The sequence below is a fragment of the Equus caballus genome, chromosome 4, assembly GCF_041296265.1.
Source record: "Equus caballus isolate H_3958 breed thoroughbred chromosome 4, TB-T2T, whole genome shotgun sequence".
Lineage (NCBI taxonomy): Eukaryota > Metazoa > Chordata > Mammalia > Perissodactyla > Equidae > Equus > Equus caballus.
This window is the reverse complement of record NC_091687.1, coordinates 111,142,630-111,430,987: the sequence shown is the minus strand read 5'-3', so window position 1 is coordinate 111,430,987 and position 288,358 is coordinate 111,142,630. Positions and strand designations below refer to the sequence as shown.

The following is a 288,358-nucleotide window of genomic DNA, read 5'->3' as shown; positions in this document are numbered from 1 at the left end:
TCTTTACCTGGATTGATGAAAGTAATTTATTGTTTGCTGGGTCAAACACAGCATGCTATTTGTCACACTGTGGTTTGTGTATCTTTCTATAAGCTTTCAACTTTGATCTGAGTCAAAGTACACTCAGTAGCACAGATGACAGAGTTAAAAAAAACCCAGCGATGTGCATTGTCACTCACAGAAACTCTAAATCAACAAGTACGGAGACGCAGAGAGAAAAACCCTATTCCTTTAACGAGGCGTGTCCGTTCTTGTGAGTGCACAGACCTCTGCCTTTCTTGGGGGACACAAAGGTGTGGGGCGATTTATTAGTAGAGATTGAGTTCACTGTGTACAATCAAAGGCGCCTCTTCAAGGCCAGATCCTGGCCTTGCCTGTATTTTTAGGTAAACACTCGCATTTAAAAGGCCTTGCAGAGCGGGGCTCCGCACACATAAAAGCGGCTTTCTTAAACTGTCATCAGAGTGGATTTTAGAACGTGCTTTTAATACTTACGAGGTTGATGTTTGCCTTTTAAAAAATGCTGTTTGAGATAGCTTTTTATTTAACTTTCCCGTCGGCATGGCTTTTACCCAATTCTCGGCTGCATGAAGGAAACCCACCTTGTGGGGAGGCCAGACAGAGATTTAGGGACATGCTGCACAGGTGACCTTTTGAAAGTCAAGGCTTTAAAAAAAATCCTTGTTTAAACACTATAAAAACTGGATGGAAAACAAAGGCATATAATCTGCATCTGAACATTTGGTTTCAGATTCTTTTTATTGAACTTGGGTTGATTATACTGTGAGATAAATTAATTGCTTTCCAGGATAGCTCTGTACTTCCATTTCCTCTCTGGTTCTGACAAACAACGACTCAGATCAATAAAAAGGTAGCAGAGAGAGGTTTGGGATGTAGGACATCTGTACATACTGAGCTCTTACTCTTCTAGATTATGATTCCCTCAAAGGAACATGGCTGTGCTGTTCAATCTGTGTTTGTAGAGTTAATTATTGGGAGGAACTTCAAGCTTGTGTGTTAAAAATATTATTAACAGCTGCAAAGTAATACATGGTGGTATGGATGTCACATAATTTATCCAGGCATGCCTTTATTTATTGGCATTCCCTGTTTCCTGTTTTGAAGCAATAACTTTCCTATACATTTATATTTCTATACCTAGTGTATTTTTAAAATCAAGTATACTGAGGTGAAAAATGCAAACACCTTTTTGATTGTAGAGTTCCATGCATTTTGACAAATGCAAAGTCATGTGAGCCCCTTCGCAGTTAAGACTTACAACATATCCGTATCATCAGGCTGTTTCCTTCCCTCCATTTGTAATCAGCCCCTTCCGTTCCCTCCCAGCCTCCGGCAACCCCTCACCTGTTTTCTGTCGCTATAGTTGCCTGTTCCAGAATGCCATATACACGAAGTCACACCATTTGTGACCCTTGGAATCCGGCTTCCCCCCTGAGCATAATGCCTTTGAGATTCACTCCTGTGTGACGTGTATCCATCGCTCCTTTTCATGGCTGAGATGTATTCCATTAGGTGAGTGAACCTCACTTTGTTTATCCATTCACAGGTTGATGGACATTTGGGTTGTTTCCAGTTTTTGGCAACTATGAATAAAGCTGCTACAAACATTCACGGCTGGTTTTCGTGTGAACCTATGTTTTCATTTTTCTTGGATAAATATTCAGAGTGGGATTGTTGGATCATCTGGCAGGTGTGTTTAACTTTATAAGGTGCTGTCCGAATATGTTCCAGAGCGCATTGTGGGGAGTTCCAGTTGCTTCGCATCCTCCCCAGCACGTGGTATTGTTGGGTTTTTCCCTCCTCCTTCTCCTCCACTCCCCGCTCTGCCTGGTCGCCATCCTAATGATGCACATGGTGCATCTCATTGTGCTTTAAATTTCCCCCAGTGGAGAATGATGTGGAGAATCTTTTCAGGTGCTTATTTTTTTTTCCATATATTATCTTTGGTGAAGTGTTTTTTCAAATCTTTTGCCCATTTTTTAAAAAAAATTGGGTTGTTTGAATTCATTGTATTTTTATTTCATCGTGTTCAATGCATAATGAACAGCACAGCTAAATTTCTTTTAAGAGAATCATAATCTAGGCCAGTAAGAGTTCAGGATACACGTCCTTTGTTGGATAAATGGTTTGCAAACATTTCCCCTTGGTCTATGGCACGTCTTTTTGTTCTATTAACAGTGCCTTTGCAGAGCAAACATTTCTAATTTTGATGAAGTCCAATTTACCAATTTTTATTTTCCTGGATTGTGCTTTTGGTGTCATATCTGAGAAATCTCTACCTAACTCCAGGTAACAAAGATTTCTGCCATCATTTCTTCTAAAATTTTTACAGATTCACATGTTAGCTTTGGAACTATGATTCATTTTGAGTTAATTTTTATGTAAGATGTGAGGTTTAGATAGCAGTTAATCTTTTTGCATATGGATGTCCAATTATTCCAGCAGCATTTGTTGAAAACGCTATCCTTTCCCCTCTAATTGTCTTTGCACCCTTGTCAAAGATCAAATGGCCATATATGTGTGGGTCTGTTTCCGAACTCTCTCCTCTGTTTCGCTGGTATATATTTCTTCTATTCCTTTGCCAATACACACTGTCTTGATTGCTGTTGCTTTATAATAATTCTTAAAATTGGTTGGCGGGAGTCCTCCGACTTTGCTCTTCTTTTTCACAGTTTTTTGGCTATTTTAGATCCTTCGCCTTTCCATGTCAATTTTGGAATCAGCTTGAATGTTTACACAAAAGTCCTGCTAGGCTTTTGATTGGAACTGCATTAAATCTGTAGAATGGTTGGGGAGAATCTTCCAATCCATGAACTTTGTATATCTCTCTATCTAATTAATTCTTCCTTTCTTTCATCAGTTTTATAGTTTTCACAATATGTTTTGTATTTATACCTAAATGTGTCATTTTTGGAGCTATTGTGAATGGTATCATTTTAAATTTTTTTCTAGTTATTCATTGCTTGTATACAGAAATGCAATTTTAGTGGGTTGACGTTGTATCCTGCAAACTTGCTAAACTCATTTACTAGTTTTAGAAGCTCGTTTTGTAGATTCTTTGGGAATTTCTGCAACCTCAATATCTGAGAATTGGACCAATCTTCTGTATGACTTTTATTTTTCTTTTTTGCCGTATTGAACTGGCGAGGACCTCCAGTGTGATGTTGAATAGGAGTGGTGGGTGGTTCCCTTGTTTTAAGCAGAAAGCATTCAGTCTTTCACTAGTAAGTATATTGTTAGCTCTAGGTTTTTTTTTTTTTTTTGGTAGATACTCCTTATCGGATTAAGGGATTTCCCTTTTATTCCCGGTTTGCTGAGTATTTATTGTGAGTTGATATTGAATTTTGTTAAGTGCTTTTCTGCCCCAATGCATCTGATCATGTGGTTTTTCTCTTTTGTCTGTTTGTATGATGGATTACATTGATTTTTTGAAAGTTGAACCAGCCTTGCATTCCTGGGATAAGCCCCACCTGATAATGGAGTATTGTTCTTTTTTATATATTGCTAGATTCAATCTGCTAGTGTTTTTTTGAGAATTTTTGCTTCTCTGTTCATGAGGGATGTTAGTGTGTGGTTTTCTTTATTTGTGCTGGGTTCGCCTGGTTTTGGTGTCAGGGGAGGTAGAGTAGGGTTCTGTCCTCTTATATTTTATGTATAAATATATATATGAAAGTTTAATAAAATCATGTTTGAACCCATCACCCCACTATCTGGACTAGAAGATTACCACTGCCTTGCCTCTGTTCCTTTCTTATTCCATCCCAGGATTTTCCAGCAGAGGTAACCACTGTCCTGAATTTGGTGTCTATCATTTCCTTGCTTTTGTTTATATAGTTATATTCTATATGTTTCTAATCTTCAACAATATATTTACAGTTTTCCACTTTTCAGCTTTATACAAATGGTATCATACTGAATATCATCTTCTAGGACTTTTTTCATTTAATGTTATGTTTTTAAGATTCATCCATGCTGTTGCCTATAGTTGCACGTCATTTATTTTTTACTGCTACATAATTTTTGAATGCACGGTGACTATATCTTGATTTGTTTGTCCATTCTCCAGTCAATGGACATTCAAGGTTTTCCTAGTTTATTTTTTCATTAGACTGAGGGAGTCTGTGAATATTCTTACATGTGTTTCCTGGTAAAGAGATGCAAGAATTTTTCTAGGGTATAAACCTAATAATAAAATTGCTAGGTAAGGTATGCAAATGTCCAACTTTAGAAAACAATGTTAAGATGCCTTTTGTAGTGGTTGTGACAGTGTATATTCCTGAGTGGTGTGTAAAGCTTTCACTCATCCACAGTTCTCTCCAACATTTGGCATTGTTAGGCTTCTTAAATCTAGTCAGTGTAACATGTAATCTCATTGTAGTCTTATTTTGAATTTTCCTGATTACTAAGTTAGGACAACTTTTCGTATGATAATTCTATGTTCACATTTCCTCTTCTGTGAAATCCCTGTTCATATCTCTTTTTCTATTTATCTAGTGTCATTTACCTTTTCCTAGTATATTCGTGTGTAGTACTTTATGTATTCTGAATATAGGTCCTTTCTCAGTTAGATGTGTTGCTGATATCCCAGTTTGTGGCTTATTTTTTGTTTTCTTTGTATTATCTTTTTTTTTTTTAAGATTTTATTTTTTCCTTTTTCTCCCCAAAGCCCCCGGTACATAGTTGTATATTCTTAGTTGTGGGTCCTTCTAGTTGCGGCATATGGGACGCCGCCTCAGCGTGGTTTGATGAGCAGTGCCATGTCCACGCCCAGGATTCGAACCAGCGAAACACTGGGCCGCCTGCAGCGGAGCGCACGAACTTAACCACTCGGCCAAGGGACCAGCCCCCTCTTTGTATTATCTTTTGATGAAGAGAAGTTCTTAGTTTTAATGTAGTCCAATTTATTGAACTCTTTAAGGTTATTGCTTTTTGTGTTCTGTTTGAGAGATATTTCTCTACTCTGAGATCTTGAAAATATTCACCTAAAGTGTACTTGATTTACCTGGAGTATAGTTTTGTTTATGATGTACTGTAAGGCTGCAGTCAGATTTGTTTTCGGTATTGAGACTTAACTTTCCCAGGACCATTGAATAAATAACTATCCTTTCCTCAATGGTATACAAAATTGTCTCTGTTTTATATCAACTTTCCATACATGTTTGGGTCTAATTGTAGGATTTCTGTTCTTTCCCACCGGTTGATTGTCTATTACGGTGTCGCCATCTTACATTCTCTAGATTTGTGTTTCTTGCTATCTGGTGGGAGTACATCTCCCTCCTGTCACCTCCCTTAAGAGTCTCTTGGCGATTCTTGGCCTCTACTGCCTCATATAAATTTTAAAATCAGTGTGTCACTTTCCATAAGAAGCCTCCTTGGAACTGAGATTGTGACTCCACTGCATCTACGGCAGCTGCGGGGGAGCTCATCGCAGTGCTCAGTCTTTCTGTGCATAAACCCAGGGTTTCTCTCTGCTAGTTTTGTGGTTCTTCTTTAGTGCCCTTCAATAAAACTCGATAAAACGTCTCTGTGCAGAGTTTGCCCATCTTATGTCAGGCTCATACCTCATTATCCATAAAGGTATTTTTCCTATTCAAGTGGTATTAAAGTTTTTTTTTTCTTTTCTGTCACTGGTCAAGAAATGATATTGATAGTTGTATGTGGATTGTATGGTAAGCTATTTTGATAAACTCTGATTATTTCTAATGAGTTGTCTGAATATTCATTTGTGTTTTCTGGACACTTATATCATCTATAAATAATGAAATTCCTTCTTTTCCAATTCTCATGCCTTTAATTTCTAAAAAGAAATTAAAACTTTTCTTCCTGTGCAAGCTACATCTCCTGTCCAATGTGGACTGGAAGAGATAGTGGCCATCACTGTTTAGTTTTTAATAGTAAAAGGAATGCTTCTAATATTTCACCACTAAAGTGACTTCAGATGCAGCTTTTGGTAGTTATTCCTTATCTGGCAAAAGATTTCCCTTCTATTCCTACTTTGTTGAGGGCTGGTGATCTGTTCCTTGAAAGTTTAATGAAAGTCACTTCTAAAACCATCTCAGTATGATATTTTCTTAGTGGGAAAAACTAGCGATTCAATTTCATTAATTGTTATAGGGCCACTTAGACTTTTCTTTATTTCTTGAGTCAGTTTGATTAGTTATAGTTTTTCCAGAAGTTTTTCAGTTTGTTCTAAATGTTCAAATTTGTAGGTATAAAGTTTTGTTAGCTATAAAGAAAGGTTTGTATAATATTTTCTTTCTAATTCCTGACGTGTCTGTAGTGATGTCCCTCTTTTCATTCCTGATTTATTGGTGGTTTGTTCCTTTTCTTTAAATTCTTGCTCAGTGTCAGAAACTTGTCACCTTCACTAGTCACTTCAGGGAGCAAACTTTGGGCCTTTGGTCTTCTTTGTTGAATGTTTTTATTTCATTCACTTCAGCTCTTTATTATTTCTTTTTATTTTCTTTGGTTTATTTTACATTCTTTTCTTCTATTTTGAGATGGATGCTTAGCTCATTTATTTTTGGCTTTCTTCTTTTCTAACATATGCATTTAAGGCTACAGATTTTCCATTACATTATGTGTTTAGCGGAAGTCTACATAATTTGATAATTTGATAATAATTACATAATTTGATATGTAATATTTTCTTTATGGTTTCTTTACTAATACTGTCACTTCTAATTGACCGAAAGCTCTGTAAATGAACGTTTTCTGTCTTGCATATCATCAGCGTGGGCTACAGGAGAACAGAGGTAGACCTGTAGTTTGTCCACTAGCTCTTCGATGATGGCCTGATGCAGAGAAATTTGGTGGTCAGGAGGAAAGTGGTTAACCATCTGATCTTGGTTGAAGGAGTAGCAAGGCGAGGTATTGAACCCAGTGTATCTGCTCAGTGTTTATAATCTTTCTGTGACTGCTACGGAATTGCCTATAAGGCAGGCTGTTAAAGCATAAACATTACAAAGCTAGATACGATCAATTTAACAAATATTTATCAAGTGTTGTATATGTGACAGGCACCATGCTAACTTCTTGGAATACAGGCATGAATAAGACATGTTTTCTGACCTTGAGCATTTTAAGTTTTAGGGCAGAGGGAGAAAAATATGTAGGCGGATGATTTTGGTGAAGTGTAGTAATGATTATGACAAAGGGATATAGTGTGATGTGGGAGGACCCAGCTGAGCCTGAGTGTGTGGACCTTTGAGGAGGTCTGACTCAGGAAGATTTCCTGGGTAGGTGCCTGAGCTGAGCTTTGAACCTCATATGGGTCACGGATTCAGAGCATATTCCCCATCCTGGAGGTCGTTACCCCAGCCCTGCAGGTGTTCCCACAGACCTGCTGCCGTAACTGAGTAATGAGAAGGCATTTCTACCATTCTTCTGGGCCAGCTGCCTCAGGGTGATGCAGAACGTGGTGAGACCAGAGAATTTCACAGACAGAAGCCGATTGCCATGTGTTATTTGCTGTAAGATGAGTTCCCTGGTCAGAAGCCATGTTATGTGAAATATCTGATGCTGAAAAAGGTATTTCATAATTTCATGGATGGTGATTTTGGTAAAAGCATTGTGGGCAGGAAAAGCAAACCTCTAGCCAGAGTACTTGTTACCCAGAGAGAAGACAGTTCTGCTTCTCCTGTGATAGAAATGCCATCAGCCTGCCTTCATGAGGCAACTCGTCTCCCTGGGTCCTGGTACCATGTTGAGGACTCAGTGTTGGCGTCCGCTGTTGGCAGTCTGGGCTCTCGGCGGTGGCCGTAGCCACATCAGCCTGAGTGAGTGGAAGTCCATATTGCTCAGTCCATATGTAACCTCGTTTCCTGTTGCCGTAGACACTCTGTTCAACAGTCCGTTCGACAAGGCCGTGGGTGGCTGGGGAAGAGGCTGTGTGATGTTCACAAAGCTGGTCTTCCAGTCCTTCTCTGATGAAGTGGCCCTTTGGGAAGCGTTCCCATGTAACACAAATATGTTCATGCTCTGTCCGTTGGAGAGATCTAGCCACGTGTCTCCTCCCAAGACCTCCTTGTTATCAATTTTCTGATTTATTCCTTCTAGATCTTTGCCCATCCAGCTGCACTGATAGCCACTGCTCACGATACTCTGGCCACATTTCCTTCTGGGCAGAATGAGCTTCTTGGTTGAAGTTCTGCCTACTGGGAGGATCTCTCTTAACCACCGTCCTTCAGAGCCATTCTGTATGGGGCTGTAGTGCTCCAGCTGCCCATGTTTTGGTGGTGCCAGCATATTGTGCACAGCCATCTGTACACCAGGCCTGAACTTCTCCCTCCTAAGTCAACTCCTAAGTAGCACAGCATACGCTTCCTGAGGCCGTGCGTGTGGGTTGAGAGGATGCAGACAGCAGAGCAGGAGCTGTGCGAGTCTGAGCCGCTGGCTCATGCAACTTGCTGGTGCTTTCAGAATCTCTTGGGTCTGCTCTAATAGTTGTCACTTCACCTTGACGGTGGAGAGCTGCTGTGCAGGCCCAGTTTTATGATTCTGGAGGTCAGACAATATCCACTTTGTAAGGAAGAAAAGGAAAGACAAGAAATGGGGAAAAGTAGAATTGAGAATTCTGGAGTTTTTCTTAATCAGATATTTGAGGATTCTGTTGATAAATTAGAACCAACAGATGCTCTCTAAAGTAAGTAATGGACCACGTTTCTTGTCATTGAATCCTATAGATTTTACCTCAAAAATTTTTAAACCTTATCTATTCCTTGCATTTCAATTCTCTTTGCCTTTACTGGGACTACTGCAGTACAACAAAAGGTCTCTCCTTTTCCACCCCTAAATCCTATATGTGAAGTTGAGTCAGGCGATCTCCCTAAAATGAAGATTTGGCCAGGACACCCCTTGAGATGGAAGACGTCAATGACTCCCAGTGTATTCATTCAGCAAACGTCCACCCAGAGTGCCTGCTACATGGCAGGTGCTGTGATGAACAAGATGAACAAGACTGCTCTCGTGAGGCTTATAATTTAGTGTAAGGTGAGGTGCCCCCCCAAGAGATGAGTGAACAGATAGCAGTGCCCAGGGCCCACGCCAGACCTGTGAAGTAGCTCCTGAAAACTGGGAGGAGAATCTTTCTAGACTTGTGCTTCCTGACTCCACCTTATTCAAGGTCTCATCAACGGCCTTGGTGGAGAGTCAAGGAATACCCGCGCATCGTGAGCAATGCCGAGCTGAGAGAGAAAGCGCAGGCCCTGATCTGGGGTACCCCTGTTTAACCTTGGTTGCATGTGGGGAGCTTGAAAGGCCCCCTGCCCAAGCACGTCAAAGTCTTGGGGGAGAGGGCCCCTGACACCTGCACCCCAACACTCCCTTTACTAAGGATTGTCACCTGAGCTAGCATCTGTTGCCAATCTTTTCTTTGTTTTCTTTTCTTCTTTTTCTCCCCAAATCCCCAAGTACATAGTTGTATATTCTAGTTGTGGGTCCTTCTAGTTGTGTGTGGGACGCTGACTCAGCATGGCCTCATGAGCGGCGCCATGTCTGGGCCCAGGATCCGAACCGGCGAAACCCTGAGCTGCCGAAGCGGAGCGCGGGTACTTAACCACTCGGCCATGGGGCCGGCCCCTGCAACAATCCCTCTATATTCTGTATGCTCTCAGCCTCGGCTCGGGCCATCCTTTCTCCATCGTAGTTCTTGGGTTTGGACCCCGGACCAGCAGCATCAGCATCAAGTGGGAACTCATTAGGAATGCAGATTCTTGGGCCCCACCCCAGACCCACTGAATCGGTGACTCTGGAATTGGGATCCAGACAGCTGTCCTGTTAACTAGCTCTCCAGTGAGTCTGATGAAGCTGAAGTTCCAGAACCGCTGCCCCAGGATGCTCTTCTCCCCTGATGAGGCCTCATCTTTGAGCCTGAGCTCAAGTGCCGCCTCCTCTGACAAGACCGTGCGCATCCTAACTCCATGTCCAACGTCTGTCCTGGCACTTCAGTACTCAGTCGTCATGGTGATTTTAGGTGTCTGTGTGTCTGCTAGACTCTGGGTTCCCCGGGGGACGGATTTTCTCCTATTCGGCTTTATGCTCAGGGGCCTAAAATAGCACGGAAGCACGGTGGGTGCTTCCTTAAATGTGGCCGAATGGAATTCTGCTATCTTCGTCTTCTCGGCCAGAGGCAGAGGCAGCTCTGGATGCAGGCCCTGCTTGTGGTGTTCGAAGATGCTCTGACTGGCAGCCAGCTCTGGCTCTGGGGCTCACCGCCTCTGGTCCCACTTGCTGCTGGCCCCTCAGTCCTTACTTTGCAGCGTCCTGAATCTCAAAACAGAAGCAGGCTGTGTAGCCTTTGGACGAGAGCACACGCTGGTGCCCTGGAGGCTCAGCTACAGTTCAGGACGTGCTCAGGAGCAGCGCCTGACAGCAGCTTCTAATCCAGCAAAGAGGGAAGGGGGCGTCTCCAGACAGCTGTGGATTTTTAGGACATGGAACTCAATAAAATATCTGTCTGGTTTTCTTTAATTTGTCTTCTGTAGATCACGTGCCTCAAATGGGCATTAAGTCATAATTTGGTTCTTTGTGCTCTAAGCATGAGAATACTGAAAGTCAAACCTGGTTTAGTTTTTTCCTCTTAAACACTGCTGGCTGCTGGACGTTGTCTTGCTGTGCGCCGTGGCTCACCCTTCAGAGTTTACCTGTGTTAGTTAGCCCTGTGCTTCACTGAAACGGATGGCGGTGTCGCAGTGTGAATCTGCTCGGTGTTGGAAAGGAGGCTGGACGGGAACGTGTTTACTGAGCACTCACTGCTCTCAGGTGCTGTTTTAGGTAATTTTGAGTAACTGTGTTATTTGGTCCTCATTCTACCGTTGTCTAAGATAGGCGACATGTTTGCTCTATGCTGAAAAAACTCAGAGTTGGAGGGTCTCAGACACTTGTTCAGGCCAGAGAGGTCCTCCCTGGTAGTTGTGGAGTCAGTGACTGTCTGTCTGGAGTTCGGATCTTCCTCTTCTGCGTTCAGGGCTTTTCCCGTACACTGAGCTTGTCGGAGGTACGTGCAATAAAAATTACCTTAAATTTTCAATTCTGGTTTATTATCACTGGTAAGTCTTTCTGAAAAAAATTTAATAAATTGTTTTCAATAATCTTTAGGATAATAATTATGTGACATGTCCAGATTCAAGTTCAGCTTTGTTTTATATCTATTGGGAAGAAATCCTTGAATTCTGAACACAATGTTTATGCCAAGAAAAATTACTTCTTCATGTTCTGTTTATTTAGGACTTAACTAAGAGCAGAATTTGCCAGATACACCCTATTTGTTTTCTTTAACTAGCAGGGAAAAAATCTCTAACCGAAACCACGTTGTCAGGGTCTGGCCACGATAAAGCAGGGTCGTAAATGCTGCGCCTGACCCTCGGCACCTGGGTCCAGCGCTGGGTCTCAGATGATGGCAGGACCCGCCTGGGCCTTGGAAGCACCTGACATTTCTGCTGTTTGCCTGCTCACGGGGGTGGCTCGAGGTTGGGTGAGGGGCCTCTTACCTGTGTGTAGATAATATTTGGTGGTCCTTGTGTGAACCAGCATTTTTCCTACCCTCCAACTTGCCTTAAATATAAGCTATTAAATAGGAAAAACCCTCAATAAACAAATATTTGTTGAGTGCCTACTCGCTGTCTTGTGAAATTCATTGATATGAGGACTACAATGGAATAAAATGTGCTCCCTGGGACTGTAGCTGACAGCTGAGGCAGAGCGAAGAGATTATTTGGCCCGTTACCCTTATTTTATAGAAGAGTAAATTGAGAAGGAATTAACTAAATTATACAAGGTTATAAAATTATTCATTGTCCAAAGTAAGTAGATTCATCTTCTGGTCTAATATAATTCCACAACACCTTCAAGGGGCTTAAGAGTCCAAACTAAGAAGACTCAATTAAACAAAACAATTAGATAAACAAAACAATTATAAATAATTAAGTGTCTATAAAATGAGCAGGACGTCAGGGGGAAGAATGCACGTAGCCGGATGGGTCTCAGTGAGAGACTCACCCAGCAGGGCCAGGTCGAGTTGGGAGTGGCTAGCAAGGCAGGGACGAGGGCCAGGAGCGTCACGACCGCAGAGCTGGAGGGAGAGCACGTGTGCTCAGAGGAGGGGGAAGACAGCCGTCTGACCACACGGCCCAGAGCAGAGAGCAGCGGACTATATGGTGGGGGTCACAGTGCGGCCGCGTTTCAAAGAGCCCACGAGTCTGGCAGAGGGCTTGGCCTTGATGTCCTCATTTCCTATGCAAAGATGACGTGGAAATTTATTATTTATGAAGTCTTTGATTTTTCCCAAGTTTGTCTCTGTATTTCTATAACAATTTGCATATACTTCTTATGTGATACATCAGATTTCCCAATTAGTTGTTTGTTTTAAAATATGCCTGTCTTTCCCATAACTTTGGGGCTTCTTGAGAACAGAGATTGTGTCTGTCCTGTCTCTGCATGTCCAGTGCCTGGCACAGACTGAGTGCTCAGAGGTCTTCAATGAATGAGGAGGGCAGCTGTGGGAGTCCGAGTGGAGGGTGGCGCGGTAGATAGATGCGCAGCTCAGTCAGCTGGGTGTCTGTGGGATGGGTTGGGTGCGTGGGTGGAGGATCAGGGCACGTAAAAGGAGCAGCCAGCAGACCAGACGAGAGGAGACGCAGTACCCCAGGCGTGTGGTGCTGAGCGCCTGGACTGGAGGGAAAGGAGGCAGTGCCTTTGAGGGGCGCTAAGAAGGAAGCATCTGCAGAACATGGTGAATGGTAGTTTGATGCAATGAGGGAGGCTGTGGTTGTTATCATTGCAGTTATTATTCCAGTGTGTTATTGTTCCATCGCATCTACTCTTCCTCGAGAGAAGAAAGCTGCTGTCAGTCTCATGGTCGTTCCTTGTAGATTATTTGTCTTTTCTCTGTGGTTGCTTTGAAAATCTTAACTTTCTCTTTGGTGTTTTGCAGATCCGCTACAGTATGTCCAGGTATGGGTTAATTTTTATCTACTCGGGACTCAGTATGTGTCTTGAAGTGAGAAGCTGTGCTTTTGAGGAATTCTTCGAAATTCTATGCTATTATCTTTTGAAGTGTTACCTTTCCCTCTTTCTCTCTAGTCACTCCTTTGGAGCTCTTCTGTTGGACATATGTGACATCTTATCACTCTTCTAACCTCTCCTCCTGCTTCCCATCTTTTTATGCTGTGTTATAGGTAATCTCCATAGCCCTATATTCGAGGGCAATAATTTCTTTTTTTGCTGAGGAAGATTTGGCCTGAGCTAATGTCTGTTGCCAATCCTCCTCTTTTTGTTTGGGGAAGATTCACCCTGAGCTAATATCTCTACCAATCTTCCTGTGTTTTGTGTGTGGGTAGCTGCCACAGCATGGCCACCAATGAGTGGTGTAGGTCTGCACCAAGGAACTGGACCTGGGCTGCTGGAGTGGAGCATGCCGAACTTAACCACTTGGCCACTGGGCCGGCCCCTAAATTCCTTTTTGTAACTCATTGGATTTTTAATTTTAATGATTATATTTTTCAGTTTTAGAATTTTCATTTTGTTCTTGATTAAATGTATTCTTTTTTTCCAATTATTTTATTGGTATCATAATGGTTTATAATATTGTGTAATTTCGGGTATATTATTTATCAATTACTGTATAGACTTCATTGTGCTTACCACCAGTAGTCTAATTTTTGTCCGTCACCACACATATGTGGCCCTTTACCACTTTCACCCACTCGCAGCCCCCCTTCCCCTCTGGTAACCGCTAATCTGCTCTCTTCGTCCATGTATTTGTTTATCTTCCACATATGAGTGAAATTGTGCAGTATTTGTCTTTCTCTGGCTTATTTCACTTAATATCATACTCTCAAGGACCATCCATGTTGTTACAAATGGGAAATTTTGTCTTTTTTATGGCTGAGTAGTATTCCATTGTATATGTGTACCACATCTTCTTTATCCATTCATCAGTTGATGGGCACTTGGGTTGCTTCCATGTCTTGGTTATTGTGAATAGTGCTGCAGTGAACATAGGGGTGCATAAATCTCTTTGTATTGTTGATTTCAAGTTCTTTGGATAAATACCCAGTGGTGGGATAGCTGGGTCATAGGGTATTTCTATTTTTAATATTTTGAGAAATCTCCGTACTGTTTTCCATAGTGGCTGCACCAGTTTGCATTCCCACCAGCAGTGCATGAGGGTTCCCTTTTCTCCACATCCTCTCCAACATTTGTTACTTTTTGTCTTGGTAATTACAGCCATTCTGGCAGAGGATCTGAATAGCTAAAGAAAACATGCAAATGGCCAATAGGTACATGAAAAGGTGCTCAACATCACTTATAATCAGGGAAATGCAAATCAAAATCAAAAGGAGTTATCACCTCACACCTATCAGGATGGCTATTATTAAAAAAATAAAAGATGTGTGGTTAGGATGTGGAGGAAAGGGAACCCTTGTGCACCGTGGTGGGAATGTAAACTGGTGCAGCCATTATGGAAAACAGTATGGAGGCTCCTCAAAAAACTAAACATAGGGCTACCATGTGATCCCGCAGTCCCACTTCTGGGTATTTATCCAAAGAAATAGAAATAAAGTTCTCAAAGAAATACCTGAACTCTCCTGTTCATTGCAGCTTTATTCACAATAGCCCAGATATAGAAACAACTTAAATGTCCATCTTTGAATTGACAGTGGATAAAGATGAATGGATAAAGAAAATGTGGTATATACATACAATGAAATATCATTTAACCTTAAAAAGAAGGATGCCCTGCCATTTTCAACAACATGGCTGGACCCAGAGGGCAGGCAGAAAGACAAATCCTCTGTGATTTCACTTATATGTGGAATCTAAAACAGTCAAACTCATAGAAACAGTAGAATGGTGGTTGTCAGGGGCTGGGGGGAGGGGTAGAGGGGAGGTGGTAGTCAGAGGTATGAAGTTTCCCTTATGCAAGATGAATAAGTTTTAGAGCTCTGCGGTGCTGCACGGTGCCTGTAACTAACAAAACTGTGTTGTTCACGTCGAATTTGCTGAGAAGGTAGATCTTAGGTTAAGTGTTCTTATCACACACACACACACACAATAATAATAAAGGTTGGGAGGACACTTTGGGAGGAGATGGATATGTCTGTGGCCCTGGCGGTGGGGATGGTTTCACAGGTGTGTAGTTATCTCCAAACTCATCGACATGTATATATTAAATACGTACAGCTTTTTACATGTCAATCATTCCTCAATAAAGTGGTTTTAAAAAAAGAATATTAGAACCCGAAAAGAAGGCCTCGTGCAAAGAGAATATGCTTTACTGGCAGCATTATGAGGGCCTCACCAAATATAGGAGGACCCTCCCCGTTCCTCCATCTAGGGTTCTCTCCCTGTTGTTCAGCTCTTATTGGTAGTCTTCAATTATCCCACTTATTTCAAATTTATAAATTTGTTTCAGATTTTACGTATAAAGCATGATTTTTTAGTTAGGCAAGTCAGCTAAAAAGAACCATCAGTGAATTTCCTGATAATCTCTGAGCATTTCACATCTATTGGAATTACATGTGAAACCCTTATGAAAACTGGCTTTTTTTTTAGCCAGAAGGACAATAGGATCTGACTACTATGAGTAGGCATGTCAGCCCAAGAAAAACCTCCCCGAAACTCTGCAGTTTTACCAATGTGGGCCAAATTGTGTGGAAGAAATTCTCATGACAATGAATTCATCGTCAATTCAGTACTTATTCCTATAACCCCTAAGTCCTATTCTGTTCATTTGACATTTCGCATTTCAGTTCAGGGTACTGATAAATGTGTGTGTGTGTGTGTGTGAGAGAGAGACAGAGAGAGAGAGGGGGTGATAGGTGAGTGGGTTTGTGAAAGAGAAGTAAACCTCGTTCATTGGTGTAGACAGATGCAAATGGTTTCTCTTCTTTAGTTGGCGCCTCCAGTTAATGCCGGATGAAAGCAATGACAGTTACGTTGTATGTTGTTTGGATGTTGGCTACTCATTAAGTTTAAGTTCAGTATAAAAGTGCACACACACGTTAGCATTTGAACACATTTCATCGAGCACACACTTTAAAAGCGCCGGCCGTGGGCAAGTACTTGAAAGGCGGTTGTTAGGTCCTTTTGCACCTTCCTGCTGTTTCAAAGGCACGATTGGCCGAATAGAGCACAGAGATCATCAATCTTATGAAACCGCCGTGGAGGTGCTGGGAACTGTTTTATGGGAACTATCTTTATGCTGAGATCTAGCTATGGGTGCTTTCTGTGAGAGGGCCCAGCTTTGCCTTAAATATGACTTGGCTGCATTCACTCTGTGAAGTCTCTATGCTTTCATGGACATCTTTCCTAGAACTCCTTTTAAGTCTGGTTTTGGTTTTTTTTGGGAACTTGTAACGCGAAACTATAAGCTATACTTGGATTCTAAGGTTAGTTAAGAAAGCTCATTTAACTAATATTGCAGCAAAAATACTGAACCTTTGCAATAAACAGGATAAGATACTATGACTGCGCCAGTGATAACACCGCTGAATGAGCGACATGTTCTTTTCTGTGAACCCGAATCCTGTGCAGGCTCCCTGACTGCCAGCAGCCTTGGACATGGTGGGCTCCCCGCCCCAGGGCCTCGTCTCTGGGACCCGCCTCCCCCACTGCTCCTTGGCAGCACTCCTGTGAACTTGTTCTCTCTACCCACCTTGTGAATGCTGGCGCTGCTCAGAGCTGGCCCCGTCGGCTGCCTCCGCTCTCTCACCTCCTCCTGAGTAATCCCGTCGACCCCCATGCCGCCACTGCCATCCACCGGATTGGTCTCTCCAGGTCCACCTCCCTGCTGGTCTCCACACCCACCCACTGTCTGCACAGCATCTCCCTTGCATGTCTCACAGTCTCCTAAAGCTGAACTCACGGCCCTCTCTCCTCAACGGGGTTCTTCTAGGGTCCCCAGCTCTGGTATCAGCAGCCCATCCACTCAGTTGCTCACGCCCGACCCCTGGGCATCCTTGACCCCTCTGCCTGTGTGCAGCAGAGGCAGTGACTCAGAGGACCCTGCAGTCTCTGTCTCCCGCATGCGCCTGGCTCCACCCCCGTTCCCTCCACTGCCAGCATCCTGGGTCAGACTCCACGGCGTCTCAGGGGGGCCTCTGCACCTCCCTTCTGATGTGCTTCTGCTTACTTAATTCCAGCCCAAGGAGAAGAAAACTGATTCCTCTGGCGACAGCAAGGCATCAGTAAGAAACAGTGACTCAGCGTTATTGTGCATTTTCCAAGAACAGCCCTCCAGGGAGGGCCGCTGCAGGTGGGAGAGGAGCTCTCCTTAGGAAGTCCCGTCCCCGCCCCACCCCCACCCCCACCCAAGGGCGGATTTGGTCCCAGTCTGTGTCTCCACCCTTGGAGGTGGCAGCGTCGGGTGGGGCGGAGGGCACTCCTGGGACTGTATTTCACTGCAGATAGTGGAGGAGGACTGCAGGAATTTACGCACGCGAGAAGTCTGGCAAACTGAGGCTCGCAGGGCAGCTCCACAGGATAATCTGACCCTCAGGATCCTTCTGTCTTTCTGTTTTGCTGGACGGATGTCCATTCTCACGACTGCTTCGTTGTCTAAAATAGCTTCTGATGCTCCAGCCGTCCTGACAAAACCGGCAGGGAAGGAAAGGAAGAAAGAAACAGGAGGCCCCTTTCCAGCTGAGTTAGGCATCTCAGAGCCCTTCCTCTCGCACCCCCTCGGCCAGAGCAGCGCCCTGCAAACGTCAGGCTCTGTCACCAAAGCCCAGGGAGATGATGGGCAGCAACCAGCCATCCTGGCCACAGTGGGCGTGACTGTGCGGCCTTTTCTGTGTCACATTGATTGGACCAGGCTGTGGGCCCACAGCTGAGGTGGGGGTGCGGAGGGCGGAGACGGAGACTGGAGAGGCAGCCATGCATTCTGCTGGTTCGAAGTCACTTAGTCCAAAGCAGCTTAGGGGAAAAGGCCCCTATGTGTCCAGCCCCATTTACTGGATTGTACACTGGGGCTGGGGGCTGACGGCCAAGGACACAGTGAAGTGCCCCTCGGCCTGATGGCTGTTTGGCTCCTGTGTCTCCCTCAGGGACTCACGGGGGCTGAGCGTGGTGGCGAGGGGCAAGACCCAGGATGCCCGGGTCCCCTCCCCAAAAGTCAGCACATAGGTCCCTGTTGTCCCTTTATTTCCAACAACTAAGATAAACATGTTCTTGCTGTGTGGACCGAGGTAGTTCAGAGCCCACCGTCTGCTATTCATTTAAATCAGCATCACTAGTCCGTCCTGCTTTTGTAAGTAATTTGCTCAAGAATTGGGAACCTTGGCAGGGGAATCAACTTTTTTACGGACAATTTACGCCTCATGTGCTTATTGGTCGTTTGTGTGCCTTCTTTGGAGAAGCGTCTGTTCAAGCCCTTTGCCCATTTTTGAATTGGGTTTGTTGTTGTTGTTGGGTTGTAGGAGTTCCTTGTATATTCTGGATATCAGCCCCTCTGAGAGACGTGATTTGCAAACATCCCCGCTGTTCCGCGGGTTGCCTTTGAACTCTGCTGACGGTCTCCTTTGATACACAAAAGTACCGCTCGTTACCTTGCGGATTTAAACGAATAGGAGGCTTTCTTAGAAACAAGTGCTTTTGTAAAGCAGAATTCCTCACTGGCTTGCTTCGTGATGCTTTAAAAAATAGATATACTTAAAAATCTCCTAATCCACAAATTAGCAATAATGGTGTATAATACTGGGAAAATACCATTCCTGGTGCGCCATGAAAACACACACAAAACATCACTTCCATCTCTAGATGAGGATGTACAATGTTGCACAGATTTTTTTTTTACGTTTCCTGGCTTAATGTGGCCATTTCCTCTGGCGTCCAGTTAAATGCGTAACCCCTTCTGAGACCCAGGGACGCGTCTGGGCTCCCTGCTGTCCCTCTCGCCGCCCACTGAGGAGCTGGTGGGGCTCCACTCGATACAGGAGTTCTGCCAAGTCAGGGCACAGCTTGAGGCCCCATCGGAACTTCATCTTTTAATTACAGAAATGTTAAAGAAATAGTCACGCGGGTAGCAAAGATTGGCTTTTCAGCTGCTATTTTATGGCGCTATTAACTCAGAAACACCATTACTAAAATGTAATTTTTATTATTACAATTAAAGACTGATTTGACTTTATGAGATCATGCATTTTTATTTTATGAAAGTTTTATAGTTAAATTCAATTTAAAAGGTTACTCTGTATTGGAAGTAAAAGATAAGCAAGTACAGTATTAGAATTCTACTGTACTTCTCTCGCGAGTCCGAAGTTAGACATTTCATGCAGCCAATTACTTGGTAGAAACAAACGTTTCCTGATAAAACCACATAATAGCTGAAGAAAAACAAACTTGGCTTGTTCTGTTTGTGAAATAAAATAAACGTGGCTTATTTCTGTGAGATCACAAGCAGCTGTGTGCTTGTTAGATATATTAACTTAAGCTGACTGTCAATTTTCTGCGGAGCATAAAAGTTGCTTTCCTTTCAGCTGAATCTCGGAGGGAGGTGTTTCTTTGGATCAAAGTGAGCGTTCGTTGCTGTTTTATTGTTTGCGCGGTGAGAAGTTGTGCAAATGGACGCCAGCCACTCAGAGCACCAGCTTCTTGTCCTAACGTTTCACAGAGGGAGGAAGTCTGGGGCGCTGACCAGGGTATGTTTGTGTCCCGAAGATGTGCACAGCCATCCCGTGGCTCTGACGGCCGGCTCAGGACTTAGGAGGTTCCCATGCCAGTTTTGAAGGCTTTTATGTTGTTTTGATGGAGGAAAGGAATGTAAAAGAGTATTTGCACCAAATAGATTAAGCTGTTAGTAAACATGTCCCCTTGAAGTTAACTGATGTGGGGACAAAGGAAGTGCTTTGTCGTTGTCAGCTGGGTTTGTCTTAAGTCACAGGGACAAACAAGTGGAGCAGGGGCCCTCTTTAGACCCTCGAATTGGAGAGGCTCCGTGAAATGAGGGAGGATGGAATTGTATTCTTCCCTCATTTACTTCGCTAAAAGCTCGCTCTTCTATCTCTCACTGGTTTTTCCAAGATCAAATTAGCATAGGGACAAATATTACTCAGGAATGTGAGTTCTTTAAGGTCTCAGCACTTGTGATAAATAAGTCTTGCTTGTAAGTGGCTGATGGCAAATCCCTGTGGCCGCCCCAGAGCCACTGGCGATAATTAATCTCACCATCAGCCGTGAAAGAGAGGGAGCTTGCTGGCCGTTCTGGGCTGGGTTGCTGGGCAGGCCAGGCCCTGAGAGAGGCTGTCCTGGAGTTGGCACTCACTTCCTGCCAGCACTAGTCACTGGGCCCTCACCCATTAAAAAAAAAAAAGGAAAGAGAAAGAAAGGACTCTAGGTTCTGGGGGCCTTGGCTGGTGGTCTTTTGGTCCTGGAGGGGCATATAAAGCCCAAAGGAATTCTGAAGGAGGAGAAAGGGCATGAGACCCACGGGAAGTGGGGTGCCCTCCCGGCAGACTTTGGTGAAGCCAACTTTTCAGTTGTTTCAGTTTCAAAAGATGAGTGTTTGGGTTTAAACTGGCCTGTGTCAGAGAGATGCCGGAGAGCCAGGATGGAAATGTAAGATGTGGACGCTGAGTTTCTTCTCCTTGCAATAGTTTTTTTTTTTGTAAGGAATAGTTACTTCCAGTAACTCATGAAGTTAGGGTTATTAGCTGACCAAAACTGGGAGCTCACCAAGAAAAGTTCACAGTAATGACAAGGAGGTGTCCTGGGGCCCAGTTGTCAATCTTGGTGCTAACATTTCTTGTAGGAATTCTCAAAGAAGATGCCTCTATAGGCAATCGTGAACTGAAAAATTCCAGTTGGAGAATCACATGGGTCTTTTAAGTATAAAGGATTGACCAAATAAGAGGATGTCCTCCCCTTTAAAGCTGCCAGGGTCCTGCAGGGGTGTCTGTGGGGAGCGTGTCCCCAGGGAAAGGCATGGATGTGGAGGCCTTGGCACGCTGGAACATGACTTCTGTGCTCATTCCACACGCGTCAGCTGGAGTCCCTAACAGAGTGTCAGGTCCCAGGAACCAGGGACTGTGTCTTCTCCTGCTTCTGTGGGATCCCAGGAACTTCTCTCCTCACAGCCTCAGTCCTAAAATGGATGTACCAGTCCTGAATTCACAGGGCGGTGTGAGTCATAAACCGGATAACAACATGTCACACACACAGCAGATAGCCTAGTGTGTTCCAGGGCTTGGTGAAAACTAGCCCTCCCTTGTCTCGTAATCAGAGCTGGTTCAGAGACTTTTCCGTGGGCTGTGCCCATTCACCCTTGTTCTCGCCTAACCGCCAGGTTTATGGTGGCCAGCCGTGTTTGTCTGATTAGGAGTTTGCAGTGTCCTTACTACTTAACCCTGTGACCCAGACTGACAACGTCAGACTGGTCACCTCTGGAATGACTTTGTGATGCCATCACAGTGACATATGGTTACTAGGTACCGCTCAGAGGAGGGTCTTGTTAGATGCTTCCCCGCAGTCAGAGGGGGTACCTCTTCTGTGTGAGGCTGTGACGGTCATTAAGGAGTGACTAGGGATGAGGGGTGGAACGGCCTAGCGGCCGTGCTGGATTCGTTGCGTCTTTGTCCTGTACACGCAGAAAGCTCCATGTCCTGGCTTCCCTTTCAGTTGGGTGTGGCCGCGTGACTGAGTGTTAACCGATGGAATTTAAGCAGAAGTCGTGTGTCCTACTTGTGGTCTGGCCGTGGAGAGTTCTCACAGGCAAGGCTTTGAACTCTCCCTGTCCGCCACTAATGTTGACACCCCGAGAGACCTCAGCAGCCGTGAACGAAAGATGGGAGAGCCTTCACTAGACTGGTGTTTCGAGGAGAAATACAATTTTATTCTGTTAGGCCGTGGAAATTTGGGGGGTTGTTTGTTACAGATGCCGATGTTCTCTTTGTTAATAACTCTGGGAGCACCATCCCTCAATTCCTGAACTGGAAAACAGGCAACAGCTGTAACGCTTTCTTCGCTCTCATTTCCAGGCCAACTCCAAAGCCTGTGTTTTTGTTTTTCTTAACTGTTTTTGAGATGATTTTAGACTCAAGAAGAGTTGCAAATTATTACAGAGTTGCCATATATCTCTCACCTGGCTTCCTCTAAGCTTAACATATAACTGTCATATAATCAAAACTAACAAAACACCGCAGAAACGAACACTGGCCCAATAGTTACTGGATTTCACTAGTTCAGGGACCTGTGAAGTGTGGCAGGAGCGAAATGTGAGGCTCTTGCATAGTTTCCATTCTGGGAGCAAAGTGTGTCTGCACACAGATGGAAGACAACCAGCTCCCCTCACGTTCCCACCACAGACAGATGCCACGGGCAGCACAGAACCAGACGCGTTCTCATGTTGGATTGATGTGATAATAGAAGTAACTAGAAATGGGAGCCTCACTTGATCCCAGGGATGGGGCACCACCTGACTGTCCTGGAGGAGGTAGTAGGTGGGAACCTTGGTGAAGGCAAGAGAAGAAGGCAAGGAATGAGAACTTGGATATGAAGTTAAGTATTCTTAAACATTTAGGGCTTTGCATAGATGTACAAATACAGGCACGGTGTCCGCAGACTTGTTGGGCCCAGTGGGCCTGTTGCTCCCGCACAGACTGATGAAGGAAAGCACTGGCCGTGAGTCTTGCCGTTGCATATCCGTTTTGCTTGCTTATTCTATTGTGATCGCTGCGCTGGATAAACCATGAACTGGGAAATGGCATGAGTTGGCCTGGCATCAGAACAAGCTGGAATCCATTGCTTGGATGTTGCCCTGTCCTCTTACCATTGCCCAGAAGCGTTAGGTGCCCCAGACTGGGGGTGTGCAGGGGTCATTGATGGAGCTAGCTGCACTCCTGTGTGTGGTGTGTCCTGCTTATAGTGTCCCATTGGATCTTCATGGTGGCAATACTCGTCTTTGTCCCCTCTCCTTTGGCTCCCCATATATCCGCATGGAAGGATGTACACACGGGATAGCTACGTTTTGGGATTGAGGGTGGGGTCCAGCGTAGGGTTCTGCTGGAGAGGACAAGTGTGAGTGGGAAGCGCTGTCCTTCAGAGGTGAGGGGAGAGAGCACATGATGGGCACGGGGAGAGGAAGCAAGGGAGATGCAAGCACATAGGAGATGATTTCGTCTGATAGCTCTGCTTAGGGCCCATGTGTTAGTCCGCTCAGGCTGCATAACGAAATGCCTCAGACTGGGCAGCTGAAACAGCAGAAATTTATTCTTTCATGGTTCTGGAGGCTGGAAGTCTGGGATCAAGGTGTCGGCAGGGGGCGTTTCTCCTGAGGCCTCTCCTTGGCTACGGGCGGTCACCTTCTCTGTGTGTCCTTCCTGGTGTCCCCCCCTTCTCGTGAGGACAGCAGTCATGTTGGATCAGGGCCCTGCCCTTATGGCCACATTTAGCCTCATTGCTTCCTTAAAGGCCCATCTCCAAATACAGTCGGAGTTGGGGTCAGGGCTTTAGCATAGGAATTTTAGGAGGACCGTGGATAACAGCCTCCTGTGACTATCTGATCTGTAGATTGGGGCCCTGTTGCCTAGTTACCATCAGTTTTAAAATAAGAGCAGGAGACTCTCTTGCCAGCCACAATGATCCTTTCCTTCCTGAAGACGTGGATGCTGGGGACAGACACGTAAGTCAATAATGACCTCAGCCCTAGCATGTTCTGTTGTGTGCACACCACACGGTGTCTGACCTGAGTGTCCCCCCAGCTTTTACACCGAAAGAGCAAGTGCGTGAGTTCCTGGCCCGGGATATGCTCCAGGTTTATAACCATGGACGATTCCTACTTAATTGCTATTTTGACCCATAGTTTCCTATAACCTGGTTATTAATTATATCTGCTCTTCCTGCCTCATAGGTTTTCATGAAGATTGAATAAGATCACATAAGATCATGGAGTGAAACCCTTGGTCCTTATTGGACTCAATCATTTGGCTCTTTAGTTCCATAGATATTTATGGAGAGCTTGTTATCTTCTAGCAGGTGTTAGGGATGGAAAACTGAAGAAGACTGACATTGTTCTGAAGACAAAGGAAAGACGAGGAAGGAGAAAATGATCTCACAGACAGATCATTTCAGAAAGATGCATGTGGGCGCGACATGCTGTCCACGCACGCGGGAAGGGCATTTAGCTCAGCCTGGGCTCAAGGGTGGGGCTGTCAGAGAAGAGTTCTAGTTTTTCTAATGTACTGCAATCAAACTGAAGTAAACTGGAACATAATGCCTGAATATTCCTTTAAAAAATAGAGTCCCCAGTGCTCCTGAGAAAATCACTCAGCAAGTAGAAAATAATTCAGCTACTGGATTCAATGTGTTCAGATACTGCATTAAATAGTGTACATAGAAAATCCAAAAGAATCCACAGGTGAACTGTTGGAATTAATAGGTAAAGTTTTCAAGGCCGCAGGATATAAGGTTAATAATAATTGCATTTCTATATGTTGTCACTAGATAATTAGAAATAAAATTTTAATAAATTACCTGTAGCATCACAGACATGAAATATCTAACAGAAAACCTAGTGAAAGATGTGCAAGATGTCTATACTGAAAATTATAAAACATCGCTGAAATAAAGAAGATTCTCATACGTAGAGAGACTTGCCACATCCATAGATTGAGAGACACACTTCTATAAAAATGTCATTATTTTCAAGTACGTCTGTAGATTCAGTGCAATTCCAATAAAAGTCATGCAAATATTTTATGGAAATTGGTAGGCTCTTTTTAAAATTTACATGAAAATAAAGGGCCGAGAATAGCAAAGGGAATTTTGAAGAGGAAAAATGTTGGAGAATGACCTATGTTCTAAACATCCAAAGACACCATAGATGAGAATGGCCGAGAGGTTTGTGAGGCCCCGTGTTGTAAGACGTGTCTAATCTCATTATTCTCCATACCCCTTTTCTGCTCTCACTTATTTCCTTCTGTCTTTGTCAGCTCAGGCTGCCATCACAAAATGCCATCATTGGGTGGGCTTAAACAGACTTTATCTTCTCAGAGTTCTGGAGGCGGCAGGCCCAAGATCAGGGAGCCAGCAGGGTCAGGTTCTGGGAGGACCCTCTCCCATGGGTTGCAGGCGGCTGCCTTCTCCTATGACCTCCCATGGCCTGTCCTTGGTGGGCTCTCTGGTGTCTCTCTCATAAGGACACTAATCCTATTGGATCAGAGTCCCAGCCTTATGACCTCATTTAACCTTCATTACTTCCCCAGAGAGCCCATCTCGGCAGCCACACTGAGGGTCAGGGCCTCGACACATGAACTTGGGGAGGACACAGGCACTCAGTCCATATCACCTTCCCTCTCCTTTTTAAGGATTTACCAGCTTAAGTTGGACTCTTAGCTCATTAATTTTTAATTTTTTTCTCACATGCACATAAGGCGAAGTATTTCTCTTCAGGTACCGTGTCAGCTGTTTCCCCAAATTTTATTTATTTATTTTGCTGAGGAATATTGGCCCTGAGCTAACATCTGTGCCAACCTTCCTCTATTTTGTACGTGGGATGCCTCCACAACATGGCTGATGAGCAGTGTGTAGGTCTGTGCCCAGGATCCGAACCTGTGAATCCTGGGCTGCCGAAATGGGACGCACAAATTAACCACTATGTCACCTGTCCGGCCCATTTCCTCAAATTTTAGATGCATATTACATCGCTTTTCATTTGATTCTAAGTTTGTAATTTCCCTTTAAAATGACATTTGTTGGCCCAGCCATGTATTTTCCTCCTGTCTCATTCAGCTGTGTGAGTGCAACAGTGCAGAGATTAAATGTTGGATTTAAATATTGTTTTTAAAACTGAGTTTTTAAAATTTAAAAAGTGAGCATGTATTGTGAGAGTATGTGTGTGTGAGTGTGGTGTGTATGAGTGTGTGATGTGCATGAGTGTGTGGTGTATGGTGTGTATGATGTGTGTGGTATGTGGGTGTATGCAGCGTGTGTGAGTGTGGAGAGTGTGTGTGTGTTGTGCGTGTGTGAGTGATGTGCGTGCAGAGTGCGCGCGTGTGCGGGTGTGGCGTGTGTGTGAGTGTTGCGCGTGTGCGGGTGTGCAGCGCGCGTCCCCCTCCGCGCTGGCGCAGGGCTCCCCTGGGGCGGGTCCGTCCGCGCTCCATCCCGAGGCCGCGTCCCCGTGGGTGTGAGCGGCGCGCGGGGCCCGCAGGCGGCTGCACAGGGCGCCCCCCGCGCTGCGGCCTCACCTCGCGGCCTCGGAGGGGGGCGCGTCCCCGCCCGCCGGGCCCGGCGCCCCAGAGCTCCCGCTGCAGCCCGGGCTCAGCCCCGCCCCCCTTCGGAACCGGCCGCGGGGTCGGAAGCTGGCGGCCCCGGCGGCCCGGGTGCCGGCCCTGGGCCCCCCGGTCACCCAAGTCTGGGCTGGCTCACTGCCTCCCCCGGCTTCCCTTTTCACTCTCGGCCCCTGGGGCTTTCTGCTCTTTCTCTTGAGCTCAGCTATGGGTTTTTAACTGCTCCTCCCTGACCTCGTTCTCCCTGTGGAGTGCTGGGAGACGCCCTGTTTGCATCAGTCCCGGCCCCCAATTCCTGGAAGCAGGCCACGATATTGTTTCATCAGGGTATGTTCAAGCACAAGCTTTGTTTTATTAAGTGAATGACACCCCCTCACCTGGCCTGGGGTGAGTGAGTCTGGATTAAAAATAATAGTTCATAGCATTCATTTGATCTGTACTTCCCCCCAAATCGTTGGCATTAGCATCTTCCCTCTTCCTTCGTGCCGATGTGCCGCTGATGTGTCGTGTCCACGCAGCAGCTGGTCTTACTTCAGGAGGAGGACGCTGGAAGCCGGCTGTGGAGTGTCCCCCTCAGGGGGCAGGTCTGGCGTCTCATGGCTTGTCCATCGTGACTTTTCACACGTATCGTTTGTCTGATATGCTAACAATTCCACCACCCACGTCTGGGGGCCCATTTCCTTCCGGTGACATTTCGCAATCCCTCTGCTTTTTCCCATCTGTTGATTAGACTGAAAATCCATCAAGGACCAACTCTTTTTGCAGCGTGACTAAATTCTGAAGACATCTAGGGGTTCTTTGGGAGGAAATGGGTGACTAGATAAAAAGATATCTCTAAGTATATTGAGCAATCCTGAGAAGAGTGTTATTGGAGCACCTAAAATTATTTAATTCCCTTCCTTTTCTGCTTTGTTGAATTTCATAAGAAGCTTAAGTTATGAAAACGAAGCAACTATCTTGCACTTTGGCCGGCTGCCTGAAATGGTTTTAAATTGGATCTTATAAATATTCCATAAAGTTCTACGTTAAGGGGACCGCTTTTTCCTGGCAGTTAGCCTGTTGGATGGCATCTTAAACATTTATGCCATTTTTGCAAAACTTGACAAAAACATTTCAGATATTAATAGTTTTGTTAATAAATTACTCAGCACAAAAACTATATATTATTTAAGAAAATCCTTGGAACGAGTCACTCTGCTGTTTTACTTTTGACACTTGGCAAGACGTCACTAGTCTACAAAATATCCGTTTAGCGCTGTACCTCAAAGGGAGCATTTAAAAGATTCCCAGTGCAATGTCACCGTGCTGTCTTCTCGGTCAGGAGAGGCAGCCAACAGACCAAGGTCTCTGGCTGCATGTGAAGAACTCATCACTTCTTCTCAGTTCTGTCGGGCGTTTGGTGTCCCAATCAGGACTGACCCCAGTGATACCAAGGTGGTGTGCATCAGTACAGTGTATATGAATACACATCTTCATATAGAATTGAAACTATTTTTTTAGATAGTGGTAAAAGTGACATCCTCAAATTGCAGTGTATTCCATATTTTAACACACCAAACCATTAAGACATTAATTTATGCTACCAGATTAATTTATTTGGGGAAGACTTTAAAATTAAGAATGTCCTGCCATTTGGGGGGCACTTCTTATAACTCTATCCTTAATTTTAAAAGTTTTAGCTCTTAAATGATTTTTTTTTTTTTTTTTTGGTGAGGAAGATTTTTCCCTGAGCTAACATCTGTTGCCGATCTTCCGTTTTTATTGCCTGAGGAAGATTAGCTCTGAGCTAACATCTGTGCCAATCTTCCTCTATTTCGTATGTGGGATGCTGCCACAGTGTGGCTGGTGAGTGGAGCAGGTCCACGCCCAGGATCCCAACCTGTGAACCCAGGCCGCCAAAGTAGAGTGCATGGAACTTTAACTACTCAGCCACTGGGCCGGCCCGATCTTTTAGTTTTGAATTTGGGTTTGTGATTCCTATTCGCATCAAATTCTATGAAAGATTATGCTTCCCAAGTGTGTGCATATGTTTGTACTGGCTGCTGGCTCAGTGAGGCGTGAGGCAAGCTCGGGAGTGTTTATTTGGGTCTGATCTGGTGATGAGCTGCCTGTCAGGTGTGTAATGACAGGTGGACGTGCATCTCGGCGTTGTGCTCTTGTGTCTCAGGTGAGCGTGGTGTATGTTGTGAGTCTGGCGCTCCGTTTCTTGCTTTTAGAGTTTCCTACTCATCTTCTTTCAGACTTCTGGTGCGGGCTGAGCAGAGAGTGGCCTGAGACCCCAAGGGACAATGTTAAACCCTCGGCTGTTTTCAGCTTTGTAGGGCGCTGTGCAACTGGAACAAAATGCAAGAGTAGGTTGGACACAGAGCTGAAAAAATGGCTCTGTAACCAGCAACTCCTGATTTCGGATGCTCATCAGAACTCATCATTATTTTCATTGGTTTGCTTTATAATAGGATATTAATATATTTATTAATTATTATACACATTATATACGTCCAATATACTATCACAAGTGTCTGTTTTGTATATTGAGGTTCCATGTACATTTTCTTTTTCAGAAAAGGGTTCTGCTACTAAAGATATTTGAAAACTCTGCCAGGCTGGTGAGAGCACGGATGTGAACTCAGGCAGAGCTGAGTCTGAATTTTGGCTCTGAAACTACTAGACTTACCACTCGGGCCCAGTTACCTAAGCTCTGAGGTTCAGTCTCTTTACGGGTTGAGCATGGATTACACCTCCTCCGGGGGTCTGACATGAGGGTTGGGTGAGTGGTGTGTGCACCATCAAGTGTGGTGTGCAGCATGCTGACATAGATGGTGTTTATTCATGTTGGTGTTATTGTGATGGGATAGGCTTCTTCACTTTAAAACAGTACAATCAAGAGTCAGGAATTCACGGGCTGGCCTGGTGGTGTAGTGGTTAAGTTCACGTGCTCTGCCTTGGGGCCCAGGATTCATGGATTTGGATCCCAGGCGCAGACCTAGCACTGCTTGTCGGGCCATGCTGTGGCAGCCTCCCACATGAAACACAGGCAGTTTGGCACAGAGGTTAACTCAGCAACAATCTTCCTCAAGCAAAAAGAGGAAGATTGGCAGCAGATATTAGCTCAAGGCCAATCTTCCTCAAAAAAAAGAAAAAGAAACATGGTGTTAATCAAAATGTAAGTTTAGGAGTGAAGAAAGGTAACAAATGTGTGGAATAGGGCTATTTTTATGTATGTTGTGTTTACATTTGATAAAAAATAATTACCATTTGGCCTTCAAATTATAAAACAACATTAATGAACGCAACAGAACTTATCTTACTGTATTTTGTAGTGTCTCTGTGTGCAGACTCACAGGTAGTTGAGAATTGCACAGTACAGTTGTGTACATTTAATAATTGTTGTATTATTTTCATCAATTTAGAATGATAGAATTGTGAATTTGAAAGGAATACCAGAGATTATCTAGAGGATGTCTCTTCGCTTTACAGATGATGAAACTGAGGCCAGAGAAGTGAGGAAACTTGCATAGACTAGTTGCTAGTTAATTAGCAAGAGATCAGAGCAGGAATCTGGATTTCTTGATGCTCCGGCGGATGCCCATGCCTCCATCTTTGCTTGGTGACCATTTGTTGCTGGGCTTCCAGGATGCTCTGGTTCCAAACATTCAGTCTCGTCCTGAGATGGGGTGTCAGATAAATGCCAGCCTGTGCGTGTCATGACTTTTGGAAGGGATGATAGGATCTCTGTCGATAGGGTAACTTTGAAGACTTATTCCAAGGGCGTATAGTTCTCTGTTAGACAGTGACAACCCACTGTGGAAGCCATGGGGCTGTGTCCTTTATTCATTTCCTATTCTCCATCTGAAAACTGCATAAGCCAGAAGAAGCAGGAGCCCTGTCCTCAGCAGTGTTAGTGAGCGGTGAGCAGTGAAAGATGAAAAGTCCACTGACTGAACTGAGATAATTTCTTCATGGGGAACTTATATTAGGTTAAAGTCTATGCTCTTCCCCTTCCATTTGCAGCTTATATACCCCAGATCTGAAAAGATCTCATGAAAAGTAAGCTGGGCATGGATATCGATGAAGAGAGAATTCAGCATGCTGGAGCTTTCATTGAGTAACTGGTTTATTAACTTATCTGTCCATTCACCAAATTGTCATTAAGGGCTTCCTACATCCTGAGGTCACAATCCTTAACACATGGTAGATGCTTACTCAATGATAGATGTTATTATTATTATTTGTTAGTATCTATCCTTTTGCTGAGATGTGCTGAAACATGTTAGGTTCCACCCTTGCAGAGCTCCAAGCTGAGGCACAGGGCTGTGGGGGGTCAGGGGGTCAGAAAGCACGATGGGTATTTGGAGACCACGTTTAGTGGGTCTTAGTTTTTTTATCTACTCTGACAAGACAGTCTCTGTCTTTTAATTGGTGTATTTAGACCATTCATGTTTAAAATGATTATTGATGTAGTTTGATTGCTATCATGTTCATAATTGTTTCTATCTGTTGCTTGTTCTTTATTTTTTCCCCTCTCTTTTTCTGCCTTCTCTGGTTTTTATGTTACATGGTTAAAATGTTCCATAATCCCATTTCCTCTCCTCTCTTCGCACATCAATTATACTTATTTCTAAAATTGTTTTTAGTGGGTACCCTACAGTTTGCAATATACATTTACAGCTAGTCTGAGTTCATTTTCAAATCACACTACACTGCTTCATGAGGAGGGCAGGGACCTCATAACAAGGTGTTCGCAATCCATCCTGCCATTGCTGGTAACACTGCTGTCCTTCATTGCCCTTATCCATGTGCTATAATCACCCAGGACATTGTTAGATGATTACTTTGAACAGTTATCGATGAGATCAATTAAGAAGAAAAAAATATTTTATTTTCCTTCCTTTATTCCTTCTGTAAGTTGACCTGAGCTCCTGACCTCTGTCATCTTCCCTAGGAGAGGAAGGAAGGCTGGAGGGGGCTGGAGTGGGTAGTGGTCTTCCCCGAGGTGGGATAAAAGTCTTTTCCCTGTAGAGTAAGCTTTGTAGGGGTGAGGGCTCCAGGTGTCTTTCACACTGGCTACTTTCCCCCTCTCCCTGCCAGAAACAGAGGGGGATTTTTCTTGGCTCTTCACCTGAGAATCTGGTGGGGTTCCTGGAGGTACAACTCATGAAAGTGTGGGGTGACCCCCAAGACTATGGCCCTCAGGAATTTCTCACTCTCAAGCCAGTCCACATGCAGCCCCCAGCAATTCCTCAAAATCACTGTTTAAGTGTTCCCACCAGTAACGGCTGCACCCTTCTTTTCCAGTAAGTTGATCTAGCTGACATTCTCTGTATTCTTCTGTGTCTGCAGTTTTTGGGCCATGGTTTGCCCGTGACCACAATTCTGGGATGGCCCTAAGAAAGGTTGTTGATTTTCAGTTTGTTCAGGTTTTTCTTGTTGCGAGGGCAGGAGAGACAGCTTCTAAGCTCTTTGTACATTGAAGCAATTACTGAGTGGCAAGGAATTGTTCCTTATTTTTGTGTATTTTTTCATACGTTTTAATAATTTTTCCATTGAAGTATCTTATAGACACTTAAACCAGGAAGTTTGCTTAGGATATCCCTAATGTTACCATTTTTAAATTAATTTTTTTTACAAAAAACGGCGTTAATGTTATTTTTCTCTAGAATGCTACCAAATCATTCCAATTCTGGGAGGATTGGTTAAGAATGTAATTCTACATAATACGGGCTTGTGCACAGAGATGCACGTTGTAGCAACATTTGTGGAAGGTCTTTGAAAATTATCTAAATCATTTGTCATTTGCCTTACACTGAATCTATTCTGTAAATTATCCTTTGCCTTATCTTTCATGTCTTCTCTACCCAGCTAGGTCTGTAAGCTCCTTGAGGACAGCGAGGCTGTGTTATATTTCTTTAAATGCCACTCATCACGCCCACTGCCATGAACCTTGGCACATTTGTGTTTTTCAGTCACATTCATTAGGGCAATGAAATGATGAACAAGAAAGACATGGTCCCTACCCCAGGGGATTTAGATTACTGTCTAGAAAACAGTTTAGATTGCTTAAAACTGTACTGATTGTTTTTAATTAGGTTGAGATAAGCACTGTGAAGGAAAACGCTATGTGCAAGAACATACAGTACAGAGTGACTTGCACGTTGTAGATCCAGACTCTCTTGGCTTGTCCTGAATAAATGACGTCTGAGGATGCATTTGCTTGTGGAGGAGGTGTGATTTTCAAGTTCGTCCAACCTGACTCGCCTTGTCATCACACGATGCAGGTGACATTTTTCAGAAACAGAGCTGCTGTCTCCTCACCAGTGATGTTTCAGTCAAGGTGCCAGACCTGGGTGTCACTGATGTGTCATGACAGAACTTGATTTTTGCTTTCTAGATTCTATTAGAACTATGCATTGGAGCCCTTGGGTTTTATTAGTGTTATGAGGGGTTGTGAAGCTGCGTTCCATTTCACCTTTCCAAAAAGATGTCCTCCTGGTAAGTCATTCCCACAAGCAGAACCCCGGGCACGTGGCCTTGGTGCTGTCAAGTGTGGTCATGACTTTGTAGTTTGTTACTGTTACTGTTTTCATTTGTGTTACTGTAAATACTCTAGATTGAAGTAGTATGCGTCTGGAAGTTTTGAAAAATCAAAGGAAAAACTGTGACATTTTGCTTGGTTGTACTTCTGATTTCCAAAATTGTGCATAAACTCCTGTAACCACTGCATATTTGGCGATTAACCTTTGAATTTTCTTACACCAATGACAAGCTTTGCTAATAAGAGAAGTTTCAAATGGAACTTCTAATTTTTCCTCTTTCGTATGTGTGTTCTGATCTGTCCTACAGGTATAAGTGGGAGATTTGCTTTTCATATATTATCTATGTGTCCATGATTCCAAAATTGTTATTTCCAGGCACATCTCCTTCCAGGGTTCCGGGGGGGGGGGGTGTATCTGGCTGCTGCTTGTCACTTAGACTCAGTTGTCTCAAGAGCACGTCAAATTTAACATCTCAAACCTAATTATTGATTTTTCTCCGTTTTAACCTGTAATTATATCAGTCTTTCCTCCCTCAGAAAATATGATCACTATCCACTCTATTGTCAAAAGCAGAAACTGAGATGACAGGGTTACAATAAATAGGCAGGAATACTGTCATCCCTCCTTATCCATGGTTTTGCTTTCTGAGGTTTCAGTTACCCACAGTGAACTGCAGTCCAAAAATATAAATGGAAAATTCCAGAAATAAACAATTTATAAGTTTTAAATTATGGCCCGTTCTGAGTAGCATGATGCAATCTTGTGTTGTGCCGCCCAGGACGTGACCCATCCCTCTGTCCAGTGGATCCGTGCTGTATACACTGCCTCCCTGTTAGTCACTCGGTAGCTGTCACGGTGATCAGATCGACCGTCGTGGTATCCCAGTGCTCATGTTCAAGTCACCCTTACTTTACTAAATAATGGCCCCAAAGTGCAAGAGTAGTGATGCTGGCAACTTGGATATGCCAAAGAAGCCATAAAGAGCTTCCTTTAAGTGCAAAGTTGGAAGTTCTTGACTTAATAAGGAAAGAAAAAAACTGCATACTGAGGTTGCTAAGATCTACAGTAACTTGTGTTATAGTATATTGTTATCATTGTTTTATTTTATTATTAGTTATTGTTGTTAATCTCTTACTGTGCCTAGTTTATAAATTAAACTTATCATAGGTCTGTATGGGGAAAAACAGTGTATGTAGGGTTCGGTACTGCCTGTGGTTCCAGGCATTCCCTGGGGATCTTGGAATGTGTCCCCGTGGATAAGTGGGGACTAGTGTGTACCCAACAGGAACAGAGGATGGAGTGTAGAAGGAAAGGGTCTGTGTTATTTTAGGTGTTATCTATGGATCTTCTAGAACATTCCAAGAAAAGAACATAGAGGAAGTTATTATGTCATTGAAAGCTAAAATGTGTATGCTATTGACATTGTTTTCCTTGGATTATTTAGGGGATTGTTATTATGGGAGCGTACAAGGAAAGAGAGAAAATAGTGAAGACTCACCAGAAAGAGGACCAGAGCATGTGGAGACAAAGATGTTACACCGAGAGGTATAAAATGAAACGAAGCTAAAGGAATGGCTCACAGTGACTGAATTTTGTAGATGATTGATGATCGGAAGTTTAAGCCAGCCCCTTGCAGAGGTAAACAGTATGTACTGACAGTTATGTTTAGGGGAAAAAAGGTACATGGGAAGAAGGATTTGCTGGTTCATAGAGGACAAGGCCATAAAGAAGGAAGAACATGGATGAATTAGGATTAAAGGAGGGAGGGTGGGTTTGAGTGAGGGAGGCAGATCGCTTATTGATCCAGAGACAGTGATAGGATCATTTAGCCTGTAGGATTATTTAATATGTTGACGTTGCATGGTCTCCCCAAGTCCAAGGTTTTCCTCCTCTGGGCTCTGATGGCACGTGGACTTCCCTCTCACAGCATTTACCAGGAGGTATTTCCTGTGATCAATTACTTTTTTTCTTTTTTTTTGAGGAAAACTGGCCCTGAGCTAACATCTATTGCCAATCTTCCTCTGTTTTGTATGTGGGACTCTGCCACAACATGGCTTCATGAGTGGTGTGTAGGTTCATGCCCAGGATCCAAATCTGCAAACCCTGGGCCACCAAAGTGGAGCACACAAACTTAACCACTACACCACCAGGCTGTCCCCAATCACTTACTTTTTGACCTACTCATTGCATGGGAACCTCTGAATGGCGGGCATCATGTCTTTCTCACACGTCGTTGTATTTCAGCGCTAAGCCCATTACCAGTGACTTTGTAGGTCTCTGGAAATATTTTGTTGAATGAATAAAGTGGTGTTTAATAGCTATTCATTATCTACTATATGTTTAGCAATATGAATAATAAAAAATAAACTTTAGGCTAACCATTTCATTGGTAGAGACAAAAAAACCCAAAAAAAAATAAAATAGTTACATAACAATACAGGTCTATAGCTAATTAAATACCAAATATAGGAAGGTGACAATAAGTGCAACAAGATTTCAGAGAAGAAGGTGTTTCATGTACATCATCATGGTCAAAGAAAGTTTATTGAAAAGGTGATAACTGGTGAGGAACTTGGAGACTCGGTCGATCGTGAATAGATGAAACAAAGTCCAATAAACGGTGGATAGCCGCGGTGTTGCAACTTCAAACTACATAAAGGGGGCTTTTGGGGGTGTGTATTTACTGGTGGAGTTACATAATCAATGTATTATCTTTAGGAAGGTAAGTCGATTGTGTGCATATATGTGAACAGACTTTTCAGGAACCCCAGCTGGTGAAGCGTTGCAGAGGTGTGAGTGTGAGGGCGTGGGGTAAATGAAATAGAGGGAGGAAGGATGGAGCAGCCTTTTCAAGAACAAAGCAGGAGTCTCAACCAGATTTCACGTGGGCAAAGAGACAATGGAAGGTGCTGAAGATGCTGCTGAGGGTGTGAGCAGGCCACCGAGGGCCCTGTGGACGGGGAGCTGGGACTGAGTGCTGGCGGGAGGTGTGATGGTCGTGGTTTAACATGTCGACTTGGACTGAGGGAGGTGCAAGACAGAAAGATTCAGCGTTGAGTAAATGAAGAGGGGAAGATTTTGGAAGGGGAAATAGGATGTCAGTCAGGTTAAATGCTGCAGAGAGCTCAAGAAGAAGAAAGGCTAAGAAGTGGTGATGGAATTTGACAAGAAGAAGGTATTGACCACTATAAAGAGAGGAGAGTGACAAAAAGTGCAACAAGGAATAAGGTAATGATGCCCTTCATTGCCACATTAACAAGAGATACCTGGTAACAAAACAGATCTTGAATTTAGGGAAATATACACCAAAAAGGAAAAAATCCCATAAGGTGAGTAGGCATAATCAGTGTCTACACAGCTCCTCAATGTTACTAACTTCATGGGGCATCCCTGGTTGTGGGGGCAGCCCGGGTCTCTCCCTCCAGTCGTGCTTTGCTGAATTTCAGAGCCCGCTCTCTTCTGGTAGAGAGTGGGAGGAAGGAAGTCAGAAGCATACAGGGCTGGAGGAAGACGGACTTCGCTGACTGCATCCATCTGACTGGGAGGAGGTCCAGAGGCCCTGCTGGAGGAGCGCCCTGGCCCAGCCGCCCTCAGAGGGAGGTGGGCGTGGCTTCTGCTCCTTGGTCCTTCCATCACCCTGCTGCATCCTAGGAGTTTGCCATCCTGGAGTCTCATTCCCTCTGCCCCACCTCTCCCCTCCCCTCCTTATTTTCAACAGACTCCAGTTAACTCCAGACTCTGTTTTCTCAGTGTTGGTTGACTTTTGAAATTTGAATCTAATTTTTCTGTGACAACAATGCCTTTAGAGTAACAGACGGTAAACAAAGGCTTTCAAGTGGATGGCAAATACACAAAACTTTTGGAATTCAAAGTTGATGAAAACTAGAATAGATGATATCTGCGGGGTTAGGAAAATGAGAATGGAAAGTAATCGGGGAAAAGTGATGAAGAATAGAGAGAAAAGAATTACAACAAAATGGGGTGCACAGAGGCAATCAGTCTGAGCAAATTCATAGATTTTAATTTTTTACTCATCCATTTGGGCATGAATACCAGCAATTGGTCGTAGGTTAGATTTTTGTGAAACTGGTTTGCTCCTGCTTTATGGAAGGATGGAGCCAGGATGAAAAGGACGTGTGATGGGCCCTTATGAAAGACACGCCTATTGAGCCCTGAGCTTCCCTTTGTAAATCATTTAATGAAGAGAGGCTTGTGATAATCCGGTTACCATTGTCCCTAGAGAGGGGAACTGGAAAGTCTTGTCTGCATCCTGAAATTCTGAAAATATTGATGACAATTCTTTCCTAGCAGCCCTCACCTCTTCAGTCGTGTGCTATGCTGCCTTCTCAATTTCAGACTTTTTTAAAATCTGAGATTTTGTTTGTATTTGTTTTTCTTCATGTTCATTTAGTTGTTTTTTTCTGCATTGTGGCCTTTTTTTTCTTTTGGTCTTCTAAATCACCATGAATCGAACCCTAATGAAAAGACTTGTGACCCTATTTGGTGAAAAACCAAACCAAACCAAAACAAAAACACTAAACCTAAAAAACAAAAAACAAATAAAAAACTCTTTATCTTGTTTTTTTTTTTTTTGGTGAGGAAGATTGACCCTGAGCTAACATCTGTTGCCAATCCTCCTCGTTTTACTGAAGAAGATTGGCCCTGAACTAACATCTGTGCCCATCTCCCTCTATCTTGCATGTAGGATGCCTCCACAGCATGGCTTGATGAGCAGTGTGTAGGTCCACGCCCAGGATCTGAACCAGTGAACCCCAGGCCACTGAGGTGGACGGCACGAACTGAACCGCTATGCCGCTGGGCCAGTCCCTCTTCTGTTTTTAATACTCCGTGCTATTGTAGAATCATTTCCTTTTATAAGACATAAGTAGCCATGTGAAATTTTTGGCAATGACAAGGCTGATCATTATAACCACATCCAGTGGTGATTTTATGTTCTGATAGATTACTTAATAATAATTACATCAAACTTGCCATGTAATTAGATGTTTATTTGCCGTGTAACCTTTATATTTCATCAAAATGATGTGATTTACACAGCAAAGATAATTATCCGATAATTATGAGGCTGTGACCTTGAACTGTACCTTAAAATTATAGTTTCTGATGTAATTAAATCGTTGAGCCGGATCTTGCGGGGTGAGTGGGCAAACTGCATGCACATCAGGCTCACTTCCACGGGAGCTGAGGTAAAAGTCCTGCGCACCTCTCTAACGGAGCAGCTGTGAGCGGGGCTGGTTCCTGAGACCCTCTCTCCTGAAGCTACCCAGCCTTGACTGGTGACTGCACTCTTGTGTGCTTCGAGTTCATTTGTATCAGCCCTCATTTGTGCTGTTCCTCAAGGATGTTGCCCGTGGAGTATCCGGGCCACGTTTCAGGAATGGACCTTAGGTGGGGCCCTGACCGAGCCAGGCTTAATTCCATGAGCATCTCCACTGGTTTGGGAATGGGGATGTGGCCCAATTTTGGCCAGTGGGACTTAGGAGAAGTTAGCTGGGGGCTGTCGGGAAAGCTCTCCCTCACTTTTAAGAGGGCGTCCTGGACAATCTCTCCTCCTTTCATGGTGTGCTTACAAAGAGGGAAGCATGGAGCCAAGATCACTGCCCGGATCCATCCTAAAATCACGGAAAACCAACCTGAAGTGAAAACCATGGGTGGCAGCCTGCGGGAGGGAAGGCATACGGGTTTGTGATGTTGTCATTGGACCGTTGGGTTAACCTTCGAAGCCCAGATGACTCTGGACATTGTCCTATTGCAGGTTGAGTTTGTCCGTTATTTGAAGCCAAAGGCATGCTAACTATAAGAATGGCTTTCACCCTGCGCTCAGCCTTGTCCTCCGGCAACTTTTGACGGGTAGAGACACACCCTTTGTTCTTCAGCCTATGATTTCCTCCACCTCCTGCATTAAACTGAACTGTGAATGGAGAGAGATTCCACGCTGTTGAAACTATCAAGTCAAATGACCTTCTGAAGGACGCTTTAAAAGGGGCATTTCAAATAAATTTCAACAGGTGGCCCAAGGTAAAGCAAGTGTGTAGGTGTGTGTGTTGGTGCTTACGTGGGATTATTCATGGTAGCAGCCATTGTTAAATGAAACTTTTATCTCATTAGTCACCAGAATTTTCTGATTTGAAAAAAAAATTCGTGATGCAATCGGTCCAGAAAGCATTGTAAATATCAGAATTTTCCCCAGGAAATTCCTTACTTATCTGCAAGGACCTATCACATTACCTATTTAAAAAGTATTATCTACTAGTTTGGTGTGATGGCTAAGTTTATTTTTTATTAAAAAAATTTGGCTTTTTTTCCGCATTTTTCATATACATTTAAACCTTGATTCAACTAGTGATTTCCCATTTATCTTACGTCTATTTTCTGGTCTTTCTAATTGTTGACCCTGAAAAAACTTGACCCTCCTCTCCCGAATCTGCTTGTTTATAATTACTTAGCTTAAGTTTCCACGTTTGTGAAAACACTTATTGTGGTCCATCTATTTGATTAGGTATATTCTTTTGATTATAATGTTGCTTCAAGTATTAATTTACAAAACATTCCATTTGATGCTTTTGATTAATAACCTGCCGTAGCGGGAAGTTCAGCGATGTCACCTGATGGTCAAGACCTGCAATTTATGAACTATTAGTTACCCATTAACTCATCCACTCGCTTGACCTGTTGCTCCATCAGCTTGATGGAGAGTAGAGACCTAAATGATCCTAAAAGATATTTTACATAACTTTCAAAAAATTTCCAGGAAAAGTTGATCTTTGGGTGAAAAAGAGAGTAGAAAAAAAGTTCATTAATTTCCAAGGCATTTTACTGTCTTCCCCTGCAAAACAGGCAGATGGTCATTTGAACAGCATTACACTTTTCTTAATTATCCCCCTAACAACATCGGTGAAGTGGCGTGACTCACTCTTCTTTTTAATTCTTACAAAAAGGAAGGGGGGGGATCAAAAATGATTTTTGCAGATGCTTGCGATGCATGATATCGAGCATGAATTTTAGCTGGGCTTCATTTACTAAGTGCTGCATGACCTCATCCTTCAGTTTTAGCTATGGATTTCCTATAAATCTTCATCTGGCTAAACATGATAAACTGCTCGACAGATCACAGAACAAGCCAGTGCTTATTAGCACTTGAGAAGTTATTGATTGCTTGTCTTGATTAATCTTTTATGGGTCTCTGTAGGATTAATTCCAGAGCAAAGACCGTGGGCCCTACTGCAGCCGAGCCCATTCACAGTTTCTACTTCACTTACACGAGTTTTGGTGCCTACAGCTATGAGTCTAATTATGACTTTTCTAGCACAGGTTTTTTTTGTCTCTATTTATCAACAATGAGCATTTAAAAATTAAATTTATTTTCAAGACATGCCAGTAAGATGAACAGTGTGGCCAAAAAGTGTGTTTTCTACTTAAGAGTAAAAAGGAATTTTTATTTTATGTTTTAACATAAAGTTTGCTTTTCTTGATTATGAAAAATTTAAAATACATATACGTATGTTTTTTTTTTGTTTTTGGTGAGTGGGTTGTTTTTAACCTGAGAAATCAGGGGTTTCTTAAATGAGCAATTTGCAGTCCTCGGGCGCTGACTTTCACTACGGGTTGTGCTTGAGTGCCTTCTAAACCAGAAGCGTATTCTGTTGTGGGATGATATTATGGGTCAGGAAATTTTAATGGCTTTACAAGTGGCTTCAATGGAGCGGTGGAGGTTGCAGAGGTCCTAGTCCAGAAGGGGTGTGGGGTGTGGGGTGCGGGAGGTGGCCCCCTGCTTTGGGGGGACATGGTCTTGAAGCTACATCTGAAACATACTGAAGACTGGGGGAGGGTGGCGGGGCAGCTGGTGCCCCCCATGTCTGTGTCACCACTGCCTCAGGAGCCGACCGTTGACCTCACAGGAGGTGTGCAGGGTTCTGGCCTGAGACATTAACCATTCAGCCTGGGTCCAGAGTTTCATTCCTCAGAGCAAAGTGTTCTTCACGTTTCCTGGTGCAGCACAAACCTCCTCTGGGTGGGGCTGCGCTTTCAGCTCCTGTCAATTGACTAACACTGAGTCTGCACGTCCCAGCACTTAATACATGTTTATTTAATCCAGCTGAACCAACACCAGCGCCAGGTAGTTAATTAGTTAACACCTTTGGCAGGGACACCTTCGGGTGGAGGTTAACACAGAGTAGAAGGGACCCGAGGAACACTTAATGGGAAGGAAGTGTCCCCCGGCACCACTGACAGAACTTGAAAATGTGCCAGATGGCCCTGGGGGGGCTCTAATGACAGTCTTGCATTTAAGATGTAAAAAGGGATAAGATTTAATATCAATAAACTCATGGGTGGTAGATACTCAGTGTGAGGGTCACAATTCTGTTTGTGACTCCTGCTTCCAAGTTCACTTTTGAAGGGTCGTTTTTAAGGAAACTTTTAAGTAATCATGTTTGCCAATCAATGTGTAGCGTCACGGGTCTGGAACACCTCTGTCTCCATGTTGTCATTTTCTCCATCAGGGAAAGATGAACACTCTGTGCTGCCTTCTCCTGAGGAGCAAGCCAGGAGGTTGAACATATTGATCTCAGATCAGAAAGGCAAGTCATTGCGTATACTCACACTGCGGTTTTAAAGATGTGTGCGTGCATTTTCAGCTAAGTTTTGTTGATCTACTTGAGGTTACATGTTTGGGGACTGGGGTGTCGTGTTTAAATGAATGTTCTGATTAATTGAGAGTTGACCAGTAAAGATCATTTGTTTTTAACTTTCATCTGAAATCAGAAAGATCTGGATTTGAAAACCAGTTCCATCATTTACCAGCTTTTTGAACTCGGGCAAATTTGTCTCTTTTATTTATCCTTCTAATCTGAGCCTCAAGGGTTCTTGCAAGGATTAAATTAGGTAAAATGTGTCCTGACACACAGGAGATGCTCAAAAAATGGTAGCTATTATTTAATCACCTGAAGTTTTAGTGGAAGCTTTGGTATGATGCAATAAAAATAATTAAATCCTTCAATAGTGACTGATGTTGAATTAGCTAATATCTATGTGCCAGGAATTGGGACAATGAAGATGGAAAGTCCCCAGACTCTGGGTGCCCACGATCTACAGGTAAATCTTCTCTTGAGTGGTGATTTCTAGACTAAGTCTGTTTGTTTGGGATGAAAAGTGTAGAATGTACAGCTGAGGGCAGACTCCAGGATGGCCAAGGAGAAGATTATGAGTTTGCTATTTCCATTCTCAGTGAAATGTCATGTCTCTTTCTGACAAAGGTGATGCAGGTGATAAAGGTGAAGACTGGGGAGTTTGCTGAGGTTTAACACATGTGGTGCTGAGAGGCAGGAAAATAGGGTGGAAGGCACTCCAGACAGAGGAAGCCGCGACAGAAAAAGCACAGCGGTATGAAATTTTAGGATGTGTTTCCGGGGACTATGAGGAGGTTTGACAATTAAGAAGTAAATTCAAGTCAGTGAGGTATTGGCTTAGATGATTAACAGGGAAAATAAGCTAAAAGAGAAGAGTGTCACTGTCTTGAGCTGTATCAACAGTGTGCTAAGATGCCGCTCAAAAGCCATCGAGCGATATTGCCAGAACCACGTGCAACGTGGCCAACGATCTGCAGTCCGTGCTGGGAGGTCCCTTTGGTTGGTCTGGAGGATTCAGCTGAAAGAGACTCCCTCCCTCCTCCTCTTCCCCATGCCCCTCCGTCCCTCCTTCCTTTCCCTGGGGGAGTAAAACTTTTTTCCTCAACCTTCTTGTGGTCCCTGGCCGAGTTTGAAAGTTAAACTGATGAAGACAGATTACCAGGGGAAAAGCACACAGATTTATTTAACGTAAGTTTTATGTGACACAGGAGCCTTTGTAAGACCCGAAGAAATGGTTAACCTGTGTGTTTCTGTGTTGGATTTGACGAAGGGCGGGCAGTGGTGGAGTAAGACAGGACGGAGTGTGAGGTGAGCGCGGTAAACGGGGGGCGACTGAGCAAGGCCCCTCTCCAGGGCTTCTCCTCGGGTCCCTCTGTTTAGGAAATGAGGATGCCTCTTTCCTCCGGGTTTAGTGAGGGCATCTCTCGCATGAGGGGCTTACCTGTTTCAGGGGAGAAGGGGGAGGTCAGAAAGACCTCCTAGGTTCTGGCTTTTTCTCTAACTCCTTCAGCTTGAAATATTCAATGTGCCAAGGCGCCATATTTTGGGGTAGCGTGTCCTGAACCCCATCACTTCCTTCCTTCCATGAGCACAGACTGAGTACCTACTGTGGACCAGATGACGCTATTCAATTTCTCATATAGCTCACACTCTAGTGGAAGACAGAGAAATACGTATTTACATGTATCTGTGGTAATAAGTGCAGGGATGAAAACCTGTAATAGAGAGTGACCAGGGCCTACTTACAGTGGCCACTCAGGGGAGATATTTCTGAAGAGGTGACTTTTAAGCTGACATCTAAAGGACAGGAACATTAGCCATGAGGGAAATTGTTCTCTCTTCCATATAACAGATTATTTCCTGCCCCTGAGCGCAGAATCTCATTCTTGTCTCCACAATTTCATTCCTGCTGTTTTTGCTGTCTGAAGAGTCTTCTTTGTTTCTGTGTACTTACTAATTAAATTCTGCCTATAGGAACATGGGTTGTAGGGTTCACCCCAAATCAGCATCTTTAAAGGTTAAATATATCCCAGCTTCTCTTAGTAGCCATTTGTGGTTCGGATATTATCATTTTATCCCAACCATTCTTAAATTCACTTACATTTCGTGTTTCCATTACCCTCTGAGTTTAATCAGTGGGTTGCCTGTTAAGCTTATAGAACTCATTGAAAGGAGGTGGCGCATGCAGTGGGCTGTGGGATTAAGATGAGGGAGAAGGGAGAGCCAGGTAGAAAGAATGCAGCATCGTTTGGGGGCATGTACATCTCCATCCTCCATAGCCCTGAAGAATGTGTGGAATACAATTTTCTAGGACAAACAAGTATGTTTTGATCAACTCGTCAATTCCTTCTTCCCATTTCTGATCAATCGTCTTGCAAACTTCCTGGAATTACTATACTCATGAGGAATCTCCCATGATTATTACAAACGTGATCGTTGCTTTTTAATTATTCACTCCCATTGAACACGAGGGATGATAAGGGCACTGCGGAAGACAGAGCCAGGTGGAGTCCTTGCGCGTGATCCTCGCTGTGTGGAAAGGATGGTTCAGATACACACAAGCTCATCATCACAGTGAAATAGCAAAAATAAATCTCTCCATCTTGTAATAGATGTCAGCGTCAACCATTGGTTCAAAGGTATTTTTTCCTGAATACTTTAGGGGAAATTTGGGGAAAACTACTGAAATAGAGACATTTTGGGGGTATTTACTTGACCCTTGAGGCAGCCTCCTTTCTCTGAGACCCTGACTCGTCACAGTGCTTTGGATACAAGATATGTTTGTTTGATGTGGCCTGATCACCCATGGCCCCCGTGGAGGGGCCCCGGGAGGACACTGACCTGGGCTCAGCCAATCAGAGTCTCTAAGAGATGCGAAATTGGAGCCCCTCACCCCTCAAAAAGTGAGTTGTCTGCTCTGTCTGGAAGTGTAGGAAGACCTCATGAGCTGTAGAATAGCCAAGAACAGGAGACCAAAGAAAGAAAGGAGAGGGAACAAGAGTGAGGAAGGACACGGAGTCGGAAAGCTGTGTGACTCCTGTTGGCCTTCCTTTCCGCCATGGAGCCTGACTTTGGGTTGGGCGGAGTAGAAGACCCCGTGCACAAACACTGCAGAGAAACATGTCGTTTGAATGGAAAGCGCTCTTTTCATAAGAAAGAACTTGTGCTGGGGTACAGTGGTCTTACCTGTGGGTGCATTACATTAATTTTCACCTGAAAGGGCAACTCATAATTCCCACATGCTTTGGTGGGGTTTAATGTTTTCCTGTCTTCTAATGGACAGTAATTGAAATGGATTTATTGTCTGAATTATTCCTTCGTTCAGGATATCATTTAGAAAAATGGGACCATAAAATGAGATATTCATGGTCAGAAAGCAATCTGTGGGAGCATGTGAGCGTTAAGGCAAGACCCTCCAGGCTGGATCTCCCCTGTAGAATGTAAAGTAGTTTTTCAAATTTGGAAAATTTATGACATTATAAATTGGATTTAATATCTTTCTTTACCCCATTTAGAAAAATTGTCAGAAGAAAATATGTCTGATTTTACAGGCAATTTCAGACTTACCTACTTTTACAAATGAACAGACCCCAGGAGCACTCGGCCTGGAGGACCAGCCCTGGAATTTTCTTTCCTTTCCAGGGGTCACACTTGAAGTCTCTCTTCCTTCTCTTGCCCTCGTCGCTGCAGATCCTCTGGGGCCTGGAGTTAGTCTCTTCCCACATCTCCCCTCACACGCCTGCTTGGTCAGCGGATCTGGGGGACTCGGGGCGGCTCTGCCCCTTCCCCCCGCCCGCAGCTCCAGCTTCGGTCCTGCAGGAAGCTCCTTCCATCCTATCCCACCTTCCCCACACTTCATCCTAGTACCGTGAGGAATCCCCAGGAGACCGCTGCGTTGAGATTTCCTCTGAAACGAGGCAAACCTTATTCTAGTTGTTCACTCAGTATTTGATAAACGCCGACAGTGTGTATGCTTAGAAGGCCATAAATCCCAGTGATCTAGAAGTTAAATTATGGATCTCTCATTTCTAGGAGCTTACTTACCATCAAGGAGGAGACAGACAAACCAAATGTTGTAAGAAAATAATTGATGTAGAGGGGACAGGCACCAAGCACAGCGGAGACGCTGAAGAGGGGCTCCCAGTTGGCCGGGGGTGGGCAGCGTTGGCTACAACAAAGAGGAAGTGATGTCACCAAAACCTGAAAGCTGTGTGAACTCATGAGGTGGAGATGGGGGGCTCTCAGGAAGCCAAAGGCACAGAGACACGCTTGTGAATAAGGCTGCGTGTGTGCCCCCAGACACGTGCACGTGCACATGCATACACAGGGTAGGGGTACAAGTAGTTGAGAATTGCTGAAAAGTACAGCGTAAGAAAGATGGGACCTGAAGCTGGGGAGCTGGGCTGGACTAGATGACAAAGACCTTTCATGCCCCATAAAGGAGTATAGATTTTATCCTGGAGAGCTGTGGAAATTCAAAGTGCTCTCAGCCACGTGGCAGTGTTAAGGGGATTGCCAAGGGAGGTCCCATTGGCTGTGTCCCAAGAAGTCGTGCAAGATGGATCGTGACTTCCTGGGGTTCAGGATCTAACTGTAGAGTTTTGGAAATCTCAGGGACAAATTTACCCTAAATAAATTCATGAGACACATGCATAAAACCAGAATGCCCCTTTATTAATTTGTGATGCAAACAACAGCTGGAGGTCTAGGGATACTAGAAATGTCTCTGTGGAGAGCACACTTTCTCCTGCAGGTAGACCCACTGAGTCGTGCTCAGAGAGGCGGTGAGCACAGATCGCAGGGGAGGTCGGTGAGTCCTGTCTTCAGGGGATTCACACGCATCCAACAGAGACGATCGTGTCACTTGGAGGAAGACAGTGGAAGTCCATCTTGTACAACCCCCGTGCCCCACTCACCTTCGGGGGACCTTTACCGACAGGTCTGGATTTCTCAAAGCTTCCTCTGCCCTGGACAGTGCTGGGTCGGGCTGAGCTGAAATGTAGGTGTCACCTTTTACCTGGATTTCACGGCCAACCAAGCTTGCAGATTCCCAAGCTTTTCCTCTGGACACGTCAGTAGGTTCTATGAAGTTATAGAACTGCTTGGAGGCGTTCTCTCTCCTTTAGGTGATGTCCGTCACTTACGAAGGCTGTCATCTGGGTACTGTGGACCGAATATGGCCTAAAGGACAACGTTCCTAGGGCATGCAGATGAGAGATTGACGCAGCTGCCGCTGTTGCTGGGTCTTCATTTTCAGTTGGTCGTAATTCCTGATGGGGAATCAAGTTCGGCCCAAAGAAAGTCATTCGTGATCAAGTGGTGCCAGGCCCTGCCCGGGTCCCCATCTTCTTGCGGGGTGCCCTCCCCTCCCCGCAAGGCCCGCCCTCCAGCTGTTAGCCGCCGCCTGCTCTTGACCCATCCATCTGCCTGGGGCCTGTGACACCCCAAGTGGGGCTTAGCTTTCCCTGCCTCTTTGCCCCAAGATCCAGTCAGAGACATGAGAATCGAATTATTTGACAGCTACTTTATCTCGTGCAACGACCCAAGTTTGAAAATTATACAGATGGTGAAATTCAACACACTTTCTGACTGAGTCATGCTGACTGTACAGTTACCTGTTTGTATTTTAACCCAAACCTTCCTGAATGGACCTGAAACATCAGCGGTATCCCCTTTGGGTCTCTTTTTCAAGGAGGAAAAATCACATTTTATAGGAAACATCCTAATATCCTGGCTGGCACCTGCTTAACTTTATTCCTAAGTTTAGACGATCATAAACAGAACTTTAATGACCCTCGAAACAGTTGCTATAACATGCACTGAAGAATTCTGGAATGCTTTTATGAAAATATCATTGGGGGGGCCCACCACGTGGCATAGTGGTTAAATTTGCGCATTGCACTTCAGCAGCTCAGGGTTCGTGGGTTCAGATCCCAGGTGCAGATCTACACACTGCTCATCAAACCAGGCTTGTGGCAGAGTCCCACATGCAAACTAGAGGAAGATTGGCACAGATGTTAAGCTCGGTGACAATCTTCCTCACCTAAAAAAAAAAAATCATTACTCTTAAATGTTTTTTCCTTCTTCTGTGCTCTTTGTCATTTCTTTCTTTCACTGACTAACGTTGCCTGGTGCCTTCTGCCTGCTTAAGTATGCATCCTCACCAACCATGATGTCACAACTTATTAGTCAGCCAACAGGCCAGCCAGAATGAGATCAGAACGGGGGGAATGCCAGAGTTCCCTGCGTCAGTGTGGTCACAAAAGAATAACCAGGAACAGTCTGTGGTACTTCTGCTAAATTTAACGCCTCTCACAGCACTAATTTTTATAAGCAGTTGATGTTGGAAGAGGTCAGGACTCAAACATAGTCATGCATATCTTTAAATCTATAGCAAAACTGTGGATTAAAAATTAATGTATGATCATTATAAAAAAGTTCAGATAGCAGAGATAGCTTTAAAGAAAAAAGGAAAAATCACTCAGGTCTTACTGTTCATTAATAATCATTATTAGCATTTTAGTAAAAATCCTTTCAGAAAAATTTTTATTTGCCATGGAAACATACAAAGGCACTCACAAAGAAAATGAAACCTGTTTATACCAAATGTACTTTTTTTTTTATAACCTGACCTTTTGATTTGTTATATTTTGAACATAATTTCCAGTTCAATAAACAGAGATCTGTATCATCATTATTGATGACCACCAGTCATTCCATTGTGTGAATGTAATGGATGTATTCTAATTTATTGACTATATTGTTTCAATAGTATTTAATTGTACTGTTTGTCATTCAGTTTACTTCCAGTTTTTGTTTTTGCAAATATGAACAACTTTGTGATGGACGTTCTTGAACGCTCCTACTGTCTAGTTCTGGGGTTGGGGGTATAGACATCGTGCAGAGCACCCAGCCTGTGATGCTGGTGAGAAGTGTGGTCGCTGTCAGAGGTTATGCAAATTAAAAAATGGACGTAAATTGTTAAATTTCCCTCCAGCAAGCTTGTATCCATTGGCACATCTCCCAACAATATAGAGGAATGCCCATTTCTTCAAATTCTTTCCCACATTATGCATTATTACTTAGATCTTTGCCAATCTGGTATACCAAAAAAATTACACTTTGTTGTTGTGATTTGTATCCTTCATGTGTTAATAATGCTGGATGTTGTTTCACATGTGTAGGAATTCTTTGTATCTCTTCTCTTATAAACCACTTATTCATGGATTCGGAACAATTTTTGTCTGTTGATATATTTGCCTTTTCTTTCTTTCTTTTATGTGATCTTTCTTTTTTTTTAAAGATTTTATTTTTTCCTTTTTCTCCCCAAAGCCCCCCATAGTTGTATATTCTTCGTTGTGAGTCCTTCTAGTTGTGGCATGCTGCCTCAGCGTGGTCTGATGAGCAGTGCCATGTCCGCGCCCAGGATTCGAACCAACGAAACACTGGGCCGCCTGCAGCGGAGCGCGCGAACTTAACCACTCGGCCACGGGGCCAGCCCCGTGATCTTTCTTTTTTAAACTTGAAAAAGTAAAGTATTATATCCACTTAGTTAAAATCAAAGCAGATGTAAGGGCTTATGATGGAAGCAGCATGTTTCTGCTCTCATCTCCCCAACTCAAGCTCCACTCCTCAGGGCAACCATTCTCAACTCCTCCAGCTTTGGATCCTGGTAGATGCCTCCCAGTGATGTTATAATTTGCATTTCCCTAAGGGCTAAGGATGTTTATTGAGCAGGGACTGAGCAAAGCAAATCTTTGACATGTGCTGTTAAGGGCCTTCTTTTTCAGATCAGGAAACTGAGGCCCAGAGAGGTTGAAAATCTTTTCCAAAGGCACATAGTTAACAAGCGGAGAGCTGGGGTTCTAACCCAGGGATCTGATCCCAGGGCTGTGCTCTATAGTGGGCTCCTGAACGCTAAATAGTGTGTTTATCCTGCCACTGCCTTCATTTTATAATTATATTGATCAGTTCTACCATTCTGTGAGTAATACGTGTCAAGTACTTGCTTTTTTTTTTTTTTTTAAAACAACGCTGTGTTGAGGTGTAACTTATGTACAGCAAACGCATTCATTTTAAGTGTGCCAATAGTTACCCCTGTGTAACTCCATCATAATTAGAGTGTAGAATATGCTCATCACCCCAAAAGATATCCTTGTGCCTCTTCCCTTTCATCCGCTCCCCGGCCCACTTGGCTCTAGGCAACCACTGATCCTGCTTTCACTATGAATTAGGTTTGTCTTCTCTAGAGTTTCCTAACGATCTGATCATGTAGTGTGTAATCTTTTGTGTCTGGCTTCTTTAGCTCAGCATAATGTTTTCAAAATTCCTCTATGTTGGTGCATGTCTCAATGGCGTGTTGCTTTTTACTGCTGAACACTGTGGATGTACTACAATTTGTTCACCCATCATCTGTTGATGGGCATTTCAGTTGTTTCCGGGTTGGGGCTGTTATGAATGAAACTGCTATGAGCATTCGGGTAGAAGTATTTGTGTAGATATTTTTTTTCTTGTTAGATAAATCTCAAAGAGTAGAATTGCTGGGTCATACAGTAAGAGCATGTTAAAATTTTAAAAAACCCGCAAAACTGCCAAACTGTTTTCCAAAGTGGTTTTACCATTGCACATTCCCACTGGTACGTACGAGAGTTCCATTTGCCCTTGATCCTGACTCACATCTGGTACTGCAAGTCTTTCTCATTTTAGCCATGAAAATGCCCGTGCAATTGTATCTCATTGTAGTTTTAATTTGCATTTCCCTAAGGGCTGAGGATGTTGACCATGTTGTCGTGTGCTCATTGGCCATTCGTATATGATATCTTCTTTGGTAAAATATCTGTTCACATCTTTTTCCCTTTGTTTTTTAGGGTTATTTGTTTCCTTATTATTGAATTGTGTGTGTGTTCTGGATATCAGGTCTTGTCAGATACATGTATTGTGAACAATTTCACCCAATCTGTGGTTTTCTTAACATTGTTTTTTGATAAGCCAAAGTTTTTTGATGAAGTCCAGTTTATCAATTTTTTTTCTTTTAGGATTTAAGCTTTTTATGTCTATTAAGAAATCTTTGCCTAACCTAAGATCCCAATGATTTTCTCCTATGTTTCCTTCTAGAAGAGTTATGGTTTCAGCCATAAGTTTAGGTCCACGATTCATTTTGAATTAATCTTTATGGGGTGAGGTAATTTCAGGTATCCAGTTATTCCAGCACCATTTCTTGAAAAGATTTTTCTTCTCTACTGAATTGGCTTGGCATCTTGGTTGAAAATCCATGACCATAGAAGTGTGGTCTATTTCCAGACTCTAGTGTTTCACTGATTTATATTTCTGTCCCTTTGTTGTATCCATACTGCCCTGATCATTGTAGCTTTATAGTAAGTCTCGAAATCAGGTAGTATAAGTTCTTCTTTTGTAAAATAGGTCCTTTGCATTTCCTTGTAAATTTTGGAGTCAACGTTGCAATTTTGAACAAAAGGTTGTTGGGATTTTGATTGGGGTTGCATTGAATCTGTTCATCAGTTTGGGCAGAATTGCCATCCTAATCCTGAGCCTTCCCATCCATGGGCATGCTATAGCTTCTCACTTATTTTTCTTTTCTCTAATTTTGCTCAGTGGTATCTCTCTGTGGCATAGGAATAGATAGAAAGATAGGTAGATATAGCTATACACATGCATTTTTCTATATATTGCTAGATTTATTTTAAAAAAGTTTGTAACAACTCATATTTCTACCTGCAGTGAATGAGAGCATCTCTTTTCCTCGGATCTCTGATGGGGCTCTCCCTTCCCCAAACCCTTGCGATTACAGTTTACCGCAATTCCTTGACTTAGCAATGTCAACATTGTCTTTTTTGATTTCCTGCTGTGAATGACGAAGATTTCGTTACTTTATAACACCCATACCTTCCCTTTCAATATAGTTATATTACTATTTTCATTTTAATCAATAAATAGTATTTTTATGGGGGATGCAGACATTTTACATTTTTGTGTCTACCAGTATTTGTGATTTCTGCTTTGACGTCGGTCTTGAAAGCCTTTCTCCACTGATAGATTATAGAAATGGTCATATAACTATGCCTATGATCTCTCCAGTCTTGTTTCCCCCCTTTCATCTTGAGTCTTCCTGTAATTAACTTTAACGTAAAATGTGAGATGTGGATCAGACATTTTTCTTCCAAGTAGCAGTGTAGTTGTTCTCAGAACCACCAGTACAATGAGTCCAATGCGCCTTTGTTGTAAGTCTAGTTCCCATACGTACTAGGGTCTACTTTCAGTCTCTATTTGTTCCATTGATGCATTTAACCATTTCTTCCACCTGTTCTGGACTGTCATGATTGCTGTTCATATGTTTTCTTGTCTGGTAGTACAAGTTTCCCTAATTCTTCTTCTTTTGTATAAATAAGGTTCCTTGTGGATTGTAAGATCCAATTTTCAAATTCCTAAAATAATCTCATTAAAAATCAGATGGAAATTATGTTATTAATTTAGAAGAAATGGCATTTTACAATGCCGAATTTTTCCATTCAGGAACAAAACACATGTATTCTCTTATTTAAATCTTCTTTTAAGTTCTCGAGTGACACTTATTATTTATTGTATAATGGAATGCATCAATTGCGGGGTGATGGTGTCATCAGAGCTTAAGTGTGTGTGTGTGTGTGTGGTGCATATATGTGTGTGTGTATATGTATGGTGCATCTGTGTGGTGCATTTATGTATGTGTGCATGTGTGTATGGTGCATGTGTGTGTGTGGTGTATATGTATGTATGTATGTATGTATGGTGCATGTGTGTGTGTGGTGTATATGTGTATATATATGTATGTGTGTGTGGTGCATTTGTGTGTGTCTGTGGTGCGCTTGTGTATGTGTAGAGAAGAAATATTGCTGGTCGCTTCTCTTGATGGGCAGATACAGGAAATAGTTTCCTCTATTACCTTAGAGGAAATCTTTTTTGTTCTACAGGTTGATAGCTCTTAGTCATACCCACGCCTTGGCAGAACTGGCTATCAGGACCTAAGCTTGGCATGTTAATTCAGCTTCTTCCCTTGAAATGCAGAGTTTGGGGAGAGGGTGTACTATTTGCAGAAGGAGTCCAGGGTCTTCTGGGAGGGAAGAAACACCTTGACCTTTTCTTCCCTGGATTTGAAGCTAGAGAGACCTGTCAGGGCTTAACAAGCTGGCACAGAAGTAGATTAAGGGCCAGAAAAGTTAAGTCCTTGGAATCCATTTATCCTGGTGGTGGAAAGAGGTGAGGAGAGTAGCCAGCCTGGCAGCGGGCTGGGAGGAAGATAGGAAGAATGTGCTTGTGAGCCTGTGAAGGAGCTAATACTGCACGTGGTGGGCCCAGCCCAGCTCTCCTTAGGCAAACTTGCCTCCTTGGGAAGGGGTATGATTCGTGGGATCAAAGAATTGGACCTGTGGTGCTCCGAGATGGCCCTGTCAACCTCTGTCCATTCTTGTTGTTTTGGAGAGGTTGGAAAGCTAAAGCTACATTTCTAATGCACTCATGCAAGAGGTGTGGCCACGTGACTAAGTCTGGGCAATGGAAGATGTGCGGAAGAAAGAGCGTCCCCTGCCTTCCACTCTCTCTCTGCCTTCCTGCTGGCTAGGAAATGGAGACAGCTGCAGTCTTGGACCTAGAGATTGTCATACGTTGAGCACGGCAGAGCTGACTGGCTAGCTTGGCTCCTTGAGTGACATCGTGCCCTAGTCATCCACTCATGGACTGTGTCGGGATTGTGACGTAAGAGAAAAATAAGTTTCTATCTTATTTATCACACTGCATTTTGGGGTCTTCTTGGTCAGTCACCTCATCAGAAGTTTGAGCCTGCAAGTGGGGTTCTGCTATAACAAAACCCTAAAACACGTGCATTGGCTTAGTTGTCAGGTGGCAGTGTGAAGAAACAGACATTGTAGGCTATAAATATGGTGACTTTGTTAGGTCATGGGAGGACATTTGGCAAAATTATTGCCCGTGATGACCTAGAACCTGGAAGACGGACCATGGGCTCATGGAGCCTATAACTCCAGGGGAAACAGTCTTAGAAAAAAATAGATGTTTTGGTGGGTGTTGGTCTTTTCTTGCTACTCCCAGCCCAATACTGGGAGAGAAAGCAGAGCTCAGGCAAGAACCACTGATGTGCAGGTGAGTGTGGAAGGAACAAGAGGTCCTCTGGGTCTTCAGTGCAGCAATGTGAGGCCTCTCAGACTTGGAAAAGTAAGTGACCCTCTTGTCTTTTAAAAATTGATGTGTCAACTTTAAAAAAATATAATATGGTTTTTAATCTTTTGTTAGTTTTATGGGTTGCAAAGCCTTCTTTCAGGCTATGACTTTTTTGTTTCTGCAGTCTTTCGTTGTGCCCCAGACTTCGTCCCAGTGAGCACGGCATCTGCTGAGGATGCCCCACTACCATTTATCCTGCCCGGAATTGGCAGAACCTCTTCACTCTGTGGCTTGGTGACGTCTTTCATTAGTTTTAGGAAGTTTTGAGTCCTTATCACTTCAAACAGAGCTTTTCCTGTGTTCTCCCTGCCTTTTCTTTTTGGACCTCCAATTATATACGTGTTGGCTCTTTCCCCTGATGTCCCAGGTGTCTCCTGCCCTCTTCTGCATTCTCTCTCTTTTTTCTTTCTGTGTTTCAGTTTGGATGTTTTCTATTGACCCAGCTTCTAGTTCATGGATTTTTTTCTTCTGTTGAGTATTATCTTTGGAATTCTTAATTTCAATTTCTGTATTTTTTGGTTCTAAAATTTCCATTTGGTTCTTTTTAATGGATTTCAACTCTCTGATGAGATTATCCTTTTTTCACCATCATTTCCTTGAACATATTCATAACTATTTTAAGTTCCTTATCTGATAATTTCAACATTTGCATCAAATGTGAGTCTGTTTCTATTGTCGTATTTTTTCCTTGATTTTTGGTTGAATGGCTCTGTCTTTTTACATTTTCCCCCCAAATGCTGTGCATTTTATATGAACAACTGTAAAATCTCTGATGTTAACTTCCCCCAAAGAGGGTTTATGCTTTCTTTACTGGGGAATCAGTCGAGTGCAATGGCCTGTATCCAGTCCAGGCTGGGCTGAGAATTTCTTGTCTGCTCCTTCTCCGAGGTGTTTCAACTGAAACCCTGTGGTGATCACCTGGGCTGCCTCCATTGCCCATCCTCACCTCTAATCCCTGATTTCTTAGCAACTAGCTGAAATTCACTTTATGGCCTGTTTCTTTCTTTCTTTCTTTCTTTTTTTTCCTGTTTCTTTCTTTCTTTTTTTTTTCTTGAGGAAGCTTAGTCCTGAGCTATCATCCACCACCAATCCTCCTCTTTTTGCTGAGGAAGACTGGCCCTGAGCTGACATCCATGCCCATCTTCCTGTACTTCCTACATGGGATGCCTACCACAGCATGGCTTGATAAGCAATGCCATGTCCACACCCGAGATTTGAACTGGCAAACCCCAGGCCACCAAAGCAGAACATGCGAACTTAACCACTGCACCACTGGGCTGGCCCCTGGCCTGTGTCTTTTTTGCTTAGTACTTCCTGCCCCTCACAGCTTCATAGTCCAGCAAACGTCTGGAGGAAAAACTGGCAGCCTGCAAGGGTCAGTTTTTATCCCTTCCTTTCTCACTGGGATCCTGGTCTCGTGTGTCTAATTTATTTCTCCATCCACGTGAGATGGCCAAAACCTTGGTGAGTTTCTCTGCCTCTTAGCTGTGGCCTTTGGACTGGCCCTTTGTGTAGGTCCACAATCTTGCTTTGTGCTAGAATCAGCAAATGCCTTGCTGGGAAAAGCTGCAGCATGTGGGCTCCCCTGTCCCTTGATTTCCTCCTTCTCCATGGCCTTGCACCCTATATCCCTGTTGCCTCAGTGACTCTCCAATACTTTCCAACAGATTTTTTTTTTAGTATTTTTTCCAAATTTTGTATTTATTTTTGGAAAGAACATTAGCTTGCCACAAGCTCCTTTATCATAGCTGGAAGGGAAGCCTGCTGTGGGTTTTTTTTTGAGGAAGATTAGCCCTGAGCTAACATCTGCCACAAATTCTCCTCTTTTTGCTGAGGAAGACTGGCCCTGAGCTAACATCCTTGTCCGTCTTCCTCTATTTTATATGTGGGTTGCCTGCCACAGCATAGCTTGATCAGTGGTATGTAGGTCCACACCCAGGATCCGAACCAGCAAACCCCAGGCTGTGGAAGCGGAACATGCGAACTTAACCGCTGTGCCACTGGGCCGGCCCCTGTGGGTTTTTGATTATTTTTTTGGGGGGGAAAGAATCATGTTAAGGAAGTTTCTTTCTATTTTCTATAAGGTTTAAACCCATGAATGGTTGTTAATTTTATAAACTGATTTTTCTGAGTCCATTGCGGCGACCATACGGTGTTTCTTCTTTGATTTGACAGGTTAATGTGGCAGGTTACCTGATTAGATATTCTGATGATGAACCATTTTACATTGTTAAGCTAAATCCCACTTTGTCGTGATAACTTATCTTTATCTACCGCTGATCTGCTAATATTTTATTTGGGATTTTGCATTTATGATCATAAGGAGGAATGGTGTATGACTGTTCCTGTAACGTCATCCTCTGGCTTCATCATCGTATCTTGCTGGGCACATGACATGAGTCAGACGCTCTGCTCCCCCCCTGCCCGCGTCGGGCCCTCTCTGCTCCGTTACCTCCGAGATGCCGGATCATTGTTGGTACGGCTGTTTCCAAACCTGACTTCCAGCAAGCCTGTGGCTTCAGTCCTGCTCTCAGCTTTGCATCTGTGTGTCACCTTTGGTTCATAGAGCTATTTGGTTGGTTTTGAGCTTGATCATGTCTTTTTTTGATTTTTACTTAGTAGATTTTATCCGTGATGTTAAATGTTTGAGGCTGAGTGGGTTCCTCAAAAACTGACTCTATTATAACATCTTGACTAGAAGCCTCCAGAGGATATTTATTTATTGTTTAATGTTTTCAATGTTTTGTTTGGGAAAATTTCAAACACAGAAGGAAGTTTGGAGACTGCTGTAAGGGGCACTCAAGGCCTTCTGTGTGGACCAGTTACCTGTGTGCCTTCCACCACCAAAGCTTACCTTGCTCTGGATGCAGACGCAATTTCTTTGCTGAAACATTTGACCGTAAATTTCCGGCTTTATGTCACTTTACTCTTTAATGTTTCAGTATACATCTCCAAGAGGTCTTTTAGAGCTTTGAAATAAACGGACTTCTGACGGATTACAGGTACCATTTTGCATCTCCTCTTCCTCTCCCTTCATCATTATCATCTGTGACTGTTGTCTAACTGCTCACAGGAGGGCCCTTATCACAAAGGGGACGGTCCCCAACCACAGTGAGGGCCACACTCCCTTAGTTCCTTGTCAACAGCAGATGATCGCGGTATTTCTCGATTCCCTTTCCCGGAGAACTTGTGTGTATTTTATTCGTTCCTCTTGAGCTAACACTTAAATAAATATTTTAAATTGTTAAAATGCTTTAATAATGGATTTTCTCAGGCCCATACGCTGACCTTAGTAGACCCTTCAAGTCCACTCAGGAAATGTGCTGGATGTTGAACAACTCGGGCATGTAATTCACAAAAATATACTTGGATAAAAATGCCATAGTGTTGGGAAAGAAAGATTACTTTAGTCCCAACAAATTAAAAATAATTTTACACCCAGATTATTACTAATATATTCACAAGTTTCTCACACTTAGGTTCTTATTCTAAAGTTCTTTATAAACGGGAAATTTTTAACTTTTTGATTCAGATTACAAATCGACTTTGTTATTCCTTTGCATGTTGCAGACGTGTTTTGGAAGTATAGCTGGATGACAGTTGCGTGTCTACTGTGTGTATTTTCTGGTATCCTGTGTGGTGAGAGAGAAGGGTCTTTGTTTACCACGTGTGCTCACGTTGTCCAGGTGAGAATGTTTGTGGACCTGAGCTCCAAGGGGCCAGGGGGATGTTGAGCCAGATCAGGGATGCTGGCCCGACACCAAGACTGGTTCAGAGGTAGTCAAAACAAATACCTATTAAATTAAATTAAGTAAGTGGATTCCAGTAGCTGGGTTGGAGTGTTCACTATACAAGGAAGAATGGCAATGTGGACTGGGACCGCTCCTTCTCCATTCACTTTGTCTCTGGTGTATTGGCGTGATCGATCGCATTCTTGCCCTGTGGCTTCCCCCTTGTCTCTAACGCATGGCTCATCATGCGACTTTGTAGTCTCCCCACTAGAAGCCTACCATACCTGCCTGCCCCTTGACTTTGGGTTCAGACATTAACTTGCTTTGGCCAGTAGACAGAGCAGATGTAAGGGACCCCCGTCACCAGTCCACACTCAAGGCCTGTGTGCTTCACTCCCTCTCTCGCACCTGTCCTTGCCTTGGGAGCCTGCCCAGGACAGCCCACTCTGCTCGGGAGGAGACATGAGGAGCAGAGCTGAGCCACTCTAGCTGGATCCAGCTTACATCAGCTGACCTCTAGCCGACCTTCGGACACATGAGCCAAATACACCCTTATTTTGTGCTGCTGAAGTTTCTGGTCGTTTGTTAGGCAGCATTATCATGGCTGTATGTAACTGTTACCGTTGTCAGTGGTCAAGGAAGGCTTGAGTCTCTGTTTTAACTCAACGTGACACAAAATGTGGTACTTAACAATGACATGCTTTCTATTTTCTTTTGACAATGTTTGTAATAAAAATAATCTAAGAACTGTAAATATGAAAGTGTTCCTGTGGTTGGCTTCAGACTTAAGGCCCTTGTTTTACAGACGAGGAAGTGGCACAATGAGTTAATAATGGCCAAGCGAGGACGGGAGCCCTGGCATCTAGGCTTTGGTCCAATGCTCTTTCTTTTACATCCAGACATTCTTATACAATGAAAAAAGCTGTAAGACCACGCATTTGTGTGCTCTGTATGCTAAGTGAAAAGTTAAGAACAACCTTCTGGGATTGATCCATATACTGAGGTCCTTGCAGCATTTTAAAACAGTTTTAGTACTTAAAGTGTATCAAATTGGCTCCATGCTGATTCATCAGGCCCCGGATTTAACAGAAATGGCAGAGCTGCTGGTAACTCCTGTGTTCATAGGCACAAGATGTCACTCTTGTCCTTACTGTGAAGATAACATTCTTGTTGAAATTTTAATGCCTTTAATGGTTTGCCTTTTTAGCCCAGAGTGAACTAATCGGACAGCCTGTGCTGGGACATAAATCACGGCATATTCCTGGGGAACCTCAGGTGAAATAAATCAAGGAATTTTTTTTTTCAGTCAGCTCTTCAATCATTCTTTTTAGTCACGTAGAAAATATGATCCATGCTGTATTTACAGTTTGATGGTAAGGAGATGTTTAACATCAATGTAGGAGATTAAAAATGACAAGTTATATGGTGAAGAGTGTGAAAAGGTGTTTACACTGACATGTAATATCTACGTTGATCTACAACTCAATAATAGATGTCATAAATCTTATAGCAGGCCCATGAGATTGTGCCCAGGATAAGTTAATATGGCGGGTCAGTGTGTTCAGGTGGCGCACATCCTGTGTGTAGGAAGCGATGTGACTGACCAGCCGTTGGTCGGGCATGCGTGTGGACCGCTGCTGCCCTTCTTTTCCAGCAGCCGGTTCCAGGACGCGTGCCTCTCATCTCTCCCTCCAAATGTAGTCTTCCTCATTTTGTACGTACACGTGTCTGACACCCATTTACCCAGTCAGTCTCTGCGTTCAAGGAATTATAACATGCTTTCCTGATTTATTGAATGATAAATAAACCTAAGAAAATAATATTTTTATTCCACCTCTGGTCCCAAACACCACTGCAGTTCTCATGAGAGAATTGTAGATAGCAGATGTTTTTGGATTTTATTTGAAAAATGAAACTTTTATGTGAAACAATCCATGTAAAAACTTGACAGACAACACGATTATTAAAAGTATCTGCAAAGTAGAAAATGAGTTCACGCTGAGTGAAAGCTTGAAGAATTCTTTTATAAGCTTTCTGCTTTGGACTTGTAGGGCTGTCCTTTCCCCATTTCTCTTCCAAACAAAACCAAAAACAAAAACCCTATGAAACAAAATCAGCTTTTACCTGCGCTTATGCACACACACACACACACACACATACAGGCACACACACCCCGATCACATTGTCTGGTTCTTGGCTATGATACAGGTTGACGCTTTTTCAACTGGGACAGATAACAGGTGTATAACCCTCTATCATCCCCTTTTTTTAGTACTCCATTACACCTGATGCCGGAAGGAAGTATTCATGAGATAATGCCCGGGTTGGCAGTGGGGTCTTTGGCTATCAATAGCTTTTTGCAGTTCTTGTTCATATTCAGTAACTGTTTATTGAATACCTGTCATAGTCATAGCAAAGTGATAGCTGAACGGAGAATATAAAAGAAGGGTAAGCCATTGCTACTATTCTTAAGAAGGTCTTTGTTTGGAAGGGCAATAGAAACATATGATGCTAATTAAATCATGTTATAATCAACTGAGCTCCCTTGACCCCATCTACAAAACAAAAATATTTGACCATGGTAAATTGATGACTATAAAAAAAGAAAGGATTTTGGCCAACAGCATGTTGTAATTCTTTCTTTGGTGAGGAAGATTGACCCTGAGCTAACATCTGTTGCCAATCTTCCTCTTTTTGCTTGAGGAGCCACAGTGTGGCTTGATGAGTGGTATGTAGGTCCACACCCGGGATCTGAACCCGCAAATCCCCGGCTGCCGAAGTGGAGTGCACAAATCTAACCACTATGCTGCCAGGCTGGCTCGCAGGTTGTGATTTTTTTAAACTCAATCTCAAAATAGTATATAATGTAAAGATTTCTGTGGCAGGGTCATTGTTTTCACAGCATGTCATTTTTATCCTTTCCATGCTCTCCTCGACCACAAAATTTTAGTTATGATGACTGGAGATGGTGAAGCCACTGTAACACCAGGGGCTGGCTTTCTGCATCATCTTTCCGGCCTCCCTTCATTGTCGGGGCGTGGTAGGGCACTGCCCAACACCCTTCGTGACCTCCCACCACCACGTCAGGAGGAACCCTCATCCATGCTTTGACTTTCTGCTTCTGGTGCTGCTGTGTGGAACCTGGGGTTTCAGGATAGCCAGTCTCAAAGAGTCAGTGAGCAGGGCATGTTTCCCAGTTCATTTCACCATCTGATCCCACATCTCTTCGTCATCTTACTTCTCATGTTGTCTTCTTGAGGTCTGGCAGTTGCAGCCTGGTCCTCAATGTCTTATCTTGTCCCATGTGTGTTGTATTCACATTATTCATCTACATTTTTAAAACATTTGTGATATCATTTCCTAACTTCCTGCATGGCACTTAATAATGAAACATTAGAAGAAATTTTGTTAAAAACATGAGAAGCCATGAATGCTTCACAATCCCATTATTATTTGATGCTATTCTGAAAATCTTAGCAATTGCAAGAATTACATGATAATAAAAATTTTAAAAATAGAGGACAAAAATCAATCATTATTTTAAGTGTTAGGATTGAAAACTCTAAAAGGAATCAAATTAGAAACAGCTGGATTTGATGTGTAGAGTAAGGTTGCTGGATACATAATAAATACACAAATGTCAAGATGATTGCTATATATAGGGATAACTTGCAGATAGCATAATGAAAAGCAAATCCTGCTTATGTCAGCAAATTTATGCACCATGTCTAGGAGTACTGTTAGATAGGTCTGTCGTTTCCTGACCTACTTACTTATTGCTCTTCTCAAGATCTTGCGTGCTTTGTCCACTGCTCTGCGTGTAGCAGTCCTACAGATTACGGCATGCGGCTCTGCTACTCTCACTGCATCCCCTTGGACCCCAGACATGGCTGATGCGGGAGGGAGATTGGTAACCCAGACCAGCCATTGACTGGCCAACAGGACATCAGATTTCCTCTCTTATGAATTTGAACTAAGAGACACAGAGACTATACTGTTCATTGCTGGAGGGGAGCAGAGGCAAACATTTATGCAGAGGTTGAGGTGGAAAGGGGCCGTGACCAACCAAAGCCATATGCCAACTAAAGTTATGGAGAAGCAGAAACCGTGAATGAGCAGAGAAGTTGGTCTGAAGAGAGAAGCGCAGGAATGGAGCAGATTCATGAAGAGCAGAGCGGAGAACCATGTGGCTCCAAAGAGAGAGGTGCAAAGAAGAGACTTGGTGCCTGACTATCCTGTTTTAGTCCCTGTGTTTTAGTCCCTATATTGTGTTTTCTGTCTTTGAATTCCGTGGGATATATTCTAACAATAAAATCTCTTTCTTTTCTTGCTAGTTTGAATGGTATTTCTGTTTAGTGAAGCCAATGATTCCTGCCTAAAACAACAATATTAAGAGGGAAAGTGTAGAACCTACTTGAGGGAAACTATCATTTATTTTACTGAGAGACAGAAACAGAGAAGCAGTCCATGCTGATCATAGGGAGATGAATACTGCGGAGATGTCAGTTTTTCCGGAATTATTTGTTAGGCCAAAGTAATCAAAAAAAATTGGGTTGAGATCCCTCTTTATTTTTTTGAATTGACAAAATTATTTTAAATTTCTTTGGACAGAATAAACCTATAAAGCAATAATAGTAATAATAACAACTAACATTTATTTACTGATTACTATGTCCCAGCTTCTTTTTAACTGCTTTTCATGAATTCAGAAGAATATGACTATGAATAATTATGAAATTTTTAAAGAGTGATGAGAAGATACTGTTAACTACAAAATATTAAAAATGCTGTAAAGGTACTTAACCAGTTTTGATACCTGTTCAAGAAAATAAGTAACTGAAAATCAGAAAGCTTCAAATGTGTTCATTTTGCATTTATTTATATTTGTGTTTTATATATACCTGAGTATGGCGTATATTCTATATGAGACAGTTGGCTAATCATCTTAATATTGTTTCAAAAAGTCAACTTAGATACTCACTTTATACCCTGAAATGAAGTACATTTGGATGAAGTAAATATGTAAAGAAAAAGAATCGGAGCCATAGAAAATTGACAACGACTCTCAAAGCTTCCCCTGCGTTTTCTCTGAGCCACACGTCCCATTTCAGTTCCTTCAGCTATTTTTCATTAGTTATGATTTCTGGACTCTCTACAATTCTGGCCACATAAAAGGGCCTTTTGGCCCACGTGAGTGATGTTAGACATTCTCTCTTGAACTTTTTTAAATTGGCAAATATCTCTGAAGCATTATCCTATTTGCAAAACAGAAACTGGTCTGGAGGTGGATTGTACTGGAGGCAGAAGGAGCAGCTAGGAAGCTGTCGTTGTAGGTCCAGGAGAGACAATGATGGCTTGAAAGAGATCGCAAACAAACTGAGAAATATTGAAGAGTGTGTGCCTGATGGCACGAGGGGTCTGGAAGAGGGAGGGGACGGGCAACTGGGGTCGTGGCGCTACTCACCAAGACGGAGAGAGTGGAGGAGGGGCAGGCGGCACAGAGGAGCTCATGAGTCCCTTCGAAGACAGGCTGAGTTTGAAGTGCTGTGAAATATGCAGGTGGAGACGTATGGTAGCCAGGTAGACACGTGCGTTTGAGTTTCAGAACTCTAGTCTTGAATGGAAATACAGATTTTGGAGTCATTGGTGTGTAGATAGTAACTGAAGACTGGAGACTGAGTGGCGGTGATTGAGATGAATAGCAGAGTCAGAACCTCCCCGACAGTTGGGTCCATAGCCTGGACAGTTAATTATCCTGGGGGGGTACAGGATAGAGGCGGCTCACGGCCTCAACAGCGGGGACTCCCACTTACCAAGGCTAATTCAGCTACTGTCTGTCTGTGTCTTCAACCAGCCAGCAAATAAAGTCATTGCTCAGTACCCTGATGTGGCACTGGTCCTCAAGGAGACCGTCTGGCCACTTGGTGGCAAATCGACCCCACTGGGCCCCTTCTGTCCAGAAGGGCCAACAGTTTGCCCTCGTCGGAATAATCACCACTTCTGGGTGTTGTTGCTGTTCTCGCTGCAGAGCTTCAGCCAAGGCCAGGATCCGAGGGTCAGGTCTGCAGGCAGAACCTCACGTCATCTCAGGGAAACACAGTGAACGAGGGGCAGGCGCGGGCCTGGGCCGTGGGATTCACCGGTAGCATTACCCACCTCACTGCCTGTGTGCTTCGGGGCTGACGGGGTGTGGGAGTGGTCAGCCGGGGCTGCAGCTGAGGCCCAGCGTGGAGGCAGGACTCTGCAAGGATGCAGTCTGTGTGCTGAATCAGAGCTCTCTCTGTGGCACTGCAGGCCCAGGGGGAGGAATGTGTGGGTCCCGGAGCTAGGGGTGGAGGGAGGAGTCGCTCCATATATCATCCTGCCCAACCACCCCTGGGAGATGGGTGCTTCCTGTCCTCCCCTACACTGGGCTCTGCAGCGTGGAGGTCCTAGGCCCCCAGGAGTGAGAACAGTTGGGGTCCTGTTGCATTATAGGCCCCACTGCTGCCAGGCACTCTGGACTCCTGTGTCGAGGGGCTGCAGACAAGAGTCACAGTGTTGATGGGCATAGTTGACTGTGACCAGTGGAGGAGGCAGAGCTGCTGGTGCACAAAGGGGTCAAGGGGAGTATGTTTGCCTGTCAAGTGGTTCGCTTGGGACCCTTTTGGTGTGCCCTTCATGATTGTGACCTGAGAAGGGATGATAGTCTGGGTTGTGCCACCAATAAGCCACCAAGACCTGCTAAAGTGACAGCTGTGAGGTGGGGATTGAGAATGGATATCAGAGGAGGCACAGGATGACTTCCAGTTACATCCCCAGCCAACAGCAGCGATGGGGCTGTAACGCTTCCCGCTGGTCTCTCTCTCAGGAAGCCATGCCCACGCGGAGAGAAGTCATGAGGAAGCTGTCTGCAAATGCGTGTGGAGAAGCGGGTCTGTGCGGCCCTGAGGGTGGGCCGTGATGGCCATGGATGGACTGCACATGTGGATCTCCCTTCTAGGGACGCAGGCAGCTGATACACGCCCCATGGCCTCTGCACCTCTGAGATGTGTGCGTTTGAATGGGGGCGTGCTCCTTCAGGCAGCTCCCAGCAGGTGCCTGCGGTGCCCGTGTGGATGCTCAGGCCTGGCCTCTTCTGTCCATCACTGGGCCCCTGAACACGCTCGCTGTCTTCTGCTGGAGCTCCCTCTGGGCCAGGAGACTCTCCGAGCTTCACAGCAGCCCAAGGGCCTTCCTACCCAGTGCCACTCCTTCTCCATTTCCTTCTGCAGGTGTCAGGCCTGTGACTCAGCCTGAGGCTGTCCCTGCCTCCTCCCGCTCTCTTTCCCCTTATGAATCTCCTGCACATCTAACTCTGCTCTGGCATCTGCTTCATCAAGGGCCGGAGTGGACCCATCTGGGTAGCTTTGGGGGGGTGCTGAAATCAGGCAGAAGATCTGGGGTCTCTGAGATGTCCTGAATGGAGGAGTTGCTTTGAGTAACACAGAGATAACTAGGTGTACAACAAGTTTGAGGTCACATTTTGGGAAGATTTTGAATGCGCCATTGTGAAAGGCAAATTTTATCTAAAAAGATACAGGGAGCGGAGACCCTATAAAAAGCATAGCACAGGGAATCGCACTGAAGCAGAAAACAGGCTAAAAACTGACGAGTGTCTTAAACAGATGGAAGTGGTGCCGAGCTGGGCTCCACTCTTGGGTTGACTAGAAGTGCACAACAGGGCCGGTTTACATCGTGGAGCATGGCCATAAGCCTTATCCAAAGACTGAACTGACTTTATAGCCAGAAGGAATTTTGGGCGTCCTCTAATCAAAAATACTTTTCTCTCAATGTTGCCTCTTGCTGTGGTCTGAATGTTTGTGTCCCCACCAAAGTGCTGTGTTGAAATCCTAACCCCTGGTGTGATGCTGTCTGGAGGTGGGGCCTTGGGGAGGTGGTGAGGTCATGAGGGTGGAGTCCTCAGGAATGGGATCAATGCCTTAGAAAAGGGACCTCAGAGAGCTCTGTCATCCCTTCCTACGTGTGAGGTCACTGCGAGAAGACGGCAATCTGTGAACCAGGGAGCAGCCCCACCACTCGACAAATGTTCTGACGCCCTGATCCTGGACCGCCAGCCTCCAGAACTGTGAGGAAAAACTTCGGTTGTTTAGAAGCCCCCCAGTGTACGATATTTTGTTATAGCAGCCTGACCAGGCTAAGGCCTCTTTACATGTGGTTTCTTCTCCGGTGAGTTACAAGTGTTCATCCATCTTTTGACTTTGTCTAACTCTTGAGTGTTATTTTGGGGGTAGGGCCAGAACACTATCTTCAGAAAGGGTTTTGATTCTGGGAGGGCAGAACAGAGAAGTGTCTGCATTTGGGGTAGACTGAAGAATGTTCCCAAAGAGTCTCAAAGACCTGCTGAGCTTCCTTCTGTAGCCCTTTAAATTTTAGCATTCGATACATTTTAAGTTTTCTACAATTTCCTATTGAAATGCAAAAAAAAAAAAAAAAAACCCAAAAAACCCAAAACTAAACCCTCAGAGAAATAGCACTGATGTCTGTTAACATCTCAAGGGGACGTAAGTGGACAGAGGTGTGGCACTCTCAGCTACTGGAGGGGAAGGATATAAAAGCCCAAATATACCCATTTCGCACCCTCCCCCTCCACCCAAAGTACAGAGTCAGCCTTAAGATGCTTCTAAACAGCAAGAACTTTTAAAATAGAGACTTGGCTGACCCTACCTGTCCTTTGAGATGTTACGGGTCCTCCTAGATTAGTTGCATTTGTCTCTGTAAATATTTGTGGAGTATGACGAGGCCTCATCCCATTTTATAGCTGAGGAAATGAAGGCAGAAGAAACGAAATGAGCTAATCTTGAATTCTGCTCCGCTGCTCTCCCCACTAGGTGTTGCTGTCTCGTCACGTGTTCACAATCTCGTGCCTCCAAAGAAAACAGGTTAGAAAAAAGAATGAGCTGCCAGGCAAGGGGAAAATCCTGCGGTGCTCCGGGTGCGACGGACACATTTTGGGCCAATGAGGAGGGTTCTCTGCTCGTGGGGGATTTCCAGGCCGCCCAGGGAACACCTTTCACAACCACGTTGATGTTTGGTCTCACGTGAAGCTCTGTTTTTGTCAGATGCCAAATCTAATGAGCTTGGCCGGGGTCTGATTGCTCTGACGGTTGGTGAGTCTTTCTGACGGGAACACGAAGGCAGAGGAACCCAGAAAGCCCTCAGCTCGAATGAGGAAGGTAATGGCCTGTCGTCCCCTAAGTGGCTCACAAGCGTTTGGAGCATAAATATTGTGGTAGGTCTTAACTGATTCAGACAGTTCACAGGAAAATCAGCAACTTGAAACTCCTTGCTTTAAACAAAAGTCTTTTTTCCTGCTAAGTAAACTGCAGCAGAATTATTTTCTCTAGGAGACTGTTTTTAGCCTAGAAGTAGTGACTTCTTTATTCCACCCTGTTACCAGGTTTGCTTGATTTTAAAAAATCCATTTTTTATCAAATCACAACTGACTTATTGTCTCTGAGATTCTGTGGAGAAAGGTCTTCGGATGGGTGCTGTTTTGCACATCCCCGTGAGCAGAGTGCTGGGCTGGGTAAACTGAAGTAGAGGTATGGATGCAGGTGCAGGTTGAGGCCGCACCGCCGGTGCTTTACCCGCCGTTCCTCAAAGGACGCAGTGTCTTTCCAGATAACTATCGGTAGTCACACGGAGGTGCAGAGCTGAGGAGCAGACTCCTGGGGACCGTGGGCCCTTCTGACCCCTCCCGTTTCCCAGGGGTGCAGGACACAGAGCAGGGAGGCCTTGCGCAGACAGCGCCCCGTGAGGTTCTCGAGTTTCGTATAACAGACGCAGCATCATTTTAAGGACATCATAAAAGGAGAGATCATGTCCAAACCGTGGAGGTCTGAGGCGTGCCGTTTGAAGATGTTAGATCCTAGCGTTCGTTGATCTTTTCATTCTTTCATGTTTCAAGTTAACAAGGCCTATGGTGCCTTTTGCTAAATTTTTTCATGTTGAAAACTGGCTTATTTGTAATGAAGTAGCAAGAACACGGTCTGTTGATTGGAACTCACTGTCTGATTACATCTCTTCCTTATTTCTCTTTATTAACACCTTGCCAGCTAGGGTTCTGGCAGAAACACAACACAAATGCAGACTTTAATGAAGGGACTACTTAGACAGCAGGGGATGGGGACGCAAGTTTAGGGAGCAAACCTGCAAGTTGCAGCCCCCAGAGACCTGCAATATTAGGAAGCAGTTAGCCAGGCCACGAGCGGGGGCGCTGGGTCTGCAGGAGCCTGGGGGTCCAGGATGCACCTCCTCTGGGCTGAGTGACAGCATGGAGCAGGGTAGAAGCTGGAGAGCGGGTGGGGAGGGTGGGAGAGAATGTCCAAGGTCACTGAACTGATAGGTAATGGTGAGGTCATGGATGACATGGTGGTCTCCGTAATAGAAAGGCGACGGTGGATATCTATGGATCCTGTGTATCTGCCTCCGTAGATAAACCACCCACATTCTGCCTGAAGAAGTGCGTTCTCAACGTCCAAAGACCGAGCCTGAACTTCAGATCTCCTTCTGCTCTCAAGCTGTGATATTCTGAAACCCAAATCCCAGAGCACTTTGAAACAAGGTCCGTGTTCTGCTGGTCCTACAGCCACGTGTGCACAGCGCTGACTATTCACATGGCCGTCAAGTGAGAACAACGTTGGTATCGCATGCCGCCTGCTGGTTCATTCTTTCAGCACCGCCCGAGACCAAAATGGTGACAAAGGTCATGAAAGAGGGAATTATTCCAGTTTAGAAGACGATCAAGGTACTTTTTTTTTACTTAAGGGCTGAATTACGAGAAATGAAAATTTGAATTATAAGTTATTTTGGAAGTATTGAGATTTTTAGTTTTCTTATTTAATTATGCTCATTTAATTATTTATATTATTCATTTAATTATTCATATATTAATATATAAATAATATAATATAAATAAATATATATTTTTATATAAAACATAATATATATTAATATAATCTATTTATAAATGTATAATATATAAAATAAATGTAATATATAAATATATAAACTATAATATATATTAATATAATCTATTTATAAATGTATAATATATAAAATAAATGTGATATATAAAATACAATATAATATAAATAAAATGTAAATAAATGTATAAATAATTCATATAACATAAATGAATAATTATTCACTTAATTATGAATAATTAAATAGAAAATAACCTCGTTGTTACTTCTAGTCAGAGAGGAGAGTAAATTCAACCTGATAATTTTAAAAACCTAAAAAAATCTATGGTGAGAGCCCCATAGACCAACCGGGAATGGGAAGCTGGGTCATCAAAGCTGGCTTGGCTCCCCCAGCCTTGGCTCACACGGTCCATTGTGTGTAAGTTTGTCCCAGCTGAACACGTGGTGGGGGCCGGCCACCCTCTGCCCAGTTTCCCCACTTAGGTGTCCAGGTGTCTGGAGCCCCCACGTCACTAACCTGGGCTGCTGCTGTTAGCCTTCAAAACATGGAGAGCGTCATTCGGTCGGGAGAGTACAGCTTCAGTTTTCCTATACATCTAGGAAGCAATGGGGCTGAGGATGGGGCACTTGCTTGGGGAATGGAGGACGGAGCGGCTCACCGGGGAGGTGCCATCGTGGTGTAGACAGAAGCGGAGAGATCGCCGCCCGCCGCGGGGATGTGGGCCGGCTCTTCCCGGACCTGCGGAGGATGCTGAAACAGTGGAGAGATGCTAACGCAGGTGTTGCTGATACAATTTCATTTAGAAACACCTTCATTTTCTCAGTGTGACACCCATCTAAACGGTAGCATCTCTCGCTGGCCACCCCTTTACCGGCATGGGTCCCTGTTCTGGGTTGGAGCAGGCGAAGTCCGGTTTGGCCGTGAAGTCCTGGAGGTCTGGGACTTCTACGGGCTTCAGTGGACGCACCTCCCCATCCATCCACTACAGGGCAGGCTGGACTTGCAGAGGAAAATTTTTATAGTTGTGCACTTTTGTCGTTAATCCAATGAATTGTGAACGATTCCTGGACCTGAGGCTCAAACTGGAATCTCCAGAACCTCCCTGGGTCTCGGTTTCCATCTCTGCATGAAGAGAAATCCAACTTGCACATGTCTACCCGTTATGGGCTGACTCGTCTCCCCCCAAATTCGTATGTTGAAGTCCTCGCTCCAGTACTTCAGGACGTGACCATGTTTGGGGACGGGGCTTTTAAAGAGACGTCTCGGTTAGAATGAGGTAGTGCGGGTGGGCCCTGAGCCGGTGTGACTGCTGTCTTATGAGCAGAGGAAGAGACACCTGGGCTGCATGCTCGGAGGGACGGCCATGCGAAGGGGCAGTGACGGGGTGGTCGTCTGCAAGCCAGGGAGAGAGGCCCCCCGAGGAAACCAGCCTAGCCCCCAGAACATCGAGAAAAACATTCCGTGGCTTAAGCCGCTCTCTCTGTGGTGGTCTGTGCTGGCAGCCAGAGCGGGCTGGCACTAACAGGACGAGTGACCTGCCACAGGGACCCTGGCAGCTGGCCGTCCTGGGGAGGCCCCCGTGTCTGTTCATTTAATCATTCATTCAGCAAGTATCTGCTATACGTACAGCACCAGGGATAACAGTGAACGTTATAATTATCGACCTTCACAGAACTGATGTAAGGGAAACACCATTTTAAACTTAGTATTTTCAGTGCGTGTGTCACCTCAGACAGACTTGCTCAAACGCCACCTATACACACACTGCACACACCTGCCGTGTACCCCCCCACAAGCACACGCTTCGTAGAAACACACGTCCACTTGTACATTCTTTTTGTTTTGAGTACTCACTCACGTCGTGTAAAACTGAACCACCGAGCATGTCTGAAATAAACAGCAGGTGTTTTGAAGGTGTCTGTGGGTATCACACACTTTTAACCATCCATGAAACTAATTTTCTGGAGTATATCTGGCTCCTGCAGGCTGTGCTGTATGGAATTTTCACGTTAGTCCTTTTTATGCGGCAGGTAGTAAGGTCGAATTGGTGTGAGCTGGGAGGGAGATGTGAGACCAACCACAAGGGGCGAGGCCTGGCTTGCAGTGCCCCCAGCCAGTCCGTCAGTGGGAGGTGGAGCCGGGGCAGCGTCAGAGAGGGGCCTGCAGTAGAGCGGGAAACCAGCGGAGGCCACGGGCAGGTCTCGGTCAAAAAGAGAAGCCTTGAGCAGAGAGGAGGCAGGAGCTGCAGCCGGAGGGCAAGGCCGGCCCGCGGCCATTCTCACGATGGCACTGTTTGCCTTGGCACGCCTTCTGAGGCTTTCCGAAATGTCTCTCTCAAGGGCATGCCTTTGTCTGGCTCAGAGTTGTTGCTTCCTCAAGGCTGTGGCTGACACAGTTTAGAGCCTGACCAAGCCAGGAGATTCTCTATTTTTCTATCTGGAGTCAAACAGAACTGTTCTGAATTTCTTATGCAACGTATTAGTAATACAGGAATTTAGATGTGTGCATTTTCCTTCTTGCGATTCCAACAATCACTATTAATTTCACTAGATCTCGGATCTACTTCTGTAGTGTGTAGGTAACAGTAGCTGTGGGATGTGTGCTAATTAAGCAGTATTGATGATTTACTTTATCTTATTTTTTCTTCTATTTCTTATGAAAAATTCCGTGTATAAAAAAAGAACAATAGGATAATGGACATGCATATATAGTCACCCCCTTCTCTCAGTGGTTGTTCACATTGCCATAACTTTTCTGCTGAAGCATCGTAAACTAAATTATAGATGTTCTAGACATCTGAGCACTTTATCCTCCAAAGCTTCAGCATATATCCTTCCAAAACAAGGGAATGATCCTAGGTAAACACAATGCCATTAGCACCCCAAACGAAATGAACAATTCCCGTCAAATACCCGGTCCATTTTCCTATTTCGTCAACTGTGCCCTCAATTTGATAGATCACTTTCAGTCTGTCTCTCGCAGTGTGGGCCTCATTTTTTTTTTACGTGATAAATGATGATAATGATACCCCAAATTTTCTATCTTACAGGAACATTGTGAGAATATGAAAAAACTGATAGTCCCTTTGAAAACGGAATGCACTTTAATAACTTCAGGGGGTATTTTTATGTGGAATTGAGATTTCTCAGAGATAAAGAAGGGAGCACTTTCCACATTAATCGTCCCTTCAACAGATATGATACATGTTTAAGAGGTGCCTTTGTGTTTGGGGGACTGTGAAGACAGGCGGCCCACATCACTTAGCAGGAAATGCTCCAAGTGTAGGAAGGGCATGGAAATGGGAGCCAAGCTACCTCTCGGGTTCCGCTCAGGCTGTGGGCTGATGCCTGTTAGCCTCAACGAACCATCTGTGTCTGGAGGTGACATCAGAGCATCTCAACACTTTCGTCCCGTTTTGCTTCCATCAAGAGGGCTTTCTCTTCCCCCCAGCCCACAGTGATCTCTCCAACTTAGCCTCAGTTTCTGTGGTTTAGCTCAGAAGAGTGACATTTGCCGTAAAAATATGCCTCATGAAATCTGACACCTCTTGAATTCTGTATTTTTAAAATGTTCTGGGTGTGTGATCTCTGCGAGTACCTTGTTAGCCCCCGGAGGCTAGGGATGGTATCATATACACTTTTTACGGCACCGAAAGTTACCATAGTGCTCTGAATTTATAGTAGTCACAGATCATAATTATAGCTTAATAACTGAGAAAACCCTCTTCTTCATTTTTGAATAGTAAGTGAAGAATGAGGAGGAATGCCAATTTTATAATTTTGATTAATTTAGCACTTAAAAGAAAAACAGAAGCTTTTTAATGATAAAATTTATGGCATAAGGCACCTAGCTTCTCTTGTCACCATTCTACAGGGAAGTATTTTCATCCTTTACTTCCTTGAAGAATTTGACCTTCCCTTAAAAATCAGAAGCTCTGAGGACAGGCGGACAGCAGTCTTTGTGGAATACCTCCCGTTGGCATGATTTTAGAGGAAGAGGAGCTTGGCTGGGCAGAAATGCAAGATTCAGGACAAAACCAAGGTCTTTTAATGATTAGCTCAGCCCTGAAGTCACTTAAGATGGAGAACCTTGGTCACCCCTTCTCCTTGTTTTCTAACACCTCTTCCTAATGTTTTCATCTGTGTCACTCGTCACCCGCTAACGTTTATTGAGTACTAAACCTGAGAGGCCACCTCCCGTGCGTGGGGTCGTTACGTGCTTGGGTTGGGTTTGAGTCGGTCTGCCATTTTCTTACTGACCTTGGGCAACCTTGAGGCTCTAGCTCCTCATTTGGAAACTGGAGACAATCGCAGTAGCTGTCTCATAGGAAGGTTTAGCATGGCGCCTGACACACAGTAAACGTGAGCTGCTTTCCTTATTGTCATGTGAGGGATTTGCATTGTGCCCCACACTCCAGTCGATGTCTGTGAACTGAAGGAAGCTGTGTGCAGAGCCTGCTCAGACATGTTTAACTCTCTGCAAAGAGCTAATTCTAAGACAGAGGTGGCTTACGCGGAGGCTGCAAGGTGGACCGTTCGGGGAGGACTGGTTGGGGAGCAGGAGACCTGGGATCTAGTCCCGAGACCACCACCTTCTGCCCGCTTCCTAGTTCCTTCGTCTCAGTATAGAGGTGTCCGGCTGATGAGTGGCCCCCAGCTGTTTTCTGTAGAGCGCTGAGCCTGGAAGATGCTCGAGGGAAAAGAGTCTCATGTGCAAATAAGCCCAGGAAACAGTGAAGATTTTACTTCCCACCTGGAGAATCACAGTGTCCTGAAGTGCCCCGAACTGAAGAGGTCTGTTCAGTTTGTTGAAGCTCAGAGTTTCCAAAAATCATTTGTCTGTTGACCCTCCCCGTTCTGAGTTTGTATGACATCCTTTTGCGTTCCGTGAACCTAATGTTTCAGAAAACCTACTTCAGAGAATGTGGGACCAGATGATCCTTCGAGTCCTTTGGAAATCTCCTTCTAGGACTCATACACAAATGTCTCCTCCTTGGTCTCTGGGAGAATTCCTTTTCTGATTTGCTCACACGTGATTTTCTTCTCAGTACTCCTTCTCTGTAACCTCAGATTCAGCTGTGTTTCTAGCAAGCTGAGTTACATGATTCTTCAATTTATTGTTTAGATTTTGCGAAAGTATGCGTACTATCAGGCCCTTTAAATCTAACTTTATATAATAAAATAGAATTATAAGGCTATTATAAAAAGTGGAATTATTAATATTCTGTGAAGGAGATGAAATTAGGACCACAAAATTAGCACCAGTAAACTTAGCCTGTGAATTGAAAATCCACTTGTAAAGCCTGGGACATGGCCATTTAGAGCAACAATGGGGAATGAGCACAATAATACATGTTTTGTTCTTACGAGTCAGAATTTCAAGGGAAAAAAACAACAAATCTAGTTATTAATAACTTCCATTAGCTGAAGACGGTTTTTAATGCTAAGATTTAACTAGTAAGCTCATTTAATCATCTTTAAAAATTCATGGGCCACCAGAGCCTATTGGAGAAAATTAGAATTAGAAAATTAGAATAACTTTCACAAAATGTGAAGAGAGGGAAGCTGACGTGGGTTACAAGGAAGCTTCCCTTGGAGTCCAGTGCTTTGCTGTAAAACCTTGTTTAACTAGAACACAGTGAACATTCCCGTTGATGCATCTGCTAGGAACCTGAGCATTGACCAAGAACCTTATTATTTCTCCCCCTCAGTTGTGAAAGTCCTTGTCAAGGGCTTGTGCTCTGCTCTTATTCTGTTATAAGAACAATAGCCAGTGAACAAGATTCGGTGTTTCTTGTGTGACTGAGAATTTTGCAGTTTGTCTGGGTCATGATTCTGAAAGCAAATTTTGTTTTGTCCATGATGTTGCCATAGAGCTGGACAGTCCGGCCTGTGGGGAGAGAGTCGTTGCTGGGCCATTAAGTGGATGAGCGAGCCAAACCTCTGTCTGCCCGCCTGGAGGACGGAGAGAATAAGAGAGCCTCTCCAGCAGTGTTGCTAAGAGACTCCACCAGACGGGCATGGAAACTCTCGTTCAACGTTGGCACGTGGTACTTGGTAAATCTTAGTTCTTATTATTATGAACTCAGATACTAAAAGGAATTAAAAATGCAATATATAACATAACTTTGCTGAGCAGAGGTAAGCTCTTTTTAATAAAAATGGAGGCCACTGCAATAATGTTTAATTGAGATATTTGCTTAGTTGAATCCTGCCATTCTCCATAAGGAGACACTGACATTGACAGCGACATCCTAGCCTTATTAAAGATGAGTAAAAATGAACATCATATTTTAGCCAAGAAATAGGAACCCAGGAGCGTTTGATGAAGAATATTCTATGGAACTCTAAAAGTACTGCAAGAGTTCTGTCTTTCCCTGTTCACAAGTCTATGACACATGGATCTGTGACGGTCAGAATACAGCTTACTGTTATGGGCTAAATTGTGTCGCTCTGAAATCCCTGTGTTGAAGTCCTAACCCCATGACCTTACTTGGGAATGGAGTCATGGCAGGTGTAACCCAGTTAAGTTGAGGTCATTAGGATGGGCCCTGATCCGGTATGACTGGTTTCCTTATAAACAGGGGAAATTTGGACACAGAGACAGACATGCAGGGAGAATACCACGTGATGGTGAAGATGTTCATCTCCAAGCCAAGGAGAAAGCCTGGAACAGCTCCTCCCTCACGGCCTCAGGAGGAGCCAACCCTGCCTACACCCTGATCGTGGACTTCTGGCCTCCGGAACCGTGAGACAGTCATTTCTGTTGTTTAAGCGACAAAGTTCGTGGCTCTCTGTTAGGGCGGCCCTGGCAAACCAACACGCTTAACTAAAATCCTTTGGCTTTTGACCTTGAATTTTGGTGTCAGTGCTCAGAGGCTCCTGATGGAAATCACTGTCCTTATTTTCCCTGGCACCTGCCGAAGGCCTTTTCACCCTGTGGTTTTTCTCTTGGTCTTTCTTCTGCAGGATCGCCCACCCTTTGCTTCTTTGCCAACTCAAGTTTTATCAGACTCTCTCCCAGTTCTTTGTGCAGCTCTTCACAGTGCTCCCTCATTCCCTCACGTGCCCATTCATTCATTCATTCCCCAGCTCTCTCACTGCCCTCATTCACCCACATGCCCATTCATTCATTCCCCGGCTCCCTCATTTCACAATTCCTACCGTAATGCAGTCCCCCAGTGTGCAGGCTCCGCCCTTCCCTCCCTCTCACTGGTCGTCGTTGGTGCTGTGTGCGACAGAGGGAGCAGGGCTGACTGTGCTGTCCACACATTGCTTTCCATCTCTGTTACATAGTTGGTGATACGCACAGGAAATGCTCGAAGGTAGTAGAGGAGCTCGCTAATGAAAAGAGGGGCATTAATTTTTGGAAGAAAATAAATATTTATTAATTTATCTGTTGTGTGAGTTGACATGTTTTCTGCTTCGTGTGTTGGGTTACCTCTAAAGCAGGCAACACTTTTAATGAGAAGACAGAATGTTTACTATATGTCACCAACATTCCCAACTTCTGATTTTGTACCTACAGTCACGTCTGACACCGGCTTAAAATGCTGAGACCACGTGGTGGGATGGGATTTCTCCGATCTCCCTGCAGGCGTTCCCTGGAGAGACGAGTTGTGGGAAATCCACAGATGACCCCGGGTTTCCCTTTTAAGCCGGGTCTAAGAGGTGTTATTTCGTCAGCTCAGGGTAAACTACTGTTATCATTGCCAATAGCACTCTAAGTGGATCTGATCAGTCCCCTTTTGGGTAATGCTCCTGTGTCCTGGTCCATCTCTTGGAGTTTTTCTCCTTCCCGGATTGGCTCTGAGTATGACACGTCCGCCTCCCTTCCCACCTTTTTTTTTTGAATTTCAGAAAATAGGTCACTGGCTCTTTCTACGTCAAAGGATTTTGCTACTAACACTGCAAGGAAATGGCCAGTAGGACACCACGATGAGTGGGTTTGTGGGAGGCACGCTGGTGTGAAGTCTCCTTGCGTCTGACGTTCCAACCCTCGGGGTGCAGTGCTGTCTCTGGCCCGTGTGCTTTCTTGGGGGCCTTTCTTTGTTCGTCCACTTTTGAGGAGCAAGAGCATTTCCTGTCTCCTCTTTGATCATATTTGCATCATTCTCATTTTTCTCTGCTCTTCCTTTTAATTTGCTGGAGTTAATTGAGGCCCGAGTATAAGCGTGGTGCCAGGCAGTATCCGAGAGTTTTATAAGGTTCTTATGACTATTTGTGATTAAAGCAGAGCAGGACAAATATAAATGAACTAATTAATGAAAAGTACATGACATTATATAGTCAAGTCCTAAAACTGCACAGCGTATCTCCACTGAAACCGGGAAGTTAAAAAATGGTAAGGGTTTTTTGGTAATAGAAGGAATAAAAATGCTTAAATTCAGCTGTGCTCATTTTGGCACTCGAGTATGGACTTGAGGGGGGATGGTTAAAGTTTTAATTTGACATTGTACATCTTGGTGGGGAGGAAAAAAATCCCAGAGAGTTTCGTCTAGGTCTTGCCGAAGCTGTTTGCTCTGTGTCACTGAGGTTGCTTCGTTTACAGAGCTCCCGATCCAGCGGACTCTCAGTCGGAGCCATGGTGACGGGAAGAACCAACAGCCCAGGGCGGGCATGAGGTCCCATGAGCCTCTAGTCAGTGTCTCCTCCGCTCGTAGACGCTTCCCAAGGAGGGCCAGGCGTGTAGCTGTCATGGTCCCCACACAGTGGAACGCAGAGCAGAATTTAACAGCCTGTATTTGCATGATTGTGCTGTATGCATTTTCAGCCTACTCTGTCTCCGTGTTGTTAAGATGCCGTTGTCCTCAAAAGAGGCCTCTCAAATCACCCTGTCGCTCGGAGCCTGTTTTCCACACCTGGGAAAAGCCTTTCTTTGCATTTTCTGCATTATTTTCATAATTATTTGCTTACACACCCATCTTTCCCCCTGGAGTGTGAACTCCTTGAAGGCAGACGAAACAGCCATGCATCTTGATGTCATGTGTGCCTGGCCCAGCACCTCCCACAGAAGAGATGCTGAGAAACTTTGTCAAAAGGATGCATTGCGGTATTTTACCAACCTCAAAGGTATCACCCGAAGGTCAAATGAGATCACATGTGTGAAGACTCTTGAAATTTCAAAGAAATATACAAATAGCTAACATTTATTGAGCGCTTACGATGTGTCATCCACTATTTTGAGCACTGCATGCTATTCATTCATTCATGTTGTATTAATACAAGAGCCCCCTGTTTCCCGTGAAAAAGCACCTTGAAGAGAAAAGCAAACTGATGCACGGAGTAATTTTTATTTCTTGGAAATTCTAACTTTCTACAAATATAATTGTAAGGAGTAAGCAATGGGTTCCTCAAACTCTGTCAGGGTTTAATAATTCTTGAGAGATTTGATGCGATTTTTTAATAGTAATAAATGTTTAGTATATTTATTAACTTCCCTCAATTTACAGTTTCTTGCCCCGGCAGTATTTATTTCTCCTGGAAAGGATTTTTCATTTGAAAGTCTTTCCTAAATAATGGATTTGTTGGTGGACTTCTTCCCATCTTTATTTCTAGAGATTAAAAAAAATACTTAAAAAAATCTTCATGGTGTTGATTTCTATGAAAGTTAGGATAAGGTGTATTGTTGGAGGTTGGGTTGGGGAGGCGTAAATTTAACAACTCCAGGTACAAGGTAAGAGATGTTCCAGGAAGGATCCAACAGGCTTTATCTGAGTCTCTGTCTCTGTTCCGTGAGGAGCTGTCTCGAAGGGACGGAACGATCAACACCACAGAGAATGAAATCGGGCTTCCTCACGTAATGATTTACTGGTGTCAAGATACTTTACAAGGGCACAGAATTACTTTCATTTATAAGCCTATCATTTGGCAGATAATAAACACTGCTGATATATTTCTGCTATTAGATTGGCATTTTTGTTTTTAACTAGGATGAGAAAGAATGAGTTTGTCTAAAGATAGAATTGAATTAGCTGTATAATCTTTGCATTTTCCTCCAATATAATCTGTTTGATATTTAGTAGCTTTGCGTCTGACATCTGGCTTTCTTTAGTGACACCATTTAGCCAATAATCAAAGAAACGTCTGTGATGATTTTTTTTTTAAGGTGAATATAATGAAGACTCTGGTTTTGAACATAAGGTCAGAAAATGTCAAGTACAGATCATCAAATTAAGAGCAACTAAATCAATAGCATTAGGAAGCTAAAAATAATTCTACTCAATATTGGAAAACTAATAGGCCTGTGAAAGCATGAGATTAAAAAAGTATTAACATAATGGAACAAATTTCAAATAACTCAGAGCACAAATGAGAAGAGGAAGGAGAAAAAAGACGCGAATCTTGCCTTTAAGATGGAAGCTAAATAAGAGAAATGTGTGGAAACCTTCTAACGTTTCTTTGTGCTGACCCAGGACGTTTCTCAGGGGAAGTCATTAACGTAGATGAGAAGCATTGGAACCTTCCTCCTGTCGTTCACATTAGGATACTTATTGCCCTCTTTCCCAAAACTGAGTGTAGGTGACGTCCGAGCTCATCTTTCGAGGCCAGCATCCTGGGGCGTTTTCTAGATCCAGATGGAATGGTCACACACAGGTTTTGTGGTGGGAGCATCAGCCCCTCCCTGCTCTTGCCTACGTCCCTCAGGTGGAGGGCTCAGAGGCTGCCAGTGGGGTCGTGAGAGCGCCTCTGGACTAGACCCCGGGTTAACCCTGCTGTCAGTCTTTCTTTCCTCATCTGTAAAATGGGAGTATTACTTCCCCGGGTTGTATTTTTTGTTGTTGTTGAAGTGAAATTCACATAACATAAAAGGACCCATTTTAAACTGCACGATTCAGTGGCATTTAGTACACGCACAGTGTTGCACAACCATCTGTTCTACCTGGCTCCAAAACCTTTCCATCACCCCAAAAGAAATGAATCCATTAAGCCATCAGTCCCTGTTTCCCCTTCCCTAGCCCCTGGCGACCACCCGTCTGCTTTCTGTCTCCATGGAAGTACCTATTCTGCATATTCCAGAATCATATAACATGTGACCTTTGCTGTCTGGCTTCATCCACGCAGCATAACGTTTTCAAGATTCACCCGTGTTGCAGCCTGTGTCAATACTTCATTCCTTTTTCTGGCCGAGTAATACTCCAGTGTATGGATGGAACACGCTTTGTTCATATCGTCTTCAGTTGGTGGACTTTTGGGTCATTTCCACCTGTGGCTGTGGTGAATGGTGCTGGTATGAACATTGCCGTACAAGGATTTCATTTGAGTCCTTGTTTTCAGTTCTTTGGGTGTATACCTAGGAGTGGAATTGCTGAGTCATATGGTGATTTCGTGTTTAACTTTCTGAGAACTTGTTAAATTTCTTTCCACGGCAGTTGAACCATTTTATATCCCCTCCAGCAGTGTACGAGGGTGCTGTCAAAGATCTATGAACGGAGGTTTGAGCTAATTGCATCTGTTTTGGGGGCAGATTCAAAGGAAGAAAGGCTGGAGCAGGGAACATGCTGGCGATTACTGGCTCAGGGTCTTCTGCTTGGAGCTGCCTTGATTTACAGGCTCCCACCACGTCTGTGGAAGGGGAAGAGAAGAAATGCCCGGGAAGACGCTTACTTTTCACCAGATCACCTCCTACTGCACAGGATGGGGAGGCCTCACCTGGCCCTTGTCCTTCCCATCGCTCCCAGCCCCTCTCTTCTCCTGGGGATTTGTTGGCCCTGGTTTTCTCTTTAGCTGCTGCAGCCAGCACACGAACGGCCCCAGTAGTGCTGTCCCCACCCTTTGTCTGCACTTTCTGCTCCTCCATCCTGGGGCCTCTGGGGGTTGATGGCTCAGTGATTGCTGGCCTATTATCCTGACTCTGGGTTCTCTGTGTGTCTTCTGCTCTCAAGAGCAGCTCCTGTTGAGGGTGGGCTGTAGGGGGCTCAGCTGGGGGCTCAGGAGCAAGATGTGTGCATGTCCTCAGCTAAGTCCTGGGAGCAGGGCCTTCGGGGTATGGAGAGCCACAGAAAATGTCTGTTTTTGTTTCTCATTGTCTCTGGGGCACAAAAGGGTAATCACCACGGCCACATGGGGTTCTTTATCCCAGCCCATCACTGCACGGTCTCAGAGAGAGCGCTGACGTCCCCCAGCCGAGAGGGCAAAGTCGGGAGTGGGATGGTACACCGTGCACGCCATGCATCCTCCACGAGGCCCTGCTCTCATGGGGAGGGAGGCCTGGCCCCAGAGGGAGAGCAGATGTTGGATCATTCATAATAATGGATGCTTGGCCTTAGACCATGGTACTGGCCAAGGGTCTTAGTCGACAGCAGTTGAAATTATGACTATTTATTTAAGGTTTTAAAAAAGGGGATTTATCGGAAAGATATTGGGGGTTGCCAAGTTTGACTAGAGGTTGAAAGACTTGGAAGGGGGCCAGGGCTCTGGGGGAGGAGCCACAGCATGGCCCATGCAGGGCCCGTCCCAGCGGTTACACGCAGGACTGGCTGGGCTGGGACACGGCCTCGGGCTCCCCTGTTCACAGATCCCAGAGAGAGCTCTCAACTGGCCAGCCTCGGTCACACACCCAGTTTCTGCCTGGGCTGGGGTGGGGGTCAGGGTCTAGCCCTCCTGCCCACATGCTCATCCGGATGGCAGAGGAGGCGGGGTGAAGAGAGTGGGGGACAGGCAGGGTGCCAGACGGGAAAGATGGCGACTGTTCACGATAGACGTGCCTACAGTTTTCTTACAATGTGTGTGCTTCAGGAGGGTGAGACCGTCAGCCTCTGACGCCTCCCCTTTGATTTCTGAAATGGACACAAACCACCCCCCTTTCACCTAAATGACCACCTTCCTGTCACTCAGATTCCCAATTTGTAAGGACGGAGAAGACAAGTATGTATCTTGGTTTAAAAGTCCTGTGGGCGGGTGTAGATTTGCAAGAAGCAGCAGGTTAGTAAGTAGGAACGTTTTTTTAAAAAGGATGGTGTGATGGAGACTGCTGCATAATGTTGGTGGTGGTATTGATGGCCTGCCCAACGTCAAGTAGAATTACAAACAAATGTGTCAATGACAAAAACATCAAACAGATGAGAATAAGGAGTCAGAGTTCGATTGTTCCGACCCTAAATGACCTAATGTCTTGTACAGAAAATCAGTGCCAAGATAAAGGACTTGTTCAAAGGACGTTCTCTGCGGGGTTCTGCTCATCTGGCGTTTGCTGGGCTGGGCACCAGATCCTAATAGGGAAAGTCATGTAGGGCCTGCCCAGTGCAGACAGTGGTGGCAATGCCCGGGGCAGTGGTAACGTGGCCCTTCATGGACGCAGCATAGGGCGGGGTGAGAGTGAGTGACCCCGGTCAGTCAGTGGGAGGAGGATGGCCCATGTCAATGGAGGCATAAATAACAACGATCGTATTGTTACTAGGTGATGTTTATTGAGTGCTTACTGTGGACCAGGCACTGTTCTAAGCCTTTTACCTGTGTTATAACATATAAGTACTGTTAGTATCCACATGCTTAGAGGGAAACTGAGGCACAGACAGAGTAAGTAAATTCCTGAGGTTACACAGCTGGGAGGTGAAGGAGCTGGGGTTTGAGCCAGACAGTGAGCCCAGTCACTAGACTCCCCAGTCAACAGACGGGAGGGAGTGCCGGCCGGGGTTCTAACGTAAGCTTCTGATCTTGTGGGAATGTCTCTGTGACGTAAGAGAATGCCCTTGGTTGGTCCCGTCTCATTCTTCCCAGTACTGAGTTTCTGTTGGTCGTCTCCTTGTCTGATGCTGCCGCTGACCCTGCAGTGGGTTCTGTGAAGGACCCTTTGTGGCGGCTCACGAAACCCTCAGCTGACACTAACTGCTCATGCCCGTTCTTCACATTGTTCTTGGTGGCTTTTGTGGGGAGTACAAGCTTTCACAGTTGGAAGGCTCCTTATGGCACATAGGCAGTTTGAAGGAATCAAACCCACTTTTCAGTTTTCTAAACCTTACTGTCTCAAGCATTTGCACAAAATTTTTTTTTTCTTCTGTGAGGAAGATGGTCGCTGAGCTAACATCTATGCCAGTCTTCCTCTATTTTGTGTGGGATGCCACCACAGCATGGCTTGACAAGTGATGCTAGAGCTGCACCTGGGGTCCGAACCTGCAAACTCTGGGCCACTGAAGCGGAGCGTGTGAGCTTAGCCACTATGCCACCGGGCCGGCCCCTGCACAATTTTTTTTTCCTCTAAATTATTTCATAAACAAAATATACCTTGGGAAAACAAATATAATGAAAATAAAAATGTTGTTAACTGTGGGAAAACATCCGGCATCCAAACTTAAATGAAACTTACATGAAAGAGACAAAGTGGAGAGATTTGGGAAATACACTTCTGTGTTCTCAAGCTTGCTCATCTGTGCTCATTAAAGTGCTGCCCTCTGCTTCAAGCCGTTTATAATCGTGTTAGGAGTAGAAAATTCTTGCATCTGAAATATTAAAATGTGTGAGAATAGTAGAGACAATAAATGCTCTGGACTTTGGGAGGATGGAGAAACTTCCTAGCGGAGGGAGGTATTGATCTGGACGTTGAAGGATGGGAATGACTTGGGTCATAGTGAGCAGGCAGATGGGTGTTACAGGAAAGGAGAATAGCAGGGGGTACAACGCTGAAAATACCTGGAGAAAACCCTAGTCTCTACTGAGGGAGGGGGCCATGTCCCGCACTGCAGGAAAAGCGCTTCTCAGGCTCAGGGTGCCATGCAGGAGGGATCTAGCGTAGACGGTTTGAATGAGACGCAAGCCTCTAACCAAGGGGACGGCATGTTTACGATAAGCTGTGGCTGTAATTCAAGTGTGAGACAGATCAGAGGGAAGGTGGCCGGGAAGGAAGGAAAGGAAGCTATAAATAGAAGAGACAGTTTAAAGGGACACGTTGCAGAGTTATTGGCTATAGAGATGAAGGTAAGGCATTTTAATTCAAAAATCTCTGTTGATTGCTTGTGGTGTGTGAAGAACTGTCTTAATTATGTGGAGATACGGAAAAATGAATGTGATTGACCTCACATATCTTTGCAGCCACGTAACTAGGGTGAGGTAAACACCCAGTGAGTTAAGTCTGTGAAACCCAGGTTTTGCACGTGGCTGACTCGGGGAGTGTTGGTCCTGCTACAGAAATGGCAACGGTAGTTCAAGAAGCTGGTGTGGGAGGGAAGATGATGTGCACAGTCGTGGCTGTTCTACATGTGGTAGGATAGACGGCAGGTTAGGAAGCGGATGGAGATGAAGGCCGGAGGAGGGATGACAGTTTAGGATTCGAGACCGAGATTTGAAAGCCATCCTCAGGGAGGTGTTTGTGAAACTGTGTGAATGGACAAGATCTTTGATCAAAAATTTATAGGGAGACAAGCCGAGGGCTGAACACTGGGAATGTCCACAGGTCTGGGCCGGGAGGGGAAAGCGGGCCAGAGACAGGGGTGAGGAATTTTGGAGAGGCCGCTGGCGGGAGATGTGTCAGGAAGGAGAGTGGCCATCAGGATCGTAGTGCTCAAGGAGAAGCGTGCTGGGAGAAGCTTGCACTGCTGGCACTTAAGGGGATCAGCTGCAGCCAGCTTGCAGGACCTCTGGGAGGGAAAGCAGATGACAAAGATGCAGATGTGTTCAGCACCTACTTACCAAGTGGAAACCGCTGTGGCGAGTGTTATTTGGAATGTGACAATAGTTAATGTAGCAACCCCTCTGCATGGAGAATGCAAGAGATTTACACAAATAACCACAAGAGATGGTGTGCAGGGAGCAAGGAAGGAGCGAGCAGAGACTGTCGGAGTTTGGAGGAGGGACATGTTGCTTCCAGCTTGGGGAGATCAGCGAGTAGAGGTGGAGGGAGGGTGAAGAGGGTCAGAAATGAACTCTGCAGGGGGTAGAATGAGTTAGGTCTTGACAGATTACTAGGATCTGAACTTTTAGAGAGGGTGGAATAGCATTTCAAGCAACTGGATCAGAAGGGGAAAATAATTTGGGGTCGAAAAGAATAAGATGTACATGATACTAAGGAGCAGGCATGTGAAAGTTAATAATGAGTAAGCAGGCTAAAAAGATGCGATAAGACTGGATCGTGGAGGACCTTGGTTAGCAGCCTGGCCATACTTTACTAAGTAAGCAATGTGGAGTTTACGCACACACACACACACACACACACACTATAGCTTTATTGGTGTATAATCTACATAAACTACAACTTACTTATTTAAAGTGTGCTTTGGTAAGTTAAAGTCACACCGCTACCACCACAACAAAATTTTAGAATACTTTCATCACTCCCCTCCCCCAAATTCCTTGATGCCCCTTTGCAGTCAGTTCCTGGCCCCACTCCAGCCTCTGGTGACGGCTGATCTGTATATAGTTTTGCCTTTCCTGGAACTTCACGTGAACAGACTCTCACAGCATGTAGTCCTTGTGTCTGGCTCATTTCAGGAGGACGACGTCTCTGAGATTCATCCATTTCACTGCATATATTAGTAGTTTATTCATTCTTATTGCTGAGTTATGTTTCGCTGCTTGGAAATACTACATTTTGTTTATCTAGTCCCCAGTTGATGGACATTTGGGTCCTTTCCAACTTTTGGATATGATGAATGCTGCTATTATGCGCATTCACGTGAAAGTTTCCTGTGGACATATTTCTTCTTTTTTCTTGGGTAGATGCCTAGAAGTCGTGTTATGGGTCTTTCGGTAAGTGTATCTTTATTTGAATAAGAAATCGCCAAACTTTTTCCCATTTTCTACACCCAGCAGTAATGTATGTGTATTATTTCATCAGATTAGCTAAAAGTTTATAAATTTTATTGATCTTTCCAAAGAACCATTTCTTAGTTTCATTGATTTTTATCTATCACTTGACTGTTTCCTGTTTCATTTATTTCTGCATGATCTTAATATCTCTTTCCTTCTTACTTTGGATTTAATTTGTTCTGATTTTTCTAGCTTCTTAAAGTGGAGTTTTATGTCACTAATTGTAGGCTTCCTTCTTTTCTAATATAAGCTTTTAGTGATGAATTTCCCTCTAAGCACTCCTTTAGCTGCACCCCACAAATTTTGACATGTTGTGTTTTCATTTTCACTCCGTTCAAGCTATTTTTTCATTATGATTTCTCCTTTGACCTGTTGGTTATTTGTGTCTTGTGTACTTTCCGTGTATTTGAGGATTTACAAGAATATTTCTTTTCTGTTATTAATTTAAAATCTATTCCACTGTGGTCAGAGAACATGCTCTTTATGATCTGAGTCTTGTAAGATTTACTGAGACTTGCTTTATGGCCCAGGATATGGTCTGTCCTGCTGAGTGTTCCATCCATGTTTGAAAAGAATGTGTCTTCTGCTCTTGTTGGGTGGACTATTTGACAGATGTCAACTGTTTGTTAGTGATATTTATCTTCTTTATCCTTACTGATTTTCTGCCTACTTGATCTATGAATTATGGAGGGAAGATAGTACAACCTCCAGCTATAATCTATTTCTTCTTTCAATTTTGTCAGTTTTTGTTTCATGTATTTTGGAGCTCCGTTGTTACATGCATTTATGTCTAAATTATTATATATTTCTGCAATATTGAGCATCTCGTCATTATGAAGTGTACCTCTTTGTCTTGAGCGATATTCCTTAGCTTAAAAACTATCTGTTTGACATTAATAGGGTTGCTCCAGTTCTCTCGTGTATAAATTTTGCACATTTCTGCACTTTTTCCATCTTCATATCTTTGAATTTGTGTGTTTCCTGTAGACAACATACAGTGAGATTTTGCTTTTAGATCTGATCTGACAATCTCTGCTTGTTTGTTGGAGTGATCAGTAAATTTATGTTTAATATAATTATTGATGTGGTTGGATTCATGTCTACCATTTTTCTCTCCTTCTTTTGTGTTAAATATTTAAGTAGAACGCTGTAACATCTCTGTTGGCTTCTTACATCTGTCTATCTATCTATCTACATTTTTTCTTGGTGAGGAAGATTGTGGCTGAGCTAACATCTGTGCCAGTCTTCCTCTATCTTGTATGTGGGACGCCACCACAGCATGGCTTGATGAGTGGTGTGTAAGTCTGTGCCTGGGATCTGAACCCAGGAAACCTGGGCCGCCGGAGTGGAATGCACGAACTTAACCACTATGCCACTGGGCTAGCCCTTTACCTATCTTTTTTTGGTGTACTTTTCTTTTTAAAATTATTTTCTGGTTGCTCTAGAGGTTACATCGGTTTTTAAACTTATTACAGTCTACTTCAAATTAACAATGACTTTCTTCTGGCAAAGTGTAGGTACTTTGCAGTGGTAGAGCATATAGAGTTAAATATATATATATATATACACACACACGTACACATACATAATAACTACACACACAAATTCTATCTGTTAAAAGTCTGTAAACACATGTAATTTTTGCTTTAAATACTATTTTAAGGAAATTATTAGATAAAAGAGAATATATATATATATATTCTTGTATATTTATATACATATTTACCATTTCTTGCTTGCTTCATTCTTTCCCGTGGATCCGAGATACTGTCTGGTGTTATTTTCTTTCATCTCAGAGGACTTCCTTTATCATCACTTGTAGTGCAGTTTCAATAATAACAAATCCAGTTTTTATACATCTAGAAATATCTTTATTTCACTACCAGTTTTGAAACTTAGTTTAACTGGATATAGAATTCTTGATTGAGAGTTTTATTCTTTTTGTACTTTGAATGTGTCATTCTGCTGTCTTCTGGCCACCATTGTTTGTTGTGAGACATCAGCTTTAAGTTGTTTCTTTGTTTTTCTATGTGTGATGTGCCATTTTTCTCTTGTTGCTTTCAAGATTTTCTTTTTAACTTTAGTTCTCAGCAGTCTGACTGTCACATGTCTAGTTGTGGTTTTCTTATTGTTTATCCTACTTGGGTTTGGTGAGCTTCTTGGATCTCTAAGCTAATGTTTTTCACCAAATGTGGGAAGTTTTTACAATATTTTGAGTAAGTTTTCTTCCCTTTCTCTCTCTACGGCTGGGACTCCCATTGCATGTATGTTGGTCCACACACCGTGTTCCAAGGGCTCTGAGGCCCTGCTCATTTTTCTTCGCTCTTTATTCTCTCTGTTTTTGGATTGAATAATTTCCATTGATCTTTATTCAAGTCCACTGAATATTTTCCTCTGCCACCTCGTATCTGCTATTGAGTTCATCTAGTGGAATTTTAATTTCAAATATTATACTTTTCAGCTCTAGCATCTCTGTTTGATTCTATTTTATAGTTTCCAATTTGCTTCTGTTCCTTCTCTATTCACTCATGCTTAGCACATTTTCCTCCAGTTCTTTGAACCTGTTTTACTTTGAATCTTTGAACATTTATCATAGCTTTTAAAAAAATCTTGGCTAAATTCAACGTTTATTCCACTTGGATCACTTTCTATTGATTGCTCTTTTTCCCTTGAGTATAGATTATATTTTTCTATTTTTTGGCATATCTTGAAATTTGTATTTGAATACTAGACATTTTAAATAATCCTTTGAAGTGACTGTGATTCTGGTTTGTTCCTCTTAGGCTATAGGCAATTAACCTGCCTGGGCTCAAACTGCAAAATGACTTCCTTGAATGTACAGCCGTGAATATCTCTAGTTGGTTTGGATGTTTTTTGGCTTGGCTCCCTAGTGGTCTCCCTGTGCCTGTGTAGTTTAGCGAGCCTCAACGGTTTGAGTAGAAGTTACAGTCTGACACTCAAGGCAGTAAGGAGTCAACTCTCTGCCACTTGGGCCATGTGTGGATGGAGGAATGCCTTCAGAGGCATGGAATTTTCACAAGTATCCCACGCTCCCGGGAAATCCTGCCTGCGTGTGCAGGTTAGCAGCCAGCCAGTGGCGTGCAGGCTGTCCCGGCTGTCCTATGGCTTGTTTACTTCACAACATCCCTCTTGCTTTCCCAGCTGCTTTGCTACCCGCCCTGAACCAACTCCACCACTCTGACCATCAAGCTGCAGACCCTCCCCAGCTGATCTGGCGGGGGGCAGGGATGGGGATGCCCCCCGGCAGGAAGGCCACAGGCTCGCCGCTCTTACCTGCTCCGGGTTGGTTTTCTGTGAGTAAACAGCCCTCAGGGCATCGCGTGCTTTGGTTGTTGTCCAGTGCCCCGGTGCTAGGGAGGGTAGTGAGGGCTGGCAGAGGACGGAGCATTAAAGAACAGGCGGGAGTGATGTGTCCGTGGTGTAGCTTACAGGACAAATTGTTGGAACTTGCAAATACTCCAAACTAAGTTGTTAGAAATTAAAAAGGTGAATACAAGAGAGCAATAATAATAGTTATAAAGGGAAATGGGCAATTAGTGTCTTATTTAAGATGAGAGAGACCTGTCCAATATTGTAGCAGAGAGGAAAGTTCAGTGCAGAGGTTAAAGATGAAGGAAAAAGAAAATCTATGTGTGGGAATGCAGTTTTGAAGTCGTGTTCTCTTTATCTGGATGTTAAGTCTGAGGCACGGCAGCTTTTATTCTGATATAAACTGTGGCAACAGAGGAGCATCTTCTGGCTGCTGCCCCACGGTGCACACTGAGCTTCTCGGTTGAGGGAGCCGCTGCCGTTGCGGTGTGTGTAAATGAGCACATCAACACGCCACTTCCCATGAAAGCTCTCTTTTCTTTTTTGAGAAGGAAGAGGATAGAATGGGTATTTCTTTTCTAAGCTGTGACTATAGCCGTGTAGACAGTGGAAAAAGGAAGAATGTAGATGGCCCAAACAGAAATGTTGATCTGGACCAGTAAATAGAATGTTGCCTTAAAGAAGCAGAAAAATGAACGATTATGAGGTCGGCGTTGTTGATGAGACGTGAACTTGATGCTCAGGTGGTGAGATTGTGGGCTGGCGTGGGGAGTGAAGGGAGTGACCAGGAGTTGTGGCACCTGGATTTCTGCCACCAGCTTACCAGTGACCTTGGGTAAGTTGTTTCTCATCTCAGTCCAGCAGTTTCTTCATCGCCCCCAGGGAGATTGGACCTGAAGATAGCTAAAGACCTGAGCAGGCATGTACTTTATGACGATTCTAGTGGTCTAGTTGGGGAATATTTATTTTAACAAACTTCTAGATTCTTGTACTAATAGCCTCCTTGATGTATGTGCAAAGGAAAGGCTGCCTCATAATAAATCGGCAAGATTGTTTGATAATGAGATATTTTTGTTACATTTGTGATCAAAGCTTGAGATTTAGTTAAACCCTTTTGGCAGAGTTCATGATGCCTTCTTCTTGTGCTGACTTCCTGCCTCTGATGAAGGGCATTACGATAACACTAAGGTGCAGTCACGACGAGCTTCACCTGTAGGTGGCTGCAGAGCCAGCAGGCGGGAGGATTTGAGTGACAGAGCTTGGGAGGCTCAGCTACTCACAATTACCTTCCATACCCGTGTGCTCGGGGCCCTGGGAGTCTACCCTTAGGAGCTGCTTCTGCAGGGTTAAGGCGTGATGTTTCCAGGATTCGTTTTTAAAAACTCTAATACTTCTTAGAAATGGTGACGAATTACATCTCTGGCACTGTAGCGGGCGTTGGTGTATGTCACACCTTGTCATCCTATGGGGCAACATTATGTCAGAGGCGTGGAATGAGGAGAAGAAGTGCAGGCAGGACGCCTGCTCATTGCGTCTACTGTCAAGGTCGCACAGCTGGCCCACCTGTGTCCCGTGCCCCTTCCGTCCACTCGGCCCCAGCTACACTGGCCGGCTCAGTCTTCTGGTTATAGTCAGACTTCTTTTAGTTGCAGAAAACAGAAACCCATTCAAACTAGCTTTAGTTAAAATGGGAAGGGCATTTAATTTAAGGAACTGGAGAGCTCATGAAAGTCGAAGACAGGAAATGAAGAATGGTGGGTCTCACGTAAGCTGGAAGTGGGGATCAAATAATCGGGGGTAGAAACAGCCCCTGTTGTTGTCAAGTGTTGGCTACACTCCTCTCGTTTGGCAGACGGGCTTCCTCTGCGTACGCGTAGGTCTGAAATGGGCAGCCCAGCGCTGGTCTGCGAGCTTTCCTGGCTCCAATGCCATCCGCTCACTGCCCGATTCCCTCTGTCTCTCAGCTCACATTCCCGAGAAACACTCTGGCTGACTTGGCTGACCTGGTTTGGGAAGTCTTTGCGGCGGGCAATCCTTTTAGTAGCTGTGCCAGGGAGGTGGGGTCATAGGCTCTGCTGCCCTCTCATCCCCTCTCCCCACTGGGGGGGGGGATTCTCACCATTGCGAGATGGGGTGGCGGGGGGCAGGCACTTGGGGCTGTCTCTAATGCACATTGAGAACTGTTCTGATTATCTCATTCATTTGCACAAAAGACTTCAAAAAAAAAATCCTCATGTTTTACAAGACTCTCTACGATCTGGCCCACTGTGTCCGTCCAGCCTCATTTACTGCTTTTCCCCTTGTGCACTGCACTCTGTCCTGTCACCCTGGCCTTGCTGCTGTTTTCATGCCTGGCCCTTTCCTGCCTCAGGACATTTGCATCTGCTATTTCCCAGGCTGGAAACTCTTCCCTCCCAGTTATCTGCGTGTCTCGCTCCCTCACCTCCTTCAGGTCTTTGCTCAATGTCTATCTTCTCATCTCGGTGGGGCCTCTCCTGAGCATCCTGTCCAGAACGATGTGATGAGGGCACATCACCTCTGGGGCGATCTTCTCTGAAACGCATACCCCCAGCCTGACTATGAGACAAGATCAGACAGCCCCCACTGAGGCACATTTGTTACTTCTCAAAACTGTCAAGGTCATGAAAATCCAGGAGGCCAGGGAGCCACTGCAGACCCAAGGAGGTGATGACAATGCAGCAGGCGTGCTAGGTGGGGTCCTGGAACAGAAAAAGGACGTTAGAGGAAAAACCAGTGAAACTGAACAGAGTCTGGAGTTCCGCTAGTAATATGGCAATGCTGGTTTCCTGATTGTGGCAAATGTGCCATAGTGACGGGAAGCTGAGGGATGGGCTCTCTGACTGTCTGTGCAACTTTCCCGTAAATCTAAAACGATTCGAAACCAAACATTCTATTTAGAAAGAAGTACACGTTCCTTGACATTCCTTTTGCCTCCTCCCGCCTTTATTTTTCTCCGTAGCGTTTCTCGTCATCTGAGCCTGCTGCATTTTACGGATTTGCTCACTGTCTGCCTTTCCCCATCAGAATATGAGTTCCTGAGGTGGAGCTGGACTCCCAGGATGAGAGCTGTGCCTGGTCTAACCAGTGCTCAGGAAATGCAAGTTGAGCGGATGAGTGAAGTCCGCATTTCCCAGTGTGGCGCCAGGCTCTCCGCTCTCTCTCCCGCCGGTGTTCCAGCCGACTCACACATGGCCGAGGACGGTGTGCAGCCCCGGATGCAGGTACTGCCCACCGCGTCTGGGCAGGTGGCTTCTCCTCGCTGCAAAGCCCCCTCCTCACATCTGTGCACTCAATTCTCTCCTTCAACTTCTGGATCAAATGCCGCCTCCTGGACGAAGCTGCCTCTAACCCCCAAACACAGCAATAGTTTCTCGGGAACTCCCCCAGCACCTCGCCTCTGTGCTCCGTGGTACTCGCCAGCATCACCCCATCTGATGCGTGTTTCTGCTTCACGACCCTCCCCTGGAGCTCGAGCTGCTCCGGGTCAGCAATGACTTTCCCTCGTTGTTTTTTTCTCCCAAACCCCAGTACATAGTTGTGTATCCTAGTTGTAGGTCCTTCTAGTTCCTCTCTGTGGGACGCTGCCTCAGCATGGCCTGATGAGCGGTGCCAAGTCCGCACTCAGGATCCGAACCTGGTGAACCACGGCCGCTGATGGAGCATACGAACTTAACCACTGTGCCACCAGGCCGGCCTCTCCCTCGTTTTTATATTTCCCGTGGTGTGGACACATGGCGTGTCCTCAAGGAAACATCTGCTAATGGGTAAAGCTGAAGGTTGACTGACTAAAAATGGAAGGACCGGGAAAGTAGATGAGAGAGGTACCTACACTAGTCAATTTCCATGTGGCTTTGGGGAGAAACAGCCAAGATCAAAGTGGCAAGTCCTCTGTAGGTTGAGCATTAAAATAAACAGTGAATATATGCTGAAGACCTAAGACTCTGGATAAACATTTAAGAAGAGAATGTGTGTAAGCGGTCACTGGATCACCACTGAGGACCAGACGAAGAAAGGCCATGGGGAGGGAGAGCGGCGGGGAAGGGAAGAACCTGAGGGTTATCTGGCTTGCTTTCAAGGGCTGAAAAACGTGTAAAAATCCCCCACAGCAGAGAGCAAGGGGCTAGGCCAGATCTGCAGAAGCCGGCGCGCAGCGCGGAGGGCTGGGCTGGTGCGTAACTGCCTCGTACAAGTCCCTGCAGCGCATCCCAGGCCTGCGCCAGCTCGGAGCCGCCACGCTGCTGGCTGCTTGCTCCTTACCCTTCCAGGTCCGGGAGGCCTGCCAGCAGAGCATGCGAGCAGAAGCGAGGAGAACATTCCTCCTGCCCAACCACGTGGAAAGGTCTATTTTTCCACAGCCTGACACACCGAAAGCAAACTCAGACTGAGTGAGCACACACGAGAGGCTGAAAGGGCCAGATGGACCATCGAGTTGATCTGGTAATGAGTTTGTAAGCGTAGACATGCAAACATCCATGCTGGCCGCTCTTAGGAGCCCAGGCCTCTAGCGAGGTGGCTACAGGAGACCCTCCCTTCGCTGGGTGTGGCTGTTGGTAAACACCCAGGGGAGGGCCAAGCGGCGAGTGCCCAGGGTCGCAAGCCCCGCCTGCAGCGGAATTCAGAGGAACATCCAACTGTTGACGCAGCACAGAATTCTCGAAGAAATGTAGACTTTGGACCAACGGGCCAGGCTGCTGCAAACCGAGCGGATGCAGGGGGGCCAGGCCTGCGCAGCCCCGCCTGCCTTGTTCGCGGCGGGCGCCCTCCCGTGCCTGGCGCAGAGCTGTGACTTGGAGGTGCCCGGTGTCATTTTCTGAATGAAGGGCCCAGAAAGCAGGAAGGAGGGGAGACCGGAACTGGGGGAGGACCTGGTGAGGTGACGTCCAATCACTGAGTATTTCTTAGTTAAGGAGCACCTGCGGCGTCAGTCGCACGGGCTGCAGCAGAGTCATGGATGATCGTTCTCACCCCTTTCCCCTCCAGAGCTCCAGAGACACCCAAGGTCACAGGGTGGGTACTGAAAGAAGGTGCTGAGAGCAGGTTTGATAGGTCAGATTCTGGGGTAGCCAGAATTAGGGCTGCCAGATAAAATCCAAGATGCCCCGGGTTCGGGGGTGTGGCCCAGACTCTGGAGAATCACTGTGGACAGAGGACTGGCGGTTCCGGCCCGTCTTGGGATCTGTAAGTGGTTAACGCTGAAGGGAAACGCAAGGATCGTTGTTGGGGCCGGCTTTTCCACACGTGGGCGTTGCGGCTGAGACACTTAGGTGAGGTTGGGTGCTGGGTTATGGCCTCCTGTCCTCGCCGCTTCCCCTTCGCCCTGTTCTCAGTGAGGAGTCAGTGCTGAAGGACTGGGGCGACGTGAGCACAGCGAGTCTGGCGTTCCCTGTGGTCGGAAGCTGCATTTTAAACGTGCCTGCAGCATAAAATGATCACTTCGACCCTGCACGAGGCAGTGTGAGCCACAGGAGAAAACCAGGCGGCACGGGTAGCTGTAGTCGACTTTTGACAAAAGGATGTGGCTTTTGTTACAATACGAAGTGTTGGTGTTGCCTTGAACAACAGAGGGCAAAAGAAATTAGCTACTTGACAGAGACCAAGTTAACCAAATATGAAGAAATAAAGTAGGCCCTGACTTTTCCACGTCCCCAAATCATAACAAAGTGCCAACTACGCGGAGAGCCTGTGACGTTCCTAAGTTTTGTACAATCTCGTGGTTGACAGGGACCTAAAGGAACGGGCACGCGGTCTAACTTCGTGTCTGAACCCCGGGAGCCTTTGCTTGGGCCCTTCCATGGATGGGAAGTCCATCTTCTGCTTTCCAAAGCGGCTAATATTTTTCCCCAGGCTCCAGGAGAAGTTGTGCTGAATTCCATTCCCGTGCAGCTTCCGCGCTGCTGACAAGCCGGGTGCCCACACACCTGGGGAGAGCACAGCATCGGTTACCTGAGACCTTCCTCGTTTGCACCAAGTTTGAGCTGACAAATCCTACAAGTTCCTTTTTGTCGGGAGTAAAGCACTGATTTCCTGCCTGCGGGAGGCCAAACTGGCACATCTGTGTCATACTGCTTAGCAGCTCACCTGGAAAACCCACTCAGGTGAACTTTTCTTCCATCAATATTCCTTTTTGTATTTTAACACTGTAGTTAGGAATGTAGGAGTGACATGCAGTCACTTGCTGGAATAGAAAACCTATGGCCAGTAAGATGGCATTTGGTTGAAGATATAGAACAGAGTGAGGCTAAATGCTGTGTTATTTTTAATAATGTTGGTTTTACTTGTTTTAAGAAAAAAGCATATTTTATCTGACATGCTGCTGTTTTTGTATTCATTTCACCAACAAGATAACAAAGTTCTGGGGAACACCATTTCTCTGGACTGTTTGATCACTTAGCTTGGAAAGGGTGCGAACCCGCAGGATCTGAACTGCAGATGCAGATCAACCGGAAGCCGAATTCTATTTAACTCGCTCATCTGATTTGGCTCCAGAAGGGTCACTGTTCTGGGGCAGACAGAAAGGTCAGTGGGACCTTGGCCCTGAGAACCTTATCACTGGGAGCCGAGGGGGAGCATAAAACAGGGGCCAGAAATAACAGAAATGCAAAACACGGCTCATAAGTTCTCTGGGAGATGCAAAAACGTTGGAAGGTTATAGCAGTTTTGACTCTGACACTGGGAGTGGGGGCCTTGGGGACCAGCATGAGGCCATGATTTATCCAATAGCCATGATTCTCTGTTCTCCTCATTGATTGTGAGTTTTTTTTTTTTTAATTATTACCTTGCAGAAGATACTTTCCAGAAGCCAAAAAACAGCCATTCTCTTGGTTGGTCTGATGCGTTATTGTCACCATTAGCTTCCAAGCGACAGAAAGCAAGCTCACATTGATTCTTGTTATCAATTTACAAAGATGAGAGCAGTCAGAATGCACCTGGAACTTTAGAAGCTTCCGAGCAATTCTGACACAAAGACGGAATATGCTTCCTCAATCTTCTTCCCAAATGATGTTTGGAAGAAAATTATGAATTTTGAGCTTCATATCATACGAGAAGTCAGCCTTATCAACTTCTCATGTATTCATTTTGATGAAAGTAGGGTTTCTTTTTGAAATCAAAGTTTATTTGGGGTGTCTCATTGGCACCACACCAGTGTGAAGCCTGCATCCTCCGGTTAAGTTTCCTTTTTACAGTGAACTCTTGTAAAGCCAACACTCATGCCCTTTGTGCGCTGTCTGGTGGGTGAATGAAGTCATGTGGCCTGCTCTGTGTCCGTCCGTCTCTGGGAAGGCACGGGGAAGGCGGTGGACTGGGGCAGTGCCTGCAACTTACGGCAGAACACACTTTGTCCGGAAGGCGGACGCCAGGCGCTTTCAGACAATGGGACTTTTCTAATAGAAGTTGAAAAATGACAATATTGTGCTATCACATAGTGCTGAAATGTCTTTTTATTAGATTCACCGTGCTCTTTCAGAATGAAGAGAGCTTAACTGTGGAAAGTTTGTTATTGGGAAAGGGGTTATGTCTGGAAATTTTGGGGTAAACACTCCTCTACTTTGTGAAAAGACCTTAATAACTGTAGTTATTGGAATGTCGGTGGAGAGAAAGTGAAACAAAGACCTTTATATGTGTTTATTTACTTATTTAGCAGATTGTTTCTTGCATTTGATATATGTGTATATTGTGAAATGATCACCTCAATAAGTCTAGGTAACATCCATCACCTCACATAGTTACAAATGTTTTTCCTTGTGATGAGAACTTCTAAGATCTAGTCTCTTAGCAACTTTCAAATATACAATACACTGTTGTTAACTAGAGTCTCAAAAGACGTCTCTCTTTAGATGCAAAATGAAGTCTCCTGCAGACTTGTGTTGTTTGAGACAGTGTTTCCAAAAGAATGGCAGGCAGTTCAAAAATGCATTTAAAGAATCGCAGGTAAGGTACAGACTGCGTGCGTGCGTGCGTGCGTGTGTGTGTGTGTATGTGTGTGTGTGTGTGTGTCCTGAGTGGCGCAAACTGCACTCCGCCGCTGAGCAATCTGTGGTTCACAGCAGGAAATCCCAGCGAATGCTCATTCTTTGGGGAGAGTCAGCAGACACCGCAGCAATCCGCAGCAAGCGTCCACCTGCTCTGGGGATGTCTTTTTCAAGCGAGTTCAGCTTACCTCTTCTCCTCTTAGTTTTCCTTTGCTTAATTGCAGGTGATGATTCAAAAAAACCCTCCACCTGTTTTCGCCCGGCTTTCATCTTTCGCAGACAAAGCAGGCTGGGGCTTGGGCCTTGATCTGTGGCATGCTCAGGGCCTGGGTATTAAAGGGGCTGGATCACCCTCAGGCTTTTAAGGGTTTTTTTGGGTTAAATTGATGAGCATGTATAATAAATTGAAGCTTTGTTGTTTGGCAGATTTTTTTTTTTTGTATTTGTTATTCTTTTATCAGTTAAGAGACTGGGGGCGGGGGGCACATCGTCTTCCCTCCCACGTCTCAGATTTGCCTTGAGATTTGTAATTGACTGGGATGAGCTTTGATATTACAAATATTTTTGTATGTTTCTGTTTCTGAAGTAATAACCCTAAATCCTAGCATCCGAGTACCTAGATAGCTAGTGTTTCCGGTCAGAGCAGAGTCTGTGCTGGGCCCGTGGATGGCCGTCTTCTCTGCATCTCTCTGCAGAGCTTCAGAACTGAAGTGAGCGTCTGACCTCCCCGGCTGGTCCCCTCGGCACCCTCCTGGCACGTGGGACATGCGCCACACGTTCTCTTTGCTGGATATTGGGAGTTCATTTCTTCCAGTCTGTAGTTTCCTTCAGTTTGTTTGTTTCTTTGGGATTTCATTTTGTTCAAAGCAGAAGTGAATGAATTTAGTGAGTGTATCTATTAGGACCGCTTGCCTTTGAGAAGCACCACAGATCAGAAAGGCAAAACATACACATAGCTCAACTATTCAATCTAGGAACAGTCCACTTCAGCAGGCTTGTCTGGGGTTGTAAACATGCTGTGTAAACACACTAAACATCAGGTTGGGTAGATCCTGTGTTCCACGTAGAGAGGGGGTCATTTAAAGGATGCTGTTAGATTTATCTCTGATGCTTCTCTGACACCAGAATACAAAAGAACGTGTGTGTGTATAATGTGTATGTATGTGCGTAGTGTGTATTTATGTGTCGATACATTCATTTTGGGGTGGGAGGAGGGGACATTTATCAAGTACCTTCTTTTCTCCTTTGATTCCTGTAGGCGCCATGCGCGGGGGCGGAGTGAGGGAAAGTGAGAATGCACAGGAAGGCTGTGTTGACTTTGTTTTCAGTCTGCGCTGTTTTCCTTGGGCTGAGGTGATTGAACTCTGCCTGTACTTGCTAAAATGCTCGACTCCCTCCGCTTAATTCTTTGTAAATAAAACAGAGCTCCCTCTCCCCGAGCCGTGGCTTATTTCTAGTTTCATTCACTACCACGGTGCAGTCTAATCGTATCTCTTGGAAATAATATGAGAAAGTTATGCTGTTTTACTCCATCAGATTTAATAAGTTTGGATGCTTTCCAAGTACTAGGCATTAATCACACTTAAACCCAGGCCTTGATAGTTCATCCACCCGGAGTATTCATGTCAGAGACATAAAACAATCTGCTTTAATGCCCCAGTCCTCTTCAAATGGAGCACTCGCCTTGTGTTAATAAAACTTGCTTTGTATGGAGGGGCTGGGGTGAGGACTGGGGGCGGGGATTTTTATATCATGTAAAGCGTTTCATGGGCTGAATTCTCCTTTCTCATTTTAAAGCTTTGCAGAATTATATGGAAAAAAATGGAATAAGCTAAGCTCGGAATAAGAAGGCATTAGTCACACCTTGGCAGTGTCCAGAGTTTGGTTTACATCAAAGAAATGGAGAGAAACGTGGTCCTTACGATTGGACAGCTCTCCTTTATCTCAGGTTCCATTCTGGGATGACAATGAAACTGGGTGCTGATATTCACCTATTTTCCAGTAGGTGGGTACGGTGTTCATTGACCATACAGCTGGCTGTGATAGAAGGTGAGACTGTGGGAAATAGACAGAGAAAAACAAAAATAAAGGAGTACTTTCTTTATCACCAGCATGTGTTCGGTCTGCTCTTTAGACTGGTTTTGCTGGAGTCCTTTTAAAGGGATGCTTTACTGTCTCTGCTCCATCCCCGTTGCTAACGCTTGCTAAGACATTGTTATTTGTTTGTTTTGGCATGAAAGTCTTCATGTTGTACAGAGTTATTTTAATATTTAATCAGAGTGACAAAATGTCATTTGATATTTCACTGATGATTCTCCCATGTCATGAGGAGAAATTGGTTCCAGTGGACAAAGGGTGCCCTGAGACCACCAACTCTGCCAGGGTGGCATTTACTGATAGTGGGGCTGAGTCCTGAGTTGCTTTTGATTCTCAGTCTATAGAATGTGGTCACTGCAGGTTGCCTGTCAGGCTTTGTAGCAGAAATACCTGTCCCTAGATGGTGGGCTTGGCACTTTATCACTCCAGGAGACAGAGGAGAAGTTGCACCTGTGTAGTTCTGCAGTTGCACACGTACAGACTCTGTTACGAGATGGTTAAACTCAAGGAGTGGAGAGAAGGCTCGTGTGTGTTAGGCATCACGCAACACAAGGTGTGGTAACGAATTGTGGAGTGGTGTGGTGCCGACGCTGAATTCAGGGAAGTTCTGAGAAGGGACAGACCAGCCTCGGAGATGTCAGCAGGAAAGTAACTAAGGGAAAGAAGCCATGCCTCAGCCCTGGCTGATTTCAAAGGCCCTCTTCCTCCTACTCCATCCTATTTCCCTGGCCCTTCCACAGGTCTCATGCACCGTCCTCCACTGGATGATGCATGACTCGCCACTCGAGGATTTCTGGAACCATGCGTGTGTGTATTTTATGTCGTTTGGTGAAAATTACAGATGCAAGATACTTCATCTTCAATCTGAGAATGCGATAAACTTCCTGGGCTGAAACAAGCAAATGAGCAAGCAAACAAACATGCAAAAATTAAGAAATCTTGATACAACAGAGGACCATTTACAATTGCATAGCAACTGATTAACCTTAGACACATTAGATAGCTGGACGACTGCTTTTCTCTCTCTTTTTTATAATCCATGCCGAAAAGGAGTCTATCTTTTGAAAATATGGCTCAGATATGTATGGAGTTGATTTGTTTCAAATTGTGTGAACATTTAAAATGAACACTAGCCTTGGTATTAACATTCAAAGTTTAGAATATGTTTAATGGGGGTTGTCTTTATCCACAAGCTGTAAATATATACATCTATGTATGTTTGCATGTTACAAATTCAGTATTTATCTGGGACATATATGCTATCAGCAAGTTGTAGTAAAGTTTGATGGCACGATTTGCAATGCTGATTTTGGGAGAAGGGACTTATCTCTTAGGAAGCTCACAACTTTGTATGGTAGCTGCAATCTTTCCTGGAAAATATCTTAATCCGTATGATATGAATGCTGTGACTCGTTCTTTCAACATCAGTTGAAGAAATATTTGCCTAATGCCTGTTATGATCACAGCACGCTTCTAGATGTCAGGGATGGACTAGTGAGTAAACAGACCAAGTTCCAGCCCTCACGGAGCTTGCATTTTACTGGGGAGGGAATGACAGGGAAGAGTAATATCAAAAGGATCAATATAGGTTAGAAGTGACAAGTGCTATGAAGAAACGAATGTAGGGTAGCGAGATGGGGAGCAGTGGGAGGATGGTTGACACTTTCATATGGTCAGAGAAATCCCCATTGACAACAGGGCCTGCGGGCAGAGACCTGAATGCAGTGAGGGAGCAAACCTTGACAGTCTCCAAGGGAAAGAACATTCTAGGTGGCACAGTAAGTGCAAAGACCTTGAAGTAAGAGCGTGCTGGATGTGTTCAAGGAATGTCTGTCGTTCTCCTGCAGCATATATCATCTGTATAAATATATTTTTAATTTAACCAAAGTTTTAAGTATAAAGAAATTGCTTTCCCAAAGAGATTTATAACTATGTGAGGGCTGAAACTCTATCCTAAATGTATCTTGTACTTTTGCAATGTTTAGTCCAACGGTGAACTCATAACAAGTGCTCCGCAGATACATGCTAACTTTAATGGACTCAGTGACTAAAATGTTACTACGAACATCAACTGTAGTGTGAAGGATATGCAGTTGATATGGAACATTTTCCAAGGAAAAGAAAAAGTTCAGCTTTCTCAACCTTTCTTTTCAGTTGCCTTTCCATTAAGATTTTATGTAGTTTCATCAGGCTCAAATTAATAATTGAACACTGTCCCAGGAAATGGCCCAATACTGGATATTTGATAAAACTTTTTCTTCCCACAGACTGTCCGTGAGATAAAGGTGCTGTCCTCTGAGATTCCACAGTTAAGTGGAATTAAATGGGAAATTTTTGCCTCCTAATGGAGCACAGTGACACATGGTAAGTATTTTGGAAGTTAATTTTGGGTTCACTGTCAGCTTTATTAAGGGTACATTTTACTTTATGCTAGAGGTATGCTCTGAGAATGAAGGCAGATGGCGATTGAAATGAGTGAAAGCACTTCCTGTGTTTTTGGGAGGCTTTAGTCCAGAGGAAACCTGTGGTAAATCATTGATAAAGCAAAGAATCTTCATGCGGATATCCCAGGTGTAGTTTGTGTAGAAGCAGTCTGAGCACATGCGTATTTTTCTGTGTTACACAGTTATAATGGGGAGAAGAACCTTCCAGAAGGGCAGTAAATGCCAAGGGTCTGACGTGGGAAGGGTTCTTGGAGTGGTCAGTGAATGTCAAGAAGACCATTCTATTGTGTTGCTACAGCGTACACGTCTGTGTAAATCTCTGCTCATTGTAGTGAGCCGTTGAACGTGGGCGGACCAGAACTGAGTTGTAGAACTCAACACTCTTCTGATGTGTTGTGATATTTCCAGGATTGAAGGAAACCTGGAGGAGGCGGATAGGAGGAGGAGTGCAGGGAGAGGCAAGGAGAGCTTTCTGCCATCTTAGTTTGTGTTTCCCTAAGTGCAGCCCCTGAGAGAAGGATCTGGATGCAAGTGGCTTGTTTGACCCTAATAAACCTCCTGAGGGAGGAGACCCATAGGCCAGACAAGCCCCATAATTTGGAGTGCCCACTGCAAGATGAAAATGCAACCCTTTGTTGACAGTGATTAAAAATTTCAAGACAATCACTGCAGAGCATAAACCAAGCACGGGACCCATCTAAGTGAGGGGCTCTGTGTGACCATGAGGCACAGACGGCAAACCTGTCAAGAATCTGGCTCTACCCATAGGGGTGTGTTTATGAGTAGGTGTCTGCTGTCGGCGGCTGGGGCTTAGTCCCACTGGGGACCCCGTGTGGAGGACGCTGCAGGGTAGTCCCCTTGAGGAGGAGGTATTTATTACAGCTCCCCTCTAGCATCAGTTGAGGTTGTCTTGGGGGCGTGAACTCCCTTACATTTCTGGTTTACCCTTTGTGTTTAGGCTGCACACTCCAGGGGCAAAAGGATGTCTTCAGACAGACAGAGGCAGGGATGTGTCCTGTTTGTGGGCTGTCTGTGCTGATCTCGAGGGCAGACTGTGGCCAGGCACTGAAAGGACCTGCTGTGTACACCTGTTGGCCCGCCCCCTGAAGAGGCCACTTTCCTGTAGGATGTGCAGTGACACAAAAGCTCGCCGTCCCCTTCTTCTTTTAGACCAGCCTCAGGCCAAGTGCACAGGTACACAGCACAGTGCTGGGGGCAGAATGGATTCCGCTGGAGGTTGAGCCTGAGGAGGACTCTGCTTAGAGTCCAGACTGCCCGACAGAGGGCGTGCTGATGACCAGAATGCGCACATGAATCCGTAGGGGAGGGTCAGAGGGAAGACCCTTTGAGAGGAAACTCTGTATGAACAGAACAAGCTCAAAAATGGGGGAAGGAAATGGACGGTTGCCGTCATAGTCCCTTAGTGTAGTACTCATGAGAATATTCAAAATGCCCCCCCAATGTCATTTAACGTAAAACTACCATTTAATAACACTTTAATAGTACATGTGAAATGTTTTTTTAAAGAATTCTCTTTTTTGTTTTTTTAAAGACTGGCACCTGAGCTAACATGTCTTGCCAATCTTCTTTTTTTTTTTTGCTGCTTCTTCTCCCCAAAGCCCCCCAGTACATAGTTGTATATTCTAGTTGTGAGTGCCTCTGGTTGTGCTATGTGGGATGCTGACTCAGCGTGGCCTGACAACCAGTGCCGTGTCTGCGCCCAGGATCCGAGCTGGGGAAACTCTGGGTCGCTGAAGCAGAGCGCACGAACTTAACCATTGAGCCACGGGGCCAGCCCCTACGTGTGAAATTTGTAGCCCAATATTCTCATGCCTCCAAGTTCTTGGTCATGAGACTATCTGTTGCCTCAGTCTCTTGTGCTTCCTCAAAATGGGAACATTCTCTCCTGATTCTCCTTGGGGCCAAGGAAGTGCATAAGTTCACCGCCATTCCCTGTGCCTCTGCTCCCAGGAAGGCACTGTTCCCGAGGTTCGAGCATCAGCGGGTGGGAGCCATGTGACTTAGTTCTAGCAAATGGGAACGTGAGCGAAAGCACTGGCTCCTGGTTGAGGCAGTTGGTAGCTGGTGTGCCCATCACTTCTCTCTTCCCTTCCACATTTCTGGAATCCTTTTATGAAATTCTCTCTCAGGTGGGAAGCATGCTATTCAGGCCATTGGGTACTTCATTTCTAAAACACACCGTATCTCTTTATTAGTATCAAAAAGCCTCACATAAATGTGTCCGTTCAATACTCACGGATCGCCCGCCACGTGCTAGGCATTGCTCTGGGTGGTGGGATGAACAAGACAGCCCACCCCAGCTCTCATGGGACTCATGTTCTAGTCGGGGAGACAGATAACACGCAAATGAATGACAAATTGATAACCGAGGACAATGAGCAATGCTATGGAGAAAACAAAAGATGTGCTGGAGAGACAGAGTTAGGAGGATGGGAATCGGAGGGTTAGAGGAGACCGCAAGGAAGAGTCAGCATGTGAACTTAGATCTGAGTGGCAGGAAGGAGCGAGCCATGCAAAGGCCCGGGGCAGAGCGATTTAGGTGCAGGTGGAAATGGCATTTGCATAGCTGAAGGCTGGGACAAGGCCAATGTGTCTTGCAGTGTGGAGGGAAAGAAGGACTCAAGGATGATCTTGGTTTTAGGAATTTGAGCCACTCGGTGGGTGGGGGTGCCGACTCTGATGGGGAGTATCGAGGGAAGAACATTGGAAGGCAAAGGATTTGGCGCGTTCACCCAGGAAGCAGGTGAGGAGGGAGATGGACAGAGGGCAGCGCTCTGGACAGAATTTCCACTAGGAAATTAGTCTCGCAGGGTTGGTAAGTGTTTGCAGGACTGTCATTGATGATTATCCAAATATGTGATTGAAGTACAATTATGGAAAAATGGAAAGTCTGCTTTTGGGGAAAAAATGTTTTATGCTATCTTAGCCCCAAATGCTATACTAGAGGAACCTTCAAGATTTTCTAATTTCTAAAGATTTAGAAAAAGTCTCTATTTTCTTGGAGGCAACTGTGTGTTGTATGAGGAGTAAACTCTTTCAGGTGTGTGTTTGTGTGATTGATGGAAAAGTTACACATTGAAAGTTGCTGTTTTAAAGTATAGTCCATAACCATCATTGAGGAAGGCACGCTGCCTCACTTCAATGTAAATTTACAACTGTTTAGTGTACTTAATAAATTGGCGTATTTTTTTTGAAAGAATTCTGCATACAAAAATACATTATAGCCTGAAAAGGAGATACTCTTCTTGTTAATCTGGCCAGACTCAGATTTTCCCAGCCAGCTCCTTAAATTTGGTAAGAATGTTAAAACAGGACTAAGAAAAATCGGTCATAACCCACTCCTGACCTAAAGCAACGTGCTGGTCTCCCAGGCTGGACTTGCGATGAATTGTGCACCTGTTTGAGACTTGTCCTTCACCATTCACCTTCAGCCTCTGCCAGAGAAGGGAATCTGAGAGCCTGATGCTTCCTCGGGAAAGTGGTGAGACATGGAGCGGGGACAGCCTCTCCCCCACAACTCACACTCAGGAGCTGAGGCCAACTCGGAAAACTTGACATATGTCCCTTGCAACTGGCACCATCATGCCCAGGGTCCCAAACCGTGGAGGCCTCCTAGGCTTGTCTGTCCTTTAAAGCCTGTCTCGGGTCATTTCTTTCTCCCATTACTGTTCCTTTCTAATTCCTAGTTCTAATTGTAAAACACAGATTGCTTCAACTAATAGAAAAAAACTGTCAGGAATCTTTCAAGACATTTCATAGAATTTATGTATCCACCATCAACCTTTGACTTGATATACAGAAATTGTTAATTGGGCAATTTGGATGATCTTAATATTGATTTAAGCTTTTAAATGATTTTTCAGATGTTTTATCCCAATGCCAAATCTCAATCATGAGAATCAGGAGGGCAAAAATGATTTTCTAATTTATCAAATTCCCATATTAAATGGTGTAAACCAACATTGAGATCTAGCCTCTTGTATATTTAACTTGTACTGTAACATTTGTACATTTCTTTTAGACAGATTGAGTGCTTTTCCTATAGGCTGATGATCAAGACCCTGCATTCATGTCTCTGGAGTGGTATCAAGAAGCTCTTGATTTAACAAATTATGGCCAAGAATCTCATCTAAATTGTAATTTTGCCCAAACACAAATAATCATTTTTGGTGGTTTTCCTCTGGCACTTAGATGGATATATCAATTACTTCTATTAAAATGAGTAAATGTGCTTATTCAGTGGTTCATTTTCTATGTACTCGATTGGCACGTATAACACCAGAAGGACATTGAAGTTCTACCCTGGAAGAGGTGGAATTCGGTAATACCGAGACAAGTAAGCTAAATCACGGCTTGCTTGGTACCGACTTTGTGGCCTCAGGAAGCCACTTATGTCCTCCCAAACACTGGCTCTGCCTCAGGTTTCTCCTACTTCCCACCTCCCTCCACGTGGCCAGTAGACAAGTTTGGTTCCTTGGCCTTTTCCATGGAACAGTCTTTGCCATCTACGTGGTTGAAAATCTCTCAATTTCAATAGTCTTCTCTATGACTCTTACGGAAATCTTGGCTGAAATGATGATGTAAAGTCTGCTAATCATTTATAGCACTCCCCATCATTGTCTCCATTTTAAGGATAGATACGGCTATGTGGAGCACGTCAAGTGGACCCTTAGAGAAGTAGATGGGCATAGCTCTGCTTCAGCACTACGCCCAGAAGGCCAATAAAGAGGCAGCCACATGTAGCTTAACTTTGCATTTTAAATGAAACTTTCATTGATGGCATTGTTCAGATCACATTGCTCAATGTCCCTCTTATAGCTCAGGACCAAAAAAAACTCTGTCTTCACGAGAGCTAGTGTATTTACTTCAAATAAGGATGATGTAACTCCACTCTGGCTTGACTGCCAGGAAGTCTAAACTATCCGTCTATCTATCTATCCATCTATCTATCTATCCAATCATCCATCCAATCATCCATCCATCCATCCATCCATCCATTTATGTAGGTAGATAGATATATAGTGACCTCCCTCACCCCCACTGCCGGTCTTTACTTCTTGACTTTCCTCTTTTTCTCAGTGTTGGTTGATTTTGGTCTTATTATGTCTATACTGTCATAAACTCTCTGAAATCTCATTTGGATATAGCCTCTATGTGAAAGAGAACCCCTTAGTGCTAAGTGTTGAAGGTTGATAATGGTGAAATATGCTCTATGAATATATATTTGCATTTTAGTGTAGGTCTTTAATGTGTTAAATTCAAATGGATGACTTATGTTTGGAATTTTGAGCCCTGATAGTAAGTGCTGGGGAGGTCACCTCAGAGGAGGGGAGGATTTCTGCCCTTCTTTGTAGACAGCCCACTACAGGTAAGGCCAGCTGTGTATACTCATGGGTTGTGCATGAATTTAGTTAACTAGGTAAAACTGAGCCTTCCATATAAGTACTCAGCACCTGCTAAATCCACAGCCTTTGTGAACCTGTGCCTGTGTGAAGCTTTACTCTTGCTTCAGTCTCACTGGTCTGACTAGGAGAGGATTGATGGGCAAGTCGTTCATTTTCATTCAGAAAATATTCCTTGAGTCCCTACTGTGTGCTACACACCACAGTAGGTGGTAGGGATATAGCTGCAAACGAAACTTATTCAGCCCTTGCCCTCCTGAACCTACAGTCATGTAATTAAGGTAAAGTGTCACTACTGTTATTATGGAGGAGTGAAGAATGCTGTGTAAGTGTCTTTCTAATCTCAGGGATCGGGAGGGAGGCCCTGGAGGAAGCTGAGACCTGCGTGGTGAGCAGGAGCCTGGAGGGTGTTTGTGTAGAGCCTGCACTTGGTCCTTTGTGCAGCGAGGGGCAGCGAGAGGTGCGTTCAGGAAAGGGCACGCCGGGTCCTCTCTCTCTGCGGTCCTGGCTAGCAGGGCTGTTCTCTCCTGTGGATGCCCACCCTCTCCCCACCGGAGCCCACTCCTCCTGCGGGAGCCAACCCTGTCCCGTCTCCTCTGTGGAGCCTTCCCTGATCTCTGAGTCGTACAGCATCGCACCCGTGTTCCTATTCACCGTGCACTTCCGGGCTAATATTATCTGTCAGCGTTTTCTAGGAGAGAGGGATTTTCTTGAAATTTGGAGCAAAGACCTAAGAGTGAGGCCCTGAAATACTCCATACATACTTATTTTTAAAACTCTTATTATTTATTTATTTTTTAAAAACTCATTATTTAAAAAAAGTAGTATTTAAGTAGCACATGTTCTTGGTAGAAAATACAGATAAGCAATCAAGAGAAAATAAAATTCACCCACAACTCCTCTATCAAGAGATGACTGCTTTAACATTTAGCTGTAATCAGAGCCTACAGCACCTTCCAGGCTGTTGTGCTGTCACTGTAACATCACACGTGCACGTCTGTGTGGACACGCATGTTCCTGTAGATCCACACACAGCACAGACGGATAAACTACAAATGCTGTTTTGTACATTGTGCTTAATGATATACTAGTAGCATCTTTCTATGTTGATATGTATCTTTCTACAACAGTGTTTGCGGAGTTTTCTTTTGATTATAAACATGTCTGTGGAAAGTTTTCAGAAGTTCCAGCAGTTTTAAGAAGAAAATTAAAAGTGTTCATTATTTGACCACTCAGACATAATTTTTAATGTCCAAATAGCATTTATTTCACCTCGTGACTAGACCATAATTTAGCCAAACAGTAACCTATTGTTGGATATCAAAATTGTTTTCCTTTTTGTCTACTGAAATTAATGCTGAGATGGACAGCCTAGTGGCTAAATTTTTGCATACATCTTAAATTATTTCCTGAAAACAAATTCCTAGAAGTGAAATTGCAGTGTCAAAGAATATGCTTTTTTTAAAAATTTCAAATTTCCTCCATCAAATTTTCCATCCAAATGTTTTACCAATTTACACCTCTGCCAGTGTTTTATGAGCATTCCTATACTCTAGATCATTGGGTTTTTCTTTTTTAAAAAAATTTTATTTTTTCTCACTACAAAAACAATATATATTTATAAAAGAACTCATTTGGTCTCCCACCTGATATCTCGGAGGGTCCAAGGCACAGAGATGCTCACCTCTTGCACAGGGTGGATGGAAGCTGGTGGAGAAGGAATCTCATCCTTGGTGGAACACGGGTCCACAAGCGCCTGGCTCTGGAAGGACCGGTAAGCTTGCCAGCCTCGTGTGCTGCATTTTTAGGCATTCTTACTGAGTACCCTGGATGCTGAGTACCCTGGATACTGAGTACCCTGGATAGAAGGACATTTTTGTTTTATGAATCTTTTTGTTCCTTCAAGCACAGTAGAGACCTTGAGTTTAAAATATCAGTTCGAATTAATCAGACGACTAGAGAATCACTATATTTTAGTCCCTGTGTTGTGGCCCCGACGTCGTCTTGGCTTTCCTTTGGTCCTGTCCAAGAGGGCACAGACTGAAACGCAGCCACAACAGAGGGCTGCCGTGCCCCTGACGGCGGGCCTGTGCGTCAGCAGCTGCGTCTTCACTTGATCCGGGTGAGAAACAGTCAGTAACTTGTCTCAAGGTTACATAACTGAATATCAACGTTGAGAATTTAATCCAACACATAGCTGAGACACCCGCCTGCGTAACCCTGGTACCTCCTGGCTGGATGTGAGGCTGTGGCAGCCTGATTCAGTGATGCAGAGTACTAGCTTTAGGCGTGTTTCTCATGAACCTTACTGGAGTAGAAGGAAACATAAAGGACCCGTCACTCAACGAGACCCAGACATTTTGAGTAGATTGACAATAGAGCAACATTTGAATCATTTGCACAGTGGGAAGATTTGCCTGAAGAAAAGAAATGGAAATATAATTATATGCTTATTGACTGGAACTCAGCGTCCTGTAGGACTGAAACCTCTTCTGTCTCTGGTTACATACAGTTCTGGAAGCTAAGAAGAAAGCGATTTTGAATTGGATTAGCCGGCATCCCGTTTTTTATTTGTCATGTCTTTTCCTCCGTTTTGATTCCTGACTTTTGACTGTTTTCAATCTTGGCTGCACATTAGAACCATCTAGAGTTTTTCTTTAAATTTCAAAGCTGAGGTTGCACTCCAGTCCAATTAAATAAGACTTGCTGCAGTGGGACTTTGGCACAAGCATTTTAAAACCCCTCTGGTGACTCCAGTCTGCAGCCAGGACTGAGAATAACTGGTCTACACACATCGTTGTAATGTGAATTTTGGGGAAAGAATCTCTAACATTTTGTTATTATTAAACTCAAAATATGTAACCACAAAAAATATTACCCACTAGACTGGGGTGACAGTCCTTGGTAAATTAAAGGGTTAAAATTAGTGACGTTCTAAATATTTCTGCTGTCCTTGGAGAACTTTGATGCATCTCCTATAGCTGGGATTTCTCTGTTATCATCCATCTCTTGGTTTTCTCAACCACAGAATTATCTCCTAGTTAAGCATTTCCTGACAGGCATTTAAAGCCCCTGTATTTGGCTTCTCTCCCTCTTTTATCTATGTGTTTACGTGGAACAAAGTCACAACATCCTGCTTTATTGGCTAGAAGTGTCTTACTCTAAGGCGTGATTTACAATAGCCTGAAAACTTCGGTCTGGATCTAAGATTCCACAAAATGGATCAGTGTCTTAGGTGTCTGTCTGTGCACCCGATTTTTGAGGTGGCTTCTCCACACTCTGCACTGTGGGATGCAGGAAAGGTGAGGGTCCTGGGATTGCAGGGGCACTGCCGCTCGGGGTGGGGGCACACAGGAATCGTCTCCGTAGTCTCTCTACTTGATAACTGAGGACACGGAGGTCTAGAGAGGCCGAGAAACTCATCCAAGTTCATAAATCAACCAATTTCGGGACCTGAGAGTGGATATAATAAAGTATTGATGGCAGAAAGTTTTGAAATTGAACTGAAATGAGGTTTCTGGATTACCCGTGGACTTCAATTACCTGATCTATCTCCCTCTCGCTGTGGGACAGGTATTCTGTGATTTTATATAATGAAGGTTCTTTTTGAAACAGACTTGACCCAGAGAAAAATGGCAAAATTGAGTAGCACAATAATGAGTTTTATATTTCTTATAGATCAAAATCTAATTCTAGGTTTTGTTATCACTACACCAACGTGCTGTTTCTAGCTCATTATTATTGCTTCTTTGCTCTAGTTTTAAACCTTAGTTTGGAGAAGAAACTTGATAAATTGGAAATTTTAGGCTTGAAAGAAGAAATCTGAATAAGGGAGAACAGTGATTTACAAGCAGTGACTTAAGTCATCGGAGGGGAAAGAATCGGTAATGGAGAAGTACATTCAGAGGTAATTATTCATACTATAAAAGTAACTCTTGACTTTACTGAAGGGTGACCCATCCATGCTTCACAGACTGGACACCTTGCACACTGGGGGCACTCTGAGAAGCCACAGGAGGCCACTATCTGACATTTACTGAGTGCTTCTTGTTTCCAGGCTCTGTCCCATCCCAGCCGCCTCCCTCGCCTCCTACCTTCCGGCCTCCTGGGAGCTCCCTCAGTCTCCCTGATGTGTTTGAACCCAGGGCCTTTGCACTCACTGCCTCCTTTCCATGGGAGAGTCTTCATCTCATTATACGCGTGGTCTTTCACTCATTTCCTTTGGGTTTCTCCTCTTCTTTACAGAGTGCTTATCTCACCACGCTACCTCAGTTTACATGGTGCTCACCTCTCTCACCCCCTCCTGTGTTCACATCTCTGAGAATGACATCACCCAACCAACTTCATGAACCTGAAACCCAGGACTCATCCTCGACACTTCCCATACCTAATGCATCACCACGTCCTCTTCATTGCACCCTTAAAGATCCCTCAAGTCTGTCCGTCTCTGGCTATTACTTTAGTCTAAGCTCTTAGCATCTCCTGCTTAAGCTATGCCGATTGTCTCCCAGCTCCTTTACCCTCTTCTGCCTTTATGGATCTTTGAATAATAAGGAGATTTAGTTGTTATTGCGTATAGCTACTGTCTATTTATTTTCATAGCTGTGTAACATTCCTTTGTATGGATATGTCACAACTTATCCATTCACCAATTGGGACGGTTGAATTATCTCTAGTTTTTGCTATTGTAAACTGTTCTGCTATTAACATTTTTGTATATTTTTCCTCAGACACATGCACGAGTGTTTCTTTGGGATATACACCTAGGGGAGGAATTGTTGGGTCCTAGGGCATCCAAACGCCCAACTTAACAAAATAATAGCAAATTGCTTGCCAAAGAGGTTGTGTCAGTTTCATTCTGTGGCCCAGTGGTCTACATGCTCGCCGAGCTCTGGTATTGTCAGAAATCTTAATTTTTATTAGTATAGCAAGGGTGGAAGGGTATCTCATTGTGTTCTTAGTTTACATTCAGTTAACTACTGGTGAGGTGGAACATCTTTTCAAATGTTTATTGGATTTTCTCTATATATCTTCTGCAGTTAATAATGGCTTTGTTTCTTCCTTTCCAATTCTTGTGACTTTAATGTATTTAATTTCCTTACCATTCTGGCTCTCATCTCCAGTACCATGCTGAAGAAAAGCAGCAAGGGTGGCTACCCCAGTCTTCACCTGGTTTTGAGGGAATGCTGCTTCCAGGGGTTCCTGTGAAGAGTGATATTCACGGTTGGGATTTTACACACAATCTGTACCAGATTAAGGAAGTTTCCTCCTATTCCTGGTTTGAATGATGTTTGATTACATCAAATGTGTTTTCTCTAACTGCTGAGAGAACCACAGGATATTTTTCTTTAATCTGATGAAATTGTACATGAAGTTTATGGGTTTTTCAATATTAAAACACTTGCATTTCTGGAGTAAATCAAACTTGGCCACGACATACTATATTTTCTTACTCGCTGTTGGATCTGGCTTACTGATATTTTATTTAGGACTTGGGAATATATGTTCATGAATGGGGCTGTTCTTGTCTAAATCCGCATCGAGTTTTTACCGGCCTCGTGGACTAAGATGCGGCTAGTCCTTCTCTTTTGTTTCCTGGAGTATTAAGGTTGCATGAGAATGGAAGGATCTGTTTCCTGAAAATTTGTTAGAACTCATTATAAAAATCATCTTGTTTTGTGTTTTCTTTCCGGGAAAATCCTTAACTACTGATTTTGTTTCTTTAATAGTAAAAAGATTCTTCAAGAATTCTATTTATTTTTGAGTTTCTATAAATTATAAAGACTTTGTCCAAGTTTTCACATTTTTGGCATCAAGTTATTTTAATAATTATATCTGACATTATGTCCCTTTATTCGTGACTAATATTACTTAGTTGTGTCTTTTTCTTTTATCTTTATCAGTTTCTCCTGAAGTTTGCCTACTACTCTTTCCAAAGAACCAATTTTAGCTTAGTCAACAGTCCTCAGATTCCTGGAGGCTGGAGAGGGAGCACGCGAGTTTGGGAGCGGAGTCCCAGGAGCGTTAGAAATCTTATGGGGCCCACGTGGGTTTTCACCCAGGGGCAGAGAGAGGGAGTCTGTGTCGAGCAGGTTTAAAGGGGCAGCAGGAGCCAGAATTACAAATGCTTCTGGTCACGCGCCATGCATCCTGTCTGTTCACTGGGCAGTGCACTGGAATGTCTGCACGGAATCACTGGATAACCAGGACGTGAGGTTCCCTCGGAAGGGGGCAAGTGCTACGGGGCGGTGACCTTCCGGATCGTCTCAACTTCACGGCGTGATTTAGACTGGAACGCGAGCAGGTCGCTTAGAATTTATGGTGGTCGGTATATAGGAGGTGTGTAAGGATGTTGTTAAGGGGTTTGGGGAAGCAGATAGCAAATCTTTGGGGCTGACACTGGAGTTGACAATCAGTCTTTCTCATACCATATCCTTGAAGGCCAAGGCGAGGCTTAAATGGGTCTTACGAGCGCTTATCTTTTCCATTAGTTCCATTGTTCGCTAAGTATTGTCTCTGCCCGCCCATTTCATTGCTCCGAGTGCTTTTACTGTGGCGTCTATTGTGGAAATCTCCGATGAGCATTGACAACGTCTATCAGTCCAAATGGTTGGGGAGCCTTGACTTACGCACGTACACTGAAAAAATTTGTAACCTATTAGCTACGTTGAACCCAATTTCATTGAAAAAATATCCTATCATTATTTCAGTCTCTAAGTCACAAAACTTTGGGACTGCCAAATAGATCACAGTAAGAGGTTTTGAATGACAGGGTCTTGGAGAGGAGAGCAGCCCAGGAGGTTCTTTGCCCTCTGAGAACGTCTCTAGGTAGTTGTGCAGATTCTATTCATCCTTTAATGTCTTTTCCCCTAAAGCTTGTTATCCTATAGCTTGTTATATGGTTATTTAGAAGAAGAATTTGCTGGAAAGCGAATTAGGTGTCTGCAACTAGATGGCTCTTCACCTTTCTTGGAAACTTATGTGTCCTGGAACAGGTATTTCGGCTGTTATTTGGGGTTTGGGATTTCCCTTTTGAGCAATTCTTTATGCCTGGCAACTTTCAGAATAGCCTCCCCTAGACACACTAACACACACGGACACGCATACACTCATTATTGTGACACTGAAAGTGCTCAGTATTTGGCTGTGTACTTCAGTGACGTCATAAGTGTTGCAGGCAAGCAGTTTCTCTTTCTCTCTCTTTCTCTCTCTTCTTTCTCTTCCTTCCTTTCTTTGTGTTTTTCTCCTTCTTTCCTCCCTCTATCTCCATCTCTCTCTTTCTTTTTCTTTTTTTAAGTAGACCCGTCATTATGCCTATACTTGCCCAAGACGGTCTCGTTTACAATATTGTCAGTAATGGCTGCACATTATTACTTAATCTTGGGGAATGTTGCTAAATCTTTTGCTTCAAGGGAAATGTTAACTGATGTTCTAATGCTAATAATACAGGCCTGCCTCTGTTAAAAATAATTATAGATCAATAAATTATGGGGTGAATTATAAAATAATTGACTGTAGTGTTCCTTTAAGTATTGATATAATAGTTGACTTAATTTCTAAGACTTTGGTCTTTTCCTTTTTTCATAACTATTGAGCACATCAGCAGTAACAGTCAGGATGGCAAGTACTGTGTTCTATTTGGGTGGGTGTTTGTTGGGTGGTGTTTAAGTATACCCTGTTTGCCAGGCTCTGTGCTGCTGCCATCCTGCTCTGCAAGGGGCAACCGGAGGGTGTTGCTTCCGTTTAGACTTTGTGAACACGTTGATGGTCGCCTGTAGACTATGCAAATACAGGCAGCAAGAATGGAACAAACTGAGCCCATGTGGTCAATGAGTTAAATTCACAGGACAATGGGGAAATGTGAACGACATCTGAAGAGTCAGAGACCAGCCCTGAGCACGTAGGTTGACACATTCAGCCAATACTTTGTGCAAAGTCTGTTTTTATAAGATGCAACACCTCTAGTTTAAAGAAATCCAATTATTTTCCATAGGAAAGTGAAGAGCAAACCTTCCTCCTCTGGAGTGTGGCAAACAAGGGCCTCTGGTGTGGGAAGTGAGAGGCAGTGGACACGGATGGATGTAGGACTAACGCCCTGGTGCTGAACAAGACAGCAGACCAGTAACCCTGAAGCACCCCCATTCTCCAAAGAGTAATAGCATGCAGCCAGTCTACTTGGTTATCTTCACCCAGTTAACTTCTCTCGCCCAAGGAGGAGCCCTCCATCGCAGTTTATTATGATAGGGTTTGGTGTTCTCTGCATCTTATGCTTTGAGACTGCATTAGAAAATTGTTTATCCTATAAGGGCTGTTTGGGACTCACCTGCCCCATTACCAGTGGAGACCAGCAAAGATTTCCTGTCCCAATAACCCGGGGATGTGGTTCTGTCTTAGGTGTGTGCTTTATACAAGAGCTAACATGTGCGGTTGGTTTTCACACGTCTGCTCAGAACTGACGCTGTGGGGCTGGCTGACGGTTGTGCTGTTCTGTTAGTGGTAGGAGGGGCTGGCTCCTCTCAGAGTGACTCTGAAGGAAGTTCTAGGAGCTGAAATTGTTGAGTACTCTTAACTTGATTAAATTGCTTAATTCCAAAGCAAGATTGGTAAGGAAATGTGTTAATTATGTTTAGCCCTAGTAAATTTCAAACTAAATATAATTTTGTCTTTTTTTTTACTGAGATGACATTCACATTACATAAAATTAATCAACTGAAAGTGAATAATTCAGTGACAGTACATTCACGTTGTTGGACAGTCGTCATCTTTGTCTGCTTCCAAAACTTTTTCTTCATCCCAAGAGAAAACCCTGAACCCCCTGGCAGTTACTCCCTGTTCCCTCTCCTCCCAGACCCTGGAAACCACCAGTCTGCTTTCTGTCTCTGTGGATTTATGTGTTCTGGATATTTCCTGTAAATGAAGCAGTACACTCTGTGACCTTTTGTGTCTGGCTTCTTTCACTTAGCTTAACGTGTTTGAGATTCATCCATGCTGTAGCATGTGTCAGGACTTCATTCCTTTGTTTATATAAAAAGAATAATTAGTAAAGATTTTATTTAATTCATGAATCAGTGAGGGAATCAAGTAGATGTTAAACTCTTCTTTCCTTTTTACGGCTGAGTAATATTCCATTGTGTGAATAGACCGCATCTATATAGTGTCAGCTATTGAAGCATGTTTGCATTGTTCCACCTTTTGGCTACTGTGAATAATGCTGCTATGAGCATAGGTGGATGTACATTTGTTTGAATCTCTACTTTCACTTCTTTTGGGTACTCACCTAAGAGTGGAATTGCTGGGTCATATGGTAGTTCTATGTTTAACTTTTGGAGGAACCCCCAGACCTTTCCACAGCAGCTGGGCTCTGAGTCACAGGGACCAAGGAGCTCCACCCTGAGCGCTGGCCTGTGGGGGCGCAGGCGAGCCACCAAGCTCTCGGGGGTCTTAAAGCCTTTGTCCACTCTAACATTCTCAAATCTACGATTTTGTTATTTAAAGGGTCACCACCAAATGTGAGACATTCTTTTCCCATTCTTTTGTCTTCGTTTCTATTCTCAAAGAAAGTTCCCGCAGTCATCCTTACTCTTCCTTCGTGTAAAATAAATTTAGCAAGAATTCAGAATGGCATAAAATGGGATCCAAAGATCAATTTCTGGATTGATTTATAATTAAGATCAGAAAGCAAGCATTGAGCGTCCGCTCTGTGGATTGTTGTACGCCCTGTGGGAGGGTGGAATACACCCCACAGAGAAGGTGGGGCAGGCACTCCCTGCCCAGGGGCGGGATTTCCAGGGCCCCAAAGACCCCCTGCTGCCCGTCCCGTTGTCCCCAGACTGCTCTCGGACCCTGGGGCAAAGCCTGCCCCCTGCAGGCCTGCTGCTGGATGGAGCTTTAAAAAGGATGGAGAAGCGCAGGGGATCCATCCAGAAACTGAAACTGAGATGGTCTTACAGCAGTTTAAGGTGGCAAAACCCTTCAATGTAACGTTCTGAAACTTTCCAGAGTGCCCACGGTGCATGTCCCTCTCACCTACACTTTCCCTAAGTGGACGTGTCCTCAGGGCGGGGGTTAACAGACAGAAGTAGCATGTGTTGAAAGCATACTCATGGTAGACGCGTTGGCTGCCCCGCGGCTCAGTAGGGTGTTGGTCAGAGACAGAAAGGGCCTTTGCCGAGGGAGAGGGGCCTCGTTTGGCGTGCAGTTCTCGTGCTTCCAAGTGCCTTTGGGATTCCAAATCTCCTTTCTCCTCTCTCTACCTTGTCTAGTGAAACAGAGTGGCTCAAGGAATGCAGCACAGCCTGGGTTTTCTTGGAGAAGAGGGAATCAGGGGTGCAACTCTGTTCCCCAGGAGGGCAATGATAGCAGCTGGAGGACGCCGGTCCGCTGGTGTGGCCCGCGTTTGGCCCATGGCAGGGGAGGAAGGAGGGGTGCGAAAGAGCGCCTGCCTCTGTGCTCAGAGTCCTAGGGTTCAGAGCCGCCTCCCTTCCACCCTTCCGTCTTCCATTCTCTCTCCTGGCCTCTTTCTCTTCTCGTTGCTTTCCTTGTCTCTCTCCTGCCCCGTTCATTCGTGCATTTGCTCCATCAGCATCTGCAGAGCCCTGGGATCCAGGCGAGGCCCGGGCTCTGCCCTCATATCGTGCAGACCAGAGATGGGAGCTTACCGGTGAGTGTCGGTGTGGGGTCAGGATGGAGAAGGGGCTGCAGGAGCTGGGGTGGCAGGGGCAGGTCCTGCTGAGGTGATCAGGAAGGCCTCGGGGAGGAGCGGATTTCTGACCGAGTCTTCCTGGGTAAGAGTTTGCTCGGTGGAATAAGGAGGCAGGCGTCCCAGAAAGACAGATTGACGTGCAGAACCATGGAAATAGGGGAGGCCACGTAGCATCCTGGAAATCGTTTATTTTTCCCCTAAGGGTGTGGCTAGGGACAGCTGAGCTTGAAAGGGAGGGCGGCCCTGACAGGGCGGTGCCTCATGTGCCAGAGTTAGGATGGCAGTCGGTTGGCAATTTACAGCATCAGTGAAGGTACCAGCCCTGCGGTGCAGACTTGCGGATAACTGTGTCTATTGGCCGCCTTAGATGCATTCCTCGTACACGTTTCTTCCAATGTGCCCTGTGTGTATCTCTTCCATCCTCCTAGCAGCCTGCAGAGGAGATGCTATTGGCTCCATTTTAGGAATGAGAAGCCGAGATTTACAGAGAGCAAGTCAGTTGTCTGAGGCCGGAGGTCTGCTTCATGGTTGACGTGGTTGAGGCTCAGAGTTGGCTGACTTCAGATATGGCTTCCCTAACTCTGTGCTGCCCAGCTGTGTGTGTGGAAGAGAACAAAAGACCTTGCACAGCGGGAGCGGCATGTGACGCGCGTGCTGTGTGGCCATGGTCAGAGCATCTTGAGGACCTGGCGTATTGGCTGGTGTCGACTGCCCTCAGACCTCCACGTGAAGACGTGGAGTTGCCATCTCTCCCGCCCTGCTTGTCGTGTGGGTTGAGCCCCTCCTCAGGAGCCGTTTAGCGCAGCAGTCGACCGTGCAGGCTGGGTTTGAATTCCAGCTCTGTTGTGTTCTAGTGGAGCAGCTTTACTTCTCTGCCTCAGTTTCCTCATCTTTAAAATGGAGGGAATAATAGTGTCGACCTTAAAGAGTTTTTATGTAAACCACTAAGAACATGTTGATTACGTAGTAAGTGTTAATGAATATCATTGTCATTGGACACTGTGTAAAAAACATTTAGTATGTAAATCTATAAAATAGCTCCTATATTGAAAAAGCTCATCATCCAGTTGGGGAAATGACATGTAATTCAAAAAATAAAAATATAAACTCTCTCTAGAAATTCCCAAATGAATGGTGTGGAAGGCTGCCGCATGCCTTCAGGAAAGTGGGAGGAGAACACGACTTGGAGACACTGCAGAAGGTGTGCATGGAAGAAATGGGACTTGAACAGGAGCCTGGGGGCATTAGATTATGAGAGAGGAGAGGAGAGAATATTCTGGAAAGGAAGAATTTGAGGAGCAAATATGTTTCTGTGGGAACGTTGGAATGGGTGTGGATGCCGCCTCTTGTGCCAGGAAGGCTGAAGTACCTGGCTGACGTGGAAGAGCATTGGGTGAGCTGTTGAGAGAAATGAAACAAGATGGTGAGTGGACGTTCCCCCATAAGCAACGTAATGCACAGAGGGAAGTTCACTTGGCAGCTGTTAGTAGGAGAGATTGAACTTAAGAAGACATTCGAGACGAGGATAAAACAAGCAAAGTAAACCTCTTGTGTTCAGCCACAACTTTCCAGGTGCAGTGACTCACCGCCATTGTTGGGGGTGAGCCTGGCTAGGTGGGAGTGGTCCGACCTCGGCCACTGTGAGGTGGAGCTTGCAGGGGAAGGCTCGTCGGTCATGCTCATTTCCACGTAGACACAGTTATGAAAAGATGCTTAGATCTTGGGAAGTAGAAATAAACTCGACTCTGAGATCTTTGCACTTTTTTTTCCCCAAGGCCTTCAATCAACTCTTGCCCTTTTATTTTATAAGCTTGTTCCTTGTTAAATATTTTAGGTAGATTTTTCTAAAAGTTCTAAAACCAGGAACCTGAGAGTCATCCTGGACTTCTCCAATGCCCATTCTTCACCCCCTCATTCAATCCGTCAGCAAATGACAGTGGTTCTGGGTCCAGAAATACTGGAATGTACTCACTTTCCTCCACAGACTAGTTTCCTAGGATTGCCATAAGGAACTGTCACAGACTATGTGATAAACAGCAGAAATTCAGTTTCCTATAGTCCTGGAGGCTAGAAGTCCAACATCGAGGCGTCAGCAGGGCTGTTTCTTCTGAGGTTTCTCTCCTTGGCTTGTAGATGGCTATCTTCTTCTGGTGTCTTCACGCAGTCCTCCCTCAGTGTCTATCTGTGTCTTACCCTCCTCTTCTCATAAGTATGCCAGTCATATTAGAATAGAGCCCTAAAATTCGACCTCATTTTACTTTAACTCCCTCTTTAAAGGCCTTATCCCCAAATACAGTCCCATTCTGCGGTCCTGAGTTAGTGAGGATGAGGACTTAGACATGTGAGTTTTGCGGAGGACACAATTCAGCCCTTAACACTCCGTCTTCACTGGGACCATCCTTGCCCAAACTGCCTTCATTTCTTACTAGACCGTGGTAATAATTTCCCCACGTCTTCTCAAATCCATTTACTGTACAATAGCCATAGTGATCTTTTGCTCTTTTTCAAAATTATTTTTTATTTTTTTTAATTGCAGTAACATTGGATTATAACATTATATAGCTTTCAGATGTACATTGTAATATATTTCAAATTCTGTGTAGATTACATCATGTTCATCACCCCAAAACTAGTTATAGTGCATCCCCTCACATGTGACCCTAATCACCCCTTTTGCCCTCCCCCTACTTCCCCTATGGTAACCACCAATCCAATCTCCATTGCTATGTGTTTGTTTGTCGTCGTTTTTATCTTCTACTTATGAGTGAGATCATACAGTATTTGACTTTCTCCCTCTGACTTATTTCACTCAGCATAATACCCTCAAGGACCATCCATGTTGTCACAAATGGCCGGATTTCATCATTTCTTATGGCTGAGTAGTATTCCATTGGGTATATATACATCTTCTTTATCCATTCATCCCTTGATGGGCACCTAGGTTGCTTCCAAGTCTTGGCTATTGTGAATAATGCTGCAATGAACACAGGGGTGCATGTATCTTTATGCCTTTGCGTTTTCAAGTTCTTTGGGTAAATACCCAGCAGTGGGATAGCTGGATCGTATGGTAGATCTATTCTTAATTTTCTGAGGATACTCCATACTGCTTTCCATAGTGGCTGCACCAGTTTGCACTCCCACCAGCAGTGTACAAGGGTTCCCTTCTCTCCACATCGTCTCCAACACTTGTTATTTCCTGCCTTGTTAATTATCGCTGTTCTGACCAAAGTGAGATTATACCTCATTGTAGTTTTGATTTGCATTTCCCTGATAGCTAATGATGTTGAGCATCTTTTCATGTGCCTGTTGGCCATCCATATATCTTCTTTGGAGAAATCTCTGTTCAGATCTTTTGCCCATTTTTTAATTGGATTGTTGGTTTTCTTGTTGTTGAGATGTATGAGTTCTTTGTATATTTTGGATATTAACCTCTTATCTGATATGTGGTTTGCAAATATCTTCTCCCAATTGTTAGGTTGTCTTTTCACTTTGTTGATGGTTTCCTTTGCTGTGCAGAAGCTTTTTTAGTTTGATGTAGTCCCATCTTTTCACTTTTATTTCCCAAATTGTTTTGAATTCCCAAGTCGATTTTCGATCTCTGAGTTTAATTTTCCCTTTAGGGCGAGCCGCTGTGCCCTCAGTAGCGGTGTTTGACTGAGGGAGCTCCAGTTTGTGCTATGCATTTCGATGACAAAGAAATCTCACTAGCATCTCTACTTGGAAATGCTTTTATAATTTGGAAATATATGCATATAGAGTCAGTAGAAGTTAATACGTTGCAAGAGCTCAGTGTTGATATTAGCAGAACTTAATGTATTCCCTCTCAAAATAAGGTCATTGTTGGCTAAACTATGAGTGATTTCCAAGTTTATTTTCAGATTGTATTTGTTTTTAGTAGCACTTTAGGATTTAATGCGATGAAAGACAACTGTTGTGTTTTTAAAATTTTCATCAGTTCAGGTAACAAAGGGAATGATGAGTACTGCACGTTGGTTGAACTATCTTTCTCTACGCAGGCACCAGATGGCGCCATGTTGCAGGTTCTTAAAACATTAATTTATTATTTAAAAAATGAATTTGAGAATTATGGCTGCTGGTTTTCTAGATTCACTAGATTTTGTTTAGTGTTTCAAACTGTGGATATGAGACTAAAAGACTGTATTTGATATATTTTTTCCAGTCTCCATTCTCATCAAATTCTTGCAGCAGTAGAAAGACTCTCTTCCTTCCCAAATCTTGATTTTCAAGGGAGGTGGGGGGAAAGTCGCTATACACGTAGGCTGTCCTAGGCAAAATTTGATGGCTTTGCCCCACTGCCTCACCATTTTTCTGTTCTGTTCTTCCCTTCTACTCGTAGAAAAGTGATTTACTAAGAGTAACTTATACTAAAATGTTAGTGACTTGTTTTACTAGAGAAATAGGCACAAAGAATAATGTTTGACACCAAGGATTGAATTGTTAGTGGATTTTCAGCTCTCAGTGACAAACCAGTTCAGAAAATATGTTTAAGATTTACATTTACCTCTAACCTTACAGTGTCCTTTTTATGTGGATAAAGAAACATGTCTCTTAGTGTGATAAATACATTTTGCTCAAGGCAAATTTGGTTTTCCTTGTTTTCACAGGAATATTGAAACTAAGAATGGCCACCAAGAGTTTACAATTAATGAAAAAATATTTTTGGAGTGTTTATTTGATGTCTGAGAGGAACTGTGTGAAAAATGGGGCAGGAAAAGACATCTGAATATCCAGGAATGCTATAATTGATGTACTTGAATCTTAAAACACTATTTATCACTGTAGCTAATGCGGAATAATATATACTGCTGATGCTTCAAACAAATAGGGTAAATTCCATTGTTGAAATTACAGCTTGTAATTCTATCGTACATTCTTTCAGCTTATCCTTTATTTTTATAAAAATATTCCTCCTGCTGAACATATATTTTGAGATTAAGAAGCGCCTTTTCTTGCTTTGAGGGGACTATTTCTCACCCTGCAGTTTTTAAAACAGCTGAGTGCTTTGGAACGCTGACTCTGTAACAGTGCGCGGCATGGACGACAGCGAGAAGCAGGTAGAACCAGGAGGTAACCCCCCATTCGGCCATTCCTGCCGAGAGAACTTCCTGAGTGCCTTCTGGGGGTCAGGCTTGGCGCCAGGTGATGGGGATACGGTGGTCAGTCACAAGTCAAGAGGGACGAGGTCACTCGGGAGATGTCGAAATCTCCATTAGGGGAAGCAGGGGCAGAGGGCAGGCCAGATTCAAGCGATATTCGGTAGAATCTACACAACATGATGGTCTTTTGGAAATAAAGGGCTCAGCTGGGGATGAGCACATGATGTCCCTGTGGGTTTCTTTCTTTCCTGGGCTTTAAAATCCTAAAGACAAAGATCAGTCGGGAGTCTGTGAGGGGAGCCCTTCTAATTCTCTTTGTTTTTTCCCATCTCAACTCTCAGCCCCATTGGACACAGGAAGTGTTTCCAGGATGCCCTGCACCCAAGCTCCCCACCCCACAGGTAGTTACAGGTAGGATTGCTATTGATCATTTTTAAGTTGCCGGCAACCTCTGGAAGTAATAGTCAAGAAAAGCAAACTCGGGTCCAATGTGGTGGGTTTCCAGGATGGGAATATTATGTAAACGCACTTTTATGTTAAATGTGTTCCTATGGAGGCCATGTCTTTATCAGGACAAAGCCTCAAAGCAGTGGCATCTGGTGCCCTTCTCCCCATTACAGTGGAGGAAAGGCCTGCATCTTTCACAGCGTGGAAGGGAAATAAGTCCTTTATGATATGATTTGACATTTATTGACTCAGTCGGTCAATCAATGAGTGTCGACTGAGTGGTCTCTGCCTGTACTGAGCTGGGTCTTCTTCCACACTGCACATCCCACCCTAGAGAGTTCCACCAAGCTGTGCTGCCCACGAGCTCCGTGACCCCGGGCCCTCCCTGATCCCTTCATTTTCGTCTATAAAGATGAGATATGTGAAGAACTGGGAGTAGTTCTTGGCACACAGTAGGAACTTAATGAATATCAGTTCCCTTTGTTTGTGAGCTGCCGACAGGCTAGTTACTGGGACAGAAGACAAATCCAAATGGAAGAGGCGGCTGCTGGGTCCCCGCCTGTCCGAGCGAGAGCAGCTCCCAGAACAGGCGTCCCAAATCAGGTGGCAGCTTCTTTGCCGCTCTGTCCTTTTTCTCAGGCCTCTTAGGACACAGGTGTTGGTTTGTAAAGCTTCTGACAGTGAGAGCCCAACGACTCGTCCCGGCTCCCTGGGACGGGTGACGAGTGATCCGCAGAGAGGCTGGGCTTTTTCTCAGTTTTGAGTGCAGAGGTGAGGAGAGAAGAAAGAAACGGCCCCACGCTGCAGAGGAGGAATTTCTTCCCCTTGTGCGTCTAGTTTTCTGGTTGGTGTTTTCTTCGGTCTTTAGGGAAAGAGAGAGAAGCGCACATTTCAGCCATTTGTCCGCATCCTCCTGTCCCCACTGCCTTGCTCTGTCACCAACCACTGAATTCAGGTGTTAAGAATGAATCTCAGCAAAGCATGTTACTGGACTGATTTCCAGTTCAAGCACACGATCCCAGGACCCTCAGGAGGACAAAGATTATGGACTCTGATGCAGGTGTCGTGGGCTCCCCTTTACTGTCCAACTCCCCCAGAAACTAGAGAGGACACGTTAGACGAGGACGTGGAGTCTTCGCACAGAAGGTCCCGTCCTTCTAAGAAGACGAGACCAGGACAGGGCTGTGTAAGGCAGCGCATGGCAGGAGTGGACGTGAACGGTGCACAGAGTGAGCGCTGTGGGATTCCAGGGAGGGTGGCCAGTCACTGGGAGCCGGCCGAGGTCACTGCGCAGGGCGTGGGAACCAGAAGGGAGGGGTCCCGTGGAGGCAGCGCTCCCTGCCAACTTGTGTGACTGGGTGGGCCAGGAGTCATCTTTTACCACTTGTCAACTGTCGAGTCATAGTTATGAAATGGCTCGGTGCTGGGTCACACAGTGACGTGTTAGGGGCGTCCCCTTTGCTGAGAGCACTGCACAGAGAGCCCGGGAGAGCCTTTTCATTGCAGACCGCCCCCATTCAATGCACATTCGTAAGCATCTGTAATGTGCACGTTGTGATGAGGCAGTAATCGGCTGGGCCGTTGGAGGTCATGTTCTGTGAAATCCTGCTGGTTTCACCGTGGTGAGCAGAGCAGCAGCATCTGCGCTTCTCTGACCATCAGGTGGTTCCTGTGGACAATAGTTCAGTTGTCACTCCGTCACACTGAAACCCACTACTAGGGAAAGGTTTTCCGTGGTGGAGCGCCCCCCATCTCAGTAAACAGTCTGTATTAGGTGAGCCACAGCAAAAAAGGCTTTGTTTTTATCAGAGAACAGCTCGTCTTTAAGAGAAACTCTATCTTTGGCTCCTTTGTAAGCTGGAAGGGCTGGTGGAACTGACCGCTTGTGCTGAGTTTTACAATTCTTCTATTCCGCCGTCAACGACGCCTGACTTTCCCCAGCCTCTGGCCACTTCAAGAATTCCAACCATTCCAGGCGGGAAAACCTGCTTCAACTCTGAAGCTACAAACAAGAAAGACACACAAAAAGCTGCCCTCGCCCTAGGCACCAGGGAAGGGAAGGCGCTTGGTGATGCCCCGCTCCCTCCCTGGGTGCGAAGGGTTTCATTTTAATGACTAATTTATGGGAGGAACTTCGGGTCAATCTATTCCATCTCCTGTCTTACAGACAAGACAACTGCAGTCCATCTGTGATAACGAAACTCCGTCACAGGAGGACGTGCAGGATCTTTTTGTTGTTTTCTATGTGGACATCTAGTCTGTATAACGAGTCTCTTTATGAATGGGCTCAGATAACATAGCACAGTAGTAGCTTTTGTCTCAGAGTCTGGAGGAACAATAAAATGGAGTCACTACTAAATTATCTCGTGGACTGAAGTAGATTTTTACCATTAATTGGATCTAGGCCCTCTGACCTTTTCGCAGGAAGCAAACTAAAGGCATAATAATTTTTATAAAGATGAGCTTTCTGTGCTTCCAGTAATTTTTTTTTAAACATTGAAATAATTTCTGGACAATGAAAGAACTCTGACTTTACTGTTCTTGAGATGAAGAAAGCTGTGATTTTCAAGGTTGCCACATTCTTTCTCTCTCTCTCTATATCACCAGCGAAGATAATACAGGTAAACAGACTCAAAGATAATTCACATTCGGGAGCAAAAATCTAATGGAATCAAATTTATATTTCAACCAATATAGTTTTTAAAATGACCTCCCTCAGACTTCCCCAAAATAGCAAGCCGAATAGAAGCCAAACCCACATTTGACAAACCTAAACGTACGTATTCAGTGGCATTCTCTTTCTTCTGAGACTAAATACTTTATATAAGATTTATAAAACTCTGAGCCTAAAATATTGAAAGCAGGCTAAAAAACTGAAAGCTCCTAATGGGCTTTTCAGGTCATATAGCCTGGATTAAGCAGGAGGAAGTCACACACGGGTCTAAGCTCATTTATTTCAGATTCCAGTTTATATTTGTTTTTTGTTTTTTTTTAATTCTGCCTATTTTGCCCGGTCTTTGATCCACATATTGTTTGGGACACTGTTGTTCTTACTAGCTTTACTAAACGCTGTGCGTTAGTTGGAGATTTTGTATCATTTTCTAAATGATGTTTGTAAATCAATTGATAGAACTGACCGAAGACAATGGGTTGACTCTCACCAGGCATTAACATGATACAAAGACTGGGCCAACTTTTCTGAGTTTAAAAATTGGATGACCTGGTCAAATGCTGGTTATATAAGAAGTGCTTGGTAAATAGTGGGTGATGGTTTAACACCAAAGACTATGAAAGAATAGAAGAACATGCATGTGTTGCTGAGTTTTGCAATTCTTCTATTTTGCCGCCAATGGTGCCGACATTCCCTAACCTTTGGCCACTTCAAGAATTCCAGCCATTCCAGGTCGGAATGTGTAAAGAGTAACCACTTTCAAGGTACCATAAGCCACATCCTACACTGCATAGAGGGGGAATGACTTGACAAAACTGATCAGACAACGGTTCAGTTATCTTTTAGTACCTATAAATTTAAATGAAATAACCAAACAATTTGACCTTTAGATGTGAAATCGTTGACTTGAGATAATAGTATAGAATTGCTCATTTAGGACCCTTGCATGAAAGTTTAGTGCTCATCATTCTGATTTGCGGTTAAATAATATACAAAAAAGTGTGTATCTCTATGCATACACTTATGTACATGAATTTTTATGAAATAATTTCAAAGACACAGATGCGGCTTTTTATATGCCTTATTTGTGCAGCCGTAGAGAGATAATTAACAACATATATAAAGTATTTTGTAAGTAAAGACATGAGACAAGCAATTACTCATACTTCTGCTGAACTGTCAAAGGTTGTTCGTAAGTGAGGTCAACAAGATGCTGACTACATGGTTGACTGCTTTATTTGAAGTAAAGATGTGTGATCTTTGAATGAAGTTATTAATGATGTGACAAAAATCTTGAAAAACACTCATTTCAATGGAAAACTATAGTCAAAGCCTTGTACTAACAAGTTAGCTGCCAAGATGCAGCTTTGGGGAATATAATATTATGCTTCTGAATATTTGTTGCAACAATAAAAAATGGGAAAAGCAGTCACGCTGTTAATCTTCTCAGTCCTTTTGGAGAAAACCTTATCAGGATAATATATTACATAGCTAGTGGTTTTTCTGATTTGGTTAGAACATTCTTTTCCTAGTTTTGCATTTAATCAGAATAGACATGGATTGTGCCAGTGAATTATTAAAAGATTTCGTTTGATCCTAAATTTCATTCCCAGCACACAGGTCTCCAACAACACAGGTGACCTGATGGAGACAAGGGTGGTCAGGTGTCTGAGCCTGGCTGAAAGGACCAGGCACAGTAGGGCCACTCACCTGAGTCCCCGGATGAGGAAGGGAGGTGCACAGGGCAGACGACAATTTATTCTAGAAACCCTAGTATTCTTAAATGGTAGTCTAGCTCCTATGTCTCCCCCAAATAAATAAATTTCAGGTTGACTGCAAATGAAGGAATGACCCCTTTTAACTAAGAGAAACCTTCTCCCGGGGAGGTGATGCAAAACTCTGTCAGCACAGTCCTGGTGCCGTGAGGAGCTGATGGTAACTGCCTAACATGGGCACTGCTTGGGGAGGGGGTCTGTCTTAGTCCCCGGGGCTGACCCCAGGGAGGAACCATGGCTCCTCCCTCTTTTCCTTCCGTGTCTCCCCAGTCACCCAGCCCCAGGCTGGGTGGACTGAGGCGCCAGCCAACAGTGACTGTTCTTATGTTCTTATATAATCAGATTATGCAGGTAATAGGAGATTTGCTCCTTTTGAAAATGATTTGAGAAAAGTGTTTTTCATAGAGGATTGGAAGGAAGTGTTCGCCTACTGCTTTTAGTTTACCGTACAGAAACCATTTATTAGTTCAACAAATCTCCATCGATCGAGAACCGTTATGTGAGGGGACCTGCCTCATTTCTCTGTTTCCAAATTTATTTTGCTGCCCAGATTCTTGCCTGTGCTCCTCAGAGTTAGTGAGCCGAGGTCTTGTTCCCCATCAACTTAGAACGAAGCCTGAGACAGCAAAATTCTGACTTCACTGCATCTCCTTACTTCTTCGAATATAAATATGCAGAAACAATTGACTTTTGGGCAAAGAGACACTGCTCTTTTTCATTTTTCTGCAACACATTGTGCTTCCTGAAGCTATGAAATATTTTCTCCTGTCGTCTATGTGAAGTTGTGTCCACTGGGTCTGTCCCGTGTAATCTGTAAAAATGGAGCCAGCAGCCTCTCCCAGGCAGGGAACGGCTGAGACAGCCGCGACTGCTGCTGCGCTGCTCCAGACGTTAACGGGACAAAAACAACCACCTCAGTGTGCAGGGAGATAATCGGAGCTTATTCTGATTAAAAGGAAACAAAGTATTTTAAGTGGCTGGTGGGCGAGGGGAGTCAGGTGCAGCCGCGGAATCTGATAGGCGGGCTCTTAGCCCGTGTTGACAGCTGAGGTTTAGGAGAAAATGCTGCCGAGTCAAGAATGCTGTTCTCTTCCAAAACATTCAGCTATTTGTTTGAATATTATCGGCATTTTCAAGAGGAGTTTTCAAACGTGTGCTGAGCTTCAAATACAGGGTTCTTCAAGGCGGGGTTTTCAAGACTGAAATCCAGTGCAGGAGCTAGTCGGAAATTTTGTTACAAAAATAACCTACAGGGAAGATGCAAAGGGAAGATGTTGTTCTTACAACTACTTCTTCCTGCTAAATTTGCTACAGGCTCTTAACATACACACTCACACACACATACAGACACACACGAATTTGTGATATAGTCATTGTGATACAGAAATTTACAATAAATACGGTAAATGGGGGTCCTGTTGTTATGAAGCCACTTTCTGCCTAGTTGTGATTTTCTGTGCTTTGTACACTCATAGACCATATGAGATTCTTCTTAAAAACACTACCTTCATGTAAATGAAAAAATCAGAATACACAGATTTAGAGTTTTAGACAAAGGTAATATTTTAAAGAAGATATTTCTTCTCTCCTTTATATAATCAAGCTTGACATGTTCATTCATTCACTCACTCAACAGATGTAAGAGGTAGGTATTGACCACCTACTATGTGGCAGGCACTGTTCTGGGTGTTTGGGACAAAAGCGAAGAGACCAAATCTGTGTCTTAGTAAAACTTACATTGTCATTTGAGGAGACGGTAAATAAGCAAATAAGTGGTGGTCTACTGGTTAAGATTTGGGGCTCTCATTGCAGCAGCCCTCATTTATTTTCCGGTCAGGGCACCACGCCACCCATCTGTAGGCTGCCATATTGTGGTAGCTGCGTGTTGCTGTGATGCTGAAAGCTCTGCCACCAGTATTTCAAGTACCAGCAGGGTCACTCATGGTGGACACGTTTCAGCAGAGCTTCCAGACTAGGAAGAAAGACCTGGCCACCCACTTCTGAAAAAACTGGCATGAAAACCCTATGATTAGGAGCAGAGCATTGTCTGATACAGCACTCGAAGGTGAGAGGATGGCACAGACAGACCAGGCAGGGTTCCGCTCTGCTGTGCACGGGGGTGTCAGGAGTTGGAATCCACTCAATGGCACTAACAGAAAAGTGAACATTAGCACTAAGCACATTTACATTGTTGTGCAGCTATCACCACCGTCCATCTCCAGAACTTTCTCATCTTCCCAAACTGAAACTCTGTCCTCCTTAAACACTAACTCCCCATTCCGCTCCCCCAGCCCCTGGCGCCCACCATTCTGCTGTCTGTTCCTATAAATTTGACTCCTCTATGTCCCTCATTTATGTGGAATCATACGATATTTATCTTTTTGTGACTGGCTTATTTCACTCAGCATAATGCTCTCAGGGTCCATCCATGTTGGAGTATGTGTCAGGATTGCTTTATTTTTTCTGCTTTTTCTCTCCAAATCCCCCCAGTACTTAGATGTGTATTTTAGTTGTGGGTTCTTCTAGTTGCAGCATGTGGGACGCCACCTCAGCGTGGCTTGATGAGCGGTGCCATGTCTGCGCCCAGGATCCGAACTAGTGAAACCCTGAACCACTGAAGCAGAGCGTGCAAACTTAACTACTCGGCCACGGGGCCGGCCCCGAAGGATTGCTTCATTTTTAAGGCTGAATCATATTCCATTGCGTGGATGGACCACATTTTGCTTATCCAGTCACCCATCCACGGATGCTTGGGTTGTTTCTACCTCTTGGCTGTTGTAAATAATGCTGCTCTGAACGTGGGTGTGCACGTATCTGTTTGAGTCCTTGCTCTCAGTGCTCCCATGTGTTTACCCAGCAGTGGAATTGCTGGGTCTTGTGATAATTCTGAGTTTAATTCTCTGAGGGACTGTCATGCCATTTTCCACAGCAGCTGCACCACTTTACACTCCCACCAGCAACGCGCCAGGGTTCTCATTTCTCTGCATCCTCACCGGAGCATTATTTTCTGTTTTTTGATAATCTGGCTTCTCTTTGAAACAAGATCATAGGGCCCAGGGCAGAAGCACACACACACCTCCGGGTGACGATGATGGTAGCTGGACCCGGGCGTGGCAGTGGGGCTGCTACATGGTGACTGTACCCAAGTGTGCCTTGAAGGCGGACGTTGCATGTTTTGCCCATGGATTGGATGTTGGGCATGAGAGGAAGAGAAGTGTTGAGGAGGAGCCCAATGGTTTTGGCCCGAACAACTGACAGGAAGGCTTTTTCCTTTGCTGAGATGGGTGTGGGAGGAGATTCAGGCTGGAGATATAGATACAGCGTATTATAAATCATCTTCATTTGCATACAAGACTAGGAAGGGCTATGGTATAATTTATGTCTTTCTGATCAAATCCTGAGCCATCTAATTTAACAGAGACATTCAGAAAGTACCTTATATGACACAATGTGAGAATGTCGGGTTTGTCACTCAGAAGCAGTTTAAGAAAAGGCTCTGACTTGGAAAAATGATTTCAGTTGTCCTCTGAGCCCTAATCTCTACCCCCGCTGCTGTTCCTCATCCCTGTTCCCTGTGGCCTCTCCCGTCTTCCCAGGGACAGCACACTGCTCCCCGGAGCCAGGTCTCCTCTGTGAGTCCCATGGAATCGCCCCGTCCTCTGGTAATAATCATTTCCTGCCAACCGCGTGGTGATTTCTATCTTATAATCTCAACACCCGGCCAGTAGCCATTGATACTTGATTCTTTAAGCTCTTAAACCAATGACATGATGAATGTTGATATGTTGCCCTTTCGTATCTGAAATTTATCTCCAGGCTGATAGTGTTGGGTATCAGTAATGTGGGGACCACGGGGACGCAGCGTTGGGCTGCTACTGTGGTTCCGGTCCAGAGGCCCGCGTTCTTCTGCGGTGTGAGTCCTCCCTCGCCCCAGACAAGCCCCCGATCTCTCCTCTCAGCCCTTGCTTCGGCTATTTTCCTATTTCAGGTGACATTATAATAAAAAACGATTCTCGACCTACTCCTCCGATTGAAAGGCTCTCTGGTTTTCAAAGAGCATTGCAGGACCTGCCCTCTGGGTCTCTTCTTGTCGTTGCAACCTGTGTTGACTTACCCTGTCTCTGGAACCTCATGGCATTTTTTTTTTTCCAGTTGCAAGCCATTTGGGCACATAATCATGTTGCTTTGTGGGAATATGTTGCTTCTCAGCTCGATGGTCAGAGCGTTTGCAGCCAGGAGTGGTTCCTGTGAACTGTCCTGTCTCCCTCTCATTTTCATAGCTCAGTGGTGGGCAGCGTAGAACCTGTTCAGTAAAGACTTGTGGAGAGAGGGACAAGCGTCTACTTTTCACACATCACATACTAGAGTGTCTCAAATTTTCTTTCACCTGAATATATGGTTTATTATCAGATAAATAATGTAAGAAGCAAGATTACCCTGCAACACAGCCCATCATTTTTGGTAACGTGGGCCATCTTTCTGCCAGTAGTTCCATCTGGTGTCAGTACCAGAGTTTGGATTTGAGGACAAAGAACTCGCACTGGAATGTTTTAACTTGGTCACATGCTCAGGTGGAAGTCCAGCTGGGGACTAGACCTGAGAGTGGTCTACATTAGATGGACTATGAATCAAAATGCATCATCCCAGGCACCTTGAACAGAGACGCATGTTGTGAGTCCTCCGTATTCAAGATGGTACCCAATATTTCTAGGTAGCTCTCACCTCTCACAGTAAGACGGCATCATCCAAACCATGTCTGTGGGAAAGAGCTCTCCAGACCTCCCGACAACGTTGTGCTGTCTCCTGGGGTTGACCCTTATTACACTGTATTTATTCTCAAGGCTCTAGTTCAGGGCTTTTGGCTTTTCTTAATTGATCTGATGGCATTCAGTCAGCCAGAAAAATGTCTAAACACTTGATGGGAAGAATTCTTCACGTAGTTTCATTTCACTCTAAGTCTTTGATGGCAGAGAAGCCATTCTCTATACCTTTCTAGGTCCCAAAGGACCCAACACAGCGCCTAGTTCATAATAGGCACTCCTTCCTGTTTCCTGAAAGAATAAAGGAATTCTGTTGACATGAGACCGCCCCAAAGCTCTCCACTTGGAGCTTGGCAGGTAGCAATGCCTTATGTGGTTACCAGCACAGGTTAATATTCAGAAAGAATTTCTTTCGAATGTTCTAGTCTCCTGGAAATTCTATATGCTAACAGTAACCTGCCAGGGATCAAATTGCAAGCCAAAAGCCATCCGAGGAGGGTGAACAGAGTTCTCAAAGTTTTGTTTAGTAACCTCCCTTTACAAAGCTGTATTTTTTTCCTAAGTGAGAAACCAAACCAGCATTTTAACTCTGCGTTAAACCTGAGCAAACAGTGGTGAGCAGAGTGATTACAGCAGCCGTAACTGGAGATAGGCCCAGCCCTGAGCAAACCTGGAGCATGCGGGTTCCTCTTTGATGCTCTCGCCCCGCCTGCCCATGAGCCGTGCCCCTCACAGTCGTCTCTGTGAACTTCAAAGCTGAGCCCGCGCCTGCAGCCCAGCTCCACCCAGACCCCGAGATGCAGGCGGAGCCTTCCAAGGAGCCCACGTTCGTGGCTCCCAGACACGGCAGCGATTTGTTCTTGCTGCTGTCGACTTTGAACTCCGTATCTCAGGTTTCTCTCTGTGTCACTGCCTTTGAACTTCAATTCGTCAGTGCCTGAATTGTCTCTTTACAACTGCGCCTTGATACCTGCCAGAGGGCCTCACGAATTCCAATCCCTCACCTGCCTGGACGGAGCCGATAGCGAGGGATGGGATCCTCAGCTGTCCCAGCCGCACGAGAGAGCGCTGTGGATCTCCGATGGGTTTGGAACACTTCTGAGCAGTCCTCATGCATCTGTGCTACCTTGGAGGGATCTTCTGGTTTAAGACTCAAGGCTAGGGCCGAAGCAGAGGAAGACGGAGCAGGGGAAGCCTGCCTCCCTCGGCTGTCTTGGCTTCTGAGTTTTCTCTCCATTAATTCACCCAAAAAGGAAGCTTAGCTCCCCGCCCTTTCAAAACCCAAACGCCGTCCTCCTCACTCCCCTGATCTCTCCTCTTCCTGACCACCCTCCAGTTACCTGATACATAGATCAGTGCCGACTAGTTCACGGCTGACAACGGCTTTCATAACCGGAAATACTTCCCAAATGGCAAATGCATTTTTGGGGACGGTGCCTTATCCGTCCAAGGATTCCAGAACGGAAAACCATGTTGGTGGCTTTTAGTCCCTTTCAAATCCCAGACACGCAGTGCCTGGTATTCATCCAATACGAAATGTGAGTCCAAATTTGAGTCCTAATGAAGGTCTAGAAACACCCACTTCGAGAGCTTTAATTACCCGAAAAAGGAAAACAAAACACAATTGCAACTTGTAAATGAAACCAAAATGAACAGCTATCTGGATTTTTTTCCTGCTAATCCCAGAATTTTTATTTGAAAACCAAGGTGTAATACCCATCATAGAATTCTTGAGTGAGAGCTGGTCCTACCCCCTGATTTTAGAGGGGATGGAGGTGCTGAAATGCCCAAGGCCAGAGTCTGTGGCCGTGACTGAAGGCAGGGCCAGGCACTGTGTGTTTCTGATCGTCTTTCCCGTGCTTTCGAGTGAGCAGATCTCAGGGCTCCTTGGGCAGGAGTTCCTTCTGCCTGTAACCTACTCTCAACGCTGGGCCCTTCTTCTCCTCCATGAACCTTTGGCCCCAGGCATGTAGTCACTAGAATGTAGTCACTACATCAGGGTGGAGGTCCTTGTTTTGTCCACTGAGGCTCCTGGTCCCTCGAATCATGCCTGCCACATCGTCAATACTCTAAGTTGGATGACCGACTGGGTTCTCAGAACCCATCCCAAGCTTTCTGACTCGATGACTTTCAGTGGGATGTTTTCTTGCCGAAAACGCTTACTCCTCACCTACTCTCCAAAGCCTGTCCCATTCTTGAAGTTCAAGCTCAAATTTCCTTTCGTGAAATCTTTCCGAAATGCTCCCTCCCCTTCCTCTGAATTCCTGTAGTTGTCTCTGTGTATTGTTATTTAAATGTGGTTGTCTTATTTTTCCAACCATGTTAAAGCACCTAAAACAATGTCTTATGTGCCTGAGATGGTGCCCGTAAACACCTGTTGAATGACAGGTCTTTTAGGAAAGACTTAAGTCAGTGTCTCTCTGTTGGGGACCATGGGGTCTGGCTTCAGGGTGGAGGTGGTGAGTCACGGGGTCCACAAAATAGACATTTTCCCCAGTGGAGCAGGTGCCCGGGGACACACCCCACAACAGCCATTGCCAGGGTTGGGCAGATGGGGAGGACTAATTCCTTTCCTGAAAAGAAGATAGGACGACTTTCAAAGCAGGAACTGGGAGGCTGGGGGCTGGCAGACGGCCTTGGCATGTGTGGGCTTTGGCAAACAGCACTACAACACAAGGAAGGATGAAACTACAAAGAATAGGCGCGTGGGGATCTCAGGAGACTAAAGAGCTGAGCTATGATGCTCTCAACGACCAGGCTGGAGATGAATGAAGGGTGGGGAGTTCCATCATCTGAGTTGGAGTACGTACGGTGGGATTGGGGATGGTGAGCTAGCCAGATCATTATATTCACGGTTTTCTGCTTCCTCTCTCTCTTAATGTTGTAATTTTAATCCTCATGGTCGTAGCAGGTGTCTCTTTCACAGGAATTAAGAGCTGTTGAAAGTCATGGGCCCTCAGATTAAAATCTTGGAGCAGCACAGACGTTTTCCATGCTGCGTTGTCATACATCATCTCTAGTTCCAGGCCACCAAGAGATCCTGATTGATGGTCAGTGGCTCTGCAGCCCGAGGTCCTGGGAGGGAGGAGCTCTGTCGTATGCCTCCTGAAGCCCCAGCCCCACAATGGTGCTCCATGAACCCACAGCTGAAGGTCGTGTCCAGGCGGCTCCCCTCCTGTCTGCTGAGAAGACGGAGACCTTGAAAGGGTCAAGGTCGCGTCTAGGGTCTCAGCTGCTGCTTGTGAGTGTTGGCGCTCTGTTTCCACAGTCCGGCTCTACTCTCCCGTCCACGTTCCTCTCTTGCTCTTTCCTCCTCTGCCCCGGGCGCCGGCAGCCGCTCTCACCTCCCACCTCCCTCCCGGCCCTTGAGCTTGGCTTCCAAACTCTCCACTCACCCAGACTAGTTTCTTCTTTCCACTCCAAGTCTGTGTTGTTTCCTCCTCTAGAATGCCTCTCCTCCTTCCATGTAAATCTTCATCATTCCTCAAAGGTCTGATTAATATCACTTTTCCCCATACCTTGACTTTTTAATGTTACCCCACACAGATCTGGCTCTTTTGTAACTCCTACTGCCCCTAGCGGGAGTGCCACACTCGTAGTCATTCTTAGACTCTCCAGCTAAAATATCTCCTTCTTGAGGACAGGGCCACATCTTCTGCATGCTTGCCATACCCATTCCGCCAGTGCCTAACACTGCAGAGAGCCCTGCCTGACGTCACCACTGCACGTGCTCTGTAAAGCACAAGAGGAAAGCTCACGACTTCACGTGCCTGTGCAAGGGGCCATGCACATGGAAAGGACAGCTTATCTCTATTTGAGAGTCCCTAACCCCTTGTGCCTTTTTCTTACAACACTTACAGCATCTCAAGACTCAATCAGCCCTCCCTCGGTCTCATCCTGCCAACACCCTCCAGGGGCGGCGGGGCGACGCCACAGTTCATTTCTCATTGTCCGGTCACTTCTTGGCCTCCTAACTGTCCATTTCTGTGTGGTTCCAGTCTCTCAGCCTTCACCGCCAATTGCGATGTGGTTTTGTGACATGGAAATACAAATCCATTAAAAACAGAAGTGAGAACATGAAGCCATTTAAGCTAATAATACATTGCGCTTATGCGGCTCGCAGTTCACCCCTGAAGATTTCGCAGTCGTGAACTGGAAATCTACAGCAGGGGTGTGTTGCAGTGGCCTTGGCTGTCGGAGCCGAGAGTTAGAAGCCTGAGGGTTTGTAGATGATGAGGGCAGAAGTTCTTGGAGCGAGCTCATCCTGGCAGCAGCATCTCCCACTTCTCTACGTCTGAGAGCTCTTTCTCAGCTATGGCCGAGTCCTCAGTATGGCCTGCTGCCACGGGCAGTGTCTGTGGCTGATCTGACTCCCCGGGTGTGGAGAATGAGACCTAGAGAGCACGCGCCCTCCCAATGGGGCCCCGGGGGCCGCAGCCAGAGCTAGGCTTTCTGGGTGACTCTCCTCCCACAGCCTGGTGAAGGGACGTGTGCCCCGGGCACCTGGCCAACGTGAGGTGTCTGCTGAGGTCGCCCCGTGCAGCCTGACCCGCCCTTCATTCATTCAACAGCGTGAAACCCTCACTGGGCCAGGTGTGGGGTGAACAGCGGGGGAGCAGGGGCAAACCCCTCTCCCATTTGGAGAACTACTGTTCTCGCCTCGTTGCACGTCTGCAAACACTCAGCACGTACTCCTTTCCAGGCGGAAGGCCCCTTCTTTGGCTTCACAATTTTCCGTTTTTAACCTCTGGATCGTGTTAGGACTATTATTGTACTCCCATGGCATGTAAAACACTCAATATGCATTTAAATGTCACCACACGCACACACAGAAAACCCCACGAAAGTCACAATTGTACCAAGAAAGTTCTGCTATGGTTTCCATAGTCTCAGATTAGCTACTTTCACATTTTTATGAAGAAATTACAAAATTTTATAAGCTGTAATTACTTTAGTCATTTGACTGTCCTTGATTTAGGCCAGCAATGTCAATGCAGTCCTCTCAGACTATTCAGTTCCCCTAAATGGATTTTAAAAATATTTGGCCAAATCTTTATGTCGACCCAGGGCCCTCCCAGCACCGCGTGCGTCCACTCAATTACCCAGCACTTTAACGTGACCCGGAGTCTATGAGATCAAAAGCAGGAGGCTCTCTCCTCTCATGTTTATTTGATAATTGTGGGCCATTAAAAAGATGGATTTGTTTTCAGCCCAGAGCTCATAAACAGTGGGCCGGCCTTCCCTCCGTGGCCTGTTGGTGGCAGCGATCAGTGATGACTGTCACTGTGAATGTGGCGGGGTTACATGTCCAGTACAGCGCGGCCCGCTTGCTTTCCTGGTGGAATTTCACCTTGATAAGGAACACGGAAGGAGCGCGGACGCACCTGTGGGAGAGACGATTTGCAATCTGATGCTAAGCTCTGTCATCAGCTTGCTCTTTGCCCTTGAAAGGTTGCTTCACTGCAGTGAGCCCCAAGCTCCTTGTCTATACGACGGGGATGATGGCGAGGACCCACCCTGGGATTCAGGAGAACCAAGTGAGACGATGCTGTAACAGCGCTGGGAACACCGCTCACTCCTGGAGCCGGTCTGTGCCGGAGGCGTGGGCCTGCGGGGCCCCAGGGCCTGTGTCCACAGGCCTGTGGTAGAGGGAGCACCCTGCTGAGCCAAGGGCAGCGACGTCCTTTCCCTGCATGACACGACTGCCCAGAGGCCGCCAACCCCTGACCACCTCCCTGTCCGTGACCTGAGGAACTTTCAAAGGGGACGGCAGTTGTAAATTCTCTCACCATGTCTGTTCGCAGATGTTTGGACTCAGCTCCTCTGAAGGTGGGCTTCCGGACCCAAAGATTCCAGATTACCGTGGATTCATTTTAGGATTTCGAAAGTGATTTCCGCAGACCCAGTGAGTTCTGAGTCACAGTCAAAAGGAGCATGTGGCTCCTACATACAGACAGTTAAAGAGAAGCATGAAGAGAACCCTCAGCTGCCCCTTAAACCGTGAGGAAGGCATGAGACCTTCCATCCGGCCTGGGCTCAGCACATGGGTGATTAGGGACGAACAGAGCATAAGCTCCGAAACCACGAGAGGAAAAACGGTCTTGGAAAGAATTTGATTTTTTTTAAAGCATTGAAGTAACTGTCATAAGAAAAGTAAGAACCTGTTGAACTTCTTTATAACCATTTTGTGACATAATAGTGTTTTTGATTGAAGGAAATATGGAGGGAGTGGTGATCTTTTTGAGGTCTTACGCCCTCCAGGGGCTTGCATTTGGCCTGATTTAACTCCACACTTAGAGATAAGCTTAATGAGGCTGTCTCCAGACACGTGACACAGATGACAGAGACTCAGGAACACCAGGGCCAAGGTGACTATGAGATGTTTTGGCTCTGAGGACAGCATGAGGTGTTAGAACACAGACGGCATTAGGAAGTGTGCCCCAGCTATGAAAGCAGAAACAACAAAAGTTGGTGCAGAAAAGGAATGCCAGCACACCAGAGGTCCACGTGCCTGTGACCACGGGTCCTCAGGGTCACCTTGACTTCTCGTCCTTCCGGCACAGAAGGGAGGAAGGCATTCTGCACGTACCTTGTGAGTTTAACTAAGGACAAGCACAGGGTAAACACGGACATGGTGGATTTTCGCTCTGTGCAAATTAAGGACATACTTTCTAGAATCACAACAAGTTGTAGAACTAAAAAAATACTGGCCTGCGTTTAAGTTCATTCTTGCCTTCAAAAAACTGTACCATCTGTTGCTAAATAAATAGATAACAGAATCTGAACCATAAGGACGGACGTGGTATACGGGATAGTGGAAAGAGAAACGCTTTGTGCTCACATGGTTTAAAGGCTATCAGCATTTTAACAAGTCTTGGTGTCTGTGGGAAGCACACAAAATATGGAAAAGTAAGTCATTTTCCTCACGGCGTGAGGTGTTCAATTTTTAGTCAGGCAAGTTGAGAATGGACAAGTGGTAACTAACTTAAGTCCATCATTCACTTGGGGGGCTGCAAACTGGAAACCACATGCCAGTGGGTATCCATCCAAAGTGTGAGCCTTTGTTCCCCTCCTGCGGACCATGATTAGCCCTTCTAACAACTGCTCCCTTTTGTCGTCTCTGGAAAAAGGTCCATGTTGGGAATGACCGAATGCAGCCCCTTTGGAGAGTGATTTAAAAGAGATGCCCGACACTGAGTTCAGACTCTCGTCCCACGACGATCCCCTCTTCCGGGTACTTCTGCCCAGTGGGGAAGGCCCTGCCCCACTCTCCCGAGGGGGCTGCAGCCTTTTCCACTAAGTGTGGGCTGTGGGTGCTCCGGCACCAGGAGCACGACATGCACTAAAAATAAATGAGCTCCGCAAACTGAAATAGTCCAATGCTACAGTGATAAAAACCAGCCAATGCAGAAAAGAGCTGGAGCCTTAGGTAAACCCATTGAAGGCGTCTTATACTCCTTCCTCCTCCCTCTTCCTGCAGGAAGGACGCTCAGTGCAGGGTGCTTTTCTGCTGGGTGTCTTTGAGTGATGTCTGGAACCATCACCTCCCCTTTTTCCGACTCCCTCTGACTTGGTCTGGCTGGTCTCCCTCAATTCCAGGGAGCTGTCTCTATTCACTCCTTACTTGGGTCCCTCCACATGTTCTCCTGGCCTAACCACCTGTCCTGTGCCCTCGGAACCGCCCAGCCTGGGGAAGCCGCCCCGTGTGCCTCCTGGCCAGCCCCAGGTCCCAGAGCTCCTCCTCCCAGAAGTTACGTGGCGGCTCTGACACGGCCCGTGCGCCACCGTTCGACTGTTGGCTGTGCACTTTCCCAACTGAATCCCAGCTCCTGAGGGTTGGGGGGCTCGGGTTACACCCCTCCTTCAGGATTCACAGGGTGCTGCGCAAGGTGAAGGCTGCAAAGCGTGTCCTGTGGTTGCTTACTAGAAGGACTCCCCAAGAGGTACTTGACGATCGAAGCTGGAAAGAGACATCCTTAGGGGACCTGTGCACACACCTGGGTTTTCTGATTTAACACAAAGGTTCTCTGTTTCTGTGTCTGTCTGTGTGTGTGTGTGTCTCTCTCTGTCTCCGTGTCTCTGTCTCTGTGTGTGTGTGTCTCTGGGTCTGTGTCTCCTGTCTCTCTTTTTCTCTATCTCTGTCTCTCTCTTTGTCTGTCTCCGTCTCTCTGCCTGTCTCTCTCTCTCTTTCTCAGACGCACAGACATGCACCCCTGAGCCTTGGTGAGGGGTTTCTAGGCACTCAGAAGTTTCTCCAGGCAGCCCTTGTCCACTGGCATGACTCAGCCTTAAACTACTTAACCTGTCTGCACATCGAGTTCCCAGGGCTGCGTCTTGCTCATTAGCTTAAACACTTATTGATCGACTGTTGTGTTCCAGAGACCGTTCTGGGCAGCGGGGCGACAGAGCGCCGAAGGCAGAGGAGGCCTGAGTCTTCAGGTGCTCATGTCCTGTTGGGAGGGGTCAACAGTTAGTGAGTGAGCAAATACGTAACCATCTTGCCTAATAATGCGTGACAGTGACAGTGGTCAGGGAAGGCCCTGGAGGACGTGCCACGTGCGTGGAGACCTGCGTGTGCAGGAGGAGCCATGTCTGTGAAGACCAGGGACAGAACATTCCAGGCAGAGGCAGCAAGTCCAGGGATGCTTTGTGGGAGCTTAGAAGAAACGGGAATGTGAACCTTTTCTTCTAAGGCACGTGTGTGCAGTGTCCTAAAGGAATATTAGTTTACTTTGTCCAGTAGGGTATTAAAAATGCATCACAGCTGAGCATGGCTATCCCGGGAAAACAAGGGTGTTTTATCATTAGAAATTTCCCCTAGTAAGTTGCTACACTAACAGACTAAAGGAGAGGAACCGTACGATTGCCTCAGAAGATGCACAAAACGCATTTGAGGAAGCTCAACATTTACTGGTGAAGACCTTCTCAGAAATGAGCAAGATAAAGAAATTTCCTAAACTTTACGAGGTTTCTATCAACGAAAATGAGCAGTGAGCAATGCGGTTTATGGGGCAACGTTGGGTCACTTCTCTGAATAGGCTCCAGAGACGGCTGCTGTCCCCGTTTGCTTTCAACATCCGTCCTGATGGAGGAACTAGGACAAGACCGGTAAATACAAGGATGTAAAGTAGGAAAGTGTGAAGGAGGGAGACGCAACTGTCATTTTCCATGTGATGTGATTATCTATACAGAAAACCCCGCAGAACGAGGGATAAATGATTAGAACCAAGCAGAGTCTGGTGAAGAAGCTGGATTCACCATTAGCCACAGTCTCAGCCGTGTTTTTCCTCATTGGCAGCAAACCACTGGGTCATATAATATAAATAATGCTCCTTTCAAAATAGTAACACAGCCCTTCAGTATCCAGAACTTACCCTGACAGAGAATGCATAGGACCTTTATAGGAAAATTTAAAAACTCTAATTTGGAGCAAAAAAGGGGATTTTAATTAATGGAAAGTTATTCTGCTTTCATGGATGGGACAGTTTAACATTGTAAAGATGTCAGTTCATCCCAAATTCAGCAATAATTTCAATAAAAATTCCAGCAAGATTTCTTTCAGGAACTCAAGAAACGAATTTATTCGGAAAAATACAGGTCCATGAAGAACCTAGAAATTTTTGTAAAGGGAGATCGAAAGGAGGAACATGCCCTCCCGTGTACGGAGGTGGGCCAGGACGCAACAGCAGAGACGGAACAGAGCCGAACCTAAGATCAGACGTGGAAGGTGGCTGGGGGCAACCGCGAGCCGAGGACCGGTGAGTCACGTTGACTCGTCACGATGAGAACTGACGTGAGTGGGTGAGGCCTTGGTGGAACCAACAGCCTAGTCCACAGGCAGGAAGTGGGGGCGAGCTGAGGAGTTGGACGGGGTCAGTGTGGGGCTCATTCTCAGGTGAGGACACGAGCAGTGGCAGCTTTGTCTCCTCCCTGGACGCTCGCTGGGAAAGGACAGGGAGGCTGGGACGGGCAATGGGTGTCGTCGCTAAGTCCATCTATTCCAGTTTATTCCCTGCCAAATGCGGGTTTCTGATGGTGTGGACACAGCCACTCTGTCCACAGATGGAGATGCGCGTCATCGTTTCAGCCATCTCCATGTCCCGGGGGTGGGACATCGCTGTGAGCCAGCACGGCACCGCGGACTGTGTCAGCCAGCTTCCTTCCCAGCCCGCCCCACGAGCCGTTCCTCCCCACGGCTCTTTATGACAGTTCACAATGTGGTGCAGATGTTGAGGATCTCGTCTGAATAATCCCCGTCTATCCTCACTGCTTCTCCCCTTTAAATATCTGATGATGTCTGTCTTGTCTTCCCTGAGTCCGTGATTAGGAAAGCTGTACACACTTAGCATCCTTAATCTTTCTTCCTAAATCAATCCTTGAAATCAGCCCCTTGATAGTGTTGTTGCTCTGCTCTTCTCTGAACCTCTTCCAAATTGTCGATCTTTCTGCTATCGAGCTGCCTGACCTGAATCAGCTGAAAGCCGTGTTGTTATGAGTACAGACTCGCTAATGTATCCTCGCGGCGTGCTGGTACTTTGGGCCAGGCCTCCTAAAATCGAGCCTGCTCCCCTCTCCCCCGTCTCTAGCTGTGGGTGCGCGTCAGACCCTCGCTGTCAGCTCCATCCTTTCCCGCAGGATTATTGCTTTCTAATGATCTTCCCACATGTCGGAGGCTGACCTCCAAACCAGGAGGAGGAAGAAGCTCAGGCCCCCATGGGAAGCTTCCTCGCGTCCCCTGCAGCGCCTGCGACGCCCGTGTCCCTCTCGCTCTCTTCTCTCTTCCTGACCATGGCTGCGTTTTACATGCCTATATCCCTTTAGGGTCTCCCACGAGCTTCCTGTGAGACCCTCGCAGTCGCTCTGGGAGACGGGCAGGGTCTGACCGTCTCATTCGACAGGTGTTGCAGCCGAGGCCCAGAAAGGGCGAAAGGCAGCTGCTCTGGGTCCCTGGGATCTGCTGGCCACTCGTCTGTACCCCCGTCTCGAGCTGTTGTCTCGCTTTCAATTTGCACCAGAGCTGTACTTGGACTTCCTCCTATTTCCTAAACCTGTTCTTACTCTCGCTTCTTAAATGAAACCTTAAAATAATTCCTGTAATACCAGGATAGACACACCCCATTTGGCAACCCTTCATCAGTTTATCATTTACCCTTTCATTGCAGGCTTTCTGCACAGCTATAATCTACATGACTTATCTATATGTTATAAACACCAGCATGAGTTACCAAGCAAGCTTTTATGACAGTCTGTCGTGCTTTATTATGATTAGTTCTAATGTATGGCCAGTGCTAGCTTCCAGTCTCAAAAGAACTGACTGCAGAAATCTGCCGTGCACACGAGAGGCTATTGGATGGGGAGAGTGCGAAGGTCAGGATAGCCCTGTACAGTTGCATTGCTGAACACTGCACAAGTCCAGGGGGTGCTGTCCTTGCAGACTATCATGTGAGTGGCAGCCCCTGGAGTTCTGCAGTGTACAACCTGCACCTTAAGGTGCAGAGATGCTGGCAGGAGCAGGGGTCCTCCCCGACTGCAGGAGGTGGGGGAGATTTGTGACACCCATTGTCTACAGGACAGAAGTTCACAGTCGTGTTTAAGGCAGTTTTCCAGCCGGCTTCAATTGGCATTTTAAGCCTTGTCTTCCTCCACTTTCTGCCCCAAACAAACCTGCATGATCTCCAAATATTTATTCCTCTCTGCCTTTTCACACGCTTGTCCTTTTGTTCCCAAAGTCCTTCTCTCCGTACCCGGTGCTCAGGGCCACTTCCGCTGAGACATCGTCCCCTATTCTGTCCACGGCGTGAGTTGCTTCCTGCCCTCTATTCTGTCCACGAGTGTCTTCGTGCACGTATCGCATTGTGTCGATAGTGGATGTCCACGCATTTGTCTTCCCAGCGAGGCCCCGAGCTCCCGGAGGAGTCGGCTCCGCTCTCCTCTGCCTCTTCCCGGCGCTCACATGGGGCGCAGCTATGGCGGCTGCTCAGGAGGGCTGTTGAATGACTATTAGGAGAGATAATACCTCTCCGCTCTCAGCTCTTCTCTCTTCTCCCTGATCCAAACGCACGAAATCAAATCTCGGGGAAATACTGCAACTAACCACAGACTATTATAAGCTTAAACTATGAAGTTCCTAATATGTGCCCTTTCCATGGAAATTTTTAAGAAAAAACGCCTTTGTTCCTGTTCTCCAGGAGTCTGGAAAGGCCAGAGCAGCACCCACTCCAGGAAAAGCTGGGCAGCGATAAGGTTATCTGTCAACGGCACTGATTCGTTCTTCTCACGGGGACCATGGTTTTTTAGGCTCATTGAGGGACTCAGAAGAAATAGGAGTAAAAGTTTCCACAGCTGTTAAGGATCCTGAGAAAGAGTGTGTGTAATGAGTTGAATGGGGCTCCTCACCCCAAAAGACACGTCTACCCAGAAGCTGCGAATGTGACCTTATTTGGAAAAAAGGGTCTTTGCAGGTGTAACTAAGTTAAGGCGATCGTCCTGAACTAGTCAGGTGGGCTCTAAACCCAAGGACACGGAGACACAAGAGGAAGGCTCTGTGATGACAGGCGGAGATCGGAGAGAGGGCTCCACACGCCGAGGAGGGGCAAGCCTGCAGGCAGCCACGAGGAGCAGGAGGGGTGTGGAGCTGAGTCCTCCTGGGCCTTCAGAAGGACGCCCCTGCCGACGCCGGGCCTCAGGTGTCAGTCCCCCCGAGCTGGGAGAAAACAAGTTCTGTTGCTTAACCACTACGTTTGCAGGAATTTGTCACGGCAGCCCGAGGACCCTACTGCAGTGTGACTCCCTGACAGGCCAGGGAGACGGGAGAGGGGTGCTGAGCCTCCTGGGGGGCCTGCACTCCCTTGCAGCTCAGCCTCAGGCGGGGCGTTTCTGAGGGCACAGGCTGGCCGTTATCAGCCACGGGCAGTTCCATTCTCGGCTGGAGATGGAGCCGGAGTGCGCCGGGCACACCTTGCTGGGAAAGGCGCTCTGTCTGAAGCCCAGCATGGTGGCCGCAAGCGAGGGGCCAGGACGCAGAGGCATTCGCGCTGCCGCCCCGGAGAGAATGGAGATGAGACTGTGATTCCCTCACAATTGTGCCTGATGTGGTTCTGGGTGCGTCCGAGTGGCTGCAACCCAAAGAATTGTTCTCCAGCTTCGGTTGGGTCCTAAAGTCTCTGATATATGAGATATAAGCAGCTTCCACTTTCTCATCACCATGGTTTTCTCGTGACCTGTTGGAAGCTCCAGGATGTCTCTCAAGGATAAAAACTCTCCTTGGACCGTTTCAGTTCCACCTGAAGATTCTGGCTCTTGCCCCTTCGGTTTACAGCGTAAGGCAAGGAAGCTGGGCTTGCCTATGCAGGGTGCCCGGCACGGGGGTCTCTGCTTGCAGAGGAGCCTGGAACCCCACTGTTCTGGCGCGAAGCCTCTTCCTTTTCTACCACAGCACGTCACTGCGCGGTGCCTGTTTCAAGTACAACAATTATGTATTGCTTTGGAATTAGTCCAACTATTATTACTGAGCTGAATAAACACATACATATATCTTTTCAGCTTGCACAATTTAGGCCATAAGTATTTATTAGTGTGCACACACACGCAGATCCTAGGATAGTCACTGAACGTGGTATTTCGTTAGCTTCATTATCCCAGTGAATCGCATTTCCTGGACGAAGACGCTCTGCCCACGTCGTGCTGGATGGAGGGAAACCAACCAGGCAGGGTTTCCTCACAGCCTCTGGAAGCCACTGGATCTTGATTCATTATACATTATAGTGTTTGAGATTGTCCATTTCATTGTTTTATTAAGGATAAGATTCATTTACCTGTGCTTGCTAGAATAACTTTGTTTTCCTCCCCTCAATGTACTCTTTCTTCTTTTTGTTTTTTGAGGAAGATTAGCCCTGAGCTAACACCTGCTGCCAATCCTCCTTTTTTTGCTGAGGAAGACTGGCCCTGAGCTAACATCCGTGCCCATCTTCCTCCACTTTATATGTGGGATGCCTATCACAGCATGGCTTGACAAGTGGTGCCATGTCCGCACCCGGGATCCAAACTGGCAAACCCTGGGCCACTGAAGCGGAATGTGCACACTGAACCGCTGTGCCACTGGGCCAGCCCCTGTGCTGTTTCTTATGATTCAACATGTCGAGATCTCAGGGGAGGACTGACTGGAGTAGGAGGGATAATTGAAGAAATTCCAGTTGTGTTCTAGAACATGAAGCAACGTTGGAAACACATGCTCCGTTGGAAAGATGCTGCAAATCCTGGAGATGAGTACAGAAAAGACCAGAGAGATGCAGACTGCGGGAGAGATGGTAACACCAGGGCCTCCGCACAGCCCTCGAGGGTCAGGAATGGTTTCCACCTGGGGGCATGGTGGGTGGGGGAGGGACACAGAGAGGAAATCGGCGATAGGATCTGGCCTTAAAGGGACTTGCAGCATAATGAATGAGCTAGGACATAATTACAATTATAATACAAGTTAAAACGTGGCAAGTTTCATGGAGGAGAAAAAAATAAAGTACCGCGGGAGCTCGATGAGGGGAGCGACGATTTCTGCGGGGAGGATCAGACAGCCTCTGTTGAGAGGCGCTGAGCTACGACTTTATTACTTACTTCCAGAAGCCAATAAATTTTATAATCTTAATTTTCTAGATGTTTTCAAAGCATGGAACATATTCAGCTCCCTCTGAATTTAACTTGAAGAGCAGTTAGCAAATTAAGATAGAAAAACTGGTGCGCGTGACGCGGCCTGCCGCCCAGCACCGTTTCTTTGCCCCTCTCTGGCAGCGGTGGGACCCAGAAGAGGTTGTGCATCCTGTTTCTCCACGAGAAAACTGGGAAGAAAGACAAAAAAATTTCTGCAGTGTGCTGCTGTAATAAACTCGCTATCTTTTTAATTGCTTGGCATTCATATCACTGCTTGTACTGCTGCAGAGTAAAACACTTACTCAGATGATGGCTAAGAACGTGGTGAGGGGGAAGAGAGCAAGAGAGACAGACAGACAGAAAGAAAAGAAAAAAAGCAAGCAAGCTAACGAGCCATCTTGGAAATGAGATCATCTTTTCATGTGTGCAGTTTAATGATTTCTTTCGTTTGAAGCAATGTAAAAGCAAGTAATTACTGTTATTCCTAATATCCTAATGCCAAATGGTAAACCCCGGGCGCTGGAGAAATAGATGGGGTGCTGGTGCTTGATGATCCTGCGTGCGATAGATCACGGTTGATAAGATGTATTAGCGCCATTATCTAATTTGATCAGGTAGCCAAGAAATATGTCAGCAAGTTCGCCCGCATTTATGTGTGTGTTTGCTTGGTGTCGAGTTCTTCACGCTGGAAAATAAAAGCAATTTGCAGAAATGCTTGTGGCTCCGGAGCTGTGGAACGGCTTCCCCCAGTGAACACCTCGGGCGTTCTGGAAGGCTCTGTTACGGGAGGCGAATATCAGAGGTTCCCCCCAGCCAATGAGGCTGCGCCTCTGCCTCACAGCTCTGGAAATGCTAAGCAGGTAATTACAAATCGCGAGGCGCAGGTGTGCCAGGTGACGTTTGGTAAATTGCTTTTGATCTAAATTGAGATGCTTGGGGATTTAACTTCTTAGACAAAAAGGGCATAAATAAATAATCAGGATTTTAAGGTTGGAACTTGCAAGCAAGCTCTAAAACGTCTTAATGCACTTAAGGAGGGAGGTGGGTGAGCGTTGCGGGCCGGCCCTCAGCTCGCCCACTGTGCGGTGGCACTTGTCCACCTGATTAGCTTGGAACTGAGGCTTGGCAAAACGTCCCGCGAGTTGGGAAACAGAACCTTTTGTAAGGAACATGAGTTGCTCTCAAATGTCCCCAGTTTCATTTCTTATCTCAGAAGAGAGAAAAGGGGAAGAGCAGTGAGCTGCTAGCGGTGGGTCCACTCTCTGGACCGCAGCGCGTGGCCGGGACACGGCGGATCCCGGGGAGGGAGGGTGTGCGCCAGCCCGGAGACACCTCTCGGGCACACCTCCCACAGGCTGTGCACGAGGCCGCTGTCTACACTGCCCTGCTCACATCGCATTCCCTCATCGAAACCACACCTGATGCGGTCTGCAGAGCTCAGAGGTGGGGGCTCTTTCTCGTCATCTTTCTCTTACGTTCTTCTGACAACAGGGATGATGCAGGGGTGCTGGCACTTTTCTCTTTGGCCTTCCAGACCATTGGCTGACCTCCTTGGCCCTGTGCTGGGCTCTGGGGGGCTGGTCTCTGTGGGCCACACTCGTCTGGGCTTCGTTGCCTCTGACTCCTCCCGGGTTTGAGCAGTGATGGTGCTGGAGAGATCAGAGGCAGAACCCTTTCCTGCCGGGTCGTGGTGGTGGGGTCCGTCCTCCTCTCAGGCCGCAGGCTGTGGGCCCGTGCCCTTCCCTCAGCCCTGGACCTAGGGCGTGTAATGGCCCCCGCCGTGTGAGTCTGTGCGTGCCTCCCCGTCCTTGGATCCCGCGGCTCTGCTGGACCCCTGCAGCTCCTCCCACCGCTCGGCCGAGCTGCTCAGAGTGAGGTCTCTGCCACTTGCATGACTGGCACGGAGGCGAGCCCATCAAGGCTGTCATGAACCGTCCTAGAAAAGTCCTAAATCCCCAGTTTTGTAATGGTCTTAGTTGGTCAGAAAACACACAGCCTTTGGGAGGAGTTAACTTTCTGTGGCTCGGCTGGCTTGGATGTGAGGTATTGAGGAAGTACAGATCAATTCCTTTGATTGGTGTGTTTGCTCATTCAGCCACTGGTCCATTCCGGAGGAAGGTGAGCCGTGCTAGGCCCAGAGAACGCAAAAGCATGCTGAGATGTCGTCCTGCCAGGGAACAGAAACAGACAGTAATCCCATAACCCCACCAGAATGTGACCGCGATCTGTATTTCATGCTGCGAAGGCAAAGCATGGCATCATGGGCGCGCAGCAGAGGGGCGTGAGGCTGGGAAGACATCGAAGGGCTGGGGCCCAAGGGAGACCCACTCAGATCTGTGGTCACAATATCACTCTGGTCGTTGGGTGGAGTATGGACCACAGCGGGCACGGGGCCATCCTGCAGCAATGGGGGAGTGGGCAGGCGAGAAATGGTGGGGTCTTGGATCAGGGTGGTAAGCGGGCTGAAGAGCGATGTGCGGTGCTTGGAAATCTTCACTGGGAAAATCTGGCAGAACTTTGGTAGCAGCTGAGTGTGAGTTTGGGGTGAAGTAGAGGGATGGATCGAGGAGGAGTCCCTGGGTTTTGGCTTGTGTGACTGGCTGAGTCAGGGATCCTTGGAGGAGGCCCAGGTTGGAGGGAACCGTCACTTAGTTCCAGAGTCTTCCGGACGCCCCCACGCCCCAGTGGAGTGGGCAGCTCGATACATAGGTCCGGGAGTGGAGGGTGTCCAGACCGGAGTGTCAGTTTGGTGGGCATCGTTGTAGACTCTGACACTGAAGTCCTGGGTGTTTCCACTGAGCTGGGTGCTATGGGCATGGTAGAACCGATGGTTTTGGTTCATAAGGTTTTTCAAACATGAAATGATTGGGTAGAAATACAACTGGAAAGGGCCTGCTATCATGGAGGAGTGTACCAGGGGACTGTCCAGGGAAGTCAGAAACGAGAAAGCCTCGTGCGCCCCAGTGTCTGAGAGGCCGCCCTCCTTTGGGGAAAGGATCCGCCTCCCGCGAACGCTGCACCCCGAGGGCCCTCTGTCCTTCCTGTGCCAGCCCTTCACGCTCCTCTGTCTGCCTCCTTCCGTGCGTGGGGAGCAGGGGGCAGCGCCCCGAGGATGGCAGGCACAGCACCGGACGTCCCCCATCAGTTAACTTTCCTAGCTAACATCACGGGACGGCCACAGGCAGGGAGCCCTCAAAGAATCATGTGTAGAGAGCTGGACGTTCTGATCAGCACTTTTTCTTTGTTTTTTCCCCAGAATGTAGCGCACCTCTGGGGAAGGAGCCAGGTCCCCCTGCGTCACCTCCTGGGGGAGGGGCAGACAGCTCCCCAGCACAGGGGGGGTCTCCGTGTGCTCCGCCCCCCGGGCCTCTCTTTGTCCCCCTTCTGCTGCCGGTCACTCAGTGTGAGGACTCGCACGTAGCTGATGGTGTGGCGCCATCGCCCCTTGCTCTCCGGGTCTCACAGAGGCCGATTACCCAGGCCAGACGTCTTCCAGAGCAAATGGGACTCACATTTCTGTCGTGGACAGTGGTTTCCCACCGCCCTCACCTCTCCAGAGCCCGCGTGCCTGTCCCCCCGCCCAGTCTTCCCTCAGCTATGGCTGATCGCGGGGTTCTACTTGTCTCTGTCTCATCGGTTTCCTCTGGGTTTTGTCGAGAAGTCTCTGCCCCGTAGACTAACATTGAAACGCCCAGGGAGCTGACTGTTCAAAAGAACTTTCTGGCAATTCCTTTAAAGCAAAGGGTTTTTTTTGCAAAGTGAACAATCCCTCCCAATCAGCATTTCTCTTCTTCGTATGACTTGTTTTATGAATATACATTCTGTGTTATTTCGATTACATATTTATATATTATATATTATACATAATATTACGCATATTTTAAATCAAAGAAGACAACAGTTATATTTTTATGATTTTCAAAGAAATAATGAGGCCTCATGTGATGAGCTTATGACAAAGCTGTGTGCTTTCAAAGCAAGTAAACTTCAGAAGGTCGTCTGTAGCTGGCTCATGGGCTCCTTCGTGCGTTCAGCTGTTAAGGGTGTGCCGAGGGCCAGTGGCTCAGTGAACATCTCTGAGATTGTTCACCCTGCGTTTTGTTTTGTTTTAAATTTCAAAGTACTCTCCACTGACTCCTGAAAGTATGACGTATGTATGTTTATAGATTAAGGTATTTTGCTTCAGGAACTTCTGTACACTCCCTGAATTTATGTATCTCAAACGTACTGGGAATCATTGAAATAAACACTGTTGATTTTCCTCCAACAGTGGTTAAAAAATTATGAACCCAGTGCCGAGCCTGCTGAGCGTGGGTCGCCCACTGCCACAGTACCTGGTCGAGTCTGTTTCTTCTCCCCTTTTACACAAGCAGAGAACAGAGCCCTCTTGTTTGATTATTACCTGGGCACATTTGCTGTATGATAAAAAAAAAAAATTCTGCACGCCATTGATTCCCACCCAGACGCCCTTAGGAGAAGAGGTTCATTTTCATCTTCTGTTTCCCAAATGAAGCTTTAAATCTAATTAGATCTTGAAAGAAATAACTGTGATATGGTTTCTGTAAGTAGAGGGCCTCTCATTTAAATAATGTCCTTATTTGTTTATGTTGCGTGATTTACAGTAAGTGATGAAATTCTTTGGGCTAGCATGCTGCACACTTAAGGGATCTTTTGCATAGAGCACTTTGAGTAAGTTATAAACCATTCTAGACACAGAAAAATTTAATTGTTATAACAGTTAATAGTGTAATAGCATACTCCAGCACCTAGTCTGGCCCTTTTATGTAGCGGAGGCCCAATAAATATTTGTAGAATGGTGAACTCATGCTCATCCATCACCTGGATCAGGAGAGCGCAGCTATTTTATTAAGGTTTAGCTTTTTCCCGTTAGTTTGCAGTGGGAAGTTGAAGGGAGAAATCCTAGATCTCGTTAACAATTTCAGGCTTTGGAAGAGAAGAATCTACTACAGAAGGAGGCCCGGAGATTCAGAGGCATCCGCGTTGATGGGTGTCTGGCCGAAGAGAGGAAGGGGCGGTCAGCTGGTGAGAAGCTGTTTCAGGCTGCTGCGCGAATCTCGTTATTTGTTCCGCCACTGTGTTTGAAGCATTTTTCTGCTTTTCATGGCATAAAGGACTTTCCTAAGGGCTCAAGGTACACCTTAGGCTGGGTTTACCTTAGGTTGGATGCTGAATCCAGCGTCTTGAAACAAAATGTCTGCCTCAGCATTTTTATTCATAAATATATGTATTTATAAATTTTAAAATAATTTCCCTGAAATTTGCTGTGTGATGAGAAATGCAAATGTTAAGGCGGACTTACAACGAATAGAGATGCCCTGGAAGCAGCTGGTTCCGGCAGCGGTGGCTAAGCCTCGACGTGGATTGGCTCTCTCCACGGTGCTCTGAGCTCCTGGCTCAGGGTTAGCAAAATGGGGGTGAATGTTGAGCAAATGTCACCAGATTTAAAAAAATGAACCCTGTTTTAAACCCTTTGGAATTCAGGCTTCTTCTTCCTCAGGAACGTCCTTCCTTCACTTTCTTTCCACTTTCCTCTCCAAGTGGCAAAATTGAAGACTCTTGCCTGATGGACCCCTCTGCTCCGAGGAGACTTGTCAATGTCTGAGAGAGTCAAACTGAAGACAGAAAAAATACAGCTCAGCCCTGCTCTCAGATTTCCTCTGAGCTCCCTGCCTTCCGGGGATTGCGCAGTAATTAGGACAAGGGGATGTTTGAGATTATGTCTTAGATAAACGGGGACAGAACTTCTCTAAGCTTCACCAATTGTCTTATCTCTGAAGCCGAACGCACTAACATCAATGTCGAACTTAACTAGGCTCGTGTGTAATGTAAGAAAAGGAAAGACGGGGAGACAGCCACCTCTGGGACCTCAAGGCCCAATCCAGAAGGAGAGGGTGTAAGGTTGTCCCCTACTCCCTGGGGACAAAAACCAGTGGCCCCATTCAACTCAGGACTCTGGGAAGGCCAGGTGAGAGAGTCTCTTCTCTTGTAAGGGACACCTCCCCTCTTCAGAGTCCATTTGATGGTTTTCCTCCCTTTCAGGGTGGATGGAACTGTTGGGACGAACGTGGTGGAAAGAAGACCAGCCTGGGAATTCAGCGGTCTGGGCTGTGCTTCCAGGTGCCCTACAACCAGCTGCGTGACTGAGAGGGAAGCACTTTCTCTTCCCGGCCCTGAGTCTCTACAGCCCTTCCCGCCTGGGAGGTCCTGGGCTGGGAGGCTTGAGCTGCTGTGGGTTCAGGGAGAAGGGAGGACATCTTACCCCCTGTGGGTCTGAGGGTCCTGCCTACAAAACCTCCTTGATCTGACAGGGAAGACAGCGTAGAAGTAGGGTTTCTGGGGACGCTGAGGTAGGTTTTTTTCCCAGAAGGTAGTAACTGGTCTGGGCAACTGCCTGTTTGAGTAGTAAAGGGGTTTTGCTAACTCAGGAAAAGCAAAACAAAAAGATGAAGTAAGGATGGAACTAGAGAATTGAATATGGATATTTTTTTCCTTGTTTCAAAATGAAATTTTAATAGATATTGGTAATAATCTTTAAATTGCTCATAGCTTTGGAGCCTTGAGTAAATTAGATATCCTTCTGAGTCTCAGTTTCCTCATCTATGAATGATAATTCATATATAATGACAATTCTATATGATAATTATATATCATATATATGATAATTATGTGATGATAATTATAGCTCACCTTCAGGCAGCTGTGAGGATTCAGCACGATCGGCCATCACATCTGAGGCACCAACTCAGTGCCCAACTCAGAGTGAACACCCAAGACAGGACCAGGATTAGTTTCCATTGTTGTAATGACCATCTAAAGGGGTAGTGGTCTCTTAATGAGCTTCTCCCTTAATCATTTTTGCAAGACGATGACAGTGACAATGACAGAGAAGACTGAATTTTGAAGACGATTATTATCGAAGTGTCTTCTTGGCGAATCCTTGTCACATTTCACTCTGACCTGGAATTAAGGGTTAATGCTGCGTATCCTCGAATGTGGCTCTCCTTGCCTGTAGTGAAATACCTGGCTGTTCGTCTTCGACTGGGTTTTTCTCTGAGATGCTATTTTTCTTTGTACTCTGAATGTTATGCTAAGTTTGGGCTGAGCTATGATAGGTCACTTGTGCAATTAATGGTGGAGTATTACAGCAGAAAAGAATTTTAGAAACAAGGTAGTTCTGGATTATGTGCGTGTGTGTGTTTGGCTATATATGGGTGATTATAAAAGCCGAAACCACTCTGTTTTCCATCCGTCCACCCATCATGCACCCACTCACCCACCCATCCATTCATCCCCATTTCGCTTCCTCCCACTCCTCGTGTTTCTGTCTTGCCCATGGTCCTCAGCATAGGTTGTCCCCCCTGCAAGGAAGACCCCATCCCTGTTGCCATCAACTCCTCCTCATACCTTGAATCTCACTAAACATCACTTCCTCAGGGAACCCTTCCAGATCTGCCAAACCATAGCTTCCCCCGGTAACATGAAAGGCGTCAGAAGGTGTGCTGGACGGACACTGTCTTCTTCAAACTTGCCCCGCCCACCCTCGCCCCTGTACGCCATCATAATGATCGAGGGGGTCCACTGACCAAACCCAGTCTGGGATTATCTTAACTTTCTTCTTGGCCCTGAGCAGCTGTGCAGTGCCCAGCCCTGTCCCACTCAGGCCAGCAGCCAACAAGCGGCCACGGAGTCACACTGTTGGCATTCCCTCCTCTGAGGGACACTCGGTCATCACCCCAAATTGACCGTGGGTTTTTCAGACTGTTTCCTCCACCAGGAATGACTTGTCCTCCCACCCCATCCCCTACTGACTGCTTGTTACCCCTCCCAAAAGGCCCAGTTCCCTGCTGCCGCCTGCATGAGATGGTCCCGTGTCCCCAGGTCTCTCTCCCTTTTGAGCCCATATCTGACTTGCTGGTACATTCTTAGTGGCGCATACCCTCTTCTGGTCTTATTCTGCCTCCCGGACAGTGACTGGCTTGAGAGAAGTGATGGTCTTACTCAGCTTCGGGTGATGAATTTTGTACATAATCGAATTTTCAAATTCAATGCATATCTTTCTATTTGTTTTCCCATTTAGTTGTTTTTTGGTGCACTTCGTTATCTCCTTTGTTCGGTTATATTTTGTGTCACATGTGGACCATTTGCTTGGTTCCTTCATTGCTTTGCCTCAAGTCCCCCTTCCCACAGCTGTGAGTAGGGGGCCACGGGGAATAACTTGAGGGGTAGTCGGATCACCCCTCCTGCCCAAATGTGTCACTCCTGCCAGCTGGCACACTGCCTGAGGTCCCATAGAGTCACCCTTTGGATCTGAGTACTGAGCCTTTAGCATCCCTCTGTTAACAGACAGGTGTCCCCTGAAGGATGACACGTTACACCTCCTGCCCCCATCTCGACAATTAACCTGGGTTATTGATTGGTTCACTATCGAGCACCTCAGTGATCTGAGCACTTGCTTAGCGAGAGGGTTTAGAGAGCGGCAGTCTGGAGCAAGGGGTGCTTTGGGATCAACCCATAGCACAGGCCTCTGGAGAGCCCAGGGGCAACACAGGGTGCCGGCCAGGAAGGGTGTCTGTGGGAGATAGGGCCCACTGAAACTGGAAGGTGGACATCAGAGAGTTTTCCCAGCTGGCCCTGGCCGCTGCCAGCTCAGCCATGGCTTGGAGCAACGTGTGTTTAAAGTTGTGACTTTAATTAACATGCCGTCTAGTCTCACTTCCTGATTCCTGACAAAGAATGAGCCCAGTCCAAGAATGCCTTTTGAGCATATGGCCCTGCCATGCATGGCAGACTCCACATTGCTCTAGGTGCACAGTGGGCTACCATTTCTCAGCCTTAATGTGAGCTGTGGGAATGGAGCAAAGGCGTTTTGTTGATGTTCGTCAGGAGCGTGGGTGGATATGGGGCTGTTTGCCTGGATTGGGGCCGCTGGGAGAGAGGGCCACCAGTCCCATGAGTCAGTCTTGATTGAGGATCTCCTGAGTGGTGACGGTGTGCCAGGCACTGTTGGCAGTACCAACTGTTAAGATCCCATTGGAAGGAACTGTCACGACATCAAGAAGCCGGAGAGGAAAAATCAAACACAATCTGAAGGCGAGTTTGAGGCAACAGGATCACAAGCATCCCAAGGTGCTTCTCTGCTGGATTCGCTGGGTGCTGCCCAGCACTGGGCCCTCTCTCGTTCCCTCGGAGAAGCTGCAACCTTCTGCAGGATTCCCACACTTCGCCCCCTGCTGCCTCCGCCCCCGTGCCTTCTCATCAGAGGCCTTGCCTTTCCTGCAGGGTGAGGACAGCCGCTCTGCAGGGCAAATGCCTCTGGTGCTTCCATCTCCTCTCTGAGCCCCCCGCCATCACTGGGCCTGCCCTCCTTCCCTCCTGCCAGGGCTGCTCAGCCGCCCTCCTCTGCAGCGACCTCCCTTTATGGAGCATTCTCGCTCTCTCTGCAAATGTTTCCCTCTTTTCTGATGCTTTTGACCAGATTTACAAGTGCTCAATCTCAGAAGACCTCTCCCTCCACCCTGGGGCTCCATCACCTGCAACGCCATTTCCTCCTCCTGTTCCCTGAGTTTCTCAAGTGGTCCACAGTCGCTGAGCCGTCACCACGCCTTGGATGCTCCTCAGGCACTGTAGCCGGCCCGCCCCATGTCCCGCGCTAGCCACTGTGCCGGGCAGTCCCTCCTGTCTGCAGCTCCTCTCGGCCACCGGTTCCTTTCTGGGACCCCGCCCTGTCCTTGCTGCCCTCCACCCCAGCTGCTCCGTGGCAGGAGGAGCTTCTGTCTCTCCGAGCTCTTTCCTGAGTGTTGGTGGCTCCCAGGCTTCTCTCCCAGGTTTTGGCCGTCCGTCTGCATAGGCTCCTCCGGGGCCACACGGCCAGCTCTGATGACTTAATTGCCATTGACACTCAAATGGTCATCTCTAGCTGACTCTCTCTTAAGCCCAGACCCACCTCGTCTGGACAGACGCCGCTCTTTGGGTGTCCCACAAGAGCCTCCAATGACCCGCAGCAAACTTGTGAGCTTGCAGTCCCCTTGGGAGCTGCCTGTCCCAACGAGCGGGGCTGCTGTCTGCCTGCGCCCAGGACAAGGTCACGGGAGCGCCCGACCAGAGACCAGACCTGTGCTCGCCACTCACCCTGGTCTAAGCCACCCACACCCCCGTCCTGGGTTGCTTGCCCCAACTGGTGTCCCTGTGACCCCTGTCTGCCTTTAACCCGTTGCCCGTATTGCAGCCCACATCATCCGCCTGACGCAGGTCCCTCTTTAAACCCCTTGGTGGTTTCCTATTGTCTTTAGATGGATCCCAAGTCCTAGACACCACTCATGAGGCCCTTCAGGATCTGGTTCTTGCTTACTTTGCATCCTTATTTCTTGTCCCCCCACTCCAGACCTCAGTGACCCCATCCACCCTCCATACTCTAATCTTACAAACAGGCTCTTTCGTTCTCTGATTCTCAAGGCCTCGCGTGTTTGCCTTCCTCCTCCTCACTCTCCTGGCAATTTCTTCCCCAATCCTTCAGGTCCCGGCTGGTGTGACTCTTCCTTCAGTAAACCTGTCGCCATCCCAGCCACAGTAAGACACCCCGGTATGCGCTTCTGTCACGCCGACTGTTTCTTTCTGCATTACAGATCTTGTCACACTGAATTTAAGCTGATTTAAACTGTCTGCAGCCCCGTTACACTGTCAGCTTCGAGAAGTTTGAATCCCTAGGGCGTGGGCATAGTAAACTCTCACTAAATGCTGGTTGAGTGAGTGAATGACGAAGTGAATACGTTCAGAGGAACTAGAGTTCAAAGCTCTTTAGAGCAGTGGCTCCCTTATTTGGGAATTTCATAGATCATTTAAAATGTAGGAAAAAATGTACACTAAATTCAGGTTGCCAACCTTAGATATTCTAAGTGAAGATATTAATTAAAATAAAATTTATTTACTCTCACCACAATTTCATCAAAGAAAGAGCATTTAAAACCAAAATAGTAGGAGAGCATTATATTAGAATGAAAAAAAGTAGCTTAAAGAAAAACTCACCAAATTGTCATTAATCAGAATTTTTCTCCTTTTTTCCAAGACACCTGAAGACCTCCGTGTGGGCTGGCACTAGTCTGAAAACAGATGTTTAGGAAGCTGTTTTCAAGAGCAGTCTTAGAAACTTGGGAGGACTCAGATTTGAGCTGTGCTTGAAGGGTGTGTAGGATGTGGGCACCAGAGAGCCCTGGGGTGTATCAGTCAGGGTTCTCCAGAGAAACGAAACCAATAGGACGTGTAATTTACTGTAAGGAATTGGCTCCCATGATCACAGTGACTGACAAGTCCCAATTTTGGGGCTGGCAAGCTGGAGACCCAGGAAAACTGACATTTCAGTTTGAGTCTCAAGGCAGGAAAAAAGCCAACGTCCCAGGAGAGCTCTCTTTCTTGGGGGAGTGTCAACCTTTCTGTTCTATTCAACCCTTCGGTTGATTGGATGTGGCCCACCCACACTGGAGAGGGCAGTCCACTCAGTCCACTGATCGAAATGTTATTCTCATCCCAAATCACCCTCAGAGACACCCTCAGAATAATTTTTGACCAAATATCTGGGTGCCCCCAGCTCAGTCAAGTCAACTCATAAAGTAACCATCACAAGGTGCCTGTGTGGGGGATGGGAAAATCGTTCCCCAAAGAAGGTCAACGTGGCAGAAGCAGAAAGTGTGAGGGCAGAATAGAGTGGGAGAGGTTGCTGGGGGCCCTGGAGGCTAGGTGTGGGGTTGGAGAGGGGAGGGGAGTAGTCTGATCCACATCCTAGAAGATGTCGAGTCTGCAGTGAAGGAGTCCATCTGCAGGCACTGGCGGGGTGTGGCAATGAGGGGACAGTGCTGCAAGCTGAGTGGCCAAAGGGCAGACTGTGCGAGTTATCCATTGATTGCCTCTCAGCTCCAGGCTCATCCTTCTTTGCCAGTTCACCATAGTGGATGTGCGCCCATTAGATAATGCTTCTTTGTCAGCTGGCATGACGTTAAGCCTTGTCAGCGCTGGGCCCTGGAGGGACCCTGCAGGGGGAAGGGGTTTGACGTCCTGGCTCTGGTGTGCTCAGCAGGGTCCGGTAGCATCTGAAATTCCTCTAGTTCATGATCCTGCAACACAGGCAGCTTCCCAGGGCTCGGTGCCAGCAGTGTGGACAGCTCAGTCGCCTGCAGCACAGGACGCTGTTCCAGTGCTGACCTCTGCAGAACAAGTGACTTCCCCAGGGCTGGCCTGCACATGGGTGACTTCCCCAGTGCCCGGCTCCTGCTGTGCACACTGGCTGGCAGCTTCCTTGGCAGAGCTGCTCCAGTGAGACACCTTTCTGTGAACAGCTTCCTGGGCTCCCTAGGGTGGGATTTCTGGCAAGTTCCATCAGTGTGGCACCGCAGAGATGTCTTTGCTGCTGAGTGAGCCATGGGTGAGCATCTCCAAGAAGGTCTGGATCTCAGCCCTGGGGCCCCTTCTGTGGATTCTCTACCTCAGACCTGTGGGAGGAGCTACTCGTTGGCTCCTGTATTCTTTAGATTTCTCCCTACCTCTTACGAGCAAATCCCTCATTATGCCAATTCCCCTTTGCAGCTGGCGGTTCTTTAGACTCAGTGCTCTCCCTTCACATGACTATGGGTCTTCTCTCCTGCTTAGGCCCTGATGGGTACGACATCATTTCTGCTATACTCTCTTGGTGGAAGGAGTCGAGAGCCCACCTGGATTCAAAGGACTGGGACAGAGACCCCACCTCTCGATGGGAGGAGTGTCGAGTGTTTGCAGCAGCTGCTGGAACCACCCTGACTGCGGCAGGTAGGCATTCTAAGGCTGCCTCTGACTGATATATGGATGTATGAATGTGAAAAGACCAGGAAAACCCTAAATAACTCTGTGCTCCTTACCAGGGGTCTTCTGGAAGTTGTTTTCATTATCTAACTAACCCAATAGTGGCTTTAAGTTTGGAAATTACAGGTAAGGTATGAGAAGATGTACCAGGGCAGACAGCTGTGGACGGAATTATTAATCAAGAAGACCTTTTAGAAAACCTTGGAATTTACCAGGGTCAACAAATAGAGTTACCTCTGATCTCAGCCCATAAATCTCTTTGCAGGTGATGGTTTCAAACTCAGGCTCTGTTACAGTTGATGAGTCTAAGTATTAATAGGATGTTAATAATCGTCCTTCCTGAGCTCCTTCCCATGCACCAAGAGCTATGAGCGCTGTTTCCATGAAGCGTCTCCCCACTTTCACGCAGCATTACTTTCATGCAGTCATTACCCCGCGTGGTGAGGCCACCCAGGTCTGGCAGGAGGAGACCTGAGGTCACCCAGCCAGTGCTGGCCAGAGCCAGGATTCGCACCCAGAGTGTGGCCGCTGACTTTTTAGCTCCCTTGCCTTCATCTAAGGACCCAGATGTGTTTCTCTCGCCCAGCGTCGCCCCGCAGACATTTCAGGATGGCTGTCACCTCCTCCCCAAAGCCTCTCTTCTCCACTCTGATTTCAGTACTTCCTGAAACAGCAGTGTCTACACCTCACCCTTCTGATCACTCTTTTCTGGTGAATTCTAGCTTGTCAATATCTTTAATTCATGGCACTCAGAGTTGGACAGAACACTCCAAAATAGTCTAGGAGCTGTAAAGTTATCAAAATAGTTCTGAAGGATCTGTAAGTGTGGAGAAGGTATCAGAGATGAAATACAGAGAGTGGATTCGTCCGTGGCATAGGGAGACAAACGGGTCAAGAACATTCATTGTGTTAGAGTCATCTTCTCTTCCTGTGGGTGATTGTCTCAGTTTGGGCCACTGTGACGAAAACCCCACAGACTGGGTATCGTAACTGCAGACGTTTATTTCTCACAGTCCTGGAGGCTGGAAGTCCAGGATGAGGGTACCGGCAGATTTCGCGTCTGGTGGGAGCCCATGTCCTGGTTCATGATGGTGTCTTCTCGCTGTGTCCTCACGTCTCTTCTTACAAGGGCACTAATCCCATCCATGAGGCCCCACCTCACTACCTAATTGCCTCCCCAAGACCTCACCTCCTAATAGAGTTAGAGTTTCAACATATTAATTTGGGGGGACACAAATTCAGTCCATAAAAGTGACCTCTGATAAAGAATGAAGAAGATGTTCAAGTGTGATGCCAAAGCAGATAGCATTATAAGTTCCAGTAAAAGGCAGTTAATTACTGTGCTTTTCCCCTCGATTTACACATTAGCTATAATTTGTGCTGAGAAAATACTCCTTGTCATTACCGAGTTGAAATGCTGACTTGGTAGCTAAGGGGTCTTCTGCGTGCTGAATGGCCACGGTGCGTAGACGCAGGTCACTGTTTCGTGATCCCTCGGTGGCGCTATGCATTATCATCATGTGGTCAGAGTCCCCTCACTCTCCTCACCTCTGTCCTCTTATTTCCAGCAACTTTGCTGTCCACACGACACTACCACACAGGAAACAAACTCGTGAGACCGGAAGGTGCTGTCTAACAGGACCTGGAGGATTGCTGAACGGAACGCAGCAGCTTCATTAAAGCAGAGGGAGCCGGGTGGCCTGGATGAGGTTGAGCGCTTGGCCGCAGGCCCTGGACTATCAGGCTGACCCAAAGGCTCTGCTCGCTGAGGGTGATTTTTAATTATCCAGCTTTGTATGATGTCAAAAATTTTTCACAATGAAGCATCAAAAACATTTGGATTTAGGGGCTGGTCTGGTGGTTAAGTTCACACACTCCACTTTGGCAGCCTGGGGTTCGTGGGTTCGGATCCCAGGTGCAGACATACACACCACTTGTCAGCCATGCTGTGGCGGCATCCCACATACAACACAGAGGAAGACTGGCACAAATGTTAGCTCAGGGACAATCTCCCTTGAGCAAACAGAGGAAGATTGGCAACAGATGTTACCTCAGGGCTAATCTTCCTCACACACACGCACACATGAACCTTTTGGATTTAGCCCTTGCTTCCAGAAGAGTTCTATAAAATTCAAATGTGTTCCTTGGTGTACTGCCCTGTTAGTTCAGAGTCATTGCTGTTAGTTCATCACTCTCATGGCCGCTTCTTGGTTAGGTCCTGTGGAAATGATATATGAGTCAGGAAGTTCTGGACCTGGGCAATGGCTACTGAGTGTGAAGAGGAGTTGTAATGATGGAGAGAGAAGCCGAGGAGAAGTCCACAGCATATAATGTACTAGAGCTCTAGCTTTGGTTGGGGTGCAGGTTTTATACCAACGTACACAAATGCAAGAGCACACACACACACATACACACGGACACACAGACACGTTCTTCTGAACTCATCTGATACAGAAGACTTCCAGCATGAGAAGCCTTACACCCAACCTCAATGAGATATGGAAACAGGAGGGAAGCCAGACTTCGGGAAAAGTGTAAGTTCAGTTGTGATCATTTGAGATTCTGTGGCTGTGGGACATACAATGCAAGTGTCCAGAAGGCTGACACGTGTGTCTGGTGGCCTTCAGGAAGGAGATGTGGGCTGGAGGTTTGCATCTGAGCACCACGGGTGTGTCGAGCATTTGAAGCCATGGGTGTAGGTGAGAAGAGAATCCCTGTGGGGAGGGAGTGGGTCAGCACGTCAATGTTGCTCCCGGGTCAAGTGAGATGAAGGTCGGAAAGCTTCCATCTGATCCAGCGAAGGAAGGTCGTTAGTGGTCTTGACAACAGCAGTGGGGAAAGGAGCCAGGCTGAGTGACAAACAACAGGTCATCGAATCATGTGTCCTCTGAGATCAGCCTGGAGCCCCGGCCATTTGTCTCCCCTTCACCCCACTGGGCCCTGAGGCGTCTCTGCAGAACCCGGTGCTCCTGAGGACATAGTTTGAAAACCACCACTCTCCTGAGATAGCAGACTGAGCTTTGCACAACTAATGAGCTGCCCCTCGTGGGACACTGAGCTTCCATCTCCTGGGAGATGCTGCTTGCGGGCTAATTTGAGTGATTACAGTGTAGTCCAGGTTCATGGGCAAGGTCTGTAAGCCTCGTCAGTGGGTAGCACAATGACTGCAGTTGTCATGGTTTCCCTTCAGGTTGATTTCTCGTGGGCGGATCTGAGATATGCAGTGAGAACACATCCAGCTTACAGCTGTGCAGGTGTCTGGGCCTCGGAGCCTCGAGAACCTTCAAACTGCACCTTGGTTTCTCCTTTACCTGAGTTACTAGTGAGGAGCTAACTTTATTCTCTCCCTCTGTAGCCCTGTGCTTCTTGGAAAGTGCAAATATGCAGTAAAATGTTCACAAGCTGAGTAAAGCAGGTCACCCAGAGCATCCTGAGCAGCCACGAAGAGCCTGCTCCCTAAGGAGCCCCCACGCTGGTCCCCGGCTTCAGGTCCCGCTTCTCTGGTCTGTGCAGGGTCATGTTGATCCCTTTCAGTGGAGCTCAGATTTTGTCATTCTTTCTCTTCAAGGACTTCAGGGCCTTTCCATGGTGTTTACAGTAAAGCCCATCTCCCAACCGCGGCCCGCCCTGGAGGCTCCAGGCTGCCTCCTGCTGCTCTGTCAACTCACTGTATTCTGCTCCCTCTTCTGTGGCCTTTCTTTTCTTTCCCTTTTTTTTTAAAGTTTTATTTTATTGTGGGAAGACACTTAACATGAAAACTACCCTCTCAACAAACGTTTAAGTGACAGTAACGATTGCTGACCACAGTACAACGTTGTGCCACTGGTCTCTGAAACGCACTCACCTTGCTGCGCCTCACTCTCTCCCTGCACTTTCTGTTCCTGGGTCTGCTCTCTTCCCTTCTCTTTGTGCGGCTAATTTCCTCTCCTCCTTTGAGTCCCGTCTCATGAAGGACTCTCCTGACAGCTGTCTGCCATGGTCTCCGGCCCCTTCACCTCATCCTCTACTCTTTTCACTTCCTCTGTCAGAATTTGGGAAAGTTTGCTTACCTGAAATGGTCTTTGTCTTTCATATTCATGAAAATATCCCCAGTGAAGTGTCCTCAGCCTGATTCTTAGAAGGGGCTCCAAGGATTTTTGTTGGATGAAATAGTTAATCGAAATGTTGTATTTCTCAGTCAAAATAGTTATGCTATTAGCGTTATTGCTGGCTTTGTGGTAGATGCCGCCATCATGGCCTGGTCAACTGGTTACGGGGCTGTCTGAAGACTTGTAATTCTTCATTTGAAACTTCTATGATAATAATAACTAGTATTATAATAATTATTATTAAATCTTTATTACCAGAGGTGGCCGGCAAGGGAACAGTCCCCATGATGAAGTGGACACCTTACGTAGTCACAGCTTGGACAGAAATCTGTTTTTGCCATGGACAGGCTTAAAATTGTAGGCAGCCGTCTATATTAGTGGAATTCAAGGGTCAGAATATTAAATGAACTGACGTTCGGCTCCCTGAGATGACACCGCTGGGGCTCCTCGGTCAGTGGAGAGACAGGAAAACAGCCTTTGACATGGGGTTCGGCTCACTCAGGCAGGGCCCGAGCAGGGATGGAGGGACGGGGGAATTTCTTTTGCATCCGTGGCTCGTTAACTGACAGGGGAGCCTTCGCTCTTGTTCTGAAGCAGGAACTGAGCGTTCTGGGCGGAATCCAAATGTCTGGATGTCAACCTGAGCCTGTCCAAGGGGATTCTGCAGGGCAGGAGAACACTTCTATGAAAAGATTATCTTTAGCTACCAGGAGATCATAGACGTCTACCTCAGCGTCAGTGAAATTTGTAGCCAACTGACTTGTTTTTGGTTAGGGCTTGTGTTTCTTAAAGTTTGATTCTTGGCTGAATGAAACCACTTAGTGAGCTCATCTGTTTTGGGCCAAACCAGCTTAGACTGAGGAAGAGGACCTGTGAGCACTCGAGTCATACTGGTTCAGTTTGGGGAGCAGGGATTCACGGGGATGGCAAGTGCGTTGCGGTCTGTGAAGTTCAGACACCTTTCCAGGACACGGAGTCTTGGGGCTCTACCCTGAAGCTCACGGGGGAACGGAGGTGGTCTGATAAAGTGAGTGCAGACTAGTGTCTCAGAGACCCAGCTTCCAGTTCCAGGCCCAGCAAGCTTCGTTACCTCGGACCCATCGCCTTTAATGTGCACGATTCATTTCCCCATCTATAAATTGAGGATCTATATGAATGTAGCTACTCTCTGTCTCATTCCACGCATTCCAATAAGGACTTGAGGCAGCTTAAAACGAGCAGAAAAACACCATTAATAAGAAGTAATAGGATAGAAATAGAAGTAGGAAGGTAGGAACAGAGGGGAAGAGCATAAATAGAAAGACCGAAAGCCCACAAAGACGTAATACTTCAGCCTCACATTTGACTTTGAGCTTCCCGGAATGCAAAATAAGTACGAAGGTGTGGTGAGACTCACAATTCTCGCCATCAGAAAGGAAGAAACATTTTAGTTCTTGGGAGGAAGCAAACTTTTTCTGAGAACTGGAAGCCAAAAATGTTTACCTTGGACTTTCATGTTAGGCCCTGAGGGTTAGAGCTCAGTGTCCTCAACCACAAATGCAGCAAGAAATTCCTTAATTATTTATATCCTTACTGGTCCCATGAAGGACTTGGAGTGACAGTTTTCATAACGTGATTTCTCTTGTTTTTTTAAAGATTGGCACCTGAGCTAACATCTGTTGCCAATCTTCTTCTTCTTTTTTCTTCTTCTTCTCCCCAAAGCTCCCCAGTACATAGTTGTATATTCTAGTTGTGAGTGCCTCTGGTTGTGCCATGTGGGACGCCGCCTCAGCACGGCTGGATGAGCAGGGCCATGTCTGTGCCCAGGATACAAGCTGGCGAAACCCCGGGCCGCTAAAGTGGAGCCGGCGAGCTTAACCACTCAGCCATGGGGCTGGCCGCCGTAACATGATTTCTTATAGTGACGCTCAGGGAGACACATTGCTCCAGGAGCTGAATCTGTGAGAGATTATGTAACAGGGCCCAAACCCCTCATGTTCTAGAGGCCTCCCCTGGTCTAAGGCTAGTGGTCCATATGCTCAGAGTGGGGAAGATCCCTACCCCACCTGACTCCATAGGGCTATATGCAACTCAGACAAAGCAGTTCTAGAAAATACTTTAGAAATTATAAAATGCTAAAAAAAAAGTTTATTCACTAAGTTATGACATAACAAAGAAAAATATGAAAGCTGTATTACAACTTTTCTTTAAAATACCTACTTCTTGAGTTTTATGAAAAGAAATAAATCTATGGTGCCCTCTTGCTGCCGTACCTGAAGACACTGAGAGAGCCGGGGACTGTGACATTTCTTTCCCCACAGCTGCCTATTGGTCATGGGAGTTTCTTGCAAGCCCATGTTTTAGAATCTGGAATTCCAGGGAATGTCTTTGCCAAAATGAGATTGATAGTACATTTCCCATTTGTTGTCATTTTCTGCTTTCGAAGAAGAGAAAATTTTATTTGCAAAACAAGATTTATGATCATAGTAAAAATTCCCTCTGGAATGTAAACTCCATGAGGGCAGGGTCATTGGTCCGTCTGTTCAGCTCTCTCCCTGGAGCCTAGAGCAGTGACTGGCATCGAACAGGACTTAGTCAATGCCTGTAGAGCAAGCGAGGGATGGAGTGTGTAACAGAGTACATGCCAGTGGGTGTGGGAGAGAAGAGTTGTCAAGGGCGTGGGATTATCGTGATTATGAGACCAGAAATACCAAGGGTGAAGACAGAAGTAAATGTTGGAGGGATTACCTGCTTAAACGCCACCTGGGGATCCCCAGAAAGCTACCAACACACTGCTATGGAGTACCTGTGATTAATATTATTTCCTGATTTTGCATGAATACCATTGTAAAACTTTAGCATCTCTGTAAATATCTGAGGAAGACTATCTTATAAGTATGGAAATTTCAAATTTGCGCTTGCAAAAACTATTTAAATCCTTCAAGTGAATCTCTGGGTGACAGATAATTGGCTGATTGCCTAATTTTTTGGTATTAATTTAGCTGGATGCCAATGGACACAGGTGTGCCTGCTGTCTCTTCTTAACTTCCAAGCACCAGTGTTTGAGTTGTTGCCTAATAGGATTGCCCCTCCAGCCTCAGGTTTAGCCTAGAGTCTTTTCAGTGGTTGCATGTGAAACCTTTGTAGGGAGCTGGAACATTTTTCTGAGTTATGTTACTATCAAACTGTGCTTACAGAAATCCCCGTGGACTGGGAGCTGGTCTGCAAGTGTGTGTGTGTGTGTGTGTGTGTGTGTGTGTTGATTATATGTGTTGAGGCAATTTTTGTTCACAGACCTGTAGAATGGATATGGAAGAAAGAGCCCGGGCCTGGGGTCAGGAGGCCACTTCCAGTTCCACCTGTCACCATTGAGCGTGTCATCTCTACCCGTGGGTTCATTTCTCAGGACCTCAGTTTCTTTGACTGCAGCCTGGTGTTAAATGAGGCGATCACTCTAACAATCTGTGTGCTGAAGTCAGTATTTCTCAAAATGGGCCTTCCCAATAGCAAATAATTGCTATTTGGTGGAAAAAGGACCTAAGGTCTCACGAGTTTGGGGAATGTTTGGTTAAACGCAGCTACACTGCAGGAGTCTCAGGAACTATTACATGTTAGCATACATCCTGACACCCAAAGGAAGATGAGTGCGTGTTTCCCACCCGGCCTGTCTGAGGACCGCTTACTCCCCTAATGCTGATTGTTGCCTAATCCTTCCGACAGCGGCCTTCTGTGCACCCCACTCACCTGCTCAGCCCTTTCCTTTGATGTTCTCACATGGAATATGAAGCTATTTCACTGGCTCGGTGGTGAACAGCTTTTTCGTGACCAAGCCTCAGTCTGCGATTTTTCTCCCCATCCTGAACAGCATATTGGGAATGAATGTGTCTACATGGCGCAGGGCTCGCGGAGAGGCCCAATGCGGCTTCGCTGTGGGGGAGCACTGTCAGGGTCAGGTTTTCTGCTGTGTTAGGAGGAACTTGTTTTGCCCCCTTGGGTCCCTTTGGGGTCTTTGTGTTGGAAACCACATGACCAAATGGTTCCGAGTGTTCCGTTTTCTGAAGGTGGACTTGCTTCTTAAATTTTCGTTGACAATGTGGTGTATGTTCAGGAGGAACTAGGTGACAAATAGAAAGACATCTAATTCTCGTGTGTAGAGGCTGATAGCAAAGGTGTGTCGGCTTACTGCCTGCAATCCTAGGAATACTGGCTGTGGGGGCTCCTGTGGGCTTTTGTGTTTTTAATTTTGAATGACTGAACATGATGAGTTCCATCAGTCATGAGCCTTTGCAAGTGCAACCCTTCCACGGATGGGTGTGTGTTCCCAGGTTGTGGGGTGCGGCTACAGGCAGCGTGCCAGCAGGAAGCCCTTTATGGCTCTGTTATTGGGTAATCTGGGAGCTTTCTGTATGGAGTGGGGGCTGTGGTTTGGGGGTATTACCTGAAGAGCCAGTCAGGGCCTGTGATCACATCACACATCTATTTTCTTGCGAGATTCTTAAATACTCAGTGATCTTCACTTGGTACCAGTGTATTTGGAACACGTTTTTGCTTTTCGACTATCTGTAAGACCACGGGAAGAGACGGCTGGAACGGAATCCTCCACACAGTGCGTGGCCTTTGTCGCCTCCCACTGTAAATCTCAACACAGACGAGCTCACTGTGTGGGCGGTGCCGCCCCCACACTGAGCTTCCCATATGGCTCCCTTCACTGCGACGTCCTCATGGGACCCCACCCACATAGCGGCCACAAGCATGCTTTGTTGCAAGGGCAGGTGAGTTCCTCTTTCAACAGTCATAACGGGAGGTCATTGTGTCTCCCCTCGATAAGTCCAGCGAGGGAGAAATGATTGCTGTCCAGGCTAGTGTGTCTTATGGTCAGACAGTTCTGTATTCGGACAAAGTTCTTTCTTCCTGTAACTGAATAACGCCTCCCTAGGTCCTAGTTCTGAACTTAGGTCCTACAGAGAGTACACCACTTCCACGTGACAGTCATTTCAGCCATCATGCTGAAAAGACAACTTTTTTAGAGCAGATTTAGGTTCACAGCAAAATTGAGAGGAAGGTATAGAGATTTCCCATGTACCCGCTGCCCCCACACATACACAGCCTCGCCTGTTAAACACCCCCCACCAGAGAGGGAGATTGGCTACAATTGATGAGCTCACACTGACACATCATAATTACCCAAAGTCTATGGCTTACATTGGGGTCCCTCTTGGTGTTGTACATTCTGTGGGTGTGGACAAATGTATAATGACATGTGTCCAGCATTGTGGTATCATACAGAGTAGTTTCACTGCTCTAGAGACCCGGGTTCATCTTATAACATGATTTCAAGACCCTCTCAACGTCTCCGTTGACTCCCTTTGGGCCTGCAATGTTGTATCAATATCTCTTCTACCTTATGGCTGGACCGCGTGGCGTTCCTGAGAGAGGCAGGCCAGTGTGAGCCCGTGAAGCCATGGTCTGGGCCCGTCTGCACCGAGCAGGGCACGGGCACAGAGCACACTGCAGCCTCTGTGGGGCCACTTGGTACTGTTTCATGCACTGATTCACCCAGCACATGTCTGTTAAATGCCCAGTGTGCGCCCATTGCTGAGGATGTGACGCTGAGCAAAAAGGCTCAGCCGGGGAGAGGAGTGCAAGGGTCTGTCTCTAATGGACCACATTTAAAGGCTGTCATTCCAAAAACTTCTGAATTATTATTATTTTTTAACACAAACGGTTATCCTCAGTTTTCTCTAGATTCTGCAGTTAGGTCTTGAAGTGCAAGATTTTTCATATGAAGTTAGTTTCAGCTATTTAGCTATTTGTTTTTATTTAGCCTGTCAAGCATGTATAACCTGATGCATTATGCTCCTCAGCTTTGTCACATGTGCACTCAGTGGACACACTTTCTACTGTTTACTGAAATTGTTGATAAAAATATTCATCAGGACAGGGTCACAGAGAACCTACGGCAGACCACTACAGACTCCCTCCAGGAGGGCGCTAATCCACATGTGGGTCTCCCACAGAATTCAGTCCACTATTCTTGTATTGTAGAGGATTTCTTCCCAGGATCTAGGGTGAAAATAGGAATTAACTTGAATGGTGGTTTACCGTAATTAGAAACCAAATTGTTTGTGCAAATTACTTTTCTGGTTAGTTTATTGTCATAAGATTTTGGACTAATCAATGGTAATCTTAAATGTCTTCCAATAAACATCCTATGTTTTGCTCAAGGAGAAGGAGGAACATTACGATCATCATTGATGGCCACTTTCCCACCCCCGCCCTCATTCTTTCAGATAGCCTGAAATTTGTAGGAAACCGGAAATCCTTCAATATGGCACGTTGAGAAACTAGAATTTGGTGTCTGAAGGAGGGTTTTCTTAGATTAATTCTGAAGATCTAGTTATTGATGGGAAAACAAACCACTGAGGTAAAGTTTAGATACTTTCTAATTATAATTGAGCTGGGAAATTAAAATCTTTATGCAATGTGAACAGACGTAGTTTATATGCTTTTCCAGCCTCAGAGCTGGATTTGGGAAAACACCCTGTCCAGTTAATAAGGAATTCAAAATACGTGCCAAGTAACTTCAGGGGCCTGACGGGGCCCTGTGAGAACTGGAAGCACCGTAGCTTTTGTTAGGTCTCGGTTCCCGGGCGTCAGATGACTCTTGCCCAGACAACGAGACCGGGGCATTTGAAGGCCCGTGTGTTTCTTCATGAAGAGTGTTTCCTTAAATGTAAGTGCAGGTTCCAGATGTTCTTACCTTGCCTGACCTGTGTGTTTATATAATCTTAAATTGCATGGCCTCGTTTTCTCAGATGATTTTCAGGATTGTGTGTGTGTGAGGAACGGAGGGTAGGGAGCAGGAAAAATACCCACAAGCCCGGAGAGGCCTTTTGGGTGATGAGTCTTACACTGACCGAGGCCAAGAGGCTCTTCATTTTTTTCCTGGCTTTAGTGAAGAATTATGGCTGTGCAGTTTGTCAAAAGTAGTATTACCCTGCATTAAAATTAAACGATGGTTCTCAGAGACGACCTTTGAGCTTTGTAATAAATACCACTGTTGGAAGTTTACGCCTCCAGACGGATAACTCTTTTCTACTGTTCATTTCCTCGCTAACATTTGCGATACTGACCATCACATATTTATTTACGTGTTTACTTTTTGTCACCTCTTCTTCCCATCTGACTATGAATTCCTTGACCTCAGGAATCATGCCTTGTTTTATATGTCAGTGTGTACTTGGCCCCTAGCAGAGTGTCCGGCACATAGTTGGCACTTAACTTGAAACCAAAGTTGAAATTAAAGTTTTTCATCAAGATCTAAAACGTAAACTTCTTGTCTTAGCTCCAAAATTATGCCAAGAAATCATCCTCACCCATCATAGGAGTGGCTGGATTGGATAATCTTTAGGGTCCCTACAATGGATAGTCTGAAACCAATATGGGTATTAGACCAACTAAAGATTCTCACGCGCCTGAGCCTGCTCCTCGGTGTTGTGGAAATTACAGAAGAAGATGGAGTCTCATCGTCAAGATGTTTATGGTCTAGTTGGGGGTCCAGATCACCCACACAAAATGATTCTGACCATGTATATCTAGACGATATATAACCATGGGCTGATTTGGACCACTAGGACCACAGGACTCTAGGAGGAAGAAGAGATCATTGTGACTTGGTGCCTTGATTCTACATTTTGGAGAAATGGCTGGTTATAAACTGGATTCGACAAGCCTTATTCCTGGTGTGTTCCGCAAATCAGCTTCTCTTGCCAGTTCTCTGTTTCTGGATGGGTTGTGTAGACGGAATACAATGAAGGGCGTGTTGACTGGGCGTTAGATGAACTGGGTGAGGAAGGGTGATGGCATGTAGGCAGGGATCTAGTCCCAATCCGAACCATGCGCTCCGTGTGGTTGCATCCACTAAAGCACCTGCTGGCAGTACTTCGGTCAGTGCTTCAGAACTGGTCTCCCCTTTCAAAGAAAAATACACTAGATTGCAGAAGCTGACAATTTCTTGAACTTCAACTCAGTATTTTGTTCCTTTCCCTGAAAGCCTAGAACAATATGGTTTTAGTGACAGATCGTGGCCGCTCAGTGTCCATAGGGACTCGGCGACCTTTTAGTGTGTGCATTAGCCTGGGATCCTTATGGCCTCTGATCCAGAGCCATCTGGGGAGCCCCACCGGCACCCCTCTCGCAGGCACAGACTTGGGTTTCGCTGCAGTGGCCTGCTACTTGGGGGACATCATGCCTGTCGTCCTGAGTCTCAGGGCAACATCGGCTGGTGTGTCACACACACACGTGCACGCACATGCACACACATACACACCCCTATCCAAAATCAGCAAACTCTCTCTTTGTCACTATCAGAATCCTTATTCCCACTGAAATATTTATACCATATTTTGTTGCAGTGGCCACATCGTCTGAGTAGCTGCACCTAGACCAGATATGCTGGGATTGGCTGAAATCCGGAAAAAACAAAATTGCCAGTAGCTGGAGAGGTTGTAGATAACCATCTTTGGGGACGTCAGTCACAGGTAGAAGGACAGTCACTGGGCTGGGTCAGCTTCTAGGAGGGAGATTTGCAAGGATGCGCTAAGAGTCCAAGCATCAAAGAGCAGACCAGTGGGCAGGTGCCTAAGAGAACAAGGTGAGAGCCCCAGTATTGGAACTGGGGTCATGATGAGGACTTAACCTCGAGAGCAAGGCACAGGAGAAGCCCATTTTCAGAGCTGTGGCGCCAGGCAGGACCCGGCCAGGAAGTGAGACCCGGGCAGTACCTGCAAAACTGTCTGAGGTCAGCGTCCCAGCTGCCCTGGGGCTTGTGTTCCTGGAATCTAGTAGGTAGAACCCAGGGATGCTCCTGGAACCCTACAGTGCACACATGGCACCTGCAACAGATCAGCTGAGGAACCCCGGTCCGAAGTGATGTTGAAGGTACCAGGATGAGTCCAGGGGCAATAGCGGGCAGGAGGACAGGACTGGTGTTAGAGTGAATCACGAATGAGGGAGAGTGGCCAGAAAAACAGGAAAGGGTAGCAAAATTTGATCTCATGTCCTTGAAGGAGGCTTCTTGGTTTTTTAAAGGATGGAGAGAAACAGTTTGGAAGTGGCAATGAGAGTTATGTGAGAGACGAGACCCGAGAGCTGCCACTTGAGAAGCCTGGAGGGAGCAGTGTCCTGGGAGCACAGCCAGGTCGGAGTTGGAGCACGAAGGGCATGCTGGAGGATGTGGGAAACTTGCTGAGGGTAGACGGTGAGCAGCGGGGGCAACAGATGTTGGAAGGAAAGGGAGTCAGGTTTGGGGGGCACAGGGTCCTGTGGGGAGAAGCACCCGCAGAGACTTAGCGTTACGAAGTGATGATCACGGTGAATTTGAAGCACAGTGAGAGGGACCCTTGATGTCTCAGAGGCTGTGGGGGTTTGAGGTCTTGGGGCGGTGGGTTTATTCCCAGGGTTCGTAGTGACCAAAGACTCGAGGGGTGGTCTCACCCACAGATGGAGGTGCTGTTTCAAACTACGGTAGGAGACCTGACGGTTGCTCTGAGCAAGAATGGGGACGTCTCCCCTCTCAACCTGCTTTGTAAACATAATGGACTTTATTTCAGATAATTTATATTAATGCCAAGCTACTAAAGGTGGGGAGGAAGAGAAATCCTTAGTATTTTTAATGTACTTCCCATAACTTCCGTCACTGTTTTCATCAACCATTTATGGCATGCATTTGGATAAAACATGCTAATGTGTAAATATATATAATAGGGTCTCTTTTGGAATTCCTAAACTATGGGAAAAGCGCTGTGGTGCTGGGAGGGGTGGGTGTTGATGGCAAACTGGTCTATTGTAAGACTTTCTTAAAGCACTGAAAGTGCTAAAGTCCCAAATATTTAGAGGCCTTCAAGCCCTTAATATTCCCTTAATTTTATTATGTCTTCAAGACGTTATTGTGAAATATAGCATATGCATGGAAAAGTGCATTTTCATAAATAATTGTAAACAAGAACAGGTGTACCCACCACCCCCGACATACTGCCCCCCTCCGCTCCCCAGTTTCTGTGACATTTATGGTAATTATTTCCTTGATTTTTAAAAATAGTTTACTGACCTATATACGCATCCTAAACCGTATAGTACAAATAGGTCTATTTTGAGCTTTATATTAACTGAATCAAGCAGCCTCTATTCTTTCGTGTCTGCTTCTCTTGCCCAACATTGTGTTAGTGAAGTTCATCCATGATGTTGCGTGTCACTAAAGTTATTTTCATTTATGTATAGTTTTATTTTCATTTCTGTGTAGTTTTCCATTGTATGAATACACCAAAATATATTTCTCTTTCCTCCTGTTGATCACGAGTCGTTTCTAGCTTTTGGCTGTTACATAAAAGTTTTACAAAGAATATTCTTTCACATGAATCTTGCTGCACATATGCATAAGATTATCTAGGGAATAAAAGAAGAGTGGAATTGCTGGCCTGAATGGTATAGACATATATTCAACATTATAGGTTAATGCCAAAATGTTTTCCCAAATGGTTGTGGCAATTTTCACACCCACCAGCAGTGATGAAAATTTCAATTGCTCCACATGTCCCCAACAGTTGGTATTGTCAGTCTGGTGGCATGTAGTGATATTTCATTGTGAGTACTTCTTTTTCTTCTATATTTTCCTTAATGATTACTATATTATTTTCATCAAGATGCACAGCAATGGTAGACAGCTTCCTTTTAAATTTCAGAATTAAGTATTAAGCATTTTTCTCTCATTTTAAATTTATATTGCCCTACAGAGAAAAAAAGAGAGACTGACATAACATAAAGTCTGGGTACTCTTCCATGATTGGCTGGGCTAGCGAAAAGTGGTCTGCTCTTCCCCAGGTCTTGGCTCTAGTATAACGATATCAGGTTATAATATTTTAAATGCAGCAGTGCGATAGAAAGGGTTGGCTAGTTCTAAACCAGGTAAGGGAGGGGGCAATGAAGGCACACTTTGTTCCAGGAGCAAATTTTCTGAAGATTCCCAGTTCATCAGTTTTTTTCCCCAAATGAGTTTTAGGAGGGGATACAATCTTAACAGCCAGCCCTGGTGGTCTAGTGGTTAAGATTCAGCAATTTCACCACCGTGGCCTGGGTTCATTTCCCAGTCAGGGGACCACACCACCCATCTGTCAGTTGTCATACTGTGGTGGCTGCATGATTCTGTGATGCTGAAAGCAACGCCAACAGTATTTCAAGTATCAGTAGGGTCACCCATGGTGGACAGGTTTCAGCAAAGCTTCCAGACTAAGACAGACTAGGAAGAAGGACCTGGCCACCCACTTCTGAAAAAATTGGTCCATGAAAACCCTTTGACTAGCAGTGGAGCATCATCTGATGCAGCACTGGAAGGTGAGAGGATGGTGCAGAAAGACTGGGCAGGGTTCTGCTCGGGTTTCCACAGGGTCGCTGGGAGTCAGACGTGACTTGATGGCACCAACAGCAAAAACGATCTTAACGTGATTCAAACACTGAATCAAATATTGCCTATGAGAGGTGATTGCGGTTAACTTTCTGAGGAGAAGGATGGCAAGTTTAGATGAATTCTCTGATGGTACTTTTCCACTTAAGCTGTCCTAGTTGGCTTGGCTTCAGAGACTGGGAGAGACTCTCCACAGGCACTCCAGACAGGGTCTGGTCCACTGGACTTCCTCAAAGTACTACAAGAACACCTCCTGGGAAAATTAAAGGAGGAGAAATATCCAACGCTACTTCAGGCTATAGTTAGGTACCATGAACTGTTGAGTTAATCATAAGGCAGGACTCAAAATCTGACGTGTGGAAGTTCAAGTTTGTGGTAATGGCAGGCGAGCTTTGTCAGATTAACTCTTCCATAGATAATCATTACAGAAACTGTTCAAAATGTATAAAAAAATTGTTGATGGCAATGGAGAGTAACTGAGAATAGGCAGAAACTGGAAGGCATCACACCCTCGAAAGACAAGCACTGGGCTTGGTACAGTTTTTGAGTTGGCACCCTTCTGCCTGAGGTACTCCCCAGTCTGTGACTTTGGGCAGCAGAAAGCTGCAGTGTTTCTGGATTGAGATGTCAGAAGAGACAATTTGGAGCTGGGAGATCATCTACAAAGTCAGAGGGAAAATCCGGAAAGACAGAGTGTCCTAAATTGGCATATAAAATCCACCTAATCCTTGGCTGACTGCACAACTATGCTTGTGAGCAGGAGATCTGGAGAATCTGGTGAAAAAGCCACATCTAAAGCCAATATAGATAAATGGAGATTTTAGCTGTTGCTTACTGCAGAGTATGGCATTTGAGCCAAGCCAAATTAACTGCTTGCTAAAATAAAAATCATTCTCCGGGGGCCGGCCCCGTGGTGCAGTGGTTAAGCGCCCACATTCTGCTTCTTGGCGGCCTGGGGTTCGTCAGTTTGGATCCCAGGAGCAGACATGGCACTGCTTGGCAAAAGCCATGCCGTGGTAGGCGTCCCACATGTAAAGTAGAGGAAGATGGGCATGGATGGTAGCTCATGGCCAGTCTTCCTCAGCAAAAAAAAAAAAAAAAGAAAGAAAGAGAGAGAGAGAAGGATAGGCAGATGTTAGCTCAGGGCTAATCTTCCTAAAAAAAAAATCATTCTCCAGAGGAGCATAAAATAATCCAGAGACTCTACAATGTTTCATTCATAGTAACTTGTACTTAATAATATTAAAAAGCTAGACATGTGAAAAAACAAAAAAACGTGGTTCATACTCAACAAAAAAGAAGCAGCAAATAACAACCAGCCCCAAGTGAACCTGATGTTGCAATGGGCAGACAAATGCTCTAAAGCACCTAATAAGGTGTGCGTTAGAACTCAAAGGAAAGTAAGTGCCTAATGAATGAGTAGTTGGGGAACTCTGGTGAAGAATTGTAAATAGAAATTATAGACCTTAAATCTTCAATAATAGAAATGGAAAATTCACAGACTTAACAGAAGAATGAAGATGGCAGAGGAATCAGTGAACTTGAAAACGTATGAACAGAAAACAGCAATTCTGAAGGACAGGGAAAGCATCGAACAAAATGAACAGAGCCTTTGAGGCCTGTGTGAAAATGTCAAGTAGTCTAACAGGGCCCCCGAAAGAGATGACAATGATAATGGAACAGAAAAATGTATTTGAAGAAATAAAGGTTAAACGTGTTCTACATTTGATCAAAGACATCAAGTTACAAATCTAAGAAGCTCAAAGAGTGGGATAAATATAAAGAAAAGCACACCTGCGTATGTCATTGCTCAGTTGCTGAAATCCAAGTGTAAATATAAAATGTGAAAAAGCAGTTAGAGAAAATGGCACGTGGCAGACAGTAAATGATTACACAGATAACAGCGGATTCCTCACCAGAAACGATAGAGACCAGAAGACAATGGAATGGCGTTTTAAAAGTGATGCAGGAGGAAGTCTGTCAACCTAGAATTCTGTCTCCATGGAACTGCTCTTCAACAGTGAAGGCAAAGAGGTACTCCGGGGCTGTGCTGTCCAGTTCAGGAGCCACTGGTGACAGCCACCAAGCACTCAAATATGACCAGTCTGAATGGGGACGTAAGTGTACAATACACACTGAATTTCAAAGACTTAGTATGAAGAGACCAAGGTAAGCTCTGTCAGTAATGATTTTATTATATTGATTGCATGTTGAAATGATCATCTTTTAGCTATGTCAAGTTAAATAAAACATAATACAATTGTAAGAATGAATATGAAAGACATTTCAGATAAACAAGCACTAATATAATTCATATTCAGCAGACTAGCACTGTAAGACATGCTAGGGGAAATTCTTCAAGTTAAGGAGAAACAACAGGTGGTAATAGGATCTAGAAGATTTAGTGATGATCACTGGATGTGGTAAATATGTGGGTAAACACTATATCAATATTTTTCTTCTCCAAATTTTTAAAGAAAACAAAATAATTTTTAAAATTATAGAACTATATTTTACTGTGTGTATAGATACCATATATGAAAGCAATAACATATGAGGGTGATGGAACCATAGCATTGTAAGATTCCTATATTCTACATAAAATAACAAAATATTAAATATACATAGATTGTTATAAATTATGTATGTACATTGTAATCTCTAGAGCAACCACTGAAAGTTTTTAAAAGAAAATAGCTAAAGGCTGGTGCAAATGCAGTGGTGTTCACAAGTAATTGATCACAGCCAGTTACAGATTTCTTTGTTTCTTCTCCACTCCCACTGCTTCACTTGACCAGCCTTAAAAAAAAGAGAAAGAATATAGCTAAAAACAGGGATTAAAATAGAATGCCAAAAAATCTTTGATTAACTCAAAAGAAGGCAAGAAAAGAGAAACTGAGAAAAAAAAGCAGATGAGACAAATAGTAAAATGGTAGACCTAAATTCAGCCATATTAACAATTGGAAGAAGTATAAATGGACCAAAACACTAATTAAAAGGCAGAGATTGTCAGACTGGATAAAAAAGCAAGATCAACTCTATGTTGTCTTAAGAGATGCACTTTAAATTCAATGATACAAATAATCTGAAGTAAAAGGAGATAGATATAAATATATGTATATATGTACATATACATATATATGTCTCAGTAATCATTAAAAACTGGAGTAGCCACAGTAATACTAGGCAAAATAGACTTTGAGACAAAGTATATTACTAACGATAAAGAAGACCATTTCATAGTAATAAAAAAGACTACATCAGCAAGACGTAATTATTAAAAATGTGTACAAGCTTAATAACAGAGATTCAAAACACATGAACCAACAAAGGAGAAAAGAGAGATAAATGCGCTATCATAGTAAAACTGTTCTCAATGATCTATAAAACAACTAGACAAAAAATCAGTAAAGATACAGAATATAAATTACAAATTATGATTATAAATCTATATGTTTACAAATCTATATGTGTAAATTATAAATCAAAATTATAGAATCTAAATGACTTAATTGACATTTCTGGAAACTTCACCCAACACTGCGGAAACCAGAGTATTTTCAAGCGTAAATGGAATGCTTATCACCATGATTCACATGCTGGGCCTAAAACAACACTTAATCAATTTCAGAAGATTGAAATATTACAGAGTGTACCTTGTGGCCACAATGGAATTGCATTTGGAGTCAATAAGAATAAGAGCTCTAGAAAAGCTCCAAATATTTTTTATGTTAAATGATGAACTTAAAACAACCCCATACATCAAAGTAGAAGAAGAAGAAATCATGATGGAAAAGAGAAATAATTCAAACTGAATGAAAATGAGAATATTACATATCAAATTTTATGGAATGTAGTTAAAGCAATACTTACAGGGAAATTTATAACTCCAAAATGCTTGTTTTAGAAAGAAAGTGATTTAAATCAATGCTCTAATTTTCCACTTTAAGAAACTAGAAAAAAATGAGCATATTAAACCCAAAGTAACCAAAGGGAAGGAAATGGTAGAGATAAGAACAGAAATAAATGAAACAGGAACAGACAAGAACAGTTGAGAATATAACAATGCCCAACTAGATCTTTGGAACCTATTAATAAAATTCATAAACTCCTGGCAAGAATAATTCAGAGAAAAGGGAGAAAACATGAATTAATAACATCAGTAATGAAAGAGGGAGATCACTGAGGTCCTCCAGGCACCAAAAGAATAATAGGGAAATATTATAACAACTTTATGCCAATACATTTGATAAATTTATTGACAATTTGCCAATAAATGGCAAATTAAAATGGACAAATTCCTTAGAAAATACAACTTAAAAATGATGCAAGATGACAGAAAGAATCTGAATAGGTTTATATCCATCAAAGTCTTCAACTTTCTGTCAAAATCATTTCCGACAAAGAGAACTCCAGGCCCAGAAGCTTTCAGTGGTGAATTCTTTCAAACATCTAAGGAAGAAATATTACCAATCCTACAATATTCTTTTAGAAAATGTAGAAAGAAAATTTTCCAATTCATTTTATGAGGGCAGCATACTTGTGACACCAAAACCTAACAGAAAAGTCACAGAAAAAGAAAATTATGAACCAATATCTCTTAAAAACATAGATGCTGAAATCGTTAACAAAATTTTATCATATTAAATCCAACGATACATAAAAAGGGTACATCGTGACCAAGCGGGCTTTATCCTGTGAATGCGAAGTTGGTTTAATGCTCGAAAATCAATATAATGACCATAGTAATTGAATAAAGAAGAAAGTGACATATTCGTCTCAACAGACGCAGAAAAGCATTTGATAAAAATTGAAACCCATTCAAGACAAAAGGTCTTAAGGAACTAGTGACAGAAGGGAACTTTCTCCATCTGACAAAAGGCGTCTACGAAAACCTTCACGTAACATAACGCTTAACGCTGAAAGGCGGAATGCTTCCCCCGCGACTGGGAGCCACACAGGGACGCCTGCTGGCACCACCCCCACCAGCATTTGCTGGAGGTCCCAACCAGTGAGAAGGGCGAGAAAAGGAAATGAAAAGTATACAGCCTAGAAACAAAGAAGTCAAGCTGCCCTGTCCACAGACAACGCGATTGTTTACCCAGAAAATTCTACTTTATTGACAACAAAGCTTATCAGGACAAATATGTGCATTTAAAGTCTCTGGATAAAGGTCAATGTTCGAAAATAGAATTGAATGTCTATATACTAGGAGCAAACAACTGAAAAATAAAAAAATTTATGTGTAATAGCGTCAAAAAAATAAAATACTTAGAAATAAGGTTAACAAAAGACATGCAACATATGTACCTGAAAACTAAAAAACTTTGCTGAGAGAAGCTAAGGAATACCTGAATACAGTCACGCTCTGCACAACGACATTTCGGTCAGCAACTGACTGCATGTATGACGGTGGTTTCACAAGGTTAGAACCGTACAGCCTGGGTGTGTGGTGGCTGTACCATCCAGGTTTGTGTCAGTATACTCTATGATGTTCGCACAACGACGAAATCATCTGACAATGCATTTCTCAGAGCATATCCCTGTCGTTTAGTGACACAAGAGTGTAAATGAAGAGATATAATCCATGTTCATGAATGGTTCAAAGACTCAATATTGGTAAAATGTCAGTCATCTCTAATTTGACCTATATTTTCGACACAATTCCAATCTTAATCCCATAAAATTAAAAAATAGTTGATTGTAACATTGATATGAAAGCACAAGGAATATAGACTAGCCAAAACATTGTGAGAGAACCTATGATACTTGACCTCATGACTTATTAGAGAGCACAGTAATCAGATTGTGTGGTTATAGGGCAAGAAGATGTAAGTAGAACAATGGACTAGAATAGAGATTCGGGAGCCCACGTAAATATGGTCTATCGATTTTTAACCAAGGCATCTAGGAAGTTTAATGGGAAAAGTAAGTCTTTTCAACAAATATTACTGGAATAACTTGATATCCATATAAGAAAAAAAAAAGAAATTTGGCCTACCTCATACCATAAACAAAAATTAATTTGAGGTGGATCATAGACACAAAAGTAAAAACTAAAGCTATAAAGTGTTTAAAAGAAAACATTGGAGAATACCTCTATAACCAGGAAGTCGGCAAATGTTTCCTGGACAGGACATGGGAAACAATATTCACAAGAGAAAAATTTAATAAGACATTGAAAAAAATCCCTTTCTGCTCATTAAAAATACAGTTAAAGAAAGAGAATGGGCAAACCCAGACTGGGAGAAAATATTCTCAATGCACATAGGACAAAGGACTTGTATTGAGAAGATAATTCCTATACTCAATAACAAAAAGAAAACAACTGATTTTAAAAAATGGGGAAAGACTAGAACAACGACTTCACCAAGGAAGATACACACACGGTGAAATGAGCACATAAAGAAGTGCTCACCATCATAGTCAGCAGAAGGATGCAAACTAAGACTGTGCAGGATATCAATCCACATTCATTGGAATGACTACAATTTTTTAAAAAGGAGCAACTGGAATTCTAACACACTTCTGGTAGTACACCACTTTAGAAAATGTTTGGCAGTTTCTTTTTTTTTTTTTTTAACGAAGCATGTGTTAATTCAAACCTCCTCCCTCAACATGCCCAGCTTTTTTTAATTTTTTTTAAAGATTGGCACCTGAGCTAACAACTGTTGCCAATCTTCTTTATTTTTTTTCTTCTTCTTTTCCCCTAAGTCCCCCAGTACATAGTTGTATGTTTTGTTGTAGGTCCTTCTGGCTCTGCTATGTGGGACGCTGCCTCAATGCGGCCTGACGAGCAGTGCCATGTCCGCGCCCAGGATCTGAACCGGTGAAACCCTGGGCCACCGAAGCGGAGCGCACGAACTTAACCACTCGGCCACAGGGCTGGCCCCCTTGGCAGTTTCTTATGAAATTAAACACACACTCTTTGATTCAATAACTGGACTCATGTTTTTATATACTTAGAAAAACCAAACCAAACCAAAAAAAATATACATCCAAAAGATTTGCATCCTAGTGCTCATAGCAATTTTTCTCACAATAGTCAAAAACTGGAAACAACTCAAACGGCCACCAAGAGAGGAAAGGATAAACAAATTGTGGTACATTCCTACAGTGGAATACTGCTCACCAATGAAAAGGAACGGGCTACTGGCAAAGCCAACACGTGGATGACGGTCACAGACGTTAAGCTGAGAAAAGAAGCCAGGCCCCCAAAACACATCCCGTATGACTCCATTTACGTGATGCTCTTGTATAGGCTGAGCTAATCAACCAACGGTGAAATATATCTGAACAGTGACTGCCTCTAGGAGGTGGGACAGAAGGCAACCTTCTGACAAGGTGGAATGTTCTACAGCATGATAGGATGTGGATTACATAGCTGTTATCTATTTGTCAAAATTATTCAATTAAAATTTATGCATTTCAGTGTACTTAAATTTATTCCCCCAAAAGAACTGTAAAAATATAGTAAGGATAATAATTGAGTGGGGCATGGAGAAAGGGTGGGGGTCAATGAAACAAGAATGGCAGAATGCTGATAATTGTTGAAGCTGGGTGATGGGTTCTTGAAAGTTCGATATACAATCCAACAGGCATGTCTGTAATGGTCCAAGCGGGAGTTTGTGATGTCTCTGGTGTCCCTGACTGGTTGTTCAGTCTTGGTCACTACCAGATCTTGGTGGTGGTGTCAAGGCAGGTGTTAAGAACTGGGAAGTAACTAGAACACGTGAGATTACAGCCTGCAGCAGCACAAGATGGGGGAGCTGGGAGGAGAGCCTAATTCGTAGGCTAGGCAGACACTGAGCACACGGATGGAGAATCTTGGGCACATACATTTTCTACTCCATCTCCAGAAGTGGTCCAGCTTCCTGAGAAGTATCTACCGTGACTCTGTGGACTCCAGAAGACGTAGGACTTGACACATGTGCTGTGTGAAGAGGGGGGTGAAAGCCCATGAGCGTAGGCTTCCTGGAACCCATGGGACTTTAGGAATTCCCTTCCCACCACCTCTAATCCATGCAAAGAAAAAGAAGCTCGCCAATGGATGGTGGATTGTCGAGCAGCAGCACACAGTGTCTGTGCCCAGACATCCATATTGTCACCTGTGGACAGGGCATCTGGGAAAGTAGTGGGGCCAAGTTGATCGGCAGCCGCCAAGTGGCTTTGTAGGGTCATTGCTTGTGGACCAAGAAGAAAAGCCAATCTCAGCTGCTAAGATTGGGGCCATTTGCTCCATTGTCTTTTGATTTGTAAAAGTTCAGGGATGCTGATAGTAAGAGAGGCGATGTGGTGTAACAGAAAGAATCCTGAGTTCACAGTCGGGAGAATTGTGCTGGAGTTCCACTCCACGATTTACTCGCTAATTTGTGGTTCTTTTTTTACTGTACTTACTGATACCATCATAACCCCAATTACTAACCTTAGTCGGTTTGTTAAGTTGAATCTTTCTGTTTCTTGGAGTAGTTGCTGAATATTTGTCTGACACCTGGAGACCTTGCAAAGCTTCATGGTAACTGTTTCTGAAAACAGATTTTTATTGGCAGAAAGTTAAGGTGCTAGGTCTCCATAGACACCAAACTCGGATAGGCCTCAGGAAATGCCGTTATCTGCACAAATCCCTGTTTTCAGCAATGTTTAGATAGTTTACACTTTTCATTGTAACTCCCTGGGCCTTTGCTCAAGTTGTCTCCACTCTGCCTCTCCAATCCAACACATTCACCTTATTCTCTTCATCCTTAAATGCCAAGTCCAGATGCCTCTCCCTCCATGAGGACCTCCCGGGCGATCTGGTGTGACACAAGAATAAATACAACAGAACTGGAGTCATACTTTCAGTGCACGTTCACGTGCTCTTCCCTTGTGGCTCCTTCCCTGGGCTCGCCCCTCTTGCTCTGGAGACGCCACTTTTCTTGGAGGACTGGGATTGTTACGTAGGAGTGGAAACAAAACAAGGACATTGATTTTCAACTTTTGAAATCCAAAGTAAGATTTTTATGATGACAAAATAATCATGAATTCCAGGTTTTGTCGAGAGAGGAAATCTTTTCTAAGGTCCTTTATTCCCATTACGCTGTTGAGACCTGGGTCTGTGGAGAAGACTCTGAGCAGAGAAAGCCCAGGCCGTGAGGCACAGGAGTGAACGGCTGGCTCCTTCTGACCTACAGGCTTGTGGAGAGGAGAGAGGAGAGGAGGGGAGTGACACTCAGAGCTGACAAGAGATGATATATCCTGACTTGCCCCCCAGAGTGAAGGTTCCAGAAGGGTGGTATGTGGAGGAAAAGTCAAAAGGAGGGACACTCACTCCATCCCGTCACTTGAAACTCTAGGAGGACCTCTGCACTCGGCTTGGTGCCTCAGCCAAGATGGCGCTGCAGTGTGGTGTGGGACTGGCTGGCGGATGGGGTGGCTCATGAACCTGAGACCATACCTGGCTTTCCCATAGTCTGCGAGGGGTAGAAAGGGAATCCAGATGTCGCCCTGAGTCCTGCTGAAGGGGTGCAGGGGTGCTGGGCTTGGGGGAAAGAGGAGCTGTTAGTATGGGGATTTCATAACTCGGGTCTGATGGCCAGACCCCTTGGTCCCTGATGGCACTGGTTACAGCTCAGGAGTGACCAGCCAGGGCCCAGCCGGGCCAGCCTGCAGTGCCGAGACCAGCAGTGGTCCAGGAAAGCCCTGGTGCTCCAGGAGCCTTTCATTCTTGTTGCCATCAGGTCACAGAAGCCCACACATCTTAGAGATGCCGTGCGCTTACCCCAAAGAGATGATGAAAATGAAGACTGGGATAGCGTCTTGGATATTTTAATTTGCGGTCCTTCTTAACCCTGGCCCCAGCCAAGTACACGTGTTCTCCATCTTGCTGTGACCCATGAGAAGAGCAGATGCACCAGGCACAGAGCGGCTTGAGTGTCAGGTGTAAGTGTTGGCCTTGCAACATCCAGTCTAAGTTCTTAGGAATTTAGTCAACATTCAGCATGTTTTTGTCATCCTCTTCTCTTTGCCATGCAATTTAACACTTTATTATATTGGTATTTGCTGTGCAGCCTGCGGTGCTCCCCAGAAAACGGTCTCGTCCATTGATTTGTTCTGATTGCTCAGTCTCATTTTTCCCAGCAGGATTACAGGGTTCTGAGGGCGCGGTGTTTTCTCCATTTAGTTTGCCCTCCCTAGCAATTAGCATAATGCCACACAAATCAATGCCCAGTATATATTAGCTGATTGAAGTGACACGCAAGGACACGGGTCGGTTCTGTATGATCGAGGCTTTCGCTTAGCTGAGATCCGCTTCCAGCTGGCACCTGCTGCCTTCTCAGAGGCGGAGCGTGACCCGTGAAGCAATGTGCAGTCTGCATTTCTTTCATACATTTAATGAAAGAACAATATTTATCTTTAACGATGCTGACTTGAAGTGTGTCTCTCCTCATTTCATTAAATAGCTGATTTATTTAAATATTTCCATGTTCCTCGTATTCAAAATACACCTCTGGGACAAATGTAGTTGCGGTATTAGATGACATTACGTGAAACGGGAGAGGCTATTATAGTGAATCATTTTGTGTATACGTCTGTTGTGCCTCGGGACTTAACGTTTCACCCCTTCTCACTGGAAAGACCAGGATGTCCAAGGATGACTGCATTCTTATTTTGAAGGTTGAAGCCGTTTCAGAGAGGCGTTTCTGTAATTAAGAGATCGCGTAAGCTTGAGCGGGACTCTCACAAAGGTTCTGGGTACAATTAGAAGACACCTAATTTGCACGTAACTCATTCTTGATGAAAGCCATTTGTCTCTTTGCTCTCTCTCACAAGGGCAAAGAACGGGGTGGTGCCCCCTGGACGCAGCCGCTGTGCTCCCTGCAGAGGCACCTCGCCACTGCCAAGAGCGACAATCCCCTGCAAACTGCACCGCCAGCAAACTGCACCGCAGGCCTGCGTCGGGGGGCTCACGGCAGCCTGGTTCACAGACTCGCGGGAGAAAAATTCCGACGTACAGGACCTGTTACCCAGCCGTGCATCTCCTCACCTGCAGCAGGCAGGTTGGAACTTACCAAGTTGCCCCTTTCATGTTATAAACCTTCAGAAAAGGAGACAAAAAACTTGAAATTTGCTCTCTAGAATAAAAATTGTCCTTTAAAAATTTATTTGCAGCTGTGCCCAAATGATGATAGATTTATCGCATAAACCGAGGATCAGTAAACACGGTGTACCCTATAAAGAGCTAAACAAGTCCTTGCTCATCAGCGCACTTAATTGCGGAGGTTCTATCAAAGCCGCGCACACTGAATCACCAACCGCAAGTGAGGTTGTGTGCTGTACGGAGGTGCCTCTGTCCTTGTTTTTCCACCTGTTAAAATGAAAGATTCTTGGAATATCATATATGTAAAACTTGTTTATGATGCAAATAGAAAGATGCCCTTTCATCTCTTCACAGCTTTGATGTCGTGATAGCAAGATCTTAGTGCCACCTCCTCCCAGACACGCACCCGAGATGCTATCTGGTTCACAAACTTGTGCGCCCAGTGTAAATACGTGGGAACCAATTACGAGCTCATTCTGCTTTCAGTACTTTTTATGAGGAATTTGTCCACTTCTAAATTAATAGAAAGATGAGAAGAGTTTGTTGATACATTTTTCTTTAAGATTTAGAATTATATCTGGAGCATCAAGGTAAGGGAAGCCTGTGAGGAGGGGAAATAAAAGGCAGCGCCTCAGAGTTCATTTGCTTCCTCTAAAGAGGACGTGAAGTCCTCGGTGAGCTGGGAATGCCGACTGGAAAGTCCTCCGCCAGACGCAGTTGTCTTTGCACATAGAAGCGTGAATTTCCTTCTCTCCTGTTTCGAGAGGACAGACCCTGCTCCTCTCAATAAGTATTTAACTAAGAAGCTCAGTTTTTCTCTCTACCACAGTCTTGGGTTTTAACTTTGCTTAAAATCTCCCCCAATTTTAAAAGTATGGATTCCTGGGCCCTGCCCCAGCCCTAAATTTTAGTTAAATATTAACTTTTAAAGAAAGTCTCAGGCTGGGGCCTGCTTATGTCTTTTTTAAAGGCTCCTGGGTCATCCCAACGTACCACCGGGGTTGAGAACTATAGATCCATCGAATCACATTATATTTTAATGTTATTTTACTCATTTAAAAATATGCTCATTATTCAAATACTTCTGAGCACATACGCATACAGAAACCTAAATTTCCAAAACTAGAACAAATTGGAAACAATAGTTGATAGACTCTCTTTTGTACATTAGAGAATCTTTAAGTAAACAAAGTTGCATGAAAGCTGTATAATACACTAAAATTTAATTTTAACTACTTCAATTTCTATTGAAATGGCTGGTAACATGTGTGACAAAAAGTAAGATTTTAAAGAGAGAATCTTGCAAGACAGACAAAATCCTGAGTGTGAGGAAAACTCCTAACGTTCAGACTCCCTGGAAATTCGCTGTACGACTTCCTTCTCATTCATTTTAAAACAGAGAGATAATATTCTTTAAATTACCCTTTGTCCAGAGTTAAAATAGCAAGGAATTTCAGGCAAGTAATTAAAGGCTCAGCTATTGAAAATAAGGCCGATACTAGAACGTTTAAAATGGGAGCTTCATGGATATTCAGGGATCAGGAAAGATTTAAGCCTTTCTCCTCAACTTGGTGTATAAATGGAAGTACAGATTTTCTCTCCAAATTGATACCCTGCGTGCACCCTGCGAGATCTAAGATGAGTCTTTTAGATCATTTCGAACAAGGCAATTACATCATGTTTGGCGTAATTCTAGCACTAAGTATACCTTATTATGTCCTCATTTTGTAAAGGCTGGTCTTCTGCATATATATGTTCTTTGTACTGACCAGAATGTTTAATTAATTACAATACCGCGTCTTACCATCATCCTGCATAATGAGAGTTTACTGTACAGCTATTTTTGGTAGCCTGGAAGAGTGGAAAGCTATTCACAACGATGAGTACCTGAATCTGCTGATTGTAGACATGAGCAGTTCACAATATCCCATCAGTGGTGATGGGGAGCAGACAAGCTAATTGGCCCACTTAAAGGATACAGCTCCCCAAAGAGGGCTGTCTTTCATGGCTCGAGTTCCACTAATCAACAGATACTCGTCGAGCTCCTGCTGTGCCTTGCATGATGGTGGAGACGACGGGTGCAGGGCACCAATCAAGGCCCACGACCCGGGCATCTCTGGATTCAGCCGGAGAACAAGACATGCACATATGACATTTCTAGTAAAAAATATCGTATTTATGAAAATGCTCCTATTCTATACTCATGAAAGAAAGTGCTCACAGGACGGGCGAAAAGAACAAACGAATATGGAATAAAGTATCAATCACATGTACTGAATGCGGAATGACCAAGCACAGCCCAGTCAAAAGCGTTCTGGACACAGGAGCCAGAAGCGCCCTCAGAAGGGTGCCCCGTATGCTCCGTGTCCCGGATACGGGGCGCCCCCCAGAGCGGCCTCAGCTCCTGGGAAGGGGGCCGTGCTCCCTGGCTTCGGGGTGTGGGCTCCTGCTCCGTGTTTGTTCGTGTTTTCCGTTCGCCCTGAGATTTTGCTCCAGGAACACAGAAGGGATGCGGTTAGGAAAAGGGACATTTCAGCCCTGGGGGCTCTGGATCCCAAAGTCGAGACACCAGCACCAGGCTCGGAGCCACAACCGGAAGATACCAGCGGCTTCCATGTGACCAGGTGACCGCGCCTTGGAAGGCTGACCACTAGGCAGGCCCAGTCACACTTCAAACCTGTGAGTTTTTTCTATTTTTATCCACTTAAAGCCAAAATAATGCCCTTTCTTCAGTGACGCTGTCACCATCTGAAGAGAGCCTCGGTTTCCCTGAGCCTGTGGGTGGGCAGATTGCCCGTGAGTGTGCCCGGAGGGGCCAGGGTGGCCTGGGCTTCCGCCTTCATCCCACCGCTGTGCCTCCCCCGACCGCTGCGCATCCCCTACGCTGCTCATCCCCCACCGCTGCCATGACCCACTGCTGCCATGTTCCAGAAGCCTCCTGAAGCCTGAGGCCTGTCCAAACCTCAAAGGCAGGGAGAAAGGAGGGGGAGGAGAGAGAGGAGGGGGAAGAGGGGGAGAATGGGGAGAGGGAGGGGGAGGAGGGGCCCTGTTCAGATGCCTCATAAGGAACTTTCCGTCCGTTGGTGTTTGTGGAAACGATCCTCTTCAGATGTGTGCATATAGGACACGAATGTCCCTGCGTATGTACAGCTGCCGCCTTCCACAGTTGGGGGTGTGTGGTTTTCCTGCATACCTTTCAAGGTGTGCGGGGAGAAAGGGACTGGAGGGAGCCGGCGAGGGTGTCGGTTGTACCCCAACCCATACATCGTATTGTGTCATATCTGACGGTATTTTCTGGCTGCATGAACCCTATTTGCACCAACTTTGTCCTAAAGCGGTGCAGTTGAACTAAACATAAGGTCAGGTTTAAAAAAGACAGAAGAAAGGTAATCCGACTCAGAAGCTATTTCAAATAACACTTGATAGTCCACACAGGAGCTTTCCTGGGACAGAGGCTACTCTGCCGAAAACTGATGAGTTCACTCCAAATGGCCTCGCGTTTTTAAATTCAGCCTCATGGTGCAATACTTCCTCCTACTTTTATTTCAGCCCCACTTATCTCTCCCACTTGGGCTCATTTCACCTACTTTTGATTTGATTTACAAATTTGCTATTGGATTTTGGAGGCATTATGGAATCTATGCTGGTGCCAAAGGAGCCATCCTAAGTTTCTCTGTTGAGGTTTTTTGGTGCCGCTTCGGCTCTGGCTTGCCATCTTATACTCCTGCTGGGACGCCACTTGAGCGGTCACTAATAATGCCATCGCAGGGGCCTCCAGGGCAGCAGGCAGGATTTGAGCTGGGCCCACGCAGTGTAGATGGTCTTCTTATCTTAGACCCACTGTGTCCAGAGTGAAATGTGCCCGCTCTCCCGGACAGGTTAGAATCTTGCATGTGATTTTGCCCGTCTTACTTTCTCCATTCCGGCAAACTCTGTGTCACACATAGGAGCCGTTGAAGAATAACAAAAAGAGACCTACCAGGCAGCAGTGGATCAAAAGTCAAGGGTGTGGGGAGAAGTAGGCGCTCCTCGGGAGTCGACGGAGAATGGCATCACATATTAGAAGGAATACTTCCTCTTGAGAATGGTGGGGACGGGAGGCGAGCCAGTTTGTTCACACTGGGTGTTGTGCCTCTAAGCATCTTCCGAGGCACACTCTGGGTGTGGGGCAGGGGCAGGGTGCCGGCAGAGGACAGGTTCGAGCGCCCTTTGCTTGTGCTGTCGGTCCTGTCCTCACAGTTTGGTTAAGTCAGGATTTACGGGGTGTCACTCCAAGCCTAGCACTATTCTAGCCGATGCTGTAAACGCAGGTCCACCCCTGCAAACCCTTTGCTCAGCAGCTTCTTCGGTTTCTACCTCTGGTATTTTCCCTCTGCGGCCCTCTGCCACCCTAGAATTGATGTAAAAATGTTCCCTGTCAGCCCCTCCCAGGTGAGGCCATGTCCACACAGCCTGTTCCTCGCAAGACCCCAGCCAGGAGCTGAAAGGCACCTGCCTCCCGATGCTGGTAGCTCAGCCTCCCCCACCACACCTGGTCGTGGATCGCGTGCAGCCTGTTAGAGCGATGTGGTTTTCGTATTCTTCTTGCTGTCATGTATGATGCTTAGGAACACCCCAAACAGTGGTTAATTTTTCTATATTTCAATGTGGTTGTAAGAATAATTTCCATGTTTCCTTTTCTTGGTTGTCTCAGCTGGGCCGGAAGCCATGGGTCACCTGCCTGAGCCAAGCATGCCCCGCCTTCCTCCTGCTGGGGCTTCTCCTGCAAGCCCCTGGGACCCTCTCCCCGAGGCCTCCTCTGGCTGCAGGGGCGGGCTGACCCCACACGTGGAAGTCACACGTGCTGTGCGTTCATGCCCCGCAGTCCTCGGCCAGGGCAGACCTGCTGGATGAACAGCCCAGCGTCCTCCTCTCTCAGGGGAGCCAGCCTGCAGGCGAGTGTGGCCCAGGCGCCTCCCCTCTGCTACCTTCCCACTTTCCCCACTGTGCTCCTGCTCCAACCCTCACCGCGTGCTCCACCTCTGGAGGAGCCAAGGTATCAGCTGTGCGTGTTTACTGTGAGAAGAATCCCCGCAAACAATAGGACCGCATTGAACAATTCATCGTCAAGTCTTCTGGGCTTTTTCCTGTCTCTCTTTCTCTTGCTCAGTCTCACTCCCCCGACACCCCACCACTCGTACATTTTCAAATCTGGAAATGGCTTTTTTTTTTTGGCCTAATAATCTATCTTTGGCCTTTCCCCAAGTATTTAAATATTCTTCTACAACACGAGGTGATTCCATTGTAAGGATGTACGGAAGTTTTAGTCAACCTCTTAGTGAGTATTGGTTTTCCAGTTTTCAATCCTAGATCGGTACTTTGGTGACTGTCTTTGCAGCCTTCCATACTCTTGGGATAAATTCCCAGAGGTGAAGTTTCTAGATCAAAGTACTTAATATTTTTAAAGCTTCTGCTACAAGTTCCAAACTGACCTTCAGAAAGTTCACACTGACACTCTCCTCGGGGTACACTTTCCATTTCCCCAAACACTTGAGCAGGGTGGGTTTAATCTTCCCCAGCTGTAGGGGACAGTGCAATATTCTCTCACTCTCTCTCTTTGAATTACCTGTTTTATAGTATTAGATTGGATATTATGTGTCTTCTTGTTAAATTATCTTTTTATGCCAATTGCCTGTTTTGGTCATAGTTTTCCTATTGAGTATAGTAGCAGATATTTACAAAGATCGATAGTTTTCCTTTTATTGCATTTATGATGTTTTTTAATTTGCGGAAATTCTGTTATCATGTAATAAAATCTATCAAGATTTTCCCTTAGTTTTTGCTTTTGCTGCTATGCTAAGATAAGTAACCTCTACGCTAAGGTTAAAACAGGGTTTAAAAACAAACAACCAAGAGTATTTTATGGTTTCTTTCATTTTCTTTTAATTAATTAAATTTTATTTATTTTAGTTTATTCCTGCTAGTTCTTTTTAGTTTATTTAGTTTAGTTTCTTATGGTTTATTTTTATACAAAGTTTGAAATGAAGCCCTAACTTTCTTTCCAAATAGTTGATTTTCTCTGTATCATTTAAAAACTTTTCCCGTGTTACCCCAGTAATTTTGAATGCCGCCCTTGTCTACCCTGAGTTCTTACTCCTACGGGGGCTGCGCTGCCCAGAGCATGCTCCTCAGGACCACGGTCATTTAAGAGAAGTTAGGTTTAAAAAAGGCGCGTTCTGTTCACATAAGTGTTGGAAGCCTGCGTTAAGAGCCATGGAGCAGACTTCTTTCCTGTAGGAATTCTCAGAATCTTTAAGGGCTAACGCGCTCTGTGAGCGACAGCGACTGCCGGCAAGAAGGTACCGAGTGAGGACTGCGCGCCGGGCCGTGTGCTAAGAAGTCTCCATGCCTTTATCAATTTGTGTAACTAACCTTCCCGCGAGCTGCTGCTGTTGCTAAGCCTGGGCTGGCCGGCGGGACGCCTGGATTCCTGGCCCGCAGGTGCCAGGTGCCCGGAGCTCCTCCTCCGCGCCGCCCTCCCTGCGCTGCCGGCCTCGCTCTGCTCCTCCCGCGGCTCCTCCGCCCCTCCCTTGCTTCTCGCGGCTCGTCACACCGCGTGCTTCTGAGCTCTGCTTGTACAAGGCCTGCCTCGAAATTGTCAGTTGTGTCCATAGCTTCTGCCAGATTATTCTCTCATAAATTTTAGACTCACTTTATCTAATTATAAAAATAGCACTCGAACAAAACGCTTTAAAGTTGTAAACGAAATTTCAGGAAGCTCACAGGTTGATTTGAGGGAAATCGGTAGCGTTGTGGTCCTCAGTTTAGCAGGTGTGGGAGGCACTCCATCCTTCTGTTTCTTTAAGCATTCTTCTACATCTCGCAGTAGAGTTTAAAAATTTTCTTTGTACGTGTCTGGCACATTTCCCAAGATGTTGTATTTTTCTAGATATTTTCTATTTTGTTATAATTTCTTGTTAAGTGAGGCCTTTCTTCCATTGCATTTTTTAAAATATAGAAAACAAAGAAGCAATAAGAAATCATAAAATTGAAATTATAAATATAACAAGAGAAATAAAATATCAGTTATAACAATAAGTACAAATGGGTTAAAGTTTTTGAATGAAAAGCAAAGCCTTTCCTCATGGTTCAGGAAGGAAAATGAAGTATACGCTACTTGTGAAATATGCACCTAAACAAAAAGTCAGGAGCAGGGTAGGCAAAGATGTGTTAAGAAAACACAGAGAGAATAAGCTCTCATATTAATATTAAATGTCATTAAAACCAAAAATCATTCTGAGACCAAAGTGTTTGTCCCATATTTATAAAGGTACAATAAATAACAGTGTTTTAGCAATCATTAATCTTTAAAGCCCAATAAAATAGTGAAGGATATACAGTAACTAGGATTATAAGTAGAAGAGTAAAAACACTTTTTCCTATATTATTTTCCACAAGCTTTCTTGTGTTAAAGTTTGTGGTCAGTTTTACCATCCACATGTAGTTAATTTATATGTGTGGTGTGAAGACATAATCAAGGCTTTAAAAAATATATTGTATCTAATTGTCCTAGAATCTTTTATTAAAAAGAATAGCTTTTCCTCACTCTTTAGTGCCACCTTTGTCTTAAACAAAGTGATCATAAATTTAGGGGCCTATTTCTGCCTGTCATTTCTGTTCCAATCATCAGTTCTTTATCATTTTGTCAATACCACATCATCTTAATCACCATGACTTTAAAAGATCTTAATATTTAGTAAAGTATGTCTCCTAACTGGTTCTTCTTCGAGAGTGTCTTCAGTATTCTTTGCTTTTTGAATTTTCATAAAATTTGAGAATTAGCTTGCCAAGTTTCTAAAAACAGAGTCTCTTGGGTTTTGATTAAGATTGTATTTAATACATAGATCAATTTTGGTGAATTAATATCTTTACCATATGTAGTCTTCCCATCCACAAATACTTTATATACTTCCATTTGTTTAGTCCTTCTTTAACTTATAATACTGTCTTATAGTTTTCTGCAGATTGGTCTTATGTATCTCCTGTATGACTCATTCATAATTATAGATATTATTTGATCTTCTTGTACATGGTTTTTGTTTATACTTTTCTAAAGAAGAGCCTGAGACAAGGATGGGGGCCAGGTAGTTTATTTACAAGGTGATCCAAAGGATCAGAGCAGCAGGAGTGGGGCAGGAAAGCGAGGAATACCGACAAAGTGGGTGTAACTGAACGAGTACCACTGTGGATAATTGAGACTCGGTTTCACAGAAATTGGAGAATGGGTCCCAGGATTTTCCCACCAAAGGACGGGCTGGGAATTTTGCCAACAACCCCATTCCTCGAATGGTTGAGGGTGGCCTCCCAAGGTATTACTGTTCCTGCACTTCTGGGGTGTCTCTGTGCACAGACTGAGAGGACTTCTGCATCTTGGATGAATTCCCTGAGCGGAGAAGCAGACCCCACAGTGTGTGCTTGATGTAGGACACGACCACGTGTGTGGAACTGTCCACCACAGCTGTGCTGAAATCAGGTTGGTGGATAGGATGTAGCACAGAGCACGGCAAGCATCTGCTACATTATCTTTTTTTTCTTAAATTATTTCTGTTTGCTGCCAGGAGAAAAATATCCAATTGATTTTTATATATTGACCACAATCCAGTAACCTTCTTAAATTCACTCATTAATTCTAATAACTTATCTATAGATTCTCCTGGATTTTATACTTATAAAGTTACATCATCTGTCAATAATGACAGTTTTCTTTCTTTTATACCAATCTTTGTGCCTTTTATTTCTTTTTCTTGCCTTATTGAAGTGTCTAGACCTTCCAGGGCCATGTTGAACAGAAGTGGTGAGGACAGGCAAGATTCTCCACCTCAGAGAGGAAACGTCTAGGTTTTACATTCAAGTAGGATGTTTATGTAGATTTCCTGAAGATGTCCTTCATCAGGTTGAGAGCATGCTCCTCTACTCATAGTTTTCCAGAAGTTTTTGATGATAAGTAGATATTGAATTTTACCATTTTTTAAAATTCTATAGAGATGGTTTTCTCCTTTTTTTTCTATTTTCTTGTGGTGAATTGCTTTGGAACCCACTGCTATTCTCTTATTATCAAAAGGTCATTTGCAAGAAATGGCATTAATGGATAAATCAGAAAGATTCTTACTTCATCCATCCATTACACTAAAGAATGGTGAGAACAATTGTTCAAGGGCAGAGCTTCTTAATTTTATTGCCGTTCTTTTTATTGACTGATTGATTTCCCACAGACCTCTGCTTGGAGCCTTTGAGCCTCTTCTCAGAATGAAATTTCTCAACACAAAATATATAGGATTTCTAGGGAAACAAATTAAGTTGAAATATGTTGTTTCAAAGGAAACAGATATGTGTAAAAATATGAAACAAATTGGTGGTATAGTAATATATTTACTTTAGAGCAACATATTAGATTACAAGACCCGGTTGCAGGCTTGGGACCCACCGCAGTCCTGAGGTAGTGCTGAGCCTGAAGGGTATTTCGAGAGACCAGCAACAACCGTCGTCACATCATGTAGACTGTCTGTGATGTCACTGGTGGCTGGTGTGGTTGCCCACTTCATCACTGCAAGAACACTAGAGTTCAGCAGAGGTTCATGAAATTAAAGATGTGCTTTCCCCATAAGTTCACATACCCTGGAATTCTCTCTCTGGACCCTGTGGGTCGTTAACCCCTGTGAGGAATTCCTGCCATGGAGTCCAGATCTGTGGTTGGGTGGGTGGGGCCCACCCCGGGAGAGCTGTCTTCCTCCTAGGAGCCCTCAGACCCTCTCTCACCACTTGCTCAGAGAAGCTTCGTTCCCTCCCTGCATGAGTGGCTCCTTCTCATCCTTTAAGATGTGTTTTCCATGTTGCCCCTCCGCTCTGAGTCTCAGCACCATTCTCTGTCAACATACCTGTTCATGCTCTTCCGTATGCTAGTTCCACTGTGCACGTGGACATTGACCTGTGATTTGCTGCCTGTCTCCCCTGATGCCCTATGACATCTCGAGGCTCTCCTCTTCTCCAGCGTGTATCCACTGCTAGCACAGGCTGGGCACATGGGATGTGGTCTTCAATGTTGAAGGAATAAAGATTGCTCTTTTCTGAATTGCATTTTAGCAACTGAAGCCATTACAGCGATCAGCCCAGGAAAGTCACTGTTGTCGGAGCTGCGAGACTCTCTCTGTTTCCCTGGCATCAGTTCCTTGGCTGGGGGCCTGCAGGAGAGAATTCTTATCTCGGAACCTGGAAGGGCTGAGGTGCGCTCTATCTCGTTTGTCTCAGTTGTGCTATTTGTTTCCATACCACGAATCAGGACCATTGTTGCCCTTTCACCCCGGTTTCTCAAAAACTTAGGTGCAGGTGCACGGCCCCTGTTAGGAGACCTTTGGGACTGAAGGGTGTGTGTGGAGAGCGTCAGTGTCACTCCTGGTTCAGCTTATTTTTCCTTTGACTATTCTTTGTTCAGCTGTAGGCTCATCTTTACGTCCTGCCTTATTGTGCTGTGCTTACTTCTGGAAGCACCAGGAATGGTCTTCTTCTCAAGTGCAGTGTGTTTTTCTGTGCCTGTATTGGGGTGACAGTAGGGGCTAAGGGGACAGATGGGTCCTCTCTTCCAACCTGGTGGGACCACACGCTCCACTGAGGGCCCTGCTGCTCCCCCTTAGGAGAACTGTCAGGGTAGACACCTGGTTGCACGATCCAGGGTGGACAGAGTGGAGGCGGCCCCAGGATGGAGGTGGGGAGGAGACAGCGGGTCTGTGCGGAGCCCTTGTGGGGTGGGGGCAGCCCTCTTGCTCTGGCTCCACTAGAGCCCAGTGCTTCATCTTTTGGGGGCACAGAGAGGTGACCTGGAGAAGGGTGGCTGGAACCCTCTGAGGATGAACACGGCTCCTTCTGCAGCCTGATAAATTTAACACATCCCAGGTTACAAGGGAAGGTGCGGGGAGAACACGTTAAGCCACTTGCTGGCCAAATGGCAGGCTTACTTCTGTGTCTGACCACAAGGTGTGCCCCATTCATAAACTCTGCTCTCTACACACCGAACCCCTTTCACATGTTCTGTGCATGGCAACTTTTATAGAGGTGCTTTTTTTGCTAAAAAATTTGCTTGAGAGTTCTCAGCATCTCTGTTCCTCCCACCCCTCATCCTCCAGGTTGCAAACCAGCTCCTCCCAGTAAGTGTCGCAGCCCAGCTTTTCTTTGGTGGCAGCGACTGTCCAGCCAGACCATTTGGACAAGACTTCAGGGAGCAGGGGAGGCCCTGTCCTTGGTGAACAGGGCGGATATAAACCTGTTCTGCGGCCCGCAGAGAATTTAGTTCTCTTTTGCAGAGAAGATAGAGAATAGAAGTAGTTTCTGTGATTTTCCATCTTGTAAAACAATTGCACGATTTTTTTGTGCTGTCTCTCTAATAAGGTATGTCACTTTTTAAGCACAGTGTTGCTTTGGCGTAATAAATAACGTACATAATGACAGATTATCTTTTCTGATGGAGCTTCTATAAACACGCTTCACATTTCCTCCCACATTAAGGAAAAAGAAAGCAATTTTTGCCCCGCATTTTAGCAAAGGTGTTTCATTCCATTGCAAAGGACTTTGTGCCGGGAATGAGACCCGTGCCATGATCTCTCTCATCCTGCGGAGTTCCAAACATACCTGGAAATCTCTGCGAGTCAGGGCTCTCACACTGCTCCTCCATTGGACGGGAATTCAAGCAAAGCGGCGCCCGCTTCACAGTCATCTTTTCTTTTGGCCAAAACAAAATGAGAATCGTACACGAGAGCGTGCACTTTCTAGCTCAAATGGACACTTCACTGTGAGTTGCAAAACCGTTTTGATTTTGCAAAAGCCCATTAAATTTTGGCACCTGATAAATATTGCTTGATGTCATTATCATGAACACCTGCTGTCTGTGGGATCAGTCTGCTAAGAAAGCGACGCATTCGTCCAAATTAATCTGAGGGAGACGATGAAAGGCAGCTGCTCTCAGCCCTGGGCCCATAAATGAGCTGCACTTGGCCGGGTGTGTTCCTCCCCCAGCAGCGCGCAGGCCTGAGGATGCGAGCGCTAGGAGCCTCTGTGACCGGGCACGGGCGCGGCGAGCAGCAGGATGCATGCATCTCAGGCGTCTGACGCAGTTCTATAGCAGGGAAAATCAGCCTCTCCCGAGACATCGGGGTTCACTGAAGCTGAGACATTGGTTTTATTCTACAGCTTTCCAACGTCACCTAGACATTTTCCTGAGCATTTGATGGAAAAACAGGCCTGCTCCCTGGAGTGAGGCTGGGTCCAGCCAGCTTCAACGGTTCGCTCCCAGGGGAGGAGGCCAGAATCCTCGCGTCAACTGTTTGTGGGCCAGGTTCTCTGCTCAGCGCCCTGTCAGCAACCTTGGCATTTGCAGATGATGGTGAGAACTAGATATACCTTCTAACTTCAGAAAAGATAATTCATAGCACATGGCCCTGGTACGGCAGAGGTAGCACTCACCTGTCTTCAAAAACAGGAACTACTTGGGATGAGAGATAAGAAATCACCTGGTTCAACTTTCCCCGAGACCTAACGGGGTCACAGATGGAGAAGAGCGCACATGGCTTCCAGCACAGCAAAGCGAAGAAGCACCCACCCCTCTGAGCACAGCATGTAGGACGTTGCTGTTGGGCAGCCTGGCTGGGCTGGCTGCCAGGAGTGGGGCCTGAGGAAATCCTCTAAGAACCCTTTGGAGCCCCACACTGACCCTGTGGATTGGAGCCAGGAGAGCAGGCAAATCCCCACAGCTGGGGCATCAGAGGCAGGGCTGGGGGACCTTACCTTCTGGGAGAGGGAAGGGCACCATGTGACCAGTGACACAGAATGAGATGTACACCGATAGCAATCCATGACTCCTTCCACCACCCGCCGCTGGAAGCAGGGTCTGCTTGCAGGCGCGAAGCAGAACACTGCTCCAGGCCTCGCTGCATGAGGCCCTGACTGCAGCTTTATTAACATGGGCCCACGAACAAGCTCCCTGGCCACGCTGCCACCAGTCCCACAGGGACATGCGCCACAAGACCCCCAATAACACCATTGATGGCGTAGGGCTGGCCCTGAGGTCAGAAAGTTGTGGCTGTGGGATCCAGCTCTCTCTTATTTGCTGTTTCCCTTTCCAAGCGCCATTTACCCTCCCTGCCCTTGAGTGTGTCCTTGTCTAAGCAGCAGGGGTAATAACATTGTCTTTTATAAAGTTATGTGCGGTAGTTCATGGAAATGCTTAGCATAATGCCTGGCATTCCGCATGCAACAAAGGTTGGTTATTGTTAAGCGTGTAATGGAAAAATAACTCCATAGAGCAATACGATCGTCTAAGAAGATGGAAACAGTGATTTAGCGCACACGCTAGGTTGGAGGCACACTGAGCTGTGGGCAGAGCCACCTCTCCGAGCTCTCCTAATCTTATGCAGTATTTCATGCTTCTGGTGTGGAGTGTCAGGAATTTTCACACAATCTGAAGCTGGATGCCAGATGGAGTATAAACATGGTGGGAGGGAGGGCCCCGTGGAGGGCGCTGGGCCAGGGGTGCAGAGGTGGCGTTTCCTGAGTTCACGTGTTGGTGCTTTTTCTCCCTCTCCTGTGACAGGCTCTTGAGGAATGAGACCTGGGAACTTCCGGAGGAGGCTGTGAATGTGGCTGGAGGGTGTGAAGCTGTTCTGACTTTCACAGCGGAGTCTGTCCCACAAGATGAGTCAGCGGGTGTCCAAAGCAAAGTTGCCCCTCCAACATTCTGCGAGCCTGGGGCACCGAGCTGTCCGGGGGTCCTGAGCACCGGCCCTCGTCAGCAAGGCGGCCCTGTCTCTGCGGCGAGCACTGCGGCCTGCAGCGGCCAGGTGAGGCCATTCTCCAGTTGTACCTGTAGGTCTCACATTTAGTACTGAAATATATTTACCAAAGACACAATGGCACATATGGTTGTAGGATCTCAGTGACAGCTGGCAAGAATATTTTTAAACCAATAGCATGTATTTCAACTGTACTATCCACTGAGCACAGGTAGATTCAGAGTTTGCACCTTGGGACATCAGAAGCACACGAATGGCTCCAGGGGGGCGGGGTTCTGGTCTCTGTGTCTCTCCCCGATGTTCTGGGTGGGGGACAGCTGGAAGCTGCTCCCATGGGATGGCGTGGTTCTTCGCAGAGTTCTCCCCTCAGCCATGGAAGGGTAGTTGTTGGTCAGAGACCACCTTCAAAGGCAGTGCCACTGGGACGGGATCACCAACACCTCTGATTTCAGGGCAAATGGCCTTTAGTAGGCGTCTCCCGTTAATAGGTGGCTTCTCAGAGAATATCCACACTTGTCTCCACACAGGCAAAATGCCATTCGAAGATAGTTTGGAAGAGCAGCTGGTTGATTCTGGAAGCTTCTGTTGCCTAGTCCAGAAGGTCAACTGGTGCCTTATTCCCGAGAATGAGAAATTCACCTCCTTTTCTGCCTGGAGTGGGCAGCAAGGGCTTCCTGGACTCAGTCCACTCTCTCCTCCGATCCTGATGGTGTCGTAACTCCGGTGTGCAGGTCTCAGGTAGAGCACATTGTGACGAGAGCCACGTCATTGTTGCAAAGATGCCCACATAGTAGTGTCATTTCGTGAAGATACTCCACTTTCTTTGCTGAGGTGTGAACCCAAGATGATGAAATTCCTAGACCCTGGACTCAAAGTGTAAGAAAATGCTCCCACAGGGAGTGACAGAGTTGGGTGAAGAACGTGGGAAGCAGTTCTTGGGCGGCCTTAACCGAAAGGCTGCTCTGTGTTCGTCCAAGTGCCTCAGCTCACTTGGCAGGAAGTCCTTCACATTGTTCAGACCATCAGATGTTTTCCAGAGAATTTTCTAGTTTTTAACCATTCTTCTTCTGAAGGCGGTTGATGGGTTTAGGACTTTGTTTGGGATGCACCTTTTGAAAGCACGAGCAAACTGTATAGTTATTATGGCGACGATTTTTCTTCCAGAGTTCAGCCTTGTTTCTGGAATGCAGGATAGAAAGTTTAAGTGCTTTTTCTATGCTTATAAATAAACAAAAATTAGGGAAACATAGGGAAAAAAAAGACCTGGGGGCTCGGGCTCATCCCCCGCCCTGTTGAGTGGCTGGGCGGTCCCGCGCGCCCTCTCTTCTTACCTTAGGATCGAATCCTTTCTCCTCCTTTGAAGAAAGATGGTATCACCTGAACTTTTTCAAATGTCTGAGAGTTAAAAGCTACCTCTTCAACCTGCGGTCCTTTAAAATTTACGGAGGAACAAGCTACGTCAGGCTCGACGAGGCCGGCCCCACATAAAGTCAATACTTGTCTCAAAGCAAACACAGTCTTCGAATACAAGGTCAAAGGGAAAGAATCCCGTCCCCCCGCCTCCCCCAGCCACTCGTCTCCCTTCAAAGACGGAGCTGGTGACCTGGCTCCTTGTGCAGGTCAAATGCGTGTCATAGCAGACACTGGAGTTAATATTAAACTAAAAATTAATAGATTAGATAACTATTACATGCTTTTAGTGCCAATTAATTTAATAGCTGTTTTTTCCCCTCCTTTTACGAGGCACGAAAATACAGCGCATAGTTTCCTGTGGCAAGTTCTCAGGCAGATCTTTTGTGCTGCCATTGCCACCGCCTGGCCGGGCTGACACAGGTAATCCCCTCAAATTCGGTGTGGGGTGATGTCACGTAGGAGCCCTTCTAGCAGGCTATTAAAAGCGCATTGAACGTGCTGCCTGTTGTAAGATTTATGCTAGCTTATGCTAGAATAACAGTGAGGCAGTGGTATTTGTTTGAAAATGAAAGGATTATATGGTCTTTGTAAAACGAGGAATTTAGTTTTGGGGAGGGGCAGTGAAATGGTGATTTATTTTTTGTTGATGTTCCTATGAATCCTTTGATATGTCAAGTTCTGTCACTGAGTATTAGGACATTTGTAATTTCTTGAATCAACCAAGAGGAGGTACATACGGGCTCAAATAATTTATGTCAAAAACTCAACTGTGCAACCTAAACGCCAGCCACTTATTGTAAGACGAGAGTGGGGATGGGCTAGTTGGTTTTTAAAAATCTGCAGGTAGTTAAATTCTGTGTCTTAGGGGGAAAAAGCCACCGTTCTCCTGATATTGATTAATGGTAAGCGGAGTGTTTCTCGGGCTTTCAGTTTTACTCCAGGAAGACGGGATACAAGCAGTCGCTCCTCACAGTTTTGGTTCCGTTCCTGGGGGAACCTGGTCCTGCCTCCAGGACGACATAGAGCCTCTGCGATCAGTGCTCAGAAGTCGGGGATTTTTAGGAGGCGTCCTGGGACCCTGCTAGTGTGAAATGTGTCTCCTCTTCCCCATCGGCCTCCTTCCCCGCACTCGGAGTCCCCAAGGGCGGGGGCCACGGGGGCTGATGACCCACCACTTCCTCCCCCAGGAGGGGGCGCAGGGCCCAGCACGTCCTGGACCCTTCATTTGCATTTGTGGGGTGTTACATGAGTGAGTGCAGTCCACTCTTCTTCAGGTGAAGACACGGAGGCCCCAAGAGGTGACACTACTTAGCAAAGGTCACCCAGCCACCCACCAGCACATCTGGATCTCAGACGCAGCGTTCTGGACTCTGGGTTCAGAACCTTTGAAGAATATGGTACAGTTATGCTCACTGATGGCTTGCCCATGTCGCTTTTCCCGTGGTAAGTAAACCAACAACAAACAGATGAAAAACTACTTCCAAGCGAATCACCCTGGCTGTAATTTCCACTGAAACAACAACTCAGGTCCCCCGAGAGACTGAGCGTATGGAATTTTGTATGAGTGATGGAGTCAATTGGCGTTTTTCTCTCTTATTGAATAACTAGAGTGTAGAAGTAAATAGCATATACTTATTATTTTCCTTCTTTGTAGTGCTGTCATGTAACAAATTGACTTCAAAGAATGCCTTCTATGAAACATTAGAAATGAAGCATGTTCTGTCATCAGCTGAAAGCATAGTAAGTAGCTTGGGATCCGGGGAAGGTACTGGCACTTGCTGAAAGAAAACCCAGGGCGCTCAGAATGCCCTGACTTGCTAAGGACGGTCGGCCACTGGGGATGAGTGACCCAGTGATGCCGACCTGTGATTGCCCCCGTCAGACGCTCACCGATTCTCGGTCCTGCTTTGTAGCGATGTTCACAAGAACTGTGCTCGATCGGAGAATATTTGGCTCTTGCAAGGTGTCCCCTTGTCCAGGAAGTCTTTCCCTGCAGCGCTGACATCCAGCCTCGGTTTGACCTGAAGGTAAAGCTGGAGGGCGAGGTGAGTTCATTGTTGACGCCCCCGGGAAGCAGAAACGACAGAAAATGCAGTTGTACATTTCCCGCTATTAATTATGCATCAGGATCATACGGCTTGTGGAGTTCAGACGAGCATGGTGACCCCAGGGCACGGGGCCTCCTTCCTCAGCCCTGGGAGGGACAACTACGTGACTCGGCAGATTCGTTGCCTCAGTTTACTCTTCTCTAAATGGAGAATGCTGAGGCAATACAGAGAGAATTGGATGAGTGGTAAGAAACGGGTGAACTCTTGAAAGTCTTTAAGATTTGGGGTGTTTTCTCTTCACCTTGACATTCTAGACTCTTCCCCCTCTCGTCCCAAACCCCTTCATTCCCGCTGTCTCCTGCAACTCTGTTCCTCCCAGCTTTGTTTATCCGAATCTACCTTCTTGTTCTCTGAACCACCGGAGTTCTAATCACAGTCGTCCTGCTGAGCAAAGTGGAGGGCCGGGAGAGAGCATCCATCAGAGGCGGCGACTACAGGCACGGGCAGAGACGCTACCGTCATCTACCACACATGGACACGCGGACACACACAGATACACAGACATGCACACACAGACGCACACAACACAGACACGCGGACACACACACGCGCACACGCACATATACACAGACATTCACACATGGACGCACACAACACAGACACGCGGATACACACACATGCACACGCACGAACACATCTTTGAATTATTTGATGTTTATTCCTGAATCCAGCCGTTCTCTGCTCTTCATCCTCTTCTACCCGGCCTGAATGCAGACAAATGAAGCAGAAAGTATTTTATGTTACTCTGAGAAAGCTGAGAGAGGCTGTAATTTATTTATAAAAGGGGCTTTGCAAAAAAGTGAGAAGAATAAAAGGCAAAGGATCGTTGACAGCACGGGTGCCGGCCGTCGTGGCCTCTGATGACAGGAGCTGAGGAGCCATGTCCCCGATTGTCGTGGGCTGGAAAGAACCTCAGCCCCTTGTCCTTGCAAGAACACAGGGTTCAGTTTCCCCACATGTGGTCATCGCAGCACACTTGTAAGCCCCTGAGCGGCTGCGCTCGATCTCCACAGAGCTGCTGGGCCCGACACGCTGGTCCCGCGGGAGAGAAGCCTTTTCCTAAATTGCGCACAGGTGTCCTCCGGCCTGCACGGGCCCAGCCTCCGCGTGTGCCTTCGGAAGGCAGTCATGGCTCTGACCTCTGGACGTCTTCCTGTGACCCTTTCCCTCTTTGCATTTAAAATTTCACTCAGAATTTGTTGAGCAATTCCAGTTTAGAATTAGCTCTGCAAAGATGGCATTTTCCATCTTACCCTCTTAAAAATCACCCCAAAGCAGCAAGGAGAATGAGAATTAAAATGCAAAACACCACCTTTACAACAAAATTGGGAGACGTCTGTAAGCCTGAAACACAATCTATGAGAGAAGGCTGCCAAGGGGAGAGAAGGTCAAAGGGAGGCCCAAGAAGAGGTTCCGAGAGGGCACACACAGCTGCAGATGTCAGGACGCACGGGCAGAGGGAGAAGGGGACCCCTGCCATGGGGAAAGCCAACAATCATTTGTTTGGAACCAGAGAAGAAGATGATTGGGCTGGCAGCAGGAGTTCCCTGGGTGCAGCATGATATGAATTCTCAGGAAACAGAGACAGCGTGTTTAAACTGAGGAATCGTGCAGTAAGCTGTATTTGTAAAATCCATCTATCCATCTATCTATCTCAGTGTGTTGGTGAGGCAGGGTGGGGAGAAACTCTGCACAGGAGCAGCCCTGCACCACTGCCTGGATTGGCTGGAGCAAAGTAAATCTAAATGAATTTAATCCTACAGATAACCCTGGGCACAAAGAGAATTCCATTTGCTTGGAATATGACCTTGGATATTCCACCACATGTGGCTTCATCAAATGGCTTATAGGAAGAAATCCCCTCATTCAATGATAAATTATAATTTAAAATGTCTATTTAAAAATACCAAAGGGAAATGGATTAAATTAACAGGGTGAAAAATGGCAAATGGAAGCTCCTATTTGAAAAATATTGCCCAGAGGTAAACAACAATAGTGACTGAATATATCACCATGAATTTTTAAAAGCAATACAGCAGTTTACCTCAATAAAACAAGAGCACAAACACAAAATATAAGAGCTCATAAAAAAGAGGTTTAACAGCAGGTAACAATCAACTATAGGTTGCCATAATTCAGGAAAGAGCTGAGTAAAACTACCATGTGATCTAGCAATCCATTTCTGGGTATAGGTCCAAAGGAAATGAAAACAGGGTATCAAAGAGAAACTGGCACTCCCATGTGCATTGCAGCACTATTCCCAATAGCCAGTACATAGAAATGACTTGTGTCCATCAACAGATGAAAGGATAAAGAAGATGGGAGATATATGTATATACACACAATATCATCTTGATTCATTGAGAGCTGGAGTGATGTCTTACATCATTTCTATCCCTTTGAACAGGGCATACACAGGGTCTCACAAGTATCTGAGGTCATCAGTCGCTAAGTATACCCACACTCTGCATGAGGAGCTCAGCTCCAAGCAGGTGAGCCCCCTTGCAGCCCTTCTCTGACACGCTGCTCACTCCGACTCCTCTGCCTGTCCTCCCTCTGCCTTCCGTCACCTGGAAGGGCCCTGCTTTCTCTTAAGTGCTGCACATTTCCTCTCTTCCAAGGATCAGCTTAAGTCTCATTCATTTTTTTTTTCCCTCTAAGTCTTTTCAACTGCTTCAGCCGAATCCTGATCTCGTCTTTTTCAGAATTCCTATTTAGGACATTGATCTCCAAATTCTTCTCATTTGAATGTCTTGACTCATCAACATGATAAACTCCTCGAGTATCTTTTCAAGTGTATTCTAAACAACACCTAAAATAAGGCTGGGTAGAGAGTAAGTGCAATAACTGACTTTCTATTAATTGATTGACACCCTTGGAGGGTTTGCCAAGGGGCAGCAGTGAGCAAGGCTGCCCAGCTTATCAAGAACATTGCGCTAACGCAATCCCTGCCCAATCGTGTTTAATTACTTTGCAGATGTTTAACAGTCTGTATTGTGTATGCACTTCTGAAATTGTTCCAGTGTATCCATAATTGATTTAGGGGATATGCAGGTTAAACTCTTGGTGGTTTAGGAAGGATGGAAACTTGAGTGGTAGTAGATTAATAATTGCTGTAAAAGTGAAAGCAGAGATGAGTTTTTAAGCCTTTGGCAGGGGGAACAGTAATGATTCTCTGTGAAGTATAATCCCGAGAAAAGAGGAGTCACCTTCCCTCAGATACTGTCTCCATCCTTAATGCTTTATGATTTTTCTCTTTAAGATGTTCACCTCTTGGCAGCGTCTCTTATAGAGATGGGATTGTTTTTCCAGGAGCTGAGCCAATCTTTGCCTAACTGATGAATTACAACAGAAAATTGCACTGCAGAGGACAGAACTGAGTTTGGCAATTGAAATCATTCCCTAACTCGTGTTGCCCTTCCGACACCCTCTCACCTCCGCCTGAGGCTTCCCGAGTGACGGACGGACACTCCTAGTGAAAGATTGAAGATTGAGAGGAAGCGTTTTTAAAGAAAAAAATAATATTTTTGGAGATTTTCTTAAATTGTTTAGAGGGAAAAATATGCCTGACATTGGAAAAATGAGTTCAAAGCCTGCGGTTTTACAGAGGTGGTTGTGTCCTTTTCTCCTTCTGTTCAACTCCTAAGGCCCACCATCAATGAAGTCTTCCCTGAGATCATGAGATCAGCAAGATAAGAGAATCTAAGACCCAGGAGTGACGTTATTAAGGAGGTAAAATTCCCTAATATTACAGATGAAGGAGCTGAGGCCTGGGGAGGTTGTCGGATCTGCCCAAGGCCAGCCAGCACCCATGCATCCTCTTCCGACTGGCCACCTACTTTGATACTCATGCCATTGATGTGAGCATCTAACCACAGCATGCCTGCTCTCCATCTCCATCTTGTTGTCTCTATTAGAAGCACAGGCTCCTGGATGGCAGAAAAGTATTTTTTTTCCCGCGATTATATTCCCATTGTAACATGTTGCTGGATAGCAGATGGTGGTGTCAGTGCTGGTTGAATTTCCATGAATATAGTAAATGGCTATTGAAAGATAAACTGAGGGATATTAAAAATTTTAAGAGTTTGAGCCAAAATCAATTTGCATTGGGCAGCGCCAAACCGGAAGTGGTTAGGAAGGAGCAATCCACTGACAGGAGCTGGGGAGAGACCTCTGCAGGGAAGAGGCAGAGCGAAGCCAGGAAACCATTGACTGGCTGTTCCTTAAAGCCTAGTTGGCTGTTGTGACGGGTCATCCTTGGGTTTCAGTTTCACGACCTGGAGGCATTTACGGGCTTGGATTTTGACTTGCTCACGACTGTCACCACAGCATTACAGCCTCCTCATCTGATGGCCTCCTTGCTTAGTTAATCTAATATTACCAATTGGTGGAGCTGTCATAGGTGGTTAAGCACTTTAATCGGGGCCCACTTAGAGTTGTGTGTTTGGGTTGCTGTGTTCACAGCGTGCATCCGTATTCCTTAGTTTTCTTGGTATCAGTGGACACATTCTGTACTTTGAAGTTACCGGTAATGTCAAACTTGGGAATCACTTTATGTGTTTATTTTTATTGTGCTCACGAATTCATTTCTCCTTTTGTAAAATGCGGCTCGCGTCCCTCCCAGGGGTGCAGCAGCCAGAGACCACAGAAAGCCACAGGAGCACAGAAATAAGAATTAGGGGCTTCGGTGGTCGTGCAGACCTTCCTGCTAATTGACACGTGACCTTGGGCCAATACTCAAACCGCTCCTGGTCTCGTCTTTCTCTGTAAAGTGAAGAAACGCGACCACATGTCTCCAGCGGCCCTTCTGGCTCCGACACTCTGTGCCTGAACCGAGAACTGATAGATCGGGCGAGGGGTCTGGCGAAGGGCCTGCGGCTGTGCCCTCTCTCCTCTGGTGACCTTGTCCTCACACAGGTGTAACTAGGAGTGTTGCCACAGTCAGTGCTGGGAGCAAAGCTGGAAGAAATTTCTGCTGTGCCTCCTAAGCCAAGTGTGTAGTATGCCCTGGTGCCATTGCAGTCAGTGGCTCGGGGGCAATTCGTCCCTTGGAATAAAAGCTCCAGGAAATGCTGGACTGCGTTGCATCGGCACTCTCATTCTTCCCGTGCTTCCTCCAGGTGGCTCGTGCCCTGAAAGGGACGCCTTCAGAGGCAGGCAAGAAGGGGCCACTCACGGGAGTGAGGAGGAGATGGCGTCCTGGGAGGGAAGCGGCCTGTGCTGCCCTCCCGGCCCCACCAGTCCTGTCTCGATTTGGGTGCCGCGATTGTCCTGCGTCCCTGCATCAGTGAGATGGCAGTGGCCTGCTTCCATGGCTTCCTTCTCTGGGAACAAATACTATATTTGTCATTCCAACCTCAGTTTCTTTGCTCAGCCCAACGGATGTCAGGTCCTTAGCGGAGAGCGCGGAGGGGTACTCGGTTGTCCACACCTGCGGTTTCAGGAGATGCAGGACACCACCTAGTCCTCGGCGGTTACTCTTGTCCGCACTTCTCGTTTCACAGACGAGGCGCTGAAGCCCAGAGAGATCAAATGTCTTCCACTCGGCTGTTGAGGGGGAAGAGCCAGACCCACCGCCTCCTCTCCTCCCAGTGCCTCCTGTTCCCAATAAACATGTTCCCCACCTGCTCTGCCACCAGCCGCGCTCCCCAGAGTCAGCAGAAGTGCAGGCTGAGTTTGGCCTCCTTTGCTGTTGGTTAGATACCTGACAGGAGATGCATCCGTGGACCAGGCGCTGGCGTCGGGGCTGTGTTAGTCCCGGCTCTGCCACCATCAGCTGCGGGGCCGTAGGCACGTTTCTTAGTCTCTCTGTGCTTCAGTTTTCTCATCTGCGATTTGCAAAAAATACCCACCTCACGGAGTTAGTTGTGAAGCCTTAATTGGTTAGTGTATAAAACTGCTAGCCCAGGGCTGGCAGGGTGGTGACACTCAGCTAATGTCCCCAATGTCACTATCATTGCATGCTGTCGTCACTTTCAGGGTGCAAGCCTGGATTGAAACTGGTGTGGAAAGTTGAGAGACAAATGCCAGTGTAGACAGGGGATGAACTCTATTTAGTCAAGCGTTTGTGTAATGAGCATCACCTGTGCGCCCAGGACTCCTCGAGAAGCTGGGAGGGAGAGGTGAGAATCAGTGTGGTCCTCACACTAAGAAGGTGAAAGACATCCACCCAGAGCAGCAACCCCAAGTCCAGGGATGGGCCTGGAGCCGGCCTGGGGTGTGGACAGTCAGGTGGAGTGGGAAGGGGGACCATGAGAGGAAGCAGACCCTGCTGGGAAGAGACGTTCACGTGTGGGGTTGAGGAGGCCTCATGTGCAGACGCTGCCGACACGTCATAGGAAGAGGGTTGGAAAGACAAGGTGGGTGTCAGACGTGAAGCAGACATGAAGCTGTCATCCGTCTCCATCAATCTTCTTCCAGGAAGGAACCTGACGTCCTGACATGCGCGTTGATGTGCCCAGGGAGGAGCCACGGGGGGGTCTGGTCTTCTCAGACGGCGCCCCAGTTTCCTCCTGCATCAGAAGGCGAGTCGGCCTGGACGGTACTGTGCACGGCTGCTTCTGGCTCAGCTGCTCGTAAATTCCACATCTGAGAACACAGCAGAAAAGATGCCAGTACTGACTCGGAGCTGGTGACCCTGGGAACCATGTTTGTGAGTGACTTTGCTGCTGCTACAGGAGCCTGAGGTGGCCGGTGACAAGTTTGGAGAAGTGGCCTGAGTGTGGTGTATTTCATTGGTCTACACTGAATTTGCACGAAAGCAGCCGTTCAAGTGTGTAATCGTGCAGTTCTGTGGGAAATGTCCTGCCAGTGGTCAGCAGACCCTCGTTCTTTGGAGAACGAAATTATAAAATACCTAATTTCATGTCTGCACACGGCCCCCAGGGAGTGGTGTGAGGGGAAAAAGCCACCAGTTACCAAGTACCTACTGGGTACACTATGCTCAGGTATGTTGATAATCCCATTTAATCTTCACAATCTATCATGCATTCAGTAGTTTTTCTGTTAATGAAGAAATTGATATTCTTGTCCAACAATGATTCCAACACACGTGATCCCAAACCTGGGCCCCACCCTATCTCCGTGGCCAGGCAGGCTTGAAATCTCTCAGCTCAGCTACGTCCAAGTCTTGAATCCTGCCACCCACGGCCTTTCCTGAACCGCACCAGCTTCCTGGGGGCATTTCTGGAATTCTGCGTCTTCTCCCTTATCCCACTCCCTGGTCCCACTGGGAAATTACGATCTGTGGCTCCAGGCTGGGGCCGCTTCCCAACATCATTGCAGCCTCCAGCGCCCAGAATGGCTTGACAGTGGTTCTGGCGCCTTCCACCCGGGTGGTGCTTCTAGGTTCACAAAAGCACTTTCACTGCTATCATCTAACTCGCGTCTCACGACAATCCCAGGACAGGCATTTTTACCCTAATTTTTCAGCAAGGAAACGGAGGGGAAGGGAGGGCTAAATGGCTGCCCAGCAGCGCACGGGGAGCGGGTGGCGCGGTGGGAAGCCTGCTGCCTGGCTTCGAGCTCAGAGCAGATTCCCTGGGGTCTTCGGAAGCGCCCTTGGGAGAAGCCCTGGCCTGGCCCTGTGTCCTCGAGCGTCCTGCCCCAGGTGTGGGCAATGGGAGGCTGCTTCTCAGACTGCACGAGACGGATTCCTGGAGAACCTGGGATCCCACGCAGCCGGTGACAACAAAGCGGCCTCGGGGAGAGACTGCAGGTTGATCTTCCTCACCAGCCCTTCTCTGCTGCCGGCTGCTTCCTCTCCTCCCCGTCACTGAGGACCGCAGACTTGAAACCAGATCCTTCCTGATGGGGTTCCTTAAATAGTAACGCAACAGAAGGTATTAATGCGCCTCCCCAAGGAGCTCACACATTCCCGGGAATGACTCGCTATTAGCAACGATTACCCTGGTAAGGGATTTTCCCAGTCCCTTCCTGGCTTCTGGGATGAGATGCATAGAATAATACCTGGCAACAGAGAAGGCACTTAATTAAAATATTTGTGGAGTGCTTAATTAATTAATAATATAGTCATGCAAATTCGAGAAAAAAATGACAGTGCCTGTTTGATGTCTGATACAAAGGGATCTGGGTTCTACTTTCCTTTTATGAGCTCTCTTTTGGGGTGGCAAACTGGAGCAGGAGAGGTAGGTCAGTGGAACAATATTTTGGGACTGCCACTGGGAACAGTTTTGCTTGTTGCTTTTTCCCTACTATACTAGCATATTATTTAAAAACCTCTTAATAATGCCCGAGCTGGTTCAAAGAAAGGGAGAAAAACTATGAATGCAAAAGACATCCACAAACAGAAGTTGTTTGCGAACAGCTGAGGCACGTCTGGCTAGTTTAGGTGCCAATCAGGGCAACTGGCCTTTGTGTTGGGTGTGGGGCAGTGGTTCCCACTGAAGGTGGTGCATCTCCCGGAGGCTGGCCTCAGGCAAGGAGCAACGGCCAGGAGAGGTCAGCGCTGTCTGAAGGAGGCCAGATCTGTCACCAAGAAGGCCAGGTAGCAGAGAAGGATCAGGAAGCACATCTGGGTCCGAGGGTCGGAAGGAGGGTCTGAAAATGGAGGAGAGAGTTGGAGACTGGGGCCGGAGGGCCCCTGCAGCAGAGGGTCTAACACTTGAGGGGGCCTGTGGCAGGATTTTCTCAAGATCAGTAGTCGCTGGAGGAGGACCCTGCTCCTGGTGGAAGGAAGAAATCCGGGAGATACTGAAATTCGGTTCAGGAATTTGTGCCTGAGGACTGGGCCTTTTCTTCATCACTTTGTCGCCAGTACAGAGTACCTTGAAATGCCACCTCTTACCCCGACCTCATTTCCTTAATAGCTAACAACAAGTTCTTGCCAAAAGGCCTGCTATTGATCGGAAATTAGCCATGGTGATATTTAGAAATGTCCTTTCTAGATTTCCACATATTTTAATTAACAAAAATAGAATTTCTCATTAAAATAATATAATTGGAATAATGGCTTGTGCTTCCTACATGTGGTCAAACTTTATTTTTCCACCAAAATCGACATCTGCCTTTGAGCTAAGAGAAATACAAATAAACCAAAACGACAAGGACAACATCAGCAATGACAACAACAGCTGGACTTCTGTGTGTGCTTCTGTCTGTCTGTTTAGAAAAACCAATGTTAAAGTTTAGGGCTAATGGTGCAGAATGACGCATAGAATCCCAAACTGGACCTGAAGTCCAACATTTTCCGCCTTGCGCTCAGGAGGCAGAACTGCTCCCAAGCCTTCGTGGGCCGTGGGCCGTGGCCCCTAGGATGACGTGGGAAGCTCCCAGAAGCTCTTACGTTCTCAGCAGTGTTTGTGCTTCTTACCAGGCAATAAAAATGGTGGCCTGACAATAATTCCCGTGACGGATCCTTTTTCTGAGGGCTTTTGACGTCTCTGCAGCTGGTTATGACGCTTCTCTTGCAGAAATCTCTCTAAGAAATACAACCAACCCAGTCAAGCAATGAAGCGACCGTGTGATTACCTGACCCAGTGGCCCTCGGACCCCGTGTTCCCCGAGGCTCAAGGCACGCTAGACTGGCTTGCAGTGATTATGGTTCAGAACGTGTGTGCAGGTGGGGCATCGACTCTCAGCTCTTTGGTGCCATCTGACCACTTCATGGACTGTCAGAGACTCTTCTTCCTCTGGCCGCCACTCATCCTGGGTCGTTTCTCTGTTCAACAGCACTTGTCCCACGATGTGGCAGCTGGACTTCCAGGACATGAAACTTTGCTCTAGTGAGTAATTCTCAAGTTTTGAGACTAGCATAGCTACCATCTCTGAAAATGCACAGGACACAGTCAGAGGAGGACCCAAGAGCCCAGCAGACCCCTGTGACTAGTGCTCGAGATGCCGTTGCTTTTCTGCGTCTGTGCTTTGGTTTCCTTCCCTCTCTTCATGATGCTTGGCCTCAGCCCGCCTCTGTGATGCTGCCATTCTGCCCATCCTTTGAGGCGTCACTCCTCCCCAGCCCTTGGACTTCTCCCCCAGTGTCCTCAGTCCCCACTCTTTTCTTCTCGACTCTCAGCATCCGTGGTCTGGATATTCGCTAGGATAAGGCTGCTTTGCATTCATAATTACCTTCTTGGACATAAACATGAGGGAAATGGAAATCCAGACCACAATGAGACATCACCTCACACCTGTTGGGATGGCTTTTATCAAACAGACAAGAGACAACAAGTGTTGGCGAGAGCGTGGAGAAAAGGGAGCCCTCGTGCGCTGTTGGAGGGAATGTAAATGGGTGCAGCTACTACAGAAAACAGCATGGAGGTTCCTCAAAAACCTCAACGCAGAACTACCATGTGATCCAGAAATTTTTCCTCTGGGTATATACCCAAAGGAAGCGAAGTCAGTACCTTGAAGAGATCTCTGTACCCCCATGATCATTGCAGCACTGTCACAACAGCCAAGACATGGAAGCAACGTAAGTGCCTGTCAACAGATGAACAGATAAATTGTGAGATATATATACATCTGTCTGTCTATCTATCTGTCTGCACCTAATGATGAAAACTTTATTCTGCATCACAGTATCTGGGAAATGAAGGTGCTTTTGGGGGCACATTACAGATGAGGAATGAGCCATATATAGTGAATTCAAAACTCATTTACAGAATTATTTCCTAACTACTGCCAGATACTCCAAATTACCAGTGTTTAATTGAAAGTAAAACAGGGTTTGCCACACTAAAAGGCTAGAAATTAAAAATGACAGAGTGTGTGAAATATTATTCAGTCTTTAAAAAGGGATCCAGCCATTTGTGGCCACATGCATGAAGCTGCAGGACGTTATACTACATAAAACAAGCCAGACACAGAAAGAAAAAACTCCATGATCTCTGTTACATGTGGAATCTACAAAGTCAAATACACAGAAGCGGAGAACAGAGTGGCGGTTCCCAAGGTGGGGTTGGGGGAAGCAGAGAGATGCTGGCCAAAGGGCACAGAGCGGTGGTTACGGGGGATGAGTAAGGCCAGAGACCCAGTGCACAGCACGAGGACTGTACTTAAGGAGCGGCACTGAATACGGGAGATTTGCTGAGAGAGTAGATGACGCACACAAGGCAACTATGTGAGGAGATGAAATGTGATCCTTGCACTATGTATATTATATCAGATCATCATATTGTACACCTTAAGTATGTACAATTCTTATTAAAAATGAGATAAAATAAAATTCCACATGGAGTCCCTGATTTCATCTCTGTCGAGCATAGTGCCCGCTGTGATAGGGACTCTGACCACGAGTGGGTCGCTGGCCTGGTTGATGGCCTGATCCAGAGCCGACCCTAATTCAGTGTGGGAAGTAAGGATGGAGGCAGGGGGCTAGGTGGGCGGGAGAGGAAGAGCACCCACAGGGACCCCCTTCTTTGCTCATGCTTTGCCCTGAGGACACTGATGGGAGGCGGCCAGGGTCGGATGGCAGCCGAGGCAGGAGTGTCCCACCTAAGACCCACACGGCAAACCCGCCGCCCTGGGGCTCAGCAGGCAAAGCACGGGGTCCACACCACACTCGGGGCCCGGCCCAGGGCATCCAGAGCTGTTGGAGGGTTTCCTGTGGGAACTCCTTCCGTCGGCGGGGAGGGCTCTGGTGACTCTGGCCCCTGGGGTGGGACGGGGGGGTTAAAGCACTCTGTAGCCTGGAGAGATTTTCCGCTGTAGCAGAGGTTACTTGGTGCTTTCCTGCTCCTTCTGTGGTCATTTGCTGCCTCTCCAAACGACCTTGCCAACTGTGCCTGTCTGAGAAGATGCGTGGAGAGTCCGTTGGAACTGGAGGCCTCAGCTGGGAATTTTCTAGTTTTAGATGCCATTTTATGACTCAAGTTTTGACTTCCTGGAAATGTTGCCCTCATAAAAGTTGCCTGAAAATGGAGTCTTCCAACTCTAAACCCATTTCTTTATCGACTTATGCCACCATCTCAGAGAAGGAAATCCTACCCTAATTTCTGATTGATTTTCAAACATCAGCTACCAGCACATTAAAAAGCTCTCGCCCGATTCCTTTGATGGGTAATTAACAGGCTACAGCAGATGCTCAGTGATGCTTGGAAAGTTATGTAAAGAAACAGAGAGGGGACATCTTGTAGAGCAAAATTCTTCACCTATTTATCAGGGTTGTTGTAGAAAGGGCCGCACAAATGTGCCTTTTCAAATTACATTAAATTAATAAATACTCATCAGGTTTCTCCTAGGTCCCTCTTTTTTGTCCTGGGACTGAGTCATTAATTTTGTGGGAGCATGGATGCCTCAGTGAGTCCTACTGTCACCGTCCCCTCTGGCTGGAGTCACGAATTTCTTCTCCTGCAGGCTCAGCCCCAGAGTTCCCCAAACCCTCGTCTAGGCAGCAGACACGTACAAGAAGCTCCAGCTCTGTGGGTCATTGCCCTGCGGGCCCCCAGCTTGCCCCGTCCCCACCCCTGATATGCGGTCCTGCTGCTTGAAGCCCGTCCAGGTATGGGGGGCCGCAGTACTTCTCTACCGCGAGCTATCGGGCTTGTTCTTTTCCTGAGCTCTTTATAGAAAAGTCGCTGGTCCCTCAGCATCACCTCCCCAGTGTTTCCTGTGGTTTGGGTGTTATTGTGGTACCCACTCCCAATGGGACTTCCCTGGGTGTTGCTGTGGCCTGAACCAAACCTGAGTCCCACACCTGGTACTCCCTCCAGGGTCGTTTCTTCAGTCGGGATCCTGCTGAGCCCAGCTCCTTTATCCCCTCGGCCAATGATGCTGGGATCTCGGAGAGTCTGTGTTGGTCTTCTCCGCATCCTTCAGACAGGGCCGCATTAACCGTCATCCCTTCCCAGACACCACATTTCCACCTCCAAGCAGCTCGACTTCCCTCCCGTCTGAAGTGCACCCAGCACCCTGAGAACAAGCAAGACCCCGTGGGTGGGAGTGGCGAGGGGGCTCCATCCCGCCCTGTCTGCGCCTGGCTGGGGGCAGCACGGGGGCAGGAGGCTCGACTTTGGCCTGGTTTTCCAGGTCAAGTCTCCACTTCTTAGATGTGAGACTTTAGGGAGGTGGGTTAGTCTCTCTGGACTCACACTTAGGAAGCCCTCAACACCAGTAGCTGCTGTTAGAGTGATCTGTTTCCACCTGAGACGTTATCTCCCATGGTGGAGCATTATCCTTTCTCCCGTCTTCCCGCACCACCCCAGCTTCAGGCTGTCTCTTCTCAGTGATCCCACAGCATCTCTGTCACAGCATTTATCACGCTCGGGGAAAGCACGTCCACCGCCGTCTCCCCTGGGTGCGGGAGGGCGGGGCCTCTCTTACCGCCTACAGGAGAGCAGACCTAGGAAGCAGCAGGCTCTCAATGCGTGTGTGAAAGCTAGACGAGTTTTGCTGTATGCAGGCACTCCACCTGTGCCACTCACCCTTTGTTTTCAGGAAATGCCATCCACTCGTCTTGATGCTCAGATGCTGATGGTCTCTCTGCAGCCTTCCTGCGATGCCCGAGTTTTCCTTCTGTCCTAGCAATCTTAGCAGTGTCACCTCTGCTCGTTGTAAGTACTGGACGCATCTACCGTTGAAATCCAGGTCTGGGGAATGAGCAGCCACTTACTGTCCAAGCTCTCCATTTTCGGATCTTAGGACTCTTTCCTCTGATGGTTATGGAATACGTCCCATGACAATGTGTTCTATGATGGGAGGGGCTGTGCCACCTCCCCCAGGGTCTCTTTATTTTTATTTATTTATTTCTTGAGGAAGATTAGCCCTGAGCTAACTGTTGCCAATCCTCCTCTTTTTGCTGAGGAAGACTGCCCCTGAGCTAACATCCGTGCCCATCTTCCTCTATTTTATACGTGGGACGCCTACCACAGCATGGCTTTTGCCAAGCGGTGCCATGTCCGCACCCGGGACCTGAACTGCTGAACCCCAGGCCGCTGGTCTCTTGAGAAAAGTCAGGGCCAGATGTTCGTGCAAAGTGGAAGCAGCCCTCCCCTGCTCCCCCTGACCCCCTCACCCCAAATCGGCCCTCTCCGCCTTCCTCAGTGGCCCTCTATGAAGCATTCCTTCTTCTCTTGGAGGAGTCAGAAATACGCAGGCGACAAAGAAATGAAGGACTGGGGAGGACTGTGGAAGGCTCTGTGTGTCCAGGATGTGGGGCCAGGCAAGGAGAGACGGCTGGAGAGAAAGCAGAATTGTCAGGGGGAGGAATTTGCCTCAGGCCCAGCTCCTCGCCCCCATCTGGGCATCATTTCTTTCTTGTCTTTTCAGGACCCCAAACTAAACACATGAAGAGGGCCTCGTCCACTTCTCTGTGCCTCAGAATGCTGGGTCTTCCTCCTGCGGGGGCGCCGGCTGATCCGTCCGTCTTGGGGACCGTCCCTGTGAAAGTCTCGTTGGTTCTTTCCAAGAACTCATCGAGAGGGAAAACTTACAGTGGTACCAACGTGTATTGTAACACAATGCGAGGAAGGTTGACTCAAAGGGGCATTTTCTAATAGAATTTCAGGCAAAAGAACGTGGTTAAATGGAAAAACATAGCTTTTAAAAGAAAATGCTGTTATGACTATTGCTTTTTTAAAAATCTGTAAAATAATATTGTACAAAAAATTGCTTCCTTTCCCAGTACGTGAACAGTCCCCATGGATAAAAAAGTCACATTTCCAATCATCCAACTCATTCACTCATTGCAAAGGCTCGATGGCACACCTCTTAGGTTCTAGGCCGTGTGCTGGCCATGCGAAGGTGAAAGAGACACTGTCCCTCGTAGTCTGTGACATCTGGGACAAACCAGGAGAGTGGGAGGGGATCTGGGAAGTCATACAGCCTAGAGTTGCATGTAAGACAGGGTCACATCTATGACAACTTGGGCGAGTGGCCACTTCTGCTCCCGCCCCTCCCGTGACGGGCACTGCCTGCTTGGGGACGAGTCGCTGTGTTTGCTCATATTGCTCCCAAATTTGTCTTCTTTTATTTCTGCTTCATAGTTCTTCTGGTTCTTTCTCTTGGAGCTACACAGAAGGCGCCTGGGAATTTTGGAGAAAGTCCGTGTGACTCTCGGTTCCCCCGTGTCCTCTTCCCAGTTTCCTGCCGCCATCCTCGTTGGCTGGGAATACTCTGCACAATGGAAGTAACTGGATTTTGGAGTCAGACTTGGGGCTGGGCCACGTTCTAGCTGCAAGAGCTTGGACACACATTTGTTAGCATTTTGAGTGATAATAAGCCCGTATTTTCTCACTTGTAGAACAGACACAAAAATCCCATCTCATAAGATTGTTCTGAAAATAAACCGAGGAAATCTGTGTGATACGCCAGCACAGACTCCACACGTCCTTGGGCATAATAAACACTTGTCGTCAAGTGACCGGGTGAACGCAGGGTTTCACTGCTCTCCTCTCATTGTTCCGCCCTGGACCCATCCGGCTGCTCATCGGCTCCTTTAAAATAAGGCGTTCAGATCTGAGCGTGGATGTCAATCTAGGGAAAGGAGTAGTGGCTTTATTTCTTGGGTTTATCTGAACTTTTACTTATGGAAGCTGATCGTATGTATTTTAAGCAACCTTCCATTATGCAATGTGTTTTACAATACGTAGGTTCCTTGAATTTGTCGTTCAGCTAAGAACCTCAGATTTTGTTTGTGGTAAAACTAGGTTTCTTGACCCCAGTGGGTGGAATTGACTTATCAAGCCCGAGAGCAGGATTTTCACATCCCTTCTGGTTGAGTTGCAGGCAAGTCCTCGGGCGCCCGTCTCAGATTTTGAGCTGGAGCGGAATCTGGACTCACCGTGGGTTTTATTGCTGTCTCCCCTAACTTGGTGTGTGTCATCTGCAGTTTGGTTGAACATATTTTATTTTAAAATTTGAGGCTGATCTGGCTGCCGTATCTTTTCTCATTGATTGCCAGGGTTGGATCAGCATTTGAGGACTGCAAAGCAAGCATCCCACACTTCTCCTTAAATGTGCTCCCCATTGAAGAATGTGACCTTCCAGCTTGGAGGAGGAATTTCCTTCCGTCAAGGGCATGCCTTCTGTATCTTCATCTGGTCAATTCACAAAAACACCAAGGTGGAACATGGACTAATGCAAAATCTGGCCATATACCACTTTTCTCCAGAAGGGTTCAAATCCAGGTCCCCTTTGGAGTGTATTTACTGTTCAACCAACCAGGAATCCATCTAATAACTCTATTGTCCATCAGGTCCTACATCACCATTGTGAAGGAACCTCACAAATGTGCCACACATCGAGATGCAAGGTGTAAACAATAATGATGGCAGTGAACATGTACCAAGAGCATTGTGTTAAGGGATGTCACTAAATTATCAAGTGGAGGCTATACATTGACTACAGGCGGGGAAATAAACACTTAGAGAATTTCAGAAACTTTGCCCACATCAGACTAGGAAGCGGAGGAGCCGGGTTTGAAGGCAGGCAGGCCAGCCCGAGCGCCCACAGTTGTCACAACTACTTACTCCTTGATTGTTTTCAATATCACCAGTTACATGTTTTAATAATAATTCTCTACCTTTTCATAGACAGTGGTCAAATTTTTTCTGTAGAATTTTAAGTAATGGATAGATGATAGCTTTGGGGAATGGTGTGGGAATATTCTTGCTAAGGACAGAGGTACAGATTTTTTTTATTCCAGTTCAAGTTTGCTCTTTTGGTTTTCTTCCATCCGGCTGCAGTTAACACTTTCATGTACAATATTATCACCAAGTATGACGCATTCCTTTTTAAAATTAAAGAGCAAACAAGTAAAAAAATTGATATCGTTAACTGCTTTCCTGGAGGCGGTATACCTTCAGCCTTGTCTCCTGTGTTTCCCAATAGTCCCCGAGGCGGGTGGCACAGACATCTGCATCCGCGACGTCTACGTCCACAGACGTCTGCGTCCACGACATCTGCATCCACATCATCTGCATCCACGATGTAGTCAGGGGCAGTTGTCCCTGAGGTTGAAACGATGACCTCGAGTCACACTCAGCGTCTTCAACAAGAAAAGTCGTTTACAATCCATTCACCAAGTCTTTCTCACTAAGCAGTGACATGGAGAGGAACAAAAAAGATTTTTCCTGTTAATTCGTGTGTAAACATCACATTTTGCTAATTAGAATATTCCCTTCTCTAATATTCCTCTTCAACAAAGTTTTTACCCTCCTGCCTTATAGGTCTATGAATCCTGTTATTATTTTAACATCTTGAAAAATATAGCATATAGAATATGATCATATTGTAGGAAAGTTTAATCTAATAGGAAATATTATTTTCTTTGGTCATATCTCAGTTATTCAGATCTTGATTACCCAAATTTCAATTCCTTCAAATTGGATCCTGTTTTATACCACATGTTGCGTGAATTTTAAACCCTTCAACAAACTGGTTTTTATCAGAGAGAATGTCAAGTACTCTAAGTCCCTAATGAGCTGGCATTCTCTTGAAATTCCTTAAATAGTTATAATTACCCAAGACATAGTGAGACATCTGGCATATGGGAAATTGTCCTCCAAACAGGACGGAGAACAAAGGCCGACAAGACTGAAAACCTTTAGAATGAGGAAATGGACGTGGACGTGAACTCAACAGGGAGGCCCAGAGCATGCTGGGAGATCTCGAGGACAATTTGCTCTGCTTTCCAGCCTCAATCCCTCTTTATATCATTGTCCTTCATTATCAAAGATGCCGCTGTGCTGCTGACATTGTCGTTTCCTGGGCCAAGATGTCCATTTAGCGTGTACTTAGAGTGCATCTCTGCTGTGCCTGCTAGCATGGTGAGGCGGAAAGATGGCTCATATTGCAAGCCATGCTACCGAGCTGGTGGGTTATTCTGGGAAGGCGCTCTGCAAAGTGGACCACATGAGAATTCACCCAATGTCAACCGGAGGCGGTAGAAATAAGAATAGGGGAAAATTCATTTTTCTTTTAAAGATCTCAAAATGCTTGACCTTGTTCTTGAGTTTATCAAAACAAGCATGCTTTGTCTCACAGCTTTTAAACTAACTGCAGTATCTCCAGTTAGTTTAGAGTCCGGCAGCTTAAGGAAAATGTTCTTTCATCTTATACGTACATCATAAATCTATTCTCATGAAGTGGACAGTATTGTGACAAAAATAGTTTACACCTCCAAGTTCAGCCCTGCATACCATAAAGATGGGTATATGGTCTTTACCCACAAGGATCAGAGCTGCCTGGCCCAGCAGAGAGTGGGGGCTCCAGGTGTGATGGCTGTCAGGCAGCCAGTTACCAGAGTGAGCTCTTCAGAAAACATTAAATGGGTGGTGGAAAAAATGCACATGTGGATATTGTAGCACAGTTTTGGAGCTATCCAATTCAAAACAGATAGGAGAAGCTATAGAGGAAAATACACTGATTTATCACAGAATACCCTGAATTGACAACTAGATGTAGTAAAAGGAAAGCCTTCAGAGGTAACTGAGTCTAAGATCATCAGCATGGAGCACAAGGCTGCAGAACATTAGAATTTAAACTGGACAGTGAACGGAGAGTGTACCATGACTGAGAAATCGCAAGGGGAGCAGGCCTGGGCATGATGAAAGATTTAGACTCAGAGAGTGCTGGTGTTGACTTGAAAAGAAGAGCATCCAGACCATGCAACACCAAGGATTTTAGCATTATTCCCAATCGCCGAGGTATGGAAAGAAACTAGGTGTCTGGTCAATGGGTGCATGGAAAACAAAGTTATATATGTGGAATATTACTCAGCCATAAAAAGAGATCATGCCATTTGCAACAACATGGCTGAAACTGGAGGACATTATGCTAAGTGAAATAAGCCAGTGAGAGAAAGGCAAATACTGGATGATCTCACTTACATGTGCAACCTAAAAAAAAGTCAACCTCACAGAAGCAGAAAGAAGTTTGTTGGTTACCAGGAGCTGGCACGTGAGGGAAACGGGGAGACGTGGATCAAATGGCACAGAGTGGCAGTTATGAATAAGGATGAATAAGTCTAGAGATCTAATGTACACCATGAAGACCATAGTTAATAATACTGTGTTGAATACTGGAAATGTGTAAGGGAGTACATTTCAGGTATTCCCATCAGACATATACAAAACAGAGAACTAAGTAAGGAAATGGAGATTAATCAGCTTGACTGTAGTAATCATTTCACTGTGTATACGTATATCAAACTATTATGTTGTACACCTAAATATATATATTTTCATTAAAAAATAAAATAACACTGTTCTCAACTTCAAAAAAAAGGATTTTAGGCACACCAAACCTTCCTATTCAAAAATCCACACCTTTAAATGTACATATTACAAGCTTATATAATAGTATTTTATCTCAATGTGTTAACAGGTTCTTTCAATTTGTGTGGCTATATTATCAATATTATTGACTTGCAAGAAGAAGAATAAATCACTGGGACTAAACTTATTCACCAAGCATCTCTAGGATCAAGGCATTGTGTTAGCAACAGTAGCCCCTACTCTTGAGGCTCAAAGCTGAGCAGAGCTTACGGCTGGTGGTGCAAAGATTTGCGAGTGGGGCATGTGAGCAGAGAGAAACGTCTGAACAAGAAAGGAGCCAACTCTGAGCAGCTGCTGTGACAGCTCACTCAGAACCAAACAGACGTAGGCCACGCACATGCAGAATTAAAGTGATTATAAAGGTTTAAACCATTTCTCTGATGCCTTTGGCAAACACGGACAAAAGGTCGCTCCCTTCCATGTGAATAACAATGGTATTGTAAAAAGAGCCAGGTGAAAAGAAACACACAGATTTCCAGAATAATCAAAAGACACATTATTGGTATTTCCAACACACAGTCACTGACGGCGAGGAGGGCGAGACTCTGTCTAAGAGGTGTCAGAATTCTGGGCACGTCCCCAAATGCCATCTCAGTGAGCACCGAGAACATCAACGCAAACCTGTGTGGGCAGCTGGAGTGGCAGGACATGCACAGGATCATCCCCGGCCCTGGGCATTGATCCTTTTAGTGACAATGCAGAAATCAGTATCTCCGGACACTTGTCATCTCGCCCTTTTTTTTTCCCCAAAGGAGAGCAAGGAGCCTAAATGTAAGGTTGTTAAACCAAAAGCCGTGGATGGAAGATCTAATCTGATGAAAATCTGCTCATATTTCTACAAATAACTATTTAGCAAGATCTGGAGTCTCGAGGGTCCTGCCTAATGTTGTTGACATCTGGGAGATCAGGAGGAAACCAACGAAGATCAGAAATAGAAAACCTTGACCTTCAAACAAGCAGGAACTCACTGGTGGAGGCTGAGAACTACGGAAAGCCTTTCTCCACATGTCTCTATGGCTCCTCTGTACACGTCCATTTATTTCCCAGGTTCCTTGAAATGCTTTTTATGAAAACATTTCACAGTGTCTTTTTTACTTTAGTTCGGTTTAGGACAATGTTTCCTCCATTCCACACTGTGACCGGATTGGGTGACGTGGACGGGGGTAACACGTGAGCTGGCTTGGGAGGTGAGCACATTCTTTCAAATGAGGGGTGTGTTCATGGGTCAAGGCACACACACGATGCTGTGAGCACTCGGGGTGGGCAGGGGGGCACCGAGCCTGCGGGGGCTAAGGAAGGATCCCGGGAAAGGCTGCAGGACAGTTTCCAGGGTGAGTACATGTCCACAGGGAGAGGGGAGCCTGGAGTGTGCACGTGCATGTGTGCATGTGTGTGTGTGTGCATGTGTGTGCGTCAAAGGTGAGAGTGACATGGATAAGACTCAGGAACATAAATAAGACTCAGGCAAGGACCGGCGCAGAGTGTGAGGCAAGAACAACAGTGAGAGGCAGCGAGGACGGGAAGGGAAGGCAGCCTGGGGAGGGTGGCCGAGCCTGCCTTCAGGTGACCAGGAGTCTTTGAAGGACGGTTTTTACATGTGGAACTGACAAGGTCAAATCGGTATTTTAGATAGTTCATTCTGATGGGGACTGATTAGGGGTAATGATTGAGGGGAAATAGAGAGAGACACACACACATGGACAGAGACAGACAGATGGGGTCGGGTTGTGTGTCTGCAGAAGGGGACTAGAAGAGAGCAGGACAGCTGCGCATCCAGGCTGTGGTAGCGGGATGGCACGAAGGGCATGGCTCACAGAGCATGTTGGAAGGTGGAATGAGCGGAACTGCTGACGGCTGGGCTGGCTGGGGGACAGGTCATCCTCCTGGAAGTTGGAGCGCTGGTTTTCTGTGATTTGTGTGGTTTGAGCTCACAGAAGTCCTGCAGATGCCCCCCTGAGTCACCAGACAGAACAGTTTCACTCACCCTTTGAATATTAGCCAGTTATTACTTTCATTCCTGTAACTTTAAAACCTATTCGCCTTTGAAGTCCTTAAAGGCCTCGAAATCTCATCAAAAACGCAGAAGCCAGTTGGGCTCGTTCCCGGTTGGTCAGTGGCTGGTGAGTCAAATCCCGTCTCTCGACTAGTCCTCGCTCCCTTAGCCACGGCTCCAGAGGATGCAGAGAGCGCCTTCTGTTTGTGTGAAGTGGGTATTAATATTCTTAATTAAGAAAAATTTCAAACACTTAGAAAAATTAACAGAAGAGAATATTAAATGCCAAAATACTGGTGACTCACATTTAATAAAATGTTGCTGTATTTTCTTGCTGTTTTTCTGTGGAAACATTTTAGAGTGAATTTGGACATAATGCTAATATATCCCTGATTATTTCAATATGCATCTCCAAAATATAAGGACAGTTTTCCTCATACCCACAATGACAAATACCTGACACAACGAATAACTCCCCGATTTGTCTGCTATCTGTCTGTGTCGCATTTCCGCCATGCCCCTGTATGTGTCTTACAACTGGTTTGCTTAAGTCAGGATGCGACCAGAGGCTGTGTCTGCTCTTGGTTGCTAAGCACCGGGGTCTTCTCCTCTGCAACAGTCACCTCCCCTCATTTTCTGCTGCGGCAAAACAACAAGGATGCTTTCATTTCCAAAGATAAGGGACCACACTGGATCCTGATGAGATATTTCACTCCCCTTAAAGCTTCGACCAGACCACCAATAATCAAGGGGCTGATGGGTTTCGTTGACTTTCTCCTCACCCTCCCATGAGGGCCAGACAAGCCCCTACTCAGACAGGTGGCAGAGAGCCGGCGGGGAGTTGGCCCGAGAAACGGAACATGATTGATTAGAATTTCCTGTTCTATGGATTATCCACGCCCCATAGCTGCTCTCTATGTTGCTAAGAGATATAGAAGGACTCAAAGAACATGAGACACTCGAAAGGAGGCACACACCCAAAGTGGCAGAGGCAACTTAGGACAAAAGCAATATTTTAGCATATTGTTTAGAAATTGGCATAAGTTTAGGAATCCATAAAATAAATTAGTAATTGATGTCAATCAACTTAATATTATTCCAATATGTTAACTTAATTCCAACGATTATTAAATAATTAATGTTAAATATTAAATACTTTAAATATTATTTTAATGTAATAATATTAAAGTGAATGCCAATTTAATATTAATTTAATATTTGAAACTAATGATACATTTATAAATAAATTAGTATAAATTTATTAATTTAGCATAAATTTTAGGCGTTACAAGAGTTTGTAGTAGAGGAAATAAGTTTTTTAGTTAAAATGTTTACTTATAGCCAGATTTCCTTTGTTCTCAGCTGGAATTTTGCATTTTTTGGTTTTTGTCTTCCCATCTGATTCATGTGGCCCCTTTCATTGCTCAAATAGCTTTTCAGACTTGATTGAATTCCAGTCATCTTTTTAAAAGTGAAAAACAGAAAACCAGGGAGACTCAGTATGGTCAAGATGTCAGTTCTTTCCAATTTCATCTATAGATTCGATACAATCCCCATAAAAATCCCAGGAAGATATTTTATGGATATTGGCAAAGTGACTCTAGGTGTATGTGGAGAGGAGAAGACCAGGAGAGCCAACACAATGCTGGAGGACCAATTCTTCTCACTTCCTAAATATTACATATTTAAATTGTTTTGTCTTTTTAACGGGTGGTTTCAAAGGATTGTACGTCTACGATGTGATCGTGACCACCATCATCTTTATGATTGTCTGGAGGCAAAATACACACACATGCGTAACTTCGTGTGATCCTCATCTCTCTAATTCCATGATACAGTCCACTTGAGAAGTTGACTTTTAATACAAAAATTCTACTTCTGGCAAATTCACGTGTGCACATCCATTCTGTGAAATTAAGTATTCCCTACAACATCGCTAACATGTAATTGACCTTGGTCTTGAGACTTGGCCATTGGTTTTAAGAGTGGCACTGACCAAAAGTTAGGGAGAACTGATGGCAGAGCTAAGAACACGACACGGATGCCAAGCATCTCTGGATCGGTGTCCTTTGCCAAAGGTTCTCAAGATGCTGCAATTCAAGAAAACATGCGATTTTAGCATTGTTGGTAAGAGACCCACCAGAGACTCTATTCCAATGGCCACTTCTTTAAACTCATCTCCAATGGGACGTGATTTGGTCCCTCCTTGCCTTCTGAGCACAGTGGACTTGGCGTCCGCATGCCTGAGTCCTGGTGCTGCCTCTGCCTCTGATCAAATGCGCCCCAGCACCGGTCACCATCTCCCTGGGTCCCAGCTCCACCTCCACAAAGGAGGGGCTATGCAGCTGAACCCAAAGGTCGCCTTTTCATCCTTGATTCTGTTTGTGAATGTTCACAGATGACTTAATTTCCCTTACATTTATTTTTTTCCCCGAAATGCCCCTTTCATGTTGCATTTCAGAGATTGTACACCTGAGCAGAGAAATCTGCACCCTTTCGCATTTTTCCACATATGTGCCAGCAGACGGGAAGGTGCTTACAGAGTTAGGTGTAAAGCATTAACTACGTGTGTATTGCTTCTGCCAACCTCTGCAGAGAGCACAGAGAGCACCAGTCCCCTCGCCCCGTGCTACCAAGTGAGCTACAGTTTAGGAGGGAAGAATGGTAACTTGACATGAGGCAGCCAGAGAGCGGCACAGCCCACGATGACGAGGACGGTGCAAGCTGCAAGGCCACCAGGATGAGAGCTCAATGCCAGCCCCGGCAAGCACCGAGCTGGGCTCCAGGAGACGTCGGTTGTGTTTCCATCCTCACGCCGGCCGCTTGGAGCCTTTGTGCTGGGGGGTGAGATGAGGGCAGCTGCACCTTCTCCCCAGGGTTAGGCGAGGTCAAACGAAGGCCGTGTATGGGCACTCTGGCAGCCCCCGACACGACGACCTCGCCACCACTCAGACGGGTGGATAGGCCTCGCACCCCATTCCTGCCGGACACCCCTTCATTGGAAAATTAACAGAGTAGAGGAGTCTTTCCTTAAACTTTTATTTGCTTAAACTTTTATTGACGAGCACCCCTCAATAAGCTCCTGGTTGTAACCTGGTCCTACCACTGACTGGATACAAAGTCTTGACTAAGGAATCTTCTCTCTCTGGGCCCATTCCTTCATTTAAAAAATCGACTGGGTGACCTTAAAATGCCACAATTCATGGGATCGAAATGGCAGGAATTGTGCCCTCAAAACTTAGAGACTAAAGCAACTTTCCTGGGCGCAGAGAAGGCCTTTGAATCATAGCCCAGCTTTTTGTTTTTTCTTCCTGGAACAGAAACAGATACACGTTACCCACTATAATTGTGAGCCAGGACTTTAAAAAATTACTTTCTGTCAGCTGTGGCACGTTTAAACACCCAAAATATTTCAGGAGACAGTTGACTTCTGTGTTTCAAGAAAGATTTAATAAAGACGTGCGTGTTCAGACTTGCTCTGCGACCCTTCTGTCTGTAGCTGGCAACGCGGGACCCAGGCCTGTGACGGTGCAGTCAGGCATTTTTTCCTCCAAACTTGCTGCGCACAGTTTTAACTCTTCGTTCGTTTCCTACTTTCTCACCTCTCCTTTCAACACTAGCATGCAGCTTACCACATGGAGGCCCAAATAGCCTATGAAATATTTTTTAATCATCTGAAAATGCCAGATCAATCGGCGAGTGGCTTCCGCGCCTCTCCACAGGACTGCTTCAGCTCAGACCTGGCCAGTTTTGCATTTTGCAAGGCGAGGCAGGGCAAGGCTGGAGTTGTTTTGTACCAGTCTCTGGTCCTCAAAACGCCCGCCGTGGAAATACCCTTTGGTTCTGCGAGCAGTTAAGATCCTATCTCTGTTCAAAATCATCATTACAGGAGAGAGAAGTAATTTCGGTGAGACTATTAGCAGCATGCCTGAAACATCCTTATTAACTTTTTCTTCTTTTGTGGTCCATCTTTTATCAGGGCCTATCTGCATTCAGCATCTGGCCCGGCTGCCAATACATTTTAATAATAATAATACGTTGCACTTTTTGAGCACCCTTTCATCCAGGAGCCCAGAGCGCGTTGCAAACATTAATTAATTAAGCTCCGCTCAACACCCCTTTGAGGTCGGTTTGCCCTGGTATGGTACAAGACGGTTCAAGTGGTTCCGTCTCAAGCTCGCCCACTCGAGCTTAAGCAAAACCCCAACAAAGGCTCCCTTCTGTGGGTTCAGCTGAGTCCTGGATGAAAGGACAGCTGCCCGGCTGAGGACTTTCTGATGTGGACTGCCCGTCCCGTCACCTCTGCGCCGGGTCCTGGCTCCGTCCTCTGACCTTCTCCATGCCAGCTTCTTCCGAGAGGACACTCGGCTCTGGGCACCTGAGAGCCGAGCCGATTCCAGAACCACCAGCTGCGGTGGAAAAGCGAGCGAAAGAAGAAGACGCATCAGGCTCTTCAAATCCTGCTATTGCCGAGGTCAGAGCAGAGACAAAACATCCCATGTCCAGGGTCCTGTGGCGTCAGAGGTGGGGAGCCTCACCCTGGAGGATGGATCAGAGAAACGCAGAAAACCTGCAAGTGCGTGTGTTCCTACTCCAACAAGTATTTACGAGCCGTCTGCTCTGTGCTGGGCTCCGGGAGGCCCGTGATTAGAAGGAGCAGAAGTAACACCCCGAGCCTCCTGTCCTCTGGCCTAATCTTGTGTGAGATGGCGCACACCAAGAGAGGGGACAGACCCCTTTGAAACTGGTTGACCGCAGTGACAATGGAGGAGCGGTGCCTGGTTCTGAGGCTGGAACCCGAGGAGACCGGCACTGAAGGAGGTGGTTCTAAACTCCGGGAGGCTGTGGGTCTTTCAGGAGCTCCTGCAGGCACGTGGATGAGGTGACCTGCAAGGGGCAGAGAGCTCGTTGTCATTGTTTATTTCTAATGATGCCTTTTCCTGTGAATCTGCTTATAACAGTCTCCGTAGAATTAAAATGCAATGGCCCACCCCTTTACACGGCTTACGGTCTTAGATTTGGTTTGGCTGAGAGTAAGAGGAGAGTGTCCAGTGGGTGAAAATCTACTAATCACCGAGAGAGGGGAATTAGGTGCGAGGGCTGCTGTCCTTGACTGCTGGCTAGCGCAGGCCTCTCCGCATGAGCTCCAGGATGCCTGGGTCTACGGAGACCTCTGTGGGTGAAGCAGAGGCCCCAAGAAGAAAAACAGTTGTCTGCTAATTGGTTGATGGTGTGTTTAAGAGAGGTGTGTGTGAGAGAGTGCATGTGAGTGTGCATGCGTGGGAGTGCATGTGAACGTGTGACGGTATGTGTGCATTTGTGCATACAAGTGTGTTTTTGTGTGAGTGTGTACATATGAGCAAGAGTGTGAGAATGAGTGTATATGTGCTTGTGTGTGTGTGTTCCGTATGTGAGTGTGTCTCTGAGTGTGTGTGTGAGAGAGGGAGAGAGAGTGCCTGGTTGCAGCCCAGGGGATCTGACTGAAGGGCCGTCCCTGCCAGGTGCTGAGCTGGCTTCAAAGCGCCTCACGCCTGGTCGCTCACGTTTTGGACTTGCTCTGATTCCAACTTCCTGAAGCCTCCTCGCTGTGGGAGGATGCACTTGACAGTTCTAGCGTGTGCTCTTCAGCGGGTGCTACAGTTCGCTGTGTGCTAAAACCACCTAGAGAAGCTTCACAAATCCCGTGCCACACGCCTCACCTGCCAACGACTAACAGGGTCTCGGAGACGGGACCCTGTGCCAACACTTGGAAACTTGTCCGGTGAGGCCAATGTGTAGCCAAGCTCTGGATGGTTCTGTACCATCGATTGGTAATTCTGAAAACATCTACTTTTCCAGCCACACCTACAGTTACAGACTTTTCCTTCCGACTCAGAGATGAACTTCTTCCCTTGGCTCGTTTGAACTATCTGGACTCACGGGGCTGCAGCGGCAGTGGCAACAAGTTACCTGTGAATGAAATCCGAGTGGTCCTCCTTGATACCGAGGACCTTGCTCCTCGGAGAACTGGCACAAGCCATGTTTTTCTTTTTTTTTTTCCAGATGTTTTTCTGCAGCATTCCCTATAGCCAAATCTTGGTTCACACTGCTTGTTTGAGATCTAGGGGTATTTTGACAATGTCCATTTCAAAATGGCATCATCTTCCCAGATCTTAGTTTGTTGGATTATTTTTCCTGAAGTCCCTGAAAGAGAACGGAAGAGGAGGAAAGGAATTCTTTTCATGTCTTCCCTGTAACAGACTCCCCCTGTTACTGAGCCTCACTCAGGATCGTGCATGTGTGTGTTACTAGCACAAGCCTTCTTTACGGTGAGGAGCCCTCCCAGCTCATTCCACCCTGCATCAGTTCCTCTGATGGACAGCCTTGCGCTGAGCCAGCCCTCTGTCAGGGTCCACATGTGGATGCTCCGCAGGTCAGACTGATTGACAGGGCGGGGTCCCGCCCACGGTGGGAGAGGAGAGCGGCCGCGCAGCGTGCCCTCCTGTCTCCGGCGCTCTGACTGGCTGAGCTGCACGGGCGTGGGCTGTCTTTGTAGAAAACACATTCATCACTGTCTGGGAATAGTTGTGTATCTTCTGGGCTATAAAGAGATGGACATTCAGGCAAGCCTACGTGGAGAGGGAGACCCCTCCCGTTCGGGTTAGCCTCAGGCGTGCCCCTAAGAGTTCAGATGCTTATTAGAAGCTTGGAGTTACCTCCATCCACCAATTCTGAGAGACCAGCCAGGGATTCCGGCGGGTATGGACTTCCAGCTGGAATGTTCCTCACGTTCATCTTTGCCATCCCTGGAAATTCCCAGATTGGAGATGCTTTCCCTCCCCAGGTGGACCAGGAAAATGAGAAAGCCCCTCAGAATGGCTCCATCTTCCTTGGGCCGTCTCCCGAGCAAGGCCAGAGCCCCCCTGGTGACAGATAATGGAGGTGAGCGGCCTGGTCTGAGCTCGCTGTCAGCTCTGGGAGCGTGTTTCCCATTCACAGGACGTCAGTGTTGGGTAGAGAAAGTGCTGGGCATCAGGGCACCTGGATTTTGGTGTTGGCTTTGCTCATAACGTATTTATATTCAGCAAATTCCTTATTATTTTTCCTGAGATTCAATTTCCTTGTTTATGAAGTGAGGGCTAAAAATGATCTCACAGGCTTATGGTAATGTCCAAATAAAATGATGGATGTTAAAGAATTCTGAAGACTACCTGGAAAGAACACTATTCGTCATGATTTTTTTTAAACACCTAATTTTCCTATACTTGGCCCACTAGTCAAACAGAACGATGAATGGTTAAGACACAATTAGCCCGTTGGGGGCTTTTGCCCTAATAAAGTGCAAGTTCCAGGGATAGGAAGGGGAAGTTTGGGATTTATTGTTAAGACATTTATTGATTTTCAATAGATTTTTATGTGGGTCTTGGTATCCACCGGCCACACCTCACTGCGACCCGGTTGTGGTTTTAGTAGGCGCGTTCGAGCACCCGCCTCCCGAACTCGCTCCCTGCCCTCCCCGAAGGGGCGGGGCCCTCCACAGGTGGAGCTGCTCCTCAGCGGGGCCCAGGGAGCACTCGAAGGAGTCGGCTGTGGGCCCGCCCTCTGTCCTCTCAGGGCCCAGGTCGCTGCCTGCCTGGCGTGGTGTCTGAGCTGTGGAGGGTCCCTCCTAGGCTCCGGACCCCGACCCACCTGGGTGCTGAGATGCTGCCCCACCGCCCTTTTCCCCTCGCCTCATCAACACCACCCTCTCCTGTGTGCCCACACCCAGCACCCAGCAAGCTCCCGGCACCCACATCCAGGGCTGGATTGTTAAATTGCTGCTCCTCTGAAGCTCTTTTCTGAAAGAGCCCAGACCCTTTACAGGAAATAGGGCATTTGGAACCACTTTAAAATGAGATTTTAAAATGCTCTCATTAACGTTGTTTGCTCCAAAAGAGTAGCACCATGCGGTAGGGATTGACAAGGGTCTCTTTCCGTTAGACCAGGGCAGTCTTAGCATCCACAAGGGAGAGGCTGACCGGGCTGGCCTGGACAGGGAGCTGGTCCCGCTCCAGCACGGCGTGTGGGTCGTCATTCCTGGGGGCTCTGGACAGGCCCTGCTACTGTCCTTCACACAGCTGGAGACTGTCTACAGATTCTGTTTCAGGAAGTTCTGAAATGCAGGATGCAATAGAATTTTCTGGATGAACTCTGACCCTTGAGTGATAAAGGACCCTCCAGTTGGAATGCCCAGAGCAGCCGAGTATTCTGGCCTGAGAGTCTCTCAAGTGCACAGGGTCCCTCCTGCTAGACCCCCCAACGTTTGCTAAAGCTGTACTTCTGAGAAAATGTCAGAGGAAAAAAAAATGCCAATCTCTTCTCCTTTCTGTTAAGAAAAACTAGATTTTCCCCAGAGAAGGGAGACTTCTCTTTGATGGGTCCACCTGCAGTGTCAGGTGAAGGTTGGAGAAAGCCTGGAACGGGCTGGCTTTGTTCTCTGAACACCAGGACTCTCAGAGATATGGACTTCCTCTTTCTGTGCATTTCACATTGGCAGTGAGTCCTTGGGGACATCTTGGCACTGTCAATGTTGCAATGGGAGCAGGAGGGCACTGTCTGAGGTCATGAAGGAAACTCAGGGAGCAGAGGGTCAGCCAGCCCACCCTGGGAAGGAGGAGAGTCTTATCCTCTCTCAGACATCCTCCTCCTTCTCCGGGCGCATCCCCACGCTCTGATTGCCCCGGCCCAGCTTGTGACCCCCTGAGCCCGCCCTCCCGGATATGCTCGTGACCCCGCTAAGCTTTCCACATTCTGTTCTCTTGTTCCCTTTACCCTGAGATTTCCAGACAATTGGGGGCCAGATGGCACTAGTGATGGAGAAAATTTTGCTGTTTCCCACACCATAAAAGTGTTTGCATTTCAGTAAGGACCAAGGAGACCCAAAGCCATCATCTGAAGGAGCAGATGTCTAATGGGATCATTTTAAGAACATACGGAGAAGTGTTTTTGTCTGTTTGTTGGGTTATATTTGGAATTTTGGTTTCCATTTTCATGGGGCATGTTTGTTGAGGTGTAATTTATATACAGTAAAATACACCCCTTAGATATACGTTCACTGAGTTTTGACAAATGTATACAGTCATGTAATCTTGATGACCACAACCAACAGAGAAAACACTCCATCGCCTTCCAAATTTCTTCCTGCCCTTTGCAATAAATTCCCTATTCTACCCCAAGACCCTGGGAAGCACCGTGTGATCTGGGTCCCCTCTAAAATGTCCTATTAATAGAATCACGTAATATGTGGGCTTTTACATCCGGCTTCTGTCACTTAGCAGTTTGCTTCTGAGGTTTACCCACCTTGCTGCCCGGACAGCAGACGCTTGTTTCCCTCGATTTCTGAGTGGTATTCTGTTGTATCATATTTGGCAATTTGTGTTTCCATTCACCAGTGATGAATGTTTGGGTTGTTTCCATTTGGGGCTATTAGGAATAAGGCTAATATACACATTCATATTGGGTCTTGGTGGGAAGCTATATTTTTATTTCTCTCGAGTAAGTGCCTGGAACGTGCTTGTACGGTAACTTTACAAGAGAATGTCAACCTGTTTTCCAAAGTAGCTGCATCACTTTGCATTCCCACCCGAAAGGTGTGAGGGTTCCACTGGCCAGCGTTGACCAGAACTTCAGTCATTCTAGCAGGTACGTAGCGATGTCTCATTGTGATTTTAATTGCACTTTCCCAACAACAAATGGTGCTGAGCATTTTCAGCGTCTGTTCAAATCTTTTAACCACTTTTTTTTTTTTTAAAGATTGGCACCGGAGCTAACAACTGTTGCCAATCTTCCTTTTTGTTTCTACTCCCAAATTCCCCCCAGTAGACTGTTGTATATTCTAGTTGTAGGTCCCTCTGGTTGTGCTGTGTGGGACGCTGCCCCAGTACGGCCCATCGAATGGTGCTATGTCCTTGTCCAGGATCCAAACTGGCTAAATGGGCTGCTGAAGCAGAGCACATGAACTTGACCACTCAGCCATGGGGCTGGCCCCTGACAGCTCTTTTTAAAATGAGATTGTTTGTCTCATCATTACTGAATCATGAGTTCCTTATAGATTCTGATACAAGCTGTCATCAGATATGTGTTTTGTAAATGTTTTCTCCCAGTTGGAGGCTTCCATTCACTTTTTTAGTAGATTCTTTCAAAGAGCAGATGTTGTTAATTTTTTTCTTTTCTTTTTTGAGGAAGATTAGCCCTGAGCTAACATCCGCCACCAATCCTACTCTTTTGCTGAGGAAGAGTAGCCCTGAGCTAACATCCGTGCCCATCTTCCTCTATTTTATATGTGGGACACCTGCCACAGCATGGCTTGACAAGCAGTGTGTAGGTCCAGACCCAGGATCTGAATTGGCGAACCCCAGGCCACCGACGCAGAATATCTGAACTTAACCACTAAGCTACCCAGCTGGGCCCAGATGTTGTTAATTTCAACGAACTCCAATTTGTAGCTATCCATTGATTTAGCATTTCTTTAATTTCTCTCAGCAAAGTCTCTTCCTCAAAAGTTTGTACCATTAAGAATGCTGATTTTTTCACTTTATTAGCATTGCTATTATTTAAAAATTTTGGCTGTTTAATAGGCAGAGAATGCTGTCACATTATCTTACACTGGATTTATTTTCTGATTAACGAAATTGAACGTGCTTCTTGTTTTTGGCCACTTGTCCTCCCCCTGTGGCTCTCCCGCTCCCGTCCTTTGCTGATGTTTCGGCGGAGGTCTCCAGCGCTTTCTCTCATTGATTTTAACAGAACTTCCAAAAGCTGCTAAACTTAAAGATGATAAGGGACAACTTGTTTGGTCCTTATTTTAATGAGGACAGCTTTGTTATTTTCTTATTAAGTAGTTAATATTAAAGTTTCAAATATTACATTTTGAAGAAATGTTCTTTTTTTAGAAAATAAAATCCAGAAAGCCTATTAAATGTTGCCCTTTGGATCCCCAGCCTGATGTTAAGCCATCACATTCGCAGGATAATCACAATATGATCGTGATGAGAGATACTTTTCATCTACTCATGAAATACATATTTGGGTTAACAAAAATTAAGAATTTCTGCATGTCCTCATGTGACGCATCACAAAAAAAAGAAAGACCATATGGTCACCTCAATGGATGCAGAAGAAGTTTTGACAAAACTCAAGACCCATTCACGATTAAAAAAATTCTCAGCAAACTCTAAATAGAGAGCTCTGTCTCGGCCTGATAAAGCGTGACTCTGAGGAATTCACAGCTGACACCACAGTTGGTGGGGAAAGACCGGACGCTGTTTCCCTTAGATCCGGATGCGGGCTGGTGTGCTTTCCCACCAGTTCCCTTCCACACTGTACCTGAGGGTGTAACCAGTGGAATAAAGAAAGAAAAAGTAATAAAATCCATACATACTGGAAGGGAAGAAATAAAAATGTTTATTCACATATGTCATGACCAACTATGTAGAAAAACCAAAAGAATCTACAAAAAAAAAAAAAATACTGGAATTACTAAGTTTAGCAAAGTCAAATGCAAACAATTGTATTTCTGTATGCCAGCATTGAGCAGAGGGAAATTGAAATAAAAAATAATATCATTTACAATAACATCAAGATTGAGGGTTAAATCTTACAAAATAAGCACAAGAATTATAAGCTGAAAATTACAAAGCATAAAATAAACTAGCTATAAAACAATGTAGTTGCGTACTTGGCCTATAAAACTGTGAAAACTAAAAAGAAAAATATGCAATAATGTAAAAGAGGTGAGAAAATTGCCATTCTGATTGGTACAAACTTTTGGAAAATAAATTTTGTAATGTTTATCAAAAGTCTTAAGATAATATCCACAAGAAGGAGTCTAGAATTACGTACAATTGTAGTAGTTTGTGAAACTTGACTTTATAAAGTGGAAATTGTGAGTAACACAGGTGTGAAAGGACAGCGAGATGGGAGACTCAGTTGTGGCTGTCCGACGAGGGGTGTGGCGTTGTGTCCTCGCACGCATGGGAGAGGTCCCACACAACTCCCTGGAGGTCACACGCGGACACTCAACGGTGTGGTCAGTGACACGGAATCTCCTGCCGTTCACTAATGGCCACCCAGATTCAGAGCCAGATGTCATCTGTGTCCTGGCCGTCCCCCTGCCCGTCTTCCCTCAGCCTCTGTGTCCTTGCCGTCCCCCTGCTCGTCTTCAGAGCTCCCACGGCCACAGCCACCACACCAGACAGGTCCTGGGAGGGTCAGTCTGCGCTGTGCCTGACTGTGAAATCTCAGAGAATTCATGTAAGTCATTGAATATACAATCACAGGATAATGGAGACAAGCGTGTCCCCAAGATTTGGGGCTGGGGGACTGGTGAACCTAGGAGGCCCTCACAAAAGTGAGTGAAGGGAGGTTTTGAAATACAGATCAAGAGCTGAGAGGGAGGGGCTGACACCTGAAACTGGGCTAGAGCTTAGTCTTGGTCTATTTAGAGAAAGGTTTATATGCTTTCAAATTGTGTCAGTCATTCACATTTTAGTAAAAATGAAAGACCTCAGGGCAGACTCTGATGAAAGAGGGAAGGAAAGAAGCTTTGCTCCTTGGGCTGGTGGAGAAGCTGACAGGAGGAAGAAGAAGGCAGGGACTGTCATTGCCTGCCTCCTCCTGTTGCTGTCTCTCTTCTTGCCAGCAATGCCTGCCGTCCTGCTCTGATACAGGAAATCAAGGCTCCAGTGGCTTCTGCCTACCATAGCATTGTTTATTCAGGAAAGCTTTGCACGTGCATTATACACCACAGACCACAGTCAAATCCTGCAGCCCAGAGGGGGAGCAGTATCTGGCACCCGGTCCACGCTGGAGGAGTATGGTCATTCAGCGCACCGTTGGTAGACTCTGATACTGTATGTTAGTGTAATGTGACTGGCGGGCGGAGATTGTTTTCCTACCATCTCTGAGTGATTCTGAGCCTAAGCATCCCCGGGACGCTGGGTGCTGCAGAGAATGACAAGGCAGGTTAGCCATGAAGGTTGCTTGTCCCCAAGGGCTCCCATCCTAATTGGGTGGACAGGACACATGCAGAGACCCACCACAGGGCAAGACCGAGGGCAACGTCATGGTGCGTGGACTGTCAGGGTCACTGCAGAGAGGGCGAACTCTCCGTCCCATCGTCTCACTTACTGCCGGTGGGTGACTCTGGATGTTTGTCCAGCTGCGACGTGCTACATTCTCCTGTGGACTCTCCAGGTGCCCGCCATGCATCTCTGGCCTGCCTCACAGCCGTGGCACGCTCGACATGTCTACAATAAAGCTCATGGTGCTCTCACCGGCCCCCGACCTTCCTCCACTTGCCCCTCACCCTGATAACTGGCACCATCCGTCCTGCTTGCTCATGACAGAAACATGGGAGGAGACCTTGACATCTCCCCCGCCCGCCCCTCCCCCCCCAAGAATGCAACCAGTCTCCTGGTGCTCTTGATCTATCCCCTGACCCACATCTCCTATCTGACCGTGGCTGGTTCAGACCAGCTCCTGCCCGCACCCCTACAAGACCCCCTTGTGGGTCTGCTCCTCCTAGTGCCTCCCCCACCTTTTGTCCAAAGGGAGAATTGCAAAACTCTCCCTTGGCCTTCTGTTGACTTAACGAGCTGCGCAAGGCTTGGTATGTTTTTCCCTCAGTCCGGTCTTGAATGCCTCCCCACTCATGTATTCTTTGCTCCTTTGGCCGCATTTCCTATTTCGATTTCTAGAAAAATCCATTTGGTTTCTTGCACCAGCACCTTTGCATATGCTCTTTCCTCTGCTTAGGACAGGCTCGATTAATCCCCCCAAACACACACACACTTCCTCCCCGCATCCTCCCCTGCCCACCCTCCCCTCCCCACCCTCTGCCCTGCCAGCTAACAGGAAGCCCCCTCCTCGAGCCCTGGACTGGGCGAACGACCCCTTTATAGATGTGAGTCCCTGGAACGGCTCCCTGGCGGCCCCTTCCATTATCACAACACACTGTCTATGGAGGTAATTACCAGATCTTTGCCTCCCGGGGCTGTGAGCTCCAGGAGGGCAGGGACAGCTGTCCACTTCACCATAGCCGAGTGCCTGCCGTGCAATACGTGCTCAAGCAGCCATCAGCAGACCGTTCTTACTTATTTATTTATTTTTGGTGAGGAAGACTGGCCCTGAGCTAACATCTGTGCCAATCTTCCTCTACTTTGTATGTGGGACTCCACCACAGCATGGCTTGATGAGCTGTGTGTAAGCTGCCAAAGTGGAGTATGTGAACTTAACCACTAAGCTGCCAGGCCGGCCTCAGTTCTTATTTATTTTGATGGAAAATATTTAATGACAGCTGTAAGGGCGAGAAGCGTTAGTAGGAGAAATGAGGCTTGAGCTAGGACGGAAAGGGTATGAAAAGGTAGAGAGAACTGGGTGAGGTAGAACGTTGAATAAAGGTGGTTTCGGGGAATGCGGGTGATGTGGGCGCACAGCCGGGCCAGCGCAGATCGCGTGAACCAACAACTGTGGAAACAGGAATGACCGTTTTTGTCTGAGGTCACCATAAAGGTTCTTGAAAAACGGAAGAGAAACTGGGTCGTCTCGTGTTAGAAAATAAAATCAATGAAGAGTTTTGAGTAGGAGGGCTTTCTTTTCTCAAGTCAAATTTGGCTTTGAGCCCTGTGAGCGAGTTTTCAAAGGCACCAGGAGAGCTCAGTCTCCCTTTGGGCCTCGACGCCCGGGGTGCCAGGTCAGCCCCCAGTGGCCTCCCAGGGGCTTGTCCGCCCGCGAACACCTTGTAAACAGTTAATTGCAATAGAAACATAGAGTATTAACTGTATGCTCATATGACCAAGTAAATCAGACTGTAAAATAATTTTTTAAAATCTAAATTCATATTTCTCTTAGTATGGGCATAAGATTAATTGAACATTGTTTTCACTGGAAGTAAGTAGGCACATAGTGTAAATTTTGCTGTGTTCTTTTTCTCTTTAAATTAAGGAGAACTTAGCCCTTTACTGCTCCAATGATCACTAGGATGCAGGGAACAGGCTGCGAGTAGATGATGGGAACTTGTGGGTTGCGAGGTCCGGGCACGTCTCTGGCGGATGCGAATCATCAGGCTGCCTGTCGCCAGTTTTCTCATCTCTCAAGTGAAAATGAAGACAATATTTGTTCTGTTACCCCTCCCGTTTGACAGGAGGTTGGTTCCTAGTTTTTGGAGATTTCCTTCTCTTTTCTGAGCCCAGAGTCGATGGCTGACTGATATCTTGAAAGTTCATGAAAAAGTCTACAGAGAATCCCAGATGGGTCTTCAGCTCTGTATTCTCGCAAACTCATACACGGCAGGGCTTTGGGGGAGCCAGCAGCTCAAGCCTCATGACCCTCACGGGAGAGAGGTTGGTTTCATGGGAGATACACAGCGGCTGAAAGTCTCTGAAACTTCTTCAGCGTCTGCAGGATGCAAAGAAGTTTCCTTGAGCTGAGGGAGCATCAGAGACTACATCGAACTCCAGGGACTGGTGGGGTTCGGAGTAGAGAGCCCACTGGGAGCAGCACAGTGCCAGCTGTGGCTCATCCAGCCCAGGATGTCGGTGCCAGGGCCGGTGAGGGAAGCCGTACTAAGGAGTGAACCAAATCCGGGAGCCATTGCAGCAGAAGGGCCACGAAAAACAGGCCAAGACCGCTTGCCTGGAAGGTTAGGAAACGTGTTTCCTGAGATGCAAGGCCGTGGGCTCATACGGCCACCAGCTGCCAGCAGGGAGGAAGGCCCCGGGCTGCAGATGTGGGAAGGGGTCTGGGGCTCAGAAGACAAAGGGGGCTCTCGTGGCTTCTTGGGAATCCCATCTAGGGAACCTCCTAACTGGGAGTGATGGGTTGGAGGTTTGCGTGTCAACAACCTTGCTCTGGAGAGTGACCCAGGGAAAGGTTATCATGCCACTATTCCTCACGGTGCCCCTGTCCCCAGGCTGGGGAGGGCACTTCCACAGTTGTTTCAGATGTCCTGCCTCGTGGGTGTTTTGGAGCCAGAATCCTTGGCCAGTGCACCTTGACTTTCCTGCCTGCAAGTGCGTCTCCGTGTTTGGTGCAGATATGAGGACACACATTCATTTGTTCATTTTTGATGCTATTGTGTTCACCTTAATATTTATTGTCCTAGTAATTCTCCTTAATTTAAGAGCATGAAAAATGTAATAGGTGAGTTATGGGGGAAGACCATCCTAGAACCCCAATTTTACTAACAATAGAATTACTTGTTCCTATCTTCTCCGGCCAAGAAGCAGCAAGGAGCAATTCATCCTCTTGCTGATTACTGCAGACATTTAATAATGGGCTGACTCAGGAAGCCCACAGCGTTTCAATATTTCTGAAATTGTGCAGTCGCGACCAGCGTTTGGTTTAAGGCGACAACCCAAGGACAAAAGGCTTTGCTTTCCCTCACTGTGCTGCACCTTTGAGGCCCTCAGGCAGCTCCCACGCCCACCACAGTGTCTTCAACTATCTCCCCAATTTGCTTTTTGCTTTCAAGGCATTAAAGAACGCTTTCAAGTCAAACTTATAACAGGAGGACGTGACCAGGAGTCTCTAAGGAGCCACCCTCGCTAAGTTGACCAAAGGGATTGTGTGGCAAAGCTTCATGTTTGCCTTTTTGTCTGAAAGCAGTTGGGGAATCTCACAGAGAGTGGAGAGCAGACCCCTCCTCAAACCAGCTTTCGTCGCTGCGGCCCCCGCCCCCACTCCCCTGCTGACGCTCCTCCCTGGTCCAGGGAGGCCTCTGAATTTTTCTTTAGCTTTTGTTTGCCAAAGGGAGGTTCAGGGCTTATGTAAAAATTGGCACCTAAGTCTAAAATGGTTCCTGGAGCCCGCAGGAGGCAGGACTCTGAGAGAGAGAGGTCAGCTTTCAGGCTCCGCGTTAATTGTCGCTCTTGTAATCCCAAGATGTTGAATGCTTTTTCTATTGCAGACACAGGCTGGGAGATGAACCTTTTTACAAACTAAGTGCCCTGCTAAGCTTCTGAGTGTTTTCACAAGACACCTCGGGGAATGTGGAGCTCCAGGAGCCGTCAGCCTCTCTGGGTTTTGCGGCAATTGGGTTTTGTAAAGCCCCTCTCTCTGGCCTGGGAGCTCTGGGCTTGTTGCTGGGGATTAGCCTCACAATAGGATGGAGTCGATATGGGCGATCCCCAAACGGTGTCCTTGCTGAAAATCATGACACAGCAGTGAGGAAAGAGTGACTGGTGCTAATAGGAACATTCCAGTGGACGCGAACACCGTGTCTAGACTTGCTTTCTTCGTGGGACAGCAGCCCTGCCAGCCAGCTCTGCACCTAAGGCCAATGTGATGTATTGGCAGGATAGACGGTGGCCTGTCCTGAAAAACCTGTGGGCCGCCACTAGGTCCTATAGGGGAGACAGGAATCCATCTTCCAAAGAAGTAATTTGGGGGCCAGCTGTCAGAGATTTTTTGATTGGGCACCTGCGTGGCTTTGGGCATAAGTATGGTGATGGCGTCCATTGGGGGTCCATTGAGGTCTATGGTATGTGTTGATATTTGATGATATCTCTTGGTATATGTTAGTATGTGATGATTTGTATTGAGATCTGATGGGATGTGTTGGTATCTGATGGGATGTGTTGGTATTTGTTGGTATCTGATAGTATGTACTGGTATCTGTTGGTATATGTTAGAATCTGATGGTGTCTGTTGGTGTGTATTGTTATCTGACAATATATGTTGGTATGTGATGGTATATATTGGTATCTGATGGTATGTGTTGGTATTTGATGGTATGCCTTGGTATTTGATGATATGTGTTGGTGTCTGATGGTATGTGCCGGTACCTGATGTTATCTGTTGGTGTCTGATAGTATCTGTCAGTAAGGGGCCCTTGGGACCAACTGAGAGTGGGACATGTAATGCTGTGTATGGAGGAGGGTGGTACTGTGATTATGGACGTCTCCTGGAGCCACCTTCTTCCGGCCTTTGCTGCTTTGTACCTCTAGGAAAGCAGACCAAAGATGTCTGACTTGATTGAAAGTTACAGATGGGAGAGTTTATAGCTGCTGAGCAGGCAGCTAATTCTGTAGAAGGGGGGACATTTTGTACAAGAATCATCAGTGAGCTGCAAACTGAACCAGTAGGGTTCAAACACTGCTCTGCCACATTCTGTTACTTGAACTTGAAAAATAAGTCACTTAATGCAATTTAATAAATGCTTATTGACCCCTGACTTTGTGGAAACTCCTGTGTTACCTACTGGAGAAGCTAAGAGCAGAAGACAGCAGCTCCCCTCGGGAAGCACGTGAGTGAGTGGAGGCTGCAGCTGTAGACAACCGCTGGGAGGATGGCAAGAGGCGCCGGAGGCGGATGGTTGTGAAGTCTCACAGTTACAGGGTGGAAGAAGGCTTTGGGGAGCACAGAAAGGGTGTGACTAATGCTGGCTAGCAGGCTTGTGGAAGGCTTCACGGCAGAGTCCGTCTGAACTGGGCCGTGGTGGTGGGACGGTGAACAGTTTGAAACAGCTGTCCTGCCGGAGTGCAGGGTGCTGAGAGGCTCGTCTCCATTTCTCGGAAATGCAGGTGCTGGTCTTACAGGTTCCAAGCTTTATTTCAGCTCCTATGTCTACATAAAAGGAAAAGACGAGCATTTTCTGATGTGAGGGCATCTGGAGCATTCTCCTCATGGCAAGACTTCAGGAAAACGTAAGTGCTAAAGCAAATACCACTTTGTGTTAGAAAACCTGAAATGACGAAGACTTTGTCCATGAAGACGAAGATCGCCATTCGGTCTCAGCGCGGTGCACCCTGGCTAGCTTGCCGAACTCCAGGTTTCCACGACACCTTGGAATACGGCATCGTTTCAGATTGTGGGTTCATCCCTGAATAATCTGCTGGAAACATTCACTACATAGAGCCTATTTCAAAGTTCAAAATATGCACACACACATCTGAAATTTAACTTGAAGATACAGTAACTTGCTTTATACTGCTGGCCATTTAGACTTTAATTTTTGAGAGATCATTCAGTAATTACACACAAACCTATGGATCAGGAAAGACCTCTTTCGAGTGTCGAGGTGTCTGGGTGCGTCCATGCAGAGGCTTCCTAACCCGATACTCTGAGTCGAGCCCCCGTCCCCACCTCCCAAATCACAGAGGGTTACCATCGGCCCAGGGATTTGCAATCTTCGGTTTCCTGCTGGGGAGCTGTCTCTCCATTGCACAGAAATTATTTCAGAGCTTTTGTCACTCGAGGCCGTGAGAATTGTAATCAAGTTCAAAGAAGTTCACAAACACTTAAGTTCAAGTGCTTGTTACGTAGAACCTTATTATCACCTTATTATTATTACTTGAGTTCAAATATATGCTGGGTAGATGCTAGGCTCCAAGCATAGCTTTATACAATCCAAGAGAAACGTTATCAGTTATTGAGGGGGGGTCAGAAATGATCAAACTCTTGTTGCAGAGACCTGCCTTCTTATCTCACACTGTGGGGTCAGGACCCACCACACACGCAGGAACTGGGGCTCTTGGAGAGCTGGTTACGTGCCCAGGTCTGGGCCAGATGCTCTACAAGCATTGTATAATTTAACATTCAAATGACCAATGAGCGAGTTATTGACATCCCGTTTTACAGATGAACAAACCGAGGCTGGGCCAGATGAGGCAATTTACTCTGAGGGACGAAGAAGTAACGGGATAAGGTGAGAGACGAGCTCCTTTCCTGCAAGTTCGATTCCCTCTGTGTGTCGTGCTCATCTCTCTCTTTCACTCAAGGACAATTCTCACTCATCTTTCCAGGATTCATGTTAGGACACGACTTCCTCCAGGAGCGCTCCCTGACCCTCCCTGACTCACATATGTGTATCACTTTTAACTCATTACGTTAGTGGTTCTTGAAGTGTGGTCTGCAGAGGCCTGGGGGTTCCAGAGACCTTCCCAGGCGGTCTGCAAGATGGAAACTATTTTTATAGAAATGCTTAGACATCATTTGCGTTTTTCACTGTGTTCACATTTGCACTGATGGTGCAGAAGCAGCAGTGTGTAACAGTGCTGGCGCCCAAGACCACATCAAAGCACAGCCCTCAAACGGCGCGGGCAGTCTCTCTGGCCAAACACTGGTCAGGCTCTTCCAAACTCTTCCTGACCAGGCCTGACTCCTGGGCTTCCGTGTTCGCCTCGGCATTGTCCAAGTGTGGCAGGAATCCTTGTAAGTCCAGTTAGCCAGGATCCCCCACCTCGACATCTGATCCCCTTTCTCAACCGACGACCCCCAGGTGACATTGTCTGATCACTGGCCTGCCTTCAGCAGGACTCCTGTCGGGGCAGTTTACCCAGAACCCTCCTCACCTCTGGTGAATCCTCTCAGTAATTTTCCAACGGCTGACTCCACTCGCTCCTTGAGTGTAAATTTCCACTTTTGCATTCGGAGTTGAACCTGATCTCTCTCCCACTGCAAGACCCCATTGCAGTGGTCCCCACAGCTACTGGGATGGTCCCGAATAAAGTCTGCCTTACCATTCTTTGACGTGTTAAGAATATTTTTTTCTTTAGCACTGCATTTGTTACCTTCTTGCACATGCAACAAAGAAAAATGCCAGTTTCTCTTAAAAATGTTTTTGAGAAAGCATTAAAAACTGTTGAATGTATTAACTCTCAACCATCGCATGCACGTCATTTATCATTCTGTGTGACGTGGCAGGAAGCCTTCTGCGGCAGGCTCGAGTGGGCGACCAGCCGGCTGGGAACGGGGCACGAGGAAGGAGCTGCGAGCCGGCCCGGCTCCTGTATTCACCCAGAGGCTCCATGTCCGCAGGGGAGAACCAGAGATGCACAAACTGTGGTTATTCAGACTATGGTATTGGCATTCTTTTTTTGTTTTTGAAAATGAACAAAGGAAGCCTGTTGCTCCAAGGAAAAGAACGTACAGTGATTGTTGCCAATAATAAAATTCCAGCTAGAATTTTAGAAAAATTTAATGTGCCACTGTGAACTCGACAGCCTCTCAATGCTAAGGACGTTTCTGATGAGACCCATGAGACAGTAGGCAACGTGCTTGCTTGACATCTGGATCTGCACAGCTCCAGAGGTGTGGGTGCAGGACCGCTCGGCTCAGACGCCAGACTGAGAGACCTCACGGCCGGGGAGTTACACACTGCACCTGACCTTTCACAAATGACTGCTTGTCAAGTTTTGGTGTAGTACCAAAAAAAATTACCTATAATTGTCTGAAAAAGCCATTAAAATAATCTTCCTCCTTTCCCTACTGTACACCTGTGTGAAGCTGAGTGTTCTGCATCTGCTTCAACCAAAATTACACCTCATCACAGATGATACGCAGAAGGAGGCCCGAGAATCCAGCGCCTTCTGTTGAGCCAGACATTAAAGAGACTTGTGAAGATATAAAACGGTGCCACTCGTCTCAGTACCTTTATTTTGTTTTGGAACATGTAACTATTTTCCAAAAAAATACATTATTTAAAAATATGTGTAAGTAGAATATTTTAATATTAATTCATGTATATCTCAAATTCTGTTTTAATTTCTTTCTTTTATTGAGGTATGATTGACATATAACATCATCTTAGTTTCAAGTGTACAATGTAATGGTTTGATTTTTGTATATATAGCAAAATGATCACCACAATAAGCTTAGTTAACATCCATCACAATACATAGTTACAAATTTTTTTTCTTGTGATGAGAACTTTTAACATCTGCTCTCTGAGCAACTTTCAAATATGCAATACGGTATCATTAGCTATAGTCCCCACGCTGTACATCACATCACAGGACTTATTTATGTTACAACTGGAAGTTTGTACCTTTTGATCCTTTCACTCCATTCCCCCACACGCAGCCTCTGACAACCACCAACCTGTTCTCTGTCTGAGTTTATTTTTGTTTGTTTGTTTTTTTATATTCCACATGTAAATGAGATCATACGGTATTTGTGTTTCTCTTTCTGACATGTCACTTAGCATAATGTCCTCAAGGTCCATCTGTGTTGTCACAAATGGTGAGATACAATGAACATCCATCTTCGTAACCCTGGTGGACACCAGCTCTTAGGGTCCTTTGTAGCTGGGAAGAGTGTGAAGGGTCCTGTGGCCCGTGTGCTGGAGGAGGATGCTCAGAGACCTGCCTGGTGGACATTTGAGCCACGTGGCGTGGATGTGCTGCTTGGTCTTGCCCCATCACACCCGCCTGAACGCCTGGCTCACATCTACACTCAATGAAGAGTAATAAGTATTTTCCAAAGAAGTGAGGGTGCCTGGCCCCAAATTCCTGTCCTTTTCACATGTTTTGGCCTTTGCCCTTTTAGTGGGAAGGTGGTAAAGCTTTGGAGTCAGGGAGGGTGAAGCTGAACTCTGGCGCCAGTGGAGAGCGCTAAGTAGCGTTGCTTTCCGCCACCTTCCCTCTCTCCGGTCCCTCCCCGAGCCTCTGCACCCTGCTTCTGGTTTCAAACTGCTTGAAGAGTCACTCACGGAAGCTCAGGCGCTCGCAGTGGTTGACAAGGGGATGCTGGGCCACGTTAGCCAGGTTTTCAGCGGGTGCCCGGGCCTCTCCTGCAGGTCTGCCCGGCCTCTCCCCAGCCTCGGTGGATGCAGGAGACACTCGGTCCCTGTCCGCCACGTGTGTCCTTCCCTTGGATTTTGTCTTTTCAACTGTATCTCATGAAGCAGCAGGCAATAGAGAAAAGTTTGTATTAAAGAAACTCCCTTACATTAGAAAACAATACTTGCAGGGTTTTCTTTGACTTAAACATGTACTTTGTTTCTGACATTTTTAAAAGGGTCTTTAAGATCAAAGATTTTCACACACACCTGTTCCAACATTACTTTCAATGGCTATTGACCCATTCTTTGAGATTTTTATTTTATGCAGGTGCTTTTTCTTTCAGTGACATTATAGCATTAACCTGAACAAAACCAATGTACGTGCATTGCTGTGGATATGTATGCACATGCGCATGCAAGTGTGTAACACTGCACTGCACGGTTCCAGAGACTGGGGAGGGAAATCCGGTCCTGCTGCCATGCTGAGCTATAAATGCTCTTTTGATAATCTTTTATTAACAGTAAACTGAATAACTCTGAGGGATTAAAAAAAAAAGGGAAACAAATATACTAAGAAATGTCTGTTTCACATGAAAAATGCATCTGGGCGTTGGTCATCGTCCCTGTTTGAGTTTCCTTTCATGTATAGTCAAAGAAAAAAGCCAGCTTTTGGAATCTTGATGCCCTTCAAGAGCCTTTGATTAAAGAAGAATCAAGCAGCTTAGCCACTACGCGACTCGAAAACGTCAACACGTTAGTCTGGCAACACAGGGTCCCGATGTCAGTCCAGTGGAATGACCGTAAATTATAGCAGACGAGAAATTCACAACGTTTACTCCTGAGATGAAGAGCTACCTTTATTTACATCATTGATGTCTAAGCTGGCTCTCTGTGTAAATTTTTCACTTTTAAGGGCTATTTATTTCAGTCAAAACAGGGGCTTCTGAATCAGCCACCTTCAGAGGGTATTTTCCAGGTCTGTCTGCCGTCTTCAGAACTGGGCCCATGAGCCACGTGGTTCTCCAACCCTGCTTGGTGCCTTCCCTAAGAATCCAAGATCTGCCCCTTTGACGGGACACCGAGTCTGCCCCGCCTGGTCTGGGGGCTTACGGAAAGGGAGCGGAGGCCCTGAAGGAAGTCGGGGCGTGGTCCCCCGCCACCGTGACTAACTCCTCACCCTCTCTGGCCCCCACCCATGGAGTGGATACTGTGAGTCTCCTCCCATCTTCAGAGTATATGCTTCTATGATCAGAGCTGTAGTTTGGCACTTAGCACAGCCTGAAAAGCCATTTATAGTTATCTTCCCCATAGACTCCGAGCTTTCAGAAGCCAGAAATAGCATCTCCAGTGCCTTCTCTTTTTTTAAAATTTCTCCTTTTTTCCTTTTGACACATAGAAGGCTGTACATAATTAATGTACACAACTTGAGTTTGGAGATGAGTATACACCCGTGAAACCATCACCATAATCGATGCCATAAACATATCCATCACCTCCCAATGTTCTCCGCTGCCTTCTTTTTTCTTTATTATTATTATTGTTACTGTTGTGAGTAGAGCTGCAAGGAGCACGGAGCTGAGCTCTCTCCTCAAGATGCTCTTTCCGTGGCTTAGGATGGACGCCAAGAAGAGGGATTGCTGGCCCGCGTGGTACTGCCATCTCCTCCATCTCGATCTCAGCGTTGATTTTGAAGGACGTGGGTGGTGTCACCTTGAGTAAGCTGGAGCCGTGTTCACCAGAATTCCCTTGACTGCATGGTTCTGGACCGTGGGGCCCACTGAGACATTTTGTGTGACATTTGGAGGCGAAGGTTGGCAGTGGCCCCTAGCGATGTAGACGCGGAAAGTCCAAGCAGGTCGGAGGCCCTTTTGTGGCCCCCACTCCTGGGCTTGCCGCTGGCTGCCCGCTGGGTGGGCAGCACCTGCACCCACAGCAGCTCCGTCCATGTTTAGCTCTAGGACAGAGGGCGCCAGCTTCTCCTGCAAGCACCCCATTATGAGCTGGGAGGTGTTCACCCTTTTATTGATTCATTTTAAATTCCTTCCCTCCCAAGCTTTGGATTTCTTGGTTGAAGATCTCTCTCTCTCTCCTCTTTTTTCCTCTCTATCCTTCATTCTCCCTCTTCTCTCTCTTTCCTTCTTTCTCTCTCTCCTCTTTCCAATCTACTGCTACCTCTTAATAACTCTGTTACTTTTTACTGAATATTTCCCACTTCTAGTATGTGTTTCTTGAGGCCCAGTGACCATATTCTGCATGTGGAGCCCCAAGTCTTCTGTAAACATGGGGCCCCACCATCAGGAGAGAGGCCTCAGTTCGTCTCCAACCACCAAGTTACACGGGGGCCGAGGAAAGGGGATGAGGCGACACATGATCCCACTCCCGTCTGCCCCACTCCCAACCGACCAGCCAGGGGGTCACTCAGGTTTCTAGACTTTTACAGTAGCACAAAAAAGATAGTAAATATAGAAACCATCGCCTCTCACTTTTGTGAAACACCTTACCAGAGGTTGCATTTTCCACTGGTGATGGGCAGCACAGCCGTTGGTGTCTGGTTTACTAGGGTGGCGATTTCCCTCTGACCCCAAGTAGCGTTAGAGCTGGGACCCCGGCCAGGTCTGCTTCCTCAGGTCAAGCTCCCTCACCACTTGAGCAGCCAGGCTCGCAGAACCACAGGAGGGACTCTGATGCTGTTACGGGAATTCATTCTTCCATGTTTATTCACACATCTGATTTCACAGCCGAAGCTTTGTGGTCCTGGTGTAGCTACCTGCACCTTTTTGAGTCTTCTGTCTTCTGCTTATTTGATTGACGCTGGCTCAGAGAGGTTGAAGGTGTTGCCCGCTGTCACACAGCTCATTGATGACCAGCTGGGGTAGAACCTGGCCCTGGCACTCGCCCTGTTCCTCTCCTACAAGATCACTCTCCCTGGGAGATAACCGGTTCTTTATCCCAAGGCTTCCTGACAGCCCCTTTCTGGAAAAATCCATCAGAACCCAGGCACTGTGATATACTCATCACCTCCATATGTAGTTATATCCCGATGCACCTGCAGCTCACCTTCTCAGTTTTGATAAAGACATTATTTTTAGTTGTGTTATTATCATAAAAGTGACAGTGAAAGGATATGTTTAAATACCAAAAGGAGGCATTGAATGAAATAGTTTGCCTCGAGACGTATGTTTAGAATCGGCCTCCTGTGACAAAGGGAAGAAGTGGATGGAGAGGTGCTTTTGTTTCTGCAGCGGTGCTAGCAGCTGAGGGTCGGTCGCTTGGCCTCCCGTCCATCCACCAAACGCACGCCCCATTACTGTCCTCTCCCGGTGTGGAGCAGCCCCAGAGTTCCATGGGAGATGGGGTTTCTGCCCACGACGGTGCCAGCTGCCCGGTGCCAGCCAATGTGCTCTTGTTGAGTTTTCCATTTCACTCTGCTGATGAGAGAACAGATGCCATGGTTTCTTGGAATGGACTGAGAGATGTATGAGATCGTCCCAGCCTATTACAGCAAACAGCGTGCTTCAGAAGAAGAAGATTGTCAGTGAATTTTTGCAGGAGTGAGTTAAGCTGCTTCTTCCTTTGAAGCAGAATCTTGGCTGCCATCTCAGGCCCAACAGCATCTACAACGGGTTTGCTGGGGAGCCGCCTGTGGGCCCGCTCAGTCTTGCAAACACGGCTGCTCTTTCTCCCGAGTGACACTTCCGACGCCTAGAGACCGCTCTCCAACACCATTTGGGAAAAAGCATGTGAGTCTCATGTGTTGCCACTGTTTTTGGTAAGATGGAATTTCAAATTCATACTCTGTAGATAAATATATTTTCTTCCTTGCTGCCAGAAAACATTCTAAGATTTTCCTGCCAAAGTCAGTGCAGCTCAATCGATTAGCAAACACGAGTGCCGTCTACATGCAAAACACCATGGCCGACATCTGGGGACACGAGGTGTAACAGCATCTTACCCTAGCAGCATCTACCACAGCTGAGCACCGTCTTTCATTTCATCTCATCTCTGCATCAGCTCTTCATTCGGGTCTCTGGATGGCAGCACCTGTTTCAGCTTCCTCTTTTGATGCCCCAAAGCCCCCAGCACAATGCGAGCACTGAATGTTTACTGAAGGAACACAGGGCTGAGCTCCCAGCTTGTAGAGGGGAAGCATGAAGCCTCCGGGGCTCACCGACAGGCCAGGCACCGCACTCCAGAGCGGGGCAGGAGGGGGCCTCCCCCAGGCGCAGGCTGGCCTCGTGGGAGCTGCTCTGTGGATGGGGCAGTGAGCGGGGAGTCTCCAGGACAGCGCAGCTCTGCCTGCGAATTCCGCGTGGGGCCTCAGCCTGCGTGGCCTTCACGTCCACTCCTCTCTCCAGCACGCTTCATGTTGTGTAGACTGCCTTGGTGCAGCCCACTCTCCCACAGCAAATGATCTGTACCCCACAGGAGGAGGACATTTCCCACGCGTTTCCTCATCACTTTTCCCACAAGGACGTAAACATACACTGGGAAAGGGGAGCTGCAGGTCACCACGGCCCGCTCATCTGCCTGTTCCCTGGGTTGAGCTGGAGCCGAGGTGTGCACCCCCTTCACCTGGAGTCAGGGGTGGGGGGTGGGGCGCGCTCCCAGCCTGGCCGCCTGCATGCCCTTTGACCTCTGGGCTGAAGTCCTCCTTCAGTCCGTGTCTCGGGGCAGCCCCTTTTTGTCCAGCACTGCATAGCAGATTCAGGAAAGAGTACATTGCTTCTCAAAAGGGCAGGAAACAGAAATTCCGAGAGAGCAGAGAAAAGGGCATCGGCGATGAGAACAAAGAGTAATTCCACAGAGAGGAAAAAACAGGAACTCTTTGCAAAGGGGTAGCTTCAGCTGCTCACGCGCCCTCGACAAGCACTCCTGATTCTCCAGGCCTGACAGATAATCAAGCACTCATTATCCTGGGTGTCAGGAAGAGGGTAATATTTTCAGAGGGTGACTGCTTAAAAAACAATTTCTGTCACACGGCCTGCCCCCGCGTCAGGCACGCCCGCTGCCTCTCCATGCTGATTGAAAATAAATTACGCTGATTGCTCCCGATAGAGGGGAATCCATCGCCCGGCCCCTCTGCATTCATCTCGGCCACCCTGCCATTGTTCCCTGCCTGTCCCCCGACGAACCACCCTCTTCCTCCGGGCGTGGACGAGACCCTGGGCCCCTGCATCCTCCTCCGGGCCTGGCGGTGCCCACTGACCCGGGGACCCAAGGCCAGCGCTGCCCCGGAAGGGCCTGTCTCTCCCTGTGATTGCCCTGAGGCCAGCCTGGCTCTGAATTCAGTGGAAATCTGCCTGTCGGATTATGGTGGTCAACTCCAGCCCACAGGGTCAGGTTCAGGCAGCTTTTCACTTTCTTTTGGCACTTTCATTGTTCCAAGAACTTCCTACTTTCGATAGTTTTGAGACGGAGAATCAAATCAGAGAATTCTCCCTGCCCTATCTCCGCTTTTTCTTCAGGCTGTTTGTCTGCATTATGAAAAACCAAATGACCCTGACGGTGGCCCGGGACCGCCCGTGTGTGCAAATTCTGCGGCTGTGGCGCACAAGCTTCCTGTTAGAGTGTTGAGACCTTGAGTCCGGGCAGGCCTTACTCTCCATTTAAAGGAGAGTAAGATAAAATAATAGATGTGGAAGCATCCTGAAAATGGGGAGTTCTAAATGAATGGAGGTTAGGGGCTCTGAGTGGGGTTGACCGACAATTGTGTGCAAAATGCTGCGGGTGCGTGCGCGCCGGCGTTTCTCTGGAGACGGGCTTACAGCTTTCATCCGATTCTTGCAGCAGCTTGTGACCACTGCACAGCCAGCTAAGTAACCAACTAACTAGGCAAATGAAAATAAATCACCGAGAGTCACAAATCTATGGCATTGCTATTACGGTGCTGTTGGTTAGAAGCACTGTCAATTTTGTATAAATTCAAACATCAAAGTCTGGTGACTTTTCCTGATTCTCCTGGTGATCTGGAGGCAGGGGCGGGCCTGAAATCCGGCCGCCTCCCCCAGCGCAGGCTGCTTTCCTCCTCCTCAACCCTCAGAGACTGTCCTGCAGACTCTCCTGTGGGCTTGTGTGCTGTTCCACGTTGTTCCTTTATGTTTCACGAGTTAGCCCTGACCCGACAGGGGACACGAGGCTGCTGTCGCGATCCATGCCTTCTCAGCGCTCTTGTTCTCTCCACAGCATTTAGCTCCAGTAGAAGCACCTGCGGCCCGTCAGTGCGCTTGTCACTGTTACTGTGGTTTTAGGTAGAAACCGGCAGAACTCCATCTCTTTTCTTAAAAAAACCCAACAAGGCTCTATTGAGGAGGCATAATCCTCATGTGGAGAGCTGCACATATTTGGTGTGTACAACTTCTCGGGGTCGGAGATAAGCACACACCTGTGAAACCATCACCACAGTCTATGCCATAAACGTGTCCATCGCCTCCAAATGTTTTGTCTTGCCTTCTTTATTTACTGTTATTATTTTTGTGGGTGTGACCAGAACCCTTAAGGCAAGACCTGCCCTCTTAGCAAATGTTTAAGTAAATGATCCAGTATTGCTGACCGGGGGCTCCATGCTGTGCAGCAGCTCTCTCAGACTGCTTTATCCTGTACAACTGGAACTTTGTCCCCCGTGGGAGGTGTTAGGCTGAGAACTCCACCACTGGAGAGGGTGTAAGTCGTGGCGCACTCACCTGCAGCAAGAGGAGGGCCTGCAGAAATGCTAAAAGGAAGGGAGAGATGCTCTCTGCCCCTCCGCATGGAGGACAGCAGCTCAGCCGCACTGGCTGGCCGCCAGGCACGTGGGGCTGGGAGAGGGCAGGGGACCAGTAGGACCATGTCCTAGGCAGAAATGGATCCCAGAGGCAACACCCACAAACATGGTGGGAGACACCTGGGCGATCCTCTGGGAGGGGCCTAGACTTAGCAGTTGGGGTGCAGACCGTGAAGTGTGGGCTCCACGGTCCTTCGTGCGCGTGTGCATGCTCCGTGTAGTCCTGCCTCCTTTGGTGCAGTCATTCTCCGCGTGACTATGATGCCCTTTTCTTGCACTCTGTGCTTTCTTGTTGCACGTCTCCCCCGACGCCCACTCCACCCACCAGTTGTTGCTCCGTCTTCTTCTCTCCTCCATCCAAACCTGCTCTGAGCTGGGGGTTGAGATCTCAGCATTTCCACTTGGTTTAGTTTCAATGCACATGTTCAGCTTTCAGACGGAGAACCTCACTTCCTGCCTCGAAGTCAGACGAGAAAAAGCTGGGAAGGATGCGTTCGTCCTCCTGCGATTCCTGACTCCACCGCTCGGTGAGGTCCGCAGGCAGCTTCAGCGCCTGGAAAGCCCTCAGATTCTGGGGGAGGGACGGGACGCATGGAAGAGGCCTCACCAGGAGGAGGACACCGGAGTCCACAAGGAGAGGTGCTGATCGCCCTTGACCGTGTGGAATGAATTCCACCTTTTCAATGTGGTGCGGCTCCCAGGGGCTGCACCCAAGCCCATAGATGGATTTGTTCCTGCATCCTTTCTGGGGAGATGAGGCTCCAGAGCTGCTGGGCGGCTCTCCCCCTTCTCACCACGGAACAGCGAGTGCGTGTCGCGTGCCTGCTCCATGTTGGGCATTGCACTCAGTGCTCTGCAGACGTCATCTTCTGTCACACCCTGAGCCGGAGCCGGGGCCCTGCTTGCCCCTCCACCTCCAGTCTTAGTGCCCACAGCCTGTTTGCCTGGTTTTCTGCATCAGCATCTTATCTCCCTTGATTCGGTAGGTTCTTTGTCTCCTTAATCACCTTTTTGAGCTTCATTGGCTAGCAGACTCTTCCGTATAGTAGGCGTCGACCACACTGCATGTATGGAACCAGAAGGAAAATCCAAAAGGTGTTGGTGGGGATGTTCTGTCTGTAGACCTGGAGTGAGAACCGCGGACTCAGCCCCGCGCACACCTGGGCTGAAGGGCCTGCAGGAGGCCGGCCTTCCCCCTCAGGTGCCCTTGGTCTTGCAGGCGGACGCCAACTCTTGACACTGTTCTTATGTTTAATAGAGTGGCTCTAAGATTGAATATCTTCCTTTAAAAATTGTCTCTAAACCCTGCTGTATTGAATTGGAATTGGAGACGTTAGTCTAAGCTCATGGTGTTTAGCATACTTGGGTGGATGACCAGCCAGCTGGATATGGGAATAGATGTGTGTATCTGTGTTTGAGGTTTCCTAATAAAATTTTTAATATTTATGTTTATTAACTTCTTTTTAGAGCAATTTAAGGTTCACAGCAAAATTGAGGGGAAGGTGCAGAGATTGCCCATGCACCGCCTCCTCCCACACATGCACAGCTTCCCTGATGATCAACATCTCCCCCCAGGTGGTATATTTGTTACAATCCAGGAACCCACACTGACACATGAGCATCACCCAAAGTCCGTAGCTTACAGTGGGGTTCACTCCTGATGTACATTCTGTGGGTTTGGACAAATGTACAATGACGTGGATCCAGCACTGCAGTATCGCACAGAGTATTTTCACCGCCCTACATCCTCTGTGCTCCACTGCTCATCCCCACCGCCCGCCACCAGCCCCTGGCAACCAACGACTACTGTCTCCATTCTACTGTCTCCACTTTTTTGCCTTTTCCAGAAGGTCATAGAGTTGGAATCATACCATGTGTAGTCTTTTCAGATTGGCCTCTTTCCCTTAGTAATAAGCATTTAAGTTTCCTCCCTGTCTTTTCATGGCTTGAGGGCTCGTTTATTTTATTCCATTCTCTGGATGGACCACAGCTCATCTATCCATTCATCTACTGAAGGACGTCTGAATTGCTTCCAAGTTTTGGCAATTATGAATAAAGCTGCTATAAACATCCATGAGCAGGTTTTTGGGTGGACATGTTTTCTTTTCTTTTGTTTTCTTTTTTGAGGAGATTAGCCCTGAGCTAACTTCTGTTGCCAATCTTCCTCTCTCTCTCTGTTTTTTTTCTGCCCAAAGCCACAGCACACAGTTGTATATCCTAGTTGAGGGTCACTCTAGCTCCTTCTTGTGAGACGCTGCCTCAGCACAGCCTGACAAGCGGTACATAGGTCCACGCCCAGGATCCACACTGTGAACCCCAGGCCGCCGAAGCAGGGTGCACAAACTTAACCACTTGGCCACAGGGCTGGCCCCTGGACATAAGTTTTCGACTCCTTTCGGTAAATACCAAGGAGCACAATTGCTGGATCATATGAGAGTCTGTTTAGTTTTGTAAGAAATTGCTAAACTGTCTTTCAAAGTGGCTGCACCATTTTCCCTTCCTCTGGGAATGAATGGGCGTTCCCGTTGCTCCACATCCTTGCCAGCATTTGGTGGTGTCAGTGTTCTGTATTTTGGCCATTCCAGTCCTTTCGGGTGGTTCTTTCCCTGACCACAGACGTTTCCTCACATGCATGTAATGATCAGTAGCTTACTGGAACTTTGGAAGGGACGCTCTGCAGATCTCCGGAATTCTCTTTCTGTGCAGCTGTCTCCTCTCCAAGAGTCGGTTTGTGAGCTCCAGCCACCTGGGCTTCCCCAGACTTCCAGCTCTGTTTCATCAATTCAGGGAGACCACAAGCTTCTGCCTGGGTCCCTTCTTCCTGTACCACAGCCTAGAACTTTCTGGATGCAGTAGGCTGGAGCGATAGTGGGTGTCACCTCCTTGTAGCTCATCTCCACGGGATCACTGCCTTTCACTCTCTGATGCCCAATGTCTAAGCGCTGTTGTATTCTATATTTGGTCCACGTTCTTCATTGTTTCATGCAGAAGAGTAAATACAGTCCTTGTTGCTCCATCCTGACCAGAAGCAGAAGTCTCCAAATGCATTTTGATAGAATTAATTGTTGTTTTAAAAAATGAATTAAAATGGTGGGTTTGGGTTACTTTTTCTGAATCTCAGGTGATCTTTCCCCACACATGTTCACTATATGTATATAACAAAAAAAACCCAATAGACCTAGACCAGGACACAAAGAGCCTGAGCAGAACCAGCTCAACCACCGCTCACGTGCAGCCCTAGCCAAGGCAGCACAGCCCCTGTAAGGTTAACGTCCCACGTGACCCGGGAGTCGGGGTGGAGGAGCTCCAGGGCCTTTCCAGCTCGGATGGTCCATGACTTTATTTGGAGAATTTTGCCTAAACTCTTCAAAAGCAAGCATTTAACAGGACTTAGTAAGAGTCTGATATGTGCCCAGAATGATGCTGCACACCTCATGTTATAATATATTTATATGTATAAGGTGGCCTCTGCCAAGAAAGATGTTAGAGAATGGTTGGAAATAGAAAAGTAGTTGATGAGAAATAATTAGAAAATAGTTTCCTTTTGGACTGCATATTACTACAAAGACTATAAGTGTTTAAAAGTTAGGTCGTTTTGAATTACAAAAGTTATAGAAAGTAATTCAACTTAAAGAAAGGAATAAATCTCACAGAGGATGAGGGATTATCCTTCAAGACTTTTAAGAATTCGTGAGTGGTGGATGGTATGTATTCGGCAGAAAAACTGCGGAGAACATCCCAGGCTGTGGGATAACAGCGTGAGCAAAGGGCCAGTGGCAGGAGACAGGAGGAGACCAGAAGCATTGGAACAACTATTGTCTTCCAAAGACAGTGTCATGCTTGGTGGGCATTTATGTCATCTTTTAAATACAAGAATTTAAATTCTTCAATCAATAGTTCACGATTTTTCTCTGTTGGAAGCCTACTTTTTAGAAGCCCCCAAGCAGCACATTGTAGAGCCATCTGGCTCAGACTGAGAAGGAGCCAGGGAAGGCTTCCTGGAAGAAGTGACATAGAAAATAAAACCTGAAGGATGAACGGAAATTAGGCGAAGAGGAAGGGAAACACATGTTGGACAAATGGAACGGCATATGCGAGTATCTGTCCTTCCCACCTCCACTCTCTCCTTGCACAGGTCCACTTCCCTCCCACTGGGACCCAGCCTCCGCTTGACCAGCAGGGGACCGGCCCAAGAGCCCAGCAGAGCAGTCAGGTGCTCAAGGAGGGGCTGGTTCTTGAGCCCAGCCTATGGCAGGGGTACGGGGTGGCGATTTGGGATGAGGAACTGTGGCAGTGAGGTGGGCTGTAGGCCCCAATTCCCACTTATTTCCGTCAGGAACGTTAGGGCGAAGGGGTGAAGCTTGTAGCTCTGGGTTCCAGTCTTCAGTGGGCCACCTAGTCTGGATGACCTTTGTCAACAACTTTACTTCTCTGGATCTTAATTTTTTCAGATCTGAAAAATGGAGATAATAAGAGTAGTGCATTTGGATTAGGCACAAGAATTAAATGGTACAATTAGAGAAGAGAGTTTATCACAGAGTCCCTACGAGCTGAGCATACAGCAGATGAAGCTGTTATTGTACATCTGACACGACCCACCTTCAGTCACAGGAGCATGTTCTCTGAAATCGTCCATACATCCAATGAGCCTGAAAAACTCTTGTTTCAGTGACCTGGTTGTGCGCTCAGAGCTCCCTGAATGAGGGCCCTGGAGAGCACGGGAGCGGAATGACGTCGCAAGAGAGATGTGACAAGGAGAACCAAGGGGACCAGGCCAGATCTAAATAACACTGGTGTCTAAGGGACAGGCCAGGGGTGAGGAGCCTCCAAAGAAGTGTGAAAAAAAGCAACTGGAAGGTTCAGAGGAAACCAGGAGCGTGCGTGTGCATAGAACAGAGGCGTCCAGTGTGGTGTCACCTGCATCTCCTGTGGCCGCTGCAACAAATGACCATGAACTCAGTGGCTTCGAAGGACACACATCTAGTGTCTTTCTGTTCTGTAGTTTAAAGGTCTCCCAGGGCCACAGCCAAGGTGCTGGGACAGACACATTCCTTCCGGGGGCGCTAGGGGAGCAGCTGTCACCTCGCCTTTCCAGCAGCGTACGCTGCTTCTTTCCCCAGTGCGTGGCTCTCCCCCTCGACCTCCGCATCCCTTGTCCTCTTATGAGAACTCTTGTGGTTACATTGGGCCCCCCAGATGTTCTAGGACAACCTCCCTAATCTGACTATCACCCTCCATCCCAACTGATCCTGGAATTCCCCTTTGCCAGCCTAACACATTCACAGATTTCACACAGGATCTAGAATTTCACAGGGTCTAGAATTCAGAGATTCTTTGGGGAGGGGGATCATTCTGTTCATCACACTTGAAATACACTGCCAGGAGTTCAAGTAAAATAAACATTGAAAAGTTTCACTAATTTAGGAAGCAAAGTGACCACTGGGGAACTGAATTTTAATGGGGGTGGGCAGCAAGAAATGGGTTGAAGGACGAGTGGAAGGAGACAAAGCAGAGAAATCAGTTTTAGACTACTCTTTTTGGTGGCTTAGTGATGAGAAGAGACAAGAGTTACCAAAAACTGTGTTGGCTGGGTTGAGAGACAGTGTGGTGAAGACACAGGAGTTTGATTGCCCCGTTGAAGATCGGCACGCGCTCTGGCTGGATGTCTGAATTTGCACAACTCCTTCAACCTCCGGGGGCCTCTGCTGTGTAGGAAGGGAGAAGGAAACGCTGGCCTCATCTCCAGAACTGTTGTTGAGGAGCCAATGAGAGCAACAACGTGAAAGCACTTCGTGGAGGATAAAGTTCCAGATAAGGACAAGATGTTATTTCTGGTGGTCTTACCCAGCTGACTGCTTTCATATTCAGCCACCTTGGGAGTTTCTAAGACTTTGGTTCATACTCAGTAAAAGCAAGAATTTATGACAGCTGCCCTCTGCTCAGCACTTCCATCAAAAATGCTTTCAATTATGCTTTCCTAAGGGAGGATCAGAGTTGCAAGAATGTAAACGTCCTCTCTCACTAATAGTAGGCAGTCTTATCCTAGATTTATTTCTTAATTCTCCATCTCATAGAAACCACTATAGTCTCCACTATCAAAAAATCCAACTCTTAGTGTCTTCTAAAGTTAGCACTGAGATGGTTCCAAGACTCATTGGCTTGGAGCAAGGAGCCCCATGGTTTCTCTACTGGTCGCTTCAAAGTCCCACAATTATTTCACAGTCCTTTTTCTGTTTGCAAAGGCGCCACCAGTTATAACTTTCCTTTCTTCCTCTCTGAGTTATCTAGGGTTTTCAGGATTGGAAATCCTACTGTCACTATTTATGTTAACAGTGCCTGGGAGCCTTTCCTCATCCCGGGCCTCCCCTGGCCCCGGGAGAATGAGGGTATTAAATGCCTGGCTTCCCATGTCCCCAGAGGTCACTGTACCTGGGACCCTGGGTGGCCATGCTGTCCCAATCATTGCTCAGAGGATTCTTTGCAAATGGAATAACGAGTGAGTCAGGATTTATCGTGTTTTTAAAAATATAGCACAGTGTTGTAGTTTCATGTGGTAAATCATTAGATGTTTAGATGGGAATTCACTGCTGGGAGCTGGACCTAAAATAAGTTCACAAAACGTTCACCAGAATGGTGATTTTCATGAAGTTTTAGTCTGGGACAGAGCCTGTCGGCCGGGTGCAGAAATGAGGACAACGAGAGAAAGGCTAACAAAAGAACTAGCATTAGGAAACCACAAGTAAAAACCCTTTAAGAGGACATTTACCACGTGTTGATGGTTGCAGTGGGAAGACCAGAATTCCAGCCTTTCCATCTAGTGGTTCCTACTTCTGAAGGTGGTTTTGAAGTTGAAATAAATGACCTTTGAGTTATAGCACGTCTTGATTGAACTAATTATAACTCTGCGTGTATTCTTAGTTGCACGTCTTTGAGAAGGATCATAAGGGTTTATTAGACACATTCTAATATAATAGATACCTGACAAGGGAAAAATCATTTGGAATGAGGCACATAATAGGGCCGAGCAGAGGAGGGTGATGGAGAGGTCCGAGTCAATGAAGCACTCTGTCCCACACCCCTCACCCTCTCATCAGACCACAATCGACACAGGACAAACAAAAGCTAAGGTGTCACCTATTATCTCCGAAACATCCAACACAGATTTCCTGACTTTGTGGACCCGATATTCCAGTCTATAAACCACGCCAAGGTCATGGTGAACGGCAGAACTTCAGCTGGGAACGTAACATGTGGAACGATCTCCTCCCCTAGGAATTTCTTGGGCTTTAGGGAGCGGAGAACACAGGAAAAAAAAGAGAAGATGAAATAAATGAGGGAGATATAATTGTCCCTTTCATTTTAAGAGTTCCACCTAATTTCTACTTCCCAGGAGTCTAGAATAAGTAGTTTTTTCTCCTTATTTAAAAAAAGAATTAATGTGATTTTTCTAATTGGAACACATTCTATCTGCTGATTACCAACTGGAATTATGAATAAAAGTTTAGAATTACAATTCGAGAGAACCATACAGGTAATAATTAAGTTATCTGCAGAAGAAAAAAGCAAGTCTGGATAAGATGGGGAGCACATGGGGGCTGCTGGTTCTTCCTCACAAACCCGCTCTTGGGGGTGCAACAGCAGACGGGGGAGACGGGCAATCTTGGAGATGCTCTGCCGCTGACAGGAGCCTCATCTCAAGGAGGCACACGGTGGGAGGGTCCAGGTGTGAGGGACGAGGCCCCAGAGGCTCGGGAATGACACGGGAGAAGGAACTGGAATGTCCTTCTACTGTGTCATTTCCCCTCCCCTACCTCGCCCTGAGTGGCCATTTCCACCCTCTGCTTGTGTGAGCACCACGGGCCAGAGCGAAGACTGCTGGGGGTCAAGCCGTGGACAGTAGGATGACCTGGTGACTGGCCCACACTGAGTGGTCTCTCCGACCTCCTTGTCCGACACGAGAGTTCAGTTAGCCATCCCAGAGCAGTGCCCATGGGATCTGTGGGCAGACTCCCCGGGGGGAGGAAGGAGGGAGGAGGGAGGCCAGGTGGAAACCCAGGGTGCTCCTGCCCCATGTCTTCCCATCCATCCACCTGGAGGGCACACGCAGGCCTCAGCCCCTCACCTTTCCCCACTGTTTGATATTAGCTAGTTCCAGAGGATAAAATAGAGCCCAAAGGGAAAATTGGCAGAGGTACAGGAAAATAGACCCTATGAAAGAAGGACAAGCGGAACAGTCTATGCCAGAGAAAGCAGAAATAACGGAATAGACAGGATGATTACTTAAAATGAATGAGAATGCACTGATGGAACAGGCTCTGAGAGATGATACTGGAAATGAGCAAATAGTGTGAAATAAAGACTCTTGGACTTCCACTGGGGCCAGAATGAAGTGCAAGGGGGAGGTTTAACCTCCTGCCTGAAACAAGTGAAAAAAAGAAAAAAAAAAAATCAGACAAGATGCATGAAACCATGGTTCTCAAGAAACTCGGTGTCAGCAAGGAAGGCCTGATTCCTGAGAGATGGGAGTCAACAGTGAGCCCTCTGATGCTTGCGCTCACTGTCTGGAGGGAGCTCCCAGGACGGCACAGGGGGCCCTGAGGACCGCCTGTGCTGAGCAGAAGGCGCCAGGAGTCCAAGGAGACGAGGTGGCTAGAGGCCGCAGGACGGCACCAGAGGAGAGGGCTGCACAGAGATCCCGGAGTACTGACCAGCACACACGGGAGAAAACCACTGGGTCCCAGAGGAAGAACCACATTCAAGGCTCAGCACCCAGCGCTCACACATGTCCCGAACTATAGCGGTTCCCATCAGCCAAACTGGGAAAACTCATAGTTCATGGGAAATTGGGTAGAGCGTTGAGGAAGATCTTGCCTCAGCAGACGGGAGTAACTACCCTACACTGAGCTGAACTCCAAACCACCAACAAATCACGAAGCAAGAGCCAAGGGGTTCAAATTATTTACGAGGAATTTAGCTGGATCCCAGAATAAAGCTCAAGAAGCTTTATAGAAATCCAAAAATGTCTGGCAACCAACAGGGTGAAATTCAATGTTTGGCATTCAATCAAAATTACCAGGTATGCAAAGAAGCAAGAAAACTGACCCACAATGAAGAGACTGTTTGATCGCCTAATCCAGAATTGGATTAATCCAGAATAGGATTGTCAAGCCTAATCCAGAAGTGACAAAATATTAGCGTGGCAGAGAAGGACACGAAAGCAGCCATTGTAGCCATACTCTGTGTGTTCTAAAGTTAAATAGAGACAATGAAGATATACAAATAGTAGTAGAAACATGGAAGGTGAAGAAATTTTAAAAAGATAGAATTTCTAGAGACAAACACTATAGTGTCTGACACACAAAACACCTAGGAAGGGATGGATGGCAGACTAGACATCACCAAAGAAAAGACTGGAGAACTTGAAGGAATAAGATAGAGACCATCCCAAAGGAGACCCAGAGAGAAATGAGAAATTTTTAAAAACTAAAAGAGTGTTAGTGAGCTGGTGGACAAGCTCAAGCAGCTGAATAAATGGGTATTTGAAGTTTTCAAGGGGAAGGGCAGAAAAAATATTTGAAGAAATAATGGTCAAAATTTTCTAAACTTGAGGAAAACTATAAACCCCCAGATACAAGAAGCTCAATGAACACAAGGAGTATTTAAAGAAGTGTACACTGCAGAAAATTATATTCAAATTGCTCAAAACCAGTGATAAAGAAAAAATATTGAAGGGGCCGATCCCATGGCTGAGTGTTTAAGTCTGTGCGCTCTGCTTTGGCGGCCCAGGGTTTCGCCGGTTCAGACCCTGAGCACAGACATGGTACTGCTCATCAGGCCGTGCTGAGGCGGCATCCCACACAGCACAACCAGAAGGACCCACAACTAGAATATAGAACCGTGTACTGGGGGGCTTTGGGGAGAAGAAGAAGAAGGGAAAAAAGAGGACTGGTAATAGATGTTAGCTCAGGTGCCAATCTGAAAGAAAGAAAAGAAAAGAAAAGAAAAAATATTGAGAGCAAACAAAAGTTGGGGGGTGGGGAGGAGAAGGAGAGAGACACGTCCCACAGAGAGGACCAAGGGCTTAAAGAAGGGGAGAGTCTTGTCTACGGATCAGAAGAATACCATTTTCCCCAAGTTGATCTGTGGATTCAATGCAATCACAATCAAAATCCCAGCCAGGCTTTTTTTGTTTTTGAAGAAATTGTTGAATTGATTTTAAAATTCATATGGAAATGGAAGAGATGTAGATAGCAAAAACAACAACACACACATACACAGTTGGGAGACTAACCCTACTTAATTTCAAGAATTATTGTTATAAAGCTACAGTAATCAAAACAGCACGGTGTTGGACAGAAGATAGATCAACTCATGAAAATAGAGAGTCCCAGAATAAACTCACATATATATGGAAAACTGGTTTTTGTGGAGGATCAAAAGGCAATGCAGTGGAGAAAGAATGTGCTTTCAAAAAATGGTGCTGGAATAACTGGATATACAAGAAAAAAACCCAGCCATACCTCACACCATGTATAAAAATTGACTCAAAGTGAATCACAGGCAATGTAGAACTAAAAATTGTAAAACTCCTAGAAGAAAAATTGGAGAAAATAATTGTGACATTTGGTTAGGCAAAGATTACTTGGAAATGACACCAAAAGGATAATCCATAAAAGAACAAATTGATAAATTGGACTTTCTCAAAATTAAAAACTCTTTTTTTTTTTTTCAAAAGACAGAGTTAAGAGAATGAAAAACAAATCACAGGCTGGGAGAAAAGCTTTGCAAAAAAATGTATTGATAAGAGACTTGTATCTTGAATATATAAAGAACTCCTAAATTCAATAATAAGAAAATACGCCACACAATAAAAAGAAAATGGAAAAGATTTGAACACATCACCGAGAAAGATACATAAGCAGCGGATGAGAATAGAAAAAGATGCTTGACAGCATTAAGCGTTAGGGAAGTGCAAATTAAAACCACAAAGAGACACTCTATCTGGTGCCATATCTCCCAGACTGGCTAAAGTTTAAAAGACTGACCATAACCTGTGGGGAGGATGTGGAGGAATTGACACACTCGTACACTGCTGGTGCAGGTGTTAAATGGTACACTTTGGGAAAAGGTGTGGTTAGTTTTAAAAAAGTTAACCATCTGGCCATTCCACTTTTAGGTACTTGCCCCAGACGAAAGGAAAGGTATTTCTACACAAAGACTTGTGAATGATTGTCAATAGCAGCTTTGTTCATAACAGTCCCAAACTAGAAACAACCCACATGTCCATCAACAGCTGAACGGATAAATGAATTGTGGGTATCTCGCAATGGAATACGACTCAGCAAGAAAAGGAATCTAATGTCGATACTCACAGCAACATGGACGAAACTTAAAATAATTGTACTGAGTGAGAGAGCCAGACAAGAAAAGAGTACGTGCACACTGTGTGATTCCATGTACGTAGTATTCTATGAAGTGCAAACGGTTCCCTGGTGACAGGAAGCCCATGATGACCTGCACCTCCTGGTGTTCACACTGTCGTCTGATCTCCTCCCGCTGGGCGTGGGCTAGACCTAGCCACCCACTCCTAATGCACACAATTTGGCACGTGTGGTGGACTGTCACTTGTGAGATGAGTTTCTGTCAAGTCTTGGGTCCCTTCTCTCACTCACCCACTCACTCTGAGGAACCCGTGCTGTGCTGCCATATTATGAATGGCCCTGTGGACGACGAACTGATTCTCTGTCCACCAGCCAGTGAGGACCTGAGGCCTGCCCACAGCCACGTGAAGGAGCTTGGAACCGAATCCTCTGCCAGTCAAGGCACAAGACGGCCGAGACACCAGCCGACGCCGTGGTTGCACCATCTGCGGGACGGACCCTGCAGTCAGCTAAGCTACGTTGGCCTTCCTGGTCCTCAGACATAGGAGACAAAAGATGTCGGTTGTTTTACTCAGCTAAATTTGGGGATAAATTGTTACGAGCAACAGGTAACTAATGTGCTACGCAAAGTATACACGTGGGTATAGAGAATGGGATGTTTCTCGCCTTGTACAGGGGAAGACAGAAAGAGATTGATAAGCTGTAAATATTTTATAGGAAAAATAAGCAAGTATTATGTCCTAACACTTTGTGGGTAACAAAAATAAAATAGAATCAATAACTTTCAAACCAGTGGAGTAAATATGTATATCCAAGGTAAGGCAGAAAAAAAGAAAGAAAATTAAAAATGTTTCATAAATGGAAAATGCGCAATAAGGTGAAAGAAATGGCCTCATGTCCCAGTATTTACATAAATGTAAATGGTTTAAACTCATTGACGTAAAGAAAAAAGACTCTCAGATCCTAAAACCAACAAATGAGCCCCAGAAATATGTCATTAACAAGATTTACATTTAAAAGTGTCCAGAAGGGCTGGAAACACAGCAAAAAGAGATGATATATACCACAGAAATGTGAAGCTACAGGAAGCCAGAGGAGCAATTTAAAATTTGCCTAAAGTATAACTTAATGGAAATTGTAAAAAGAACAAAGATAGATGTATTCATAAAAGCCACTTTGCCTTCCCCAGGACAGTCAGTGGAGGGGCGGAAAGACGAAGCATGTGCTTCAGGAATCCTCACTCAGGGAAAGGAGAGGAGGGGAGAAAAACACTTCCCTCATAAAGCACCAACAAAGGGAATCGGGGCGAGGGGGAGAGATGAATTAAGAAATGTTATTTTTTAGCGCACGCTCTCAGAAACTGACGGGACAAGCAGACAAGAAATAGCTAGCTTAACTACTTCCAGTAATGACGCAACGGCTAATTGAGACCCAAACTCACACAGGGAGCAACTAGAAACACACACACACCCCGCACACACACACACACACACACACACGAATGTGCACATATGTGCAGGCACGAAAACACAAGCAACACATGTACGCAGAGGCAGGCATGCACGTACACACGTGCACGCTCATGCAGACACACACATAACACACGTGCACACACACGCACACGTGTACACATGCACACAGACAGACACACATCTTGAAGCAACTGGAGAGTTAACAACTGGTGAGGAGGTCCTGGACCAGAGTCTGGGGACACCTGAGAGGAGCAGGTGATCCCAGAGCTCCAGGCCGCTTGGCTCCCTGGGGAAATCGGCTGATTCCAGGGGAGCAGCCACGAGGCTGAGGGGCTGGGCGCGCACGTGTGCGGAGGCGACAGCTCTGTAGGTCCCGGGGACAGGCCTGCCAGGGAACCGAGGGAACCACCTCATGTTTTGGGGTCCCGAAATCCTGTGCTTTGGGAGCGATCTAGCAACGACTAATTTATTTCAAGTTAATTGTTGTATATTGTGAGGGGCAAGATTTGAAGTTTATTTTTTTCTTGCATATGATATCCGGCACCATTTATTGAAAAGACTATGCTTGCCTCCATTGAATTATCTTGGAAATTTTGTATAAAGTCAAGTGACTATACTTGTGTGGGACTCTGTGCTGTCCCATGGCTTTCTGCGTCTGTCCTTCTGCCCAAACCCCTGTTTGCTACAGCTCTAGGATTGGGTTGCAGTCAGGCGGTTTGAGTCCTCTGCCCCAGTTACTTTTCAAAATCGTTTTGGCTATTTATTCTAAGTACTTTGAAGTTCTATATAAATTTTAGAACCAACATGTCAAAGGTCGCATAAAAGACGACAGGGGTTTTTATTGGGATTCTGTTAAACGGATGGATCAATTTTGGAAGAACTAACATCTGGACTGTTCTGAGTCCTCTGGTGCGCAAGCATGGTGCCTCTCTCCACTTACTCAGGTGTTAAAAATGTTTCTCTCAGCAACGTTTGGTAGTTCTGTGTCTCTGTCTTGTAATACAGATGTGTGCATACACGCATCTCTAAATATCTCATATTTGCATTTCAATTTCAATTTCCAATTGTTCACTAGGAAGTGATTGTATCTTTGTATGCTGCAAACTTGTTTGACTCACTTATTCATTTTAGAACCTTTTTTCGGTGTAAATTCCTTAAGACGTTCTACATAGACAATCAGATCACCTTCAGATACAGGTAGTTTTACCCATTCCTTCTGAACCACATGCCTTTTACTTCTTTGTCTCACAGTAACGCTTTGGCTAGGTCTTCAAACACAGCGGTGAATAAAAGCGGCAAGAGAGTTTCTCCCTACAGGTTCTCAGTCATAGGGGAAAGATTTTCATGTTTTACTATGGAGATGGATGCTAGCCATTGAAGCATTTAACGCTATACATTTTCCTCAAATTATTGCTTTAATTTCATCCCATGAATTTTGACATGCTGTGTTTTCATTTTCATTCAGTTCAAACTATTTTTCTAATTATCTCTTTCAATTCTTTTTGACACACACATTATTTAGAAGTATGTTGTTTAATTTCCAAATATTTCGGGATGTCCCCAAATCTTTCTGTCAATATTTTACGTTTAATTATGGTTGTAGTCTGAAGAAATACTTTGCTGTGTTTCAATCCTATTAAATTTGATGAGGACTGCTTTCTGGCCCAGAGCAAGATCTATTTGGTAAATATTCTGTGTGTACTTGAAAAGAATGTTATCCTGCTGTTACTGGGGAGAGTGTCCCTTACACGACAGTTAGGTCAAATGGTGGGTAGAGCAATTTAAATCTTCTTTATCCAAATGCCATGACATGGGGCTTAGGATTTCAACATAGGAATTTTGGGGGACATAAGCATTCAGTCTATTGTAAGCTTCCATTAAAAGAAAAAGAATGAGTGAAACAAAAAATCAAATAGCAGCTGACTATATTCTACCTGAAAAGGACATATTTACACACAAGGAGGCAAAAAAGTTTGAAAGTAAAATGACGGAAAAAGATATTTTGCAGATACTCACCCTACAATTCCCAAACTGCGTGCTAAGTTATCCTGTGACGCCAGAGCAAGCTCAGAGGGAGGACATGGGACATTTTACATTTTTGAAGGAACACAGCAACATCTGTGGGGCCTGCACACATTACCAGCTCAGAGTAGCTCACAGTTTCAGCGTCGGATCTCCACGTTACCGCTGACAAGGCCGTATCTTTGCGACGCTGCGCTTTCAGCAGTTGCTGGGACAAAAAGCAAGTCCTGTGCAAAAACCCTTGGGCTGTAGGAAGTGAAGGGTGATGTCCACTCCGACCCAAGTTCTGGGAGGTCCTGCAGTGCCCAGCAGCCGCCAGGTGCCGGGGACACACACCCCGATCAAGTCATTTGAACCTAACTATTTAATAAATGGAGCTGTTGAGCTGCATTTTTGTCTTAGGACCTTTCTGACACAATAATGCAACACTAAGATGTCACGAGCAGAGAAAGTTTGTGAACCTCCGAATTAAACAAAAAACCCTAAAAAGTGGTGTAGTTGTATTAATATCAAAAATTAAATCAAAAAGTTGTAGTAGGGATATACACACGAATGCTTCATGATGATGAATGGTTCAGTTCACCTGGAAGACACAAAAATTCTAAAATAGGGTCAAATCACAGTGAGCACGAACCGACAGCACGACAGCCATACGGGGCCTTAAAAATCTCTCTCATTAGCTGATAGAACAACATTAAATTATTAAAAATGCTTATTTAAGATGTCAGATCAATTATGATGAAAACATTTCAACAATTAGCCAACTTGATCTTATGGGTATATCTTATAAGTGGACATATATTATAACACTACACCCAATGACTGCAGAGTTGTTTTCAATATACATTCATATATTCAATATATATTCATATAATATATATTTCATATATTATTTTCAAACACGTGAAAAATATTGATAAAAATTAGAAATATTCTGGTGATAAAACAAGGGTGTCTCACCATATTTCAGTGAATTAAAATCATACAAAGTATATATCTTGACTATAACTTACTTAAACCAAAACCCGGTAATAATAGGTAATTAAAGAAAAAACCCACACATTCATTTGAAAACTAAGAAACAAACTTCTAAATAATCTATGGGTCAAAGGAAAAGGCATGATGGAAGTCAGAAAATATTTTGAATTGAATGCTAGCAAAAATGTAATATATCAACACCTGTAGGATTCAGTTAAAGCCTTGCTTAGAGAGAACTTAAGGGTTTACATGTATTTTTAAGAGGAAAAAAAAGGCTTAAAATCTGTGAACTAATCAGGGTTGGCCTGGTGGTGCAGCAGTTAAGTGCACATGTTCTGCTTCGGTGGCCCAGGGTTCGCCAGTTCAGATCCCGGGTGCGGACATGGCAGTAGTTGGCAAGCCATGCTGTGGCAGGCGTCCCACATATAAACTAGAGGAGAATGGGCACGGATGTTAGCTCAGGGCCAGTCTTCCTCAGCAAAAAGAGGAGGATTGGTGGCAGATGTTAGCTCAGGACTAATCTTTCTCAAAAAATAAATAAATAAACAATAAAAAAAAAATCTGTGAATTAAGTATCTATCTTAAGCAATTGGAAGATGACAGCAAATTAAACCTGAAGCAAGTAGAATGACGGAAAAAAATTAAAACATAAATTAATAAACTTGGAGATGCACAACGGAGAGGATCAAAAAATCCAAAAGTTGCATCTTTGCAAACACTAAGTAAACTAGTGAAACTCTGGAAGGCCAATCAGAGAAAAGAGAGAAGGAATAATTAATGGTGTCTAAAATGAAGAGTTCATCTCTCCAGATTCTTTAGACATTAACTAAATAATAAAAGTATTTTAAAAAACCATTTTCTGTCAATAAATTTGTAAAATTAGATAAAATGGACAAATTCTTAGAAAGTAAAACATGAAAAATTGACCCAAGAAAAAAATATAAAAACATGAATAATTCTATAAGTATTAAAGAAACTGAATTAAAGAAATCTAAAAACCTTTGTCAGAGAAAATGCTGGGATCATTTACTTATGCTGGTAAATTCTACCAAATATTTAAGGAGGAAATAGTGTCAATATTACCTAAACTCTCCTAGGGAATAGAAAAACTGAGACCTCCTGCTTTCCGGCAGTGTGACCTTGAGCAAATGACCTCACGGATCTGTGTCTTGATTTCCTCGTCTGTACAATGGGACCCAATCAGGTCGTAATGAACAGAAAAGGACTTTGTCTTTGTTAAGTGTCTGGGACAGCTCCTGGCGCCTGGTAAGTAGGCATCGATGTTAAATAAACAAAACTGTCATAATAACAACATGATCAACCGGCATTTACTCAACTCTGTCTACAGCCAGTGAGCGTGCTGAGCATTTTGTGCACAACGTCTAACGATTCTCACTTCAGCCACCAGCGGTCAGAGCTACCTGAGGGAGGAGCCACTCGGCACACTGAGGTCGGGAACCATTGGAGCCGCTTCATTTTCATTTCTCAGCTTGAGGTTCCCTGAACCTGTCCCGCATAAAGTGTAAATTTGAACTCCCCCAGACAAGTGTCTGATGAAGCGTTCTTGGGGGAGCAAACTTTACACTCCAAAGCCAAGTCGGACAAGCATCCTTGTTCCCACTTCCCCAGGTGGATGTCCTTCCCATCCAGCTTTCACCCAGCATGCCCCCTCAGGGCTGCCTGGCCTGGCGGCTCTTCTCTCTGCTATGGGGGGTCCACACCGAGGACAGGATTGCAGAGCCCCCCGCCCGCAGGTTGGGTTCTGGTTGAGTTTAGTCAGTGGAAGTCCTGGCAGGAGGTCAGAGGGCAGACGGAGGTCAGAGCATGCTCCCCTGCTCCCTCCATGCCCTGGGGCGTGGTTTTGCCAAAGGCCGTGACCCCTTCAACTGCAGTTTCTGTTGGGGGACCTCCTTCTGTGGCTCCTCTCCATCCAGGGGCTCCCCAAGGTTGCTGACACCTCAAGTGTTCTCATCTCACGCTGGTTCCCTCGACACCCCCCTCAGCTCTGTGTGTAGTTTCCTCCTGCGACTTACCACAAGCTCCTAGCTGGAAAGGGTCCTCAGGGGAGCCTCCAGCTCCTGTGGGGTCTCATTTCTCGTGGGTGAAGCCCTCTTCTCAGCCACAGCGTGCATGTCAGCTTACCTCTCTGCCTCTTAGCATCCTCCTTGTTTGGTCTCTGAGGAGTTCTTTACTTTCTGGTAAGTTCAGCTGTGCATTTAAAAAGATGCTTGCTCCATTTTATCCTGAATTTCTAAATGTCTTAAGTCCAAAAGCTTTGTCAGGATATCTAGTCCGCCCTATCATCTAAAGTCAAGTGTGGTCTAGCAATTTCCAGTGTTTTAATGGGTGGGGCACTTCTCTTCAGACAAAATCTTGTATAGATCCTCAGTGCATACACCAAGCGTCTTAGTATACAGACGTCGTGAGGAAAAGCACTGTGCCTCTGTTGCAACCGAAGCAGCCTTGCCAGGGTTTTTCTGTGTGCACCCGTTTCTCCTAAGGACGAGCCCTGTGGGAACTCAGACCCCGGGACTCTAGGTGGCTCAGTTTGCCTCCCGCTTGTCTAGCTCCGTTCCTGCTTCAGCAGTATACGTAACAGGTTATTTGCCTTAAAATGCTCTGCTGGTTAATGGTAGATACAGAAAGAACTAGCTCTCTTCATTGCTATAGAAAGCGTTTCACATTACATTTAATACCGATATAAAACATGATACAATAAAAATAACAAATAAGAAAATTTGCAGGAAAGCGTTGAATTGGACTTGTTGGCCTAAATGTTGGACCTACGGACCACAAGGACTTCACTTTCAAATATGTGTCCAGGGCTTGAAATGAGTTCAGGGCCAGCTCCACGCTGGGGGCTCGAGACACCTACATTTTTCTGACATCAAGTAAAAACTTCTTTTCCTGTCACGCATCTTCAGCCTTAGGCCCCAGCTTAAGATCTAGCGGGGTGATAAGTTATTGAGTACGGTCATTATTCTTTAGGAAGAAGCTTCTAGCGCCCACATTGATATTCTGTTTCCTTACAAACTGTATATCCTAGAGATATAGATGACAGGCTTGAATGAAAATAGGTCAACAGTAGTTAAGATAAGTAATACTTTAATCAATTTTAAGATAATTTCTGATGGCTAGTGCATAATAGTAATATACTACTTTTTAAATTTCCCTTTAAAGTGGTGTAGATGTTTAAAAACCCTGTTGTATAAATTGCTTTCAAAAGACACAATTATCCATTTTATCTCCCCTCAACAGATATGTCTATTAAAACAGGCCATAGCAGAGTTTTTATATTTACTATAATCATTGTTGCTCTAAGCACCATGTGAATTCGTATATCCTGGGAAACTCATGGGCGACCTACAGAGTTTCATGGATCTAGTAACACAGAAGTAGACTGATAATGTGACCAATGATTTGAAATTGCCACTATGTTCTTTATGCCCCATGAGTGCCCTATTTAAATTCACATCAACTATTTTTTGAGGAAGATTAGCCCTGAGCTAACTGCTGCCAATCCTCCTCTTTTTGCTGAGGAAGACTGGCCCTGAGCTGACATCTGTGCCCATCTTCCTCTACTTTATATGTGGGACAACTGCTACAGCATGGCGTGCCAAGTGGTGCCAGGTCTGCACCTGGGATCCGAACTGGCGAACCCTGGGCCCCTGAAGCGGAACGTGCGAACTCAACTGCTGTGCCGCAGGGCTGGCCCCCACATCAATTTTTCATAAGCCCATGTTGTAATATCCTAAGGAGAGGGAAAGACACAAAACTGAAAAGAAACGGAAAGGGAAATGAAGCACAGTTATGTATCATATAACTCCTAAGCTGAACTTTTTAGCTAATTGTGGTGTTGGGCAGTGCGTGGGTGCCGAGGCAGAAGGGGTTGTCTGTTTTATGAGGCGATGGAGTAGCAGACCATGTCTATTCTGACAACTTATTTTTTGCAGCACAAAGGCCTATGTAGAGAGACAAATGCTCTGGACGTCATTTCCACAGAGCCATAAGGTGGTGGTGCCGGAAGAGGCCCTAAGAACATGTGGTCCTGGCACGGCAAATAGGTTTCACCTCAGTCACTTAGTGACTAACTGGACAGGCAGGATAAATGGGTGCCATGGTTCAGTTAGCAAGGTCCATCCCAGGCTCAGGATGAGGAGCGGTGCCTTGAGATGGAGCCTTAGTCCAAGTCCCTCATTCCACAGATGAGGAAACCTACCCCAGGGGGTCACTCACTCAGGGTCATCAGCGGTTGGTTGAGGCAGTACTGAAACTCAGTGTCCTGGTTCTCAGTCCAGGCTCGTTCTGACACACCTTAATCTGGAGGGTCAAATGTCTTAGACTCAATGTGGTTTTTAAATTTCAGGTTGTATTTATTTTGATAGCAGGCAAATCCATGCAATACTTTTCAAACTTTATATCATTTTAGTTTGTAGAAGTGAAGTATTCCGTCTTTATCCAATGTTGTCTGAGCGTAGGTCTTTCGTATACTGAAAAAGTAACTATTCTTGAGAATTCAGTATTTATTTTGTTGGGCACATTCATCATCCTCAATCAAACTGATCTTCGTATCCTAGAAAAAATTTAACTTCCTGATCCTTCAAATAAGTGAAAGATAAACTAAAGGATAAATATAAAATGTTGCCAATGTTCTTTCTTATTCTGGGTATTAAAACAGGATTGACATTTACCTACGATATACACAGTCATTATTTTTCTGAAAGATCATCTATAAAGAATGAAAAGTGTGCATCCCAGAGAAACTCGGACATCCTTGTGCACAAAGAGACGCATGTCAGGGGCCCACTGTGGCTTGGTTCTTTAAGGCAAAAACTGGAGACAACCTAAAGGTCCTTTAATAAGAGCATAGACAAAGAATCATGGCTTATCTATGCTATTGAATACTCTGTAACAGTTGAAATGAGAGAACTGGAATTCCATCCATGAATATGAATAAATGTAAAAAAAACATTTTACTGAGTTGACAATTTTTACCTACAGTGTGATGACATTTATATGAAGTTAAAAACCTGTACAACCATGTTCTGTAACATTTATAGATGTTAGTGGGTGTTCGCTATGTATTTCTTTATTTTTGTCTGTTTGAAATGTAAATCTAAAAATGATGATAATTACTACAAGGAAAGCTAAACCCAGTTTGGTTCAACAAAAATTAGAAAAGGTTTCACTGATAATGGCAAAAACACACTTTCAAATATAACAGGTTAGGATTTTACTGGATTTTGAAACCCCAACTTGCCCTTTCTCATTGGCACACAATTATAGCACGTTGCATGTCACCATCCAAAGAAAGTTTCTTATACTAAAGATAATTTACTTTGATTATTTTAAGGCAAAGGTAGCTGTTCCTCTGTTTGCTTTGTGTTCTATAGGATTCGTGGAGAGAATCGTGTTGGTGAAGAGGCTGGGCTCACGACACCAGGTCGGGCAGCACCATGGGCAGTAAGGGCTCCACTGCATCCTGGTGCCTCTCGAAACATTAGTGATATCACTGTTTCTCCGAGCTCACAGAGACTCAACAAGTCAGGGCAGTTGGGTCTTCAATGTCTCTTTCACTCTGCCACCACGTATCCAATCTGTTATTTCCTTGAAGGAGCCTGGCATCCAGATCTCCATTCCCACAATGCCCAGGACCACATCCTCATTCCTCCATGCTCATAGAACAGCTCCTGAGTCACTCTGTTGCATGCCTTTTCTCCTCGTTGTGCTTCATCTTGCAGGTCAGGGATGCAGGAGCTCCTTGAGCACCGTTCTCATCGTGGTACTCCCGTCAGTGTGGACTGACTAGACAAAGAACAGGTTTCTCAGCCATCCTTGTCCACATCTGTCTCTATAGCTGTGTCTCCCCCTGCTCTGTAACAGGAATCCTGTATTTCTACGAACTTAGCTACTCGTTTTCCAAATGTCAATACCAACAGCTTGATTCTTATGATAAGCTGTGTGGTATTTCTTCTATATTTACATATGTGTTCTCCCCCATTGGGTCATGAATTTCTAAAAGTTGTGCATTATTTCTTTTTATCTTTTGTTCCCTGAATAGCCATTTGCTGTATATCTTTTAGGCACTTAAGAATAAATGAATACGTGAAAATAAAATCTCAGGCATCTGAAAAAATTTTTCATTTCAATAACTATAAATAATCATATCAAAAAACTCTGTCAGCTTTCCTTTCAGAATTTGTTTTCTTTTATTGCAACGATGCTTGATAATATTGGGTTGGGGTAGGAAATTGAGCCCGCATTCTGGTTATGCTTGAGAAGTATGTTCAGAAATGAATAGGTTATTGAAGTTATTAAAAACAGATGTGACTAGGACTGTACAGAACTGAAACTATTGAAAGTGAAATACGCATCAGATTGGCTACTTTTCATGCTGGCTTCAAATATTACTGAAGCTCACCCTTAACGAGTGAACCCGGGGTCTCTGATTGCAGACGCGTGTGCACATGTGAGGGTCTGTGTACGATGTATGTGCACACGTGTGTGTGGGTGATCTTCTTGTACATTCGTTGTTGTCACCTGACCGCAACACAATGAATTAGTCTACACTAATCATGAAGAAATTCTTGAGACTGACAAAGCTGCAGGGTACGGAACCGAAGCATCAGTCTGAATTTGGTCAATACAACATTTATGATAGACTTTACAATAATTGTGATGACTCAAAAGCTAAACTTAGCATCAAGACAGAATAACCTAAAAGCAGATCATTATCCTGATGTTTTCTAAGACACAGATAAATTACATAGTTAATTCGAGTTCTGATAATGGAGATACAGATTATTTCTCAACGAATGAGGATGGATTGTGGGATGCCAGCAGATTTGGTTAGCTCTTCCAACATGCAATCCAACCGGATCAAACAAACCTGGGGACAATCATGTGAGCCAGTGTTTGTGTGTCTATCTGCATATTTTTCAGTTGAGTGTGAATGTGACTTGCAGGGCAACAAAGGGTCTCAGAGAATCTTTAATTTCATATTCTAACTAGTTAGCCCTGTTTGTTTGCTTTGAATCACCCGTTTCAATAAGGTGAAAACTTGTGTTAATCCTCCATTCATCAGTTGCCTGGATGCGTGTGAAATGGATCATGTGGACAAAATAAAGCCCTGCCAGACGCAATCCGCCATTGTCCCCTAAGCTTCTTGGAGGGGACTCTTCACAGGTACCAAGAAGCCACTCTAGGCACTTCACATATTTCTGAAGATCCTCTCCTTTTTTTCGCATAGCACATTACTCAGCACAGAAGAAAAGCCCAAAGCAGGCATCCGACGAAGGAACAGCTGAAGTGGGCCCGACTCATTTTCCATACACAGAGAGATAATTGGCAGTGCAGTAATTTTGGAGAGCTGAATTAAATGAATAAATTGTGACATGGGAAAAACTGAAAAGGACAACAGTTTCCTGGCTCACACAGAATCATTACCTTGGGTTGGCATTTTTCTTGAAGACCAATTGATAAAACAGACAAAAATGTTTTTCCCCATTAATTGCTTTCAAACACTGTCCCGTTAAACACCCAATTAAAAGGTAGAAGTGTGGTCCTCTGTCTGCTTCTAATGACCGAGCAAGACAGGCCGGGGGCGGATGGAGAGAAGGGATGGGAGAGGGAGAAAAGAAATAATGGAAGAGTCCAGCATTTTCTTTTATGGTTGTAGAATAAAAAGATCAATGGGAAAGGTTTATCACGTCTTTAGCCTACAATAGCCAACTGAAAGACCAGGGCCTCAGAAACACAACACAAGCCACATAGCTCTTCTGAAAGGGAATCATTCTTTGGAACTCCAGTGGAGTTGACGTGTCTAAACACACTTGCACACACAATCAAATATCCAGGTTGATTTGTGCACAAGAAAATACACAGTCAGCTCGAAACATCTTAAATCTGCCTCTTACGGAGTAATCTCAAATTGTAGCATTCTAAATGTTGTTTAAATCACAAATATAAAACATAATAAAGAAAGCAGAGTTAGTTGTGTTTTGACCACAGCAGGGCTTCTAATCTGGGGAGAGACGGAGGATTTCTACGTTACAGCTGCGGCTGATTCAGAAGGGTTGGTTGGGGCTGGGGGTGCAGAGGAGGAGAAGACACGTGGTGGACAGAAGATGCGGAATTTGAGAACTTTCAGTGTATCTTTTTTCTTTTTTGAAGGGGTGAAGACTAGCCCTGAGCTAACTACTGCCAGTCCTCTTCTTTTTTGCTGAGGAAGCCTGGCCCTGAGCTAATATCCGTGCCCATCTTCCTCTACTTTATATGTGGGACACCTACCACAGCGTGGCGCACCAAGCGGTGCCATGTCCGCACCTGGGATCCGAACCAGCGAACCCTGGGCCGCCGAGAAGCAGAACGTGTGAACTTAACAGCTGCGCCACCGGGCTGGCCCTCAGTGTATCTTGAACACAGACTCTGTTTTTCTTTCCTCTCTCATCCATCCCTCGCTTTCTCCCATTCCTTTCCCTCCTAAGTTCTGTTTCTATTCCCATTTTTCAGCCTGTGGAATTTGATAAATGAAGACAATAACAAGGGGTTCTGGCTTTGCACGGCATCGAAGAAATTGGGGATGGGAGGAGCATGGAGACGACTTTTGGGTTACATTGGTCTCTATTTACGTGGATTCTTTTTGGTTAACATTCAGAAATTTGATCAGAACAGAAAAGACACGAAGGAAAACTGTCCTTTTTGAGGTCGTTATTTGAAGACAGTCCATAGCACCCTGGGAAAGCGAGTTTGGGAGCTGGTTGGGACGACCTCACGTACAAAGTCTCCTCCGGTCCAATTTGACACAGTTGGCCCTTTGGAATGCGATACTGCTTGCAGATTTTGTATTTTGATTTAGTCAGTAAATAACTACCATAACTATCACTAACGTTTCTTGAGCGCTTACTACACGCCAGGGTGGAAAGCAGCTTTCACTCATGAGCTCTTTGATTTATGTGAGGCAAGTACCAATATTACCCTAGGATCTGGGGACCCAGAACGTAGACCAGCTCATGGGCGCACAAGCTAAAGAGCCCTGGAGTTGGAATCTGCGTTGATTTGCTTCCTCTTGGTGTGGGAAGCTCGTTCTTAACCGAGAGTTTGTGTGAGGTAATGACCATCTCAGTAATTTACTCCATGAGGATCTAACCGTTGACACCGTCCATTAAAATAATGTGGTTACAAAGAAATATGGTGAGCCAAAATCAATTTGGGCTTTTGCAGTGCTAAATATACAGGACGGGAAGAAGGATGGCAGAGATGGCCCTGCTTTCCAGACAGAGCACCTTCTCCCTGATAGAAAGTCCTGGTGCCTCCTTCTGAGTCCTCCAGGCCAGAGCAAGAATGATGATCGGGTCTGCCAGCACTCGCCTTAACTCAAGACGTCACAGGAGTGACCGGAGATGAGCAGCAGCAGCAGCAGCAGCACAGCACAAGGCGTGGCACTGGTTTTGATGGCATCTGCAGGACTTTCGAAGACGAGAGCAGCAGCTGCTCTGCGGATCAGGGTGCTGCAGTTGGTCGTGACTAGAATTTAACCCACACAAAAGGCACAACTTTCCACTTATTACTCAAATCATTCCGACAGACACAGGCTTCAGAAATGCACCCTGAATTATCGTGATGAGCGTAAACCTGTGCCCGACTTTAGGAAGAGGCCGTAGCCCAGGGAGATGCTCCAGGACCGGCCATTCCCCAACACATCCAGCTACTTTCTCTGCAGCCTCTGACTCTCGCTGAGCTTGTCTTCCAACAGTGTTTTTGAGGCCCCACCCTGCTCTGTCTCGTAAAAATGTAATGGCAAAACAAACAAACAATATTCTGCTCGGAAAACTGGATGTCCACATGGCTTCTGTGCCCCCCAGAGCGGGGGAAAAGTAGCAAAAACTCCAACTACTCAAGGTAAAGAAAGAGCAAGGAAGACCAGGATTAAGCATTCCAACTGTCCACGTCCCTATCTTTGAATCTTCGGTGGTGGAATCCATAAACTTAGGGTAAAAGAAGGAGGAAAAGGAATAAATGATTCCTGGCCTCAGGGACCCTCAGAGGTCTCATGCAAGGGGGTCTAGTCACATCTGCAGCCCCCTCTTCTTCATTCGTCAGCAAGTGTTGGTGAAACCTGCTTTACGAGGCTCCTAAGCGAGGTGCTGTCGCTCATGCAGAGACTATGATCCTGGAGCCCTCGCCTCCGCGACTTCACTGGGGGTGACTACAGGTGCAGAGAAACCTGCATCTCTGTCGCCGGCACTTTCAGCTATAAAAGTAAAATAAACAATAATAAAAAAAAGTTATTCCATCAGTCACTGGTAAATTCTGAATTACATTTGCTATCACTCAGCTTTTTCCTTTTTACTAAATGCTGTGGGCTTATGGGAGTTGCTTGCATAACCTAAATGTGTGTCACCTCACTCTTTAAGATGATTGATGGATGAAAAGGCAGAATCTGTAATTCTTGACAACTTACTTTCTAATGAACAGTGGTAAAAATGAGCTTGTTCGGAATTTACTATCAAAAAACAGATACAAAATAAGAGGCCTCAAAAGACAAATAGAAATGTACTTTCAAAAAGACAAATGCAGAATAAAAGACATCCATAGAAAGACGTGCCCAGGCTGGGTCACATGGAGGTTTTGAACGGGACTTCTAATGACCTGCATTTGGATGTTGATATTTCACAGAAAGTGGTGTGTGCTCCATCTTTCCTGCATTTACAGAGCAACGTGGCTCCATATCTGTTACATGCCAGGCCCCACAAGGGCCAATAAGGAAGCAGTAAAATTAAGCCACATGAAAGCGTGTGGATTGGTGGTTACTCCCAGGGCGCACTGGAAGGAAGCAGGTACTAAAGAGACGTTTGGTTGCAGGAAATGTTCCACGTCTTGATCTGAATCACATGACGTGGGGTTGACATACATAAAGTTCACTGAGCTGGCAATTCATATTTGTCCAAACATTTAGCATTAAGCTAAATGCATACGCCAGGATGGGGATAGCTGGGTTGATGGGTTCCACAGAGGATGGACCTCTGCTCCTGGGCCCCGTGTTCTAACTTGGCCCGGCTTTGTGCTCTGTTCTCAGCAAGCTGGCCCTTCACTACTGCATCCAGGACAAGGATCAACCCACATGTGCGCACTCATCCTCCCAGAGCGGGTAGGGCCCTTTGGATGAGGAAAGTGACACAAGCAAAGTGGTTCAGACGGATCGAGATAATATAGTGAGATGCTCTGAACTGGACGTTGGAAGTGAGGATGGAGCCTAATGAATAAATAGGAAAAAGAGAAAGCATCAGTAGAATTTGCTGACAGACTCAGTAAGGGGGAATGGCCAAGAGCCGTCTGGCCTGCATGACTTGGAGAATGACATTAGTGACGTACACTCTTTTGGCTCAGTTTTATAGAGTTTAAATCACAAATATTGAAATATGTTTCCAACAATAGTTCTTCTCAGAAATGTAAATTCCGTATTCAAAATAATTTCCCCCTGTTCCTGAATTAAAATATCTTTTCTTCTCTCTCTCTTTTTGTTTTATATGAAACTAAAAAAACCCAACCCAGGTCTGTCAAATCCTGTGGCAAGCCCTGTCTGGGAGAAGGGCCATTTGAGCGGTCAGCTAATTGTGTTCCAATGTGAATAAGGCTCAGATCCTTTCCTTGGGTTGTATGGTGGTACCAGAGAGGGGCAGCGAGAGTGAGGATGTTGGGCACCTGAGCGGAGGTGATGATGCAGGGAAACACTCGAAGGACGAGGACAGCCCGATAGAAAGCTGAAACCCACTGCTATCCTCAACTGGTCTCGGGTCGAGCCAGAGTGGTCGTTTCTGTCCTGTCATGGACTCCCAGGACAACACAAATTTGAAACTCACAAAGCTTTTGTATCATAGCTAGTGGATCAGGCTAAGGACAAGAAAGGAAATCAAATCAGATAACACCTCAATAGAAGAGAAATCAATATTTAAAGGAAATTGCTAAGGCTTGGAGCACTACTCAACAGTGAACACCAGTTCCATTATTTCTCAATTATTTCCCAAGAAATGTTGGGCTTTTCTTTAAATTACCTGAAATCTATGTCACGTTCAAAACGAATCTTAAGAGCAAGCTTATCAACAACACAGGCATTTTTAAAGACCTCATTAAAATATCTATTAAAGTCCATAGTTCAGAAATAAATTTAGGAACTAAATTAACAGGAAAAGCAGAGTGAGGGGAAAGGAGATAATTGCCATGACGTGTCACAGAGAGTGTTATTTAATTAACCATAATAATAAGAATTATGTGCTGTTCCACATTTGTAATTTCTCAGCTATTTAGTTTGCTGTGAAACATTAAAAAGGAAATAAAAGAGGAAGGAAAAGAATAATTGCATATGGAGCATTATAGGGGACACGTGGATGCCTCGTTCCCATTACCAAACTGATCAATACTGGAATCCATTGTTCTCATAGTTATTTTATGTATTCTTAAAAGGGCCGTACTACTTGCATCTTTAAAATCAAGAGAGAGATAGCCAGGCACTTGAGTGCCTATCAGGCAATGGGATGGGGGGAGGAAGTGGGTCTCCAATTTCAGGAGCTTCTAACCACACCAGTATGCTCACTAGAGCGTGGAATCTGAAAAGTGGCAGGCTCAGGTGGAAATAATTTCGGTTTTATTCCTACCTCTTAGACTTGCCCATGGGGCTGGAAGTACACTGGGCCTTCTGCAGCCAAAGCCACGTCATTTCACTCCTCTCCTATGAGCTGCTGCGGGACGATGTTTGAGCTCTAAGTCACAAAGCAACGAATAAAGAATGTTTAAATTTAAGTATTATTTATAAACTATTGGCCAAAAAGTATGTGGATGCTCTTTATTGAATAAAAATATGTTCACACGAATGTGAAATCTCTTGTTAAAAATGGTTTTCATCTTCACACTTTATTTGTAATTCAATTACTTTAATTTAAATACATCTTCCCATAAAAACAATGTTACAAATGGTGATGGGATTCCTAGCCTAGCCCACAAGGCGCCTTTAAACCAAAAATGCAGGTGTAACACCAGGGCTGCTGGGAAAAATAGTGGAAATTATGATGAGAGCACCATTAATTAAAAAAAAAAATCCTCTGAACTTCGAGACTGCTGCTGTCCATTTTTTTTCTGCTGTTGCCTAGAAATAGATGCTTTCGTGAAAGAAAGAAGGTGGGTAAGTTCTTTGGAGAGAGAATCTCCGAACCTTTAAAGTCCTTGAGAGTTTGAAAGCACAAACATGTTATTATGTATGTATAATTTAACGTTAAAAACTTGGGGCCTCTTTTCCCTTTATCTGGGCGGGTCACTACCACACTCAGCGCTGGTTGCCGAGAGTTTCTTGTCACTTTCTCCACTCTCAAAAAAAAAAAAAAATGATGTCTTCTGAGGCTGACACCGCGTCACAGAGCTTTCTGTCAGGTCTCTTGCTCTAACAAGTGTCTCATGTTCACGTGTTAATGAGGATTGTGCCACCTTCCCCAGGATGTCCTTGCTTTCCGCTTCTGCCATCCCCTGCAAGGCTCCTGTGGCCTCACTGAGCCTGTGACCTTAAACTCCTGGCTTCTCTAGACCCACCCACCTGGGACCCTTGCAGAGCCCCTGTTCCTGTCCCTGCACCTTCTTCCCACCTACCAATCCTTTCTGCCTGACTCCAGTTCCACAGTCCCCGCTATGCTGGGTGCACAAATGTTAATGTCTATTCAATCATTTTATATGTTTAAAGATATTTTTATTGTATAAGGAATAATTTGGAAAAATTAATATACTATCCCCCAATGTAGCTTTGTTTTTAATTTAATTTTTGTTTTGATCAGAGTAACATATGTATTTACTTTTAAAAGTGAAAACATGTTATTATAAGAAAGGAAAACAGCATTCAATTCTACCCTCCAGCCTCCTGCCCCCTAAGACAACAAATTTCAACACTTTTGGTGTATTTATCATGAATTTGTTCTCAAACTTTCCAACAGCTGTGACATTCTCAATCCCATGAGTGGGTCAGGAAACCTGTCAGTTCCGTTATCTCCTGGCTGCTTCTGTCTCCTGCTCTAAGAGGGTCTAATACCTCTGGGCCCACCACACAGCGGTGGTTTTGGAACATTCTTTAGTATCCTAATTCCTTGCTTCCCTCGCTGAAGTTGGAATTTCTGTTTCTTGGATTCCACGGCTTTCCTTTATTGGACTCCCTTCTTGCTGTGCAGGAGCACACCCTCAAGCAGCTCACTGAGAAAGGGTGGATTTCTGGAGGACGTTTGCACCTGACTATGTCTTTATTTCACACTGATGCTTGATTGCTCAGAAGGGCATAAGGTTTAGTCTGATAATAAATTCCCTCCAATATTCCACCCAACTGCCCTTCAGCTCCAGGGTGCTGTCGAGAGGTTTGACTCAGGACACCTCACTTGTGACTATTCTCTCCTCTCTTAGAGGATTTTAAGACTTTCTCTTTATTCACTGCTACTGTCTCTATTTATTAAAAATCACCTGGGATTTTAGTTCTAGGGTTGGTTGGTTCGTTTTTATGCTATGAATTTACTTTCCTAAGAATAATTTCTGAACAATTATCTTGCTATTTTTTGGCCGTGCTCTCAGCAGTTACGTAGAGACCCTTGGGTTTTCTGGGTGTTTGTTCAACACTCTTTCTGTATCCTGTATTTTCTGTGCTTGCCTTCATTTTTGTTTTCATTTTTGCTGGAACATATTCACTATTAGTTCCTTCGGAAAGATTTAATTCCTGGTAAATTTTCTGAATCTGAAAATATCTTTATTTTGCCTCTGTGCTTGTAACAAATTTTAATTGGGTATCAAACTTCTGGGTTTCAAATAATTTTTTAAATAAAATGTAAAGATATTATTTCATTCTCATTATCAAGGCTGTCAACAACAAATTTCATGTCAGCCTGATCTTTGCATCTTTTAAGTGAGCTGGGTTCTTCCTGAATCCACAGATCTTCTTGAATCTTGACGGTCTGAAATCTCACTAAATTTATTGGAGTGTGCAAGGGCCTCAGCCTGTGGGTTCTTCCACCGTGAAGCTTTGAGTTTTCAGTTTTACAGTGAGCTGTCTGTTATTTCCTGGATTGTACCCTCCTCCCCTACCCCTGTCAACGTTGACATCTGCTACCCGCTCCTCGAACCTTTCTCCCACACTATTGGTCTGTTCTTCTCCTCCTGGGCTGCCGTCTGTGAAAACCCCTCTGTGCCAGCCTCCAGGTGACTAATACCTTCTTCAGCTGGTTCTTCTTGCTCCTGGAACCTTCTTCCGAGGTTTTTGTTTGCTTGTATGACCTTATTTTTAATTTGTAAGCTACTTGCTAAATTATTTTCACATCAGCTGCTCCATTTGCATGCGCAAAACACCCTCTACGGCCTCTGACTGTGTTCATTGTCAGTGTTTTGTTTCACTTTCTTTCATTACTCATAAAAGAGCTTTTTCCTTAAAGAGGTGTTTCTGTTTTTGTGCTGAGCTTGGCACCTTCCTTCCAATTGCTGGTTTCTCAAACCCTGAGTGGCTCTCCCCGGACTCGGGTCTGGTCTGAATGGATTTGCGTGTGGACGTGCGTTTCTCCAGCCAGGTCAGAGTGGGTTCTTCTTGCAGAGAGGGAGGGGCTCCGGCCTCCGAGGGAGCAGGACAGGAGGACGGAAATGTGCTCAGTGGGCATCTGTGTGGGGTGTGTGGACTCCTCATGGATGCCCAGCCCCACGATGGCTGTGGCTTTGCATGGACACAGCTCCCTTCTCTGGCCCCAGAGCAGACTGTGGGGTCTTCCCTGTCAGAACCCACACTTTAAAAGCTCTCTCTGCAGCCTTTGTCTGACGGAAGGAGCCAGGGCCTGCGGGGCTGAGAGCAGGAGCTGACACGCCATGTTCCGCGCTCTCCAATAAGTCACCCAGTCCAACGTCTCGGAGTCCTTGGATTCCTCCTTCTTCCAGCCCTCACTGCTCCACTTCTGGGCTATTCTGGGTTCTGCTGGGAAAACTCACCCCTGGAGATGATCCCTCTGTGCCTGTGTGGGATGGCTACTCCTGGTGAGCTTGCATCCTCAGTTGGATTCTTCCAGCCCTTCCCGCTGCTCAGGTCTGCTGCTCAACCCTCCGAACCTTGATTTTGCATTTCTGCTGTCATTTCGGCGGGGTTTGAGGAAGCAGGAAAAGTGAGCACATGCTTCTTCAGCCCGCTCTAAAAAAGCTTCTCTTTTATTTTTCTTGCTGTCGACCTGTGCTATGGCCAAAGCCTGCTTGAAGACCAAAAACTTCTCACACCTGGGGTTGTTCCTGCCATCTCCAGCCAGCTGTCATGTGTGCAGAGTGCCAGGCTGATATAGCTCACACAGCCTTTCAGGTAGTCTCCCGCCTCGCAATGCTCTCTAGCTCTCACGACGCCGAGCTTTTGTTTTTCTTGAGATCTGTTGGGACAGTAGGCCCGCCGTTTCCTTTGTTGGGCTGTGGTCATCCTGGAGTGGGGGAGCCCTAACCCAATATGACTGGCGTCCTGATACGAAGAGGGAACTGTGGACACAGAGCCAGGGGAGCAGGCCAGCGATGGCAGCAGCGACATCGGAGGGACAAGTCTGGAAGCCAAGGATTGTGGGCAACACCAGCAGCTGGGAGAGGCAGGGAAGGACCCTCCCCTGCAGGATCAGAGAGAGCCTGGCCCTGTGGGCACCTAGACGTCGGGCTTCTAGCCTCCAGAACTGTGGAGAAATAAATTCCTGTTGTTTTAAGGCACCCAGTCTGTGGCAGTTTGTCACAGCAGTCCTGGGAAACTAACACACAGGCTGAGCCAAGTGTAGCAACTCCTCCCAGGATCTTGGTGGCTCAACGCAGTGCACACGGCGTTCTCGCTCTCGGCTCAGACCATGGCGTCTGTGGGGCGGGGAGGCAAGTGTCTGGAGGGAAGGGAGGAAGCCTCTGCTCCATGGGTGGCTCTGCCGCTCTCGAGGGCTCCACTCTCTTCTCTACTCAGCTAGCAGATAGGAAAAGGGAGAGGGGAGAGGGTCCCTCAGAAGATTTTTAGGAGCCAGGCCCGGAAGTGGAGGCCACCAAATTTCTTTCTTCCTCAAGGAAAAACAAATGTTGTATATACACACATAAACATAAGCATATATAAATGCAAATATATATATATTTATAAGTTCATGGGTAGCTTGGCCACTCCAAAACATCACCCGTCACCTTCTGATCTTTCTGCTCCGTGTTCCTAGGGGCTGGCTTCCATCCTCACGTTACTTCATGCTGGAAGGTGGCTGCCAAAATTCCAGCCACTGTGTTTGTGCTGTAAGCCACAGAAGGAGCAAAAGCAGGACACCCAAAGGGCTGTGCGTCCAGCTGAGTCAGCTCCCTGCAATCACCTTTCTAGAAGTTTCGCTCAACATTTCTACTTATGTCTCATTGGACTTACTCATAGATCTACACCCAGCTCCACAGGAGGCTGAGAAATGAGACGCTTCCACAGGTAGCTATACGTCTGGCTGACATCAGGGCTGTTGGAAGAAGGAGAGACTAGATGTTGGGAGGCAGGCCCCGCTTGAGCTTTCACAACAAAATAGTTCTTTCTTTCATGGAAGCAGGATGAGCTCTTTTCTGGATATCAACTTAATCTGACTTAGGTTCCTTCCCCCTTGGTAAACTGACTTAACTTTTAACTGATTTAACCATTATCAGTCAGTACATCAGTCAAAATAACTCGTGTAATAATTTTTTCAAAAATGAGGATGACCGGAATGTTCTTGCTATCAGTCAATGTGCTCACACAGTCTGGTCGTTTGTGAGTTCTTTTTTCCCAGCGAGCACACAGTATAATGTTCTAGAATCATTGACTCCAATGTTACACTGAACTTGTATCAAATCCTCAGTCATAAAAAGATTTTAAAAATTCCTTGAAACTCTATTAAATAAAATCAATTAATTAGAAATATTACAAAACACTGTTTGGGGTTCAATGTTTAATTACTTTTCTTCCTTTTTAACTTGCTCTTCAATAATTTAAAGTTGTGGAAGTTGTGGATATTTTTTTAAAGATTGGCACCTGAGCTAACATCTGTTGCTAATCTTTTGGTTTTTTGTTTGTTTGTTTTTTCTTCTTCTCCCCAAAGCCCCCCAGTACATAGTTGTATATTCTGGTTGTAGGTCCCTCTAGTTGTGGCATGTGGGATGCCATCTCAGCGTGGCCTGATGAGCGGTGCCATGTCCACACTCAGGATCCAAACCAGCAAAACCTTGGGCCGCCGCAGCAGAGCACGAACTTAACCACTCGGCCACAGGGCCATCCCTCGTGTATTTTTTATTAGTTCTTTTTTTATGTAAAATCAGTACATTTTGTCTAGGTACAATTAGAACAGAAGAGAGGAATATAAAGTGAAGTGAAAGTCTTGCCTCTTGCTTGGCCTTTCTGATTCCACTTGACCCTCACCAACCATTTCCTGGATACCCTGTCAGGTGAACATGTGCGTGTGTGTGTGTGTACATTATCCGTTTCTAAACATTTCTAACCTTACTCTGCACCTGCTTCCTTTGCTTGTGAGGCACCTGGGTATCCCTCCACGGCAGTTCACACAGATTTGCCTCATCCATCCCAACGTGACGAGATAGTCCATCGCATGCCTACGGCCTGGGGTATTTCCAGAGTCCCCAGTGGAAGACACCAGTTTCTGACATTTTGCTATTGCACACGACACTGCAGCAGCCAGCCTCACACCGTCTTTGCCTGTTTGTGTGAGCATCTC

General features: G+C 45.7%; 1 protein-coding gene across 4 annotated transcripts; it reads left to right on the top strand.

The window, feature by feature from the left end:
* The first annotated feature begins 96,247 nt into the window (after nt 1-96,247).
* On the top strand, nt 96,248-219,991 carry LOC111773296 (uncharacterized). 4 transcript variants are annotated; one of them, XR_011438300.1, is made up of 11 exons: nt 96,248-96,370; nt 100,776-100,872; nt 159,145-159,300; nt 199,551-199,797; nt 202,437-202,605; nt 202,817-202,902; nt 203,076-203,207; nt 205,678-205,762; nt 206,583-207,002; nt 216,666-216,781; nt 217,497-219,991. XR_011438300.1 is itself a non-coding variant. In XM_070266111.1 (9 exons), the coding sequence occupies exons 3-8, from the start codon at nt 159,245-159,247 to the stop codon at nt 205,720-205,722; spliced, it is 735 nt and encodes a 244-aa protein (XP_070122212.1). In that variant the 5' UTR covers nt 96,248-96,370; nt 100,776-100,872; nt 159,145-159,244; the 3' UTR covers nt 205,723-205,762; nt 206,583-207,328. The 4 variants fall into 4 exon arrangements, 2 of the variants coding, with proteins under 2 accessions (XP_070122212.1, XP_070122213.1); XR_011438301.1 differs by lacking the exons at nt 96,248-96,370; nt 100,776-100,872; nt 159,145-159,300 and adding exons at nt 196,055-196,194; nt 201,493-201,582 and having other exon boundaries at nt 217,497-217,895; XM_070266111.1 differs by lacking the exons at nt 216,666-216,781; nt 217,497-219,991 and having other exon boundaries at nt 206,583-207,328.
* The last annotated feature ends 68,367 nt before the right edge of the window (nt 219,992-288,358 follow it).

Coding starts and splice junctions, on each gene's coding strand:
- LOC111773296 (XM_070266111.1), top strand. CDS start 159,245: ATGGGAGGAGTGTCGAGTGTTTGCAGCAGCTGCTGGAACCACCCTGAC. Junction 159,301..199,550: donor AACCACCCTGACTGCGGCAG/GTAGGCATTCTA, acceptor CTCCTGTGACAG/GCTCTTGAGGAATGAGACCT. Junction 202,903..203,075: donor TGTCATCAGCTGAAAGCATA/GTAAGTAGCTTG, acceptor CCTGCTTTGTAG/CGATGTTCACAAGAACTGTG.